The 288,358-nt window shown below is 35.6% G+C and overlaps 2 protein-coding genes and 1 long non-coding RNA gene across 9 annotated transcripts; 2 read left to right on the top strand and 1 right to left on the bottom strand.

The window, feature by feature from the left end:
* The first annotated feature begins 17,666 nt into the window (after positions 1-17,666).
* On the top strand, positions 17,667-51,204 carry LOC145692881 (uncharacterized). Of its 4 annotated transcripts, none has more exons than XR_014132658.1 (3): positions 17,667-18,248; positions 18,837-19,038; positions 51,031-51,204. XR_014132658.1 is itself a non-coding variant. In XM_081768422.1 (2 exons), exons 1-2 carry the CDS (start codon positions 17,887-17,889, stop codon positions 34,897-34,899), a joined length of 1,323 nt encoding a protein of 440 aa, XP_081624548.1. In that variant the 5' UTR covers positions 17,667-17,886; the 3' UTR covers positions 34,900-47,404. The 4 variants fall into 4 exon arrangements, 1 of the variants encoding a protein (XP_081624548.1); XR_014132656.1 differs by lacking the exon at positions 51,031-51,204 and adding an exon at positions 33,939-34,076; XR_014132657.1 differs by lacking the exon at positions 51,031-51,204 and adding an exon at positions 33,920-34,075.
* A 66,516-nt stretch (positions 51,205-117,720) lies between these two features.
* On the bottom strand, positions 117,721-285,741 carry LOC145691712 (uncharacterized). Of its 4 annotated transcripts, none has more exons than XR_014132508.1 (4): positions 128,056-128,200; positions 124,312-124,334; positions 120,715-120,877; positions 117,721-117,851 (listed from the first exon to the last, which is right to left on the bottom strand). It is a non-coding gene; the product is annotated as an uncharacterized LOC145691712 (long non-coding RNA). The 4 variants fall into 4 exon arrangements; XR_014132509.1 differs by lacking the exons at positions 117,721-117,851; positions 120,715-120,877; positions 124,312-124,334; positions 128,056-128,200 and adding exons at positions 203,963-204,086; positions 206,674-206,840; positions 210,940-210,962; positions 285,667-285,741; XR_014132506.1 differs by lacking the exons at positions 117,721-117,851; positions 120,715-120,877; positions 124,312-124,334; positions 128,056-128,200 and adding exons at positions 203,963-204,086; positions 206,674-206,840; positions 210,940-210,962; positions 282,533-282,663.
* On the top strand, positions 244,198-245,607 carry LOC145692880 (uncharacterized). Its single transcript, XM_081768421.1, has one exon. The coding sequence runs from the start codon at positions 244,246-244,248 to the stop codon at positions 245,386-245,388; it is 1,143 nt and encodes a 380-aa protein (XP_081624547.1). The 5' UTR covers positions 244,198-244,245; the 3' UTR covers positions 245,389-245,607.
* Positions 285,742-288,358: the final 2,617 nt, after the last annotated feature.

The raw sequence follows: 288,358 nt of genomic DNA, 5'->3' as shown, positions 1-288,358 counted from the left end.
TTACATTCGTGGCACCAGTCTGGAATATTAATTACGGGAGCAGCATCAGAGACTCGACCTCAGGACGGTGACAGAACAGCACCATTAGCTAGCCGAAGACTAATGTGAGTTCTTTAGTTCATTTATCGAGCCACCTATTACGTTGGTATATTTTAATTATAACGGCCGTAAAATCAGGTTAATCAAAATGTTATTAACTCATTTGTTTTATTGATCAGTGTGCATATAACAATATATATGTTGAGTAAATTATATATTCATTATATAAAATCTGGTTTTATCATTTGTTACGAATCTAATACGTAGTTTAACAACATATAGTTCAGTAAACATCTTTTACGGTGTCTGCATCCAAGTGTACGGCGTCCCCAGCCCCAGTATAACGAAGATACAGACATTGGTAAGGACCGTGTTCGCCGTGGGATTGCTGGGAAAAGGAAAGAGTACAAGTAAAATAAGAGACTGGAAGTTATTCCGAACCACGACATACAAAGCGGCACCAAAATAGTTCAAGTAAGCTTGTTTAAAAAAAGATACAAATAGCTATGAAAAGTTTTTAATGATTAGGAATGATTAGAAAATTGAATAGCCTAAAGTTATTAGTCTAAGATCTAAACTATAAAATTAAAAAAAAGAGAGAGGAAAGAAAATTTGAACTTAACTGATGCTGCTACAGAGGGGACACCCGAATGAGGACGCCTTACTTGCGAACCTCAGTTTTAACAAGCAGAGGAGACCGCCCCAGGAAGTTCCTAAAACGCTGCCCCGGACCCCTCTGTGAGACCCATACTAATCTTTCCACCACAGGAAATGTTAATGAGCAAACTTGTTTTTACAGACATAGACCAGATAAGCTAGTTGCTAGCTGCGTAAATAAAGTCTTTCCTCGTTCTCACGAAAGTTATAATTCTTAACTCGAATTTGGGATTGTTTCTCAAACTGGGCCTCGTGATCTCATTTAAATCATCCATGAAGACTAAAACTGGCTCACCTAAGTGATGTGAGTTATATGAACCCCTAATGCAATTATTATTCCGTTCTTGTCAATAACTGAATTAGAGAAACTGGTTGTATAAAAAATTAATAAATAGATCAAGATATTTAGAATATTTAATGTATAGTAAATATTGTACGTTATATAGGATTAAATAAAACAATGATTGAAATTAACAATAAAGCATAATAAAGCATAATGTGAAAAACATAAAGCATAATTAAACAAAAATAAAGCATAATGTGGGTTGCTCTATTAATTAAGTTAAACACTGTATATATACGGGCCCCATTTTATGTATTAAATAGCTAAACTGTGAAAATGTCTTTACTAGAGAAACGTTTTCTAGTTCTCGTAATAATTTTTTTGTCAAAGAAACTGAAGCTAAATATATACCAATAAATCAATATAGCTTATTTTAGAAATACAATAGGCACTGATTATTCGAACACTGCTTTAAAACACACAGGAACAGTCAAATCTCTAAATTAAAATTTAAAAAAAACTTGAATTGTTTAAACTACACTACATCGATTGCGCTTATCTTCGAAAGTTTTTTTTGGCAATAAATAAGTAGCCGCAAGAAAAACTTCAACATTAACTTACCAAATAGACCTACATGTTAATTGCTTTACCTGCTTTATACATATTTTTTGAAAAGTGATCTACCCTACCTTTTCTCTGCCAATAGCAAGTGTATGAATTTATAATACAAAACTGATATACAAAAGATTTTTTAAAAATATTTATAATGTGATATCTCGCAGTCCGTCTTTTATAAGGGCGCACTTTATCCTTCACAGGTTCTTTACCAACAGCCACTATATGAATTTACTCTACAAACCTGGTATACGGAACAACTAAAACTACTTATCTATAATGTGATGTTTCGCAGGGCGTTCTATCCCCAGAGCACACTGTACCTTTCTCGTTTTTTTATCAACAGTAACAGTATGTATTTAATGTAGATCAACTGTGTTATAGAGAAGAATAAATAAAACCGTTTTACTTTGATGTGGGTTTGCAAGGACGCCTTACGTAAAGGGCGCACTGTACCCTTCACGGGTTCATTACCAACAGTAATACACTGTAGTACGTATTCATTGTACAGAGCTGTGCCATACAGAAGTGTAAATAATATCGTTTATCTTTGATGTGGTTTCGCAAGGGCGCCTTATATAAAGAGTGCACTGTACTTATCACCGGTTATTTACCAATAGTTTTATTTTTTACAAAATAAACTTGTATCATTTTTTATAATGTGATAGTAGTAGGGGTCCCCGTATGGCCCGTTTTGGATTTTGACCCCGACATTTATGACGTCATAGGTCAAAGGTCAATGCCCTTGGCCCGGGGTCAATTACCTAGGGGTACTTAGGACCACCCCCTCTAAATTTTGGCAGGGGTACCATGGCCCACCCCCGAAATTTTGGCAGGGATACATAGGACCACCCCCTTAAATTTTGGAAATTGCCAAATCTAAAAATTGGGTATAGTAGCCTAAGACCATAGTATGTACATCTATCAGTATTGGGGGTCTATGTCGTTCCCTTTCATGGGTAAAAAATTGCCAAAAATTCAAATTTCGGGGGTTTTAGACCTAATTTATCGCCTTTGATGAAGTGTTTATAGAGTTATATGGGCGTATGCAGGGGTCCATTCCCTTTCATAAGATATGGGTATATTTGTGCACCCCTTTAAAAATTTGTGAGGGGTACCTTGGCACACCCCTTAAATTTTGAAAATTGCCCAATTTAAACATTTAGTATTATAGTACTGGACCCTAACATGTACTATGATAAATTTGGGTGGTCCACCTCGTTCCCTTTCAAGGGTACAAAATTGCCAAAATATAAACGTAAGCAATACGTTGTACCACGTGTTTGGTCTTTTGGCCCAATTTATCCTCTTGGATGAGGTCCTATTACCTTATATGGTTATATGGTTATGTATAGGGGTCTATTCCCTATCATAAAACATATGTACATTTGTGCATCCCTTTAAAAATTTGGGAGGGGTACATTGGCCCACCCCTTAAATTTTAGAAATTGCCCATTTTACACATTTGGTATAATAGTATAGGACCCTAATACATATTACTATCAATTTGGGTTGTCCACCTCGTTCCCTTTCATGGGTACGAAATTGCCAAACTTTAGTACAACCACGTGTTTCGTTTTTGACCTAATTTATTCCCTTGGATGAGGTCCTATTACCTTATATGATTATTTGGTCATGTATAGGGGTCCATTTCCTATCATAAGACATAGGTACATTTCTGCACCCCTTTAAATTTTTGGGAGGGGTACTTTGGAATCATTATCACTAGCAGCGTGGAGGCTGCGTCCATGAGGGTGCCCCAAGCATTAAAGCACTCTTTGCACAAAGGATATACAGACCGCAAACTTTCAATATGTGGAATTGAAATCAGTTTGTATCGTCTGCACAGCGAAAGAGCCAATCAGCGCTCGGGTGGGCGGGACGATGTATCGTCCCAGGGAGATGGTGCTGCCATCGCTCTGTGAACGTGACGTCATGGGTTGTCATAGTAACGAGCGGATTGTTTTCGTCTGCTTTGCATCTCAAGTGTTAAACGCAGAGCAGACTGCGCCTAGACCTGACATTCCTTTCCAGCTCATATATATATATATATATATATATATATATATATATATATATATATATACAATAAACCGTGTATAAGACAAATGTATATAAACCGATTTGTCTTATTTCCTTTTCACTTTTTAGAGTTCACTTTCAAAGTGTCAAAGTACAGAAAATGCTGTTTCCCAAATGCAACTAAAGGACCGAAAGACTAATGTTTGAAATTAAAAGAATACAAAAATTCCTTCTGGAAATGTAATCTTACATTTTTATCCAAACTTGTATCCGTGTACACTTAACTCCTTGTATATTCATTGACAAATGTAAATAGAATATTTCATATTTAATTTTTTATAGCAGAAAGAATTTATACTAAATGGCTTAATATCTCTTGATCTTTGTTGCAAGCTTCAATTACAAAATATTGCATCCACGGTGTTTAGAAAGTTTTTGAAAGGTGAACCACTACAGTATCCGGAAACCAAACTCATCACTGTGTATACAAATCTATTAGTTGCAAGGTGGGGAAACAGCTATGAAAATAAAATGAAATCTTTCGGTCTGACGTGCCACGATTATGCTCCTGAGGGTAAAGGGAGGGAAGAATTGTTGGAACGAGAAAGTGGAAGGAAACGGGAGTATCCTTAGAAAACCCAGAGATACGATGTTGTTCTCCACAAACTTATTTGCTTGGGGTAACCAGGGACCCTACGTATTAGAGGTAAGTGCCCCACACAATTAAGCCACCTTGTGCGCTTTGGAGACAGTTATGCATTGGACGTAACTCGTAACAAGTGTTTAAGTTTAATAGTGTAAACCTATTCTCTTGAAATATTGGGGGGCCGCGGTGGCTCAGTGGTAGAGCGTTCACCTCTGGTGCTTGGGGTCTCGGGTTCGATCCCAGCCCCCAGCATGTGAACTTTGTGGTGGACAAACCGTGCGCGTGGGTTTTCTCGGGGCTCTCCCGTTTCCTCCCACTTTCTTCATTCCACCATTTCATTCATTTCTCATAATCACCATCTCCTTTAGCCTAATCGGCATAACTGTGGGACGTTAAACTTAAAGATTTCATTTCATTTCATTTTTCTTGAAATATTGAGGTCACTAACAAATGCATTTCACTATATTTGACAAGTACTAGTACACTGTGAGCTAAAATTGATACTGTTAACTTCAACGTGAAATATTAAAAAAAAATATACCAAAAAATAGAATCCTACCACCAGTTTGGTTTTAACCTGAGACCACGTATAACGAAGACGTCACGTAAGCTCAGTGGTAGTATGTTCACTTTTGGCACAAAGCTTCCTGGTTCGATTCCAGTTCCCGACATGTGAGCTTTGTGGTGTATGAGTGGGTTTTCCCAAGACATACTTGCTTCCTCCTATCATCGTCCATCTCATTATCACAGTCTCCTGTAGCGTCGGAGGTTAACCGTGGGATGTTAATGAAAAAAAAAAGTGTTCCGAAAGAAAGTGCTTTCGTCCCTTGGCGGCATAGATGCGTACCCAGGAATTAAATTCAAATGTTTCACTTCGGGACCCCATTTCTGAGGCTTCAGGGCCCGGTCCGCGGTTTCTGGCATCACCACAGTGTTCAGAAGACTCAAATCTTTCCTATTTTATCATTCTTGTCCAACAACTACGTTTAATAGGCAAATAGAATGGACCCGAATTCAAAATTTCGGAACCCCACTTCTGAAGCTTTGAGACAAGGGCCCGATTTATGATGTTACACTGTACTCACACGTCTAGAATCTTTCCAATGGTACCACCCGTGATCAACATCTCCATGTTTAAATGAGGAATAGAAGGTACCTGGGCTCAAATTTTCTAGATCCCACTTCTGAGGCTTCGAGGCCAGGGTCCTATTTCTGACGTCACAATTGTGTTCAAGGGACTAAAACCTTTCCAACGCTACTACCGTCGCCCAACAACTCCATGTTTAATAGGCAAATAGAATGGACCCGAATCCAAAATTTCGGCATCTCATGTCTCGGGCTTCGGGTTCCAGTTCTGACATCAGCAATGTGCTAATGAAATTCAGACCTTTCCATCGGCACAACCCGTGTCCATGAATCCCACGGCTTTTACTCGAAAAAATTGAACTTCAGCCCAAAATTTCAGGACCCTACCTTTATGGATTCAGGGTCCGGATTACATTTCTAATATCAGAAAGACCTTTCCAACGCTACTAACTCTGTCTAACAACTTCATGTTTGATAGGTGAATAGAAGGGGCCCAAGCCAAAAGCTTGAGGACACCGTTTCTGGGACCTTGAGTGCCTGGTTCCATTTCTGACATAATCGATGTGCTAAGGGGACAAATATATTTGCAACGCCATCACCCGCGTCTAAGAACTCCATGTTTAATAGTCGAATAGAAGAAACCCGAGCCCAAAACCTGGCCAATTCTGGGGCCTCCAGGTCTGGGCTTGTTTTCTGACATTACTGCTATGCAGGCCCGTGCTGGCCCACCGAGACACCGGGACATGTCCAGGTGCGCCCTCCGAAACATCACAGTAGTAGGGGTCCACGTATGGCCCGTTTTGGACTTTGACCCCGACATTTATGACGTCATAGGTCAAAGGTCAATGCCCTTGGTCCGGGGTCAATTACCTAGGGGTACTTACGACCACCCCGTCTAAATTTTGGCAGGGGTACCATGGCCCACCCCCGAAATTTTGGCAGGGGTACATAAGACCATTCCCTTAAATTTTGGAAATTTGCCAAATCTAAAACTTGGGTATGGTAGCCGAGGACCATAGTATGTACATCTATCAGTGTTGGGGGTCTATGTCGTTCCCTTTCATGGGTAAAAAATTGCCAAAAATTCAAATTTCGGGGGTTTTTGACCTAATTTATCGCCTTTGATGAGGTGTTATTATCCTATATAGTTATACAGGGGTCCATTCCCTTTCATAAGATATGGGTATATTTATGCACCCCTTTAAAAATTTGGGAGGGGTACCTTGGCACACCCCTTAAATTTTGGAAATTGCCCAATTTAAACATTTGGTATTATAGTACTGGACCCTAACATGTATTATGATAAATTTGGGTGGACCACCTCGTTCCCTTTTAGGGGTACAAAATTGCCAAAATATAAACGTAAGCAATACGTTGTACCACGTGTTTGGTCTTTTGGCCCAATTTATCCGCTTGGATGAGGTCCTATTACCTTATATGATTATATGGTTATGTATAGGGGTCTAGTTCCAATCATAAGACATAGGTACATTTGTGCATCCCTTTAAAAATTTGGGAGGGGTACCTTGGCCCACCCCTTAAATTTTAGAAATTGCCCATTTTACACATTTGGTATAATAGTATAGGACCCTAATATATATTACTATCAATTTGGGTGGTCCACCTCGTTCCCTTTCATGGGTACGAAATTGCCAAATTTTAGTACAACCACGTGTTTGGTTTTGCCCCAATTTATCCCCTTGGATGAGGTATTATTACCTTACATGGTTATATGATTATGTATAGTGGTCCATTCCCTATCATAAAACATAGCTACATTGATGCACCCCTTTAAATTTTTGGGAGGGGTACCATGGCCAACCCCCTTAAATTTTGGAAATTTTCCAATTTAAGTATTCGGCATCATAGTACATGACCTCAACATGTATCATGATAAATTTGGGTGGTCCACCTTTTTCCCTTTCATGGGTAAAAATTGCTAAAATATAAACATAAGCAATATGTTGTACCACGTGTTTGGTTTTGGCCCAATTTCTCCCCTTTGATGAGGTTCTATTACTTTATATGGTTATATGGTCATGTATATGGGTTCATTTCCTATCATAAGACATGCGTACATTGATGCACCCTTTAAAAATTTGGGATGGGTATCTTGGCTCATCCACTCGGTTTTAGAAATTGTTTAATAGAAGCATTTGGTATCATAGTACAGGACTTCAATATGTATCACTATAAATTTGGATGGTCCATCTCGTTCCCTTTCATGGGTAAAGAACTACCAAATATCAAATCTCAGAGGTTACTGACCCCGTTTGATAAGGATTTAACACGTTATATAGGTATGTATAGAGGTTAATTACCTTCATATGTTTATGTTCCCTTCTAAATTTGGGAATTAAACAAAATTCATTAAACGTTTTCTAGGACCCATTGTAGATATTGGTGTTCCTCTTATGGCCAAATATTCAAAATTTAAAGGTTATTGACCTACTTTTTGATACGGCTTTATTATTGAATAAGTACAGCATTTATTACTTTTTCATAAGATACAGATGTATTTGTGTACCAATCTTAAATTTTGGGAGGGTACATTTCTTATTGTCATATCAATAATTGATAGTTGTTCTTAAAATTGGATAGTATCTCATTCATTGGGTAAATCATTGTCAAATATTAGTATGATCACGTGATCAGTTATTGACTTATGATGGGATTAGGAGCCCAGGACATTGGTACATTTAAACTTTGTAGGATAATTTGAGAATTGTCAAATGAAATTGCGTCATTGGTTTTGATTATTCCAGCCTATGGACCAAATATAAACGTAACCAATACGATGTACCACGTGATTGACCTTGATGAAGTAGTGTACAGGGATTCATTTCCTTTGTTGCGGTACTTCTTAAGTTTGAGTACACACTTGCAGAAAACAGTTGGTTCTACTGAGGTAAACAATTGACGGACATTATTGACCTTATTGAACATATAATGATATGATTAATTCTAAGACTTAGGTATATCGAGAGAAGTATTCTTTAAATTTGGGAATTGTGATAAACAGAACTTTAATATAAGGCGCGAAATTTGAAACAATACTTTGAACTTTAGTCACAGCTCATAGTCTAAGATCATTTGTGGTGATTGATTTGACCTTGAGCTTTAGAAAGCTGATAGCTAACCTTATTGAATCTTATGACTGATAGTCTTAAGGGAATACATGCTACAACACTGGCAAAGTTATTGTTGATGCAATTTGATTGGTTGATCACTATCTTTCGTGCAATCTGATAGGTTGATGATTTTCAAATCTTTGCTGCATTGTTTTGTTTTGTTTAACATTTAAAAAGTTATTGAAATTTTTGTCTGAAAATGTTTTGTTTGAAATTTTGGTTTGACATTTTTTCGTTTGATATTTTTAGTTTGAAAATTTTTGTTTGAAATTTTTGTTTGAAACATTTGTTTCAAGTTTTTTGTTTGAAACTTTTGTTTGAATGTTTTTCGTTTGAAATTTTTAGTTTGAAAATTTGTTTCGAAATTTTTGTTTGAAAAATTTTTCTTTGAAATATTTGTTTCAAAAATTTTTTGTTTGAAAAACGTTTGAAATTTTTTGTTTGTAATATTTTTGTTTTGAAATTTTTGTTTGAAATTTTTTTGAAATTTTTTGTTTGAAATTTCTTAATTTTTTCGTTTCAAAACTGATAATATTTTGTTTGAACGTTTAGTTTAAAAAATTGTTCGATTTTTTCTGTTTAAAATTTTTTTGTTTAAACATTTTTGTTTCGAAATTTTTGTTTGGAAAATTTTGGTTTCACATTTTTAAGTTGTGCTCTCATTAGTGAAGAACCAAAAGTGCTTAGAAGAAAATTTGGTTTGAAATTTTTTCGTTTGAATTTTTTTGTTTGAAAATTTTTGTTGGAAAATTTTTTTGTTTGCAATTTTTATTTCAAAGTTTGGTTTTACATTTTTAAAAGTTTGTGCACTCATTAGTAAAGAACCGGAACTGTTTAGAACAAAAAGCTCTGGCAACAAAGTTTATCATGGTGCACTAATACACGCCAGAACATGGGGTTGTATTTGAAATGAAAAAACACAAATCATTGAAATGGATCATTTTATTACAATGCACTGATTAATCACATACATCTATACCAGATAAAGGATCTGGATATTGTCGATACAATGTATTTTTAAGTTCTTGCACTAGTTTGTCTTTAGCGTATAATTTTAATTCCAGTTTAAGTCTTTTAAGGTCTATTGCAATATCAATTGGTGGAAACTCAATGTCCATTTGATCACAAATAAACTGTTTATCAATACAGGTATGAACCCACCATCGATGTTGACAACCATCACAACATCTAGATACATGTTGTATAATATGCATGACACATTTCTCAAAATATTACTTTTTCAGGAATATACTTGTTTTGTTGCACACTTCCACTGCATGTTTAACACACTCGAATACGTTGATGAATTTGTTCCATTCCGTTTGCGTTAGATACATCATGTTGCGAGGGACATGCAATGTACTCTTTTTACGTAACAGCACCATCTTCTTTTCGAGGACTGTACGCAGCACCACTTCATGATTTGAGCCTAGTGATTTGACTATGGTCACATTTAGCTCATCATGAAAATAATCATTCATTTGGTCGATTCGTGAACATAATATTTTCCATTCTTCAAAGTTCAGTTGTACACAAAATTGTTCTGCTTTGCCCAATCGAATAACTGGTTCAAATGTTCTAGCACTGATAGCAATCATTAAATGTTTTGTTTGAAATATATTTATTGGATAATAGGTTGCGAAGATGAATTCTTTATCGTTAGAAGTACACATCTTTCCTGCTGAAACGCACTTGCTCTAATGATTTCATGGGATGACATTGTATTTGCTGAACTACGGCTGACGTCATTGGAAAGAAATGTGCTGACGTTTGAATTCATGATTTCATCACAGTTGCTGACGTCATGCTGACCAACCAAATTCATAGATCGCATTTACCATACAACTACGTCTGATGTCAAAGAAATGTGCTGACGTTTGAATTCATGATTTCATCACAATTGCTGACGAAACCAAATTCACTGATCCGGCTGTGTACTAAATTGAAATTGATGACTTCGACCCAAGAATCCTTTGTAACAAAAATACAGATCCAGTATTTAAGAAACGCAACAGTTCTTCTTGTTTTGATGCTTCCATGGGTAAATATCTTGCTGGTAAAATTATATTCTTATCATTTTCAAGCTTCACTACGATTCTTAATCCAAACTTTGTAGGGATTTTTTGGCTAGCTAAGATTCTATAAGTTACATTCTGTTGTAAATCAGTAATCTTGGTAAACGATTTCATCATATCACGTGTGTTTAGAAACTGCAGACAAGTAGCCATGATGATGTTATCATGAATACTAACTCGAACGATACTTATATGTGATGCAAAACTGATGACGTTGCATTATCATCTTCTGACATGTACTATTGTACCACGATAAACAATGTTGCCAGAGGTTTTTGTTCTGAACAGTTCCGGTTCTTTACTAATGAGTGCACAAACTTAAAAATGTGAAGCCAAACTTTGACACAAAAATTTCAAACAAAAAAATTCAAACCAAATTTTCTTCCAAGCACTTTCGATTCTTATCTAATGAGTGCAAAAAACTTAAAAATTTGAAACCAAAATTTTCCAAACAAAAATTTCGAAACAAAAATGTTCAAACAATAAATTTTTAAACAGAAAAATCGAATATTTTTTTAAACTAAAATTTCAAACAAAAAGATTTTCAGTTTTGAACCAAAAAATTTAAAAAATTCAAACAAAAAATTTGAAAAAATTTTCAAACAAAAATTTCAAAACAAAAAATTTACAAAGAAAAAATTTCAAGCAAACGTTTTTCAAACAAAAAAATTGAAACAAATATATCAAAGAAAAATTTTTAAAGCAAAAATTTGGAAAAATTTTCAAACTAAAAATTTCAAACGAAAAACGTTCAAACAAAAGTTTCAAACAAAAAACTTGAAACAAATGTTTCAAACAAAAATTTCAAACAAAAATTTTCAAACTAAAAATATGAAACAAAATAATGTCAAACCAAAATTTCAAACAAAAAATTTTCAGACAAAAATTTCAATAACTTTTTAAATGTTAAACAAAACAAAACCATGCAGCAAAGATTTGAAAATCATCAACCAATCAGATTGCACGAAAGATAGTGATCAGCCAATCAGATTGCACGAAAGATAGTGATCAACCAATCAAATTGCATCAACAATAACTTTGCCAGTGTTGTAGCATGTATTCCCTTAAGACTGAGTCATAAGATTCAATAAGGTTATCTATCAGCTTTCTAAAGCTCAAGGTCAAATCAATCACCACAAATGATCTTAGACTATGAGCTGTGACTAAAGTTCAAAGTATTGTTTCAAATTTCGCGATTTATATTAAAGTTCTGTTTATCACAATTCCCAAATTTAAAGAATACTTCTCTCGATATACCTAAGTCTTAGAATTAATCATATCATTATATGTTCAATAAGGTCAATAATGTCCGTCAATTGTTTACCTCAGTAGAACCAACTGTTTTCTGCAAGTGTGTACTCAAACTTAAGAAGTACCGCAACAAAGGAAATGAATCCCTGTACACTATTTCATCAAGGTCAATCACGTGGTACATCGTATTGGTTACGTTTATATTTGGTCCATAGGCTGGAATAATCAAAACCAATGACGCAATTTCATTTGACAATTCTCAAATTATCCTACAAAGTTTAAATGTACCAATGTCCTGGGCTCCTAATCCCATCATAGGTCAATAACTGATCACGTGATCATACTAATATTTGACAATGATTTACCCAATGAATGAGATACTATCCAATTTTAAGAACAACTATCAATTATTGATATGACAATAAGAAATGTACCCTCCCAAAATTTAAGATTGGTACACAAATACACCTGCATCTTATGAAAAAGTAATAAATGCTGTACTTATTCAATAATAAAGCCGTATCAAAAAGTAGGTCAATAACCTTTAAATTTTGAATATTTGGCCATAAGAGGAACACCAATATCTACAATGGGTCCTAGAAAACGTTTAATGAATTTTGTTTAATTCCCAAATTTAGAAGGGAACATAAACATATGAAGGTAATTAACCTCTATACATACCTATATAACGTGTTAAATCCTTATCAAACGGGGTCAGTAACCTCTGAGATTTGATATTTGGTAGTTCTTTACCCATGAAAGGGAACGAGATGGACCATCCAAATTTATAGTGATACATATTGAAGTCCTGTACTATGATACCAAATGCTTCTATTAAACAATTTCTAAAACCGAGTGGATGAGCCAAGATACCCATCCCAAATTTTTAAAGGGTGCATCAATGTACCCATGTCTTATGATAGGAAATGAACCCATATACATGACCATATAACCATATAAGGTAATAGAACCTCATCAAAGGGGAGAAATTGGGCCAAAACCAAAGACGTGGTACAACATATTGCTTATGTTTATATTTTAGCAATTTTTACCCATGAAAGGGAAAAAGGTGGACCACCCAAATTTATCATGATACATGTTGAGGTCATGTACTATGATGCCGAATGCTTAAATTGGAAAATTTTCAAAATTTAAGGGGGTTGGCCATGGTACCCCTCCCAAAAATTTAAAGGGGTGCATCAATGTAGCTATGTTTTATGATAGGGAATGGACCACTATACATAATCATATAACCATGTAAGGTAATAATACCTCATCCAAGGAGATAAATTGGGTAAAAACCAAACAGGTGGTTGTACTAAAATTTGGCAATTTCGTACCCATGAAAGGGAACGAGGTGGACCACCCAAATTGATAGTAATATATATTAGGGTCCTATACTATTATACCAAATGTGTAAAATGGGCAATTTCTAAAATTTAAGGGGTGGGCCAAGGCACCCCTTCCAAATTTTTAAAGGGATGCACAAATGTACCTATGTCTTATGATTGGAACTAGACCTCTATACATAACCATATAATCATATAAGGTAATAGGACCTCATCCAAGAGGATAAATTGGGCCAAAAGACCAAACACGTGGTACAACGTATTGCTTACGTTTATATTTTGGCAATTTTGTACCCCTAAAAGGGAACGAGGTGGTCCACCCAAATTTATCATAGTACATGTTGGGGTCCAGTACTATAATACCAAATGTTTAAATTGGGCAATTTCCAAAATTTAAGGGGTGTGCCAAGGTACCCCTCACAAATTTTTAAAGGGGTGCACAAATATACCCATATCTTATGAAAGGGAATGGACCCCTGTATAACTATATAGGATAATAACACCTCATCAAAGGCGATAAATTAGGTCAAAACCCCCCGAAATTTGAATTTTTGGCAATTTTTTACCCATGAAAGGGAACGACATAGACCCCAATACTGATAGAGGTAGATACTATGGTCCTCGGCTACCATACCCAAGTTTTAGATTTGGCAAATTTCCAAAATTTAAGGGGGTGGTCTTATGTACCCCTGCCAAAATTTCGGGGGTGGGCCATGGTACCCCTGCCAAAATTTAGACGGGGTGGTCGTAAGTACCCCTAGGTAATTGACCCCGGACCAAGGGCATTGACCTTTGACCTATGACGTCATAAATGTCGGGGTCAAAGTCCAAAACGGGCCATACGCGGACCCCTACTACTGTGATGTTTCGGAGGGCGCACCTGGACATGTCCCGGTGTCTCGGTGGGCCAGCACGGGCCTACATAGCAGTAATGTCAGAAAACAAGCCCGTACCCGGAGGCCCCAGAATTGGCCAGGTTTTTGACTCGGGTTTCTTCTCTTCCACTATTAAACATGGAGTTCTTAGACGCGGGTGATGGCGTTGCAAATATATTTGTCCCCTTAGCATATCGATTATGTCAGAAATGGAACCAGGCACTCAAGGTCCCAGAAACGGTGTCCTCAAGCTTTTGGCTTGGGTCCCTTTTATTCACCTATCAAACATGAAGTTGTAAGACAGAGTTAGTAGCATTCGAAAGGTCTTGGTACCTTGAGCATAGTGGTGATATTAGAAATCTAATCCGGACCCTGAATCCATAAAGGTAGGGTCCTGAAATTTTGAGCTGAAGTTATTTTTTTTCGAGTAAAAACCGTGGGATTCTTGGAAACGGGTTGTGCCGATGGAAAGGTCTGAATTTCATTAGCACATTGCTGATGTCAGAACTGGAACCCGAAGCCCGAGACATGAGATGCCGAAATTTTGGATTCGGGTCCATTCTATTTGCCTATTAAATATGGAGTTGTTGGACGACGGTAGTAGCGTTGGAAAGGTTTTAGTTCCTTGAATACAATTGTGACGTCAGAAATAGGACCCTGGCCTCGAAGCCTCAGAAGTGGGATCTAGAAGATTTGAGCCCAGGTCCTTTCTATCCCTCATTTAAACATGGAGTTGTTGGACACGGGTGGTGCCATTGGAAAGATCCTAGATGTGTGAGTACAGTGTAACATCATAAATCGGGCCCTTGTCTCAAAGCTTCAGAAGTGGGGTTCCGAAATTTTGAAATCGGATCCATTCTATTTGCCTATTAAACGTAGTTGTTGGACAAGAATGATAAAATAGGAAAGATTTGGGTCTTCTGAGCACTGCGGTGATGCCAGAAGCCGCGGACCGGGCCCTGAAGCCTCACAAATGGGGTCCCGAAGTGTTTGGCTTGGGTTCCTTTTATTGCCTAGTAACCACTGAAGTTGTAGGATGAAAGTAATGGCGTTGGAAGTCTTTGTCCCTTGAAAACAACGTTGATGAGGAATTGGTTCCGGGCCCCCAATTTTTTTTGTGACCTAAACCTTTTGTCTAATTGGATCTCAATACCTGACTGTGCAAGATAAAACCATAGTAATAGCTGAATTGATGGTTTTTATCTATCACAATCAAGTATTGAGATTGAACCATTGCAAAGGCTTACAACACAACCCAAACTTCGGGACCCGGACCTGATTTCTGATATCACCGCACTGCTCAAGGGATCAAGACCTTTCCAACGCCACCACCTGCGTCCAAAAATCATTGTTAAAATCCGAATGTAAGAGACCCGAAACAATATTTCGGGACCTCATTTCCGGGACCTTGAATCCAGGGCGCGATTTCTGACATTACCTCTGACAGACGACCCGAACCTTTCCAACGCCATCACCTTTGTACATCAACTCGTGTTTAATAGATGCAGAGAAGGGGCTCATGCCCAAAACATCAGGACCCCATTTCTTGGACATCATGGTCGGGGCCCGGTTTCTGACCACCATTGTGCTGGGGGGAACCGGATCTTTCCAACGTCACCATCTACATGCAACAACTCCATGTTTAAACGAAAATAGAGTGGACTCGAGCCCAACATTTCGGAACCTCATTTCTGGGGCTTCGAGGCCAGAGCCCAATTTCTGACATTACCGCTTTCGTTAATCGACCCGATCTTTCAAGCGCCAACACCCTAGTATAACACCATGTTAAATAGACAAATAAAAGAGACTGGAACCCAAACTTTTGGGACCTCACTTCTGGGGTCTCAGGTCCTGGAGCTTTACAACACCACAATCTGTATCCAATAACTCCATGCCTAAAAGGAAAATAGAATGAAGCCGAGCTAAAAATTTCGGGACACCATTTCTGGTCCTTTGAGACAAGGGCCCAATTTCTGACATTACCACTGTGCTCAGACGCCCCGGACTTCAACTTCACCACCCACGTACATTTTCATGTTTAATAGGCGCATAAAAAGAACCCGTGCCCAAAACTTCGGGACATCATTTTTCTGGAGCCTTATGGTTGGGGCCCGGTTTCTACCACCACTGTGCTAAGAAGACCCAGACTTTTCCAACGCCATCATCTGCATTCACTAACTCCATGTCTAGCACGGCTTCCCTATTGTAGGAGGATTTTAATGGAATTTTCTCCAGGATCTTTAGAACTATTTACAACATTTCAATCTATGCATAAGGAAATGAAATTTCAATACATTAGAAACTATGTTCTTTTAAAATGTTCAAAATGAGTGACAGCATTGATTTCCAGTAATAATTGTAAAGTTTCGTAATTTTATTCTCTATTTGAATATTATTTTAATTTCGAATCTTTTACGGTAAAAATATTTTTGTGAAATGTTACGGAATACATAGGCTACGGATATATAATGTGTGTATATCTTGTATGTATGTCGATAGGTAAAAATATCACACAACTAGATACATATGCAGAGAAAATATCCATGGAGAAATGCTTCTAATAAAAACATTCAGATTGGAAGTAATTCGTATGTCAATTGAATTGTTAAATATCACTGGTAGTGACCAGTCTTTGGAAAAGACAAAATCGTTGGTTAAGTTCTGACCTCTTAAGCCCCTATGTTACAACTTCTTCAAGTTCGAAAATATTATTATTATTGTCTACTTTCATTTCTAATATTCCCGCGCAAGCAGCAGCTTGCATGTTTTCTTAATTCCTGTACTTTTCATACCTTCATTCTCAACATCGTGATTAACCCGATTGGGTAGAAAGGCGTGATTAACTAAGCGAATTCATCACCATCAAAACACATTTCAGACTTAACCGTTTGATTTTGAAAATGCTCCTGCGTAATCTATAAGACATTACTCGGCACCTTGATATCACATCGTCATTAATAAATCATATATAATAACTTTCTCTAAAAGTGAAAAAACTTGTGACTGTTATTGAAATGTTTGAGTTGCGAGCGGAGGGAGCACGAAATTTTTTTTTAACAAATCAATTTCTTTGCTAACCGACAATATTGATTTAATTGGGTGCCAGAACTTTTAGGGGCGCCGCGTCGTTTATTCATTTTCAACACTTTTCCTTTCTTCTTGCTCGTTCGGCGCCCCCTTGCTATTACCGCACGGGCCAAGCGCCCGGCGGCCCTCCTCTATCTATGGCTCTGTATATTAAGGAGTTCGTCTAACATATGATTCCTGCTGCAGTCAGGCATTTAGTATGTGACTAATCACCTTCGAAACGACTTTGCATAAGGCTCTATAAGTATACGAGTATGGAATTATATAATTTACAATGTACAAATTTTGCATACAATGTCTGAAGATAATTTCGAATTAAAGGTTTCTTCATGAGATATCAGTATATAGTATTTCGGAGTGAAGAGATTCATTAAATGCAGAATATTAGTAAATAAATAAAAAATCTGTAGCCGGATAAAATTTGTAAATTTTATCTATCTATCTGTCTATTTATTAATCGATCGATCTAGAATGTTCGTCTATGTCCATTGCAAAATTGTTGATAAATGATAATTAGCATAAACTGTCCTAGTGTATTTCCAACCCCGATTGGGACAGATATTCAGGCTCGTAGAAGTGACCAACGATGTTCAAACGTGTTTTCAAACAGCAATATTCTGTATTTTATTAAAATATGATCATATATTTAATTGCAAATATAAAGTTGTGTTTGCGTGCGTTCTTCTAAATCGTTTCATTAACACTGACAGCATAAAATAAAATGGAAGCATCAAGAACAGGTGCAAATTCGTATTAAATGTGAAGTCATAATGGCTGATGAGGCATCTGTTAAGTTACAATTGATGTTCAAAGAAGAAATTGACTATGGCTTTCCTGAAGAAGATCCACTCGAAGGGAAAGGGTGGACATACGAACTGATGAATGACAACAAAGAATTAATATTATCTACAATGGAAGGAGAGGAAACAAAGGAGAAAGGTGTGGTTATGTATTCTTCGGATGTGAAACTAAATGTTGATACATTGAAATCAGAATTTGCAGTAGAAGATCCTGCATTTGAAAGTAATACAGAAACGCTAAGGGATATGGTGGTTCAAGAGACTTGCACGTCGTATTTTAATGACTACAAAGAATTTACCTCAAAAAATTTAAATTCAGTTGGGCAAGAAAGGTAATGTTAATTTTTTAAATATAGTAATTGGTTCAGATTGATAAGACAGTTACATGGGTTCGGAAATTTTTGTAGGTTAAACCAATACTTCGGGAGAAATAGTTACGTATGGGAGATACCTCGAACCTAGATGTATTATGTACAGTTGGAAGTGCTACGCGCACATAGACTAGCTGTAAACAAAAACACAAGTCATCGATACCACGCATACATAATGTCGATAAAGTAATGTTTACTTTATTATTTATTATTCATTTCTCACCAACTTTTGTATGTATTTAGAATATGGGTACTATCAGATAGAGTTCCATATATAGAGTCGTTCGTAAATGAACAGGTAGCGTGACTGAAGGGGATCGGAACTTTTCCAAAAGTCAAATGTGAAAGATGCTATAGTTACTGGAGAGAAAAAGATAAACGTTTGTAATTTTACCGTTGATTTAGCTGGAATGCGCCTAGCCATGTTTTCGGGAGGGTTTCCAAACACATTAGCAAAATACAAAATAGAGAGAATTCTAACCAACAATAAGTGCACATTAATTGTAAGGATCCATTCATACATTCATTGAGTATTTACTTCTTTTACAGGAAGTCTGCTTGACTAGGTTCACTTTAGGGCGGGAGGGGTACTTCAGTGTACATACGCGATAAGAACTGTTCTGCAAACGACACTACGTAATTTGTGCTAGGTGGCCAGTAAAAAGAGCAAATACTATCTGGTTTAGTTAGGGCAGGAGCGAAGCATGTGTCCGACCGGATGGCTCAGTTGGGAGCAGGCACTTCGCCGAAGGTGAGTATACATATACACGAAGATAGCGCAATACACTGTATAGGGTATAGAATTACGTATGTTACGTGTTGAGTTACGTATTTGTACGCCATTAAAGCTGTTATTGGTAACATCCTGATATGTTTTTGTTGCTTACATATTTATGTTCCAAAGTAACATTACACATAAGTAACGTAAATTTCTTAATTTTGTAGGTCTTTAACTCCGGGACATTTTTATAGTTGCGCGTCATGAGTTACCACAGTGACTTCTGATACTTAATTTCCCCTAGAATGGTTATTACCCACTTTGCCTCTTAATCCTTCCATAACATACAGAGTACCGTACTGTATTACAATTTTAATACGAATTTGTTCTGTAAATTTTACAGTAAATCTGAACCAGTGAATGTTTTCTTGTTGGTTGTTCTTGTACACAAATTCATACCGTATAATTTTGATACTTCAAAGTAGTTTCATCGAAGACATCATACTTTGAAAGAAGTGGTAGGCTATATATAATAATTTGTTCTCCGTAAGACGAGGCAAGGAAGCGCCAATGAAAAAGAGGTTGTCCAAACTTTAGGCTCTCTCTCTTCTCTTGTTCTTTCTCACTCTCTCTCTCTCTCTCTCTGTATACTGTATTTATATATAAAATTAACAGCTGTAAAAGTGCAACTGAAAAGGTAGGGGGATGCATGACGTCACATAGTTTCCCGTGCCTATCTTTACCCATTGTAATTTTTCTTAGAAAGTGGGGGGACGCCACAGATATTTTCTAGAAGTGAGGAGAGCCGTTCCCCTTCACCTTTCCCTTATATATATAATGGTCCATTTCAATCTTTCCACGGAAATATCTCGAAAAGTATTGAACATGAATGAACCAAACATAAACTCAAATAGGAAATTCCAAGGGGCAAATTGAATAGTGATATGACGTTGGCACCCAGGACCGTTCTTGATTGGGGCCCAGGGCCTAACTTCAAAATTTTAAATGGAAAGATGGGGCGAGTAGTACCTCGTTTGATAGATCTTTGAAAACCAGAAACGTTGTGGCAAGAGATTTTTCATATCGGTCACTGTATTCAAAACGACGGCTAGAAGTGTTGCCTGTATAAAATGAAACGTCCAGTACCACTAATATGAAAATGGTTAAACATAAATGAAGCTAACAAAAACTTAAATATGAAATGTCATGGGGCACATCGTTTGGTATTGTCGTAGTGGCTTCCATGGTCACCCTTCATGGAGGCTCAGGGCTCAATTTCAAAATTTTAAATGGAAACATGGGGGTGAGTGATACCTCGTTCGATATATCTTTAAAAACTAGAAAGCGCTTTTGCAAAAGATTTTTCATATGTGGCACCGTTTCCAAATGATCACGCAGACGTGGTACCTGTACCAGATAAAACATCTAGCTCCCACAGAGTGAAAACGATTAAAGATAAATGAACAGAACAAAAATTCCAATAGGAAGCACAGAGGATATTTTTAATTCCTCCGCTCGAGAATGTTGTAACAGAGGAAAAGATGATTAGAGTGAAAGTGCCATAATGCAAAGAAGGAGATCTAATTCCTAGAAAATTATCGCTTAAATAGGTGAAGCGGGAAGAAACGATGAAATTGCGAATGAGAACTTTAGTTTTTGTAAATTGTATCTACGAGTCAAAGTTATCAGATATATCTTTTTACAAGAAATAAATGTCTCTCTAATCGGATAAAGTATGTTACATTCATGTTAAATGGTACCTTTCATTTTGATTGCAGGCAATGATTTGATGCAAAAATGAATCAACTAAAATGCGAAATAAACTTGTCGAACAATGCAGTTTTAGAACAATGTGTACAAACGTTGGTTTTGTTCAACAGTCGTCTGCACGATATTCGTTCAATTCTCTTTCTTCTACTCCTTCTTGCGTGTGGTATGAGCTTCACTGGAATGCTGTCCACAGTTACTTTCCGAATAACTTTCGGCGATAATCTCAGTTGTGATCCTCAGTAACGAAAGTGCACACACTGATGCGGATGCCTCCAAAACATCTTGCACGCATTGCGTTAAATTATCAGGGAAGGACAAAATGCTTGCAAATTCCAAAAATGTGTTATTAAAACCTCTGCTTCTCATTTCAGCTATCCAATCACACTTTGCAATACAAATGATTGTTAAACTTAAATTTTTCCTTATTTTTATTCATTACAGTACAAGTCACTTCTACAGACAAGTATTTCAGACGAACCATACCTATTGCAAGTAAAAGTCGTGTTCTCATTTAAGATTTTACCATTCATTGCCGTTTCACTCACGGAGGGAGATCGGAAATATAATTTCCTAAGAATTACAGTTCCCCTTTTGCATTATGTCAATTATACTTTAATAATCTTTTTGTAAATACCCTCTGTGACTTCCTATACGAGTTTTATTCTGTTCATTTATCTCCAGTTGTTTTCAAATTAGTGGTACTGGACGTTTTATCTGATACAGGCACCATGTCTTGGCGGCCATTTTGAAAATGGTGACCCATATAAAAAATCTTTTGCCACAACGCTTTTAGTGTTTGAAGATCTATTGAAGGAGGTACTACTTCACCCATGCTTAAACTTTCTGAGTTGGGCCCTGAGCCCCGATGAAAGGCGGTCCTCGGGGCACCGCGAGAACATTGGACGTGCCTCATGCCATTTTCGTGTTTCTTTTTCCAAGTATTCATTTATCTTCAGACGTTTTCATATTAGTGGTACTGGACGTTTTATCTGATGCAGGCACTATGTCTTGGCGGCCATCTTGAATAAGGTGACCGATATGAAAAATCTTTTGCCACAACGGTTTTTAGTTTTTACAGATCTATCGAACAATGTATCTCTCGCCGCATGTCTCTTTAAAATTTTAATGTTGGGCCCTGATCCTCCATGAAGGGTGGCACTGGAAGGCAACGCGACAACACCATTCGGTGTACCCCATGGCAGTTCTTAGTAAAGTGTTTCTTTGGTTTATGAATGTTCAACCATTTTTTGAGATATTTCCGTGGAAAGATTAAAATTGGATATATATATATAGATGCATAGATAGATAGAAAGATAAATAGATTGAATTGAAAAAGGCTATATTCAAGTGGGCGAGGTCAGCATATTGCTGCTCTACCACCTAATCCTTTTCAACGAAGTAAACAGATAGATTACGTTAAAATGATGAAAATGTTCGTAAACTGATATGTGAATGCAAGTTGACATTCTCAGGTGACTTACAATTTGGGGAAGGGAATTATGGAGGTGAGAGATCTCTAGGGGTTTGGGAAGAGAAAAGATATGAAAATAAACGAAAAGGGGCGCATCCACAGTATCCAGGGTTACTAAGCTGATTGGTGAGAGACTAAGACTAAGCCCAAGGGAAATCAAGAACACTTCTCAGCTTGCCTAGGGTTTGCTCTTTGGTATTTATTTTGCACAGTTGTAATTATTATTATTATTAGGTAATGACAGCTGTACCAGAATAGACAATAAGAACGCAAGACGTTGCTTTTCTTTATTTGCTATCATCAGTTTGTTATTTTGAAATATTTTGTATAAGCCTGCTGCTGTTTCAGCTGGTACATAATAAAATACAAGTTAGTGTAGTATTATAATGATCATGTTTAGCTAAGCAAGTACAATAACAATTCTTCATTACAAATCACATTTTGAACAAAGCTTACAAGATTTATGACTGCAAAACGTATATTGATAATGATACTCTATCGAGTAATCGAAGGCAATAAAGAATATAGCTTATTCTATTCATACAATAAAAATGATACAATCTCAGTAACACTCTTCCGCTTTGAATTTGACAGTGACGCCAATAATACGCACAATTTGAAAAGATCTCAAATATTAAAACAGGCAGGAAATATTAACTCATTTCACATGCTTTACAAAACGACGTGAGTTCAAATTGTACCCTCGCATGATTAGAAGCACAACGTCCGCCATTAATAGGTCCAAGTACAGAGCATGTTACAAATAGAACGATTGGTAGTATTTTTATGACTGATACCTAGGGCAATCTTACACTAGAGCAAAATTACCAATATGTATATGTGCAATTTCCTTTAATCTCAGTAGCGAGCAATGCTGAAATGCATATTTTTCGACCTTGACGTGAGACGAAGAACAATTCGGGAGAGATGAAGTGAAAAGAAAGCCCAGTTATTACAAGTAATTGATTGTAGTAGATATAATTTGCATTATTTGTTATAAGTACAAAATTGCATTCACTGTGTTCGAAATATGTATATATGCTGGTCAGTTACGTAATGCCCCTTTTGTGGTAAGAAGCATCTTCAAATGATCGATCTGAAAAGCCTATAGAAATCAGAACATTAGCAACATTGTGCAATTGTGCATAGTAGTTATGTGATAATTATACATGATCGCGTCATTGGGACACGAGGTTAGATGGGTATTCGACTCTGGACTTCAGGAAAAGAAAAGAAGATGGTGGTGGGATTCGTCTGGAGATCAGGCATATGTCTGTATATTCCTTTTAGCATAGGGCACAGCAGTAAATGTTGTAGTAAGTTTTTAATTACTGCCACCAATATTAATCATTGTTAACTACACACTCACACACACACACACACACACACACACATATATATATATATATATATATATATATATATATATATATATATATATAGTAGTTGATAGAGTAAGTAAGATATAGGATAACGTAAGACCATCTTCTATATATTGATGTTCATTATATTAAGGTGTCGTATTTGCTATTTATTGCACAATATATATATATTCTAAAGTGTATAATCGTTATGTGTGACTTATTTTAATCTTACGAACTTTATAAATACTATTGTATATTTGGAACTGGGGAATGTAACGAAGAATAACGTTACCATATGCTGCTCATTTTCCTAACTCAGAAGGAAGGAAAGAACAATCTAGTTAGGGAGAACAATCTCTCGGTAATATAGTAAAAAAATCTACAGATGTTCTTCTTAACAGAAGTCCATATTTTAGAAAAAAAACTGCAAATATGAATTTCTTGCTACGGAAGAGTTTTCTGGGTTACATCAGAAAACCTTGATCTCATCACTTAAATCGTGGGCGTCCCGACGGACGTTCTCTTCCCGTTCGAGGACTTTAAATGACAACAAGTGACGACAGCTACGGACCCCTTGATATAAATAGGAAAATAACATTTAAGAAAACGTCAAAATAAAACCGGCAGCTCCAAATTTCTGCTGTACGGTTCTTTCACTTGCTAGTTAGCTGTTTGTGAGATGTAGTGCTGGAATCCAACCAAGTGGCAATTTTGCATCGCAATGTAGGATCAGGTTGTATTTTAGTTAGACATCTCTATTCGTTGAGAGTCTCGACGGACTAGGTTTTTGCCGAAGGATAGTCGATGCACTTAGCTGTACGTTACACGGCTTGTCGGTGATTGCTTTGCACACGACTGGGCCACCCTGTTGTAGCAATACCCAAGATAGAACACACATGCTTTACCGGGAAACGGATGATAGTTCTAGCTGTCACCCCCTAAATATAAAACTGTTTCGGAATTTATTAGTTTTTTTTTTTAAATTTTCATTTTCAGTTCTACAGTTTTACTTAGTTATTTTAAAAGGTAGAAAGACAGTAATCAGGTTTAAAATATTGGTTACGTTCAATCAAATGAAACGTTCAGTTTAAGATTTGTAGCAAAGTGCTTCACTTAATCGGGAGGATAAAATTCACTTCAATTATTGTAAACTAGGATCGAGGTAATTAAATATTCAAGCGTAATTTTATGTAGCCATTGTAAACTTATGTATTCTTGACTTTTAATTCTATTGTAGTAAAATTGTTAATAGTGGAAATTAGTCGCTCAAATTTGTTCAGTACAGATAATACATATACCCTCTGGAACTCGTTAAGTGAAGGTGAAAATAATGAGTAGATACTAGTAGTAGTAAATGTTCTTTTCCAGTATCACAGGAGGAATTTGCCGACAGTTTTTAGTCTATTTTAGAAAGAAAAGCATAATCTATAACCTTCGGTACCAAATAACTTTCTGTTTCGGGAATTAGTCCGCTACCAATAGAATAGTATGTTCGTTTTCGAATCGACCCAGGACACTAAAAGTGGGGGAATTGTTGTCAACTACATTCTCTTCGTACTTCCAAATAAGAGTTACACAAAGAGGTGTGAGTTTGAGATGTGACTTGTCTTTCTCAACTACTAGTGGTCGGGATCAAACCACTCCACAATATATACATACATCTCGGATTAATCGAGGATTGAAAGAATGAATTAGTGGTCGCAGTAGTAATGCACACGAAAATCGCATTTTGTAGTGTTAATTACGTAACAGGTCCAGTATAAATAAAGCTCAGAAAACGCAATCTGCAAGCAGTGAGTAAGGTGTCGGCATGTTGAATGAAGCAATCTAGGTTCAAATCTCGTCTAGTAGGGGTAAATTTTTCTCTCAAACTACATTTCAATTTGTGATATTTATTATTAACAACTGTCGTGCATTTTTGTACATTACCTTAAGTTATTGACCATGGGTTAGTGGAGGCTAGGTGTGGTCATGTATCTGCACTTTTGTTTCCTTTCTCGATAGTGTGGATTATTTCTCCATTCGGATATGGACTTAAAGGGATTTACTGTGTATAACAATAATTTTTTCAAACTACTTGGCTGTCTGTAACACAATCTAGCTCGAATTTCGTCTTTTTGCACTGAGTACAATGAGTACAGCGAACTAAAATGTTAACATATATCGAGATGTGGTTTTTCTGCAATAAAGTCAGCATGCCAAAAAAAAAAAAAAAAGTTCCATCTTTCCCGTTCTTGCTTCATTCAAAGCGTAAATGGGAAAGATTATCCGTTTCCGGTTTCAACATTTATCGACATTGAACGAAGATGGTAAGAAATAGCGAGAAGCTCTTTCTACAAAGCATTGAGCGTCTCAATACAGGATAGCATGACTATCGACGACACTGCAAAAGTTACAACACTTAATTTTCTGTAGACTAAAAACGGTTAAGGATACTGAAAAGCGTGTTTTAGTTGATTTAATTTGGCAGCAATGGGTTCCGTCTTTTATGTTAACCCTGCGTTCAAACAGGAAGTACTTAAAGTTTGTATTTCTGGTTTCAAAATTTATCACCATAGAACACAAATAGTATTTGCAAGAAATTTAACTTCTCAATTGTATATATATCATCACAACATGCATCACTATATCGAAACCGTAAGTGGTTATTCCAATAACCATAAGTTCTGCGTTATACGAGATTATAAACATCGTGTTCATCATATTTGGTATTACTCTCTCAAGCGTGTGTTAAAAATGAATCATGTATGAAGCCCTTGAAACTACGTAGATATTCTTAGTAAAGAGCATTCACAAAAAATTGTCCCGTAAATATTGTTAGTGTAATAAATCAGAAATGAAATAACATATCTAAGTGTAAATTACACAGGAAGAAGGTGTGGTTCATTTTCATATTCTCATGAAGAAAAATAGTGATCCACAGAAGTAAAGGGATAGACGACGAGAGGAAAATTTCGTTATTTATAAGGAAATTCATGAAAATAATTTGTCTTCCTCAAAAGACTTCTTAAGTCCTATGACACAGGACATGCAATTTTAGACGTTGCACTTGTTACAATATCGACACATGTCTATATATTAAGATGTGTGAGTTCATAACTGAATAACAGTCCATGACATCTAGATGAAAACGTAATTTTCTTAAGATTTATTAATACTAGTAATTTTATATATTGAGAAAACTACGCAAATTACCCACTTCATCCCTGAAAACGTAGATCAGTTTCCCACTGGTTTTCAGTAAAGATTTTATATAGGAAATTTCACCACTCTAACATAATCTACTCGTTAGGTATATCTTTTTGGGGTAAAGTTTAACTTTTTTTTTTTGTTAATAGACCCTCATTTTAGTGACAGCAACGTAAAAAAAAAAATGAAAGGAAAAGAGTCGGCTGAGAGGTAGTCCTAACTACAGTGTAAAATTTAATTTGAAGCGATTCATACATTTGGTGAGCTAATGAGTCAAACTGCTTGTCTACTTTACATACTCAGAAATAATATGCAGTTTTTTCCTGTTCTTCCTCTTAAATACAGTATGCCCCAAACCAGTGTTTCACGTATCAGTTTATTTTAAAGGACAAACTTGGGTGCTAAGTTTCTTCCTTTAACAAGAAATTCTCTTGAAATTATTATTTTCGACGTACATTTTAAATCCTCTTCCTCTCCTTTTGATGCACATTTCAATGAAAGTAACATGCTAAAAGCCCAGTTGAAGCTATATTAGAAGACTTTTCACAGTTCAGCTCCCTGACTTTTGTAATGTATTGTCTCATTATATATATATATATATATATATATATATATATATATATATATATATATATATTTATCCTGATACCGATGGAACGACCATACATTGGCGATTTGCATTCCATCAGGCGACACTATATGGTCGTCCAGTGGGAAACCGTGTTAGATGGTCTCCTCTCACCACCACTACTGCGTAGAAATCAACTTTGAAAATTGACGTTGGTGGTCCCAACGGTGCTGAGATAACTTTTTTTTGTATAACTGCAGTTCAGGGTTTCATCGGCAGGTGCGCGACAGTCGCGAGCGTATAGCTTGTGGAGCGTATACTTCTATATATATCAAGGCGCGTTGGACCACCGGAAGTTCTCATTTCGCAGTTGGCAGCTGTGCTCACCATTGGCTTATGCATGCACTTTGTTCTGTTTGCAGATAGAGAGATTTCTCGCGGTTTCGGAAGCTAGAAGAAATAACATGAATTAAGGAATAAACAATGATTAAAAGATAACTGAAAAAACTGACAGAATATTCTATATAGTAATATACAAGACTATAAGAAAAATAACAATGTTTTTTAGCTTGTACATAGAATACATGTGACTATCTACAAATAATTATTATAATACGTTGTTTCAACTATTATCATACATATTAATCGTGTGGGATGTCAAATACTTTTACAAGCAGGGTTGGGCGTCTTTGGGCCACTTTCACATAATAAAAGCCGTAAGTTACTGGCAGAAGTTTAAAAATGTTTTATATCCAATTGTAACAAACTTGTCAATCGTTTTATACTAGTTTCCTTAAATCTCGGATCCGTTGCCCTCAGAGCCGTAGCTAGAAGGGGACGCGCAGAGCGGTCGTCCCGGGCGCTGATGGCAAGAAAGCGCCGAACGAGAAAAACGAAAGAAAAAGTGTTTTATGAAACCATTTCAACACGCATACAATGATGCTTGTGCACTGTGGATGCGCAAGAATGCTGGAGTAAAGATATCAGAATACGATGTAGCGCATCTTGTTTCAGAGGCATACCAAGCATACCAAAAGGTATGTCACATGGATGTAGCTCTCAACCGATTTGCCTTCACCAGAATATATTCACTGAACCCTCAGATATTTACATACACTGACTATCTGTCCGCAAACGTCCACGAGTATCTGATCGGCACTTTGTGTGGAAAGGATTGGGTACGTCCATCCTCACCACAACAAACGTCTGCAGATCAGGCGCCATGTTCCGGATAAACGGTCTCCCGACTTCCTTGATGCAGTCCATATGGTTCCCCAAATCTCAACAGGACGATTAGCTACACATAATGATTAGCCATGAGCCACATAATGATTTGGAGGATTCTGCACAATAACGCGTTAAATCCTCATAATGTTCGTCTGCACCAAAAACTCCGAGAACAAGTTTTCCATAACCATCTGGAGTTTTGTCAATGGGTGAGCGTCAGGAACCCATGTTTCACCAGAACATTCTGTGTACGGCTGAGGCGACCTTCAAGATTAATGTAGGTCAACGTACACAACGCTCACTACTAGTCCAGCGAGAATGCTCACTGGGTACGTGAAGTTGACAATCAACATATCTGGAGTCTAAATGTCTGGTGTTATAGTGGGAGGCCAAATTGGTCCTTATATCTTCGAAGGTACATTAATAGAAGTAGGATACGCTAATGTTTTGTCAGATGTTCTTTGTGAGCTCTTGGAAGAGGTCTCATTGGCAACTTGTGAAATAATGTGATTACAAGACGATTACTCTGCCATTTTGCAAGAGTTGGCAGACAAACTGTTGCTCATTTATTTCCAAACAGGTGGATCAGAAGAGGAGGCCGTTTTCTGGTCAGCTCGTTCTCCGGATCTCACTTCTCTCGATTTTTCTTTTGGGGACATGTCAAGGAGCTGGTTTAGCAAGAGCGTTCTACTACAAGGGAAGACATAATGAACAATATCTATAATGTCTGCCATGGACTAAGAGGAAACGAAGTGTTAAGAGCAATCTACAATGTCCCGGTGCGCATTCGAATGTACATCACACGTGCTGGACGATTCTTTCAACATTTTTTGTGAGTTTTATTTAGGGAGGAGTACAATATTTTGGTGAGAATATTCAGAACTTGCAGTTCATGTTATTTATTTTATTTATCATCTTCAGTTTGTTTATTTGTACTATTCTTAAACAATTGTTTGTGCAATGAGTTCCGAAAAGTGATTTATTAAAATGTTTACATAAGTTAAGAAGACTAAGAGAGTGGCAGTGATTTTGTAAGTTTGATTTTTTGGGGGGAAGGGGGATTGTTGTTGGACTTTACATCCAAATTTGTTTCATACGTAGTTTAAAACCAAAGAGTTTTTCTGTTTTTCTGTTTTAAATTGGTTCAGATTCCGAAATTGAAACTAGTACTGTCCTGTAATATTGTTTTCGTTTGTTGATAACTAGACGAGATATGCCCTAACGTTTGATACTGAATGCTGTAAAGAGTTTTCAACAACTATTTAATAGAACATGTGCTATCTGGTGTTCTTTTGGAGTCATTACCAACTAAAACTGTTGTTCTTAGTTGCAATTCAACAGCAAATAATACATAGATGCCAAACCGTAGAGTTTAACGAAAAATGTTCCTGTAAAAGTTGTTTCCTTTTCAATAATACTTCCAAATAAATCGAAATTGGTACCACTTTCCATTTGAAATTTTGGAGTTGATCCCCCGCGGAAGTATTCTCGCTACGTCACTGAATATGAAAGAATCACAGTTTGATTCTTCACATACGATTTGGTCATTCATTTTTTTGTTTGAAGTGTCTACCTGCACTACGAAGTACGAACTGAGAAAAATGCGTGGGACGGGTGGTCTGATAGCAACTCAACAACAAATAACACACACAGATGCCAAACCGTATAATTTAACGAAAAGTGTTTCCTGCAAACTTGCTTGTTTTTCAATAATACGAGTACTTCCGAAGAAATCGAAACTGATCCACTTTCCATGTACATTTTTTGAAGTTGATCCCCCGTTGAGGTATTCCATTTAAAATTTTTGAAGTTGATCCCCCGTGGAAGTATTTACGCTACGCCACTGGATACGGAAGCAACACTATTTGATTCTTCACATACGATTTGGTAGTTCATTTTTTGTTTGAAATGTCTACGTATTCTACGAGGCGAGAAAAGTGCCTGGGACGGGTGGTCTGATACTCCTTGTATATAGTAAAAAGCTGAACGAACAGAATAAAGAGCTCGTCGCTCCATCAGATCAATACATACATATCTGTTACCATTACTAGAGGTGCGTAAAACATCTATACACAGCTTTGCCGGAAGTCCATTTCATTGTTAGGCTAATTGGACACCCATGCAAACGTTGGTACTTCTGCTTGAATGGGCGCAGAAATTACCTGAAACTGTACGCAAAAAAGCATCTATACTGGACTCCGAAGAGGTACTTCAGTGAATTGTCTCCAGAAGAACGCCAGTTTGGGAACAGGTAGAAATACATCAATTTTGAAGAAAAAATGTTGACTACGGTTTCATCCTCAATGTCTAGAGACGATATGTCCAAAAACAATTTCTGTACTCCAGCCGTTCTACCGGTTGCAAAAAAGATACGTTTTATAGCAAGCGGTCCCCAAATTGGTAGAGGGATTTATATATATATATATATATATATATATATATATATATATATATATATATATATATATATATATATATATATATATATGTGTGTGTGTGTGTGTGTACAAAGTGAAGCTTTTCTCTATAAACGTTTAGTGATGAGTAAATTCCCGGGAAAATATTTTTGGGAATATTCCCGGGAAGATTCCTAAAAGTAAGAAGGTTTTCAGGAATTTATGTGCAAACAAACGAAATTGCATTCTATTATTATATTATGATTACAATATGAAATTCGTTTTTATCACAGTATACTTGTTACTCTTGTCTCCAGATGATTGTTTAAAATGCATATTCTGGAGTCATTATTTTATTCTGTTTACGCATAAATGTATGTTTACTTATAATATATTTTATGCCACTAAATATGTAAAGAAAACACTTAGTATAGAAAGTCCACATATCTTTACACCGTTAAAACAGTAAATTTATATGTAAGTGGATTTTCTAAACTTCACCTTGTTACTAATATTATATCATATTAAATTTTTAAATGTTATAAACAAATTATGTTGGTAACTGCAAAAAAAAAAAAAAAAAAAAAAATAAGCAGTCTCTCGAAAAATTCGTAAGGATGCCAATGTATGATATGGCGTAAACTCAGAATATTGATTTGAGGTACGCTGTGTTTTCTTACAGTTTTACTGTGTATTAATTTAAGTAGACATCCCTAATTTAAATAGGGTAGTAAATAGATTAGTAAATATCTAATTTAAGTAGACATGCTATTTCGAACAATATACATGGTGTTACAAAAATTCGCCAACAAAATTTGGTACATGAATACACACGTAAAAAGAAGCAAACAAATCCTAATTAACACAAGTCCGGAAACAGCTAATGAATCATTCTGAGAAGCAACCGGTGATACATCAATTTTGAAGAAAAAATGTTGACTACGGTGTCATCCTCAATGTCTAACCAGTGATTTACGTATAAGCTAAAAAGCTATAGCTTTGAACCCCACTCTCTTTGAGGGCCCAAAAAATTACAGAGAAAGTGGAAGTACATTCCCAAATTATAGCATAAGAAAGACAAGTTATAACACTTACATACATGAACAGTATTTTGTGCAGTCCTGCTAATTTGCACCCAAAAATAGCATTAGTTTATCCATTGCTGCGGATAGGATGCTTACGTTCTCTATTAACTGGCAACATACAGCATACAGTGCAGATAATGTCATTGACAATGAAAAACTGAGCATATAAAGGGCCCCCATTATCTTCAATAGCTTAGGGCCTAATTAAATCTAAATCTAGGGCCTCTGGAAGCAACCCTAAATTTTTTATGTAAATATTACATTTTAAAAGTATGTGTATTCACAACTACAGAGATTTATTTATGCAGTATCTGATTCTTTCTCAGAGAGCCTAATTTGAATTATAGACAGCAGAGAAAACAACATCTATTACTTACAGTGGTTCGGGGCGTATTGATAGTAGTTCACCTCTACAGAATTTCTAGAGTACCTTAAAAACTGGTACCTTTTGAATATTCATAAAGTAGTACTCTGCTACTTTCTAGTGCAAATGAATATGGAAATAAAGAAATGATATTAATTACTTACATAATGTACAGTCAACAAATTTCATTTTCTTTAACCTCCAAATTGTTCAAGACCTAGAAGTAAATGATAATAAAAGAAAATAATTAGTCGAATGGTCCTTATAACTTGGAAAATAAAGTAAAGAAATACAAATAATTATCTTCTTGGGAATTAATATGCTAGGAGAAAAAACACGCGAATATTGCCATTTTTAAATTTTACTTCACACCAAAAATATTTCCACTGCCCTTCACAAGACACCTCTTTAACTTTTGAAGCAATAAACAATAAACACTGGATTATCTTACGATGCAAATTACACCCAAAAGACGTTGATTAACGCATCCTCCAATACCAGTGTTGCAAATTCGGTATAAAACGTTAATTTCTTTCAACGGCATTGCCTCAGCTTATTACAAACTTAAATTCTATGTGTTATGCAAAATCTTACGATAACATTTTTATGTATGGTGCAAATTAAAGAAGTTACAACATGAGAAACCTTCGAAATTGTGGAAGCTTTAACAGTAATAACCCAAGGGAGGCGAACGGGGCAATGTACATCTTCATTACCTTAGCGTCAAATTCTGCAATCATATTAACAGGTATATCTTGTGAATAGCTATGAAGTTATAACAATTGAACATTCGCAGCTTGTCAAAAGGCTTTAATGTGAAAAATTATTAGGTACGAATCATATCTAACCTAGTAGATATATTGCTGTAGAGGCAAATATCGTAATGTAGATTAAAACTTAATATCTTAAAGCATTCCAAGGATATTAAATTACAAGTAGGGATACTGCTTCATATTACGTATTTTGTTGAAAATTTTGAAAATATTTACAGCTTTCCTTTGTTTTTTGCCATTATAGTATTATTTTCTGGTAGTGTTAATTGGAACAAATTCTCGCAATTTCTGAAATTTCTGACACAAAAATTAATTTTATAATACAAAATCGTTTCGAGTGACACCTTCGTGAATAATAATGATATCTTCAGTCCATAGTATGTACTTGTGTTAAAGGTTCGATATCCTTTGAGATGGTAAAACAAAGTAATTGTTTTCTCTCTTGTTTGGAGAATTGAAATGGTAGAGGTACATCTCGATGGTTGTCTATTCCATATTTCTAGAAGATTTTTTGTAATAGTACAATGGTGTCAAAATTCAGTTTATCATGATATATGATGTATGATTGCCAGGGTACGGCTCACATTTAAGGTGCAATAACAAGTATAATCTAATACAAATATATTCCCATTGTTACTGCATTTTATATGTAAACATTTGAATTTCTTTGGTGTTTCATAGTATTTATCTCTATTCCCATTTTTTAGATTATTCAATTTGTTATAGGTTGCATAAAGATTCTGTTCCCAGAGAAACAAATTCGTTTACTCCGCGAAAGAAATTTATTTCTCACTCAGGTGAAAAATCTCAAATTTCTAATGAGTTTGACAAACGATTTAATCGATCACATTTGGCAATACAGATAAATGAAGAACTTGACACTCGCCAATATTCTAGAGAGAGATTAAGTCATAGCTTCAGTTTGGCAACACATATTTTAATCCGTACAGGTGAAGACCCTCAGACCAGCCAGCACTGTGGAAAGGATTTTAGTCGAAGTTCAAGTGTAGGAAGACACGTCAAAACAAATACAGGTATTAAATCTTACACATGCGAGGAGTGTGGAAAGGTTTTTATTCAAAAATCATATTTGACAAAGCACATTTTAGTCCATAAAAATGAGAGACCTTACACATGCCAGCACTGTGGTAAGGGATTCAATGGTAGTTCAAATTTAGCAAGACATAAATTAATTCATAAAGGTAAAAAACCTCACACATGCCAGCACTGTGGAAAAAGATTCAATATAAGTTCAAATTTGGCAATACATATATTAGTTCATACAGGTGAAAAGCCTCACAGATGCCAGCACTGTGGAAAACGATTTAGTCAACGTGCGGTTCTATCAAGACATATGTTAACACATACAGGTAAAAAATCTTACACATGCCAGCAGTGTGGCAAGGGATTTATTCAGAAAACACATTTGGCAAAACATATGTTAGTCCATACATGTGCTAAACCTCACACATGCCAGCAATGTGGAAAGGGATTCAAAGATAGTTCAAATTTGACAAGACATATGTTAATTCATACAGGTGAAATGTCTTACAGATGCCAGCACTGTGAAAAAGGATTTAATCGGAGGTCAAATTTAGCAAGACACATTTTAATTCATACAGGTGAATTCCTCACGGATCCGAGCATCGTGGAAAGGGAAGCTCAAATTTCGCAACACACGTACTAATACATGAAAGCAAAGAATTTTACACGTGTCAGCAGTGTCGAGAGGGATTTATTCGGAAATCACTCTTAGCAAAGCACATGTTAATCCATACAAGTGAGTAACTTCACACATGCTACCACTGTGGAAAGGGATTCAAAGAGAGTTCAAATTGTTCAACACATTTTAACCCATACAGGTGGAAATCCTCTGACCAGCCAACACTCTGGAAAGGATTTCAGTCGAAATTCAAGTCTAGGAAGACACATTTTAACATATATAGGTAAAAAATCTGATATGTTCCAGAAGTGTGGAAAGGGGTGTATTCAAAAATAATATTTGGCAAAGCACTTGTTAGTCCATACAGGTGAAAACATTCACACATGCCAGCACTGTGGAATGAGATTCAATGATAGTTCAAATTTGGCAAGACATGTTAATTCATACAGGTGGAAACCTCACAGATTTCAGCATTACAGAAAAGGATTTAGTCGAAGTCCAAATCTAGCAAGACACACATTAATACGTACAGGTAAAATGTCTTACTCGTGCCAGCAGTGTGGAGAGTGATTAGTCCAGAAAGCACGTTTATCCATACAAGTAAAAGAATTCACACTTGCCATGAGTGTGGAAAGGTACTTCGCAAAAACATGACAACGTACACTCATGTCCAAAACTATTGTTGCCTTTCTAGAAATATGTTCTTGTACTGATATAAATTATTAACGAATTCATCCGGTATTTCCTGTAATGTTAGTATGTGTGTAATCGGCAGACAAGTATGCGACAAATTTCGTGTCAGAACAGTTGTAAATAAGATCAATAAAACGAAAATAAAGTTTTGCTGTCCATTTAGCAACATTTATTCTTACTCATTCTAATTTTCGTATTTATAATTGATTTTTCTATCAAATTTATGACACATGTGCATTTCCCGATTATACAGATAGTATAAAAAGTCTCCTGTAAAATCATTATGAAATTATATTCTTACATAAAGGCAGTTATAGATATGGGACAAATCATTTTGTACATGTTAGTCCATATAGGTGATAAACCGCACAGGTGCCAGCTCTGCCTTTACAAACCATTGAATGTTCCGGCATGTGCCAAGACTGTGAAGAGGTATTTATTCATAAATCACATTTGACAAGACATGCTAGTCCATACAGGTGAAAAGTTACATATTCCGCTAGTAAGGAAAATCAGATTTTACAAATTACATGTTCATCCGATCCATACAGGTGAGAATCCTCAGATATTCCAGCACTAAGGAAAAAGATTTAGATTAATTTCAATTTTCAAATATACGTGTCAGTACATTTAGGTAAAAATCCTTTTACGTCCCTAGACTGGAAAAGGATTTATTCAAAAGTCACATTTGAGATTATTTTATGCCATATAGGTGAAAAACTTCAGAATTGGCATGCGTGTAGAAAAGGATTTACTGAAAAATCAAACGTGGCAATTACCAGGTTAATACATACAAGCGAAAAGTGGTTTACCTGCGAAATCTGGAAAACGATATAGACTAATTTCATATCTGGTGACACAAGTCTGTGCATAAGCGTGAAATTCTTCACACATGTGAAGTCTATGGAAAATGATTTATTCGCATTTGAGATCACATGTTTATTCATACAGGTGAAAAGATCATATATGCCAGCTCAGTGCAAAAGGTTTAGTCATACTTCAAATTTCGCAAGACACATGTTAACACATACAGGTAAAAAGTTGTATACGTGTGAAGTCTGTGTAGTCGATAGTATAGTCGATAAAAAAGGTATAGTCGATATTCATACTTGGGAAAACACAAGTTTCTCCAGAAAGCATAAATGCATGGAGAAACATTTCTTCACATTCGGCAACACGGATGAAAAATGATACAGCCGAAAACTCTCACACTTGCCAGGAGCTTTGAAAGGTTTTTTTAAAAATCGCTTGCAGAAAAAAAATCACATAGGTGGAAACAAAGGGATTCTGAGATTGTGGAAAGGGATTTAGTCGAATTTCACATTATCCAACACATATTAATACATGCAGGTGAAATCCAAATACATACCAACAACGCTGAAAAGTTACTTAGTTCTTTTTCAACATTTTGAAACAACGTTTTAAACCATACAATTGAAAAACATCAAGAATGTTTACACTATAAAGGGACTTACTCGATCCTCAAAATTGGCGACACATGTTAATACATACAGGTGAAAAACGTCGTACGTTCCAAATGTGTAGAAACGAATTTGGAATTTATAAAAAGTGAACAACTCACACGTTTCAAAAGTGTGAAAAGCTATGTAGTCAAAGGTATTTCTTGTCATGTAACATTATAATACATAGAAGTCAAATATGGCACATGTGCCAGAAGTGGAAAGAGGAATTTATTCGAGGTTCATATTTTACAAGATTTCAGATCTACAGAAGGGACAAGCGTTACGTGTGAAAATTTTCAGACGGGATTAATTTAGAAAATCACGTTTGCCAAAAAACGCGATATTCCTATAAGGGAAAACCTTATACGTGGGAAAAACCCGTGAAAAATTGAAATTAATTCCAAATACTGCAAGCCAATTTTATGAAGAAAAATGTAGCACATAAGTGAGAAACATTGTATGTACGAAGACTGCAGTGAGGCGTTTATTGAAGTAATATATAACAACACTGGTTAACACAGAGACAAGTATATCTGACAAGAATGTGTAAAAGGATATAGTCAAAAATAATTTTTACAACATATTGCAAGCATCATGCTTACAAATTCTACAAAAGAAAGTTTAGTCAAAACTCAAATTTGACAGTGTTAATAATATGCATCGAAGAATGTGAGAAAGGATTTAGTTGACGGTACTGAGAAGCAATGTAAATATAATGTAGATTGAGGAGACCGCTCGTTTAGACATACAGTCAAAAAACCTCGTATGTTGTAGTGGGAACAATTTAAATGACAGTCATTTACAAAGAGCTCCTCCGTGGCTAAGCGGTTAGCGTACGCGCCTTTGGCGTGGGAGATCCGGGTTCGATTCCCGGCGGGAGCTCATGTGGTTCGGATTCCACGTTAATCAGTAGGTCCACGTCTCATATAGCCTCGCTGCTGAAAGGGACGCTAAACTAAAAATCAACTCAATCAACAGTCATTTACAAGACACACACAAAACCGAATGTAACTATATATGCCTTTTCATACAACTAACTTCACTGTGATAAGCATTTCATTGTAACATAAAAAAACGGCCAAAAATTTATTGATGAAAATAGTCTTCTTGAAAATCGCTTAATAGCTTGTAAACTGATTTCTTGATGTAATACTGATGTTTATATTTTCTGCAAGAATATATTTTTCTGAAAGATTTTTGGTTAAAACATAGAAACAGAAGAAACACGTCTCTTAAAATTTGAAGCGATGCGATATGGCTTGAATATCATGAATATTCTTTATATGTAAGGAATTAATTCAGCAAAGGTAGTGTGGTACAAATAAGTTTTCCCATGTTCGATATAGTCCAATTCCGTTTTTATGCATTTATTTTTCATAAAACAGAACATTTATAAGACTAAAACTTATGATAACTGAAACAATATGATAAATTATTCTCAATTAATTTTCTCCTTAAATGCCATGAGATTGATAGTAGCGTACCCAACAAATGGTTGACCCGAGTCATGCCTTCTTGTAAGTGGAGTAAAATTAAACGTGAATTGTGCATACATCGAGTGTTTTCCATTGTGATCCCAATGTTAAACGACGTCTTTAGCTCACTACGTAGGTACGCGTCATTTTGTTTCTCTTGAGATATACTGTTTATGTGAGGAAATACGATAAATACCGATGAGAGATCATCAAAATTTGTAGAGGGAGTATTCAGTCGTCTAAAGAATAGATGTTATATGTTTTCTGACAAGGCCAAGACTTAGTTCTGCTCGTGAAAATATATGCCTACTTTATTTGGAGGTAACTACTTTCTGCATCTGGAGGAAATTTAGTGGGAAAATGGTATATTTAAAAGCTCTTTTGCCAAGGTTAGACTTGGCTGTGCTTGTGCCTCATACTTTATGTTTGGGTAAGTACTAGCCTGATCTGAACAGAATTCAATGAGCAAGGAGCACATTATCTAAGCAACTATGGTCAGTATATTTGGTGGCCAAGGCAGGGGCTGACTCCGTTTGCAGACACAGGCTCTGTATCACAGTTCCGTATGCCGGCAGCTTCTCAGTTCGATTCACTGTCGTTTCCATTTTATCTTGCAGAGTTGTAATTTCTGTAAAACATTTTCGTCACTCTAAAATTGCAAGTTACTACTGGCAACCTGGCGATCGAGAAGTTCAGATTTGCGAACAATTCTATACATAGTAGTACATGTTTCTGGCTGGTAATAACTAGGCGCTAAACTCGTATTTCCAGTCGCCATTTCTCGAGCACTGTACATCTATATAATATATATGCTTGTGTGCGTAAGCCCTTTTATAATAAGGTTGTTACTACACTACTTAAGTATCATAATATACTGATGGAGTTGTCATCAATGTACAGTGTTATTTTGTCTTTCAAATCAGGTACATTTACAATGAAAGCTATGTTGCGTTCTGGGGTGGATATCGAGAACGAACCACCACTTACACAATCTTATCTTATTAAGAACCACCACTGTTTCTCATGAATTCTAATTACAATTTTGTGTTTACGTCGCCTTACGGTTTTCCAATTGCCATACCAACAAACTTTGTTATGTAAAAAGAGATGCAAGAGCGTAGTCAGTAAGGCGTTTGCCTAGCAAGTGAGCTACCCGAGTTTGAGTCCTGCTACATGTGGTAATTTTTCATAGTTTCATCTTCGTTCTATTGTAGCTGTGAGGCACAATCAGCTGCTGAAAGCTTAAGGAAGGTTTTCACTACATCAATCTCAAAGTCTGGAATAGTTATGAGCAACTATTATGTGTATGACGCATCAGTGGGCTTCGGTAACAAGTACAAAATAAATAGTTGCACAAAAAAGCAAAGGAACAAGTTATAGGAAACAGTAAAAGTTGTAAGAGCACCACTGTTTCTCATGAATTCATTATAAGTAAATACCAAATTTATTGACGTTCAATTTCATTTCATTTGATTTTCATCCATAAGTCATACATGAAGCTCGAACGAAGACGAGCGTATGAATCGGACCCGTCAATAAATAGATAGAAAGAAATAGCTATTACATACTAAAAGACAATAACACTATGGTATTATATGAGACAAAATTACACTATACAATCTACAAGCTGCATTAGGAGATGGGTATTCATCTACTAAATAAAAACAATTGTCCAATAGATACTTCTTTGGAACTGATTTAAATACATTCATCGATTCAATGTTACGAATATCTTTTGGGGAGGTTATTATAATTTTGGACGTAAGTATTTGGGACCGTTTTGAAACAATGCTTTACGGTGATTTTGAATGTGGAGATTTTCCCTATATCTAGTATTATGGCAGTGAAAGTTTCCTTTATTGGCAAAGAATGTATTAAGATTTTGGGGCGTGAAAATTAATAACTGTAATATATAAAGACATGGCAGTGGTAATATTTGTAGTCTTATAAAAAGTTTTTTACATGGTTCGTCTACTCTCACATTCTAACAACTTTTTTTTTTTTTTTTTGAATACGAAAGATAAAGTTACTTCTTGTATCATTTCCCCAGAAGATAGTGCCGTACATTAACAAAGATTGAAACATGCCAAAATAAATTCTGCAGCTATTTATATCCAAAATATTTTTGATAACTTTCAAGGTATAGGAAACATGTTTTTGTGCTAACGACATTATGTGAGTATCCCAAGTAAGGATGTTACTTATAGGAAGACCTAAGAATTTTGTTGGTTACATACTTTAAATAAGAATTCATGATTGATACATTTCTGCCATGAGTATGTTTGTTTCGTAAAAGGTGAAAGTTCAGGGCCACCAATTTTTCTGTATATTTCAATAGTTCTGCCACCCAAGCTAATCTTGAATAGAGAGTTGCAACGCTTTGCTGCAATTATAAAATTAGCATGAAGGACTTATTAATTTAAACATTTAAATAAGTTGCCCAGATTCGTCCATTTCTCGTTTAAACATTAAGGTGCCTTCCATTTCAACTCAGGCCAAAAAAAAAAAAAAAGAGTAAAATTGTGGCATCACCATCTCAGATATTGTTGAAACTGTTTTATAGCAACTAGACATGTTTTTAAGAGACCAACGTTTTTTTGTTTTGTCGAAAACAATTTTCGCGCCAAGTAATGGGCCATCAAAGACGGCGAATACAATTTATGATTTGTAGAAGACATGGAAAATGGTCAACTTCGGAGCCCCACTATTCAGCTATGAAGACAGATAGTTATATAATTTTTGTTGTGGTATGTAGATAGGGATATAAATAAATTACATTTTATTATAGTTTGGTTTGCTCAAGCATATCTTTTAGTAGATAACAAATGAACGTCAGTTTATCTGAAAAGTCGAAGTTTGCTAATTTTTTCGAGCACTTCCGGTTCGAATTTTAAAATTCTTGTTTTCACGGTTGGTAAGACCTAGTTAAGCGCTGTAAGAAAAAAATTATATTGCTACTGTGTGCAATCGTTTCGTCGCAAATAAAATTCGAGAAGTTGTAGTTTTCAAAAATCTCCATTTTGGGCACCATTTCATCGAAAACACCATGTTTTAAAAATCTGAAATTTTGTCAGATGGTTCAATTTTACATGAATAATAAACATGCCAAATATCATTCTCGATTAATGCTTCATGAATTAACTACAACCTTTTGAAATTTGAGAAGTATCGTTATCTCTGATGTTACAGTTGGCAACACTGGAAACAATAAAAGTGCAACGATTTGATGATGTTTGTGCTTCACATTCATTAAATGAAGCATAAAAGGTTTTCCTCACTGCTTTTTATTATTTTAATCAAAAATGTTCTCTGAAATAGTAAAATTAACCTACCACTACTACTCCGATTTCTTCAACCGAAGTAATCTGAGATGGAAATAACGATTACGAAACACACAAATTTTAAGTTCACTTACCTAAAATGGTCTTCGGAAACAAAATTTCACTGTTTTTTTTTTCACATGAACCAATCATTGCTTGGTGTCTTCTTCGCTAACAGCATGTAATCGTGCAGATGCTCCAATAGGTGTTCGTGCATTCAAAACTCGTAGCACATTGTCGATAGTCACATGAGACGTATTTTCACTTCTCTTATGCTCTTCTGGAAACCCGTACCCTGTTGAAGATCTATGTGGAAGCATAAACAGTACTCTTCACCTTCACGTAATTCATGATTTATTCATATTTCCGTTACCCATCACCAGTTTTCATATATGTATGTAACAAAAGTTCCTTTTTGCAGCTTCTTAAATCTACACTTTGAATTGCAGAAGCTCGATTTTGGTGGAAGCATGAAGTTCATATTGACCCGTTACTGATAAAAACTTCGCCATTTTCCGAAAGTCAAAAGTGACTTCGTAGAATACCAGTTACCGGTCGCACACTTTCTCATTCTTTCATTTTTATTATTTCCGGAAATTGTCAAATTCAGTTCCAGTCAACAAAACGATAGTAATACCCGGAGTTTGTACTTGCACTATTCTCACGAATTCTTCTGCGGTTTTAATAATGTGTATTTTTTTTTTGTCTAAGGTTATGCCGCGTTGCCACATTTTTTACAACCCTCCTTTCCTCCAGTACCGTTGCAGAGAGATTTGCATGGCCGGATTCACTGAAAAAACAGTTTTATCGGACTTGTCTGCATCTCGAACATCTGAAAGCGGTTTTTAAAGTGGGATGCAGCACCAGAAAAATCACTGACACGGTTTCGGAAATTGGAGACACTTACTTTAACATATTCGAACCTTTTTCTATAACCTATATTTTCGCTTTTCTTCGGGTATTTCTAGAATCTTGTCTATGGCTATGAGAACATGAGCCGAATCGTTTGCTTGTCGTCGCTTATTACAACAAAACTGGCAGTTGTTGATAATAACTGCCGTAAATTTCCTCGTTTTTCCAGTGATAACTCTGAATTTCACTTTGCAGAGTAGCAGTCCAGTTTTCAATGAATTTCACATGAAGTAAAATAGAATTTGTATCTTGAAAGTTTATATGTTGCTTTTCGGTACCAATTAATTCTCTTCGGATTTTCTTGATGTAGTCATGAATTACAATTCTTACAGTTAAACCAGCAACGTACGATACGAAAACAGTAAGTGGCACAGTTTTATAACGAGATCATTGTTTCCCCATATGGCATAAGTAACACTATTTTCATCAAGATCAATAATTAAAGACTCCACACTTATTCCTTTTACTCCATAGCATTTACCACATTCTTGAAGAAGACAGCTGTCATTTTCTACGGGGATCATACTACTAAAGAAAACAGGTCACTCATGACAGCTTCAATGCAGGCTGCACCTTTGATTTGTTGCAACGCAGTAGCAGCCAACATAAAATTTGCAAAGTACACAAACACACATTTCCCTCCCAGATTGCAGACTGACAGCTGGTCAAATCCTATGAAATTTCGAGTGACCCATTTTTATGCTGGGATTGTTCTGTTTGAAAAGTCCGTAAATTTCTTTGATGGAACGTGTGAGAAAACGTTTCGATTTTTTAAAACTTTTTGGCCATTTTCGATCACTGTAATGACATTGCACTTAATTGAGACTTTATCTGGAGCATTCCAAATCATCACTGAGGTAATAGTTCAGGCTTTTCACAGATCATCTGAATCTATTGGATGGCCGTTTGAAGTAAACTTAAAATTTGTGTTTTTCGTAATCGTAATTTCCTCCTCAGATTACTTCGGTTTAAGAAAACGGATGTGTAGGGGGAGACTCCTTTTACTATTTCAGAGAGCATTTTTGATGAAAATAATAAAAAGCAGTCAGAAAAACATTTATTCTTCATTTAATAAGTGCAAACCACAATCATCAAATTGTTGCACCTTGATTGTGTCCAGTGTTGCCAACTGTGACACCAAAGTTAACGAAACTTTGTTAATTTCAAAAGGCTGTAGTTAATTCACGAAGCATTGGTCGAGAATGGTATTTGGTGTGTTTATTATACATGTAAAGAACCATCTGACAAAATTTCAGAATTTTATAAAATGGTGTTTTCGAAAAAAATGGCGATTTTCGAAAATTTTACAATTTCTCGAATTTTCTGCGTCGAAACGGTTGCACACAGAAGCGATACAATTTTCTTTTCCGGAAAGCGGGTAAATAAGTTACCAACCGTGAAAACAGAATTTTAAAATTCGAACCGGAAGTGCTTTAAAAAAATTCGCAAACTTCGACTTTTCAGATAAACTGACGTTCATTTGTTAATTTATGTACAAAAAGATACGCATGCGCAAACCAAACTATAATGAAATATAGTTTATTTATATACCTATGTACATACCACAACAAGAATTATAACTCTATCTGTCTTCATAGCTGAATGGTGGGGCTCCGAATTTGACCATTTTCCATGTCTTCTACAATTCATAAATTGTACTCGCCTTCTTTGATGATTCATTACTTGGCGGGAATTTTTTTCGACAAAACAAAAAAATGTTGGTCTCTTAGAAACATGTCTAGTTGCTATAAAACAGTTTCAATAATATATGAGATGGTGATGGTACATGCTCTGCCTGAATTGAAATGGAAGGCACCTAAGCATTTCTATTGAGGATTATAAATTCTGTAGGTGAAGCTTTATTGCTATTCTTACAATGATTCACTTTGGACTTTGGAGTCTTCTAACACAGTTTACAGTAAAAACTAGGCAGAATAATATTTGATCTAACCGGAAAAGTAATATACCAATTTTAAAGAAATTCCTTATACAAAGTCATTGATATCAGAACAGTTTTCACATACTTATTCCACTAGGCCCTTTGTAATGTTTATGAGAAAAATGCATTATTAAAACAACAATCAAACTAAGCTTCATTAGGTTTCGTTCTAAAAATTTCAGTGTCTAGAATGAAGGTAAATATCGCAGAAAGTGATGACATTTTGAAAAGATCATCTGTAAAAGACCATGACAACACTAATAACTTAAATATCCATCACCAAATAATGGTAACTGTTCGATGAAAACTGTCTGCAAAAGAGAGGCCGGTTGTTTGGTTGCCATATGATGTGCCCAAAAAAAAAAAAAATAGTTTCTGAATGGAATTTCTATGTATGAATCTCTACTGAAACAACGATCTCGAGCCATTTATGAAGTGGTTACTTAAAAGTGATAGTTTACGAGACTATGCGAAAAGATAGATATTAAAGTGAGGAAAACTCCACAGTCTGTAACAAAGTACCTACTGACATTCAAAAACGTTATGCAGTAAGTATGGCGGGATTGGAAGGTCATCGTGCATCACAAGCTGCTGCTGTCGGGCAGATCGATACAGTTGGACCTCTGCAGTCGGTAACTAGATTGTTTGACCATAGCAATTGAATTGACTCAACTAAACTGTATAATCGTATAGTATGTTGCAGTAAAGTCTCATTGAAAGATGTAAATTATGTCAGTAAAATCCAAAAGCATCCAAATGCACTTGAGTCGTAGAGAACGTTTACTTTTTTTAAAAGGCAATTCCAAATTTAAGGGTTGGCTCTATGTACATTTCTCACATGTTAAGAATGAAGCGTGTCCTATGAAAAGAGAATGATCACATGTTTTAAATCACATGAGGAGCGTTCATTTAAAAAAAAAAATGAAAATGAGGTAAATAACCGACCACGTAACAATACTAATGTTTGATATTTTTTATTTATAAGATAAATAAGGATAAACTGCCCGAAATGCAGTGAGTCCTAGAGAATATTTTTCAAATTTTGTTTTACAACTACCAAATTTAATGAGTGGTCCTATATACCCATCTCGAAAATTGGAGGACATCAACGTACCCATCTCTTGGATTCCAATCCTCGCAAATAATATGGTCTGATCAAAGAGGATGTAAAATCTCAAATTTAGAAAGTCAATGATGTACGACATGATACGGATCTATACTAGCTTAGGTTTATATTTTGGTATTCTTTTTTTACTCAGGAAGAAATAATCAGGAGTAATGAAAGGTACAGATATGTATATTTCGTTGTTTTGACAATTCTGAAATTTGAGGGGTTGGTCCTAAGTACTCCTTCCAAAAAATGTAAGATGGGAGTATCGTTGCATCCATGCCCAGACCACTATACACATTTATAAAACCATATAGAGCATTTAGTTATCAGAAAAAAGAAAAATAGGTTAATACCCGAACACGTGAGCGTACTAATATGTGATAATTTTATACCCATGAAAGTGAATGCGCAGGCCCACCCAAATTTATGATGGTATATATTAGATCCTAGGGAGCATTTGCCAATTATTGTTTTTAAAGCATTCCGAAATTTAAGGCGTTTCGCTAGGTGCCCCTCACAAATAATAAGAGAGGCAGGGATAGCACTAAGGGTGGGCGGGAGTGGGCGACCGCCCACCCGATGAATGGCCTTGCCCACCCCAACAGAAGTAGAATAATGAAGGTAACATCCTGTACTTCAAAAGCAATAGGTATTACTATTGATTGTAATGTAATAGTTTCTAGGACCCTGTTTAACTCTGCAAAGAACATTGATTTTATTTACAAACATAATTCCAGATACAGCTGAACGCCAATTTACACTGGAATAAGCAGTCTTCATCCTAAAAGTGACCATTTCCTCTCATTTGAGAAAATTGAACCACTTGCACGTCATTATGGGTGTGATGTCGATAGTGTAGAGGTGGAAATGAAAGTTCTCCCGAAAGTTTTGAAACGTTATGAGGAGGAAAGGCAATGCAAAATTACCTCCGTTTCTCAGTTTACTGAAGTGATGGATCGTTTTAAACTTGCTTTTCATGAAATTCACAAATTAGCCGTAATTGCTGTCACCATTCCTGTATCTAGTTCACCACGTGAACGTTCTTTTTCGTGTCTTAGACGGGTTAAAACATATCTAAGAAATCGAATGGCAAACTGTAGCCTAAGCGATCTTTGTTGCCTTTCAGTAGAAAGAAAACTTGTAATGACTATTGCTGTAGAGAATGTGGTAAATTATTCGATGTTTGACATAACAATCAACGCAATGTACTCCATTAAAGTGCAGGTATAAAAGTTTATTGTAAGCTTGTTCGTACCATGTGATCAGCCCTTCATAGTTTAAAATGCATTGTTGTTTCTGTGGATCATGATGAAGTTTTGTTAATTGCTATTTACTTCTTTATCCAATTTATAATTGTTTTATTTATTTTTTCAACTTGAGTTTTAATTTCAAAAATTTCTGTGTAAGATATGATCAAACAATTATGCTGTCGAATTTCCCTATTCTTTTAGTAACATATATCTTTGCTGTTGCATATAGAGATTACGTCAAAAAAATGTAATGTGCACAAATTAAGGATATACGAGAGAAAATATAAATGATTTATATTTTTTGTCTCTTGCTTTTTTGTAAAAAATGCTTCAAAGATAAAAATGTTTGCAATAGCCTGTTTTATTCTTGTTTTACTTTACTTACTTATTGTGCATTTTATGATATTAACGAAAGGTAGAGTATTATCTGTTAGTCTGTGTTGTTTGAACCTTCTTTTATTTCTATGCATTCATGTACATTCTTGGAGAGAGAGAAGGTAAAGCTGTCTTGAACTTCATCGACCACACAGTACACACCGCTATAATTGTTAAAAGAAACCGGAAGTAGAGGTAGTGTGTCTGCTACGCGAAATTCGGTAGATCGAGCATATACCCACGAACTCCCGCAGCCCATCCTAAGTCCTGCATTTCTTCAGTCCCACCAGGCGAATGCCGGAATTGTACACTCCGCATCAAAAAAATTGCGACAGCCTACGCCGTGTAGCTAGGCCACTCAATATACACCTTCTTATCCCATAATCGTGTCTGGTAAAGAGACCCCCTCTCTCTCCTCCTTTCTTCTCTAGCATACTAAAAGTAGCTAATAACATGAACGCAATTTCAACTTCAAACTACACATGTATTAGTATCGATAAAATGAAATAACAAAACCGAGACGAAACAAGATTCATAAGTTGATTTAGGAAGAAACTGAAACACACACAATGACAAATTGAAACCAGTGGATGTACCAGTATATTACACAGAGGTTCAGAAATGAGGCAGAGAGAGAGAGAGAGAGAGAGAGAAGGCGAGAGAAGAAGGGAAAGAAAAGGGAGAACAGATAAAAATGTGGAATTTAAACTTAGTAAGAAAAGAACCTAACCAGTTCCGTTACCAGAAATCCAACAGTAATATAGGAATAACGTTTGTTTTTATATTTTTTTCAGGACCATTCAAATATATAGAGGATGCTTGAAACATTCATTAAGTCACTTTCAAAAAGGATAGCATACTCAATTTCCAGTAGAACTGTAGATCTCACAGACACATCTAAGATAATGTCAAAAGTGCTTTGTTTCCGCGTGATTCGGTTGTAAATTCGGTAGTGTTCATTGGACGTACTGATGCAAACTACATTCTAATAAACCCAGTACGTAACGTAGGTCATATCTTCCATTCCAGACTACTAATGCAAAGTGAACAAAAAAGAAAAAAACGAAAAGAGAAAGAAAGAAAGATAAAATTGAATGAGTGCTATTTTACTGCTAAATTTTTATCAGAAATATCCTATATTAAAAGTCCAAACCGTATCATAATGAAAAGTTACGAATGTTCAAATGGAAAATTGGATGTTTCTTATAGATGTAGCAGATCTTGCATGTTTCAAATTTTAACGTGAATAAATCATATTGAATTATAGGATGGAAACAAATTTGTGTCGAACTAGTATAAATAAAATTTTGCTTTCAAATAACCAAAGAGGTTACCATTTTCTAGTGTTTTCCGAAGATTTATCTGTTCCGAACATCCAGCATCACTTTCATCTTTTGCGAATATAACGTTGTAATTTGCACAGATCGAATGAACACGCTAGAGCTAAAACGGATCATAGTGTCAGTCGGATGATGTTGGTTAGCTTATGGATCACCACTGGGTCGAGGATTCAAACCCCTAGTGACCCGGTAATTCGACTGAGACCCGGTACCCCAGATGATAGAAAAGATATTTTGCTTATTCCGTTGCATTTAAACAGTATTTCTTTCAGAGATGGCCAGGACTGGAGATGTTATCCCCAGAGCACGAAAAACTCGACGCTGAAGTTGCCAGTTAATTATTCATAAAAAGGGACGAGATGGGCCACCAAAACTTACAAGGGTACATACTCTGGTTTAATGCTACCATACCAAACTTTTAATTTTACCAATTCTCAAAATTTAAGGGATACTTCTAGGTCGTTGACTTTGTGCCACTTCCTTAGGTGATTGACTTATGAGCCGTCAAAAATTGTTGCTCACTAAATATAAACCAGCCACTACTACTAAAAACTTTGAATCACCTTTTAATAGAACAATCAGAATAGCTAAATTCTCAAATTCAGGAAATTAAAGAATAACTTTTAACTTGCACATTTGATGTCAAAATTTTCTGTTGTTATTGAAAAATTTCTTACCCAAACTCACCGTGAGATCTTGTAGCTTATGTGTACCAGCGCGAGAAACGAAAGATTTTTAATTACACTTCTAAATTTTAAATTTAAAGAACGGCAGTTCAACTTCAAAATACAAAATATTTTTAGATATCAAAGTTAATGCTAGATGTCAATTAGCAAATAAAATTATGCAAGGTAATCCTAAATTACGAGGAACTTTAATGAAGAACTAGCTGAACCCGCGTTGTCTAGTCAGCACATTGTTCTGTTATGACCATGAATCTCTTTCCCACTGTGCATATTTCCTTACTCACACAGGAAAAGGATAGGAGACTCACAAAGGAAGTGAATTGCTATGTATAGATGTTGGAGTGAGTTTGTAGCAAATCTGTAGAAGTAACACAATACCAAGTGGAAATATTTATGTGTAGTAAATTCATACCCGTCCGAGTACGCCTCATTGCGTCTCTTGGGGCCTTCGAAGCTGCCAGCATGCAATAAGTTTTGTCATTCATTTAAGCAAAGCGCCTGCAATGTCCGTGAACCCGCCATACCTAACTTCTCCACTGGTTACCTAACACCGTAGTTTCGGCCTGCAATAATGTTAATATTATTGGCTCAAAACATAAAATGTTGAATACAACAATAACGACAAGGTTTCTGAAAATTTGAATGAGAACTGAACAATCTACACAAAATTTGGAATCGACCAGTGAAAACTGCACGTGTCGTTTTCGAGAACTCATTGTCGAAAGAATTGGAGACGAACATAGCATTTTAAAATATAGATGATCTGGGACACTTTTATCAATGCTCTAGGGACTACATTCTGTTTTTCGAGTCTGACGAAGCGAACCTTTATCTTATCATCCAGATTTCTATTATCCATGATAGCAACTATCATTTTCTTTATCGAATCTTCAACACCAGCTTTCTCACAGATGCTTCTTACCTCTGCCTACAGACACGAGAATTCTCTATTTGGACCTCATCTGAAATCTTCGAATTTGATATATCGGTATTTGAAAGGCATCACACGTTTGAGATTTTTAAAGTCAAGACTCAAGACACACTGCAAAATACCCATTGTTTATACGATCTTATTTTTAGAAATCTAACCACCAATTGCCATATCAAACCATCCTTATTAAAAGTGGAGAAATTTCATTTGTGTACACCAACTGCCCTACTTCTTATTATTACAGAATCATCCCATATACCTCGAGAACGAAATCATATTGTTACAGACTAATTCAATCACTTTCTTACGTACATTTTCCCGTAGGAAGAATACAAATATATTAATACTGATGGTCTAAATCTACCTACCAGACATAGAGCTAATTTTGCGCTCGAATACCAAACTCTTTCCGCTGTCAACAACTTTATTTTGTTTTAATCTGCAGAATATCAAGCAATCCATTATGTCATTACAAGCATTTCTTCGATGAAAACTTAATAATCTCCTGCCCCATTTTTCTCTGCTACATGTGCGTTATTCTTTTAAATGAACTCTTTTAATTACGTCTTGTATCATATTTCTACTTTTAATTGTGATTTCATATCTCTGCATTTCCTTTGTAAACGTATAAAGAAGCGCTCATAGGTAACTTCTTTTCAGAAGGATGTGTCCCAGTGGCGGCCGGTGGATGCTGATCTCGGGTGTTGCAGTTCGAACAATCGGAGACAGAAGATAGAAACTGGATTTATTAACTTATCAATATACATTTAGACGCACATATTATATGATATGTAAAAATAAATATAATTATGGCAAAAAAAACCCTAAAAATTAGAACATTTTACCCAATTATTCATGTTAAATTAATAGAAAATATATTCTCCTCCTTTCGATGGCAGCAAATTTTCTATGACAAACTCGTTAAAGTCTGTTATTCCCATTATCTGGTCTTTTTCGATCAATGTCAATACTGATTCTTGAAACATCGAATTCCTTTAAAATGTTTTAATTCTATTCAATGTGCAAGAACAGCTGTCTCCTTCTGCCGACGTCATAGATACAATTAGTATCAATTTCAGAAGCTTTGTACAGATAGATTCACCTAATAAATTTCCTAGACTATTTTGAACAATTAATTCTAGCAAACCCACATCCCTGACAGTGATCGAAATTTATTTACACTGTAGACTGAAAACAGTTGTTGGCAGAGATTCGTGTTTTATATATAAAAAAGAAATCTCTACCGAAAAACGATAACACCGAATCAACGTGAAGCACATTTGAAATATACTTGAGATTACGTACTTGTTTCATCGGCTATAATAGCCAGGAAATCAGCTTGCCCTATTTCGTATGGTATTTCTTCCTGACAAACCTCAAGCATTACCTGCAGGAGCTCATTCTAGATCGTTTAGGATTTCCTTTAGGCTCTGTAGGTTATCTAAAGGTTTCTCAAAGCAACGAGCGTCTATTGCTGTGCTAAAATTTATTAACACTCGTGGGTTGGAGGTCGAGTCAGTTTAGTCGTGTCCGTTTTAAGCTAGTTTAAAACACCTCGAAAATGAACATAGTTTATGGTCATACTCAGTACGCATCTGTTCTGTCTGACGTTTTCTATGTGCTGTTTACGTTTTCTCTTATAAGAACTGTCCAACTGCGAAGCGATATTTACCTTTCGAAGAAGAGTGAATTTTAAAACACTTCTGAAATGTGAAGGCGAAGATTTGTATTCTTTATGTTTGAGCATAAATGGATTAAGTCACGGAATTAGAGCACACAAACGCAAGTAAATCTAATAAGTAAAAGTCAAATTCCTTATTCAGAACACATTCGAGAGGTACATAAATCATGAATACCACATGTATACACACACATACACACACACACGAGTGTGCGAAAGGAAAACTACAGTCCATCCACATGAGGCTAAACGATGCTTATCAATGCCATACGTTCTGGAAAGCAAACTCTGGCACCCGCCAAATGTTGGATCATCATGTAATAGGAGCCAAAAGTCGAAGAACGTCAAAACAAAAAGCAGTGCTAATTGAACGGCGTGACAAACATCTTGGGATTTGAAGGCGACGCTCCAAGTTCCCTTTAAATGTTGCTTGCAAATGAGAGTCCAGCGCTATTGCCATGTTTATTTGTACACAGTCACGTCTATCCTCTGCTACCTGATCGAGCTGTACTTCGTCTACTTATCCATAGCCAGACCCCTTACCACTCGGCAACATCGCGTCAGAGCTTGCGTTTTATTCGTTTAGCTGAAATGCGAAGATGTTTGTCACAAGCTTTAGTTCCAAATGCATTGTTGCCAATTCGTTACACAGTTTTATATCGAAAGTTTAATCTTTCAGTTCAACGTCACACATTTATGCTCATTACGCCAAGGGAGACGGATGATTTAGACAAGTGAGTGATGATGGAATAATTGATGGAGTGAGAATGTGTCAGGAAGTGGGAGTATTCTAAGAAAACTCACGGACACAATGTTGTCCACTACAAACTTACTTGGCCGGGCATCGAATTAGGAATCCCACTACCACTGTTCCCATATGGAAAGCTATCAAAAGTATATGATACATTTATTTTACAGAAGATATACATATATACTAAAATACTATCTACAGAGGGAGAGATGCTCTACATTTGTTAGCATAAACGTCTGTTTGGATAATGTTTCGGAAAGCAGAAATGTAATTTTTGATTACATCAACTCAGGTTCTAAGGATTACTAGTATTTCTGCAATTCTTATCAGAAGTAAAAGCACCCAGGTTTTTCAACGAATTTCACTGTCTTCGGAAATGAAGGAATCATATTAATAATTTCTAAAATATGATAATATATTTGGTCTAGGAATTAATTCGTGCGGTTGGTACGCACACATTGAAGCTGTAGTACTAACACAAAATACATAAATACCTTAAGAAAAATATTGTCCATCGCTAGCCACCACTTTCGCCCATCTGTCAGGCAATGTACGGATTCCGTGGCGAAAGAAGTCCTCATTCTTGGAAGCGATCCAGTCAGAGACCCATGTTTCGATATCTTCTGAAGAAGTAAACCGCTGTCCAATCAAATCGTTGTTCATGCAATCGAACAAGTAGTAGTCCGAAGGAGCAACGTCTGGTGAATACGGCGGGTGGGGTAAAACTTCACATCCACATTTTCTAAATAGGTTTTGACCGGTTTTGCGACATGTGGGCGAGCGTTATCATGTTGAACAATAAGTTTATCATGTCTGTTCTCCCATTCTGGTCGTGTTCTGGCCAGAGCTTGCTTCAAACGCATTAATTGTCGTCGATAACGTTCTCCATTCATAGTTTCACCCGGTTGCAGCAGCTCATAGTACACCACACCTTTCATATCCCACCATATGCACAGCATAACCTTTGCACAGTGAATATCTCGTTTTGGTTGTGATGGACCTGGTTCACCTGGTTTCACCCAGGCCTTTTTTCGTTTAGGGTTCTCGTAATGGATCCACTTCTCATCACCCGTAATAATTCGATGCAGAAACCCCTTTCTGCTCTGTCGTTGAAGCAGCAATTCGCAAATGGTTTTTCGTCTTTCAACGTCTCTGTCTTTCAATTCATGTGGAACCCAATGTGACATCTTTTGAATCATTCCCATGGCTTTCAAGCGTTTGGAGACTGTTGTTTGATCAACTCCTAATGCTGCTGCAAGTTGTTCCTGCGTTTGACACGAATCCTGCTCGAGCAATGCTGTCAATTCTTCGTCTTGAAGTTTTTTTGGCTGTCCAGCTCGCTCTTGGTCTGCCAAGCCGAAAACACCACTTCTAAACCGTGCAAACTACTTCTGACACGTTCGCTCAGCTAGAGCATGGTCACCATACACTTCCACCAAAATACGATGACTTTCAGTCGCACTTTTCTGCATGTTAAAGTAATGCAGCAGGACACCCCGCAAAAACACTTTATCAGGCACAAATTGCGCCATGTTCACTTAACTACAAACTGGTGTTGTTGACGCTTTAATCCACTGCCCTATACTACGAACGATACGCGATGACAGGGGTTTGCAACACATGTGTGGATACACGGAACTGTGGGACGCTCCGTTCGTTGCGCCATCTCTTGTCCACCCGCACGAATTAATTCCTAGACCAAATATATTAACTTATGATTATTTGGTTCACAAATTACTGTACAAGAAAACTTAATTATCTATATAAACGAATAATTAAATTGTAAATGCGTGTTTACTTTCATTTGTTTTCTGCACTACTACATATTTTCTTTTTTATCTTGTAATTCTTCGATCATCTTTTTTAAAGAAAATAATTTTTATTATTATATTGGTTTGGTTTAGCACAATTCAATAATTTAAATATAATTATGAATCAATAAATAGACTGCCATTTGTTAATTCGGAGTGAAATAATATTCAGAAATTGCGCGAAAAGACTTCTCGTTCAATGAAAACCGTCCCGCGTTGCATAAGCACTGACGACCAGGGTCTTCAACTCCTGAGACAGGGGAAAAGACTTAGCAGTCGTTCCAATCTCAGTGTTGTGGAAATCTGGTCGTTGTATGCTCTCTGCAACGCAACATAAATTACAGATTCTTTCAAGGATTGTTTTCTGCTTTTCAAAACGGATTAATGGATTTTACAGCTATAGAAGTAAAAAAAATATGTTATTTAAGGTATGTAAAGGAGTAGTAGAAAATAAAATTCTTCACTTCTTTACTTATACTGCTAATATTTTTTTCTTGAAAAACTTTGGTCGTTGCGCAACGCTGCAAAACTAACATTAGCCGTCACTGATGTGTCCAATCCTCCTTCCAGTCCTTTTCTTCGTTTTTATTTCGATATTAATTATAACCTATTTGTGTCTGTCGTCCGTCATACTCGTCCTATTAATAAGTCTCTACCAATCCGTAACAACATTTCACTTCCTATGGCCCAACTTCCCAGGACATATCTAATGACAACACTAACAGTGAACTAGTTTACATATTAATTCAACTAATGACCTTCCCTTCTGCTCTCAGGGACTGGACCGTGCTTAGCGGGAAACGTATCATATTGTCATTGCCAATATTTTTTCAGTTTTCTTTATTTTCAGTGCATATTGTGTTTTGGTGTACCAACTATATTCGCAAATAAAGTGTTCCAACATGATGATGCTTCATGTGTATACTTTCAAAAAATTATCTTGGAATTACTTTTTACCGTGTCTGGAGTGCAAGATCCGTATACCCACACGTATTAATAACCTCATGTTTTTACTATAAACACGTGTTTTCACGATTTGGAAATAAAAACTGGCAGACGAAAATAAAATTATACTTTCTTTAAGAGGCGAAGAGTGTGAGGACATAGATTTGTACCGATATGGTAAAGAAGTATTGTTATATATATAATATATAAATGGATCGGTAAAATGTTGTTATGGGTTTAATTGAAGGTAGATGACGTCATCTTTAATTTCTATCTGGACTTACGAATTTATTTTATTTATTTATTTTTTTTTGCTCTCCCTCTTTACCTTTCCGTTCTTAAACTGAGATATCATATACGTTGGGAAATTATACTGAATGATCTGGTATCAGCTGACTATATAAAATGACGGCGGCCTGGTGATCTATATGCTCGATTACGATTGGTTGGTTTCGAACCTGGAATGGAAGTCAGGGATGAACTGACATTGGTCGTCAGTTGATCGGATATCAAGGTGCGTAGAGTATATTTTTTACATTTGTTAAGTTTTTTTGTGGAAAATGGTTTAAATGAATAATGTGGATAACCGTAAGAAACAATGTATTTAAAATAATTGTCAAGGATTGAGATATTTAGAAATGAGCAAGTGTATATTCTTCATAGGGAAATATGACTTGTCATAAATTGACCGACGAAATTAGAATTTTTCTGTACGCCATCTTGGAATGGCGCGTTGTAAAACATGTTTCCAGATTGTTTCCTTTACGGAACTATAGTTTTTCGCTTTTGCTATGTATATCCTACTGTTAATTTTTCTTCCTTATGATTTATAAATTAACTGTTTGTTCTTGACATTTAAATTATTTGATTTGTGAATGCTATGAATTGTGAAAGAACGAGTGAAAATTTTTCCAACGAACTTAAGTAAATTGGAATATGAGAGTAAGACATTATCAATATCTAGATGCGCTTAGCGGTCTTTTCATATGGTACCAGCCAAATCTCTTCCTACTTTTTGTAGATATTTTTCCCGGGGAATTGAGTCCATGTTTGAAAGTTTAGACTTGTACTTATTCTGGTTTTTCAGGTAAGGGTTTTTCCCCTGAGGTGGTAATCTGGAAAGAAGGTCGATCAAGAGCGTTATAAGAGGACACGGAGCACCACGAAACACTCCGACAACCCCTCCAAAGTACGGCTATAAAAGAGAACGTTGCGACCAAGAAATTGTAAATGCGTTGTAGTGTAACGATATGTTCCAGCTAATCAAATATTAATGAAAAAAATAATTTTTAAATAAACCTCGTATAAAAGCACTTTTAAAAATTTTTATCTCAGCAAACAGACAAATATGCATATATATATATATGTGTGTGTGTGTGTGCGTGCGTCGCATCTGCGACAGAAATCTTAGTGATCCTCTCGTCTCTCCAAATAAGGTGCTAAAATTCAGCCCAGGGAGCAAATTTCGTCTGCAAAAGTTCCTGCCTATGTGTTGTCATAGTTATTTTTAGCTTTAACATCAGCAGGCTGCATTATGAGCCTGTCCGCTGCGTAGAAACGCGAGGAGACGGAGAGAAAAATTAAGTCAGTCTGACGATTGTTTCTGGTGCAATAGCAGCTTGTCACCTCGTAGTCTGTAAAAATTATGTGTATTTACAAAAGTACAATGGAAAAATTTCAAGACCACCCAAAAGAAAAGAAAATGATAGGAAGGGAATTCACCCCCAACCTTCAGGACATTCTCCCTGAAACCACTAAAAATTATTTTCCTCCAGCATCAAAGTGAGTAAAAAGTAACAGTGCGAAATTGCGGAAACTAACAATGTAGTGAAATACAACCGGTAACCCGTGACTAGGGCGCCTTCCGCGACTGTAATAAGAATAATTGGGCCAAGTGTTAAATTGTATTCTCATATTCAATTATTCAAATTAAAGTGCCAAAATGTAATGTAATATGTATTTGTGCAGATTTAGTGTTGTTTATTAAAGTGAAAAGTGAAATTTTGCGTATCCTTTATCAAAATAATCATGATATAAATTTATATTTTCTAGTTTAAAAAAAAAAACTAATTTACTTTCCTTGCCAGTATAAATAACCAGTGCCTATGCAACATAATTTTTGCCTTATTACATTGTATCGGCATTGAAAATACAATTAAAATCAACTTTTATGTCAATTTCCCCAAATGTTCTGACCCAAATTCTAAACCGTGTTGTCCAATGACTATATGGTCGGCTTTGGCAAAAAAAAAAAAAAAAAACTGTTATTAAAGTCTAAAGGAAACGCCCAAAAAAATAAAAAATCAAATCGCAAACTGTTGTAAATACCGAAGACCTCGTAGGAAACTGCAGGACGCATACCACATACACTTATAGTATTGGTCATCCACCTACACTACCAACCCCTGAGGCTGCTGTTTAATCGCAATAAGTAGTATTGGCCCCACTCTACCGAACTCTTAATAATCCAATTTTGGGTCCCCATGCACCATAGTGAATGAATTAGGGATGCTTTGGCCCGGGATTACGTCACCTATTGAAATTTTGCTTATGCTTATTTAGGGGCCATGCACGATGGTACGAATGAATCAGAGGTACCTTGGCCAGACTATGACGTAATAGAATTGGGAGTATTGGATCAGAGGTCATGATGATTGTTTAAAATTACTAAAAATATGGTCTTGATGATTCATTACGTTATGAAATAGTACTGGTTTACAAATGCTTTCGTTCCCTTTTATGGCATAAAATTTGGAGATTGTTATATCTTTGATGAGATGAACTAACACGGGTGCAAATGAAATCTTTAGTTTTACGTCTCACGATTATGCCGGTTAGGCTAAAGGCCCATACAGCAGAGGTGAACGCTCTACCATTGAACCACCGCACCTCTACTGGTATGAATGAATTAGAGGTAGTTGGTTCGAGCTAATATGTTCGTTTGACGTCACTGAACTGGGATTTTTTAGCTTGGAACTTATGATAGCTTGTTTCGTTCCCTTTTATGTGTATAAAATTACCATTGATGACCTATTACATTGTGAATTAGTAGACCCCAGTAATAGTATAAATTAGTATTAATATGAAACTCGAAAACTTTGGAGTTCCTTTGTGGCTAACCGGTTAGCGTATGCGCCTTTAACGAGGGAGACCAGGGTTCGATTCCCGGAAGGAGCTCATGCGGTTCGGATTGTTATATCTTTGATGAGATGGACTAACACTGGTGCAAATGAAATCTTTAGTTTTACGTCCCACGATTAGGCTAAAGGAGACGGTGACGATGAGAAAGGAATGAAAGTGTGGGAGAAAATTGGAGCATAATGTTGTCCACCACAAAACTATTTTTTGCGGGGTTTGAACCAGGGACCCCATACAGCAGAGGTGAACGCTCTACCATTGAGCCATCACGTCCCTTATTAGTGCGAATGAAGTAGAGGTATTTGGATTGAGGTAATGTGATTGTTTGATGTCGGGGTGACCTTATTTCACTTTTGGGACCCCCCACATGGACCATAGTGAATGAGTTAGAGATGTTTTGGCCCGGGATTGCATTCCCTATTGTAATTCCCGGCGGGAGCTCATGTGGTTCGGATTCCACGTTAATCAGTAGGTCCACGTCTCATATAGCCTTGCTGCTGAAAGGGACGCTAAACTAAAATCAACTCAACCTATTGTAATTTTGCTTATGTTTACTCAGGGGCAGGGATCACTCAGGACACATAAGATCACCTTAATTCACATCAGGAGTTGGGGGGGGGTACAGGACTTCGTTCCCTTTGATGATTATCGATTTTGGAGCCTTATTACGTTATATGGAGGCGTATTTAAAATTATTTCCTTAAATTTGATAAGTACTTTGTGATCCACTTTGTTCCGTTTCAGGGGTGAACATGGATATCTTGCAATCGTACCGAGTTCGATTTTTGGTGCTAGTTTAGGAAATGTTGAATTTAACGTCCCCAGCGAAAAACGATGGTGATGAGAAATGATAGGACAAAACAGGAGAAAACATGTTCCCTTTTCGAGGTACAGAATTGACAAAATATAAACGTAAGCAATACGTTGTACCACGTGTTTGGTCTTTTGGCTCATTTTATTACCTTGGATGAGGTTCTATTACCTTATATAGTTATATGGACGTATACAGATGTACATTTCCTATTATAAGACATAGGTACATTTGTGCACCCCTTTAAAATTTGGGAGGAGTACCATAGCCCACCCCTTAAATTTTGGAAATTTTCCAGTTTAAGCATTCGGTATTATACTACTGGACTCTAATATGTATCATGATAAATTTGGGTGGTTCACTTCGTTCCGTTTTAGAGGTACAAAATTGCCAAAATATAAACATAAGCAATATGATGTACCACGTGTTTGGTTTTTGATCCAATTTATCCTCTTGGATGAGGACCTATTACCTTATATGGTTATATGGTCATGTATAGGGGTCTATTCCCTATCATAAGACATAGTTACATTTGTGCATCCCTTGAAATTTTTGGGAATGGTACCTTGGCCCACCCCTTAAATTTTAGAAATTGCCCAACCACGTGTTTGGTCTTTTGGCCTAATTTATTCTCTTGGATGATGTCCTATTACATTATATGGTTATATGGTTATATATAGGGGTCTATGCCCTATCATAAGACATAGGTATATTTGTGCATCCCTTTAAAAATTTGGGAGGGGCACCCTGGCCCACCCCTTAAATTTTGGAAATCGCCCAATTTAAACATTTGGTATAATAGTATAGAACCCTAATATAGATCACTATAATACCCCTATGCACTCCTCTTAAGCTTTTTGATAAGAGAGAACCACGATACTTTAAGGTTACCTTCTTGGTCTTGGTGTTAGTTCGTGTAATTTATATCTTAAATAACATTGACGGTTTAGTTAAAATCATCTCAAAATATTTTAGCCAAAATTTTTCAGTGAGTGCAAAGAGGGAATTGTTTCACGGTTAACCGCCAAACGTTATCCGGTTTTTAACTATTCGATTAAAAAATTATCGGTTTTTAACTATTCGATTAACAAATAAATGGTTTTTAACTATTCGATTAAATTTTGAGTCCACTAATTTCCAGTTATTACAAAAGTTCAAGTGAAAATTTGAAACTAAATTTTGTCGAACTCAAATTTTTCAAATCAAAAATATTCAAACTGAAATTTTCGAATTAAAAACATCAAACTAAACGTTTCGAACAAAAAAGTTGAAATCAATATTTTCGAATTCAAATTTTCAAACAAAAGAAAAACTGAAATTTTCGAATTATAAACATTGAACTAAAATTTGAAATAAAACTTTTCGAATTCAACTTTTTAAACCAAACAATTTCACACTGAAATATTTAAACTAGAAATTCTAAACTAAAATTTTCGAATCAAAACATTTCAAACCAATTTTAGAACTAGAAAGTTGAAACTAAAATTTTCGAACAAAAAAAATTGAAATAAAACTTTTCGAATCAATTTTTTTCAAATCACACAATTTCACACTGAAATTTTTGAACTAGAAATTTTAAACTAAAATTTTCGAAAAATGAAATCAAAATTTTCGAACTAAAACATTTCAGTCCAAATTTTTGAACTAGAAAGTTGAAACTAAAATTTTCGAATTCAAATTTTTGAAATCAATCAGTTTCACACTGAAATTTTTGAACTAGAAATTTTAAGCTAAAATTTTTCGAAAAATGGAATCAAAATTTTCGAACCAAAACATTTCAATCCAAATGTTAGAACTAGAAAGTGGAAACTAAAATTTTTCGAATTAAAAGTTTCAACCTGTTTTCGAACTAAAAAAATTTTATAACGAAATTTTCAAATCAAATTTTTGGACCTAAAATTTTCAAACCAAAATTGTCGAACTGAAAGTTAAAGTTTCGAACAAAAGAAATAATTCGAAATTTTCAAACTTCTTGAAAATATTTAACCATAGCCGTTTACTGATTTTAAAATTTTAATTGTCTTGAAGAAATATTTGGGACTAAGTTTTGAGAGATGAACCGTTTGGTAAGCCATAGCCAGACCGAGACATTGATATTGCTTGAAATGAAGTTTAATCAAGCTTTATTTCATCAGACAGTACTAACTTACGATCCGTTTTAGTGCATTTTTGTTTCAGATCAACGGCCAGCCATAATTGGACTTTTTTTTTTTCGTATCATCATGAAAGCACGCAAAGCTTCTTCTGGTCATAGCCGCTACGCTACGTAAAACTCTGAATCCCTACCACAGAACAACCATAAACGCATATTTCAAGACCTTGAATCGAACCTGGGACCATTTTAAGAAAAGGTTACTTACCACAGCGATTCCCATCTGATGAGATCAATCGACCCAGCCAATCTCTTGAAACAATATTATACTGTAAACTAATCAACTTTCAATTTAAAGAACTGTTGAATTTGCATTTGAAATCACTCAGTTTTGTCACCGGTAAAGAATGCAGCATTTGCAGATTTGTTTTGCGACATCATTCAAAGCTCAGTTTGCTTCGTGTTCTGCAATAGGATTTCTTGAAAACGTGTTTGTGATGTTAGTTTGATTTCTTCCCCCACCAGTGTTGCGCCGTTCTACTATTAAGGATCGCTGTTTCACAACAGTGCGTAAACTTCATTCGTCAGTCTTTCCATGAAACGTTATCGTACAGCTGATGCTGACACTTGCAGAAATCATCTTAACCGACCTTGCCACAGGAAGTCGCATTTGTTTTCATTACGAAATCCAACCATTCAACATCTTGAGTTGTACTTTGTTATTACAGGAGAGGGAGAGAGGGAGAGGGAGAGAGAGAGCGGTAGATGTTTAATGTCAACCTGTTTAACATCTTAGCATTTTGTTTTGTTTTGTTCTAAGGAGTACCAAGCATGATTGATTTTAAGGTTTCTTGATCTCATCAGAGGCTTTACTACACGAAGAGCGTGTAGTAAAGCCTCACATCTTACACTGGCTCGATGACCTAATCGCTGCAGCTCCATTATCGCCTTCCACGTACTGAAGACACGAGAATAGTCATCAAGACCGCGTAAAACTTCATCCAGGAAAAGTTCATCAATCATATTGAACTCACCAGTTGAACACAGGAAATCCATCTAAAACAAAAGAAAAGAAAAAAATTTTTGAGTTCTAACATAAATCTAGCAAAACAGGCAATAATCAATAACTTGCTTTGAAAAAATTATAAAAGAAACTTGTTTATTAATTACTGGTTAAGAAACAAGCTCAGCTAAAGAAATGTTTATTAAATTGGTTTTAAAAAAGTCTTGTTTACTAAGTGTTGGTTAAATAATTAATGGTTAAAAACAACCTCAGCTAAACAAATGATCATTAAATTGGTTTTAAAAAATCTTATTTACTAAGTGTTTTCAATAAATATATTAATTATTATTATGAAATACACTCACCTTCTAATTCTTAGTTGTTCTTCAAAAACTGTTAAAAATGGTCTCGCTAATTTTTATTCTGCAACTGCAGGGTCCACACACTGTAAAACAGAAATAATATTTTTCACTAAATGTTATATTTTCAATTCAGTACTACTAGTAATAAGTCAGGGGTAAACAACACGTTACGTCCAACGGCGTACAATAAAATGATATTAAAACGGAATATATATTATTATATATGTCATTACATTGAACAAGTTTACGCATGTTTTGACGCAATCATGTTGTAAGTACTGCCACCTAGCGGCCTTATTCAAAAGCATTCAGTATAGTATTAAGTCGTCTGCAAACGGGTTCATAAAACAACACGTCTCTATGTATTTTTTCCAATTCACATTCTATATGCATTTGCATTAACAGTACATATCTATGTAGCCTTATTCCAAAATTCTGAAATATTCTAAGACCCATTCTATACGTGTTTCCAATAACAGTACACCTGTATGTAGCCTTGTTCCAATTGTAAAATATCCTAAAGCCCATTCTGTCCATCGCAATATTTATTCTCAAACTAAATATACCAAAACAAAAGGCCCTCATTCTGTACTGCGGCCCACCGCAATATTTATTCTCAAACTAAATATCCCAAAACAAAAGGCCCTCATTCTGTACTGCGGCCCACCGCAAAAATTTATTCTGAAACTATATATACCAAAAGAAAAGACCCTCATTCTGTACTGCGCCCCACCGCAATATTTATTCTCAAACTAAATATACCAAAAGAAAAGGCCCTCATTCTGTACTGCGCCCCACCGCAATATTTATTCTCAAAGTAAGTATCGCAAAAAAAGACCTCATTCCGCACTCTATTATTAAGCTTCCCTCCCCTTTAGTTTACCCTAACTACCCTTTAAATATTCTCTAATTACCCTTTGATTATGCCCTAAATAGTCGCTGACCATCTTTAGTATCCCGTAACTACCCCTTGACTATTTTTAGTATACCCTAGTTAGTAACTGCCTATCTTTAGTATCCCCTAATTAACCTTTAATTATCCCCTAAATAATCTTTGATTATTCTTAGTTTGGTCTAACTAGTCTTTAAATATCCTTAGTATGGGCTAACTACCCTTTAATTATCCTTAATATCCCCTAAATAGTCCTTAAATATCCTTAGTTTGGGCTAACTACCCTTTAATTATCCCCTTATAGTCCTTGATTATCCTTAGTTTGGTCTAACTAGTCTTTAAATATCCTTAGTATGGGCTAACTACCCTTTAATTATCCTTAATATCCCCTAAATAGTCCTTAAATATCCTTAGTTTGGGCTAACTACCCTTTAATTATCCCCTAATAGTCCTTGATTATCCTTAGTTTGGTCTAACTAGTCTTTAAATATCCTTAGTATGGGCTAACTACCCTTTAATTATCCTTAATATCCCCTAAATAGTCCTTAAATATCCTTAGTTTGGGCTAACTACCCTTTAATTATCCCCTAATAGTCCTTGATTATCCTTAGTTTGGTCTAACTAGTCTTTAAATATCCTTAGTATGGGCTAACTACCCTTTAATTATCCTTAATATCCCCTAAATAGTCCTTAAATATCCTTAGTTTGGGCTAACTACCCTTTAATTATCCCCTAATAGTCCTTGAATATCCTTAGTAAGGGCTAACTACCCTTTAATTATTCTTAATATCCCCTAAATAGTGATTAATTATCATTAGTATGGGCTAACTACCCTTTAAATATCCCCTAATAGTCCTTGAATATCCTTAGCTTGGGCTAACTAGTCTTTAAATATCCTTAGTATACCGCCTTGACTATTCTTAGTATCCCCCCTTTGATTATTCTTAGTTTGCCCCCTTGACTATTCTTAGTTTGCCCCCTATCTTGTCTGTTACCAACACAATGTGTCTTACTAAATTGTCTTCGCATTCTAGTTTGCGTAAATAATCCATCGCAAAATCCATAATATAAGCAAATGTGTTACATTGTAGTCTGTGTTTTGCAGTCTAAATATCATAAAGGGTAGAGAATCGGCTCATATTCCTATAGGCTACATTACAAAATAACCTAAAGCATTTTCATTTATTTTTATTTTAAAAACTAGGCAAGACATATACTTTTTTCCTACATGCACTGAAACTATAATATAAAAATTACCATTTCTTAATATATAATACGTTTATTAATAAGTTATTTCAATTATTAATAAGTTATTTCAAATACTAAGGACACTTGCAAATCGCAAAAAGTTAGATACGGTATCGCAACGCCTCATTAGTGGTGCCTCCTAGTGGGTAAATTCTCAAACTTATGATAATGAGGTTAGAACATGTGCTTTATGATAACTCCACATCGTTGTCGTTCCACGTCGTTATATTAAACTATTTTTTTAGATTCAAGGTAAATCTTTTTTTTGTACATTTATTTTATGTCTTGTTTATTTATTATTAAAATATAAACGTAATTTTTATATACATTAAACAAATGATATTAGGTTACACTATTTAGAACAATGTTTCCGCCATGTGAATGTTAGCCGAATGCAAGTTGATTTTCTTCTTGTTTTAAAATCAATTATATTTCGTATTTATTAATGTAGGTGCTGAAAATATAGCAGTGATTAATTTTAAAAGCGTGGCAAATGGTGTCCATGTGGAAAAAACGTGCGTGCATTTATACGGAAGCATGCGTATATTTATTAGTTTGAGGCGTAGCAGTGCAAGTCCATTCGTGAAAAAAAAACGTACGTGTATTTATACGGAAGCATGTGTACAATAATTACAATAAATAGATTTAAAAAGCGTGGCAGTCAGTGTCCATGTGCAAATTAAATTTAGGGTTCGGTGTATAAAAACCATGCGTGCCATCATGTGGGCGGGGTCGTGCAAAACAAGTATACATTTAAGTTATTTTCACAAATAAGTTCAAGGTATATATATGAGTCAATCTATATGAAAAAAGCATACGGACCCACATATAATCAGGTCAGGGCAGGGTAAAGCATACGCGCAAACAAGTGGGAAGGGCATGGCACAGCTGGTATACATTTAAGTTGTTTCCACAAATAAGTTTAGGGTATATACATAGCAGTGTCGCTTATTCTGTATAAAAAAAGCATACGCCCCAACATTTAAGCAGGGCAGGGCAGGGCAAAGCCACCGCGCAAACAAGTGGTTCAGGGCAGGGTAAAGCCACCGCGCAAACAAGTGGTTCAGGGCAGGGTAAAGCCGGTGTGCATTTCCAAGCAATTATTCAGTATTAGCAAACGCGTAGCAACAAGTTGAAACAAAATAATAATTAATTTATACATTATTATCAAAGGTAAACAAAGCTGCGTTAAAATAAAGGCGTGTTAGCGATGGTCACGTTACAGTAGGGGAAGCGTTAGCAAGTATAATCAGTTTAGGTTAGTTTAGTAAGGACCCATATGGTTTCCCAGTAAAGGCGCGTTAACGACTATATGCATCTTAGTTTAACTTAGTAAAAATCATGTGGTTTTCCAGTAAAGGCGCGTTAGCGACTATATGCATCTTAGGTTAGTTTAACTTAGTAAAAACCATGTGGTTTTCAAGTAAAGGCGCGTTAGCGAGTATAGCCATCTTAGGTTTGCGTAATAACAAACTGTTCGAATAAATATTATAATAGAAGGCAATTTAATTTTTGTGCTAGGCAACTAATTTGTTCGCGGAAGTTATATAACACGAACTATTTTATAAAGCGTTCTTAAATGTAAGTTGGTGGGTTAAGTATCCGTATTAGCGTACGTAAAATTTTAAAAGTACAAACAGCTTGTGCTAGGTGTACACATTAATTTTTATTTCGCTTTCGCGTACGTGCAATTTTAAAAAGTGCAACCAATATGTGTTAGGTAAACACAGTAATTTTTATTTTATGTTCGCGTACGTGCAATTTTAAAAAGTACAACCAACATGTGTTAGGTGAACACAGTGATTTTTATTTCGCTTTCGCGTACGTGCAATTATAACAAAGGCGTAACCAACATGTGTTAGGGGGAATGGCATTTTAAAATTATTTCCGTAAAGGCTTGCTATAATTTAAAAAATAAATCTTTGTGTAAGCGCACAACATAAATGGTATTTCGAACAAAGGCGCGGCATTAATGCTAAAATGTTTTACAAATAATCACTTTTTTCTTACGTTTCAATGTAAATGCCTGTGGGGACGTTAACAATTATGTGTTATACTTTTAAAGTAAATTACAATTTTACATTTGTTCGGTAGCCCTAGGTTTAAATATTAATGTACAAAAGGCGCGTCAATGAATATGTGTGAATATATACATCAACTACAATAATAACTTACAATTTTCGCTGGTCGTCCAAACTTTTTTAGAAATCGCAAACACACACACACGCAGTCACACAATTAATTACTATAAAAGGCACTCTCAGTAGCAACAATTATAATATATAGAAAAAAGGGAACATAGGGATTTATATATAAGTACTTTATTTAGTATAGGCGGAACCATTTTTTCCCATAAGTCCGTGTGCTTTATTGCATATAGGCGGGGCATGCTCAATGTTCTCACCGTGGACATTGAATCCATACAATAATAATAATTGTTCAGTTCAAGGCATTAATCTCTAAAGTTGCAGTTTATTTTTTTTCGTATTAGATTGTAATAACAAAATAAATGTTTTCGCCGTTCTCTGGTTATCTCTAAGTAATATCGTTTCCAAATTGATTATATATATTTACAAATACAAGTTCAGTTTGTAATAGGGCAAGCGTTCAATAACCCATCAGTTCTCGTGATTATCGGTTTATTTTTTCTATCGTCTATATCAATTAAACTTAGACACATGAACTCGTGATCCATCTGTGATTAACTCTGTTAGATATCACTCATGCTTGCCAATAATAAAGGTTTTTAACCTTGCACGTGATTGTTAATCAAAGTTCTCATTAAGTTCAAATCATACAAATGTTTGTAGATGATTGCAAGTAATCTGTGTTTCTTGTAAACAAGTAAAGTGTATAATGATATAGCTTAATCACTTTCATCATTCTGATACGGTACAAAGTTAGTCTTGACGTCACTAAAGCCAAGCCAAACGGCTTTTCGCTCGTTCATTTCAATTTCATCGGCTCTCAAGGAAGGATGTCTGTGCCATTTAGTCTTCAGCTCACAAGTAAGAAAAATGATTTTTAATAAATATTACCCTTTTCATAGTATACTTGTAGTAGGGGGAGGGGCTTATTTTTAACTTCTCACGTTGTTCGAGTCGAGGAATTAAAATATAATCACATGTTGTTCGTATGGGTCCTATTTTTTACCAACAAGCTTCTATTGTTCTCACATACTGTTCGTATGGGTCCTGCACAGGGGCAATCTTGGGTCCTGGGGGTCATTTCCAGGGGTCATCCACTGTGGTCCTGGAAACCATGAACCATTTCCTTTTATCTGCTCACACTTTTTTAACAGATAGCTTGTAATAATTTATATATGTTCACATCTTTTTAACAGGTAGCTTCTAATGAAGCGTAGGTGCCATGGGTCCTAGGGGTCGTTTCCAGGGGCCATGGGTCCTGGGGATCATTTCCAGGGGCCCTGCACGCAGGGAACGGAACCATTTCCTTTTATCTGTTCCCACCTTTTTAACAGGTAGCTTGTAATCAATTATATATGCTCACATCTTTTTAACAGGTAGCTTCTAATGAAGCGTAGGGGCCATGGGTCCTAGGGGTCATTTCCAGGGGTCATACACTGTAGTCCTGGGAACCAGGGACCATTTCCTTTTATCTACTCCCACCTTTTTTAACAGGTAGCTTGTAATCAATTATATATGCTCACATACTGTTCGTATGGGTCCTGGGGTCATCCATTGTGGTCCTGGGAACCAGGGACCATGCGGTAGGGAGCATCCACTGTGACCTTCTTAGTGGTCATTCAACCTTTCCTAACATTATTTCGTCATCTATCTCCAGGAAAAAAAAACCTGACCCTATTTCATCATCTCCTTCGATACTCACTATCTGCCCTTATCCTTAATTAAACAATTGATAAACTATCTCTTATCAAGGCGCGGCATCTCTTTTACGGTCACGATACTAAATCTATACTACTGTCCCTGTGTCTTCCTCTTCATCATCAATTTCTTCTCCATCTAAAGCTTGTTCTTGAGCATTTTCCGAATGTAGTTAACTACTATTGTTCTTGTCTTGCTCGAAAATCTTAGACTTTTTTGGTTTGGGTAACAAATCAGAAATGTTTATATTGTGGTGTGAGAACTTGTATGTGAATCAAAAGTTTTCTAGCTCAGCTACTGCATCTTTACTATCAAAATGGTAGAAGTTAGGCCTACACAATTATTGTATCGTATTTCACCGGAGACTTTCATTCAGTTTGTTAACTCCATAATGTGAAAAGAAAACCATTTGGGTCATTAAGGCCAAGTATGGGCTTGAAAAAACGATCTAGTAATTGAGCAGCCAGTGAGACATGGATCTTGAAGTAAACATCAACTTTAATTTTTCTTAAAGGTTCAGTTATTACTTCATCAGCTGCCAGCTCGTCCATAAAATTTTACTCTTCTGTGAAATATCCCACCAAAAAAAAATTATGACGCCATTGATGTCATGTTCCCACTTGTGCGCGCCCCCTGTGTGTGTGTATTACGTGCAAACTAAATAATTAGAAATAACTTTATTGTACCAGTTGTTATTAAATGGATGTCAAGCTGCTGTATGAAAATTAGTATCAATGTTTTTGAAAAAAAAAGCCACTTTTTGATTTTACTTTTTGAATCAGATACTTTACAGAGGCGAAGCAAGTAGGATATTATTCGTGAGAAGTAAATTATTAATTCAAATTAGTTTATTCATCGTATATAACTTGGTATCCGGTCAAAACAGCGTAAGGACAAAAACAGCGCATGCAACTATAGCGTGAACAAAAACAGCGCATGGTCAAAACCCGTGCATGCAAATACCGCGTGGACATAAACAGCGCATGGACAAAAACAGCGTATGTAATAGCGCATGGACGAAAGCCGCGCACAGAAAAAACAACGTATGGAAAGATGAGGCGCGGACAAAACCAAAGAATGAACAAAGAGAGCGCGTTCTTGATTAGTAACTTGATTTTAGGTACTTCTTAAATTATTTTCGAATGAAGTCCCACACAAGTCAATATATTCGATTGGTTTTAAAAGTGCTCTCTTTCACTGAGAAAAAGTTAACTTCCTGTTTATCTGTGCATTTTCTTACAATATTTTAACCAAACAAACTAACTTCTACACGGGTACATGTATCTGACTAGTTTTTCCATGGAAACTTATGGCTGTTTAGAAAAAGAAACTTATTACTTCATAAACAAGCAATTTTACACTCAGATAAAGGTGCGTGGTTGGTTTCCATGAATTTTGATTCATTTCAGACCCCAGTTTAAAAAATGAACTTTCTGTTTTATGTTTGCAATAGTATTTCACTAAATATTTTAACTAAGCAAACGATGTTGTTTGGTAAAATTAGAGCACTTGGGCAATTTGTCTCATTTGCCAACAGGGCACCGCCTTGCACTAATTTTGCCATGAAAACGGAGACCTTTCGGGAATACTTCTTTTGACAACCGTGGGTCTGTGTCCATAGAAACCCGAGATCATTGATCATATCAACTGTTACTATGGCAACGATGGGATCTGTGCCTTGGTAATCGTCCGCTTGACAACCGGACGTATGAAAGAAATATATTTGTCCCATTATATGTACTTTAGAAATCCATTGAACGGTTATGGCTGATATTTTACACATTAAGTACCAATTGTTTGTTGTGTTGTTTGCTCTCGGACGCAAATTTCCAGTACAATGTTTGTTTAAGCGAGAAACAACCACATTTTTGTAATATAAAGTCAAAGACTAAGAAAGAAAAATTGATTTTATTTTAAAAATTCAACGCCAACGCGTCGTGTTTAGCGTCCATATAGTCTAACAATAAAACATTCAGTTTTGCGCGTTGCTAACGCTGCGTTAATGCTGCATTGATGACGCTCGTATAGTCCATTTTAAGTTTGTAACGCGTGACCTTTTTTAACATATATTCCTCAGATCGCGACCTTTCAGTGTTGCACTTGTAAGTTTTGACCGAAACAGGGCTATCATCATAGCAAAGGTTCTTTTCCCTTATATTTTCATCATTCATTTATTTTCTTATGACAAGAACAGTGGAATGGGAAAGAGAAGGGAAGGGGCGAGAAAAGAAAGATGAAACCACAGACAACAAAACATCACAAAACAAAACAAATAAAATTTGAAAAGAATAACAAACTTTCAATATATATATATATGCACTATCCGAGTAAATAAAAGATTAATATCAAAGCTAATTTATACTACTTTCTTTTGCTTGACTCGAATTAAGTCTTATCCAATTTATTCTTTGAATTTACACATCATTCATTGCCTTAAAGTCTTTATACTTGACATTCCTTGTATGATAATAGTATATCCTCTTCTGGTTCAGTTTATTCATCATTCAGTGCCTTTGTAGTCTTCATACTTAATCTTTCTTTTATTTTAATGTTATCTCTTCTCCTGGTTGTTCAAGTTTTCACCTTGTGTGACTTGGTATTCACCTGTTTTGGGTCTCTTGTGGGTAAATACTTTCATTATGAAATTTTTCACTAATGCTTTATTAATAATTTATTTACCACATTCTCCTGAAATTTCTGCCATAACATATTACACTGGCAGTTCAGTAACACTACACAACTTCACTTATATATAATTTGCACTCCTATGTGAAGTAAAAGATGCATTTATGTAGGCACAATTCACACCTTAAAGTTAGTATTATTTTCACTTATAACACTTAAACTTTATCTTCCATATTATTTTATATATTTACTTCACTTTCACTTTCACTATCGTTGTAAACGTTTACTTCTGCTTACTCTTATTACCACCAATTTCCACCTTTCTTCCTATTTTATATTTATATAAATCTATTTACTGTATTATGTTCCTTGTTAGATTTCCATATCACGACAGATTCAGGCATACCGACTTGTGGTCCAGGGCCCACTCGGAGCGCTTAGCGCAGACCCTGGTCAATTTTGTCCTTTCGCCTTGTATGTCCAGTCTGACAAGGAATGGACATGAATGTGTTATCCCGGACATCCAAATCAAACCTAGTCTATTGGATAAACATGACAAAGCTATGTTCATACACAAAAAATAGGTGTCATGGACAACGCAGTAAGTCTCCGAACCCATTAACCCTGTTAGTATAAAGAAAATCGTAGATTTTCAGGAAATAACTATTGCATCAACACTGTTCATTAAAAAGTCATGGTTTATAGTTCATTCTCTTCAGCATAAAACAAGCTTTCCAGAGGTGCTATGTATTGGTGCCTATAACGAACCTGAACAGGGAAAATCGGGATAAATTTAGAAAAATTCCCTTCAAAAATCCATCCTATCAACTTTGATCTCCTCTGGAGTGTCCCCTGGTAAAGGCAGATATTCCAAATGTATCTCGAAACATACTATAGAGGTTAGAAAATAGGTGCAAAAGTTTCTTTTTGATAGACGCAATAGGTATGAAGCGAAAGGTTGTATACCAATACGCTCGGAATAGGTATGAGGGGAAAGGTTGTTCCTAGGTATATACAAAGCCAAACCTACGACCTGACCTATAAAGAGAAAATAATATAAAAGTATAAACTACTTATCCTGATATCAAGCTTTGTACCACATTCTCTGTAGAATGAAGCAGGCGTTTTGAACATCTACTATGCTGCAGTTGTACTGGGATAAACCCATGTTATCCACCAACACCCCCACCCATACCCTTTTGTCCTCTATTCCGTTCTTAATGTGTCATACTATATCTTCTTCCTTGTTTTAAAGATATAGCTCCTATCCGTACATCCTACTAGTATTTTTCAAAGCATATTTTAATTGTGTACTCCTACCAGTGGGGATGAGGGAGAAATCCCCTGTGAAGAATTAGATGTTTCCGATAAGTTTAGAATTCCCCATGTTAAATTTCTCTGATGTGCATTTTATCACCATTGTAAAATGTTTAATTCGCACACCGACTCCTACCGGTTCCAGTGTCGCTTTAGGGAACGCATAACTTCACAATAGAGCAATTTCCAACTTCCTTCTCCGCATATCACGGAACAGTATGCGTGATAACTATTGAAACGCTCGCTTCATTGTACAAAGAAAGTGGTGCAATTCTTGATATCAGGATAAATAATATTGCGTTTACATTTTTTATATTATTTTCTCTTTATAGGTCAGGCCATAGGTTCGGTTTTGTATGCACAAAGCGTATTGGTGTACAACTTTTTCCTTCATATTTACTGCGTCTATCAAAACGAAACTTCGTACACTCATTTGTTAACCCCTATAATATTTTTCAAGATATATTTGAATTGTGTGCTTTTACCCGGGGCCACTCCAGATGCTGCCAAAGTTGATCGGAGGGATTTTTGGAGGGAATTTTTCCCGACATTATTCCAATTTTCCGTTCAAATACGTTATGGGCGCCACTACGTAGCACCTCTGGAAAGCTTATTTTATGTTGAAGATAATGAATTGTAAACCATGACTTTCCATTGAACAGTGTTGATGTAATAGCTTTTCACTGCGAGTCTACGATTTTTTTTTACACTAACAGGGTTAATTGGTTCCAGGCACTTACTCCATTGTCCATGGCACCTAACTTTTTGTGCATTAACATATCTTTGTTGTTTATCGAATGGCCTAGGTTTGATTCGGGTGTCCAGGTGGCACGTTCATGTCCGTTCCGTATTAGATCCTCATGTCATTTGAATACGGCAATGCATATACTGGATTGTGCTTCAGTTCCGAGACATTTCTTTATATTTATATATTTACTATTTACACAAAACACACTTGCCGACACCGTTTCCGACACACACGAAAGAAAAAACAACGAACCACAGACTTTCTCGATACGTCGGAGCTCATATTCGGTTTTACCCGGGCATATATTGAGTCCACGCATACAGTTTCTTTCTGGGACACGCGGAATTCTGACGTTCCTGGAGGAGTCCTCCGGTCCAGAAAGATTCACAGCCACTCTTTCATTCATTCAGCTACACTATTATAAACATCATTTCTATTTCGGTGTTTCTTCCGTTTTGTTTACAATTTTAATCATTTTTTCCTAATATATTATTCTTTTCTTAATTCTGATCAGTACTTTGTTATTTTGCTTAATATCATATAGTCCTCCTTATAATTTCGTTTATTTCTTTCCTTTGTATTTGATCTCTTCCCTCTAGCCGTTCTTCCAGTAATGGACGCCATAATACGTGAGGTTCTGATGTGCCTATTTCTTCGCATTCACATCTTGGATGCTATATTTGTCCATTTTGCATAACGCGTGACTGTGTATAGTCCTGACTGGTAGGAACCAGCAATAAGGTGAAATCTGTAGTAAAGTTTGAAATACTGCAAGTCAGCCCGATACAGCCAAGGGTCGGGTTCAGCGCAAGAGCTAGTGTGGTTTACTAGATTAATATCACAACTGTTACATTAACATTTGCTTTGGGAAAAGGATGTTCATTGCGAGCCATGCATGCGCTGTCTTTTGTCCATGCACTGTTTTTGTCTGTGCGCGGTTTTTGTCCATGTGCGGTTTTTGTCCACGCTATATTTGCATACGCTGTTTTCGCTCATCGCTGTTATTGTTTGCGCGGTTTTGACCTAGAACCTATAATTTATCGAGATTCATCAGAATGAATTAATATCGATATACTGGTTTGATTTCATCGTTAAGGCCTCTGTTGATCCGAATTAGGTCTCCATATGTTATATACAGTAGTCCAATCTCGTAAAAACTCAGTTTGTAACGAAATTTCGTTAGTCAGGAGTTTCATATTCCTTTCCAACCCGAAGCTCTAAGAGACATGGATCTACACCTTAATGTTGGTTCCAAATTCTAATAATTAAAAGGGAAGAAGGGGAAGAAATGATACTGTCTACCAGGCACGCATCCAGATATTTTGTTGGGAGGGGTCCAAGGTTTGGGGTGATCCACTACTACAAGACATTACGTCTATGTAGTATGGCAGGGGTATTGATCTGCACCCAAAAAGAAGATAAATAATTGTAAAGGGTTTTATCTATATTTTCAGAAACAACAATAGAACTAGATTACTTTTATAAGAGATGTAGTAAAATAAAGTGTAAGATCAAATTTTCATGCTACATTAACAATTTCTCTGTTAAACAAGTAGCTTTATTGAGAAAATTACAAATGTGTATGATGAATTAAGATGTTCTTTGGGGTGATCCTTACTCGGTGGACCCCATAAGGGTGCCCTTATTTGTAGGGGCGACTGGGTTTATTAGGGCCTAGGCCACGGTTACCAAGGAGGGCCCTCAGACTGTAACACCAATTTCTAAAATAGCGTACAATGAACACCTACGATAAGCCATCGCGTTATGCAGTTGTAAATTCGTTGTTACTTGGTAGTTTTTGCAAGCTATGTTTTATAATTGGTCATTGGAAATTTGATTTCACAGCAAGTTTTAATCAAACAGCAAAGCACAGGATTTCCATAAACAAACTCTTGAGAGAATATTTTATAATTATTATTGTATTGCCACAGGGCCGTGCCGGGGGGGGGCGAGCGGGGTGACGGCCCAGGTAGCCGAAGTAAGGGGGGCGAAAAAACCGGAAGAAAAAGGGGCAAAAGAAAGGAAAAATTACTTGAAATATATGTATGGGGGTGCCGTCTTATACTCTCGCCCTGAGTGCTGATTTTCCACGGCGCGGCACTGTATTGCCATATAGTAGCTGAAACATTTAACAAATAATAGTCAATAACCTTTTTCTTTCTTTTTTTTTTTTTTTGTAGAATAAAGACGGTAGCTTACTGAAAATTGAAACACTAAACAACTAATAAAAACAACTATAATAACTAAGGCACGGATTTTTACGTAAAAACATAGTTTTTCTTAACACGTACAAGCCCAAGACAAAGTTTATTACCCCAATTAAGAGTCTGCAAGTGTAAATTACAAATGTTATTTCACATAAAAATACATATTTTCTGGAAAAAGTTCTGCAAATAAATATTTTGGACATTTTTATAATAAGTACATATTTTTAATAATTTTCCGTTATTTTATTCTAAATTTCACAACGACAGAATTGTCTTTTTCTTTCTCCCGAAAGAAATTAAAATCGGGAAAAGAATAGGCTACATAAATTTATGCACCGTATTTACAAGCAATTTCCCAACTGCAGGATCAGCGTCGTCATAAATTCTGCTTATCAGCTCTTGGTAACTTTACTGCAGCTTGATAACTGCCAAGTTGTTCAATGAATCTTTGCTGAATGATGTGAAATATTACAATGTTTTCTTTTACTGACTGGTGGTGTTTCTTATATGAGGAAAACTGGTGAAGTTATTTCTGTATGCTACCCTAATATGACTCATGTGCATGTGTCGTACACGCTCTACATCGATTGTGTGAAAAGGTCCGAACCCTTTACCCTAAAGTGGATAAGTTAGTGTCAAATGTAAAAAAAATGGTAAAATCGCCATCTAGAATTGACTTTTCAAAGAAACAAATCCCGATCTTTCACTTCCTTTAACACCCATAATTACGCAGTGGGGTAATTGCCTCAATGCAATACTATATTATGAGGAAAATTTTGAAGCATTTGTATATGTAGTAACTAAACTAAACCCAGACGATGCTTCATCCATTGAAAATATTCAAATTTAATAAGTGACAGTGGCTTAAAAATGTGACTTGGCTTTCATACCTGCCAATTTTGGTCTGTTTACTCACTATATAATGAAACTACAAACTATGGAGATTTATTGAGTACCTCGGTTAAAGAAGTGCAGTGCGTTTAAACGAAGCTGAATGTTATTTCTGCTTCGAAACTTAAGTCGGAACAAAAAAAAATGTTTGAGAAAAATATTGGCTATAAAACCCTATGTAAAATATCTGAAGTATTGGAAGGCCAAAACACAAGTGAAGTTGATGGTGTGAATATTCATGATATGCCTCTTTTCAAATACGTGAGGTTAACATCGTGTTATGTAGAAGGTTCCTTTTCTCAATATAAGACATTATTCCGTGACAATAGGCATAGCTTTATGATACACAATTTGGGGAAAACGTTAGTTATTCACTGCAATGCCCATGGAATTTCGATTTCTGATGAATCGGAGCTATTGGTGAGTACCAGTACTTATTTTTTATGGTATTGGGCATTTTCCAATATTTTTCCCTGTTATTTTGTGTTAAATATTTTTTTTTAATTTTTGGCAAATATTTTTCCATTTTCTAGTACATAAAAAATAAATATTTTACAGTTTTTTTAGCAAAAAAATCCGGGCTCTGATAATGACTTTTGACTGTGGAACGAAAACGACAGTTTTACTGAAAATGGAAAATACTGCTAAAACATAAACAACAAATATTTTTTTAAAAATAATATTCTTTTCAGTTCAGATGATGAATTGTAGAGTTCCTGAATAACTTCGTCCACGGACACTAAATTTAACATGTTAGTTTCCATACTCATTAGTAAAAATTTGTCCAAAATATCTTCAGACTGCGACCTCCACTTGTTCGTCCCCCGATTACTAATTCACCATTCCTCATACAAAAGAATCACCCCGGGAACCGAACTTGTGTCCACAGATTAAAAGCGGCTCATTAACATCTGTGTGCACCCTGGAGGATTAGCATAATTGAATAAAACAGAAAAATCAAATAAAACGAGCCCCCAAAAATCTCTCTCCAAGCAATGTACCGAATCCGGTTTAGAAGCACCAGATTCAAACAAAAACTTCAATACACCAAAACAGCAATCAAATAGGTAGATCAAAAAAACCTTAATGAGGAAGTTAATAATATGAAAGGATTACGCCCAAGGATTAACTTATAATAAAACTTTATTCATACTAATAAATAAAAAAAAAAAAATCTCGCATCGTTCATTTCAAAGAAAGAATCCAGCCCTTTATAGAAGAGAACCATTGAACGCGCATATCTCCCCAAAATTGGCCGAAGGATGCTAAACAAACTATTTCAACGAAAAACTTGGGTAAGTCTAACTTCGCCTCCTACGTGAGGTGTCAAACAGGACTTGAACCCATAGCCTCTCCTCCCACTAAAGGAGTGGCGTGGCCCCGAAGCCAGCAAAAAAAAAAAAAAAAACGGTTCAGCGACTTAATTCGCTTCCCCCTTCACACAACCTTCTTGCTGTGTGGTACAGTTTAAGACCAACAATTTCCGTAGCCCCCCAGACTCTCTTCCTCTTAAGAGAGTTGTGGTCTGAAATTATGTCAAAACTAAACTTTTAGCATCGCGGCGATACAGCCCTCTTGCTGTACCATGTAAATCTCTAGCCACCTCTTTGGCAGAGAATCTGAGAATTCCAGAAAAGAGATTCCGTCCCCTCTTTGGACAAGAACCCTAACCATCTACCTCTTTAGACGGTCGAGCTGGAATCCTCCCCCACCTATGATTCTCCTGCTCTTATATAGTCGATACAACCAACGGTCACCAGACAGACGCTTGGTTTAAAAATTTTAAAATTAACAAACAAAAAATATCAACGGGCAAGATAGCGTTGGTTTCTGGCTCTCCCCTAAGTGAGCTGTTAAAAAAAAAAAAAAGAAATCCTGTTGGAAAAAGGAAACTGTTGTTAGTTACAAGTCATAGAAACAAAATTATACAAAGACAAGAATAATAATATAGAATATATGAAATGTAATAATAATTTTACCCGGCCGGGATTTCTCTCTAAAACTATATTAACTGATAAAGCAATACACAAGAATAATTAAACAAATGTAATATATACAATTATAGATAGCAGCTCCCGAAGAGGGGGCTGCAAGACAAACTAGCTTTGAGATTTGTTTTCACTAACTTTAACTTTGAGAAGCACCTTTCACAAGTCAATTATGTCCATGGTAAAGACAACACACATTTGTATACAATGTATAAATTATTAAAACAACTATATTGACATACAAATTGGTACAAATTTTCCCTGTACATGACAAACAATTGTTACACAAGGTGTTTGCACCATCATTATCACTCTTGCCGTGAACACTGATCACCGTGAATCCCGTTCAAAGATGTTCCATCTCACATAGCAGGTTTTGATACATAATCATCATTTTCTTCTAGGGATTCAGTGGCATCATTCTCTTCAGGATCATCAAAAACCAGAACGTTTTGTGACAGAGTGTAATACACAACAGAGAACTGCTGGAGCTCTTTGCATATTTCCTCCTGTTTTATATTTAGTTTTTTCGTAAGAACTCTGATAGGTTCAGCAGGAACATCTTTCTTCTTGATTTCCAAACAAATGCTTGGGATCTAGCATTTGAAGTTCAGACAATAAGTCTTTTCGCTGCTGAAATCCATCACTGACACATTTAGCAGCTGTATTCAGAATTTCGTTGAAATATTTTATTCTGAATAAATCATATCCACTTACATTTAAGTTCTTTCCCAGTTCATCTATGCCGAGCTCTCTGGCATTTTCTTCTTCTTTGAGATTCTTCTGGTGGGCGGAAAGTCTTTTTCTACTTCTATCTCTACACCAGGTTGCGCAAGCTATTGATTTATCTTCTCACAAAATATTTTTGTATTTTCGTAAAGCATTAAACAGACACCTTCTTTTGCCTCTATTTTTTTCTGGAGCTGCTGCTGCAAATTGTATACAAATCTCCAAGCCGTAAGATAGTTCAATCCGTAAGACTGCAAGTATTTTGAAACAGATTCCGTTTCTGCAAACAAGTCCTGATACACAGAGCACATCATCACAGTGTTAAATTCTGTCCATTTGTTCAGCAAAGTCAGCTTGAAATTTTGATTTCGCATCAAAGCTCCTGACCTATACAACAGCATTTAGGAACAATAAAAATGTAAGAAACTGTGATGATTATGGACAGTCGTCTTCGTCTTGGCTTCCTGTTTCGTAGCGAAACTCGTTAGTGTCGATTATCGCATTCAGTGCCTTGCTTTTGCTTCACCATCGTGTTGCACCAACGTTTTGAAGTTTTCGTAGTCTGTCATGTCCCTCGTGGCTTACATCAATGATTTTCTTCCAAGCATGCATTCTTTTGTAGGATTCAGACAGGAACACATAACTAGTTTGAACCACACCAAATAAGTTTGCAGCTTTAGAGATCTGCTCAGTCGAATTTGTCATAGCCAAATTACGAGCATGAGTCATGCAGTGGGTATAAATGATTCAAGGATTATCCTTCTCCAGTAATGGTTTAACTTCTTTATAGCATCCACTCAAGTTAGAAGCTCCATCAAAAGAGCAGCTTAAAATATCAGACACCAAAACATTGTTGGCGGAAACTAGCCTACTCTTTTGATTTCATTATATGTTCCTTGTCCTGTACTGTTACTGTTTATGACAACTCCTACAAGTGTCTCAAAAACTTGATCGTTTATAACGTAGCAAATTACTATAGCTAGCTAGCTGATTGTGCACTGAAACATCTTGGATAAAATCAACCATTACGCTGAAAATGACCGCTTTCTTGACGTCTTCCATTGTTTTCTTCTGCGATAACTGTCCAATAATTCGGATTAGTTTATTTATAAACGGTTTTGATAGAAAAGTCATTAGCGATCCTCTTCCTTGCCCTTTCAGATTTCCACCACATTGCTGCAATTCCTTGCGCTGTTTACTGAGCGGTACAGCTTCCTTAACATGCTTTTTCAGTACAGCATCATATTCAGCCACTAATAAAACCAATTCCAGGAAGTTCCTGTCGTTAGTATTTATGTCGTTCAGTTTATAGGCAGATTCAGTGTTCCCTGTTCCCCTATGATTTAAGTGTTGTCTTCTAATAAATAAAATAATATCAAATAAGCGTTTAATCACAGCTGCTTCTTCTTTACTTGTTTTTGCTGCAGATTTCTTGCATTAATATCACAGAGAGATAATATAACCTTCTTTGCTCCAATGCTATGGCTGACTCTGCAGTCTGAACGTGGAACAAGAAATTTTCACGGTTTTTTACACCTTTGTGTATATATATTTCACATTCACTCTATATCCTGTGACAAACTGACTACTTGCAGTAGCAGTCCGAATTTCACCAAACGCCATGCAGGTTGAGCACTACAATGTCTTGTTTGCAGCACAATATCCACTATCGTTTAACCTTTTCAGCATTTAGTAGTTCTTGATAATACACTTTCTGAGCATCAAATAGAAGTTCGGTTTCTTCGCTCCTCGACTGAATCGGTGTTGCTTCAAAAATGCGATCTTCATAACGGTATCTCATTGTCGAGGTGATATGAAGAAGGACAAATGGGTGTCTGTTCCTTGCACTTGTCGATCAGGTACTCTTTCACCAAGCGTTCCCTTTGCTTAGTCATCATAACTGGAATCATCCGACTGGATTTGTTCTTCTGTTTCCTGAATAACGGAACTAGGGTCATTGAATTTTTGGGTGTCTCTACTTTTTTCCACAATGTTTGTCAATGTAAGAGATGGTATCTTCGTTAGTAGATTGCTGATTGTTAGAAGGCTCTCTTTCTTCAGCTGAAAGATTAAAAAATTGGTATGTACTGATGCAATAGTGCAAATAAAGTAAAATAAAAATTCTCCTAAAATATCGAGTATAATGGCGTATACTCCGCTCCATTCAAAGCTACAGAGTTCCGAAATTCAGTGATGACATCATTATACATGTATACCTACAAAAAATTCTACATATTCTTATGGAGGAAATGAATAAAATAGCATTTTCTCGAATTTTGTAAATGAAATAAAAATTTTGGTTGTTGCTCCTGTTGCTCATAAGCCGAGACATGTCATGAAACTATAATATTCTATTAACCTTCAGGGGGGGGCAATAGAATAATCCATACCAAAAAATTAAAGACTACAGTCAAAAAAGTCGCTATTTTCTGTTTTTGTATAGTGTGTCAGCCTGCTAATCTAAAAACCGGATGGCCCAGCTGAAAGTTTCTACTTTTCAGACTGGAGAAGAGCTGAACGAAATTTTACCATAATGGAGATATGGATACTAGGGCGGAGTGAAAAATTACTTTTTTATATATCGAAAACGCAATAGTACGGAAAAGTTGTCAACTGATGTTGATAAAAAAAAAGGTAAAAATTTCGTCGCTGAAATCGAATATCTCTGAAATCGCCAAAAAAAGATTTTGTGTATTTAAAGGTTATGCAAACCCGCCGTACGCAACACACTTTTTTGTTTCTACGGTAAATGAACAAAACTATTACCTATATTTCTTAACTTAGGTAATATATGAAATTTAAGAAATATTTTGTGCATGATTTAGGCAGATTTGGAATCACAGAATAGCCAATTTGATCAAAATAACAATCTACTTAATACAAAATACATATTTTTTCTGTACCCCTTTGCTTGTTTCAGTGAAACGACCCAGGACCCACGACGAGGACGTGGGTGTAGGTCGGGTCCCTCCCATACCCACCCTACCATCCATACACGTGTGTTCAAAATTAGACCTTTGGTTCTTTGCAGAGCATAGTTTGCCTTTGCTTCTACTTTTGGGTTTACAGATTGGGATTTAGTTTAAGTCTGCAAAAACTATATCTGCCACAAACTGATGCAGATGCTTCTGTTACAAGTTTGACGCAGCGTTCTGTATTCTGGATGTGACTGGAATATTTCAAAACTCTTTTTATGAATGAATGCTCGTGGTTATTACTGTAGATTTCTCTATTGGAAAACAAGACAGCGCTGGAGGATGCATCACTTCCGTTTGCATTAAAATTGAGCATTGGAAGCATATTTCTTATTTACATATGACTCATTGTCTACTTCAGAAGGTCTTCCTTGTTTCGTCTTCCTACTGTTGCTACTATCATTATCCTAGCCTTTTCCCTTGCGTTGACTATCTTTCTCCACGCCTCTTTTCTGACTTGAAGTCTTTGATTGACAACCATAGAAAGCAATATACTCTCCGGATTAGCGAAATGACACTTATTTTGGATTACTTCCTAAACCTATTGCCGCTCCTTTTGTGGTATGTATCTTGAAGTTCTCATTAGTCACACGTGTTTAGCTCTCCATCTTTACAACTAGGGTATCTTTCTTTGAAAATCCAGCGACCTCTAGTCTTTTTCCTGCATAGAGTTTGATCTTTAAGACCATCAAAGTATAAGCCTCTAAGAACCTTTCCTTTGGCCATTAGCACTTCCTTTTGTCGTATATTTTCCCTTTCTCGCCGGATTTTTAAGCGGTCTATCACCTAGACAGCATTCTTTGGATCAATCAGTCCAAAACTTTGCATTGCAGCTGTTGCTATCAAAGCAGTTGCACGATCAGATATTCCAAATCGGTCTGCCAGCACAACAAGAGCTCTAAGGACACGTCATTACTCCTTACTTCTTTTTCTCTAATATCATATTATTTAGCAAATTAATCATCAACATTTGACTCATCGCTATCAGATGATGTCTGGAGTTCATTAGAAGTACTCGTTTGTGATATGTGAGAAGACTGTTGGAGGGTGGTCTGTCCTGATTTCCTGTTATTGCGTACGATTAGTTTTAAAGACTCCTCGTAATCAACTCCCTCTATTATGCCTACTAGTGTTGTTCTCTGATCTTGCAGAAGTGTCCACTCCTTCCTAGGTACTTACTTTCTCAATTCACATGAGCACATGTAAAGTTCATGACATTTACAGGAACATATATCAAAGAACTTCGTGTAATATTGTTAAAATATATCATTTTTTGGGGAAATTAGCAGAAGCTTTCGTTTTCTTCTCAGATTTAACAAACTTCTTGTATATATACCGTGCAAGGCAACTAGAAGCTGAACTATACATTCTAACGACACAGTAGTGATGGAAACCTTGGCTTGAGCAGATTTAACTCACTGAGCAACGTCTCTCGCCACCATCTTTACAGATCGATCACACCCTTTCTCACACTTTTCAAGCTCTACCAATTGAAAATAATGTTTCATTACATCTGATTTTGTGGGTAACTGTACACCTGAAATCTCAGCTGAACGTTCAAACACGGGGTAAGCCGTTCTTAATCTTGTTTTTATCTTCGGCATGGTTAGAGTTTCAATATTGATGTAAAATACGAATCTCACAATTACATAAAGTTTACTTTACAATACAGAAACAAACTGTTTATATACTTATCAACTACGTACAACGAAGTAAACACTGAAACGCAATGTTAACACCTTGAAAAGATCGTCTTCGACACTCGAACAAAGTTACCGAATACTAACGTTGTTTCTTTTTAATACTGCTACTATGAATTGGATTAGTCCAAATTACATTCTTACGCAGGGAAGCAAAGTAAGCTGTATAAAACAGTACGAGATTTCTTTTAAAAGGAAAAGGAGTGTTCAAGGAAAAGTTATAATGAACAATGAACAAATTTATCGGCGTATCAATTCAATGCTAGAACCTTATATGAGATCACAAATACAGTATATGGTATACAATAATTTGTTTTGCTAAAATGGGCTATTGTATGGTACCAAATCTGCCTAAATCGTCTAGAAATTATTTCTTCAACTTTATAGACTGCTTAACTTAAGAAATATAGGTAATACTTTTGTTCATTTACCGTAGAAACACAAAAGAGTGGTGTGTATGGCGGGTTTGCATACCTTATAAATACACACAATCTTTTTTGGTGATTCGCCACCCGAAGATATTTAATTTGAGCGACGAAATTTTTACAGTATGTTAACATCAATTGACAACTTTTCCGCACTATTGCGTATTCGATGTATAAAAAAGTGATTTTTCGCTCCACCCTAATGGATACATACCCAGTTTCATCAAACTGGATCGTTGACATGTAAATGACGCGCTATAGGCATAAAAAAAATCATGATTCAGTATTGCAAAAGTTTAGGCCTTTTAATGTTTTTTCTTTTACATAAAAATGTGAGGCAAGATGAACAACATTCTCCCGTTCGTTGGACCACACAGCAGGGGCGGATCCAGGACCGACTTCTGGGGGGGGCGTGGGTTGTCATACTGCTACTTTTAAGGGCTCCAAACTTTGGGATGGGTTTTATTTATATATATAAAATAAGAAAGTTTCCTCTTCTGGGGGGAAGTGATCGCCCCGATCGCCCCCCCCTGGATCCGCCCCTGCCACACAGATAGTGTAATCTTGTCCACTATTTGATAGCATACCTGATTGAGTTACACGCTCCAGAATTCAAGTTTACAGCAAACCCTTCATAGTTTATACTTAAATATAAAAAATACATTTTTGTAAAACTGATTCACTGATTATTTTTTTATGCAATTGCTCTTCACCTTGAGACTAAAATTCATTCCACTTGCACGAACGTATAGCCTATAGGCCTAGTTCATTTTCGTCCAAAACTGAATGAATTTGTTTGCTTTATCAATGAAGGGGAACTATAATCTACAAGTATCTTCAAGAAATGGATTTTAGTAATTTGATTTTGATTAAACTTGGTAGGCATTACACTTTGGAGGTATGTACATATGTCCATTCTGGAAAATTTTCGTACTCTTACTCCTCTCCTCTCCTAGCTACACACCAGGCCCAAGTCTTCAACAATGAAAGACTCCCAACTGCCAACATAATGAAATACTGCCCAACATAATGAAAAAAGAGCTCATGACCCCAACATCCCAACATAATGAAAAAGGGCCCAGGGCCCCAACTGCTCAATGTAATGAAAGAAAAGCTCCAACAGCCCACTATATTAAAAGAAGGGCCCAAGGCTCCAGGCACAAACTAAATCAGAGTTTCCAATAATAAAAGAAGACCATAGTGAAAGATAGACCTAGCCACCAATCCAGTAACAAAAGGACCCTATTAAAAAAGTTAACTTACTGACGAAAGGATGGAAAAGGGATGTGTGTTGGCAGCATAAAAACAAGTGATCTACAGAATTATTTAGCTTTCTTTTGTTTTAGCTTTTCTCTTTGTTTCTTTATTGTTTTCATTAATCTCTTTATGAGAGAGCCTAGGCCGCGATTGCGGCTTAGCGGCCCTGGCCAGTCCGCCCCTGCCCTATTGTCTACCCGTTGTGAAGCTTAACGCTACGCTACTGCTGAAAACATTTATTTAAAGTGATCAGAGACAGAGAAGGATTTTATTGAGACTTTGTATGATAAATTTGCATAATAAAAAAGGTGAAGGGTTAAACTTCCGTGCGCGTTATTGACTTCACCTGCAGAATATATTTTACATCACATTCTTTTAACTGCGAACAGTTCAGGTGATAAAATTAAGGCACTCAGAACACTGTATTTTAGAGGTCTAGGTTAACACCCTCACTCAAAAAATGTAAAAAAACCCAACAAAATCGATCATATCCCCACGCAAACGTTCAAATTCCCCCAAATGCACGAACGGTCATAACACCACAATCAAAATCCCCACAGTTAAGAAATGTCAAAACGCGCACAAAATCCATCATAACCCTCCACCCAAATGGATAAAAAGAAACACACGTAGCAACGCTCACATTTCCCACATAAACGGACATACATCCCATACCCAGAAATTGTCACAACCACGACACAAATAGACAGAAACCCCACAGAATTGAACAAATCCCCCACAAAAGTAATAAAAATGTCTTTAAAACGTTTATGATCTAAAGTGGACAAGATGATAAGAGGACAAAATCCCCACACGTCAAAACGGTCATGGCCTTCACACAAGTGGGCAAAAAGCCCTCACGTCAAAAATGTCATAGCTCCCATACAAATTGACAAAAAACCCACAGGCCGAAACGGTCATAACTCCCACAAAAATGGACAAAAACCCCACACGTCAAAATGGTCATATCTCCTACATAAATGAATAGTTCAGAAAGACCATAGGAAGCACGAATTTATATACTGTATCAAACGAAGCTAAATATAAAACATATATATCTCATGCAATTGAACAAGGCTTCTTATCGTTTTATACAATATACATAATTAGTTTCCAGACTTCCATATTTCGCTCAATACAACTCTGGAAAATTCATGCTATGCTTGCTCTTTATTTTTATATAATTAAACAACTTATTATAAACGCAGAAGTTTACTCAGTGACTAAAGTGTAACAGATGGATGAATTGATCATGGAAAGGGTTAAATTCACAACGTTTACATTCATACATTCGTTTCCAGCAAAGTATTGTTCTACAATTTCAAAAGTAATTTTATTTTCGATCACTCGTTTCTGCCTCCTAGAACTCTCTTGAGCCATGACAAAACTCATAAAAACAGTGGAAGTGTTTTAATTATATCGAAAACATGTACGCTAACGTGTGGCCATGAGGGAGCTCTAGGCTCCGATTAACCAATCTGGAATGATGTATGTATAAAGGTAACCAAGAAAGTTTTATCGCTTTTCCACTCAAAACCTTCGAACATCGATATGTCAACTAAGACGTACCAGAAAGTTCAAAAATAGTCCCCATCAGCATCGACGACATTCTGCCAACGTTCTGGAAGGTGATTGTCCAAGAAATGGAACAGGTAATAATCTGACAATGCAATGTCCGGGGAGTATGGTGGAGGCAATTGTGTTTCCCATCCAAGGCGTAGAATTATGTCCCAGGTCATCCTAGCCAGGTGGGGCTTAACGTTGTCTTGTAACAAGAGGACTCCTTTGCGATTCAGAAGCCCAGGCTCCAGAGTTTTGAGTTTTTCTTGAACACGGCTCAACTGCTGACAGTACACAGTCGCATTGATGCTCTGATGAGCTGGTAGCAATTTCCGATGCACGATGCCGCAAGCAGTCCACCAAACACACAGGAGGACCTTCTTCTGGTGCAGTGCTGCTTTCAGTTGTTTTGGAACCGGTTTACGGGAAGATAACTAATGATGACGACGCCCTGGAGCTTCGTACAGGACCCACTTCTCATCACATGTCAACTAGAAATGACTCCTTATTCAGACGATACAGCAAAGAAACACAGGTGTCTGCTCGCGTGCCTTTTGGCCCGGAGTCAAATCATGTAGTACCCATCGACCCAATTAGTAGTGCTTCCCAAGTTGATGAAGGTGTTGCCGAATGGTTTCTCCACTCACACTGAATTGTAGTCTCAGTGTCTCATATGTCTGGCCACTGTTCGCCCCAATTGCTGCGAGAAGATCATTTTGTACATGTGTTGGTCTTCCGGCACATGGTGCGTCTTCGAGTGTTTCGTCACCGTCCTTAAACTTGTTAAACCACCAGTGCACTGTCCACGTAGTCACGACACCCTCACCAAAGATCTGGCATATCTTCTTCTCCGGAACAGCGGCGTTGACCCCAGTTTGAACTCGTACAGCATACACGCCCTTATGAAGCTGTAGAAGTCCCATGTTCACTCTGTCCTTACGCAAGTTCACGGTGTAACTGAACTGCCGCAACCACGTAGTATCCCGAAACCTAGTACCAGGTAGTAGTTCTTGAAAACACTAAAATAAATAATTTTTACTTCATCTATTCCTTTTGACATTCAGTGACTTCTTTCGCATAAATTTTCTCAGTTGTGTTACATATTTTAGGTAATCTACGTGCATCCTACCAAATTAATCATTTATAATTTGAGGTCGATTCTCTGTTACAGGTCAATTTTACCTGAAGGTTGTAGCAAAAGTTAATATTCTTTATAGTTGAGAAATGTAGTATTACGCACACACATGTGTTTATCGATCTTAAACGACATACCATATTTATAATGTGCAGTGTGTATCTTGTCTTTGATAGGGAAATGCAAAAATTAAACAGGAAAAAACATATATCTTATATATAAGAGAATTTGAAAATAAAAGCTCTATATAAGGACTGACTACGAAAAAAGAACTAATTACAGTATATTACACGCTCTTATAATACTGTAAAAATTAAGGTTTCCGCAAAGTATACTTCTCGAAACCTCACATATACGCCTTTTATACTTAGAAAATACTAGCATGATTTCAATGTGGGGAGACTGGAGAAAGGGAGAAGGACTTTCTTTTTCAGCCGCTTGATGTAGAGTTCTTGAACTTGCTACCTATAGAGTATTTTTGATACACAGAATATGAAGTATCATATACTTATGCAAAATTTGGAACGTCTACATTGCGTCGACTGCGGAAAGAATTCAATATGATTGCCAAAGGTGGTAGAACAACTGAATGAGTATGTACGATATTTGATGAGTATGTACGATACAGTAGTTGATTTCGATAAACGAAACGAACATATTCATTTGCATGAATGTTGGGCAGTCCATTCTGACTAGTACTATTATTACTGTTTCTTTGAACTGTTAGTTATAAAAACATGATAAGTGGTATTTAATATATAACGATTTTCTTTCTTAGAGAGTACGAATGTTTCCACAAATTAATGTAGAAAAAACACGTAGAGTGATGGAAGCGCATTTTTTAGCCCACAATAAAATTAGAACAAACTAACTAACTCTATGGCCTATTGAACACAGAAGTTCAATTCCGGTTCACGAAAGCTCTCCATTGACTTCTGTTCTTAGCCAACTGGATCCAATTTCTACTTTTTATTCGTGTTTCTGCAAGATCCATCTTAATATTGTTCTTCATCTGGACCTATGTCTCCCTAATGGTAATTTTCCGACTGGGCTCTCATCTAAAATTTTGAAAGTGTTCCAACTTTCTTCCATTCTAGCTACATGATCTGCCCACCGGAGCCTCCTACACTTGATGACCCTTGCAATATTTGATAAACGATATATATTAAACAGTTTTTCGTTATGATATTTCCTCCATTCTCCATTTCCGTTTCTCTTGGGTCCGAATATTCGTCTCAGGATTTTATTCTCAACTACTTTCAGTCTGCATTCTTCCTTCAGAGTAAGCGACCATGTTTCGCATCCGTATTTCACAGCAGGCATGATTACTATTTTATATATTTGAAGCTTCAAATTCCTCGACAGACTGCGCGTCAACAAAAGATTTTCAACTGAATAATAACAAGAATTTCCTGCTTTCAGTCGACATTTAGTTTCTTCTGGATGTGGTTTTGGTTTATTAACATTGATCCTAGATATTTGAAAATACCCACTTTGTCGAAAGTATTATTTGATATTTTGACACATCCATAATTTGAGCATTACGATTTCGGCGAACTTTCATGTATTTAGTCTTCTCTGCATTTACTATAAAATCAGAACACCCACATGTTAAAGAATTATAGATCGTGTGTCTGTGAACATATTGTATAAAATTTCACAATAAAATGACACATTTTTGCTGTTTATTTATTTGTATGGATATGTGCATACATTAAATGTTACTTATAATTCAAGTACTGGCATATTGAGTGTAGATTTGTTTCTGAATATAAAACTTGTGCGTGCATTTACTTCTGTGTTTCCAGCATGACAACCTGAAAGAGTAAAGAAGTTATTGATAGAGAGTGTCTTCGTAAGAACACAACAAACTTTTTCATGATATGATTTTTATAATTAATTATATTATAATACTATCTGTAATTATCCGTTTTTGCAAGTTTCAATCAGAACTTGGATAATTTTTTAGAGTCCGACTGAACTTCAGCTAAAATGTAACTGTGAACGTCACCAATCAGTTTATACACCCTGAAAACTATAGATTTGACTCTGTCCATCATTTTCAATTATTCTTACATACCATCTTCTTTTACAACTTCCCGCATTTAAAGTAGGAGCAATCCCTATCGATTCTTGGGCTAGCTGATATGTCCGTACTTTCCACGGAAACAATAAGATTAATACAAAAATATTTAAAGATCTTAAAGGTATGCAACCTGGAACACAGTAAAACATTTCGGTTGCCTACATCAAGGCAATATGGTTCAGTATATATATATATATATATATACTGCAGAAATTGTGACCCACCTCGAAACACCCCTGGAATCGAAAGTAAAAGAACGACTTCGTACGAGATTAGAACTGATGTGATCCATCTGTGTGCAAGATTTGATCCTTCTAAGTGATGCTTTCCTATGCGAAGATCTAATGGTCTTCTTCCTCTTTCTTTCTCTCTCTTGCTATGTCTCTTGTGACCCTATCCTCTTCGTTGTATCCATTTCTCTTTAGTTGTGTCCAAAACTTCTTTAAATCTATTTTCCTCTGTTCTTCATTTGTGTTTAGGTCGCCTATTCTTTCTTCCATACTTTTTATGAAATTCTTCTTTGTACCCTCATCCACATCACGTCGTTTATGGCAATACACTCCCGCTGCAGGATGATGTAAGATTGAAAAGGGACAACAATGCGATATACAAGCATCAGAAAGAGACAAACCACAGGATAGGGTGGGAAGGAGCAGAAGTCATAGAAGTAGAGAACAGAACTTTGGTGAGAAAATGGAAGGAAGCCAGGGAGATTATGAAGGCAGGAGACAAGGTGATGAACTGGAACACAGGATTCTCGATAAATAAGGAGTGGGAGAAGATTATGCTTAAAGAAGAAGAAATGAAAAGGAAGAATAAAGAAAGAGAAAAATTAACAAGAAAAATAAGGATAATTAGAGGACAGAATGCATCCAGCGAAAAAAGTAAACTTTTAATTGGACACGTGTGCAGCTAAATAGTGAAAGTGAAAGCCACACAAGTGTTACTTTTTAATGAAGGGGCGAAGCCTAATTAAAAGTTGATCTCCGGACAGTATATATAAGTGATGACCAACTCCCAGCAGCCAGAAGGAGTGGAAGTCTGATAGAGACACAGTTATTGGGTTGAAACTGTTACGTGATACTGTTTTTTTTACATTTATAGAAGATGTTGAAAGAGACTGCCTGCGATGTTAATACACAGCTCTGCACGTGTAAACATTTTCGGATACAAGTAAAAGTAAAGTTCGGATATTGATGGCGGCAACTTCATGGCTAACGTCTTTCAGTTCCTGTATTGTGTGTGGATTAGTTTCATAGACCTTGCTTTTGAGGTGTCCCCACAGGAAGAAGTCACATGTTGTTAAATCTGCTGAACGTGGCAAACTTTTGCTGACAGTTCATTCCTCAAAGAAGACATCATGGACTCGTTCCAATGATTCCTTAGAAGTGTGCCATGAGCCCTAGTTTGCTGGAAGAACCAGTATTGTCTTTCGTATTCAGTGAGTTGAGCACAAAATGCATCTGCAACTTTCATATATGCAACCGTGTTGAGGGTAGTGTCAAAAAATATCGGTTTAATGATGCGCGTTCCTGTTACATCGCACCAAAAGCCGATTTTTTCATCATGGAATGGTTGATGACAAACAATGTTATGGCTCTCGGTTTCCACGTACCTCGTGTTCTGTGAATTCACATGACGGGAAAGATGAAACCATGCATCGCTCATGATGAAATGGAAAGGATCTAAGAAACCATCCTTGATGTTACTCAAGAATGCTAACAATCAAATGTCATTGTTGTATATTATCGATTGTTGAAGAAATAAGAATCGATAATGGCATAAATTGTCCATTGTTGTAGCTGTTTACTCAATTTCAGAAGTCGAAATATTGCATTCGCATTCAAAAGGGATGCGAGCTACTTTTAACTGCGCCACCCTGTATATTACTCTAGATACACAATTAGTGCGCAATGTAGATTTGTAACCAGGATGCTTTCCCTTTGGAAACAATAGCAAAGATATTCCGAACTATATCATCTTTCATAATAAAATAGAACCTTTTTATTTCACATTTGTTTTCTCAGTTCTTCCATGTCAATGTAGGACTCTTGCCTTTGTTATTTATACCCAGAGATAATTATAATCTTTTAAACCTTTTGTTGTCAATCTGCTATATCTAAAGTGTCACTGGTGAAAAATAGCTTTTGTTGCAACTGGACTAATAGTAATAATTAAATAAATACTTATACAAAAATAGAAACATTTACCGAATTTTCAATTAATTATATAAATCACAAGGAAAAAAGAGCCTTAGTTACCAGATGCTGCTAAATACATTACTCGTATTAATGTTTTCTCATGTCAGATGTTTCATAGATAACTTACACGATCGCACATGTTGTGACTTCTCAATGTATGTATGGTGTATTCCTCTACGATAAAAGATGGAAAATCCCAGAACATTTCAATATAATTCGAATACATTTCTTAAATTCTAGCATGATGTGTTCTATACTTTGTCGTTTGTCTATTTAACGCTTTATAGTTATTTTCAGACAACAAAAATTAGACAATTTTTAGCTTGACAAATACGTATTTGAGAGAATTACTGTCTACTCTCCACAAAACACCATCATAGTTAACTTTGAAGTTTATATTCACTTTCTAAATCTTTTAGATTCTTGTATTTTTTAAATTAAAGTGTTGACTTTCAGTTAAGTAGCTACTGGTTCAGGATTGTTCATCCGAGTATCATGAGTACGTCATTCTCTTCAAAATGAAACAACCTTTCAAATGGTATCACACCCATGCGTTCATAGTGCACCAAAAAAAAAAAAAAAAAGCGAAATTTGGGATCAATATGGAAATTTCTCTCCAAAAATTATTTTTGTGACCTTGAAAAATACTATAGTTTATACGTAACGCCCTTGCAATATCTAGAATAGTTACGAGGAAAAGATATTTCTCAACCCTATTTGACCATACAAATGAGATTCTATCGGAATATGGAACCCTGTAACAACACCCTTATCCTTCTAATATGCCGCACATTACAATCAAATTACACCATCCAATTATCATTAGCTAATGCAAATTACAAAAAACCCACACAAATTGCAGCTTGTTCGGCTCAGAAGTAATCAAAAAATTTCGGAATGTGATACGGGAAAGTGGAGAGAGGAACGGAAGAAAGCTATAATGTTCATTTTTCTTCATATATGGACATGAACACTGAACCTAAAGCACCGGTCAATAGTACTAATGAAATTTATTTTTCGTTCCACTGTTGAGAAGGAAAGACAGAAATGTGTCCACGTACCCGAAAATACATAGTTTCGTTTCATAGTGTAACTCGAAGTGACTTCATCATCCTATATCATCAAATGCAAAGAGTAAAAAATATATTTTGCTATAACGTTATTTGAAAAATTCCCTTTGAAAAATATAGGTTCTAGGAAATTAAAATTGATGATATGCAAGCGTTTCACAGCTTTTGTGCATAAGAATCTAAAAGAGCTAATTATATCTTCTCTAGGGATGCGCACGAGTCAAGACATGTCTAGCATCTCGACACTTTGTAAAATTCGAGACGAGTCGAGACAAACGTATTTCTCGACTCGAATTTTCGAGTCGAGACTGGTCGTAAAAATATCGACTCGACTCGAATGTCTCGAATTTTTTTCTATAATTTTTAATATTATTTTGAAGAAAGTATTCACTGAGAAACAGCCTTGAAACCAATTCCAACATTTATTACTTTAGAAGGGTACAGAATGCATAAAGTTGATAGTTAATCTTTCGAGATCAAGATTTAATTTTCAGCTCAATTCAGTTAATTAAAACTAATAATTAATGTTGTAATATTTGATTGTACTTCAAATATAATAATAATATTTGATTATCTTGTTTGTATAAAACTATTATCCGTAGCCTATATCTAGTTTGTATAAAACTATTGCGATAAAGTGAACTTTTTAAATTCTCTGAATGAGCAATTGGCAGTCTATAGTAATTTAGCATAGTTATAATTAATATGTTTTTGTTCCCATGAATGCAATAGGGCTACATAACTTCTGGATTATTGGTTTTCCGAAATATTTTGAGGGTTTAATGTGTTGCATCATATTACGAGTTACGGATAATATAATATAAGGTAACATTTGTTGTACATCACATATTATGATACGAGACTATTTTACACAGTAAACATAAATAAATAAACATAAATAAAACATAAATGGACTGCTTGGATGTCAAGAACTAGCACAGATAGGTACTTTTCACTTCTATAGATAGGTATTTTTTTAAAAAGGACTTTTGTAAACACTAAATTATAAAACAATAAACTACATACAGTAGTTATGGTTTTGGTTACCAACATAAAAGAAATATAGATTGTTCATGAGATATTGAACTTCAACTCTCACTCCTGGAAAATTTCAATTTGGAGTTATGCCACTTGGCATCAAAGCAGTTCACTGTAAGATAAATACACTTCTCACTTTACTCTAGTAACATGGTTGTTCAAGAGCCTGGGATTTCCCTCCTATCAAATAAAAGCTGAACGATTGCTTGATACATGCTGACTATGCAGGAGTAATAGTGTATTAAGTTTTCGAGCTTTGGTTCGTATCCGTATTTACACACTGATGTAACTTTTAATATGAATTTATTTAGCTTTCTTTTCTTATTGACTTAACACCGATTTCTCTCTGTTATCATGGAAGTATTCATTCACTGGACATCGATTCTGCGCACTGCTGAAGGAAGGATGGGTTTAGTAATTTTTATTTTTCGAAATTCACGTCTGAAATGGATTTCACTTACTTACTAGTCATAATGTTCTGGCTGATGTGTGCGTATATTTTAACTCGTATATTTTGTCTTGGCTCGAATTTTGAGACATTTCGTCTCGAATTCGAGTCGAGTCGAAAGAGAAACTGTCGAGTCGAGACAACATTTTGTCGAGACGAGTCGAGATAGGCTTACTCGACTCGACTCGACTCGTGCGCATCCCTAATCTTCTCCAGAGAGATTAATGCAAGAGAGCGTATTTTCCATTGGTTTCCCCTTACTTTGGAATTCAACATCCGTTTCGGTACCGAAACTATATGAGACGTGGACCTACAGTTGTACGATTTGAACCAAAGGTGTTCATATTCGAATCAAACCTGAAATTTCTGCACCATGGGCAGTAATGTTCCTAATAAAAATCCCTTATTTCTCTTTAGCTCCTATTTTGTTCCTTTTGTAGCAAATAATGATACAGATGAGATGTGACACTTTAATTCTGGAATCTGTTGCGCCATTCAAACTAGTATCGATGTAAAGTGGTTCTTTTTGCTAGACAACTGGTTATTGTGGATCATGGTTGACAACGGCATCTCATGAAAAGTGTGTTCGTTGTCTCATGGTACTAAATTAGGGGAATAAAGTGGTGTATCTAATTTCGAAATGCGGTAGTGGGACTTGATATGGCGCTGAATGCTACAAAAAATGTTGCTCCGTTTGCACATTATCTATAAAATTGATATATTGTATTGAAATCTTAAAAGAATTCCGAGGGAAGAACATAAATAATTATACATTTTATAAAAACATGTATCTTTATACATATTCAGTTATTTTACTGTAGATCTGCAGATAGTTTTATCTTTTCCATCTGGCATTATTGCACCAACCTAATGCTAGTCCGCGTACAGACCAAAGAGAAGTCGTCATAATCGCATATTTTTATCACTACATCAAATAATATTATTTATTCCTCCAATATACGTTTATTTGAATTTTTGTATCAATGTTTTTCTTTACCGTTTGTTTTTATCATTTGATTCCGTAGTCACATAATGTACACTTCAAGTTAAAACTATAAAAATAAATAATGTTATATTTCGACTACTCCATTTATATAGTTACAAACCTCATTTCGTTACTGATGACAATTTGAACAATTGAAAATCTGCTATTTGAGCTTTGTTTAATCTCATTAGTTAATTGTTCAATTGTTTCAAGTTATTATTATTTAACCAGGTTTAACTGAAATTGGATTTCTCTTAAACTATATGGTATAATATTTTTTTTTTCTAAATGAACATACCTGGATCCTTGTTAGTTTCTTTTCAGAAGCTAGAATAACTACATCCGTTAGCCCTTCTGAAGTCCAGAGAATATTTTGTTTCCAAAAGGATCTCTCTTTTGCGCTCCAATTTTCTTTTCAAGAGAAATTCCTTTTTCAACACAACCTGCGTATGCACATCCCTGTAACATCAAACAATAATTAGATCTGTTTTTACAAGTATTATTTACATATTTAACTTAAAATACTAAACATAAACAAATATGGACTTGGGTTCTTACTTTTAAACCTACATTATGTTAGGTACAATCAGCAATAACTATGTGATTTTCTATATGTTCATCCTCTTCCACGTGATGTGGAATTCAAAAGGAGAATTGAAAAAGTAACAGCCACAGTCTCGGAGGAATGTTGGGCCGTGTAATGCAAGAGTTGGATAACCATTTCAATATCACACATCATTTCCACATAGAGTGTTTGTAAAGGCTGTTTTTTTCTTTCTTTTCTTTTTTTTTTTAAGTACAACTTTCTTCTTTAGTACTGCTACCCGTTTGCCTGCAATTTTTTTTAGTGCTCCGGACTATTGCTACTCCTTGTATTATATATATGCAGAAAGTATGAAGGGTTAAAAAACTTCTTTTAGCCCTTATCCTTTACGGAATTCAGCGGAAGATAATGGAGATGATTGGGAAGACTTGAAGAAAATGTACGCCGTAATGCTTTACAATTGACCTTTTCTTTAAAAAAAAATAAGGTGATAAATTATTTCATAATGTATCACGTTATGGATGTGTAAAGTTTCAGGTTGAGTTTGAGTTTGAGGTTGATTTTATATATGAAGGTTAAGAGGGGAAAAACAAGGAATGTCCATGTGTGCACTTTAACGGGTGTTTTGCCCTATCTGTTGATGACTCTTGGTACTAATGTTATTTGACTGTATATGCCATGCATGCCTAGATGTTGAAATGTCTATGGAAAGAGGCAAACATTTTGTCTAACCTTATTCATTTTGTACGCGGTTTTCAATATTAAAAAGTCATTTTCTCGAAAATACAGTGTTGTGACATTCCTTCTTTTTTTTTCCTTACCTGATTTGTCTTTTAGATTACGAGGATTAATTGTGGGCTACTAAACGAAAGAATTTAACTCCGTTTTCGAAATTTTTCAGTAAGCTCTGAAGACACTCTTTAACATGTATATAATAATAACATATAGTTCCTAATGGTTTACAGCAATTCAGAACTATCATTCCTTTTTCACGATGCATTGTGGGGTAGATATTTGATTATTTAGTATAGTTTTTAAGGTTTATTTTTATGACTTTGAGCGAAAAGGAATGTTAAATATTGACATCTGAATTTGTTTAGCTGCCTACGGCAGTGTTTATCACAGAAATGATGGATTTGCAATTCCCATGTTGATATTTCATGCTATGCTTCCAGAGTCGAACATGCTGCGAGTCCTTGGATTTTCGTTTTACGTAAATTTGGGATAGGATATATTTGTCTGACGTGGAAAGGCAAGTTTTGATAGATGAGTTGACTACGTGCTTATAGTTCGTACTCAATAGTGGTATAAGTAAACAATATAATTAATTGCATGTTTCAATTATAATACAATGTCCACATCAGGGTTTAACTTCAGTTCAATTCCTGCACAATTACACTTCTAAACCGTAATAAGAGCGCTGTTGGAATAGCGAAAATGGAAAACAGCCAGATAAACAGTCCCAGTAATTAATGAAACGCTAACGTTAATCTAGCGGTTAACTTGCGATTCATACCTGATGTGCTTCGTAAACCAAGTACTAAGACTTGAAAGGTCAGAAATGAAATGCTACATCACTACAAATGATTTTAAAAGATATACTGGTATATGGATTTTCTGTTAATATTTCGAATTTAGAAATGGGCACTTACCGTTCCAGCCCCGCACTGAACACCTGTGAAGGAGAGAAAAATGTTTAAATACATTGTATAAATAAAACTAGTACGTGTTAAAATGTGATGCAACCCAACTGTTCTTGTAAGAAACTCGTGGTTCCAATCGATTGCTCTCAATCTACAATTACTGTTAATTAAATCCATTAACCTTGAACACTCTCTGAACATTATTAACTTACTGAGTATACTTTAGTAATTCCAACATCTGAGCGTACACTTATTGAAAGCCACTAACAATCAACATGCCAGACAAACATTTATATGTATATACCTATATATACTAAACACTGTAGTAAACAGCTTAGTAGGAGTGGGCTTGTCCTTTTTTCTCTTAACTATTTTATAGGTGCCATGTGCAGTATTCTTTCACAGAAATGTGCTATTTTTTTTCCTAGTATGAAAACTACTTTTGTCTAGGAAATCTATTGTTCGTGAGGAATTTTCGTCTCTTCTCAAAAACGAGATAACAAATACATTATAAAATTTAATTGATTGATTGATTAATTTAGAGCTTAGCAGCTCTTTTACCAGCGAGGCTATATGAGACGTGGACCTACAGCTTAATGTCGGATCCGAACTTCATAAGCTCCCGCCAAGAATCGAACCCAGGTATTTTTAAATTTAAAACGAGACAAGAAGTTTCAGGAGTCTTGTAGACAACACTAGTTCACTCAAATCTTAAATTTCAGACAGTGTTTTAGTATTATATGATTCATATCAAACTATAAATTTATATAAAGTGGTTGTAGAAATACAATGAAGAGCATTTATCAACGTTTCAAGATACGCAAGTCATTGTACAATAACCTCGAGTTATAAAATCATAATCATATAGCTCCGCCGCCCATGCCTATGTTGTGTTCAGTTTTGCCTCCAAATTTTCAGCTCCCTTCCCCTATTGAAAATTTCTGGGTATGCACCCGTATGCAAGGACACATAATCAATTACAAAACGTTACTTTGATTTTGTCAAAAGTATATAAAGAATTAAAAAGTGTTTCTGTGCATTTTATATTCTGCACAGCACATATACATATAAAATAATAATGTAAAAGAAATACAAGGAGACCGAGTTATTCTTTTAACAACAGAAATACCTTTTCTAACTGTTTTACAACGAATTCCAAACTGACCCCAGGGAGGTTAAATCATTTGCACAAGTCCATTATTTCTCTTTCGCCATATTTCAAGCTTGGATTTTTCAGTGAAATAGTAGAATCCAATATTTCAATTCATTCAGTTATTTCGCAATCCTCGGTAGTTAAGAGGTGGTCCTCCACACGTTTCTATTATCAGACAATCACAAAGATTGTGACATCAATGTGATTTCCTTGGCAATGTTTTGCACCTCTTCCAAACAAAATTTCTCTGAACTATAAAAACTTTTTCTGATTTAAGCACTTCAAGACATAAGGTCCCATTCATCAATTGTCTTTCTTCAAACAACTTGATTTGACTACTCTTTTTCTTTTTCTTTTTTCTTTTTCTTTTTTTTTCTTTCTTTCTTTTTTTTTTTTTTGTAGGCAGACTTTATTATTATGCCACGCGCTTCTAATTCTTGACGAACTTTTAACAGTTGTACTGGTATAAATTAAGAGACAATTAATTTAATTCATATTTATTTTCCATCATTGACAGTGGATATTCTAAATTTTATTCGAAAAAGACTTTTTACACTGTAAATAATATTGTCAATTAATTTGTCGCATTCGTAGATGGAGAAAGAATGATAAGGGGAAAGGAGAATCCATAAGCCGGCAGCGCTGCCAGTATTTCCAATTTGGGGAAAAGTCGCTAATTCTAGGGGATTTAGCTTCCAGGACAGCGACTGAAAGTCAATTTCCGATTGGCGACTTTTTTGGTGATTTTTAAATAACGATTTGGCAACTTACTCATAAATCTAGCGATTTTTTATGTTGCAAATTTCTCCTGTTGGAATCGGGCAAATAAGTAACTTGTGTACCACTCTACTTTGTTGCCATCTAACGAAGAACAACGTGTTAAAATGTGATGCAACCACTTCGCAGAACTTCCATTGAGAAGCAGCCAACTAGCTATAGAAGTGCGAATTAAAATTAAGTGGGTATTAGCATAAGAAAATACTATTAAAAAATGTGAAACTGTACTTCTATAGGTGAAGCCACGTATCCTAGCCAAGCAAAACCTAAAATGACGGTACTGCTTCCAAATACGAACAAAAGTACAGAAAATAATGAGAAATGATCCTTTAGTTTAAAGGTTGGTTGCATCGTGTCAACAAAGACGTAAATAGAGCATATTGTTTTGTGTGGTAGTGATAGTACTAGTAATAGTAGACTGCCCTTGTTGAAAATATGACAAGCTATATAAACTACACTTCAAAATTTACGATCGTGAATATAGACAAGGGATTTTACGAATAATATTTAGCGACTTCTCTCTCCAAAATGGAACCTTTTCATCTTTCGTTTAGCGACTTCTTATGTCAACGGTTTGGCAACAGTGATCGCTGCGCTAAATACCGCGTACTATTGGTCTTCTCGTGTTGCTTCTCATCTAATAGAAAAAAAAAAAAAGCTGTATACCTGTTCAACTGTACTGTTTTACTTACCAACTAGAATAGCAAGAAACAATAGAGCTAGTGTAACAATCTTCATTTTTCTTGACATTTTCTCTGTTCCAGAAACAATAGAGTATGTGCTGAAAGCGGAAAATCCGCAGTATTTATATAATTTGGATTCTGATACAAAACATATTGGAACATTTCATACGATAACAAAGTTTTTATTTGGTAATTGCGTAAAATCTAATCTCACAGCATTTTATGTGAACACGAAATTGTAGAATTTTTTGTTCTTATGGTAATAAGAACTTTATTTTATGTCTGTTACCACATTAAAAAACTTTGTAACTATTAAATTTATTAATGAAAATATACCCCAACAGTATAATACGAGATATATACTATATTTTATGTGTATTGTTCAGTTAATTATTGACATGCATATATATATATATATAACAATAAAGATTAACATAATTTTCATTATATAGCCTATTGTTATATTAATGTGTTTTATATGTTCAAATGAAGTAACTTTCATTGACCTTCTCATATTTTTCGTACCCTAGTGACAAAAAAAAAGATTATGTTAATGAGCCATGAAAAAGAGAAATTAATAGTAAATGAAATGAAATTTTTAAGTTTTACGTCCCACGGTTATGCCGGTTAGGCTAAAGGAGACGGTGATTATGAGAGATGAGTGAAATGGTGGAATGAAGAAAGTGGGAGGAAACGGGAGAACCCCGAGAAAACCCACGAGCACGGTGTTTGTCCACCACAAAGTTCACTTGGCGGGGACTGGGATCGAACCCGGGACCCCAAGCACCAGAGGTGAACGCTCTACCACTGAGCCACCGCGCCCCCCGAGAAATTAATAGTAAAAACAGAGATGTGGTGAAGGTTTATTTTTAAAGAAACCAACTGAAAAAAAAACGAAGTCCTAGAAATTTCTCTAGATTTATATTTCTATATGATCAGACTTAAAATTAATCCCCGATTAAAAATTAGGGACTAAATTAGTTAATAAAAATATGTTAATTTAAATGTAATAGATTATAAAGTACAATTTAGGAGTTAATTTTAAATTTATAATAGTCAAAATGAATTTGTTATCGTTATACAAATAATCGTTATTTTCCCCCTCAAAAACTATGCAAAATAGATTTTTCTACAACTATTTTGTGGCTATTGTGTTCCTCAAGTGAATATCGTAACATTCAAGTTAGGAACAAAGTCCCATTTTCTCAAAACATGGAAACCTGGAAGAGGTTATGAAATATTCTTATAATTGATATATTACAGGTTGTAAAACAACAAGGGTTTATGATAATGATATAATCATCGTTTCTCATATTAGGTCCAAAGTGTGTTTGAGTGTGTATCTTCCTCTTCTGTCTAATCTTCACAAAAGGGAATATTTAGATTTGAGGCAATTTTACCAGTAGATCTTTTCCTGACACTTCAGATTGCTTTTAAGTGCCTTTGATTTTTCTATATCATTTAATTTTCCTGTAGTTAATCTTGATTTCATTATGAAGCTGTATACCTGTATTTTCCTATTTTCGTTTTCACTGTATGAAAATTAATACTGAAATCTTGAGTCGTAGTATTATTCTACAAGTTCAGATTGCAAAAATTCAATAAAATAGGTTTGTTATAAAAAGCAAACACTTTTTTTCTGCATTCTGCCTTTGTAATTACTTCGGGATGACGTGACTAATTTAAAACAGTTTCCCTTACTGTAGAGTACATGTGATTCTGTGCAATTTACTGAAAAACATACTATAATTAAAACCCTTCTTTTGATGTTAAGAATTGACATATATGAGAGGCACTATTGCTGACAGTGGGACAAACTAAGTATTTTATTTTTGTATTGGATTGAGTTATTTAAGATTTAATTCGAATTTTAAGACAATACATATTCTTAAACAGTAACAAAATATTTGCACTACAAGAATTTGAGTCCAGTAAAAATAGATTCCAATGTACAAGATATAATCTTAAGAGAACAATTTGTTTTACACACACACAAACAGACGCTTGGAGCGGTTGGAGCAATTTGAACCTAACTTGTTTCACGTATAACTTACAATCTAAATAAGATATATCATGGGGCTAAGATACCCTTAGCTCCAGTAGCAGGGGGAGGGAACTATTTACGCGCCAGATGAAAATTAACAATTTTAAGCCAAAATCACATCCATTCGGAGAAATGCAAACAACCGGGCAATTAAGAAATTGTGGTTGGATATTTGTAAGGGGCAATTGGATGCGACGTTGCCTGTTATTCATGATTGCGTTGAGTTGAGTTGATTTTGAGCTTAATGTCCCGTTCAGCAGCGAGGGAGCCCTATGTTACGAATAAATTCAGCGTGTAAATTTTCTTTACTACCTTCCACAGCCTCATAGGCTCATCGAAACACCGAGAACTATGCTGTAATATTTTAATGTGCTCCAAGTTTACAATAATTAGTTTAATTAACTTCATTATTAACAGTTAAATTCTCATATACTGCAGTGCAACACACAAATGCCAAATATAAGCCAAATGGTCAACAGTCCCTGTAAAAACACTAATAGAGTGAAATGAGGAAAACCATATACAAATAGATAAAGCTGTACAGGGCTACATTGTTAAAAAAGTTTTCTTCCTACATTTTTACACTGAAAATAGAGGAGATCAGCATCACAATCAAAGAGGGGTTTTTAGAGGTCGATTTCGTGGTAATTTAAGAAATTTTAGAGGCCAGACGAGAAATCAATTTTATTTTATAGGAAATTTTCATAATTATCAAACTCCTATGTATGGAAACAATTATTAACAATTTTCGAATCAGACACAAACACATCCCATTTGCTCGTTTGTGGTCATGGTTTTCACACAGAAGATGCTTGTTTGTTGCGTAAATTTTTTAAAAGCGTAATGTCTGTAAATGTGAGAAGTACATTTACAGATAAAACTGTATTAGGAAATAATAGTCATGTTGTAAAATCCTCCATTACTACAGGAAATAATATGATCTTAATGATTGAAGATAAGTATGCTGATTCTGGTTCGCAGATATAAATTATTAGAGAAGATTTAGTTTCACCTAAGGCTAAGATGTTGAATATCGACACAAGAATAAAAGTAATTATTCACAAGGAACGGATATGAACGTGTCATCCGGACATCCGAATCAAACTTTGTCCATTCGATATCAAAAATATGTTCACACATAAAAAATTAGGTGCCATGGACAACAGAGTAAGTCTCGGGGGCCCAATAAACATGTTAGTATAAAGAAAATCGTAGACTAGCAGTGAAATAGATATTGCATCAATACCGTTCATTGGAAATCATGGTTTATAGTTCATTCTCTTCAGCATGAAACGAGCTTTCCAGAGGTGCTATGTATTGGGCCCATATCGTACTTGAACAGGGAAAATTGGAAGAATGTAGGGCAAACTCCCATCAGAAATCCCTCCCATCAACTTTGGCCCCCTCTGGAGTGACCCTGGGTAAAAGCATACAATCCAAATGTATCTCGAAAAATACTATACAGTATAAGGGCTGACTATACTACGTTTTATGTTGATAGACGGAATACATATGAGGGAAAAACTTCTATACCAATACACGTTTTCTCCTCATACCTATTCTGTCTATGAACACAAAACAATGTACACACATTTCTTATCCCCAATAGTATTTCTTGAGATACATTTTGATTGTGTGTCTTTACCCAGGGCCACTCCAGAAGGTGCCTAAGTTGACGGGAAGGATTTCTGGAAGGAATATTCCTGACATCCTCCAAATTTTTCCTGTTCAAGTACGTTATGAGCCCCAATGCACAGCATCTCTGAAAAGCTTGTTTCATGCTCAAGAGAATGATCTAAAAACAATGACTTTTCAATGAATGATGTTGATGCAATAGCTATTTCACTGCGAGTCTACGATTTTCGTTATACTAACAGGGTTAATGGGCCTGTTACATATCTCTGTTATGTTGATCGAATGGATTAGGTTTGATCGATGTCCCGATGAAAGTTTATGTCCGTTCCTTGTCAGAATTCGCTTTTTATAAACAAGATATCAATTGTATTTTCCAAAATTAATGGGAGAACATTTCATCATGCTTTTCGCGTATTAGGTAATTTTTCCCAAGATATGTTGTTAGGGAATGACCTTTTAGAATCTCAGAGAGACCAAGTGAAAACCTCTTAGATTTGTTCTAAGTAATTATAACCGTCACCAGATTATAGAAATATATTTTGTGGACGCTTTGTATATTTCGTAAAGACAGTAATTATATTTCGATTTATACTTCATTCTGCATCGCAAATACGTTCTTCCTTCGATGGGAACTGTTTTCCTTCCCATGCAGCAGGACAAAGAAATCTTTCATCGTTTTTTCATATATATATATTTAAAACGTTGCTTTGTGGTGAGAACATTTTAGTGAGCGACGAAGGTTCTCAGTATTTCTCTCTGACTTATTAATATGTAAAGAGTATGTTCTATGGTTATTTGAAACAATTAAGTGTATCTTCCAATCATTTATGGAAATACTACGACCCAGCACATCAGGTGTCTGAGCATCAGAGCGACGCCAGCCACATCGTGTACCAGTTCGTTATCTAAACGTTCCCAGACCCAAGTTATCGCAATGTCTCGTGCGTCGTGGCCAGTGAACTAAAATTAATATTAATTCTTTTTCATATTCGATTTGCATGTACATACAGGTGATTTAACCTGAGTGCTTTTGAGAATGAAGTGCCAACATTGACCAGTTGATCAGTGCAGCTCGTATCTCGAACCTCTGAGTTCAGGAACTCTTACTCCGTAACTGTGAGCAGCAACCACGTACGTTGTATCGGGCATCAAGCATAATGTTGTGCTAAGGGGTATACGTTATTAGCCAGTCAAGGACCTAGTTACGGCTAGCCCCAATCAGTAAAATCCCAGGTTCACATACCTAGTGCGTCTTACTTGTTAGTTATAAACGCGCCCTCCAACATTATCATTCCATTTTTTGACTACATATTTTTGCTGAAGACTAACGTCGACATCTAAGGATTTTTGAAGCAGCAACCATACTACTTCGCGGAATCATCATGATATTACTCCCACAGTGCTAATTCCCCATGTGCATTAACGGTGTGAGAAAAGTATCTTAGTGAAATCCGAATTATAAGCTTCCATATATATATATATATATATATATATAAGTGATAAAGGGCTATAGTGTAGTGAAAAAGCGAAGAGTGGTTTTATTAATGAAAATAATTAAACATATTCAGTGTCGAGTGTTGTGATTGTTTCTCTCCGTAATTTTTTAAATAGTATTTTAATGAATAAGCATGGTGTCTTTCAATCCCATGTGTTTTTGTTGTGTGTATGAATAATGTTTGTGTGCGTTGTGGTGTAAATAACCGTCTGATCGTCGTGAGGTTTTCGAGACGAGACATCTGAACCTCTCAGTGCCTAATGTTCATCTTGTTATTTAGACCGGCGGGACACTTGGGAACGATTTTGTAATCCATTTTTGGATATGTCCTTCAAAGTCTAACCCTGGTAAGTCCAGGTCTCCGGAAAATACTCATTGGCAGGACAACGGAGTACAAACCCAGGAAAGCGGTTGTATAAGTAAATTGACGCCTGAACAGCGACTTGACCTGGTGATTATATAATGACAGAGATATTTCAAAGGAACTGTCACCATAAGCTAATAATTTGGTTTGTAATAGAGGCAAAAAATAGCTCACCCCCTCACAAAATAAGTATCGTGAAGACACTAGTCGAAGAAAACTTACAACTCTTGTGATACCGCGAAGGAAAAAAAATTAACATGGATCTGAAGCCTACAATATAATAAGTTGATTGCTATATTTTAGTATTAAATAGAGGAATTTTGGGGCCCTCTGAGCCTGGTCCCGGAGCCTGGGCTCCATTGGCTCCGCCCTTAATCCGCTCCTGATAGTTTGGTATACAGTTTTTAAGTACCACCACGTTAGGTAATTGCATATTTTAAATCTACATGTAAAATGAAAGCATGCAATATCACAATTGTCATTCAGTGTTGCAAACTAATGGCGTTACATTATCATAGACATTCAAATTTTTGTGGTCATTATATTAGTGAAAAAACAAATGAAACAAACAGGGTGAAGGACATCCAAAATGCTTCAGTGTAATATTATGATCATTATATGGCGGATTTCACATGAATACGAACTAAGTTACAAGGGATTGAAACCGACTTTTTTCAAAAGTTTTTTTTTTTTTTTCGAAAAGCTTCTTAGCTAAGGACCTCTTGTATTGAATAGATTGTTTTCAATGGATGTGAAGGTCGCAATGTCCAACAATTTAATATATCACACCGTTTTAGAGATATGATTTTTAAAAACTGTGAAACTGTGCAATACTGCTAAAATGATGTCATTACACTGACGGAAATGGAAATCCTAACACTAAGAAACATTTATGCTAGGTGAATGAAACTTACACAGAACAATTATAGCCCTATACATGCATGGGCGGCGATTAGAGGGGACGACGGGGGACGGTTGCCCCCCCACTTTTTTGAAGTAACGCATTAATGTATATAATGTATAGAAATTGGAATAATAGTCTGAAGAAGGAAGTGATATACTTCCGAAACTGTAACATTTCTAATTAATTTATAATAAAGATTATAGACAGCCTTGTAAGAAAGTTGTATTTAGTTTGTATATAATTTCATTTGGAAATGTAAAGTTTTTGTATGTATTACTGGTTCATAGAAAAAATGGTGCCATATAATATTTGCCGTTTGCATGAGTTCGTATTGGTTGTTTTACGTGGAGTTAAGAAAGCTACAGAAATTGCGTTTTAATTGTCACGGAAAATAACCCAAAAATTAAAATTTGAAGCACAATTCCAGCATTCTTTCACTTTTCTTACAAGGGCTTGATATGTTAGTCAGCCGCTTTGAAACTAATTGAGAGCACATTTCGCACACACACACACACAAAAAGTCACAAGTTATTCTTTCATTGCTCAAAAATTGACAGTTCCTAAAATGTCTTCTCTTCTTTCTAATATTAAGGAATATTGATTAAAAAGAGAGTAATAAGAAACAACTACCTTTTCCATTGTTTTACAGTGTAATGTACAAGTGAAGTGGTGTGTTTAGAGGTGTACGAGTGTATATACAATCAATTTTAGTGAATTCAACATAATTCTAGGTTTAGAATTATTTTGTATAACTGGAGTGTGGAGTGATTCTAAGTATTGTTGTCTTTTGATGTGTTCCAAGAAAGTGAACACTGCACCTAATGGCAACGAACGTGTTTCAAGAAGCTGCAAAAATGAGTATTTCTTTAAATGTCGCCGCATATGCCTTTAGTATTTACTGTCTTTTAATTTTCTAAGAGTAACATACATTTAATGGCATGTGTGGAATTAAAAATTAAGTTGTTCATTAATCCCCAGTTCAATACAACTTTTGCAAAACAAGCCCCATTATTCATTACTATGATTAATATTATCCTTTCTAATTATTTGTTTTACAAATTTGTTATTAAATAATCTGGTCACACAATTTTCCAGACAGAATTTTAAGATGTTCATGAGGAAGGAATCAAAACTCTTCTTACACTTTCGTTGCTTAAGGTGCAAAGGGCTAGTACTTAATTGCGTTGCTCATGTCAATTTACTTAATAAAATTTTAAATACGATATACGGTATTTTAACCGAAAAAGATAGTATCCTATTAGTTATACAACCTTTCATTAAACAAAGTGTTAGAAACAACTGTGGAAACTAAGATTGATATACAAATATTCAGATCATGACTTGCCCCCCCCTACACACACACACACTTTAAAAGGCCAATCGCCGCCACTGTATACAGGTGTTATTACATTGATTCAGGTTTGAAGTACAGAACTTACAGAATGCAGGTGCAGACGAAAGTGGATGATATTCGTCTTTAGTATCCAATGTAGTCACCGCCTGGTTGAATGCTGGTGTCACACGCGCAGACAATCGATCGTACACGTGTCGAATGTCATCTTGTGAGATTGTGTTCCACGCCTGCTGCACCTGTAAGGTCAGATCGGCAATGGTCGTTGCTGGTTGAGGATGGGTCCGGAGGCGGCGTCCAATCATGTCCCACACATGTTCTATGGGAGATAAATCTGGAGATGTTGCCGCCCAAAGTAACACGTTAACATGTTGAAGAGCACGTAGAGTTGCAGCTATGGTATGGGGACGAGTGTTATCTTGTTGAAACAGGCCACCTTCCATATCGTTCATGAACGGGAGAACAAGGGGTAGATCACCACTGTAATGTAGACGTATGCTGTCATGGTGTTAGGAATAATCCTAGTGGGGTCCCGTGGTCATATGAAATCCCTCCCCATACCATAATGCCAAGAGTCGGACCGGTATGACGATGACTAATTCAGTTAGCAACAAACGTTCGTCAGGCCGCCTCCTGACTCGTTATGTCCATCGCTGGTACCGAGGCAGAAACGGCTTTCTTCCGTGAATACCACAAAGTTCTATTCTGTCCTCCAATGGGTTCTTTCGCGACAACTGTAGACGGTTTTGACGGTGGTTAGGAGAAAGCCGCAAACACTCCACAGAACATCCAGAGCCTAGCCCATACTCCAGTAGACGATTAACAACAGTTCTTGTAAAGACGCCAGATGTCACTGCGGTTCGAATTTCGGCTGCAGACGTCCTCCGATCAGCCAGGTTCATCCTGCGGATACGCCGATTCTCTCTTTTTCCGGTGGACCGGAAAGGCCAGGAACACGGTCTTCTAGTAGTGATGCCTTACCAGGACCATCGCTGCCAACAGTTGTATACCGTGGAGACGTCTTGGCCGATTTTTACTGCGATGTCACCAAATGAAAATCCACTCTTTCGCAGCCCTACCACGCGGCCCCGTTCGAATTGCGTTAACTGCCGATAAACAGTTCGTTGTCATCTTCGAGGCATTCTGTACACTCGTATCACACGTTACCATAGACTGATACAATGACACTACTGCTTCTCACCAGCATGACACGTGTGTAATGGCTTCATCCATTTCTCATTTACATGGCACTGGACGCGGATCCATGGAAATGTGACCTTTCTACTAATGTTACTAGAATGAAACAGGTAGGTTAATATTCTGTGTAAGTTTCATTCACCTAGCATAACTCCTTCTTGGTGCTAGGATTTTCATTTCCGTCAGTGTATTTTTCAATATATCCCGAATATTTTGAGATATCAAAATTCCATAAATGGCAGTGTGATCTTAATGTCTGTTGAAAATCATGTATGTAATTCGACGTGATAGTTATCTGAAGTAAAGTGCTTTGAAAAGAATTTTCAAATTTCTTGATTTTAATGAAAGGGTCAATCCGAATGAAATCGACCAATGATGGTTGCTGACAAAATTTAGTTTCTTATTAATTTTTTACCTAAGTTTGTACCACATTCAGGGAGTTGAAAACGAGTATTCATTTGTTTTTTAGCCGCACAGGTTTTGTCGTAGCGGCCATTTTGTATGTAAACTACGTCTCAAGCTTCAGATCTGAGAACCATATACTTGATTTTTTGGAATTTTTTAAACATTGCGAATTTTCGAAAATCGTGTATTTTCACCATCAAATATCTCAGGAAGGACCCAAGTTAAAAATCTCAAATTTGCACAAAATAGACGATAGTTATACAGAAACAGGTGGGTAAAATTACATCACTAAGACTTGAGTAGTTTCTGAGCTATAAGGTTTTTCCTCACTGGGACTTAATATGAGGCGCCATGAGGCGTGGGTATAAACTTTGTAGCAAAAGACAAAATAACACGACAGTAATGTTAAATAAGTAAAGTGTGCATAATTTATTAACCATATCTTGTACAGAAAGCGAAACGCGTCTGTTATTTCTTTTCTGTCTATAGTGCTGCTGTTAAGATATCAGTGAGGTAAATAGTTGACTAATTTGTGTAAAGAGTTTGGCACTGATATTTAAAATACGACTTTTAGGAATTGTGAACTCTATGGGTGTGAGTTTCCGGAGAACCTTAGTGATTGGCACCCACACTTTATCTTTCATAGATAGTTTCAAAGAGGTTCTTGGGCCATGGGGATTGAGAAAGTGATAGAAAAGATCGTTATTTTCCGGACTGATGTCTTCAATTCAACCAATTCACCATTTTTCGTCATAAATACAGGCTACGGTATCATTAGGTGCAAATGACAACATGCTATATTCTGGAAATACTGAAATCAGTAAATTCATGTGATTGTGAATATTCATAACATGTGATTTATGTTTGCGTCAGAGGTACAAATCTATGATATGATATGGTATTGATAAGTATTTTACAAGTAGCAAATCTCGAATTTCTTACTGTTTGACTGCACTTCTTCTGATGAAACATAGACAAATTGTATGCATGAGATACTATATAAACACAAAACCTGTACATCTGTTCAGCTCTTAAAATAGCGAATTCCACATCACTGCAACAACTTATAACTCAGAAACTAGTTAAGTCTCGGTGATGCAATTTTACTCACTTGTTACTGCACCACTATCGTCTATTTCGTAGAAATGTGAGATTTTTAACTTGTGTCCTTCCTGAGACATTTGATGGCGAAAATACATGATTTTCGAAAATGCGTAATGTTTAAAACTTTCCAAAAAATCAAGTATATGTCTCAGACCTAAAACGTGTTTGAAACGTTGTTTACTATCTAGTCCCTATGTTGACAAAGAATTGACGTGAGTCTTATTTATTTCGTTTCAAAATATACATTCCAAAATGGCAAGTTTCCAACCTCAATGTTCAGAGCTTCTTTTCAGGACGTTCTAAAGTACGTCTCAATGTGTACAGAACACAGAATGTTGCTCATTCCATTATCTTTCATATGTTTTCGTTAGAACTCATTACCTTTAAAACCTCAAAAGTTACAGCGTTTAACGGAATGCTCTAAAAAGTTCAAAATACGCTCAGGTGCCCATACAAAATGGCCACTACGACAAAATCTGTGTCGCAAAAAAATAAATGAACACCCGTTTTGAACTCCCTGAATGTGGCACAATCTTAGGTTTAAAAAATTCAAAAATAAATAAATTTTGTCAGCAACCTTTGACCTGGAAATTGGTTTATTTCATTTGGATTGCTCCGAAACTTGCACTATGTGATCAAAAGTATCCGGACACCTCCAAAAACACGTTTTTCATATTAGATGCTTTGTGCTGCCACCTACTGCCAGGTAATCATTATCAGTGACCTCAGTAGTCATCAGACATCGTGAGAAAGCGGAATGGGGCGCTCCGCGGAACTCACCAACTTCGAACGTGGTCAGGTGATTGGGTGTCACTTGTGTCAGAAGTCTGTACGCGAGATTTCCACACTCCTAAACATCCCTAGGTCCACTGTATCTGATGTGATAGTGAAGTGGAAACGTGAAGGAACACCTACAGCACAAAGCGTACAGACCGACCTTGTCTGTTGACTAACAGAGACCGCCGACAGTTGAAGAGGTCGTAAAGTGTACTAGACAGACATCTATCCAGACCATTACACAGGAATTCCAAACTGTATTAGGATCCACTCCAAGTACTATGACAGGCGTGAGGTGAGAAAACTTGAATTTCATGGTCGAGCGGCTGCTCATAAGCCACACTTCACGCAGGTAAATGCCAAACGACGCGTCACTTGGTGTAAGGAGCGTAAACATTGGAAGATTGAACAGTGGAAAAACGTTGCGTGGAGTGACGAATCACGGTACACAATGTGGCAATCCGAGGGCAGGGTGTGGTATGGCTAATGCCCGGTGAACGTCATCTGTCAGCCTGTGTAATGCCAACAGTAAAATTCGGAGGTGCTGGTGTTATGGTGTAGTCGTGTTCTTTTTGGAGAGGTCTTGCATCCCTTGTTGTTTTGCGTGGCACTCTCACAGCGCAAGCCTACATTGATGTTTTAAGCACCTTCTTGCTCCCCACTGTTGAAGAGCAATTCGGGGATGGCGATTGCATCTTTCAACACGATCGAGCACCTGTTCATATTGCACGGCCTGTGGCGGAGTGGTTATACGACCATAACATCCCTGTAATGCACTGGCCTGCACAGAGTCCTGACTTGTCCTATAGAACACCTTTGGGATGTTTTGGAACTCCGACTTCGTGCCAGGCCTCACCGACCTACATCGATACCTCTTCTCAGTCAGCACTCCGTGAAGAATGGGCTGCCATTTCCCAAGAAACCTTCCAGCACCTGATTGAAAGTATGCCTGTAAGAGTGGAAGCTGTCATCAAGGGTAAGGGTGGGCCAACACCTTATTGAATTCCAGCAGTTCCGATGGAGGGCGCCACGAACTTGTAAGTCATTTTCAGCCAGGTGTCCGGATACTTTTGTTCACATAGTGTATATTGTGGACATTAGAGACAATATGAAAAGGGCTGTATTTTGTTTTATCGACGATGTTTGACTTTAAAAGAACAAAACTCCTTGCAAGTTCAATATTCCACCTATTTTGTGGCAGCGAAAACAACATAAATTCATCACCGACATTAATGAAACTTATACAGTGAACACTAAAGACAAAATAAAGAGAAATACATTTTGTTAAATCGGAAACCACGGTATTTAAGGCTGTAAAGAAAAAACTCTCCAACTTCAATATTGCACCTTTTTGTGTCAGTGAAAACCAGACAAATCATCTCCGATTGTAATGAAATGAAACTTATACAGTTAACGCTAGAGACAAAATGATGAGACCTGTATTTAGTTATGTCGGCTATCGGGTGATTTAAGGGGGAAAAGTGTGGAGTGGAAGACAGCACTTTTATGGCTTAAGACAATAATGTATACAAACATTTTGTCAAGAACTTGTACCACAAGAGGTTTGGCCATGATACAAGTGTTTGGTTGGCAATTGATAAAGTGTCAATATTTTTTATATATCAAGAATTACTTTATACCTTTACATAAAGGTGACCGACAGATGACGCCCGAGGAAGGAAGACTCAGGTGGTTTCCCATACAAACAATGAATCTTAGTACTTTCACTTCTTTCTCAGTTATTGTCTGATGAAGATAACGTTAAGTTGTCGAAACCGTTACACTGTATTTTAGTTTTAATAAATAAGTATATATATATACTCTGATTAGAAGTGTTAATTATTCCTTTATATGTGATACCGCGAAATAGATGTTTCATAGATCAACTCCATACTTCCGTTCAACAGCTTGTTGTACTCTTTGTTTACAATGAAACTCAGGAGTATTTCTTTTGATTTGCCTCTTCTCCTTATCGACCTCACAGTTTCACATGGAGATATATCTCAATTGATCATCCATCCCTTGGTGTTGTTTTTCAACAACATTGTCTGACATTGTTGTACTTAAAAACGTAATTTGAACAATTGAAAGTAGTTTCTGGTTTAACATGTGTGACCATCTCACATACATCTTATAGTGGTTGGATGCTCCACTTACATAGAACTCACGCAATGGCCTTTCAGTTTAGAGAGAAAATAGCGAACCAACTACCTTTCCATTTCACTTATTAACTGGACAATGATCACACCTTTTGTTCAGCTTACCGCACCGAGCATGCTGCTTCATCACTTTTATTGGGAATTGCATCATTGGGGCTTTTTCCCCAATCAATACTCACAAACTGAACAATGTGGTTGAAAATCTCAGATCCCATGACGACAGTTTACAATTAGATACTTTCTCTCAAAAAGCAAGTCAATTCTGAACTGTCGATTATGAATAGTGTATTAACTGTTGAGTTACGGTTGCACGAATTAAAACATGAGCTTTCATGACAATTTTGTCAGGAGAAACATCAATGCCTACGAATGACTCACTTATTATCTAGTGAAGAAATCCTGCAATCGTTTGATAACATCGATCTCAAGTATTAACGATGCGTATTCTTCCCATGGAAAAGAGATAACAAACTGCTCAGCAACACTGTTTCTTGCGTTAGATTTCGGTCTTTTCTGTAGAACAACTAAATAATCTTATTTCAGTATGATTTACAAATTGATATCATTTCCATTTTTCACTAAAGATCTTCTTCGTTTAGTCCACTTATGTTATGCTCTTATATCGTATCAAGAATGTACATTAGTTAAAACCGCAGAAGCTTTTTCGGTTTAGTCTTCTGAACCTCATTTACAAGCGTAACGATGTTACTTACCCTGTAGATTCTTAGGATTGAGAATAGAAATCGTATGTAAAGCTGTGTCATGTGCATGTTGTTTCACAAACTCAATCATCACAGTGTATAAACAATCTTATCTTTTACAATTCTTCAATGGGTTGTGATACTTTTGCTATCTGGCCACATTGACCTAAAAAACTACAGGATTTTCTGGAATTTCTCAACAGTCGTCATCCTAAAATTAAATTTTTATCGTGGAATTTGAGCGGAAAAGATGCCTTCCTTTCCTGGATATTCAACTTCGCCATAAACCTGATAGAACATTAAGACACAACTTATATAGGAAGTCGACAAATGCGGATCTTTATCTTAATGTAAGCAGCTGTTATCACAGGTCATAACATCTTACAGTGCTAAACATCTTAGCCCACAGAGCAGTCTTCGTAAGTGACCGTGAAGGTTTACAACAGGTATTCAATGGCTACAGTCCTACTGAGATCAACATGGCCATAAAAGGGGCAATTACTTCCCAACACAAAGTAATCAAAACAGTCAAGTGAGGATTATCTATGTACTATTGTATTGCCTTTCATCGGACACACCTCTTGTAAACTCAATGAAATACTTACCAGACATTGTATAAGAGTTATTCACAAATCTCCAGCCAACACCAGATCTTTACTCAAACCAGTGAAAGACAACTTTCATCTGCACACTCGTGGAGTACATCGTATACCGTATGAATATGACAGAGCATACATAGAACAAACAGGACGCACCATAGAACAAAGATGCAAAGAAGCAACAGCTGTACATAAGATTTCAGTAATCCGAAAAGTCAGGTCTAGGAGAGCATAGCTTAGAGCTGGGACACAAAGTCAATTTTACGAATACCACCATAGTAGCCAAGTGCAGTAATTTTTGGGACAGAATAATAAAGAAAGCCATAGCCATCTCATGTGAAAGGAACAGTCTGAATACAGAAAAAGGATTTCAGCAGAGTCCTATCTGGTCAACCCTTTTCAGTAACAAAAAAGAGGTGTTCAACACAGCTATTTTTCGTAGCCACAACAACAGCCAATCAGTAGCCAACATTTCCCTCAGCAAATTACAAGCCCCTATTCATATCTCCGCTCCTAAATAGTCACCATGTATATATGCCCACATATCTCCGTTCTCTTCATCACAATCCCTGGAGATGAATGCAATGTCTACATTCGAAACGTCGGATGTCAATATATATGCCCACATATCTTCGGTCTCTTCATCACAATCCCTGGAGATGAATGCAATGTCTACATTCGAAACGTCGGATGTCAATATTTCACCTGGTTTCCCCGAGAACACTTACTAAAATCAAGTCTCCAGGAAAAATGCAGTTCTTTCTTCAGAATTCAATTTGATTGGCAAAGGTGAAGTTGATGATTTAAGGATTTTGGTTTACTCGAGAACCAGTTGATGCATGAGGACGAAATATGCCCAGGATACACAGGGCCAAAAGTGTATTAATCGAATTTATTGACTGAAATTATATTCAAAGTAGAAGAAGTACAAATCAGTTATCCAGTTTCAACATTGATCACTATAGAGCAGAAACGATTATGGATAGCGAGAAGTAGTCTTGAGCAACCGATTAAGCGTCCCAGAAATACGTTTAATTTCTGTTCTTAACACTGTACTAAAACCAGGAGCGATGGAAATTCACTACAAATTCCAGTTTCAATATTGATTTAATAGAGGAAAAATGATAAGAGATAGAGGAAAAGCAGTTTCTTTCAACCAATTAAGAATTCTGAAGATAGGTATTATATTCTCCCTTAATCATCTATCCAAATCGAAAGAGGCAGAAATCAATCACTTCCAGTTTTAACGTTGATTGCTATAGAATAAAAAAAAAAACGATAATACATAACGAGAAAATGTCCCCTGCAATCAAATAAATGTCCCAAGAATATATTCCATCTCCATTCTAATCTCTCTTCTAAAACCACAAACGACAGAAATCTATTACCACTTCTGGTTTCAACATTGAAAATATACCATACTATACAAACAAAATATCTTAACGTGTTACATTGCTGCTTGTTACGAACATACAAGAGAAGGAATCAACATGTACTAAATTTGGTATACGGTGACTTTTGAAACGAAAGACATGACCATATTCATTTGCAGGGAATGGTGACCCCCCATCCTAAACAAGGGAAAATATATTACTATTTTTACAATATTTTAAACCTTTAGTGAACAAGACACGAAAAGAAGTATGCATTTGAGGGTATTCTGGTTCATAAAATATAAATATGATTCATTCGCGCAAATTAATATGGAAAACGGAATCAGGTACAAAATGTTCTCCACGATAAAATCAGAATAATATTTGCTTTATTCGGTATATACGAGAAGGGAAAGGATTGTGCGAAACTAACAGAAATCATATTATATAAGATTTAGCAATAGACACAATTACATTTTTTGTTTATTTATTTGCAGATGCATGTGCATACATTAAGTGCTAGTTTTAATTGAGGTAGGTTGAGAGTAGATTCATATCTAAGGATAAACTTGTGCGTGCTTCTACTTGTGTGTCCCAGGCTGTGACAATCTGAAAGAGTAAAGAAATCATTTGTAAAGAGAATCTACATAAGAGCACAGACAAAATCTTCAATTATATAATTTTTATCATTACTTATGTAGCATACATAGATAGTACGTAATGTAGAACTTTAACCAGGAGGTTGGGTGCTTCTTTAAACGATAGCAAATATATTTCCATACTACATGCCTTTCACAATAAAGACCTTCACTTCTTATAAATATGTTGATCCATTTTGCATACTCGTTAATTTTGTATATATATCTTAAAGAACTCATGGGTGCTTCGATAATAGGAGATCTTCCGTTCAAATATTGAAGCTGAGACTTCATTAACAATCTAACTATACGGCAAAACATATCCTGAAAGAATCAAGGAGTGGTTTACTCTTGGGTGAATTTTTTGGACGATTTCTCCAAAACAACTCAGGCGATTTTGTTGGTATTAATAAATAAATATTTCATTAATAAGCTGACATTATAGCATAAGTCATTCGTTCTTTAAAAATTCACAATGGGTAGTTTATTCTTGCGGCTGAGTTTCTTTTCTAGCGTTTTTCTTATAAACATCTCAGGCGGTTCTCTTTATCACTATCTAAAAAAAAAATACATTAGTGTTTCGATACCTTTTAGAAATTACTTTTGAACAGTGTTTTAATATGTCAGAAAGTGTTTAAGTTTTGTATTAGTGAACAAAAGAATGCTCAAAATGCATTCTAACAGTGGTTAATAAGACCTACCTTAAAGTGTTCAAAATGTACCTGAACTTCTGATGTGTTCGATTAGTATACATTTAGAAGTGGCTTTATCATAGATAGGACACTTTACACATTACCGACACTCCTTGAACAACATCAGATTGCACTTATTCATCCTCTTTTTAGATATTGCTGCTTGCCAGATATAGAAAAGTATTTGGGGGAAGAGGAGCATTTCCTCAAAGCACTTCATTGTTAATATGTTAGTAATACAAGCTAAGATTCCGTTGATGGCCGTCCGTGATCGACATGTTTAAGACATGTATTTTCACAACAAAATATGTAATTATCTTCTTTAACGTTTTCCGTATTCATTTGGCTCAGGCTAAGGTTGTCTGTGTATAGGTTCAGGCTCACCATCATTAAAGGGAAATGTGTTAAGAGGTTCATACTCGTATTCGCCCGAACTGCGTGTTGCTAACCTTAATAAGGTTCAGGAGAGCCCTATATCGCATCCATTTTCCTCACAAGGTTTGCGGTCACCTAGGCTTGGGCTCAGTATCAACGAGGATCTTATGGACTCGTGCTTACGTTCACTATTTTCATTGGAACGTGTGTTCACTCTGACTTCTGGCTCGCTATAGACTTATTTGCCACTCATGTTCAAATGTTCTCTCGTGTTCAGTTATTTAGCTCAAGGTTGATTGAGCCCAGGAGTCAGGCTCACGAGTTTGAAGAACTCTGCAAATTATATTACCACCTATATGTGATCGTTAGGTCAAAATAAAGTTATCATAAGTGTGTTTTCCAATTATGTCCCAGATATAGACATATGAGTGCAAAAAAAAAAAAAAAAAAAAAAAGGAATATAACTTTGCAAAGTGCTCAACAAGAAGTTTATCTTTTTCTTTCTTTTAAAAATTATATCCTACTGGAAACAAGTTAAGAGATTTACCGCTTTTTTGGTGACCGAAGAACACTTTTTAACCCATATTCTCCATTAAATCTGTTTGAAAGCTGTTTAAATTCCGTTTTTTTTTTTAAATATATATACCGTGTTTAAATACCCGATTACAGTGGGACTTCGATAACTGAAGAGAATAGATAAAAATTCGAGTTATCGAGTTTTCCAAGTTATCATGGTGGTCACAACAAAAATTCTAGCTGCCGAGGTTCCGCATTCTTCATTAAAAGTGATCTCTATAGCTCGAAGTGTTACTCGTTTAACTTTTATAATTCGAAGTTGTGAAAGTTCCTCAAATTAAATAAGATGACTAGTAAAAATAGAATAGTGCACATGTATTGTTTTACAACATTAAAAACTATTGAATGTGCTACAGCATACATTATCAACAAACAGCAATAAAAATTATTGAATGTGCTACAGCATGTATTATCAACAATAACAATTACGTAAAAGCATAGAGCTATAGCTTCGAGCTATCGAAGCCTCATCAAGAGAAATTGGAATTATAGAGGTAAACTTTGACATGCAGATACGAAAGTTCGAGTTACCGAGGATTTTAAATATGACTTCGAAACCCTAAAAATTCGACTTATCAAGCTTGTAATTTTTAAATATTCGACTTACAGAGGTTACTTTAACGTTGGAGAGTTCAAGGGAATCTGAACACATTCGAGTTATCAAAGAATTGGAGTTATCGAGGTCCAACTGTATTTTATTAGTAACCTATAATTTTAAGTAAACGGCTTCAAATGAATATATGCAACAGACAGTTTACTTCTTCGGACGAAATTTCCCGAAAACCATTATAATTATACTCGTATGTAAATGTTTACTCGTAAATGTTTTAGTAACAACTGTAGTATAACGTGATTTATTTTTTAAAAAATGGAGTAAGAAACTTTAGTACGGTGGTCTGCACTGTTTTATTTTATTTATGCTTCCAGTCGAAAGTACGAAATGAAATGGTATATCATATCATATCGGTTATTCTATTTATATAGTTTCAAACCCTCATTCCGTAACCATTCCTTAGTGATAACAACTTGAAGAACATTAAATATATTATTTGATCTCATTAGTTAAGTGTTCAGTGCTTATATTTTTTGAACGATATAGTTAAATTTGAAATTGATAGTTGAAATAAATTTTGAATTTCTCGTAAGTTGTAAGCTGCAATAATAAATTTTAAAGAATCTAAATCAACATACCTAGTGCCTTGTTTAATTTATTTTGCTTCAGATGCTAACGTACCTAAGTGGGAACTCCGGAATATATTTTGTTTCCAACAGCATACGATGAGGACCTCCCTTGAGTATCAATCTTCTTTCAAAGAGAAATTGGTTTCTTACCATGAACTTTGCTTTTCTTTGCCTTTAACATAAAACAATAATAGAATTATATGATTTTACCTAATTGGACTATTAATATATTTAATTGAAAATATCATGCAATATAATATACGAGGGAAAGTCAGAAAGTAAAGGGACGAGAAAAGGTACATTTATTCTAATGATAGAAAGCTGAAACGTATTTTTCTACATAGTTTTTCCCTACCCTTCATACCCTTCAACGCACTTTTCCCAATGTTTCTCCAGTTTTTTGGTTTCGTCGAAAAAAAAAAAAAAAAAAAAAAAAAGTTTTTCAGGTTGCACCTGTAATCAATTTTCCACCGTGTGAATGACTACCTGATGGTTGACGTTTAAATTTATTGACTTCTGGTGATGATAGGTGTTTTCAAATCATGCTCGTAGCCTTACTCTCCGGTTCGTGATTATGTACCCAAGTTTCATCTACAGTATGATTCTGACAGTATTTCGTCCACTATGATTCATTTGTTTTCCATCACCATACCCTTAACGACTTTCAAATTGTCCTCAGTCGTTGACGTCGATGGCCTGCACGATCCCTTCTCGTCGCATAAAGAACTTCTTTCCTGTTTGAAACGCTCTATCCATTTGTAGATCTTGCTTTGTGATAAACAGCTATCACCATACTGCGCTTGCATTCGTCGAATAATTTCCGCAAGTTTAACACCTTCCGCAAACAATAAACGAATCGTTGCCTTCATTTCCTCCTTGGTGCAGATCGACAATGGAGCTGCCATGTTTAACTGTCTGCCACACTCCAACTACTAACGTGGGTATAAGAATGACACGTTGCATAGAAGTGTTGCAGACGACACCAATTCAGCGCTGGATACTAGCAATGTTACCAAACCCTCGTGCGAGAAATTGCATAAGTCCCTTTACTTTTCGACTTTTCCTTGTATATTTGGATTATGAGTTCTAAACATAGATCATGTTATAGATAATCAGACATTTCATGTACTAAACGTGCTAAAAAGCATTTTTTTGTTAATGCTAAATTCATATATATATATATATATATATATATATATATATATATATATATATATATATATATATATATATATATATATATATATATATATATATATATATATATATATATATATATATATGCGATTGTGTGTGTGTAACAAATTTTGTTCCATCTTCCTTGGGAAATAAAAAATGTAATATGAGTTTACATAGACATATTAATCAGCATTTCTCGTAGTTGGTTATTGCTTTTAATCTTTGTTACGTAATATTCATAAAGATCTTCTACAAAAGTATTTTTAACACCATATTAATAATATTGAATACCGTAACACGTTTGCTTTCCAGCCAGTTGGTTTACCAACGGTTTACGGTCTTTGAAACATATTTACCTTTGAAACCGTAACAGAATGAATGAAACAAATTTTATTATATTCATTTGAAAGGTACACTCTTAAGCTATTTTCCCACATAATCACCATACAAATTAAGGCACTTATCATACTGTGGTATAAGTTTTTTAATAACGTCGTGGTAGAAATCTGTCGCCTGCGATTTCAACCACTGGTTTACACTGGCAACCAGTTCGGTGTCAATATCAAGGAGTTGTGTAGCGAGCCATATCTTCATCGCTGGGAAGACGTGGTAGTCGCTCGGCACCAAATCCGGGCTGTATGGTGGGTTATCGAACACTCTCATCCAAAACCATCCAAGTGCTCGTGGGTACACTTGGCCGTGTGTGGTGGTGCACCATTGCCTCACTCGGCCTTCACTCATAATTCCATGTCCATACACTTCACACAGTTGGCGATAGATTTTAATTGGCTTGTGGATTTTTGCGAACAAAAACCTAATCACAGAACGCACCTACAGGAGACGGGATTTCCTATTGCAGCACACATTGTAACACGCCACAGAAAGCACAGGAAGAGCGTCACAGTCCTCACGGTACCACATCTCGATGAGTACTGAGTGTGGCATCATTCTGATACCAAGATGGCGACTCAAGCCCCTCCCACTGCCATGATGTGCCATAACGTCTGCTACTTTCTGGACAGACCTCGTATATATATATATATATATATATATATATATATATATATATATATATATATATATATATATATATATATATATATATATGGGGAATTGTGCTTCTTCTCCTTTTTAGAATTGAGCTATTTTTAAAGGATTGACTTTACATAATTAATTCTTCGAGTCTAGTTAAAATGTTCCTTGCTTTTTATAAATTAATTTACTTTATATATCGAATAAAGATAACTCACTGTATTTACTACCCGACAGTAAGTTGTTCTTTCGCTACTTTTTTTTAGGTTAAAAAAACGTCCCTCGGCTTGGAATTGGTATCAGTAACACCGCCGGTACAGTAGACGTCAACTTCTATGGACGTAATAAGAAAAATATCATCATAAATAGACTCAGTGTGGCCAAGTCAAGCAATTCTTCCTTTAATTGTAGTGGATTTTGATTTTAGTCGAGTTAGAAATGCCAGTTTTATGTTGCTTATCTTGGTATTTAACAGACATTTTGAGTATTTACAGCAGAAAAGTGCATAAAATGTATATTAATTTTGAATAATTTATTAGCATTTAGCAAATAAATGTATTCCTTATGGTTTGCACGCTTCACTAATAAATTTCACTTCTTTCTTCTATTTTCCTTTTTCGTTTCCGGAAGGTCGGCTTACGATCTGCGGTATATCTATTTAATTAACTATCACAAAATTTAATTTTCGCAAAGATATCTCATTTAGCTAAGTTTGAATAAGAAATCAATAAAATCATCTTCATGAGACAATGTTAATTGCATATTTGATTGTTTGGTATCGTTTTGAGGGGGGTTATCTTTCCGAGTTTGATTTTTTTTTTTTTAAGGAATGTTCAAGAAAGACAGCTGCATTTGCTTACCTGCTTGCTGTAATGTTTTTTTTTTTTTTTTTTTTCGTAAAAGTGATGGACTTCGAACTAAGCTATCGGATACAAAATGCTACGAGCCCTTGAATTCCCATTTCACGAGGCTTTTGTCTAGGAGACATTTGAGTGACGCATAAAGGCGAGTTTTGATAAGTGTATTTGTTACATGATTATAGTGCGTCAATAAGTAACCAACATAATTAATTGCATGTCGCAATTATGACAGCACGTCGGCGACAAGGTTTAACTTTGGTTCAGTTCCTGTACAATTAGCACTATAAATCGTGAAAAAGAAGCTGTAGAAACGTGGAAAATGCGAAGCAGCTGCGTAAACAGTTAAGTAATCAAAGAAAACTCAACGTTAAACTAGCGCTTACACTACGGTTCGTACATGATGTGTTTTGAAAACCAAGAACTAGACTTCAAATCTGTTTTTGTCTGAAATAAAATGCTATGTTACTTTCATGAAAATACTGGTACTCATATATGGATTTTCAGTTAAGGTTTTGACTATACATTCTACACTTACCACTCCATCTCCGCACTGGACATCTGTAAAAATTAGAAAAATATATTATTAATGTGAAAACTGTTTAGTTAGCGTAGGAAAACTGTTTAAGATCACATAACAATTTTAAAATATGGTATACAACCCAATTGTCATCTTAAGAAAATACGAGGATTCTAGATATATTGAAAAATCACTTTTAATTATAGTCTTTCCAGAGAAAAAATGACCGATTTTTCTTTGTCAAGGAATCACCAGCACCATCTATGGAGAACATATGTACTACGTAGCGTTATATTTTGAGTATATTATGTCAAAGTTGCAAAGCTCTAACAGCGAAAGTCCATGTGTACGGATCTTGTGACGACAGTATCTGATGAACCTCGGTCGGAAAGTAAGCAATGGGGCAACGTATGAACATTAAATTGGATAAGAATTAAACAGATATGTTTCATATGATTCAAACTGTTTACGGTAGTGAAGCATTGCTGTAAGAATGTTGTTCAAGTACAGAGGTTGTTCAGCCTACGTTTGGCCGATTTCGTTCCTTCCCCCTCCCGGGCAGAATGGACTCACCCGAACTGGCTCGTGGTGTCCAGGAGTGTTGTGCAGTGGCTTCCTGAGAACGGAGTTGTTTTTCCGAGCGGACGACAATAACGCAGGAAACAGGACCATTGGTGTCAGCGTTGTGTTAAATTTGTTTCCAAGTGTGTGGGTTTGCCCTCTGTGACCAAAATGCCGCCCAAACTAAGCCGGTTTTGGGAAGGCTATGTTGCGGTTCTTTATGACGCCCACTTTAGTGTTTCTGTCATTAGAAAACAGTGCAAGAAGAATGGTTGCAACATCAGTTTAAATGTAACAAAAAATGTTATTAAAAGTACATGGGCAACGAAGCTCCACCATTTGGATCACAAACTAAGTTGCCTAGGAAGCGGGAATGCACTAAGGCCACCTCCACCATGCAGAGGAAACTTCGCAAAATGGCAATGCAAGAAAATCCGCCAACACAAAAGTGTATGGCTAGTCGTCTTGAATTGTCTTTGGGGACTGTGAGCCGGACTTTACGCCATCAACTAAAGCTGGAAAAAGTGTTGAAAGCTCGCGGCCATCTTCTCACGGATGCTCACCAGAAGGAACGAAAGTGTAACGCCCGGAAGCTGTACGAACGGCATTTGGCAAAACAAAGGTGGTTGTACGTTGTAACGCTCGATGAAGCATGGATTTACCTTTCCGACTGCGGCAAACCGAGAGCCATCATGCACCGAGAGAAAGACGCCAAGAACTTCAGAAGGTGGGTCCGTGTCTGTAAAGAATCCTTCCCAAAAGAGTTCATGGTCGTTCTGGCTACTATTACCGCGGTAAACTGAAGATTCGTAGGGTGGCGAAAAACTGCAAAATAAATTCGCTGTATTTTCAGGAACAGATCATGCGGCCGATCTACGAGCGTGTGATTCCAACAGTGTACGGAAATGACGCCAATCTGGTGCTCATTCACATGGACAAGGCCGCATCACATACCTCACGATCGTCCCTCGCATTCTACAGGGAGATGGAGGAGGCAAGTGGTATACAGGTGATACCTTTCAATGAGGTTGGCCATGGAGTTTATCTTCTGCTATTCCTTTGTGATAACAATTTGAAAAATTAGTTCCATTGTACTACTGATTTGTATCATCGTAAAATACTAGTAGATAAAGGTTTCCTAATAAACGCAGTCATTAACAAACCTCCACTCTGAGACATGAGACACAAGAATGAGTGCAAGGTACTCAGTACTGAATAAATGCTGGGAATAGGTAGCGGAAAAATTGAAAGTTTTTGTTATTTACACGTTCATGGTAATATTTGAACCCTTTGTCATATTCCTTACATACATTTTTTGAAGAATTTCTGAATAAACTAGATACACCGATTTGGTATAAAGCAGTTAAAAATACGTTTTTAAGACAAAAAATAAATATACAAGATTACAGAAGTAGATTACAGATTACAGAAGTATGTGTACACTTAACAGGATGAAAATTCTTATTTCGACCTCACGTTTATATTGTTATTATTTTGTCGCTCTTTAAAACACGAAATGATACGTGTGCAAGAACTACAGAATATTATTTCGGATTAAGGATACGAATTTTTTTTTATATCTTTGTGTACTTTTGTACATGGTACCGTGGAAATTAAAGTTATGAAAAATGGTGCGTATTCCGTTTCCATTAAGAGATCTATTTTACATTAATGCTATAATACGTTCACTAAGAGACCTCTCTTCTCAAATTAGTCAATTGTTTGGAAAATCTGCAAGCATATTAGTGCCCCTGAAGGGGGATTTCAACGATTTCATCCACTCCCTGCGTGTCTGACAATATTCATTTTATACATTTGTTGTTTTTGTAACTAGTGACACTTCAGGACAGTTCCATCGACTTTAGTTAATCCGTCAAAGTTATCTACATCCCTTTTCAGAATTGTTCATATACTAGTTCAAGTATTCCACCTCAGCTGAAGTTACATTTTTAATATTATGGTGGTTACGAAATCTCCATGGAGAAAACATCCAATTCTCTTCTTTGTGTTATTTACAATTTGTACTTTAATTCATGAATGAATGAAGAGCTTTTGTCTTTCTACAATTTCCAGTGACTTCACACAGCCATGCTAAGCTTGAGTTACATCCATTTGTTGTATCTTCCTTTTAGTTTTTAATATTTCACCCTCAGAAAGAAAAAAGGTGCTAAGTGCCACTTTCCTTGATTTCCAACTAAGTGCATATCATGACTACCGATTTCATGTTTAATGTTGTGTAGAAACGAGGCAAGTGGCAGGATACTATATGAAAGGTCTGCAGCGAAAACTGAATTCTAGAAGAAAGAATCGGAATTAATTAGTGTTTCATTCGTTTTTATGCTCTCCTGAGAAATTTGCATTTTGGCGCTTAGCACCTTTCTGCTTTCAGAGGGCAATTTACTTTTCCGTTTCTATAGTTCTGTATTCCAGTCCTATTTTCCCCGTTATACAAGTATCTAAAGTTATTCCGTTGAGGATTTCGAGCAATAGCAAACTGGAATATTCGCTAAACCCTGACATGGGTTACTAATACCATGTCATTAAATATATAAAGTGTTCTAAATTTTCACAAGTAGTAAGTGCACTGTGAAATAAATTAGAAGTTATAATCAGTATTCCGTTTTTTTAGTATAGTGTTTCTATTAACCTCTGTCTATCCCTTAGACATCGCCAAAACAGATAAGTACTTGCATTTAATGGCTTGCAATATATAATTGAACCTGAGAAAAAATTACATATCCGAAACCAGGATTAAATAATTTTCTTCTGGTGTTTTGCTACCAATATTTAAATTTTTATTTGATAGTATCAAGTAAGGATTAAAATACCGGTCATATATATTGCTAGTAGGATTATATGGATTACCGGCCTTGTTCGGAATACCAGAACAATTTTTGGCCTGTCAATAAAATACCGGTTAGTTAGCAATCCCAGTCAAAGGTTCCAGCGGCGTTAGCTCTGAGACAAGTCATTGAAATGGGATCATAGAAATTGATACAAAATTTATTGCAAAATTAGGACAAAACACAATAACAACAAATACAAGTTCAATAAAACCATAGAAAATGAAACCATCATCATTTTTTCAACTCCTTACATTTTATGTTACCCAACGTTAAGCACGCACTTTCGTATTAAGAACAAAATAATAAAATAGAAAGGAAAAGAACTACACTCGTTCAATTGTGAAGTCTTACTTACCAACTAATATAGCAAGAAACAATAGAGCTAATATAACAATCTTCATTTTTCTTGGTTCTTCCTGTGTTGCAGAAACAATGGTGTATGTGTTCAAAGTGAGAAATCCGAAATATTTATACCGTTTAGATTCTGATACAAAACAGTTTGCAACATTTCAAATGATAACAGAGTTCTTCTGTGATAATAAAAATCCTAATCTCACAGCATTTTATGTGTACATGAACTATACATTTTCCATTTCTACAAAAATAAGAACTTTATTTTATGTCTGTTTCCACATTAAAAAACTTTGGAAGTATTATGTTTACTAATAAAAAAATATATACTCTAACAGTACAAGCAGAGATAAATTCTATATTTTATGTATAGTGTTCAGTTCATTATTGACATAAACTGTGTTATCTTTACTGTTATACTTATCTCTTTCAGCTGTTCGAATGAAGTAACTTTCCTTAACCCTGTATTTTCCGTATGCAAGTGACAATAGACTGTTTGTGAATTACGTAAAGTATGAGATGTTGTAAGGATTTTATCGTTTGAGAAATTTCTATAGATCTATATTTCTATATGTATTAGGTTTGTGATTAATCCAATAAAAAATTAAGGATTAATCGATTAAAAATCTACCAATTTTAAATTAATCGATAATAGGTACTTTTCAAAAGTTAATTTTAAATTGATAATCGTTGATGTAAATATATATCGATTAAAAAAATATTCCTTATTTTTGCCTTTAAAAACCATATAAAATAGATTTTTCAATACAGATTATTCTGTGGCTATTGAATATTGTGACCTTTAAGCCAAGATCAATGTGTCATTTTCTCAAAGAAATTCCTAATAGGGAATATGAATGATATTCGTAGTTGAATTGCCGCAGACTCTAAAATAAAATCGGGGTGATTGATCATACAATCATTCTTTTTCATATTAGGTCCAAAGTGTGTTCGAGAGGGTGTCTTCCTCTTCTACCTAATCTTAGCAAAACAATGTATTTGAGGAAGTTTTATTAATAGTTCTTTCCCGACACTTAAAGTTTCTTTCAGGTCTTCTAATTTTTCTATATTATTTCAGAGTCCCTGGAAGTAATATTTATTTCACATAAAAAGCTTCCAACTGTACGACGCAGTCTTACATTATTTTTATTAATAAAGTTTATATAGTAGTATATTTAAATGTTATCATTAATTTGCATATCAAAATGGAAATGGTTTTCTTTATTTTCATATATTATTTATATTATTAATTAACTTAGAATCATATTTATTTTTATTTCCTAAGTATTGGTAATATTATAGTTTATATCGAGAATGTAACTATAGATATTGGATTTCGTATATAGAAAGATAGACTCTAGTGAGTTAGATTTTTTAAAGGCAAACTTGTAGAAGACAACTAAGCTCCAAAAGGTCAGTCACCTATGCTTGGTCAGCCTAGCCAACTATACTGTGAGTTGAAACTAAAAATTACTGTTTTATTTCTGTTAAGCAGATATAAGAATACTGTATAGAACTAAAAAAAAAAAAAAACATAAAACACCCTGAGTTGTAACACTAGCGAAAAGGCGACAGAAAGTCGGATATTTGTCTATTGTCAAAATTTAACACATAGATATAAAAACAGAAGGACAAAGAGGTGTGAAAATTTAAGGATAAAGAAGGTGGTGTAACTTTACGCCTAAAGAAATGCGAGTTTGCTAAGCTGAAAATCAAAATTTTGGGTTTTGAATTGTCACATGAAGGAATTGATAAAGGCAATAAAGGCAATAGTAATGAGAGCCCAAATTCAGGTCATAACGGGAGAAGGGAAGGAGTTCAATCACCCCGTAATGAGCGCTACCCTTCACCTGAAAATAGACAAAACCACAGGGGACAGCGAGGTTCGAGAAGGGGAAATAACAGTACACTGAATGGAAGTAAAAATCAAAACAACTATATTCCGGAGCAACAAATACAACTGCTAGAAACCTATCATAATAGCGAAGGACAAGGTTACCAAACTAACCAAAATGCACCCAGTGTGACAGGTGGTCCTCATTATAACAACTGATGCTTTCCAGCACATACAGCGGGAAAGTTGGATGTAGTACTTGTGAATAGAACATCTGATATCCAACAGACGAATAAAGCCCTGTGTGTGCTCGCAAACAATAGTTCTGACTTGGCAGACGATAATGAAACATATGTTAAAAGTATTGAGGAGAATGAAAATAAATGTGTAAAATGCGAAGAAATAAATAGTACTCAAAATTATGAAAGTAATACTAAAGACACTATTTCATTGTTATTGAAAGATGGTAGAAAGGTAGAATTAGAGAGGGAAACATTTAATGAGGCAAATGGAATTGTTGATAATCTGTTAGATACAAAAGACGACCCAGTTGTGAGAAACAATGTAGTAGTATTACTAGAGATAAATGTAAATATTTATACTCAATCTGTAAATGCATTGTTAGATTCTGGAGCAAGTATATCCACAATAAATAACAATTTATTTGAAACGATACTAGGTAGCCAAAGACAACCACCATTTTTAAAAGCAAACAACATAAAAGTTACTTCAGCGTTCGGTAAGAAGATCGCCACGGTCAAAGGTCAAACTCTTCTTGAGGTTATTGTACAGGGGAAAACTTATTATACAGTTGGCATCATTGTAGAAGGATTAAATAAAGATGTGATATTAGGATCCCAATTTTTCGTAGAATTTGCTGCTATTCTAGATTATTCAAGAGCGCTGTTGATATTACAAAGACCCCACTATATTGAGGTTAACTTTAGAGATCAAGAAATATCGAGTGATGATTTAGTTCTTAGACAATTAGAGGAATCATTGCAAAGTGGCATTATTAGTGAGTTAAGTGAGAAAAGTGAGATAGGAGAGAATGTAGAAAGTATACAGTTTCCTAAGGTAGGATTGGGGAATTCAAAGGCGAGGCTATTTGATAGTGACCCCACACTGCAGTTGGGTAAAAGAGTATTCCCAACTCCCACAGAACTGAAAGAAAGAGTGTTGTCTCCCGAAGAATGGGAGAAAATCAACACAAAGGCCACTGAGAAAGATATTTATGAACATGTAAATAACTATAAAGATCTCACTCATGAACAAAGGGGTAAATTAGCGTCCGTGTTAATAAAACACATAGACATTTTTGACGAAAAGCCAGGAACAAAAATTATGAACATAAGATAGAACTTACAGATCCTACACCAATAAAATCAAAAATGTATCCTTTTCCTCTTAAATACAAAAATCAGATACAAAATGAAATTCATCGGTGGTTAGCTTTTAATATTATCAAGAAAGCACCTAGTGAGTATAATCATCCGTTGGTGGTCGTTGAGAAAACGAATGGGTCTATTCGTTTATGTTTGGATGGCCGTAAGTTATCAAAAGTGATAAAAAGCGAATTAGATAAACCTCTTCCAGCAGTTGAGATATTACAATCACTAAGTGATAAATCTTTCTTTACTAAGCTAGATATAGTTGAGTTTTTCCTGAATGTAAAAGTCAGAGAAGAAGACCAAACACTCCTTGGCTTTGTGTATGAAGGCCTCTCATACTGTTTTATGAAATTACCTTTTGGAACTAAGACAGTAGTAAAAGACAAACTTTTCCCCCAGTACCGTTATGTACTATAATTAATTTAGAAAGTCAATGTCCTAAGAATGGGTGTGTTGGCAGACGGTCTGGTAGGTCATTAGGGGTTGATGACATGATTACGTGGATTTGGAAAGTTCTTATGTTTCTTTTTTAGCTGTGATGACATGTATGTATTGTTGGAAAGGTCGTGTCCTCTTTTTCGAGTCTGTATACGTGTCTGTACAGACTCTATACTGGATATTTTTAAAAATAATAATAATGGAAATTTAAATTTGAATTTTAATTGGTTCGATTTGAATTAAATCTGTTGATATGATGAAACGTTATGACAATGAGATGAAGACCCAGTTCGAATCTCATATTATACAAATGGGTTTGACTAATAGAAACTCACATTGAGAAATATATATATAATTTGGAAAACTGAAATATTTGAGTCCCACCATTATGCCTGTTAGGCTAAAGGAGATGGTGATTATTTTATTTGTCAAACAATATGTGAGAGAATAAAAGATATTCTCCTAATAAATCGGTTTTTATATTGCTTCGCTTTACAAAGAAAGCTCTTAAAAGTATATAGAAAGTGGGGACTTGCAAATTATTTATATTCTCCTAATAAATTAGTCGTAGCAACTTATTTTTATTTTAGTTTGATCACTTCATTAGAAGTTCGGTGTTAATTATTTATTGGTTCGAATGCCAGAGCATACTAGTTGTAAAAATGTTTCGAAAATATTTTAAAAATAAGAAGCTGAGAACACTTACAGTGTGTAAAAGTTTATGTGATACGTACTGAGAATGAACCTGGGACCCCAAGCTCCGGAGGTGAATGTTGTATTGTACTGAGAATGAACCTGGGATCCTTAGCACCAGGACCCCAAAGCTCCGGAGGTGAACGCTGTATGAGAGAATTATTGTAACCCTCACATGTAACTTGGAGAAAAAACCCATATTGGGAGATAGGAAATGTGTGTGTGTGTGTGTGATTTGAATAGTTTATTTATTTATTTTGTTAACATTCATTTTTATTGATTTGTTTATTGCTTATAGCTAACTCCGTGTTTACAGCCATGTTTCTAAGTTTGAAATACGGACTGACTGAATTGTTCTTCCGTCCCTCACAGAAGGCGATCTTAGAATGAACACAGTTTTATTTTTGTAAATGGCTTCACTTCCGGGTAAGTGACCTATACGCGTTTTCCCTTGCTTACGTTAGAACTTTGAGTGGTGACACACATAGTGTCAATGTACTTTTTTTTAAATTTTATTTCCGCTTGTTAATATGTACTGAAATATCCTTAGACGCTTTCCCCTTGCCCGTGAGAAGTCTGACTGGCGACATACTGAAATATTTTGCATTAACTATGATTGTCACTGCGATAGTTATCTCCAGTGATGAAGAAAACAGATAGAAATTTAATGTTTCTTCAATTTTACAACATGTTTTGGACAAACACATAAATGTATTTTTGTGGCAATATCTGATTTTGGCAATGTGAAAGTTTTACTTGTACGCATTTCCTTAATTAGTTGAGAAAGTGCGTATATGTTTTAGAACCGCACATCGCTACAGGGGGCAATGTCGATACCCTGTCCTGAATGAGGAAAAATGGTAGCTTTTCCTTGAAAGGTCATTTCCTGTTGAGATTTCTACAGCGGTTGATGAACTTGTAAATCAGAATTTTTTTGATTTCCTGGTGGAGCAATGAATAATTTGATGCTATCGAGTTTTAAACATGATGACTTTATTTATAATTAATGAAAAAAACGGTTTTGAAAACCTGATGAAAAGATGATGGTTGGGGGAGGGACACAATGAAATCCTTATAAATACTACCGAAATAAAAGTTTATTATTATTGTTAGTTACATACTGCAATAGTGCATATTGAAAAACTTTATTCTTGTGTTTTTATTGAAGTTTTTCGTCGTTGATTCTAACAGAAGGAAGTTTGATTTTTAAGGTGAGAACTTTTTTAAATGCTAAACTAACTCGTATTATTCACTTAATTATAATGGAAGTTTTTAAATAATTATTGATAAACTACGCGAGTTGCTTTTGAGAAATTGAACTTGGGACTATTTATATTTGTCTAATAAACTTACGACCATTTTGTAATCATGACAAGAGGGATAAGATTTGTGACAGACTGCAAACACTTGAAATGGAATTGCGATTTTCTATTACTAAAGTTATTATTATTATTATTATTATTATGAATATACGGCTATGTTTCCCTTAAGAATCGCCATTATGATTACCAAGGGCTAAAGACGAACCATTTGCTTTTAGAGTTTTATTTGCTTAATTATAGTATGCTTAATTACAATATGTTTGATTCATTTGTTACGATTTTTTACTGTTACACCGATTGTGTACTGAAACATGATCACTTTAAAATCAGTTATACCTGATATATATATGTACGCTGTACAGATGTGACTTGAACTGCTTAAGTAAGATCATTTTGCCGATAGATGTTTTAGAAGTACGCTTTGGTACCATAGCTGATAATCTTTTAGGAACACATTTATTCATGTACTAAGACTAGTATTTTGCATAAAGAAAGAAAGAAAGAAAGAAAAAAAAAGCTTTAGTTTGGGGAGGGGAAGTAGCGCTTTGGCCCACATTATAATTTAAATTTTTGTGTTTTAATAGTAAATATTACTGAATGTTAGTTATTTGCGGGGTGGTAGCCACATAGCGCAAACAATAGCTTTAATGTTAAGAAAGAAAGGAGGAATGAATATTTTACGGGCCCCTAAATACATTGGTTATTGAACACTGTCTTTTGATTTTGAAAATTTGTTGTGTATTCTCGAAGCAAAAGGAAATGATGTCCCTCCAACTAACTGGCTTTTGCCTGCCAGATAGACACCCATAGATTTAAACAGTATTGTATTATAATAAAGCAAAATGAAATGATGTACTCCTATTCATACTATATCCCTACAACTGACGGGGGCTTTTGCCTCCCAGATAGACACCCATATATTTAAACAGTATTGTATTACAATAAAGCAAAATGAAATGATGTACTCCTATTCGTACTATATTCCTACAACTGACGGGGGCTTTTGCCTCCCAGATAGACACCCGTAGATTTTAGCAGTATTATAGCAAAAGGAAATTACGTACGGCTATTCCTAACATCGTCCTATAACTGGCGGGGGCACTTCCCCCTTAGTTACGGGGTATCCTAGATTTTAACAGTATTGTATTACAATAAAGCAAATTGTGAAATGATGTATGGGTATTCCTAGCATGCTCCTATAACTGGCGGGGGCCCTTGCCTCCCAGATAGACACCCATAGGTTTTAGCAGTATTATAGCAAAAGGAAATTACGTACGACTATTCCTAACATGGTCCTATAACTGGCGGGGGCCCTTCCCCCTTAGTTACGGGCTACCCTAGATTTTACCAGTATTGTATTACAATGAAACGAATTGAAAATGATGTATGGGTATTCCTAGCATGCTCCTACAACTGACGGTGGCTTTTGCCTCCCAAATAGACACCCATAGATTTTAACAGTATTATATTATAGCAAAAGGAAATTATGTACGGCTATTTCTACCATGTTTTACCAACTGATGCTGTTTCCATTAGTTAGAGTACCTACAATTGCGGTTTTTTTTCTGAATAGGTAATAACATAATGATAATTATGTTCAACTGAAGTGGCCTATGTGTTGGTGGGTCCCCCTTAGGGATTTGTAACATAATGAACGTTTGGTGGTTTACTGATAGAAGAAGCAGCTATGCCCTCACAAACTATGTTTTATTAACAGAACACAATTGCGAAAAGGGTTCATGCCTTTTATTTAATGCTATCAGTAATATTTTACGGATAAAAAGAAATATATATCATACTTTACCTTTAAAATATAAAAGTATATTCGGGACCAATAACGAAATACGTCAACACGGCGCACGGGGCTAAACTATACTAAGCTTAATTAAAAATTCTCCCGCTAGATGTCATAGATCCACAATTTCTATTATAGTTGATTTTGTATTAAAGTAATGAAAACAAATGATTGAAGAGAATTATATAATGATTAGTACGGGGTTATTCGATGAAAGAAAGAAAGAAAAAAATAAGTATAGAAGAAAATGTAATTTTACTGTTTTAATATGGTTATTGAAAACATATACACAATCTTATTTTTGTTTCTTGTTGAAAGAATATTTATAAGTTTAAAATTGATATAGAGATGCATAAGAAAACTGATATACATTTCGTTTGTTCATTTATGACCGATTCAAGGTTTGAACTAAAGACACTGCTCATATGAAGCGAACGCATTTTACTTTAATAAATCACTTTGTTTGTTTGAGTTTGTTCGGATGGAAATTTGATTTATATACACTGAAAAAAATAACTTAATTTGTTTAGTCCGTCAGATTTTGAGGGAAATGGCGTGAAAGATATATTCAAATATTACAGAATACATTTGAATGTGGGGAAAATTTTTACTTAACTATTTTATAGCTAACTGGATTGGAGTGACATTGAATAAAACCCGAGAATAAATATAATGCTTATCATTGAAAATTAATTTCCGAGCCTTTGCAGCGTTGTTGGTGTAGAGCATTTAAGGCTGGTTTGCTTATATGCGTAAGCGCACCCGGGATTTGAACACACACGCCGCTGTTAAGCTAACTTTGCTTATACGCGTAAGCGCACCCGGGATTTGAACCCACACACCAGTGTTAGGTTCACGCGAAAATTAAATCCGCATTTCAGTGTTAAGATGAGTTTGTTTATACGCGTAAGCGCACCCGGGATTTGAACCCACACACCAGTGTTAGGTTCACGAGGAAATTAAATCCGCATTTCAGTGTTAAGATGAGTTTGTTTATGCGCGTAGGCTTGCCCGGGAATTAAAAATGTACGCCTTAGCACGAAAGGCAATAACATTAAAAAAATTATGACATGCGAAATTTGTAGATGAGATGGCAAATATGTTTGTAGTAAAGATGATAGTTTTAGTGAATACGTTACGTGGTACCATGGTTTTGTTTACATCAAAGGCAAAAGCATTAAAGGTTAGAACATGTCGAACCATTGGAAATTAAATTATGATTCACTTTAACAAAATGCGCCAGCCTTAACGTGAAACTTTTAGGATACAACCGGAAATAAAATTCGGGTTCGTTAGCACCGTTTATTAAAATATACGAACATACTGTGAGATTTATTAATAGTAGCTTAATTTCAGTTAACCAAGGCGTTCAGCAGCATTGATATATGAGACATGAACCTATTAACTAACAATTATTGGAAAATAAACTTGAAAACTTTGAGAAGTATGCTAACGGATGAGTTTGTTGTTGTTTCGTTCAGTAGTATTGGATATATGAGACGTATACCTACATAAAGTGAATTGATTTTAAGTTTGCTGTTTTGTTCAGTAGCATGGCTATATGAAACTAGTATTTTACCACAACCGGAAATTGAAGCCGGAACAGTTTGTACCAATAACATGATTATTAGCGTTAAGGACTATGTTAGGCTACACAGGAACACTAGACAAGATTTAAGAGTGTTATTTTAAAAATACTGAAAATTAAACACAAACACAACTTTAAACTTTGCTCCTGGAAAAATTTTAACGCTAATTGGAATCATAAAATCCACACCGGAAATCAAATATAATTTTTTACATAGCGGTCAAATTTTTGTGAAGTTAACCCCTTTAAAATTATATATAAGTTGTTCAAGTTAAACAATGTAATTGAGTTTGTGATTAGAATAATAGAATCTTATTAGTGTAGATTATAATTGATTTCATTTTGGTGAAAATAATTTGTACTAATAATACTTTATTTTATTTTAGAAAGATGGAACCGCAGCCAACTACTTCCGGCACCTCCCCCTCCTCCTATTCGTACCGCCACATCCATGGTTTAATAAGATGGAGGAATTATTGGATGTGGCCGAAGGCAGGAAAAGAAGAAGAAGAGAGGAACAGAGGAGAAATAAGCTAAGTAAAACCATGCAAAAAAAGATACAACCCAGTGGTGGAAGAACAAGTGGACAAAGAAGTAATAGTGGTAGAAGAAGAAGTGATACCAGTGGGGCAGATAACAGCACCGTCATTGAAACCAATGGTAGAAGAAGAAGTGATCCCAATACCGATAGTAGAAAAGGAAGTGATACCATTGAGACCAATAGCAACACCAGTGGGGGAGGGTGGAAATGATAATAATGATGATGACTTATTGGTATTATATGATGGGGAGGACGATGTATTGATGGAGGTATATAATAAATGGGAGAGACTCGAAAAAATTAAAAAACTGAAAGAAAAGTACTTGTAAATAGAAAAAAGTGAAAATAAATTATGTTTTTTGGGTAAAGGGTAAATTTTGAGTTTCCTTTCCTTTGAATTTTAAACCTGTCTAACTTTTTTTTTCTTTCCGGGTCATATTGAACTTATAGATACCTTTTATTAACAGTAACGTTTCGAAGCATAGAAAAGATATTTTCAGAATAAGATTTGTTGTTAGAATTTTTAAAAACATGAAAAAATCTTTATGCTTTTCAGTACGCTGCACTATTTAGTTATCAGTTTCAATTGAAAAGATTTTAATTATGTTGTCGTGTCTATCATAACTAATTTGATTTCCCTCTAGTATCAAATTGTACTTGAGTTTTCAGGATAATTAGTTTGTTTTCCTTTTATTTTTAACCAATATACATAGTTGTAGGGTGAAACAAGCTTAATGAGATATTTGCTGGTGTCCATATTTGATAAATAAGAATTAAAACAACATTTTCGTTTACTAATTAGTTGTTGCTATTAAATGATAGTATACTGAAAGAAAAGTCTGAATTTTACTTTTTGATTAAATCCGTTAAAGATGACTGAATGAATTTACATTGTTTCGTTTTATAAAAGCTCTTGAAAAAAGTATATGATGATGAGAGTGGGAGGAAACGGGCGAATGTTGAGAAATTTTATGCAAACAAAATAGAGAATTTGAATAGTTTTTCTTCTGTGAACACTAAAATGTACTTGGTAGCAGGGAACATACATTGAAATCAGTTTTTATTCCTTGAATAATTAACTAGGTATTTCTTTTGGGTTTGAAGCTGTGGATTTGCGAGCCATGGCATTTTATATGAAATTTTGTGGAAAAACACGATAATGTCCAAGTATCTAAGATTAATATGGATAAAGGGGTTCAGTGTAGAATGACATGTATGTTAATTGGTATGCCATTATCTACTTGGATTAAAGAAAAATGAAATGGAGTCATGATGATTTGTTGTATAAAAAGTCTTAGACACTTTATAAAAAGCGACCCTGAGAAACACAGATACACAGTGTTTACCCATTACATAATTCAAAATTTGATACTTGTCATGAAAATGTTCAAATAATTGGAACAACCCAAAATCGACCCCAAGCACTAAAGGTGAGCGCTTTACCGCTGAGCCACCGCAATCCACAAAGAAGAAGAACTTCAGTTCAGTTCAGTTCAGTTTAGATACTTAATGATACCATCAGAATATTTTCTTTGTGCAGCATGGAATCGAACTCTGAATAAATGTAAAGATTAAATAGCAAATTGTCTCTTAGAAATAAAAATTACTTACTTACTATGATATCTGTGTACGCTTAATTATGAAATTATTTTGAATAATAAATGAAATCTGTGAGTCCCACGATTATGTCGGTTACGCTAAAGGAGACGGTAATCATGAATGAAATGGTGGGATGAAGACGTGGGAGAAAACTCACGAATACGGTGTTTGTCCAGCACAATCTATAAGAAATAAATCCAAAACTTAATGTTTCTCATAAAATGTTGAATTAATTGATGCAAACGGTAATCGAACCAGGAACCCTAAGCAGTGGAAATGAGCCCTTATGCTCCCGCTATGACAAATGAAATAATTGATGCAAGCGGTAATCGAACCAGGGACCCTAAGCAGTGGAAATGATTGCTTTACCATTGAGCCATTATGATCCTATAATGAAAATGAATACCTCATGAAGAAAAGTCTAACTGTAGGAACCAACTTGCACCGAAAAAACTAAACATTAAAACTATGTCAGCATAGTAATCCTTATAATTTTATTTTATTGGATGCTCAAGGAAATTGTATTTCAAAAGTGTTAAAATTGAATGTGAATCATGGGACTGAGCTGTTATGAAAGAATAAAAGTTTGGTCTCGATAAGAAAACAATAGTGAACTATGGCTAACGTACTTATAGATTTATCATCAAATCTTTGAAAAACTTTGAAAAAATCTTTTCTGTTTTGATCAGTACATAAGTAGACAGTCAAATAAGTAAGATTAATACATACTAAAAGATGGTTGTTTTCAAGAACTTGAACTGAAAATTGTTTCTAGTGGCCTTCTTTTTAAAAACAAGTGGTTAAATGAAATGATAGGAAAAGGTGGTAGATTAAGTTTAGTTGACCTCCCCTTTGAACAGCAATGGGTATTTTATATATATTCTCACAAAGTTATTGTTTGTGAAGAAAAGTGTAAATAAGATGATGATTTCCTATAAGACCAGGGTCTGCCACCCCGATAGCATGTACGCTATCCGCTTAGCAAAGAGGAGTAGGAAGAGGGTCATGTGGGAGATTGAATCTAATCCAATACAATAGAGATGTATAACCTAATGCATCGACATAAAAAAACCTGATTGAATAAGTAAATGATCTTTGAATATATGTCATATAGACATGAAAAAAATAAAGAAATACAGATAAATAGGAAATAAATCAGTGATTACTTGTACAAATAAATTTTAGTTTCATGAAACTTCAGACATAAGAAGAAGTTTGTGAAACAGTTTATTTATATATATATTCTCCTTTGCCATTGCAAAGTCGGTGTTAGTTTTTTTTTTCTTTCCTAAGCTTTTAGCATATAGCCTACCTAATGAAAATTCACAGGAATTTCTAGCACTGATCAAATACATGATGTAGGCTTCAGTTTTAACATATATTCACAACTTACTACATGGATTGTCTACAAGAATAATATGATCCTTAACACTTGGCGAGTTTTCGATAGCATTTGTTCCTCCCTATTGTACGCGATAATTTATCTGTAAACATATTTAGCGAAAGTTCAATAACTATTGTCTCATGATAACAACTGTAATAATTTTTTTCAAGTATGGAGTATTCTGTAGATAAGGTAGTCCCACTCGTTGCTAAACGTTGTCACAAAAGGAAGTAATCCACCATGTCTTAAATGTAAAATAACCAAAAGTATATTTAAAAGGATTTAAAAGCATTATTTATCGATCATGTCAAATTGCCACGGTACGTTGGAATCCAACAGTCTAATTAAAAACAAGCAAATACAAAGAAGCTATTGGGGTTAAGGTATCGTGATTTCTAATTATCGCTTTCAATGTCAGTATATAGAAATTCAAGCAAGCGTAGTAAACGGCATGGATGACTTTGTCGGTTGTAAAAACTGTTGCAAAGATGAAATATTCAAGTTAATTTGGATATAAGAATCACTTCATAATCATAAAAGAATAGTATCTAAAACTAATAGGGGGTGGAAACTATGAGTTTCAGGTCTACCTTAAACTTGTTCAAACCTGTTTTCATTGGTTAATTCAAACATGCCATTACATCCCACGGTAAAAAGTATAAATACCGCAGTTAAGAAAGGTACATAAGAATATTCTTGTGCTGGTTGTAGTCGATGAAAAGATTTCTTCTTCTTCTTCGTATGATGGTCAATGAAGATATTTGTGCCTAGTGTTTTTTTTTATTTTAGTTTGATCACTTCATTAGAAGTTCGGTGTTAATTATTTATTGGTTTGTATGCCAGAGCATACTCCTAAAAGCAGCTACGCTGTGAACTATTAAATAATTCGTTTACTTTGTCGAACTGAAAAATGTCTAATGCTGAAAACGTATGGGTCTGTTTCTGCGATAATATTCACATAACCATTCAGTGCTTAATAAATGCTTTTCAAATGTGGGAATCTAAAAGAAGAAGTATGCTTCTTTGCAGTGGATGTGCACGTGGATTAAACCATGACTGTATTCTGTTACATAAAAATATATTGAAAACAAAAGTACTAAGTGTTATTACGGATATGGATATACAGGATGAAATTTGGTATACGTTTCAAAACATGCACGACAATACTTTTAATAAATTAGAACAGTTTTTTCATATATATGATGATGCCATTCATAATGATACATTTGTTAATCAACTGGTAGAAATATTTTTGCAGAAAGATTTTAAGAAATTCTTAATTTGGAATAAAAACCAAAGTGATAGTGATAGTGTTTGTGATTGAAAATATGAAGAAATAATAGACGTATGGATGAAAATGTTACTCTTCTGTAGGTATATTACAAGTACAAACTGTAAAAATGTACAATTTGCCATGATTTTATTTGTGAACGTTACAACTATATCTTACTCAAGTAAATATCTAAGAAAAAATAGTTACTGTGTAGTGCAGTGTAGTGCAGTGCTATCATACTAAACATTTCTTCAGATATTTATGTGAATGAGTTGAAAATGTAGCAAAACAAAAAAACTAATTAACACAATACAAATTTTTAAAAAATCGTGTAAAAACCAATATAAACTAATGAAAGATTTTTCATATTGCTGAATAAATGAAGACTTTATACAAGCTTCATATTGTTGAATAAATGAAGACTTTATACTACTACTAATAATAATAATAAATCGGAGATTTTTTATTGTACTTTTTGCAAACAATAATCGCAAAAGCCTTCGGCTCCCAAAAGTTTACGGACACTAGTTACCACTTGGTAGTGATTATCTTCGTACAATAAATATATTTGCTTACTACCCTTTATTCCCGGATACATTCCATGTCATTTGATTTCTTTCATATACAATAATCTGGTACTTGGGTGCAGGTATTGTTGAAATTTTTCACATCATCAATAGTACATCCATTTTGATGCTCAATAGTAACATTGGCATCATCACACAAATCCTTGGCTTGTTTTAACAAGCGTTTTGGATTGTTTTTCAATTTATACACTTGCCATCCCCAGAATCACACTCTTTGGGAGGCAGTACACGTTCTTCTCCATAGGAAGTAATTTATTTTTAAGAAGTTATCCAATCTTTAAGAGTTACCTCGTCCCTTTCGGAGATGCACACTATGCAGCTTCAATTAGAATTTTCTCATTACTATTGAGGGTATTTTCCACTATGGGAAAGATAGCCTCAGGGCTCAATTCCGATTTTCTCCAGCATGTTATGTACATCGTTTTAACTTTGAGGTAGTGCTCTCGATAGTTATTCCTACAAAAGTGTTCTTGTCAACATCCTTTATTGTGTTGTCCATTACAAATTGAAACAATGAATGAATAAATATATTTTTCCGGATCTTTGATTCCATTTGAGCCCATACACTTAATGGGTAGTCTTGTCCCCTTTAAACCAAAGTAAGCATATGTTCGTGATATACTCTTTACTATTTCAAATTCTGATGCGTCCATACCAAAATTGTCTTAGGTACTTCTTGAAAACCCAGTTAAGTTCTTAGGTTCCCCAGAACTAGCAGAACTTGGTCCTGGTAAGCTTACCTAGTAGTAGTTTAGCATTGTCCTTAACAAATAAGTCAGCTGTTTTACCTGCCAATATCAACTGCTTGAACTTTTCGCAAGCCTGATATTTTTTATTTCACCTACTCGAAAGAACCCTATTCGATAAAGATCACTGATATCGGTTGCGGTTTCACAGGTTGCCAAAATAACATCCTGTCTTCCTTTAAAATGGTGTAATAACTACTATCATTTTCCATGTGCAGTAAACAACTTCGGATACCTCATATCCGAAGCGTTTTGCCATACAATTGAGTTAGCTCGTTTGCACTTGTAGAAGTCATCTGTAATCGAAATAATATATTCTTCTAATGAAATAATATTAATAATAAAATATTAGAACTTTAGTATTTCCACTATCTAAAACACGATTATTAGTATGACCTTTGCATAAATATACATATATTGTTCTTCTTCTTCTAATATTGCAAAAGTCCTAGTATTGTCAATAGGATATAAAGCTTTATTATTATTGTTGTCTTCACCATCTCCTTTCCAACTTATCACTTTATTTTTTTTCTTGATGTCCATGTATGTGAAAATCATGTTTATCAATAGTGGGTGTTACAATTTGTACCTCGTATTGCGGTGCCCATAGATAATGCAAAAGTCTTTCTGGAGTGTTAACAATCACGGATTGCAACAAGTCCGTTCTTTGTCCCCATTTCCCATAAAGTAAATTGAGGAATATTTTAGCAATATACCTCAGACTCGGGTTCATTTAACTGTATGCCTTCGTGGGCATGATACTCTTTAATGTATTTATTTTTGTCTTCTTTAGTTTTGCACCAAGCAAGAAAAATCATAAGTTTCGTGCTTCATTTGAAGTAATAAATTCCCATAGTTGTGAATTACTAAGTTGTACTAAGTGAACTATTTGAATTACTAAGTTTGTAAGCACATGAATTAAAATCCACTCTTGTTTTCTCTGATATCATAATTTATTTATTTTTCAATATATATATGTATATATATATATATATATATATATATATATATATATATATCGTTTGTTCCAACATTGCTTTAGTAAACACTAAGTGTTAGTAAATTATAACCGCCACCAGGTTATAGAAGTATTTTTGTGGACGCCCTGTATATTTCGTGAAGACAGTGATTATTATTTTCGATTTGTACTTTATTCTGCAACGCACATAAGTTCTTTCTTTGGTGGGAATTGCTTCTTTCCCACATAATTGGACAAAGAAGTCTTTCATCGTTTTTTCATATATATATTTAAAACGTTGCTTTCGCTGAGAACATTTCAGTTAGTGACTAACCATTTCAGTGTTTCTCCCTGACTCATTATATGCACAATATATATTCTATAGTTAATGGGAACTGAATTAAGTGTTTTCTTTAATCGCTTATGGAAACATTATAATAGATTGGAGAAATACGGACTGACCAGATGTTTCAGTAACCAAAGTGGCACCAACTGTGTTGTTTCGTAGCCCGTTATCTGTACTTTCTCACGCCAGTGTTATCGCCGTGTCTAGTGCATTATGGGCAGTTGACTAAAATTAACATAAATTGTTTTCCGTATTCTGTTTGTATGTGCATACAGGTGAGTAACCGAGTGATTTTTGAAATGAACTGCCAACACTTTTCTGTTGACCATTGCAACCCGTAGCTTGAGCTTGGACGCTCGAGGAGTTTGACTCCAGGTCTGGAAGATGCAACCACGCATCTCGCGTTGAACTTCAAACATAAGTTGTGTTAAGGGGCACAAGCTATTTAGCCGGTGAAGGACGATTTCTTACGGCTAGCCCCAATCAGTGAAATCCCAGGTCCTCAGACCTTGTGCGTTTAAAAAGTTATATACGCGCCCACCAATATCAGTATCCCACTGGGCAGATCTTTTTTTCGAAGATTCACCTTTACGCTGCAGGACTGTTCAGCGTAACAACTGGATTCATCGTGGGACGATCCAGACAACTTTTCCCCAGTGCGAATCCCCCAAGTGTGTTCGTGGTGTGAGCAAAGAATTTATAGTGATACCTGAATTATAATCATATATATATAGAAAGGGCTATATTTCCCGAATAGGGCAAAACGTAATTTCAGCGGCAAAATTTATTAGTGTCCAGTGTTGTATTCATTTCTCTTCGTTATTTTTTTTTCAAAATAGTGTTCTAATAAATAAGTATAGTGTCAATTAATCCAGTGTGTTTTCGTTGTTTGTATGAGTGATGTTTGTGTGTGTTATGGTCTGGATGACCGTCTGATCGTCCGTGAGGTTTTCGAGACGAGACACCCGAACCTCTCGGCGCCTAATGCTCACCTCATTATTGAGACCGACGAGCTTTGTGGGAAACAGTTTGTAACCTTTCTTGGAGAGGTCTTCGTCGTCCTATCCAGGTAAGTTAAAGTATCAGGAGTATACTTATTGGTAATACCACGATCAGATCAGAACTACAGGCGGTTACAAATAAATAGCTGCCCGAACATGGACCCAGACCTTTAATTGGTTACAAATAAATGACGCCCGAACTATCGACCCGAATCGAGACCGTTGGTGCTCGAATACTTATAAGATCAATATTTTAATATACGATTTCTCTTTCAGCTTAGTACCAGTAATCTGAAAAAAAAAAAATCTCTTTCAGGTGATTTTAATCATGTTTTTGTGATAGCCTAGTTTATTTTTGTCCAAGATGGCAGAGCAGGAAGTAGATTTTCTTACTAAGATAGATATAAATTTTGATAAATTAAGGGAAAATATTATACAGGAACTTGAGAGATACTTAATAGAATGTAAAGAGTCCCGTGCTGAGAATAAAGAAAACCTAGCTAGATTAGAACGAAAAGTAGATGAGAATAAAGAAAATTTTGTTGAATTAGGTCAGAATATAGACGCTTTACGGGACGTGTTTCGTGAAAATAGTCAGCAAACGGAAAATGCTGGAAACAAAACACCGGAATGCGAACCCCAGTTACAGTCAGACGTTCCCACTGGATACGAAACACCGGAATTTGAACCTCAGTTAGTGACTGATATTCCTAGTGTAAATAAAACATCGGAATTGAAACCTAAGCTAGAAACTAACACTCCTAATGAAAAGGAAAAGCAGAAATCTGAACTTCAACCAGATACAGGTATTCTCAACCAACCTCGTAACAAATCTGACAATGATTTTATTCATTTAGAATCTAATAACATCCCTAATAGTAGTAGTAATGACAATAGCGAACATATGATTGTAGACGACAGAGGTCGTAAGCGCACAAGAATAACTACCACTAACCACAGAGTGAAAAAGCGCAAACGAGGTTACAGTTATAGCAATAGGCAAAGATACGCAGACCAGAGCGTAAACAATATGAAATTTAAAGGGAATCAGAACCAAGACCGCACACGAAAAGGTAGTAACAGAAAGAGAAGGAGTCGTAAATCACGACCACGTAGCCTGAGTTACCACATACTAGACAGGAACCGCAATTTGTGTGACATTAAGCATAGATTTGTACGGAGAGGTAACCACCGTAGAAATAAACGAACAAACCGTAATTATCAAAGTAGAAACAGTAATCATAGAAAAAGAAAAAAAAAAAGTAACCGAGACTTTGTGTGTTGATACAAATTTTTCTCCTAGGAGAGCGACGCATTTTAAGCGATAGACATTCATTCATTTCTCTTCCTTTTTGCTTTTAGTTTTTGATCAGAACACCTGTGTAGGAAAAGAGAACTACGCATTGTTTTTAAAATTCCTTTTTGCTTCCAGCTTTTAACTGTTCGGTAAAGAGCAGATAACACGTTTTCTTTCTTTATTGTGATAAGATAATCGCTGCATTTTCGATCACCTGTTAATGTCGATGAATGACGAACAACACACAGCTGATTGATTCTTTGTGTGTGTGTATGTGTGTGTCTTTGCTCAACGTAGTACTTCATACTTCAACCAGTTGTGCATTTGTGTTGCAAACCTTATCACTGACTTACTATTAGTTTAATGTTATTAATTTTTTCTTGTTTTCATTTCAGATGTTTGAATTTAGATCTTTTAGTAAATAATTAACGTATCCCATACGTAGGGGAATTGCATTTTAAAAGCAATTTGAAATCTTGGCGAGATTTCCGTACCCTCAGCCAGTGGGAAGATGTTTTGGCGTTATAATATATATTTTTATTGTATTTTAAATTTTAAATCCCTTTTCAGGATCCCTTCCCACTTTCGAAATTCTTAAATATGTTATTACATGTTATTTAGAATTAATGTTTGATTTTCTTTTAGAAAAAAAAAATGTATCGAGATGCCCAGGATAAGAAAATTTTTAGTTGTTAGTTACGTATATATTTCTGTATTTGTAAATGAAACTTAGTATGTAATCTCATGCGTAGAATATGAAACTTTACATTTATAATCAATGTTAAATTTCTTTTCAGTGTTAATCTTAGATTTTCGTTTTCATTTTGAAGTGTTTACTGTAATTTTATTGAACCTCATTTACGTCATTTACCCGATTTTGACTTATTTGAATTTCCAGGATGTGACATGATATATTTTGTTCGAAGAGAAAAGTTTAGAACGGAAAGTAGGCTAAGCCTTAAACAAGTGATAACAGACATTTCCTTGTTGGTAATAGAATGTGTAGGAATGTCGTGTGAATAGTATAATTCTCCGAACGAAAGCAGTAATCTTTTTATTGTAGAAGGAACTATATGAACAGATATTCTGATGGTGAACGGTCGTTTTTCCCCTCATATTAATATATATGCGGAAATATGTTTAACTTCTGTATTTTCTTGTAATTTCTAATTAACTTTTTTTTTTCGTCTTCTCTAGACCACTGAACGACCGTAGGGAAACTTCTTCGGGTAGGATATTTTATGGGGATAAAGATAAATATTTTTTTCAGGGAGGCAATATTTCCTGGAATTGCAGATCTGTTGCAAAAATGGATGTGGCTAATCCATTGGATATTCCATAGCTAACTGTATTTTCGCCATCAATCGCAAAATATAGTTTTTCATTTCTCTTCTTCTTTTATAGTAACCCGTAACTAACCATGTGTATTCTTAGGTTAGATTTTTTTTTTAGTGTATGTTATTGTCTAGTAACATTTCAGCGAATATTTTAACGTTTATGAATCGTAAGTATATTGTGTACTTGTATGCTAATGAGTTGTAATGTTTATTTTTCATGTTAATTTTGAGAAAGTTATATTTTAGTCACAGTATGTCCCAAAACTATTTGGAATTTATTAGTAAAATTGTTTTTGTTATGGAGTATTTCCTTCAGAAATCAACATGGCCAAAGGTTTTGGAATACAAACCTTTAGGTTTCAGCCATACTGCCAATGACGGATGATTTTCTTCAAAAATCGACATGGCCCATTATTTATGAGGTTTCAGCCGTCTCTGAGATATTGAAATAGAGCTTGAAAAATAAACTTATTTTCTTTCTTTCCAACAGCATGAAGCCATAATGTTTTATGAAAAATTACTTTGTCAATTATTTCGTATGCTCGATGACTGAATTTTAATATGTTAATAAGACCATTTTGAATATTTGTAGCGAAGATGCCTAAGGAAGCTTGTTACAACTGTTTTGTAGGGAATTTAATTGGATGTTTCAGACCGATCAGAGAGTTGTAATGTCGTTGACTATATTCTTGTTTGTATCTCATGTTTTTCTTTTCACAGGTCTCATGTATTTTGTCTTATAGAGACATATCTTTACGATGCTACGAGAGCATTTGTATTTTGTGTGTTTACACATTTTTTCTAGGTGGAAGACGTATGTTATGTTCCAGGGAACATACGCGTAGTTTACTGAATATTAATGTTTATATTTCAGTTTTGTGCAGAAACAATTTTGTAAGTGCCTAGGGTTGCAGGCCTTCCTCGTTTCTAGTTTTTTTGCCTCGCAGGTGTCGATGGCATATTGTGTGTGTAAGTACGTGTAGTATTACACATTTTTCCCACCTATGGTTTTGGTCAATTCATGGTGTAATGACCATTTATTTTCAGGAATGTTTGGACTAGTGAGTCAACTTCCTTGATTCAGACCTTTGAAAAACTTGGATCAATATTGAATAGTTTTCAACATTTTAATTAATAGTTCTTTTGCAGATAATACCCACATATTCTGGTAACCCTACAATGTTTACGTTTATGGAAGTGAACAACGACCATTATTCTAGGCCTAAGCTAATAATAACTTTGTTTCAGAACGAAACCATTTGTTGTATTCAGCATTACTGAATTAAAGTCTCGATTTTCACGACGAGCAGATGGCATTTGATCTTATGGCGTGCCGAATTTTCTTCATACATGTCAACGAAATCACAATCTTTTTCTTTGATATGCAGAATCATGCTTATTTCTTGGAATTACTATGAACGTCAATTTTGACACTTAAGTTTATTTTTTTTATTTGAAAAACGATTTTTCGTTCTTTTCTGCCAAACAACACGAGGCACAGTTAAAAAAAAAAAAAAGGGGACATACAGGTGAAAATCTTATTTTGTTTATATATTGTCAATTTATCATGTGTTTACATTTCCATTCATTTTACTTTTTCAATGATTTTCATATTTTTCAAATACATTATAGTAATATTGAAACTTTAATAATAATTTTAATATTTTAGTACCTTTAACATGTTTGCTATTTGCATATTCATTCATATTTTGATATTTTAAATACAGATATCAGTATATTTACTAATTTTTATTGAGATATTTGATAATTCTTCAAGTCGATGTTTTCATAAATAGTTATCGTGTGTGTATATTTATTTCATATTACACAAAATAAAGTGATCGAAACGGAACACTTAAACATTTTGCGAAAAGAATTTATTAGTGTTAAAAAAAAAAAAAAGAGCATTTAAATAGCCCTATAACGTATTTACTTCATATTATATCAAATAAAGTGATCGAAACGGAACACTTAGACATTTTACGAAAAGTATTTGCGTGTTAAAAAAAAAAAAAAAATAGCCCTATAAACGCTTTCTGCGAACTTAAAAAAAAAAAAAAAAAAGGTTATCATACAGGTGTTGTAACCGTACTTCGTTTCTCACACCAGTGTTAAAAAAAAAAATCCCCTTCTCCCCTCATCAACTCATCGTTGGAGAATCATGGAGGATATTCAACACATGGTTTCAACATGTGAAGAAACGGAAGATAAGAAAACCCAACTGCACCAATTGTTCAAGAGGATCTTATTACTTCATGGAACACTTGGATTGGACATTGCTCATGCAGGAACCTCATCATGTAGTGAGTGAACAAATTATTTAACTATTTTAAATAGCCCTTTTTCAGGTGAAAAACCATTCATCGTTTATACACGTAAGTCTCACACCATATGACAGTGTTGCCAACTAACTTATTTTAAATTTTCAGGTGAAAGACCTAATTTTATTCATACTTCGTCAGACGGCCAAGGGTTCTCAACCTGTCCACGTGTGCACTTGACAGGTCGTTCCACTTTCGGACACCAATCTATAACCGCCACCAGGTTATAGAAGTATTTTTGTGGACGCCCTGTATATTTCGTGAAGACAGTGATTATTATTTTCGATTTGTACTTTATTCTGCAACGCACATAAGTTCTTTCTTTGGTGGGAATTGCTTCTTTCCCACATAATTGGACAAAGAAGTCTTTCATCGTTTTTTCATATATATATTTAAAACGTTGCTTTCGCTGAGAACATTTCAGTTAGTGACTAACCATTTCAGTGTTTCTCCCTGACTCATTATATGCACAATATATATTCTATAGTTAATGGGAACTGAATTAAGTGTTTTCTTTAATCGCTTATGGAAACATTATAATAGATTGGAGAAATACGGACTGACCAGATGTTTCAGTAACCAAAGTGGCACCAACTGTGTTGTTTCGTAGCCCGTTATCTGTACTTTCTCACGCCAGTGTTATCGCCGTGTCTAGTGCATTATGGGCAGTTGACTAAAATTAACATAAATTGTTTTCCGTATTCTGTTTGTATGTGCATACAGGTGAGTAACCGAGTGATTTTTGAAATGAACTGCCAACACTTTTCTGTTGACCATTGCAACCCGTAGCTTGAGCTTGGACGCTCGAGGAGTTTGACTCCAGGTCTGGAAGATGCAACCACGCATCTCGCGTTGAACTTCAAACATAAGTTGTGTTAAGGGGCACAAGCTATTTAGCCGGTGAAGGACGATTTCTTACGGCTAGCCCCAATCAGTGAAATCCCAGGTCCTCAGACCTTGTGCGTTTAAAAAGTTATATACGCGCCCACCAATATCAGTATCCCACTGGGCAGATCTTTTTTTCGAAGATTCACCTTTACGCTGCAGGACTGTTCAGCGTAACAACTGGATTCATCGTGGGACGATCCAGACAACTTTTCCCCAGTGCGAATCCCCCAAGTGTGTTCGTGGTGTGAGCAAAGAATTTATAGTGATACCTGAATTATAATCATATATATATAGAAAGGGCTATATTTCCCGAATAGGGCAAAACGTAATTTCAGCGGCAAAATTTATTAGTGTCCAGTGTTGTATTCATTTCTCTTCGTTATTTTTTTTTCAAAATAGTGTTCTAATAAATAAGTATAGTGTCAATTAATCCAGTGTGTTTTCGTTGTTTGTATGAGTGATGTTTGTGTGTGTTATGGTCTGGATGACCGTCTGATCGTCCGTGAGGTTTTCGAGACGAGACACCCGAACCTCTCGGCGCCTAATGCTCACCTCATTATTGAGACCGACGAGCTTTGTGGGAAACAGTTTGTAACCTTTCTTGGAGAGGTCTTCGTCGTCCTATCCAGGTAAGTTAAAGTATCAGGAGTATACTTATTGGTAATACCACGAGCCGAGGACAGCGAACAGAACCACGCCGGTTACAAATAAATGGACCACGAACTTGAGGACGGTTACAGATAAATGGACGCCCGAACAGCGACTTGAACTCCTGCCGGTTACAAATAAATGGCCGCCCGAACAGCGACTTGACACCCTGGCGGTTACAAAATGAATTACAAAGTATGAAATTGTTAATATTAATTTCATCCCTAACCAATCACGTACATGTCTATTATTATTATTACATATAAATGTTCTAATGATATAATAATGCTATGAAAAAACTTTATATAATCACACCTGCTTCTTTTCACGATGTATTTAAACATGCCAATATAAATTTTATGCGTGCGCATACTCGTACTAGATTTTTGCGCATGTCAGATGCGTATGTATACTTGTACTTGGTCTTCGCGCATGTCAGATGCGTATGTATACTTGTACTTGGTTTTCGCGCATGTCACAATATAATATAAAAGCACGCATGCGTATAGCTGTAGTAAATCATATAAAGGGAGTGATACGCTGTTACAATGTACAGTCAAAAGCAATCTGTTTCCGCGGGTAAAAAGCAAAAAACAAATTCTGGTTCTTCATCTCATAATAAGAAACAAAAAGGTGAAATTGAAACCAATCTTTCTTTATTGCAAAGTGAATGTGTAAAATCTAAATACATTTCACCACGTGAAAAACGTTTTCAACTTGAAAAACAAAAGAAAATTATTCTTGTACATCCAAATGATCCGGACATTCCTGAAGAAGAAGCTGAAAGATATAAGATTATTTATCCAACACAGGAAATTATCATAGACGATAATGTGTATAGACGAAATTTCAGATACCCAGATGAAATACCCTTTGAAGAGGAAGTAGGAGTAGTAAATCAAAATACAATTTCTAATGATATTCTGATATTCAATGCTGTGAAGTGTGGTTGTACTCCTAATGAAGTAAATGAAGTTTGTGTGAAGCAAATACTAGAAAAATATAAACTTTCTGAACCACTACTTTGTAAAGGCTGTGCGAATCGTAGTGAGAAAGAAACTGAGCATAAATGTGTGAGTGAAAGTGATGAAGAATTAAATACTATTGTGTGGAATTTCCTAATCAAGAAATCAACACGTGATCAAATATTAAAACAATATTTGAAAATTCATGTGAAATATATAGACGTAAACATTATTCCTCATCTTATAAACAAATTTAATTATTCATATCAAGAAATCACGTTTAATGATTATCATATTTCTGACTTAAGAGAAGCATATCTTGAACACGATAAAAATGTGTATCAACAATCCATTCTGTGAGTACCAATGTCGTTTCCTAAATACATACGACAATTGCGAATATCAATGTTCTTCTTTTTCTATAAAAGAACAATGTGTATTAATGTGTATTGACCGTTGGAAACCACCGCGAGAACTTTTGTGTTACGGGTGTTTTCAAAACAGGAGCAAAATAGAAGAACACGATTGTACTTTAGACTATAATGTGTTATGCTATAATACATGGCGTACAATGGCAAACTTTTGATGACTTATATGAAGAATTTGCAACAGTGCATTGTGATACTGAAATTGATGATTGGGAATTTACATGGACATTATATAACATTTTATTAAACAAAGATAACATTCAGTTAATTACAGAGTTATTCTTACAAAAAGATTTACATTATAATATGCATAAGAAATAGTAATAATGGAAAATAAAAACTCTTCTGTTAATCAATTACAAAATAATAAAAACAATGTGTATAAATTAACAAAAGCAAGTGATAAAAGACTTTCAGCAATAAACTGGCCAATATGTAATTGTACATATACTAATATAAATATAGATTGTATTAAACAATATATCAAGGAATGTATCTGTATGTAAACTATATATATATATATATCTTATTGAAATTTGTAAATAACATTTTCTCATTTTATATTACATGTTTTATTTATTTCCTTACACATCTTATATATTTTACTTCATCGCGAAAAATTTCAAAACACTTACAGTGTAAAGGTAAACTATGTTTCAAATATGATTTACAATTTATACGTAAGGAAAAAAAATCTTTTAAATTTTTTTCCTGAAATTAGAACTTTAACATGTGCATATGAAACTTTAACATGTGCACATAACAAAAAAATCCGTATGTTATGATTCGCCCGCATAAAAAAAAAAATTTGTTTGTACATTTTATATTTCATGCCTGTGAAAAAACTTTTCACATTTTTAGTTTACGGTTTTGCATTTTTTTAGTTTACGGTTCTGCATTTTGACAAGTTGCATTTTCATTTTGACAACTTGCATTTTCATTTTCGTAAGTTGCATTTCTAAAAATTTTTAAAAATTACATTTTCGTAACTTGCAGTTTTTCGTTTGACAAGTTACATTTTTTCTTTTAATTTTGTTCAATCACTTCAATAGAAGTTCCGTGTTAATTATTTGTTTTTTGAAAAAACACTTTTCGACATTTATATCACGTGTATGTGAAAAACTTTCTGCATGTTATGATGCTTGTATGTAAAACATTTTCTGCATGTTACGTTTCGCGTTTGTAAAACAGTTTTTGCATGTTATATTGCATGCTTCTGAAAACTTTCTACATGTTATGATTCGCGTTTATAAAATCAGCTTCTACATGTTATATTACATGTATGTGAAAAAACTTTCTGCATGTTATGATACTTGTATGTAAAACATTTTCTGCATGTTCTGATTCGCGTTTGTAAAAACACTTTCTGCATGTTATATTGCATGCCTCTGAAAACTTTCTGCATGTTATATTACATATATGTGAAAAACTTTCTGCATGTTATGATATTTGTATGTAAAACAATTTCTACATGTTATGATACTTGTAGGTAAAACACTTTCTACAAGTTATATTACTTATATGTGAAAACTTTTTGCATTTTGTAAGATAAGTATATAAATCATACTATAATATTACTGAGTTTTTAAATTCGTTATTAGATCAGTTTCTGTTTATATATATATATATATTCTCCTTTGCCATTTGCGAAGTCGGTTAATTTTTTATTCTGAATATATTAAAAAAGTTTGTGTGGAACTCTGAACAATCTATGATTGTGAATATAATAATAAAAATTCTTGCAGAAACTCTGCTTATGTATTAGATCGTTTCCTATTTTTACGGATCGGATGTTATACATACTCTGCTTATGTATTAGATCGTTTCCTATTTTACGGATCGTATGTTATACATACTCTGCTTATGTAATGGATCGTTTGCTGTGCAAACTCATTGTTAAAATAGATTGTGAAAATATTAAAAATAAAGTGTAAACCATCAAATAATTGTTGCACAAATTCGTTCTTATTTATTTATGTGAATCTTTCGTTACATAAACTCTTCTTATTCAAGGTATGTTTGTAACACATACTTTGAGGAACTATGTTTTCAAAAATCGCAAACTTGTAAATAATTCAATGTAAAATACTCATCAAACTTTTATATACTTCAAAGTATTAGTAAAAATCAAGAAAAATATAAAACAGTCATCAAATACTAATTTTAAACGAGTTTCCAAAAAGTAAACGATAGAAAGCATAAATGAATTTCAAAAATAAAATTCTGCAATTCTAATTAACGTATATAATAATAAGTTTTTTATATATATATACAATTTACAATTTGTGTATGTAAAAAATAAGTTTCTTCAGTTTTTCTATAAAATTTTAGTTGATTCGGTTCCTATAAAAGGTTGTTGTTATTGTAAATACAAATTCTTATACCTAATAATAGGATATCACCTATTTTTTTAAATCAGGAAAAAAATTTTAATATTAAATAAAAATCAAAAATAAAATTTTCTCTATATATTTATTTCGGTAATATTATATATATATATATATATATATATATATTAGGGATGGCCAATATTTTCCGGAATCCGGATTACGGAAATTTTGTTTTCTGGAATCGGAAAATTTACTTTCCGGAATTCGGAAAAATTCCGGATTTCGGAAAAATTTCGGAATTCGGAAAAAATCCGGAATTCGGAAAAAATCCGGAATTCAGAAAAAATCCGCAATTCGGAAAAATTCCGGAATTCAGAAAAATTCCGGATTTCGGAAAAATTCCGGAATTCAGAAAAAATCCGGAATTCGGAAAAAATCCGGAATTCGGAAAAAATCCGGATTTCAGAAAAATTCCGGAATTCGGAAAAATTCCGGAATTCGGAAAAATTCCGGATTTCGGAAAAATTCCGGAATTCAGATAAATTCCGACATTCGGAAAAAATCCGGAATTTAGAAAAAATTCCGGAAAGTAAAAATTCTGGAATTGGCATCCCTAGCTAGTAGCTGTTAAAAGAGAAACACAATAATGAATATATATACTGTATTAGTTTCTTGTAGTTGGATATGTCTTTATCACTTACGTAGACAATTGCTACTGCAGTTATTTACTGCTTTATGAGGAAGGTCTTATTTTCACACACAAAAAAGTCGCCGGTATGTCTCAAACATTTTCGCTTTCCCACCTGCAGCTGCTCCAAAGCACTGCAAACTACTTTTTAACCAGGCGAAAGGCAGTGAAGGAAAAGAAATCTCAACAAATATTCTAATAACATTCGCTTATTGTCAACATACCTACAGTGAGCGCAGAAAGTGTTCGTACACCGTGCATACTTTATATTGAAAACAGCTAGCATGAGAACGGGAGGTGGAAAATATATACAGGGTGTTTCAGATAAAACGTCCAGTGCTTATAAATCCTAAACGGCTGAGAATAAAAAGATGAAACAAAAACTGAGATAGGAAAATGTCATAGGGCGCATCACATATTGTTGTTGTGGTGACCCACAGGGCCCTTCTTCAAGGGGGCCCAGGGGCCAACTTCAAATTTTCAAATAGGAACATGTATTGAATCATACCTCACTCAATAGTACTTGAAAAACGAAACAACTTTTGTAGGAAACAATTTTCGATTTGGGCCACCGTTTTTAAATGGCCGCAAAAAGTGGGTCCTATATCAGATAAAAGGTCCAGTGCTTATAAATCCGAAATTGCTGAGAATAAGAAGATGAAACAAAAACTGAGATAGGAAAATGTCATAGGGCGCATCATATGGTGCTGTCCTGGTGACCCCCAGGGCCCTCCTTCAAGGGGACCCAGGGGTCAACTTCAAATTTTCAAATGGGAACATGTATTGAATCATACCTCATTCAATAGTCCTTAAAATACGAAACAACTTTTGTAGGAAACAATTTTCGATTGGGGGCACCGTTTTCAAAATGGCCGCAAAAAGTCCTGTATCAGTTTGAAGTTGGCACCTGGGCCCCCTTCACGGAGTTTCCTGAGGGTCACCACAACAACACCACTTGATATGCTTTATTATCGTTTCTATCTCAGTTTTTGTTTCATCTCTCTATTCTCAGCCGTTTCTGATTTGGGCCTATAAGCACTGGACGTTTTATCTGATACAGACCCACTTTTTGCGGCCATTTTGAAAACGGTAGCCCAAATCGAAAATTGTTTCCTACAAAAGTTGTTTCGTTTTTCAAGTACTATTGAATGAGGTATGATTCAATAAGTGTTCCCATTTGAAAATTTGAAGTTGGCCCCTGGGCCCCCTTGAAGGAGGGCCCTGAGGGTCACCACAACAACACTCTGTGATGCGCCCTATGACATTTTCCTATCTCAGTTTTTTTTCATCTTTTTATTCTCAGTCGTTTCGGATTTATAAGCACTGGACGTTTTATCTGAAACACCCTGTATATAACCAGAATTAAGAGTACACATTCATACATTTTATTTCTATATACAAGAGAAAGGCCAAACAAAGACAATCACTGTTTTGTTCAGAAGAAAAGAGAGAATTCCTTTTTTGTAAGCACAAAAAGTCACCGTACACTTATGACTGAATTAATGCTTATAAAGTATATTACGTTATTTAATATTTTGTGGGATTACCCTGTGCGTTAATGATTGTCTGAAGTCTTCGTGGCATTGATTTCACCTGTAGTAGTTCGTAGTTCTGTAGCTTCGGGACTATAGAAGTCAGTGGAGAGCTTTTGTGAACGCGCCATTGAACCTCCGGGTTCCATAGGCCATAGAGTTAGTGTTAGTTAGTACTTTCGGGACTGATTATGTCCCATTCTTCTTGAATAGCTTTTCTCAGGCCTTCTTTAGTAGAGAAACTGTGCCTTCTGATTATTGTCTCCAGAACAGACCATAGATGTTCTATGGGGTTCATGTCTGGGGATTGGGGAGGTGTGCGAAGCTGTTTCAAGGTATTATAGAGTAGCCAAAATCGAGTATTTTCCGCTGTATGTTTGGAGTTGTTGCCTTGCTGAACAATAAATTGTTTTCTGCGAACTAGTATGGAGATTTTCCTTTAATATGTTAATATACACTTTGTGGATCATCACTCCATCGATAAAGTGGAGACGACCCACTCTTGAGGCACTCATACAACCCCAGACGAGCACGGACCCTCCTCCGTGTCTTACTTTAGGGACGAGATTTTGAGGATTCATCTCTGTATTCACCTTGCGTCATACCATACGCCTCCCATTGGATTCGATAAGATTAAATTTACTTTCGTCCGAAAATATGACCCTATTCCAGAAAGAAGCCTGATCCCTTATCTTTACACTCTTTTTCAAACTTTAGTCTCTTTATACGATTTGTCTTGTTCACCCATAACATTTTCCTGGCTATCCGACCATGATACCCTGCAAATATTCCGCACTGTACTGGCTGATACTTTAACACCGCGTTTCCAGATCCGTTGCCAATTGCACAGCACTACTTTTCGGAACCTTTTTTCTTTCCCTAATAATGTAACGTTTATCTTGTTCACTCAACACTCTTGGTCTTCCAGGTTTTTTTTTTCGCACAGTGATAGAAACATTATACATCGCAATTATTGTTTGTACTGTTGAACGAGGTCTGTCTGCAAGGTTTGCTATCTTTCTCAAAGATTTACCTTTCTTATGCAATTTAATAATTACTTTTCTTGTCTCCTCATTTGTTTCTGTTCGGTTGCTTCCCATTTTGACAGCCCACCGTGCAGTTTTTTCACTCCTATTCACAACTAAACTCATTCTGTTTTTCGTCATGCTATACAGAGGTGTATAATCAGGTGAATACTAGTGAACCCCAGTTGGGGTATCTGTGTTTCGTATTCGTATGTCAGGTGTACGATCTCTTTTTGCGTCTACTCTATACACTTTCTACGGAATTTATTTACTTTCTGACCATTAAACTTGTCTTCGTGGTTCTTTATTGATATATTCATAAAGCTTAGTTTTCATTATTCATATTGTGTGTGTTATTACACTTCTTAAATTTTCTGTTCCTTTTTCGCAGGCATTCTCGTTTCAATAGCATAGGTGTACGAACACTTTCTGCGCTCACTGTATGTACAGTAAATACAAATTTATAATTTTTGACTTTACGAAGTATACAATGTAATTGTTCAATAATTAACATAAGCAGGCATTCATTAATTTATATTAATATAATAATTAATAAAACTAATAAGCGGGTGATTGATGACTCAGTGGTAGAGTTTTCATCTATGGTATTCTAACCCAGGACATGTGGGTTTTCGATGGCTAATTTTGTGTTTGAAAATTTTTCCGGTGGTAGGCCTACTCTTGGTTCCCTTTCTTATATTTGTTCCATCATCACTCATTAACGAATTTAGTTTATCAAAACTCTATAGCCATATATTCATTCTGTCCGTCAGTGAAACAAACAGTCTCAAGAACTATCTGATGGATTACCATCAATTTTGGCCAGGATGTACAGAGTCAATAGTTAAGAATCGAGTTCCCTGATGAATGTAATATTCAAACCGGAAGCGGTACAAATCAACCATTTCCGGTTTTAACGTTAATCATTATATAGTAAATATGGTAATAGATAGCGAGAAACGGTTTCCAATAATCGACATATATAACATTCATGTAGATACAATGTTACCCAATTTGTGCATCTGCTGAAAATAATGAGCTTAGGTATTTAGAGAGCATTTTCCGCTTTAGAAAATGTGTGCTTGGTAAAGAATGTAGAGAATTAGCTGAGTCAGGCACGTAGCTAGAATATGGTAATAGGAAGGGGGGGTCTGTCACGAAATACTGTGGTTATTTACCAGGGGCTCAATCATTCTAAACTATTTTATTGGCAACATATATTGGTTCGTTTAGCCAAGATTTCTAATGGAGGGATGATATGAAATACTGTGGTTACACACCAGAGGCTCGATCAATCTAAATATTTTACTGACAACATGCCCATATTGATTGGTTAGGACAATAAAATGAGGATATATTAGTAAGTATTTTAATAAGAAGCTATGAAGAAATCTCGAGTAAAAAAATATAAAAAAATATTGAAAAAGATATAGTCTTCCGAGGTCATTCGAACGGTGTCGAGAATTTTGCGTCTGGGAAATTTGCGCCCTACCTCAAGAACAGGGAAAATTGCGCCTGCAATGTACCTCCACCGGGAAGTTTGAGCCCTGCGAAATAAAAGAACCTATTGGAGCTTACGCATTTGCTCGGAGGGGCTGACATTACAGCATAAACAATTCTCCCCCCACAACCATGCCATTTGTGATTCATTTTCATTGTGGCTATATAAGGGGAGAATAAACTTCAATATAAGCCAAAAGAACACAACGGATCAACGCAATCACTGCTTCTTCCAGAGATGATTTTGGGGGAACACTGGCCTCCCCAAAGCTCTCAAAGTGCCCCCTCGGAGGAGACCAAAATAATACGTATATAATATAATAATAAATAGAATAGTACCAGCAGTGACCCCCTCCGGAATACTAAGTGTGCCCCCCGGAACATTTTTTCTGAAAGAACGACTGAACGCAATTGTGTGTTTGAAGTGTAATTCCAGCAAGTAAACACACTGTACATAGTTTTCTTGATAATATTAATGAACTGATTTTACATTCACTTTACATTTTCTTTTCTATATTTTGTGTCCTAAAAAGCCAAACAACTCGCAAGGATTGTGAACAGAGATATCTGGGTAGAGCCAAACAGCCTTTTGTAGATTAAATTATACTCTTTGATTATATTAATAAATAATTATATATCAGTCATTTATACTTTTATTGAAAATTTTGTAGTATAATGAAAAATTGTAATTGTATGGATTACCCTTTAGTGAACTAAAATTGCATTTTTTTCATTTGTTCGGAATATTGTAACGGATGGAGTAACTCACTGAGACGATGAGAGGCAAGCCTAGTTCAAGTGTGAGTGGAAGTTACTTTACACAATACAAAAATAAGTTGAATTGTAGGTCGCTAACATCCCAGTGCAAATATATAGCCGGCGCATTTTCCCCTTTTTTTGCGGTAGGGCGCAAACATCCCAGTGCAAATATATTGCGAGCGCATTTTTTCCTATTTTTGTGGTAGGGCGCAAATTTCCCGGGCGCAAAATTCTCGCATTCAAGGAAAATATAATGTCCGTGAAGTTGACAAGCCACTTATGTCAGACTCCAATTTCGACTTTAAACGTCGCTAGTGCTATGTTAGTGTTCGATAGTGACGCAAATCGTTAGTACTCCACAGATAACGTGTGCTTTTTAAATAATGGATATGTCTTCTAACTGCATGCCAACACGCCCACTTCTAAGAATCATCAAAAATGAGGTTAACCGTTAGAGCAAGTAAGTGCTCATTAGTGCCATTAACATTAGCGTTAATGCCTCCATCGTACGGCCCTTTGAGTAATAATAACACAACGCTCTTTGTTAGTCTCAATGCGTCCCTATATTCTCGCGAACATTCTGACATGCCCAAGTTAGTTACTTTTTTTTTGCAACTATTGTTTATCTGTTATTGTTTATTGTTTATTGCTAGTCTGCAGAGTAGTCCTTACATTAATATGCCATTGTCCTTGATAATCATTGCGTATTTACAAGCAGTTTGTTATTACTGTTAGAAGATATCAAAAAACAACAGATAAAATCTACTACTTAACGGTTCATATTTTTCTTTTACAGTACATAAACGATTAATAATAATAATAAGACTATTCCAGCATAAAAGTTATCAATTACATCACACTGGCAACAAGCGACGCATATTTTAACTTCATAAAAATTCGTTTCTCACGATTTTCTGGAAAACTACGTATGATATCTTCATTCTGTCAAGTTGTTTATCTCAGTGTGATATATGAATTACCTCTGGGCAATATCACAGTAAAACAAAAATTAAATATTAGGAGTGTATCGTACTTTTGGACTACATCTCATTAACCATGGGAAGATTGAGTAGTGTATACTTTAGGATGTAAGTTTCAGCTTAACTTGCATCATACATTCTTAGGATTAGAAAAAGGAAATTTGTTCGTTTGCATTTGAACAAAATTCTTAGAATTACAAAAAGAAAAAATAATTTTTCCGAATTCCGGAATTTTTCTGAATTCCGGAATTTTTCCGAAATCCGGATTTTTTCCGAAATCCGGATTTTTTCCGAATTCCAGAATTTTTTCCGAATTCCGGATTTTTTCTGAAATCCGGATTTTTTCCGAAATCCGGAATTTTTCCGAAATCCGGAATTTTTCTGAATTCCGGAATTTTTCCGAAATCCGGAATTTTTCCGAATTCCGGAATTTTTCCGAAATCCAGAATTTTTCCGAATTCCGGAATTTTTCTGAATTCCGGAATTTTTCCAAAATCCGGAATTTTTCTGAATTCCGGAATTTTTCCGAATTCCGGAATTTTTCTGAATTCCGGAATTTTTCCAAATTCCGGAATTGGCCATCCCTAATATATTTATATATATATATATATACAAGCAAAATAATAATATACAAGCAAAATAATAATATACAAGCAAAATAATAATATTACATAAAAGTTAGACAAATATATATATACAGAATCAATGAAAATTACAAATTAATATTCCTTATTCTTTGATAGTAGAATATCTACTAATTCATTTAAATAACTCGGGTTTCTTATTAATTTAAAATATTCTTCTTCAAATATGTTTGCATTCATATACATTCTGTGTGAATTCCGAAATATATTATAAAGTTCATTTCTCACATTTTCTTTAATAAAAATTAACCATGTCTCAGTTTCTAAAGATTCAATGTCCATAAAAATGCAGCGGTGAGACATTTGTTGCGGACAGTCAAAAAAACAACCCTCACACAATAACACACAATTAGGGTTCCAATTTAAAATACTGTTTTTGATGCACTTTTCATCCACAAACACTTGTGTACACTTACACTTTTCTTCTTCGTTCTTCTTCATTGATAAGTCTAAGGGCTCCGTTTGTGGTGTTGGTGAAGGTGTAACACTTGCATCTGGTGTGTCGGGTTTACACTCGTCCAGTTCATCAAATAAGCGCAAAATTTCTTCTTCCTCCCCTTCACTAAATAAGTCAGGTGAGGGTGCTCTTTCTTCCTCCTCACTAGATAATTGGATAATTTCTTCTTCTCCCTCCCCCTCTTCTTCAGTAAATGAATCAGGTGATGATGTTCTTTCTTCTTTACTATCTAGTGTCCACTTTAAAGATGGAGGTTCAATGTTTTTTGATGTTCTTACTCCTAATAATGACGGGGATGCTGGAAGTACTGATCAAGATGTCCCCACTCCAACAGGCGATGATGGGATTAATACTGGATCCTTACGTAAATCAATAATTTCTGCTTCTATAATAATCTCTGAGGATACTGGCGAAGCTGGAGAAAAATACTGAGTTTCCTCGTCAATAAATATATTTGGTAAATCTCTCGCAGTTTTAAATTTTTCCTTGGAGATTCTACAAAGTCAATTTCTCGCTGTACTTGACTCTGAATCGACTCCATAATGATACTATACCAGTCTTCTCTTCATACCCAATATATAAGGAAAACTTTACCGATAACATCATATCACGTGATACTTTAAACACTTTTCAAACAGTCCTACCACGCCAATTAAAATATTTTCACATGTACTTTTCCAATTCTCTATAAATTTTTTATAAATATAGAAATAGCAAAACATGTTCTCATATAATCTTTTAAAATATCAATATTTGGTATTTTCACTTTGGTAAAATCATTCCCCCATTTTACAACGGTATTCATAAGGCGTACTATTTAATCATCTGTCATCTATGTGTAAAGACTAGATTTAGATAAATCACGTGTAAATAAATAGTTTACATGCTTTTAAAATAAAATCTGTTATTTACAACCTATATTATTATTCATGTAAACAAGACATCTACCATACATACACCAACATATCGTCCATGTAAAATAACGGAATCAATCATGCCACAAACTATCGTTGTATTTGCATTCATTCATTCATTATTACATTAATATAATAATCTTCTATTGCAATCGTATTTAACATCCATTCATGTTTCAACACGATCATCATTCAATAGGTGAATGTTCTTTTGCATTCGCGTTCAATGATCTCATATGTTCTACCGTTCGTAATGTAAAACTTTCTTTGTATTCATTATTAACAAACTATCATAAAATTTGTTTTTATTAGTCTGTCTCCAACCTGTGATGTTTATCTTCCATGTCCGCAATATTTCTTTTATGTTTTCGCCGATAATGTCTTTTGTTCACCTCGCCAAAGTTATTTCTATTAGTCTGTCCCCAATTTCTGATGTTTATCTTCTACGTGTGCAATCTTTCTTTTGTTCACCTACCGCGGTACCAAAGTCATTTCTATTAGTATGTCTCCAACCTGTGATGTTTATCTTACACGTCCGCGATCTTTCTTTTGTTCACCTACCGCGGTACCAAAGTTATTTCTATTAGTTTGTCACCAACTTGTGATGTTTATCTCCCACGTCCGCAATCTTTTTTGTTCACCTACCGCGGCGCCAAAGTTATTTCTATTAGTCTGGCGGTATTCTGTGATGTTTACCAAACGTGTCAACGATCTTCCTTTGTATTTAAATTCAAGTTTTAGCAACCCCCTGCAAGCACACATCATCACTCCTACCCAACCGGTTTTCCAAAAGCGCGCGAAAAGTTCAGTTCATGTCTTAAGTTCACCAGCAAAAGACGTAGAGAAACCACGCTCTGTATATGTACCAGCATAGTGTATCGTACCGTAGTATACGTATTCCGTACACGAGCTTCTTACCACGCTCACCGAGTATGCTATACACACGATCCGTCAAATTAAAAAGTCCCGCATGAATAAATATTTCCCTCTCATCATACAGCGTTCACCTCCGGAGCTTGGGGTCCTGGGTTCATTCTCAGTACCCAACACATAAACTTTTACACACTGTAAGTGTTCTCAGCTTGCTTAGCAAGCGATCAAATTAAAGTTAAAAACGAGTTTGCACAGCAAACGATTTATTTTGCAAGTTCGCAGCGTAGCTGCTCTGAGCTTGTGTACCAAGCGATCGGTAAAAGATAAAAAAAATAGTCACCATCTCTTTTAGCCTAACAGGCATAATGGTGGGACTCAAATATTTCATTTTTCCAAATTATATATATTTATCAATGTGAGTTTCTATTAGTCAAACCCATTTGTATAATATGAGATTCGAACTGGGTCTTCATCTCATTGTCATAACGTTTCATCATATCAACAGATTTAATTCAAATCGAACCAATTAAAATTCAAATTTAAATTTCCATTATTATTATTTTTAAAAATATCCAGTATAGAGTCTGTACAGACACGTATACAGACTCGAAAAAGAGGACACGACCTTTCCAACAATACATACATGTCATCACAACTAAAAAAAGAAACATAAGAACTTTCCAAATCCACGTAATCATGTCATCAACCCCTAATGACCTACCAGACCGTCTGCCAACACACCCATTCTTAGGACATGGACTTTCTAAATTAATTATAGTACATAACGGTACTGGGGGAAAAGTTTGTCTTTTACTACTTAAGACTAGTCTAGCCTCTTGCATTAGAGCATTAGATCAAATTTTTGGACAAGAAGTAAGGCCCTATTGTAATAATTACGTAGATGATACAATTATTGCCTCTACAAGCTTTGAAGAACACTTATTACATATAGATAGAGTATTAACTTTGCTACAAGAAAGTGGTGTAACTTTACGCCTAAAGAAATGCGAGTTTGCTAAGCCGAAAATCAAAATTTTGGGTTTTGAATTATCACATGAAGGAATTGGAAAAATCCACAGAAAATTGAACATGTAAGGCAGTTTCGAGCACCACGAAACGTAAAAGAGTTGAGAAAGTTGATTGGATATTTAGGGTTCTATAGATGTTTTAGCCACCAATATTCAGAAGTACTACACCCACTCTTTAACTTGCTTAAAAATAATACTAATTTCAAATGGACCAAAGAACATCAAGATGCTCTTGAGAAAATTAAATTGATTTTTCAAGAAGATATAGCACTCAAGAAGACTCTTCCTAATAAAGAGATGATTTTAGAGGTAGATGCCAGTAATGTAGCCTGTTCAAGTCATCTCTATCAAATTGATGACAATAATGACAACGAATAATAGGCATGTCATCAAAAGTGTTCAATGCAGCACAGAGAAATTACAATACAACGGAAAAAGAATTAGCGGCAATAATAGAAGGTGTTTCAAAATTCAAGCATTATTTGATAGGAAGAAAATTTAAAATAAAGTCTGATCACTTGGCTTTGAAGTTTATTTTGTATTGCAGGTTAACGAACCAACGTTTAGTTAGGTGGTCTTTATCTTTGGCAAATTTAGATTTTATTTTTGAACATTTTCGGTCCACGGATAACTTGGCAGATTTCCATTCAAGATATCCTCCTGATGGAAATTTTACTTCTGAGATAGATGCTAAGCCTGTAATAAAAGAATCTCTAATGGGCATCATAGAGGTACTGCCAAGTGAACTGAGAAACTTCATAGCAATGTTGTCAGAGTTACAGACCTCTGACACATTCTATGGAAACATAAAACGGAAAGTCGAATCAAACGACACATCTAAATGCATCAAGGGGAAACATCACTCATACGAGTTAATAAATGGAAAACTGTGTAAACTGATACAATAGGAGTACGTATTTGTATCCCTGAAGTAATGGTGTATCCCTTACTCCATTATTATCACGATCAGAATGGCCATCTGTCAGCAAGTAAATTGTTGCCACAGCTAAGTGAAAACTTTCTATGGCCAAAGAGGAGGCACAGTATACGAAAATATTGTGGTTCATGTGATTTATGCCAAAAGGCCAATCCACCAACATGCTATTATACAGGAAAATTACACTCTGTAGTTACAGATAGACCTGGAAAGCTGATCTGTATCGATTTTTGCGGGCCTCTTGTAAAAGGCAGTGGTGGATTCCAATATATTCTAGTATTTTTAGATGCATTTTCGGTATTAGTTGGACTTTATCCCTGCAAGCGTGCTACTACACACGTTGCCATTCAGAAGTTAACAGACTTTCTGAAATTATGCACAAATGGAGAGTTCATTTTAAGTGACAGAGGATCACAGTTCCATTCGAAACAATGGAAAAATCACCTCCAGAGTTTGGGAATAAAACACATTATGAGTAGCGTGTATTATCCTCAAGGAGAGATGGCTGAAACTGCTGTCAAAGCCACTATTCGCATGTTAAAGAAGTACACGAATAGTAATCATAAGAATTGGCCAAAATACTTAAACAAAGTGGAAAAGTGTCTAAACTCAGCAAAGCACCTCAGCTCGGATCTAGCCCCGTACGAAGTCCATTTAGGATTGTCACAATCTAGTGATATCGCTAAATTATTTGACATCCCAGACGTGGATAAACGAAAAGATATGAAGTACTACATTGAAGTAGCACATAGAAATCTGAAGAAAAAAGCTGAATCCCGTAAAGCTTATTTTGACAAGCATCATAAGACAATCGAGTACAATTTAGGTGATTTGGTACTCATCAGACTATTCCCTAAATCCGATGCTTTAGCGGGAATATCTAAAAATTGATATTAATCTATGGAGGACCGTTCCGTATCGTAGATAAAACAGATAAAAATGTCTACACACTTTGTGATGTAGCCACAGGGAAAGAGATAATTAAAAGAAATACATTTCTCTTAAAGAAATACCATCTGAGAGAAGACAAAGAGAAGGAAGATAACACATCCGAGCAACAGACATGAGATAGTCTTGCCTCGTATAAAAAAAGAGAGAGAAATAACAATGTCTATGTACATATCTTAAAACTATCATATGTAGCTAGAATTCTGTATCGTCAGTATGCTATATATATATGTATTGTCAATGTTATTATTGAAAATAAGTTAGGAATATTAATTTGTCAAGTAGTCATTACATAGTTATAATTCTTAAGTATTGTATCTGTGAGTAATATATTAATTGTCCTGTCCATTAATATATAACTCAAAGGGGGGAAATGTACGACGCAGTCTTACATTATTTTTATTAATAAAGTTTATATAGTAGTATATTTTAAATGTTATCATTAATTTGCATATCAAAATGAAAATGGTTTTCTTTATTTTCATATATTATTTATATTATTAATTAACTTAGAATCATATTTATTTTTATTTCCTAAGTATTGGTAATATTACACTGGCTTACAGTGGTTTTGGTGCCGGGTGTTTCTTAGCTGATTTGAAGTAGAATTGGGACGCTGAATCGAAATATGGCGTTAGTTTTCCCCTAACAGCTTTAGTTTTTGAGATATAGGAATTGCAAGACTGACCTGCTACAACGTTGAAAATTGCATAGGTGCTGTTTTACTGTAAGTGAAAAGAAAACTATGACATTTAAATCTGTTATTTGGAACACTTTGAAAATAATGAAAACCATATAAACACAAACATCAAGGACATAATAACTCTGTAACTACATTTTATAATAGTTTTTATGAATAAAAAATCAAATAATTTGTTCAAAACGATCTATTCAACACTTCGGAAGCTTCGTTTTCGTGACATCCTTGAATGTTTCTTTGCACAGTCTCTTTTTAGGTTCCAGCAGTAATCTGCCATCATATGGGCATCCCATCTTCCTTGGTAGCGGTCCTCCATTGTTTTAATATCTTGGTGAAATCTTTCACCTTGTTCTTCACTCAGACTGCCTACGTTGTCTGGGAAACGGTCCAAATGGCTGTGCAGGTAATGAATTTTGATACTCATATTACATCCAAGTTTTTGGAATGCATTAAGCATCTGGTTCACTAGCTCAACATAGTTATCAGCTTTATTATTGCCAAGGAAATTCTTGATAACTTCTACAAATGAGGTCCAAGCTCTACGTTCAGTCTCATTCATGGACTCCACGAAAGCCGGATCTTTCATGAGTTGTCTTATTTGGGGACCATCAAATATTCCAGCTTTTAATTTTTCTGTGCTGATCTGAGGTAGCTTGTTTCCCGTGTAAGCAAAGCACGGCCCGTCCTTATTTAGCGCCTTTACAAACTGCTTCATCAAACCGAGCTTGAGATGTAGAGGTGGCAAAATGATTTTGTCACACTCAACAATAGGCATGTTAATAATATTTTTCTTACCAACAACCATGTCGTCTCTCTGCGGCCACTCTTTTTTTGACCAATGGTTTGCTTTGTCTCTGCTATCCCACAGACATAGAAAACAAGGATATTTTGTGTAACCACTTTGCTGTCCAAGAAGAAAGTTCACCATCTTTAAATCCACACAAATCACCCACTGATGGTCCTGATATTTAATTTTTTCCATAACCAAAGCAATTGCTTCATATTCTTCTTTCAGTCGTGTTGAATGAGCGATTGGAATTGAGCCATATTTATTGCCATTGTGTAGAAGGACGCATTTTAAACTTCGCTTGGAGCTATCAATAAACAGGCGCCAATCATCTGGATTGTATTCTGGAAGACCCATGTGTTCTAGGAGACCTCTAACATCGTGAAAGAATACGAGATTTGTGTCTTCAGTGAAAAATGGTAAAAACTCCTTTTCCCTTGTTCGGTAGAATGTGATTTTAGTTCCTTGTTCTAGTACGTTTTTCTCCTTCAATCTGGAAGCAAGTAATTCAGACGATTCTTTTGAAAGATTAAGGTCCCTAACTAGATCATTTAGCTCATCTTGATTAAACTGTTGAGGAATTGTTGACATTCTCTCATAATCACTGTCACTTCCATCATCCATGTCACAAGAATGTTCACTACGTTCGTTTTCAGTCTCACAAAGCTCTGGCAAGTGGTGAAACGTTGGGATTGGTATTTCATCGGAATGAACAACTGGACGTCTTGCTGAAGGCAGATCAGGATATGTCCACTTGTTCCGGTTATTTCTATTCATACCCGTAACATTTACCAGGCAGAAATAACAGTCATCAACATGGTTTGTGGGTTCCAACCAAACCATTGGAACACCAAACTTAAGACTTTTTCTTTTTCCAGTTGTCCACTGTCGCAAGTGTTCAGTACACATTTTACACACAATATGTGGAGCCCACGTTTTATCTTGGTCCCCTAGGCGTACACCAAAATATGCATGATATGCTTTTTTTTACAAAGTCACTGATATGTTTTCTATTGTCTTTAAATGTGTACTCACCACATATGTAGCAAAACACATCAGGATGGTTAACACAACTTCTTCGACTTGAACTCATTTTATGTTCAGGCCACTAACACGGATGTTAAATATAAAGCCTTAGTATACGCGATACAAGTTATGATTTCAGAACAAAACTCACATGTTCCAACATGTCACTCCACCTGCAAGACAACAACTACGATCCACTAGCCAAGTAGAATACCAATGCAATCTAGTGGACGTTCCTGGAACTACTATATGACTAGTTTCCGTTTAGTACCGACAGATAGCAGCACTAATGAGAAAAGAGCGCCGTTCTTCCAAATAGAAATCTCTATAGAGCACAGTAGGATTTATTTGAGTTGCAGAGTTTATAAGATCATATTCAAGCTTGTTATTACGAGAATATTTGTATTTCTTTTGCTTATTTTGTATACTATTGCAAGAAGCATGCAGAAATAGTGGTTACATCATTTATAATTTACATATTTATTTTGGATTGTAATATTTCTTCCACATACATTGTAACGTAAATAACACTACTGGTACAGTAGCCTGTATCTACCAAAGTAGAGCTGATAGAAAAAAACTGCTTACATTATTGGATTCAGCGCCCCACACATAGTTAAAATCAGCTCTAAAATTTTAGGCACCAAGAAAAATTATAGTTTATATCGAGAATGTAACTATAGATATTGGATTTCGTATATAGAAAGATAGACTCTAGTGAGTTAGATTTTTTAAGGCAAACTTGTAGAAGACAACTAAGCTTCAAAAGGTCAGTCACCTATGCTTGGTCAGCCTAGCCAACTATATTGTGAGTTGAAACTAAAAATTACTGTTTTATTTCGGTTAAGCAGATATAAGAATACTGTATAGGACTAAAAAAACATAAAACACCCTGAGTTGTAACACTAGCGAAAAGGCGACAGAAAGTCGCATATTTGTCTATTGTCAAAATTTAACACATAGATATAAAAACAGAAGGACAAAGAGGTGTGAAAATTTAAGGATAACCGCCGATCTCACAAGAATTCTAGCTGGCGTAGCGAATCTATCAAAACAGGCTGTGAATTCGTTCCAGGTTTACCAGATGAAGCAGTTTGTAATATCAAATAATAATAATAATTAAAATATGTAAGAATTAGTGTGTTTAAGAGTCAATTATGTATTGGAAACCTACTCGTACCCTTATTGTTTGTTTTACCTTTTCCGTCCTTCCGTATGTCGTATCATAAAACTTTCTTTCAGCCGTGAGAAAAAAAAGAAAAAACAAGTACTATCTGGTATTGGAGGGTGGAGTTTTGGCTTTCTGCTGGGGACAGACGGAACTGGGAATCCTTACCCTAAGAAATTGATTCAAATAAAGTTAATAGAGGATGACAACTACATACCACATATGTATATGGTAGCAAAGATATGTATATACTTGTAACTAAAGTAGATGTATGTTTAATTTCATTCTATAATTAATAATTTGTAAAATTGTCACCCGGAAGCAGAAAACTCCGAACTATTATGGTTGTCCGCGACATTGTTAATTCTTTCCGCTAGAGGGCACCAGTGACTAGACAAACATAAGAAAAGAAAATGTCAGGTGGTGAAAAATATATTAACCGGCCTATTTTAAATGCAAAATTTTAAGGTTATATCAGAAGGGGACTATAACATATTTGGTATCTAATGAAAGGCCAAAGAATGCAGATTTTAGTGCCTGATTCGAAACGAGGTGACAATCTATAAGAAGTGAATTATTTGCGTATAAAGTCAATGTAAATAAAAATCAGCATACTTCCTTGCAAAGTTCCGTAAGCAGGTAGATAGACAATAGAAAAGGTTATCTCTATTGAAAAGCCAGTAGCTTTCATGCGAAGCACGACCCTTGGGCGTCAAACCCCTTTTACAAAACCGAAAATCTGGAAAAGAACAAGGCAGTTGGCGTTTAGATCGTGTCTGTGAAGTTGCTGCTCGTGTAAAAATAGTTATTTTCATCATGAAATCTATAGATTCAACAGAGTTAGTTGAATTGGAAGATAGGTGCATATATTTATTTTCAAAGTGAACTTAATTAAGTGCGATAAGTTGCACCATTGGTGTTCAAAATAAGTTAACTAAACTGTGTCAGTTTTCTAGACTATATGCATTTTGAGATCCAATCTGACAATACTGGTAACGAATACACACGTCTTACTTATGCAGCAACAAACCATTAAAATATATATATAGAGAGAGAGATAGAAGTGCAACTAAAACCAAGTTTGAAGTGGCTACAAAGTAGTGGACTTAAAGTTATAATCAGGCACCAAGTACTTAATCTACTTTAGGATGCTACGGAAACCGTTATAAAAGAATACTATCAACATGAAAGAATAGACACTAAAATTGTGATTAACGCTGTGAAGTAACGGACATACCTACATGGAAATTAAAGAAGATGAACTGTGCAATGAATACAAATACATGTTATTAACTATGAACTAGAGATAAAAAATCATAAAATAGTTTTTTTTAATTATTTTAGTTCAACTGTGAGCATATCTTATATAGATATCAATTTAGTGTTGTGGTTTAAGTGATTAAGTGTTGTGTTTAAAATAAAAGTGTTTATTAAACTACATGGAGGTATCACCTTCCCTAACGGAATTTCGGCTGGTATGGTAAGTACCAGAATAATTTGTTTGTTTCTTGCAGGTTTGCTGGATTCCATGTTCTTTAATATCAGATGTTCGAAACTAGTAAGGTAATCACACACCTATTCTTTGATAAACCAAGGTGGCAGATAACTCATGCGTAAGTCCACATATCAAAGAAAGTCCGAAAGGGGCTACAGGACTTTAAATAAGGAACTCACACTTACAGGAATGGCATTATAGAAATTATATATATATGTTATTATTATTATTATTATCTTAGCTCTACCGACTTTTATCTAAATTTCAGTAATTTCTATTATTTTATTTGGCGTATCTTTTGATTTTCTTTAAATTTGGATGATACAACATTCCTGTGAGTAAAGGGGTAGTAAGAGAGAGATTTACATATGAGTTTCATACAGAGATTTCTCTTTTCTTCCCCTGCACTCCACATAACTCTCATGTTTGTAATAGCGGAATTAATATTGGAACCGAAAATCGTGTAGTAGTTTCCTACCAGTTGATATTGCAAAAGATAAAGTAAGTTTAAGTTGTTGCATGTGATTCTGTGTAAACTATCGAAAACCATACTAAAATTAATGCACTTCTTTCGAAGGTGTTAACAATTAACATACTCTCTCTCTCTCTATCTATCTATCTATCTATCTATCTATCTATCTATCTATCTCTGTATAAATATATATATGATTGTATAAGTATATATATATATATTTGCCATCAGCACAACAGGCATAAGCCCAATTATAGTGTTGGTGTATTACATAATACACTTACAACAGTTTTCTTAAACATAGAGTTCATATTCCAGATGTCAATTTCTTTGTGTTTGATACATTTTTTGTTATAAGTAGAACACATTCTCCAAATTGGTGATTTCAATAATACGTTGGTTCTTGCTTTTTTGCAATAAAACAGCACGAGTTTTAAGTGTCGGGGCATGAAAATTTAATGTTGATATGAGATCCGTACAATTAAATTCGTTTTGTATTTTATGAAGAAAAATCAAATCTGTCACATTTCGCCTTTGAAGTGTAGGGATACAGAAGTTGTCTATTAATGTTAGATAATTTTCATAATATGGATAGATTCCAGTTGTCTTGTACGTCAAGTATTTGATAAATTTAGATTGGATCTTTTCCAGTTGGTGTCTGTATTGCTGTTGTGATGGGTTCCAAATCACAGCAGCATATTCCAGTTTTGATCGGACCTAGGCATAATACATTTTTGTTAGTGTAGTACTATTGTTAAATTCCTTTCCAGTTCTAATTATGAACCCTAACATCTTGAGAGATTCGTTAACTATGTTTTCTATATGGTTATTAAATGTCAGTTTCGTATCAAATATAACTCCAAGATCTTTGACTGAATTTAATCTATTCAGTAAGATCTGATTCATTGAGTAGTCAAACTCTATTTGACTTTTGTTTCTGGCAAACGATAAAATGTTACATTTGTTTATGTTTACATTAAGTTTGCAAACACCAATTAGCAATATTTTCCACGTCACGTTGTAAATCGAGACAGTCATGGATGGTCCTTATCCTACCGTTTATTTTGAGGTCATCAGCAAAAAGCAATTTGTTACTTAATAATATATGATCAGGGAGATCGTTAATGAATAAAAGGAACAATAATGGACCTAGATTAGAGCCCTGGGGAATTCCAGAATATGCAATATAATTAGATGACTTATATTCCTTGTAGACAACAGTTTGTTTTCGATTATTTAAATATGATGAAAAGAACTTGATCAAGGGAGAAGAGAAATTATATTCGCCTAGCTTATGTAATAGTACCTTGTGATTGACTCTGTCAAGTGCCTTTTCAAAATCTATATATATTACATCAACCTGACATCCTTCATCTAAGAATTTGCTATAAAGTCTGTGATAAGTGCAAGGTTTGTTGCTGTTGATTTGTGTGGGATAAAGCCATGTTGATATGGTGAGATTACGGGTATAGGATTTGTTCAAATATCTTTGCAAAAGTAGGTAAAATTGATATCGGTCGGTAGTTATTTATTTCGTGTTTATCATTGGTTTTTGGTATTGGGCAAACTATAGATGATTTCCATTTATCCGGAAAAACGCATGTTTTTAAAGCGAGATTGAATGCAATCCTTAGCGGATATATAAACTCATCTATACAACCCTTTACGATATATGGAGGTATTCCATCAGGGCCAACAGCAGTTCTGGGCTTTAATTTTTTGATTGTCATTTCTACTTCAGATTGAGTGATTTCCTCAATGGTAAGTGACTCTAGTTTGTTACTTACATAAGTTAATAAATTGTTCGTAGGAATGTCAGTGAAACCTGTATCTGGCACATATATATATGTAATTCCGGAACGCCTAGCAATTTTAACCTAACTTACATAAATACAACCAAGCAAACATTGTACAGTTGCAACTTAATTTATGTAACATTTCAAGCTGACAACAACAGTTCGTAAGGCCGAGGAAATTGAACCAGGCTCTTGCTGTGCATGTGATCATGGAATAAATCCTACATTTTAAGATTTATCTTTATGTCGAGAAAAACTGAAAACACCAAGTCTGGAACAATTAACACTTACAGTGCTACGACTATGTATACACGACGATGCTACTTTTTGCACCAGCGCTATAACCATGTAAACTCGGCTCTATATTTATCTTAGGCTGCTGAAACCTCTGAGCCGTCAATTTGCTGCTGAAATTGTTCTGTAACTATCCCTTGGTTCTTGTAGTTCAAACTGTTAACAACAGATAGTAGGGAGTGCATGAGTTGTTCACTTTGCTCTCTGTGTTTTAGCGGCAAATGCATAGCACGTTCAGTAGTGATAATCAGTATGCACAACCAGATGAATCTTGGAAAATATGACTGGCATGTAGGCACTTTCCAGATAAAGTACCTCCAAAACCTGACAAAAAGGTTGTACTGAGAAGGCGTGTTGTGTTTTTTGAAAACAGTTTATCAGTGTATAGTTTGTGATATTGGCTTATGAATTTCTCCATGTTTCAAATTTACCATGCTGTTGTCAATTTTGGATCTTTACCATAAACAATACACATTGCAACCCCATAACTTGTAACTTGTTCTTCAATTCAATATTTATATTGTATTAAATAAATAGAGACTTTTCATATGTGTGAATGACCTTACATATTTAATTTAGTAGTATTATCAATCTATATTTTTGTGTTATTTTTATAAGCTAGCACCACTGATTTTTAAATACTATTATACTATTCAAAATCACTATAGATGTACCTGTACCTCATCAGCACAAAATTTATTTGTATTGTGTTTCTGTCTTATTCGTTTAATTGTTGTTCAAATGCTTACTCTGAAATAACTATATGCAATTGTATGTAAAATAAAATAACGATTCTCAATTTTTGCAACCAATGGAAAAATAGTTTACTTATTTCACTATATAATATTGCATGTTACGTGTCAGTAAAAAAATTTTTTTCTCAAACTGGAAGAACTATATTTTGCATTCATATACATATACCATCGAGATAATATAAAGACCTAAAGATGCCCTGATGCGAGATCTTTGATGGTATCGAACTCGCATATATCGAATTGATCTACCATATTGGAAGAGGAAAGAGAGGCATTTTTCACGTAATACTCCGTTCACGTGAGACATATGTTCACACTGTATTTATACAGAGTCTTTCTGAAGTCAATCTGCAATTAGCAATGGAGTTCCTCATTTAGTACATGCTCTGCTAAAAGAAATACAAAGCTCTAACCTACCCTGAAAATGTAAGAAATGTGTCAAAATTTGGTAGAACCGTCTACTCGTGTAATGCCAATACAAAGTTTCAATTTGGTAAAACTGCAAAATCGAATCTCCATATTTTATAACGAACGTAGTTTAATTTTATTGTACTTTTGTATTCATTCACGCACGCATAGTGAAGCTATCTGTGATAATCGAATTGGATACACTAACACCATTTTGGTTAACCAATCTTTATTAAACGTTATCTGACGCTTGTATATACATTGTATATAAATGGAATTCTGATATGTGTGTTTTTTGTTTACGTGTGTCAGCTGACTAAAACTTGCGGAGTACGCCATCTTAGGAGAGAATATCTCGAATCGAACGCTACAGTTGAGACCACGCTCGAATCAATACTGCGACATAGGGAAGGGCATCTCTAGGTCTTTATATTATCTCAATGACATATATATATTCATAAGTAGATATATATTAGTCGTATGCAAATAATTTCTCATTTTATGAAAGGTCAAAACAACCCAAAATTGTCCTGATTTTTTTCTTAGGTGCGTATGAAAAGGCTTAGCGCTGTAATGTTAATGAAATGAGTCTGTAAATTTTTGCCTCCATTCGTGGTTTTACTCCAATTTCTCATCGTTATAACAACTCTTTCCTTCTCCATTGATCTTCCTTATTACGTTAAATGTGCATTGAAATTGAAATTGAAATTGAAGCATATTAAAAAGTTCGACCCTGCAGGCATTCGAATCTTGATTTCCTACTTGTAAATTCCAACACGCTAACCACTTACCTACGCTAATCAGTGTCTTGAGGCTGCACAAAAAATCGTTAGCTAGTTAAAATCATGTTATATAGGTCTCGAAGAGGCACTAAAGCCATATGAAGAGAATATCATTAGTTAACTAATTTTCTTTATCAAATTTTATTGTTTAGGTAATAGTTATGACTTTATTCTCCAACACCATCATTTAATGGATTCAAATTGTTTCAGTTATTGATCCGTAAAAGAAAATGCAACTTGTGCGACAAATAAGTTTATACATTCCAAGAGATGTAACTTCCATTTCTTTGCTGCGAACTTAGTTGTATCAGACTGTAAAGTAAACCCAGTGTGTAACAGATACGTTTAGCACAAACCTGACTTGAAATAGCGTAACAAGTAGCCTAGCGGTTTAGGTGCGTATTTTGTTAATTACGCATTCGTGTGTTCAAATTCTGGGGAATGTTTCTCTCGATAACCCTTTATCATCTGCTTTATATCTAAATTCAAGTAGGAAATAATACTATACGAATACTGAAAATACTATAGCTGAAACAGTTTAAAGGATCATCACTATTCTACTACTATCCTCTCGTACATCATTGACTGGCGTTGTAGTCTTCATAGACTTATGTGGTTCGGTTCGGAGCCGGATTCTTCGGCTTATGTGGTTCGGACCAGACTTTGAGTTATGGAGTCCACATCTTACATAGGGTCGCTCCTATAAGGGACATTAAAATATAAATAACAACTATTATCCTGTGAAATGGGCACTGCCTCCCAGATATGTTGTATTCTACTGTAGGTCAAGTAATATAAAAGTACAGACTGTCCCATAATTCGTGTGTAAACTTTAATTTCATAGTACTCAGAATTGGTAAAAGCTAGAACTGTGAAATTTGCAGGCAATTTAGAGGAAGGTCAGAAGATTTGTTTGATAGCAAAACCAGATCGCGGGTATTATTGTTTGCGGAGTTACAGGGTCAAAGGTCAAAATGCAATTTTTTCCTTATGGGATTTCAATATTAAATAGTAGTCTCACATGCCATTTTTCTGAATATCCATCTCCGGTAGCAAAAATTGGTATATCGACATAAATTCTGATCCGAAACAATGTGATAAAGAGAAATTTGGGCAATCGTGACCCGGTGACCTCTAGCAGTTCATCTGTGACCTTTGAAGAAAAAGCTCCCTTTTCAACAGCTTATTGTACACAACTAATTCAGTTGAAGATAATGTTAAAAACACATATGCACAAAGGATCTACTGAACATCCTTTTTACCAAACGAAGAGGTCAGCAATATCATCAGAGGTCAAAGGTCACGTAGTTAAAATGTCATATTTGATGTGTTAACAAATAAGAAACTGTGACATTGGAAATAATGCTTTGAAATGCCATAGAACACATGCATAAAGATCCTTCCAACGAGTGTGTATGGGCATAGGGAAAAGGTCATCATAAGAGGTCAAAGGTCACGCAGTTAAAATTTCATGTTTGATGTGTTAGCAACTATGAAACTGTGGCGTTTGAAAAATGATTTGAGCTACCATGGAACACATGCATAAAGGCCCTTCGAATTGGTGTATATGGGCATAGGAAAAAGGTCAACAATGTCATAAAAGGTCAAAGGACACGCAGTTAAAATTTCATGTTTGAAGTGTTAACAAGTATGAAACTGCGATGATGGAAATAATGATTTGAGTTTCCACTGGACATATGCAGAAAAGATCTTCGAATTGGTGTGTGTGAGAGGTCAACAATATCGTAAAAGGTCAAAGGTCACGCAGGTAAAATATCATGTTTGATGTGTAAGAAAATATGGAACGGCGACGTTTGAAAAGTGATTTGAGCTTCCACAGGACACATGCATGCTGCACAGGACACAAGTCCTTCCAATTGGTGTGTATGAGGATAGGAAAAAGTCAACAATGTCATAAAAGTTCAAAGGTCACGTAGTTAAAATATCACGTTTGATGTGTTAGAAAATATGGAACGGCGACGTTTGAAAAATGATTTGACGTGCCATAGAATACATACAGAAAGGTCCTTCCAACGGATGTGTGTGTGCACAGGAAAAAGATCAAGAACGTCCTTAAAGGTCAAAGTTCACGCAGTTAAAATTTCATGTTTGATGTATTAGCAAGTATGAAACTGTGATGTTCTAAATAAGGATTTGAGCTTCCATAGAAAATATGCATAATTAATGGTCAAAAGTGTCATAAAAGGTCAAAGGTCACGAGATAAGAAGTTTATAGTTCGTATATTGGCAAGTATGAGACGGCAATGTTTGAGAACTAATTTAGTTGGTATGGTATATAAAATTAAGAATATTTTTTTGGGCTCTCGGAAATCTTTTCTTTTAAATAACAGGACCAGCTGTAAGGATCTCTACCGAGGATACTAAACGCAAAGTGGTTCGTTCTGTGCTTAGTTCACCAAGAAAATCAATCCGTTGCTGGAGTGTTGCAAACTTTGAAAGAAGTTTGCTGAGTAGGATATTGCGTGTGCTTGAGGTTGAGGCGTACAGTATGAAGATTGTAAATAAATTATATGATGATTATTTCGGTGCCAGAATTTTATTTTGTAACTGGTTGATAGACAAATTAAATGAAAATCCCATATTTTTATTTCAACTTATGTCAGATGAAGCTTTTTAAAAAATGGAAGAGTGCCTTCGTCACATGAACTGTTCTTGGGACCCAGTCCACCGGCGGAAAGAATTGAACGCTGTGCAGATCAAAGGGGTATTATGGTGTGGATGGGACTAACAGCAACTAGTGTAATAGGGCCGTTTTTCTTCGAAGGCAACGTTAATAAACTTACATACCAAAATATATTGCGAGAATTTCTTTTGCATGAACTTGATCCCTTAAATCTTGATCCACACAATGATATGTGGTTTCAACAGGATGGTGCTCCAGCACATCGTACTAGGGCAACATTGCAAATTTTAAGAGGAAGGTTTGGAAACCGTTTAATAAGTATAGTTTCTGATGTTGAGTGACCAGCTGGAAGTCCTGATCTAACCCCATGCGACTTCTTTCTATGGGGCTTTCTTAAGCAACAAGTTTATAAAACTCCTTCAGTAACACTTGAAGAACTTCGACGATCGATAAAGCTTGCCGTTGAACAGATAACTCCAGACACTCTTGAAAAAAATCTTCACAAAGACACTTATACACAGAGTGAACTTAAGTTTAGCACATCACGGAGATCACGTGGAATAAATTGCAAAGTACTAAAAAGATTTACAGTCTACAAGGACGTCAGTGTTTGTTGTAGAGGTAAGACAATATTTCAAATATTTCTGTGCAATAAATAGCTATTAATATGTTTCAATAAGAAAAAAAACATTTCGAATGAAGTTTTGCAAGGCTAAATAATTAACAAAAGGTGGGACTCATACTATGTTCAATTCATTATTTTAAACATCACAGAAACATATTTACCATTGCCTGCAGCATCTGAATTACAAAATTAGGCTTCCTCACCTTATGGCAGTATTGACCTTTTCATTATGGTCATGTACACCCCTTGGAAGGACCTTTCTGCAAGTGTTCCACGGAAGCTCAAATCCTGCAACGCCCCATTCCCCAGGAGTCAGAGGTTGATTCAACAAAAAAAAGAAGAAAATTCTAAACCAACCCCGAACTCCACCGAAGAAGGGACTACGGTAGGTGGAATCGCGCGGCTCAAGATCACCTGATTAACCTGTGACTAGACTGTGATTATCCAGTATTCACTCTAGGATAAGGTTAAACAACAATAATAACAAAAATAACCAACCAAAATTCAGTTTTCAAATAACAAATTTTATTTCAATAAGTATAGGTGAATATTTGCTCAAGCGTTTGAAGAACAGATATTCACCAACACGATTAAAATATCCAAAAAAATTCAAACAATGAAATTAAATTTCAGAGCAATTAAGCAAATTTTCTTTATATTAAAAAAATCTAGTACTTTCAGATTGACCTTTGAATTTATATATTTCTCTCAATATTTTAAGCTAAGAGCAATTCGTAATACTAGCAAAGACTCTAGGAAAAAAGAATGTTTAATATTTCGCACCTATTCAGAGAAAAATATTTTTCTTGAGCAAAAAATATCTTAATTGATCAATATTACTAATTAAAGAAATTCAAACTATTTAAATGTTTTCAAATGCATGAAAATGCAAGAAAATATATTCTAAAATATATTTGTTTTTTTTCTGATTTTTTTTCAATGGCTCTGCAGTATTCGGTACTCTACCTCTTAATGCTGTCCGCGAGACAATTTTTTTTATACAATTTCTTATTGTGCAAAACGAGGTTCTTACCACAGACTATACTAATATAACCGCAAATTAAGGAAATCAATTCCAGCTTAGTACGATTTAGGACCAAAATTTCGAATCCAGTTCAATCAATCTGACCAATTCAATTTCTCAAATTCACATATATGTATTTATAATTTCAACCCTCTTAATTGGCTCTTCAATTCTGTCTATTCAAAACATTGCAAACAGCATTTCTGAAAACCAGTTTCATTATACCCAAAACAACTGATTCCGAGTCTAATAATGACGTGAGAGAGAGTTTGCATTAAACGCTAAGCTATGATCAAAGAAATTAACATCAGAAAAGGTAATTCATTGAATACTGGACAATCATACCAAGAATTTCCATTCAAAACACAATTTAAGCATTACTAGTGAGGTGAGTCGAAAATTCTGGGGGGGGGGGATTTTTCAATTTCCCGCAAAAACTCTAAAAATAATACGCTTATACTCTGGAAATTACCCGAATACATGTCAGCGATTGAATGCAAGTTATTTTAACCCATTTCCAGCTCATTAATGACACTACGTAACCAACTAAACCCATATGTACAAACTACTAATTAACTGCGAACTTACCAGGATTAAGCGAAACGCAATTTAGCTCCAGTAATATTTTACCTTTGCAGATAATATTACTTCCCTCTGCTTGGAACAGCTTATGTCCTATGGTCTAGTACTGACTTTCTGCCAAATTGGGCCCGAGACGAAGTGAGTATAATTGACTTTTTTTTATTTTGAGGAAAAGGCGGAAAGGATAGCTTTAAAAATTACAAAACATTGAAATCCAAACAATATAATCACAAAATGGAGCAGATTGGAGTCACTTTAATGGGCACTTTTGTCTGACCACCAAGGCCCACTCAAGCACAGTCTCCTCGATGCCGGTTTAACTCCGTTAAATTTCAAGAATAATACTTTCCACAAGGGAACAAAATTCTCTGAGAATACAATTACTAACAAAACACTCAACTATGTTCACTGAAAGCATTTCAATACACTCACTTCACCTTTGGCCACCTTTTTTTCTCCACTTTTAACTCTGCATTCAACTATGACACGCGCCATGCAAGCTATGAGACAACACACGGTGAACAAGCACACGCAAGCCCAACTCCACCAGCGGAGGCAAAACAGCAAATCAGCCTCAGGAGGCAGCTGCTTCGAAAGCAAGACTCGCCATACAGGATTGGAAATTCTCTCTCACGTTATTATCGCTCGTTACATCTTTTTTCTTTCAAAACGTCTGATACCACATAAATGTTAAATAAACGTTACTGTAGGCCCATATATAACGCAGATACTTCATAATTGAATATAATTACCAAAAAAAAATCAATAATATTTGACTAGATATTATTAATAAAAATTTTTCATTCAATCAAGGTTTACATTTTTTAAAAATTCCAGTCAATACAAATCTCTATTTCCATGTAGCTAGAATGCTACATCCTCCACCGTCCAAGAAAAAAAATCCAGCGCAAGGATTTTTTTCCAAAAAAAAACCACAATTAATTAAAAATACAAATTTAGAACAATAATATATATAAATCTTAATACAGTAAATAAGATCTGAAATCTAAAGTATTCAGTTTTAACTTTATAAATATTTTTACAATAATATTTGCATTTAATTACCTAAGTTTAACAAATAAAAGAGAATTTGGATTACCATGGCCATAGCAATCGTTAAAATCAAAGAATCTTAATAAGTATAGAACTTTCAATAATTTAATTCCATTTTTAGAACCAACACAAATTTAATTAGAAATATTAATTTATAAATTCTCTAATATAGTACTTATTTTTAATTTTGATGTTTCGATTGGATTATTGCATATTACAGGGGGAAATTTTAATTTCTACGCTCCCGGAACAACTTAACCTCAGAAACGTGAGTTTTACGATATGAATGTGGAGTATCCTCTTCGTTAGAAACCAGCAACGTATTTGGGGTTAAAAATCTTCTAATTACGAAAGGACCATTCCACTTCAGACTCAGGGATTTGGTGATTTTATCTCTCAGAGATGACTTAATATGGGTCTTTATCAATACCTTATCTCCAACATTCAAAGTAACTTCTCGTCTTCGTTGCATCATTAGCTTCCATCTTCTGTCCGAGCTTTTCTCCATGTTACCTATGGCTGCAGTCCACAAGTCAACTGAAGATTTACCACCATAATCTGATTCTGCGATGTTCCATCGTATCTCAAGAGGTGTATAATTAGGACGTCCATAAAAAATCTCGATGGGACACATCTTCAAACCAGCATGTTCACTGATGTTGAGAGTATATTGCAGATCTGGTACCATGGATGACCAAAAATGTTGTTTACTCGAAAAATAACAACGAAGCGACGATTTTAGGGTTTTTATGAATCTCTCAGCCGGATTCCCTTCTGGGTGATACGGACTTAATCGGATGTGCTTAATCCCGAGCCCAAATAAAAACTTACGAAAGTATTCCGATACGAAGACTGATCCGTTATCGGTAGAAATTGCCTCTGGGAAACCAAATATGGTGAAAACGTCTTGTAACTTATTGGCTATGATCCTGGAACTAATTGTCCTCAATTTCTCAAGAATGACGAAACGACTAGCGTTATCGACTCCAATTAATATAAATTTATATCCTTTTGAAGTTGGCAAGGCCCCAATGATATCGAACACCCAGTGTGAATTAACACGCTTGCTGAATTCCGATATTAGATGACCCATTTTCTTTCTGTTATCCTCCTTCGATAATTGACAATTCTGACACGATCTCACGTATTCATTCACATCTCGCACCATATTATTCCAAGTATATCTTTTCATCAGCTTCTTCAATGTTTTGTAAGATCCCGAATGTCCACCAACCAACTGATCGTCATGATGATATTCAATCAGGAGTCTTCTCAAATCTCTAGGAATAATAATCTTAAAAGGATTTATGGCTGAATTTGTCCGCTTCATTAAGATCTTATTCAAAACATATCCTGGAGAAGCTTCACCTTTCTCTAACTTGTCAATTATTTCATTTAACTCTGGATCTTCCCTCTGAAGAACTTCTATAGGCTCCTTCACCAAAGGTAACCGCCATAGGTTGGCAAGCTTCATATTGTTAGAAAATGTAGCCAAACCAACTGGACTATCCATGATGTTAAATTCGTAAGGATCATAGACCCGTGTAAGTATGTCTGCAACCAAATTTTCCCCTGATCTTATGTGCTTGATCTTAAAATCAAATTGACATAATGTTTCAACAAACGGTCCATATTTCATGAGACGCTTTGAATTATTTAAGATCCATGTCAAGGCTTTATTGTCAGTAAGAATATCAAATTCCTTGACTAAGTAATGCCTGAACCTGGATATGGTTTTTACCAAGCTTATAAACTCGATCTCGTAAATAGATCTGTGTTTATCGGCTTCTGAGATTTTTTTACTGTAAAACGCGATTGGTTGGATTTCCCCGTTGCTGTTTTCTTGGGAAATGCATCCCGCGATGCTCTTCCCAGACCCATCGATGTTAAGAACAAAACGCTTATTCAAGTCTGGTATCTTTAAAACTACGTTTTCAATAAGTGTATTTTTCAATTTCTCCAAGACACACTGATGTTCGGTTGTCCAAACAAATTTGTTATTAACAGATTTAAGAGAACTCAAGGGTCCCATAATCTCTTGCATCTCAGGAGCGAACTTCGAATAATAACTAAAAAGTCCTAGGATTTTCATCAGCCCTCTTCTATTTCTCGGAGGTGGAATATTACGAATAGCAGAAACCCTTGCAGGATCTATCTCCATTTGATCACCACTTATAACATATCCAAGGTAATTAATTTTCTTATAAAACAACAAGCATTTATCAGGAGATATCGTTATATTATATTTTCTAAATCTTTCAAAAACCTTTTCCAAGACACTCCTGTGTTCTTGAAGTGACCTTGAAGAAATTAGGACGTCATCAAAAAAAACTCTTACTCCTTCTGACTCTAGATCTCCCAATACTTTATTCATTGCCCTAGCCAGAATATTACTACCAGTCTTTATTCCGACCGGAACTCGAATATACTGGTAACACCCTTTGGGGGTAACGATGGTTGTTATTTCACGTGACTTTTCGTCCAAATATATTTGGTTATAAGCTTTACGGAGGTCCAGTTTACTGTGAATTGCTTTATCGGCAAGGCCTGCTAAACAAGATTCTAAATGTGGAGACGGATAACCATCATTCACAATCAATTCGTTGGCCTTTACATAATTCCCCACAATTCTAAACGTATTATTCTTGTTTTTTACTAAAAAGCAACTACTGGCATAATTGCTGTGGTCAACCTCCACCAATATGCCTTGTTGGATCAAAGTTTGAATTTGCAGATCAAATTCTTTTTCTTTATTTCGTGGGATGGGAAATGGTGTTTGCTTAAATGGCTTATTTTCACTTAAATATAGCCTACCTACGAAATCCCTAATACAACCAATTCGATCCGATATTACATCGGAGTATTTCTCCTTTAACGAATCAATAAAAGCTAAGGTCTCCGAATCCCGACATCTCCAGGACTCATTAGGAATCACCGGTTTTTCCACCTGTGTGTTATCAAGGTTTTTCACCTGTATTGCCGATTTCAAATTTTTATTAAAACATGAGTTATCCGGAGGCAAATATTTCCTATTCTGGCTTATTAATTTTTTGAAGTTCTCTGACTGTTCCATATCCACATCAGATGCTTCTGAATCGGTAATCTGAAGTTTTCTATCCACTTCCCCTTTTGATGACGATACATGCATTTTAGCATCTGAAGAGTTTCCAACAGTCTTCTTGGATCCATCTTTAACAGGAATTTCAACATCTGGTTTGCTATCTTCTTCATGTGACAAAGGTTCAACTCTGGAATCACTCTGTTTCTTCTTTCGCTTTCATCTACGTTGTCTTTTGAGAACACCAGGAAAACCAGAATCCGCTCGACACTCTTCCACCGGTACTTCATCCTGCAAATTAGTCGTTGCCACCAAAGAACTACTATTTCCTCCAACAGGACATTCCACATGACTTTCAGGACCTGCCACTTCATCCGATCTCAAAACAAAATTTTTAGTTTCAATTTTATCTGTGATAAATGCCAAATCAACAGGAATCTTTCCAGAACTACGGTGATCCCTATTTCTGTTTAAATTTTCCATCAAAGTCCAAGGTAGTTCTCGATGCGACGAAATATCTCCGAAACCAATATCCTTAAATCCAGTATCCACTGACCGAGGCAACAAATCAGGACCCTGAACACCCGTTCTTCCAAGTTCACACTCAACCACTGTCCGCAAATTCAACAATTGAGAGGCTGAAGGATGATCAATTTTTAATAACTCAGTTTCTAGTTGTTCACATTCCAATTCACACTGTATTCCCTTGCTAGCAATTCCCAAATAATTTACATCCTCCTTAATAAATATCGAAGCCATACCGGAGTTTTGCCCAGAAAACAAGACTAAGTTCGAAGCACCATCGTTCCGAGTTTCGGGTTGGTCACCTTGATCAACTGATCGCAACCACTTCCTCTTATCGTTTATCATACGACGATAGTTCAAGCGAATTACCTTCTTTCCATTATTCAACATTATTCGATTGTTCACATAATCGATCACTGATTTGGATTCACGAAGGAAAGGAGTGCCCAACAAACAGTCACATGGAAGTTGTTTCACCACACGAAAATTAACTCGCTCGAAATGTCCGGACAGGTTGATATTAAGTAACACTTCCCTATTAGTTGAAAAAGTCAACCCAGACGGAGCATTCACCGTTCTTTCATCCGCTTCGTTCACGAAATGTTCAGCCCCACAACGACGCACAAGATCTTCAGTCACCAAATTGAAACTTGATCCGCCGTCTACGCAAATATCAGTCAATTGACTATTAACTTTCCCAACAACAAAGGATGCTATAGTGCCACTTAGTTCTGACGGAATATTTCCCCTGGGCCTGGGTTTCTCTCCTGTGAAATAATTCGGCTTATTCGAATGAGACTCTGAAGATATCGAATTTCGAGACCCGATCCCCATTTGATTCGATTTCGAATTATTTTTATTAGGATGTTCCTTAAAATTATCTTTCCCATTACCATACAATCGATTAGTTCTAGCATTACTACTAGAAAGAACAACATTTGATTTATTTTTTATATAACCTGATTGTTTCTTATAATCAATTTGATTTTTATTAATCAGGACGAACTGATCAGCTATTTCCAAAAGTTCTCTTCTATCAACAGGAATATAAGCATTTAACATTCTATGTCTGATTGGGATTCATTCCGCTCAGGATTATATTAACTAATTCAATCTCAGGTGCCCTCATTCCTAACACATTCATAGCAACCATGACTGATCGAACATAATTATTAATTAATTCACTCAATTTCTGCCTCCTATAAACACGTTCAGATATTAACGTATGAATACATACTGGTGTCACAAACTTTGTCAACAGAGAATATCGTAACTCTTCCCAACCAATGTTATCATGTAAGGCAGACAAAATTATTTTCAAGACTGTACCTTCACATCGCGAAATTAAAGCTGTCAGTATCATTCCCAAAGAATAACTAGTATCTAATAAAATTTCTTCGATGCTAACCATAACCTTAAACATCTGAATACTATCATTTCCATCTAATTTCTTAAAATTTCTAAATTTATTCTCTAAATATTCAGAGGTTTTACTAAAAGTGTTTAATCATGAGCTTATTCTCTACCTGAGAAACAAAATTTGCTGATGCATTTCCTGAATCACGATTATAACATTCTGGGTAATTCAAATTAGCATAGTTGATATAAGGTTGTTGCTCATTCCTAGTATTAACTACCCTAGGGGTTGAATTCCTGATCCTAGAAACTCTTTGATAGTATTGACCCAAATTCAAATCCTATTACTAAGTTCAGGATTCCGAGCCTCGGTATTACTTTCTGGACACATTATATGATTTCCTAAAGGTGGTCCATTCAAACTTTCCGAAAAAGTCACCTGCCGACAATCCCGTCCATCATTACTTAAACTGGGATTCGCTTGCCTACTAAATCCAAAAGTCGAATCATTTGTTCCAGGCATTCCCTCATTATTCTGAACTGGCGAAGGCATATGACGAATATAAAAGCTTCCTTGAGTCGGAGGTGTAAAAGACATATTAGCATAACCAAGCCTCGAATTCTGATCTAAATCTACCTGGCCAGTCCTATCCATGGTTACAAATCCTGAGATATCAATAGGCATATCAATACTGACGTATTCTCTTTCATAATTTCGATTATCCATCCTTGAGATACAATGCTGATAAGATAATATCAATACCAAAATAAACAAAATGATTTCGCTTATAATTAACATACAACCAAATTACTACTAAAATCTACAAGCTACCAGTGACCAAATGGAAACAACCCATACAAGAACTACAAATCCAATCGAAATTTCAAAATTTAATTCTAGACACCTTTTAAAATATAAATAATTAATACTGTTCAAAATTTCCAATAATAATACTACAAAACACAATCATCAATTATTTAACCGGAGGTGGAGATTACAAATATTTATGAAACCACAGTATATAATTAACAAGTGAACATTTTCTAAATTTAACGTAATCAGAAAAATAACAAAATAAAAATTAAATTGGATTTGCTGTTTTGTCATTGTAACGCCCCATTCCCCAGGAGTCAGAGGTTGATTCAACAAAAAAAAGAAGAAAATTCTAAACCAACCCCGAACTCCACCGAAGAAGGGACTACGGTAGGTGGAATCGCGCGGCTCAAGATCACCTGATTAACCTGTGACTAGACTGTGATTATCCAGTATTCACTCTAGGATAAGGTTAAACAACAATAATAACAAAAATAACCAACCAAAATTCAGTTTTCAAATAACAAATTTTATTTCAATAAGTATAGGTGAATATTTGCTCAAGCGTTTGAAGAACAGATATTCACCAACACGATTAAAATATCCAAAAAAATTCAAACAATGAAATTAAATTTCAGAGCAATTAAGCAAATTTTCTTTATATTAAAAAAATCTAGTACTTTCAGATTGAACTTTGAATTTATATATTTCTCTCAATATTTTAAGCTAAGAGCAATTCGTAATACTAGCAAAGAATGTCTAGGAAAAAAGAATGTTTAATATTTCGCACCTATTCAGAGAAAAATATTTTTCTTGAGCAAAAAATATCTTAATTGATCAATATTACTAATTAAAGAAATTCAAACTATTTAAATGTTTTCAAATGCATGAAAATGCAAGAAAATATATTCTAAAATATATTTGTTTTTTTTCTGATCTTTTCTCAATGGCTCTGCAGTATTCGGTACTCTACCTCTTAATGTTGTCCGCGAGACAATTTTTTTTATACAATTTCTTATTGTGCAAAACGAGGTTCTTACCACAGACTATACTAATATAACCGCAAATTAAGGAAATCAATTCCAGCTTAGTACGATTTAGGACCAAAATTTCGAATCCAGTTCAATCAATCTGACCAATTCAATTTCTCAAATTCACATATATGTATTTATAATTTCAACCCTCTTAATTGGCTCTTCAATTCTGTCTATTCAAAACATTGCAAACAGCATTTCTGAAAACCAGTTTCATTATACCCAAAACAACTGATTCCGAGTCTAATAATGACGTGAGAGAGAGTTTGCATTAAACGCTAAGCTATGATCAAAGAAATTAACATCAGAAAAGGTAATTCATTGAATACTGGACAATCATACCAAGAATTTCCATTCAAAACACAATTTAAGCATTACTAGTGAGGTGAGTCGAAAATTCTGGGGGGGGGGGATTTTTCAATTTCCCGCAAAAACTCTAAAAATAATACGCTTATACTCTGGAAATTACCCGAATACATGTCAGCGATTGAATGCAAGTTATTTTAACCCATTTCCAGCTCATTAATGACACTACGTAACCAACTAAACCCATATGTACAAACTACTAATTAACTGCGAACTTACCAGGATTAAGCGAAACGCAATTTAGCTCCAGTAATATTTTACCTTTGCAGATAATATTACTTCCCTCTGCTTGGAACAGCTTATGTCCTATGGTCTAGTACTGACTTTCTGCCAAATTGGGCCCGAGACGAAGTGAGTATAATTGACTTTTTTTTATTTTGAGGAAAAGGCGGAAAGGATAGCTTTAAAAATTACAAAACATTGAAATCCAAACAATATAATCACAAAATGGAGCAGATTGGAGTCACTTTAATGGGCACTTTTGTCTGACCACCAAGGCCCACTCAAGCACAGTCTCCTCGATGCCGGTTTAACTCCGTTAAATTTCAAGAATAATACTTTCCACAAGGGAACAAAATTCTCTGAGAATACAATTACTAACAAAACACTCAACTATGTTCACTGAAAGCATTTCAATACACTCACTTCACCTTTGGCCACCTTTTTTTTTCTCCACTTTTAACTCTGCATTCAACTATGACACGCGCCATGCAAGCTATGAGACAACACACGGTGAACAAGCACACTCGAGCCCAACTCCACCAGCGGAGGCAAAACAGCAAATCAGCCTCAGGAGGCAGCTGCTTCGAAAGCAAGACTCGCCATACAGGATTGGAAATTCTCTCTCACGTTATTATCGCTCGTTACATCTTTTTTCTCTCTCTCATATTTTTTAAAAAAGAAACATTTTCTTTCAAAACGTCTGATACCACATAAATGTTAAATAAACGTTACTGTAGGCCCATATATAACGCAGATACTTCATAATTGAATATAATTACCCAAAATATCAATAATATTTGACTAGATATTATTAATAAAAATTTTGCATTCAATCAAGGTTTACATTTTTTAAAAATTCCAGTCAATACAAATCTCTATTTCCATGTAGCTAGAATGCTACAATCCGTATTTAAAACGTCACAGTTTTATACTTGCTAACACATCAAACATGAAATTTTAACTGCGTGACCTTTGACCTTTTATGACATTGTTGACTTTTTGCTATGCCCATACACACCAATTCGAAGGACCTATATGCATGTTTTCTGTAGTAGTTCAATGCATTTTTCAAACGTCTAAGTTTCATACTTGCTAACACATCAAACATGAAATTTTACCTGCGTGACCTTTGACCTTTTACGATATTGTTGACCTCTCACACACACCAATTCGAAGATCCTTTTTGCAAGTGTTCCATGGAAGCTCAAATCCGTATTTAAAACGTCACAGTTTTATACTTGCTAACACATCAAACATGAAATTTTAACTGCGTGACCGTTGACCTTTTATGACATTGTTGACCTTTTTCCTATGCCCATATACACCAATTCGAAGGGCCTTTATGCATGTGTTCCATGGTAGCTCAAATCATTTTTCAAACGCCACAGTTTCATAGTTGCTAACACATCAAACATGAAATTTTAACTGCGTGACCTTTGACCTCTTATGATGACCTTTTCCCTATGCCCATACACACTCGTTGGAAGGATCTTTATGCATGTGTTCTATGGCATTTCAAAGCATTATTTCCAATGTCACAGTTTCTTATTTGTTAACACATCAAATATGACATTTTAACTACGTGACCTTTGACCTCTGATGATATTGCTGACCTCTTCGTTTGGTAAAAAGGATGTTCAGTAGATCCTTTGTGCATATGTGTTTTTAACATTATCTTCAACTGAATTAGTTGTGTACAATAAGCTGTTGAAAAGGGAGCTTTTTCTTCAAAGGTCACAGATGAACTGCTAGAGGTCACCGGGTCACGATTGCCCAAATTTCTCTTTATCACATTGTTTCGGATCAGAATTTATGTCGATATACCAATTTTTGCTACCGGAGATGGATATTCAGAAAAATGGCATGTGAGACTACTATTTAATATTGAAATCCCATAAGGAAAAAATTGCATTTTGACCTTTGACCCTGTAACTCCGCAAACAATAATACCCGCGATCTGGTTTTGCTATCAAACAAATCTTCTGACCTTCCTCTAAATTGCCTGCAAATTTCACAGTTCTAGCTTTTACCAGTTCTGAGTACTATGAAATTAAAGTTTACACACGAATTATGGGAAAGTCTGTATAACTTTAGGTATTTAAAGAATGCTATCCGCAAAATGTTTATGCCACTCTGTTTGCTTTCCCAAACATTTAAAGCTTGCGTCGCCACTACCACTGAGTAGTAACATAAAATCATTCGACAAAGTTATCTTAACAAGTACAATAGTTCATTTAATTCCTGTCATAAATTTTGAAATGACAAAATCATAACTTTTGTGGAAATGAATGAAAAAAACATCTAAGTTATTCCTATTATAACTATCGTCTAAAATACTCATTTTCTGCCAAACACTTCTACGTACGTAAGTGCAGCCCAGCATTTTGCAGAAACCTGACTTATAGAAGTTACTTCAGTCCACATTAGCTCCGATACTTCTGGCTCTACTGCATCATAACAGGAACAACGTAACTATTTCTTCATTCGTTTCCACAAAAGTTGTGATTTCAGCAACATTTCAAAATTTATAACAGGAAACAAACGATATATCCTAATTGTTAAGAAAGCCTTGCGGAAATATTTTATGATAAGACTAATCGTTGATTGATTGGATTAGAGTTACCCGCTGAGTTCAAGAAATACAATCTTTGTAATAACTTGTGTACTAAGAACTAAAAATAATGAAAGGTGGAATTGATCGACAATCTTGCTCTCTGCTACATTATTCAGACCCTTCAGGGACGAACATTCGTAGATACTGATTTAAGTCTAAAGTCATTCCACCCTTAGAAAAAAGTAGTTGTAAACAAAACCACCTGACTACCAGTGGAACGAGGATTGCTTCTTGGTCACACTACACTAGTATTCTACTGCAATACAATCCCTATTAAAATAATAATTTCAAACAAAGATATCTGAATTTATTCTGCATTTTGTGATAATAAACGAAACGAATGACATATAATCTAATATTTAACAACATACGAAGCTTTATTTCAACCTCACCCATACTCGGACATATAGTATTTACTGAGCATGCGTATGCGTTCGCGCACCGACCCCGCTCATTTGAAATTGTAGAATGCAGAGTTTCATTACGACGATCCATCTTCGACACGTGTTATAAAATACAAAAGAGGGCTACCACTTAAAAGTTTCGCAAAAATCGTTTATATAACGATTTAAGAAAATACACATCTCCAACATAGCAGTAGTCAGTGTCAGTGCGTTAATCATTTAGCAACCAACGGTAGCCTTATACTTTCGAAATTATACGACGCGACAGTAAGCTAGCAGACGATCTTGCTGTTTACGTCTCTCGCTGACGAAGCACGTGTAAGCGCGAAGTAATACCTTTCGCTTTGTTTACATCTACTTTTTCTAAGGTTGGAAAGAGTTTAAGTGCATCAATCTGTAATGAGGCATCATAACTCGTTGTACATTGTTCACTTGAAGTTAACAGAATCTAACTCTTACATCATTGTGAAATTTTATTTCTGAAAAGTGCCTCGAAATCCCTTAATTTACACTGTTTTTCAGTCAAAGATTTTTAGGTTATTTAAAACGAAGGACTTCAGTTTTCATTTCTGAATCCTTGATTCAAATTGTATGTTTATGTAAACATCACAACTCACTGTAGTTTTGAGAGCAAGCTGTGTTTTGTGTATCTAAGAAGAACGTGTCACATAATATGTAGTTGAAGAGTGCACAATTACATTCGATATTATTGTTACAGTGGGTGTAAAATAAATGATGGTCGAATTAAAGAATATTCGAACGTAATTCCATACTATGAAGGTCCATTATTATTGTGTTTTATGACTTATTCAGATGCAATAAATACGTTTCTAAAAGAAGTTTGTCAAATTCATAGCATTACACTTATTTTCAATATGAGTGTACTACATCAAATATATTTAAAAATCTTCTGAATTTTAGAACATAGGATGTTATATGGAATACAGAATATGTTCGTGATATAATTTAAAGTATTCAAAATAAAATTTATGAATACTTTCCTGTTTATTGAGTCATATATTATCGTCGAATCTGTATTCAAGATTTTTTTTAGGTAAAAAGAGAAATGAAGGTATGAGGCCACAGCCGCATTTCGAGCTTGTACGAAGTATTCATCAAAATTTACAATATAAATCATTTCACAAAAGTATCAGCTTAGTAAGAAATAGCTTAAAACTTTAAGTTAAACTTAACAAAGGGATTAAGATAATAAACTGGGAAAACATGTTTATTTATTTATATACGCTCAAACTTTTTATTTGACCATTCCATAATGTCCATCTATGTTAACATAACTTCCTTCATTCATTTCATCTAACATCTGTAAGGAGTTATACGAGGAGTTATACGAATACATTAAACTGGCAGATATAAATCCATATCAAGAACACAAATGTTTCTATTGTTTCAAATTCCATTATATTGTGGAGCTTGTTATCAAAACGCCTCTTGTCCATTTTTTTTAAAATCGAGATATCAATATCCACGGAATCATCGAACCATTGTTTACATCTTTGCACTTTTATTTCTGGTCAAAACGTCCCAGAACGCAGAGAAAAATGAATTTGAAATATACCTACACCTTTAACCAAAACGTCTCTTGTGCACTGCAAGATGGCGGACACCTTACAGCAATAAAGTTTCGAAGCAAAACGTCCTATCTCCATTCTCATTTGAAAACGATTCTTGCTGTTTTATTTCAAACTGTCTCTTGTCCAAGGATTTTCCTCAGCAATTATTTGACACAAAAGTGCATTAATTATTGTTTTCTAGAACATTTAATGAATATTTAAGTCCATAAACTAGTTGGTTGGTACCACTGGCTCAACCGAGATAATTGACAAAAGATTTGTGCGATAACTTTATATTTTGTGGTGATTACATTGATGAGGTCATATCAGCCATAAATAAATTTCTTCCTAGAATATACCTGAAAATCAACCTCAGAATACATTATATGTGGAGAAAGCAACACTACATTATATAATTATCTTTCCAACAATAAAAATACCTTAGTAAGCATGACGAACATAATGCTATCAAATCAGACACTCAGGAAAGAAAGGACCTCGGCATGTTAACTTGAAGACTTGGAAAATAAAGTTTACAATGTGATAGTGATTGTAGAAGGCTTGACTAGCAGTACAAGGAATGAGTATTTTGTGATTTTTCCGTACTTAAAATACTACAATAATGGCTAGATTCGTTCCTTATACTACCATTATAGTTGAAAATATTTTCATAAATCAGAGTCAGATAACACAGTTTGATATGATATCTATGTTTCTAGAAAATTTCCAATGGTAATTCGTTTTATTTAATCTATTCCTGTTGACATTCAATGATTTCTTTCGTGTTATTTAACTCACAAGGGAACCTTCCGAAAATGATAGTTGCACTGAAAGATGTGGCCTATGCCAATTGAAAGAGCTGTAACAGAGATGTTCATTCCCAAAAAATTAGCTGCCCATAGCAATAGGTTCAAGAAATATAAGGGGTGGAAGTTCGGGAAACAGCAAAGTTGGACAAGTTGGGAAAAGTGGAAATTCCGCAAAAAAGGGGACACGGCAAAATACAATGCTGACAAGTGATGTATAGAAAGAGACTTGCCACAATAGGGAACAAATGAAGGCCACCAGTGGGGTTAACAGTGTTGCCAACTGCAATGAAAAGTACATATTTTGCAAAGAGCACTACATGAAGTGAGTGCAATATTCAGTGTCAACCTGTCATGTAGAACATAAGATATGACGTGTATAATCAGTGGTACAATCGAACAAAAGAGAATAGAAAAAAGAGAAGTACGAAAAATACGGAAAAGACGGAGTTGGCCATAATGCGCCACATTTGATCACGACCTGTGCATATTAGGATGAACAAAACAAGTTCCAAAGTTGGCAACACTGGCCATGAAAATCCAGACAATTCTAATATAGTTAGGACACCACTCGCTTCACAAAAAGGAAATTTCCGGCAACAGGCATTAGTCTTCGCATCATTTGTACATGCTCGTCCGCATTGTACGTGCAATTGTTCGATGAGACAATGGTCCAAACAGAAGATACATTTGCACTGAGCACAGCGGAATACTGCCATTCCGTCACACATGGTACAATGATCGCCTGTGAATGTCTCGAAACAGTACTCTAGAGGTGTCGGAACCTTTGGTGGTCTTTCTATCATATATCCACACCTGTAGAAAGCAAACATAATCAAAGGCTTGATCTGCTGTGTGTTGCTGTCTGCAGTACTATCACCGCCTATATGATATATCCAGAGTATCCCACCTAACTCTGCGACTGAAATAGTTTCAAAGCGAAAAAATGTGACACATCCAGTTGTGCAGGAATGTACCCATGTCAGCGGGAGACAAACTTCTGTGAGACGCAAATGCCCCCAAGTCCCCCATCATATGGTCCCAGGAGCCAACTTCAAAATTTCAAATAACACCATCGGTCGAGTTATATTTCTTTCGATAAATCTTGGAATATGCAACAACGCATATCAGAAATATTTACTATATGGGATTTCAAAATGGCCGCCAAAAATATCTGCTCGGTGACGAGAACAACGTGCATTTTTGGCAGCCATTTTGAAACCGGTGCTTCATATAGCAAATGTTTCTTATAGGCGATGTTATCTATCCAGAGAAATATCATCCGCCCCCTGTTCCCATTTGAAATGTTGCGGTTGACCCCTCGAGCCTTATGATGGGGGCCCTGGGGACTTGCTTCTTACAAAGTTTTCTTGGCCCTCGATATGATTACATTCCTGTGCAACTGGATTTGCAACATCTCTTTTCGCTTCGCAGCAATTTGAGATCACAATGTTCGATGCCATGTTAAGAAACAACATATATTTGTGGCGGCCATTTTGAAAAACATGCTTCATATAGCAAATGTTTCCTATATGTGTTCTTGCACATTCCATGATCTATCGAGAGAGGTACCACTCGGTCCCTGTTGCCATTTGAAAATTTGAAGTTGGCTCCTGGGGCCCTATGATTGGGATCCTAGGGGCATTTCTTTCTCACAGACTTTTATCACCCCCTGACATTGGTACATTTTTGAACAACTGGATCCGTCATATTTTTGTTCGTTTCACAAATATTTCAGGTCACAAAGTTTGGTGGGACATCCTATATATTCCCACATATGACCCAACCATGATGTAATGTTCACTACTTCTATTATCGGTTGTTGGCTCAACCCAACCATTTCATGTTCCCCGACTTGGCATTGCCTCAATCACTCTAGCATTGATGCATTCAGAGTGATGCCTGTTGCCGGAATTTTCTTTTCGTGAAGCGAGTGGCCTAACTATATTAGAATTGTCTGGATTGTCATGGCCAGTGTTGCCAACTTTGGAACTTGTTTTGTTCATCCTAATATGCACAGGTCGTGATCAAATGTGGCGCATTATGGCCAACTCCATCTTTTCCGTATTTTTCGTACTTCTCTTTTTTCTATTCTCTTTTGTTCGATTGTACCACTGATTATACACGTCATATCTTATGTTCTACATGACAGGTTGACACTGAATATTGCATTCACTTCATGTAGTGCTCTTTGCAAAATATGTACTTTTCATTGCAGTTGGCAACACTGTTAACCCCACTGGTGGCCTTCATTTGTTCCCTATTGTGGCAAGTCTCTTTCTATACATCACTTGTCAGCATTGTATTTTGCCGTGTCCCCCTTTTTTTTGCGGAATTTCCACTTTTCCCCCCTTGTCCAACCTTGCTGTTTCCCGAACTTCCACCCCTTATATTTCTTGAACCTATTGCTATGGGCAGCTAATTTTTTGGGAATGAACATCTCTGTTACAGCTCTTTCAATTGGCATAGGCCACATCTTTCAGTGCAACTATCATTTTCGGAAGGTTCCCTTGTCAGTTATGTTACAAAATTCCCGCGAGCTATTTACACCCTCACAGACTAATAACTAATACATGAAAAGTGTAAGAAGATCGAGTTCCTGTTATAGACAAACTTTATAGCATATGTTAATATTGTGTATAGTTGAGAAATATACATGGTGGTCTATAAGTCTTAGTACAGTGGATTATTATGGAAACAAACATGATTAAAGCAAATCTGACTAGCGGAGAGCGGACTTGGGTAAAGGAGCTACCGATTGATGCATGCGTGGTGAATGGCGGCCAACTTAAATCCACGTTATTTATTTGAAATGGGAAGGTAGGCATGTGACACATCAATTAACACTGCTTTTTGGAGGGGAACGCAATCCCGCAAGCAAAAATGCGTTATTATGTCCCGTTCCAAAGTTATGATGCCCCAAAGTTGACGGTTTTCTGTTTCCTTGCAGGGAGAGCGACATGGCACTAACGCTGCAAGAAAGGCATGACACCCCAAATTTGACAGGTTTATTTTCCTTGCAGGTAGAGCGAGATGGCACTGACGAAGAAGAAAGAATTGAGATCATTCTAATGTCTGGGGAAAGAAGCAGTCGTGTGATTCCCTAGGACTTCAACGCGCGCCACCCCGAAATACCTGCAATAAACCTCAACATCGTTAGCTAACTCATTAGGAAATTCATTGTAACTGGCAATGTTGCCGACAGACCACGGTCAGGTCCCCCACGAACCGCGACAGATGAGGAGACATCCACAATGTGCTTGCTGCGAGTGTGAAAAGTCCGAAGCGCAGCACAAGACAACTATCAGCGATAACAGGCGTACCACGTGATTCTGTGATTAGAATTCTCTATACGAACAAGTGGCATCCCTTCAAGCTGCAGCTTGTTCACAACCTTTCAGAGGATGATCCATACCGACGCATGGAATTCGCCAATTGGACTTTGCCACAATATGACCATGATCCGCATTTCCCAGTCAGCGTTCTCTTCACAGGCGAGGCAAACTTTTATTTGGATAGGAAAGTGAATCGCCAGAACATGCGATATTGGTCGGATGCAAACCCACATGCGATCAATCCCTGCAAGAGGGTCACCCCTGCTCATATCATGGTGCGGTGTGGCATATGGAACACATCGATCATAGGACCCTTATTCATTCCTGGTACACTAAATTATGTCCGATATATGGACATGTTACAGGAGTTGGTGTTTGTGTTGCTTCTCAGCCCTGATGCCACGTTGCCGCGATATTTTCAGCAGGATGGTCCCTACCGCACTATGCCTACCTGTGCGGGAATGCTTGGATCTGTATTTTCCTGGACGTTGGATCAGTCACCGGGGCTCTGTGGAGTGGCCAGCCCGGTCACCGGACCTCATCCCTTGGATCTTTTATGGGGACACTTAAAACACCTGGTGTATTGGGAGAATATTCGGGATGTTGCACACCTAAACGGACGTATTCAGGACGCCTGTGATAGCATCACCACCGATGTGTTGTTACGGGTTCAGGACTGGATTAAGAAACTCTTGTGTGTTGCAATGGACGGGCAACATGTGGAGCACATCTTGTAGGTGGGACTTTGGGGCGTCATAATTTTGGAACGGGACATGATAACGCATTCCTGATTGCGGAACTGCATTCCCCTGCAAAACCGTGTTAATTGGTGTGTCACATGCCTACCTTCCCATTTGAAAAAAATACTTTGGATCCAAGATGGCGGATATCAAGATGACCGCCACTCACCACGCATGCATCAGTCGGTAGCTCCTTTACCCAAGTCCGCCCTCCGTTAGTCAGATTTGCTTTAATCGTGTTTGTTTCCATACCAATCCACTGACTTATGGACCACCCTGTATTATACTCCGTTCAAATGTGTTTACGTTATAATTTCTCAGCTTATTTATAGATTTGTATCTATACATTTTATTATTAGTCTAGACTATTATTAGTCTAGATTATTATGATTAGTCTAGACCTTCCTCCCAGTTAGCCTGGGTCGGCTTTTCGGATCGCTGTCTTCTACCTGTTTCTATCTTGTATCACATCCGCTGTGACACCACACTGTACCATATCGTTCTTAATACACTCTTCCAACTTCTTCTTTGGCCGGCCTTGGGTTCGTTTCCCACTCACTTCTATAGCATCTACTCGGTAAGCTACGTATTCCAAAGTCGTTTGTGTATCATGTAATATAATACAGGGTTTTCATAAAGTCTGGACGGATTTAATTTGCTTATAATTTTCATAAAAATGCTCATAATGAAATCAAATAAAGTGCAAACGGTAGCGGAAGATTTAAATTTTTATTTGGCAACACTGTTAGATAAGCGGCAACTCTGAACACGTTGAAAGAGAGAGAGGGAGGGCAAGGGTCAGTTTCCTCATGACCTCAGTTTTCAGCCATCATGTTCTCAGATGAGGCAACTTTCCATGTCTCCGGGAAGGTTAACCGACGCAACTGTCGCGTTTGGGGCACGGAAAACCCAAAGGAATTTGAGACACATGAGAGAGATAGCCCTAAAGTGAACGTTTGGTGCGCTGTGTCCTATGATCATCTGATTGGACCGTTCTTTTGTGAAGAGGAGACCGTGAATGGAGATTCGTACCTGGGTATGTTGCAGAAATACCTCATTCCGGAACTGGAGGCACTTGGAATCCAGAACGACATCGTGCTCCAACAGGACGGGGCACCCCTCACTATGCAATCAAGGTGAGACATTCCTTGACGAGAAATTCCATAAACGATGGATTGGCCGCGGTGGCCCGACCGCTTGGCCGCTAAGATCACCCGACCTTACCCCTGCGATTTCTGGTTTTGGGGTCATGTGAAAACGGAAGTTTATGCAAAGAAGCCAAGTGGTTTGGAGAACTTAAAGGACAAAATCAGGGCGTCTGTGGCTGGCATTTCGAATCAAACACGGAGGAACGCTGTGAGTGGATTCCAGCGCCGCCTACGCGAATGTGTGGACGTAAATGGCGCCCAGTTGGAGGTGTGGCGGTGAATGAACTGAGCTGGTGCAGATTACAGGTAAAAATTTAATCCTTCCGCTACCGTTTGCACTTTATTTGATTTCAATATGAGCATTTTTATGTAAATTATAAGCGAATTAAATCCGTCCATACTTTATGAAGTATAAGATAACACAATGTTATAGATATATAAATAAATGAGCGTATATGGTCTAATGAGTCGTCAGTAAGCTTATTTGTTCCCGTGTCGTGTTACAAATACAGTATAGGCTCTTTATGAATTGAGTTTGACCGTGATCATTTTTGAAAGTATTCGAGCGATTTAGGTAGCTCTATCACCAGTAGAAAGTGTATCCGCAATTCTTATAGCATTACCCTTTGACCACGTTAAAACAACCAATAGCGTAAAAATGGGGAAGAGAGCATTAAACTCCGATTCCAATATGCTATTGCACATTTTGATCTGATATATGCTGGATTCATATTCCAGAAAATATAAAAGTCATTTGTATGATTTCAATATGACTATGCAGGAGGAAAAGAGAGGATCTTTGGAGCCGTTGGATGTATACAAGTAAAGTATTTTGGTGATGGAATATGAAACCCTTTGAAAATTCTACTCCTGATGAAGAGCAGAAAGAATCCAATACGATTGACAAAGATGTAGGGATGATTTTGAAGCATATTGGTTTACCAGAACTCCTTACTCTATCCGTGTTCGTCCTGTAGATAAGATATCTCGAGAACTACTTGATCGTTGAGGACGAGTTATGACCAAGATATACAGGGTTAAAAGTTCAGGAATCGAATTCGTTAATTGAAATTATATATAAACAGGAGGTGCTACAAATCAACCGGTTTCACCATGGATCACTATAGAGCAAACACGATAAGAGATTAGGAGAAACGATTTTCGGCAAACATTAAGCACCTCAAAAGTATGTTTAATTTCTACTCTTAACTGTCTACTGAAACCAGAAGTGATAGAAAATCACCGGTTTCAACATTCCGGTTCCAACATTTTTAAATTCCGGTTTCAACATTTTTAAATTCCGATTTCAACTTTTTTAAATTCCGGTTTCAACATTTTTAAATTCCGGTTTCCACATTTTTAAATTCCTGTTTCAACATTTTTAAATTCCGATTTCAACATTTACAAATTCCGGTTTCAACATTTTTAAATTCCGGTTTCAACATGTTTAAATTCCGGTTTCAACATTCATCTACATAGAGCAAAAACGATAAAAGATAGCGAGAAGCTGTTCCCTGCAATAAAATAAATGTCCCAAGAATATATTCATCTTACTTCTAATATCTGTACTAAAGCAGAAAGTGGTAGATATCAACTACGAGCAAACTCCTTTACGTTCACTTCTACTTGTTTTGAAGGTACAAGAGCTGAATCAACACATACGAAATATGATATATGGTGATTACTGAAACAAAAGACAAGACCATATTCCTTTGCAGGAAATGTTGACACTCCATCCTAAGCAAAGGAAGATATGTTCCTGTTGTTCCAATTGTTTGAACCATTATGTAGTCATCAAGACTCAAAAAGACATACACATATGTGAATATTTTTTTTTTAAGAGAATTCGAATGTGATTCGTTTGCACAAATTAATACGGAAAATTCAGAGGAAACAGGCGCAAAACTGTTCACGAAAAGATCAGAATATTAGCTATATCTGATATACGTAGATATGCGAGAAGGGTAGAGATTTGCGAAACTAACAGACAGGACCGGGTTAAGAGATGGGCTTAGGGGGCCTGTAGCCCCGGGTCTCCCGGTGAACAAGGGTTTCCACTCTGATCAAAATCTCTATTCACTGTCTAAAAAGAATCATACAATCATCATCATGAGGTAAAATGTGACCAAAAATATTAAACATATTCACTTAATTTTCTTACTGTACTTAGACAGAAATGTAATAGGCGATGTCAGCAGGGCCACATATTTTGTCTAGCCCCCGGCTCCTAGGTAGGTTAATCCGGCCCTGCTAACAGAAACCATATTGTATAACATTTAAGTAATAATAAGACACAATTACATTTTTTGTTTATTTATTTGCAGGTGCAGGTGTATACATTAAGTAATAGTTTTAATTGAGGTAGGTTGAGAGTAGATTCATAACTAAGAATAAACTTGTGTGTGCATCTGCTAGTGTGTCCCAGGATGTATCAATCTGAAAGAGTAAAGATATTATATCTAATGAGAGTCTATAAAAGAGCACACATAAAATCTTCAATTATGTTATTTGTATCATTAAGTTGTAAAATACATAGAAAATAAGCGATGTAGATCTTTCACTAGAAGTGATGTAGATCTTTGAGTGCTTCTCAAAACGATAGCAAACTATACTTTTTACTACATGCCTTTCACATTAAAGATGTACTAGAATATTTACTTCTTATAAATATGTTGATTCGTTTCATAAAGGGACCGCGGTGGCTCAGTGGTAGAGCGTTCACCTCTGGTGCATGGGGTCCCGGGTTCAAACCCTGCTCCCGCCAAGTGAACTTTATGGTGGACAAATACCGTGTGCGTGGGTTTTCTCGGGGTTCTCCCGTTTCCTCCCACTTTCTTCATTCCACCATTTCATTCATTTCTCATAATCACCGTCTCCTTTAGCCTAACCGGCATAACCGTGGGACGTAAAACTCACAGATTTCATTTCATTTCATTTTTTCGTTTTATAAAATCTTATATATAACTTAAAGAGCTCACAGGTGCTTCGATATTAGGAGATCCTCCGTTTTGAGAACGAGACTTCTTTTTTAGTTTTATTTTGTCTGTTCTACCATGTAAGTACAGGGATCATACTTCTGCTATTTTTATCGCGAGACAATTCTAAAATATTTATCCCTCTTGTGAATGTATGACCATTAAGAACTAGCTTCAGCTGTGTCTCAAACACTAATTATAACTATTAATATGTACTCATATTAGAAAAGATGATGTTTGCCTATTTTCAGACACAAGAAAGTCAAGCTTTAGTCAGTAAGTACTGCTGAACAGATTACTATGATTCCCGCACGGTACATTTGAACAGTGTTTTTAATATGTCAAAAAGTATCTGAAGTGTTGTATCAGTGAACAAAAAATGGCTAAAATTCAAACCTAACAGTGGTTAATATGAGTCGCTCTTAGAATGTTCAAACTGTACCTAAACGTCTAATGCGCTCAATGATTATATGTTTAGAAACGACTTTTGATCTTAGTTAGGACACTTTACACATTGCCGACACTCTTTGAACAACTCCGTATCATACTTACTCATTATATTTTTGGACACCTTGCCAGATATACATAAAAATGTTTGCATTTAAAAAAAAAATATATTAATGTTTACATAATTCAATTGCACATGAAAACGAAAATTAAGGAAATAAATACAGCGAGACCTGGAATCGAAACAGGAACCCAAGCACGCCTTTTACCACTGAACTACGACGGCATGCGAAGGAGTCAGAAGTAACTACATAGTTCTTTAAATGCAACACTTCATTGTTAATATTGTTAGTAATGAAGGCTAAGGTTCACAGCATGATGAAGACACTGTATTCTCAAACAAAATTCAATTATTTTCTTTAACGTTTTCTATTGTTTTTTGGCTCATGCTCAGGTTGTTTGTCTATGAGTTCAGGTTCAGTATCTTTAAAGAGGCTCTGCTCAGAGGCTCATACTCGCACTCGCCAGACCTCGGTGTCGCTATCCTGAATAAGGTCCATGATACCCCGATGTGGCACCCATTTACCTCACTAGGTTTGCGTTCGTCAAAGGCTAAGACTCGCTATCAATCGAGGTGGCACTCACTCGTACTCGCAATTACTATCCTCACTGGTGCTTGAGTTCGCTCAGACTTCTGGCTCACTATCGACTTATTTAACGATTACACTCAAACGTGTCAGCGCGCTCAATTATCGAGCGCAAGGTTGATTGAATCTTAGTCAGGCTCAAAGGGTTTAGACATCTCTGCAAAGTATATTCTCACCAGTATGTGAGCTAAACGCTATACCAAAATAAAGTTATATCATACCAAAATCATAAATGTATTTTCCAACTATGTCTCATTTATATCCAACTACCTCTGCAAAAAATGTATTATAAATTTATTTCCCAAATGCTCGACAGGAAGTTTTTTGTTTTCCTTTTTTATTATATTTTACTGGAACTTTGTTACGAGATTTACCGCTTTTGGGGTAACTGCAGAGCACATTTTAACCCATTTTCTCCACTAAAACTGTTTTTGAAATGTCTAAATACTGTTTTATTTTTTGCAGTGATATTTCATAACTAAATAATTCATTAATAACATACAGTATAATGTTACGTAAATTACTTCTGACTATTACTAATATATATCAACAAGCGGCAGTTTGCTTCTTCGGAGGAAGCTTTCCAAGAACATCTTATAATTTTACTCCTATTTTACAAATACGTGTTTCAGTAATAACAGCAGCATAACGTCATTTAGTTGTAAAAAATTGGAGCGAGAAAACTTTAGTACGGTGGCCTGCACTGTTTATTATTTATACTTCCAGTTGAAAGTATGAAATGAAATAATATACCACACCAATTTATTCAATTTATATAGTTACAGCTCTCTTTCCGTAAAAATTCCTCAGTGGTAACATAAAATTATTTGCTGGCATTGATTGAGCACTCAGTGTGAATATAATTAAATTTCAATTGATGTTTGAAGTAAATTTTAAAGTTCTATTAAAGTATAAGATGCAATAATAATTTTTAAAAAATCTAAATGAATATACCTGGTGCTTTGTTTAATTTCTTTTGCTTCTGATGCTAACGTAACTAGGTGGGAATTCCAAATTCGGAGTATATTTCGTTTCCAACAGCATATGATGACGACTTTCCTTGAGCATCAAGCTTCTTACCATGGAAGTCCACTCTTACCATGATATCTGTCTCTTTTTCCCTTTAATACCAAACAATAATAGAATTATATAATTTTATCTAATAGTATTATTTATATAATTAAGAAACAATGTCACTTAAGTAAATATACTATATTTGGATTCTGAATTCTAAACAAAGATCATGTTATAAATAATCACACTGAGAAAAAACATATATGGCGTACGTAAAAACATAGATTACATGTGTAAATCCTGTAGTTTTTTAATTAACGTACTGCAAACGTATAACTGAAAAAGTATATTTTATACATACTTTTCGTATAAGTGTTCCGAACAAGCGCACCATCTGTATGAGCAAAAGAACTGTATATTCGTGATAAGGGTCTCACATACAGATGGACGTATGTGACATATAGCTGGCGTATGTAACATACGTATACGTATGTAATATACAGAAGACTCTTAGATATCAGACATCTTGCACCGGCATGATGTAACATCTAAGCGGGAAAAAGGATAATACGTAGGTAGCATATGGATAATATAAATGCTCCGTACGATTTCCGTAGTAAACATAAGGATTCCATATATTTGTACAATATACCGCTGTCCGGATAACAGATTTTTCTCAGTGCAGGCATTTACGTACTAGAGGTGGTAAAAGACGACCCGTTCGGGAGAGTAATGCTCCCGGAAGTACGTTTTTCGCGCGCTACTCTAGCCAGCTGTTTTACGCGCTATCCTAGCCAGTTGTTTTATATTGGTCACAAAATTTATATCATGGAGTACAAGGGGAACAAAATGAGCCCCATATCATGGAGTAAAAGGGGAACAAAACGAGCCCTGCGGGGCTTCTAACCCGTTCCTACTACTACTACTACTAATCTGCACAAAAGTAAGTAAATCACTTTTTTGAGTATTATTTTCATATTATTTTAATTTAAAAAGTGTTGTAAAAATGTAAAAAAAAACTTACTTTGGGCAGGGTTTGAACTCACGCCAAAAGAGATTTTTGTTACTAGCATATAGCGTTAGCCCACTTTTAAAAAAGAAAACTTCCTGACTTATTTTATACTGGAACCACTTTTTAGGACTACTAGACACGACAGGGACACGAACACAGACACATCGAGGACAGTTAAAATTCCACCCTTGCTACCACAGCGGGACTCGAACCTCCAATGGGCTTCATCTCACAATCATCAGCCTAACGCCTCAGACCGCTCGACTACACCCACCGGCGCTCGGCCACGAAGACTGACAACAACAATCGTTTGATTTTTGCTATTTGAATGCAACGTGGCAATAAATGGATAACGCCAACCAATCAGAACTGTTTTTCGTTCCTACTTCCGGAGCATTACTCTCCTGAGCTAGTCCTGGTAAAAGCATTTCTTTCTGTAATGCTAAATTCATGTATATTTGAGAGGAATTTTGTTTCTTCTTCCTTTGAAAATTAAAAAAATATGTTTTTACATAGACATACAAATGAACATTCCTCGAGACACAATTGTTAAACCTCTGACAATGAGAATAAAAAACTACATTGGAGCATTAATTATCAGTTATACAAACATTGTTTTTAATTGTTGATATTTGTTAAGTCATATTATTAGAACTTTCTCCATAAAGATCTTGCACAAGAGTATTTTTAACTCCATATTATACTAACAATGTTGAACACCTGAGATATCTTTGCTTTTCAGCCAATTGATTTATATGGAGAATTCTTCTTTTTCTTATTAATTGAACTAATTTTTTCAATGGTTTGATTTTAGTTAATTCTTTTTCCCGTCTAGTTAAAATGTCGCTTCCTTTTTCAAAACGAATTTACATAATATATCAAGTAAATATAACTTACCGAATTTACTACCCGATTGTAAACTGGCATTCATTTTTACCCTTTTCTTGATTAAAAAAAATGCATCTCGGCGTAGAATCGGTATCACTATCACGGCCAGTAAAGTAGACGACATTCTTTATGCATGCAATAAACAAAATGTCACAAGTAAGCTTACGCCATCGTGTAGATTCAGCATTGCCTAGTCAACTAATCTTCTTCTAACTGCAGTGGATCATCAAGAAAGAAATGAAAACTTAGTTGCTCATATTTGGATTTAAGAATTATTTTGAGTATTCGCAGATAAACTGTACACGAAATGTACATTAATTTTGCATAATTCATTAACATTTAGCAAATAAATATATTCCTTACACATTGAATGCTTTACTAATGAATTTCAACTTTTTTTTTCTTTTTTTTTTTCGTTTTTGGTTTCCGGATGTTCAGATTACAATCGGAGTTATATGTATTTAAATTAAGCATCATAAAATTTAATTTTCAGGATAAAAAGGACATTTAACTAAATTTGAAAAGGAACTCAGTAAAATATTCTTTATGAGACAATCTTAATTGCATATTTGATTATTTAGTATCGTTTTGAAGGGTTACCCTCCCAAATTTGAATTAAAAAAAAGGAAGTTAAAGAAAGAAAGCTGCATTTGCTTAGCTGTCTGCTATAATGATTTGTCATAAAAGTCATGGATCTGGAATTCTTGTTTCAAAGTTCATGCTATCGAATACAAAATGTTAGGGGCCAGTGAATTGTTTTGCAAAGCTTCAGTGTAGAAGACAGTGTATAAAAACGGGCGGCAGAGATAAACCCTGCTTTTCCTTGATTTTGAGCTCTTTTTATTACTGTTTTTCCTTCCATTTTATACAGAACCCGTGAAGATGCATTTTCTGACCCTGGTCAGATTAAATATTAGACTGGGAAATACTGCTATTTATCTAAAATATATTCCAAGTAATTTTTCCTCTCGTTTTCCATTCCTTCTTTTATTTTTCCTTCCGAATTTCCGCCCTCCTTACTTCGGTGCCCGGGGCCGTCGCCCCGCTCCCCCCACGGTACGGCACTGGACTGACGCATAAAAACAAGTTTTGATAGGTGTGTTGGCTACGTGCTTACAGTGTGTCATTGATAAGTTACCAATAGAATTAATTGCATGTTGCAAATATGATAGCACGTCGGCGACACGATTTAACTTTGTTTTAATTCCTGCACAATTAGCACGTGTAAACACTGAAAACGACACTGTGAAAATAGGAAATATATAAAGTAGCCAAGTAAACAGTACAGTAATCAAAGAAAAGCCAACGTTGAACTATCTCTTAAATTGTGGTTCTTTCATGATGTATTTCGAGAGTCAAGACTTAATACTTCAAATCTATTGTATTTTTCTGGTATAAAATGCAACGTTACTTTCATAAAATACTGGTACATGGAATTTCTGTTAATGTTGTGACTATACAGATGGCACTTCCCCAGTGCCACTTTTCCGCTTAGGCACGCTAGGCATGTGCCTAAGGCGCAAAAGATTTCGGGGCGCAAAAATTTGGAGGGCGAAAAAAGAGAAAAAATTAAAATACGCTGGAGCAGAAAACATCATTTCCGTTCCGGTTGAGCAACCTGGTTACAAACAAACTAGATCTCGGCAGAAAATGTAAATGTAATACGTATAATTTTACTTTTGTTAAGTTAAAATAAGGGATTTACATTACCTGATAAATAAGAATGCTTAAGTACAGTTGTCTTAGGATAACTGGGGTGTGAAAACAATTAACTGTACTAATATTAGGAAAAATACTTGTTTTCTGCTATTAGCAGACAAAAGCCGGGACTCTGGAAATGATTCCTTGTGCACTTTTTAATTATATTAATTTACGAGAAACATATAAATACAACGTCCGTTCATTTAAAAAATACTAGCTTGTCACTCAATATGATAAACTGAACATCAACATGGTGAAAGAATAAAAGAGAAAAGAAAACAGCATTTATAATATAATTTTGATGTATTATTATTAAAAGCGCGTCCAATAAATTTCAATCTCCTATACATGCATGGTATTAATCTTTCCTTATGGCTACCAGTTGCGAGTCCGGAACAAGGTGGGTCCATAAGTGCTGGATAATGGAAATACTCTACAAAGAACAAAAACAAAGAAAAGGAAAAGAGTAAGAGAATAAAGGGAAACACTCCCGAACCAAAACTCGCAAGGTAAAATTGAAGGAGAGAGTGCTCTACAAATAGTGGGGGAGTAATAATTTGAAGTGGCTAGGGCGCCGGAGAGGTTAAAAACGGTCCTGCACTTACCTCTGCATCTTCACACTGGACATCTGTAAAAGATATAAAAATATATGATCATTATGAAAACTGTTTAATTTAACCTAACCTAAACGTACAATCTAACTCTGCCTTCTTAAGAAACAACGTGGATTCCCGGTTGCCCTCGCTCTATATTATTGTTAACTACACTATCTGTTCAGTGGAAAAGATGGCTGTTTTTTTTTCAAGGAATCACCAGCCCCATCTACAAAGAAACATGTAGACCCTACTACATAGCGTTATACTTCGGCTATCTTCTGTCAAAGTTGCAAAGCACTAGCAGTGACAGTCCATATGTATGAATCTTATAACTGACAATACCTACTGAACGTCGGGCGGAATGGAGCAACGTGCCAACAGTAAATTCTGTTTCAAATTAAGTAAAAATGCAACACAGGTGTTTCAAATGATTCAAACTGTTTACAGAAGTAGAGATTTAAGACGCAGGAACGTTGTTTAAGTTATATGCAAGATTTCGTGATGACTGGGGAAGCCCCCACAACATCCAGCAGTGCAATGACTGTACAAACTGAAGAAAACATCCAAATAGTGGCAGAAATGGTTACCAAGTATCGTTGTACATCTGCAGTTCTCATAGAAGATCTCATTAGAATTCCGAAGTTCATATATATATATATATATATATATATATATATATATATATATATATATATATATATATATATATATATATATATATATATATATGAGATGGCACACATAAAAGTTGCCCAGCCGGGTAATAATACAGACGAGCAAAATTCTCTGAGTAATTCTGGCTGATGCCTGTGTGCCCGTGATGCGGTACGCAGTTGATTAGCACATTGCGAAGTGTTTCTGTCTGGCACCGTGGTGTGGCTCCGCCGTGCCGCCCGATGTGCAGTTGTTTAACTGGAATTTCCTTCCTCTCGCGTCGAGAAGATGGTGTTTTTTGTGCAGCAGTAAATTGTGGTAGTGAAAGAATATGTGCGGACGAAGTTCATTAAGAACATACAAAATACCTTAACTGGCAGGTATCTACGAAGAAAATCACCTGCGAGACCCAGTGTTAAGAACCTGATGTAAAAATTACGTCCAACTGGGCGTGTGACAAAAGATAGTAGGCGGAAATCAAATATTTGGTCCGAACACCAGAGTTCGTCCGTGGTATTCAGGTCAAATATAAATTAGAATACCGGTCATCGGCCTTATTCGAAATAGCACAACTATATCCGGCCCTGCCAGTAAAATATTGGTCAGTTAGTAACCCTACAGTCACAAGTTCTTGTGGTGTTAGAGTCTGAGAGAAGTCATTGGAGTGAGGCCATAGAAACAGGTTGAAAATTTATTGCAAAATTAGGACAAAACACAAAAACAATAAATGCAAGTTCAATAAAATCATAGAAAATAAAACTTTCAAATTCCTTATATTTCATGTTACTTAACCTAACACCTACACCTTAGTATTAAAAAATAAAAGAATAGAATAGAATAGAAACAACTATACTTCTTCAACTGTGAAGTCTTACTTACCAACTAAGATAGCAAGGAGCAATAGAGCTACTATAACAATCTTCATTTTCTTTGGTACTTTCTCTGTTGAAGAAACAATGGAGAATATGTTCAAAGGGAGAATTCCGCAGTATTTATACCATTTAGATTGATACAAAACAATTTGCAACATTTCAAATGATAACAGAGATCTTCTTTGGTAATCAAATTCTAATCTCACAGCATTTTATGTGAACACGAAACTGTATACATTTTTCGTTCTTTATGGAAATAAGAACTTTATTTTATGTCTGTTTCCACATTAAAAATCTATGTAACTATTGCATTTATTCATAAAATATACCCCAACAGAACAAACGAAGATAAAAACCATATTTTATGGGTTTTGTTCAGTTCATTATTGACAAATATTACAAAATCGACATTGTGTTATTTTCATCGTTATACTAATCTCTTATGTGTTCAAAGGAAGTAGCTTTCTTGACCTTCGTACATTTTCCGGATACCAGTGGCAATAGATGGTGTTTATGAGTCACGTAAAAGAGAAATTAAAAACCAGAGGTGTTGTAAATATTTTATTTTTCAAGAAACCAACTGATAAACAAAATAAAGGTCTAGAAATTTCTATAGATCTATATTTCTTTCTATATGTATCAGGCTTGTAAGGATTAAATCAATCAATTAAAAATAACTTAATTTTAAATGTAATCGATTATAGTTTCCAGAAGTTAATTTTAAACTTATAATAGTTAAAATAAATTTGTAACGATTAAAAAAATATATTATTTTTTCTCTTCAAAATCCATACAAAATAGATTTTCGCTACAAAACATTTTGTAGCTAGTCATTTCTACAAGTGAATATTGCAACCTTCAAGTGAGGATCAATGTCCCATTTTCTCAAACAAAGGAAGCTTAAAGGGGGTTATGATATACGTTCACGTGCCTGAAATTCTAAAACAACAAAAGCTTTTCACTATCATACAAATATTTTTTTCTCATATTAGACTAAGAATGGCCATGTTTTTCTTTTTTTCGAAAAACGAAAACTTTTTCGGAAGACGAAAATTTTTTCGAAACCCAAACATTTTTCGAAAACCGAAAAAACTTTCAGAAAATTTTTTTGAAAAACGAAAAATTATTTGAAAAATATAATTTTCGAATACCGAAAAACATATTTTTCGAAAAAGGCCATTCCTATATTAGATACAAAGTGTATTTGAGAGAGTGTATTTTTCCTCTGCTTAATCTTCGCAAAAAGGGATCTTAAGATATGCCTTAATTTTATTAGTAATTCTTTTCCCGGTATTTGAAGTTGCTTTCAAGTCCTCTTCATTTTTCTATATAATTTCATTGTCTATGGCGTTAACCTTGAATTCATATTTTAAAAACCCGTTAACTGTCTTCTATTTTAATTTTTGCTTTTCAATTATTGGAACCGAAAATCGTTGTAGATTTCTACTCTTTTCATATCGCAGTTGAAGATTGAAGTAGGACATGAAACATATTCATCGCTGTACTGAATGTATATAAAATCTGCTTCTCGCTCTCTACCAGGGTGTCAAAAACTATCCGCAATGTAGCTATAGCTTTCCTTACATTGTTCACACTGGTCTGTATCCTTGTTTATTTGATTATTATGCTCTTGTGGTCATGCTATCCAAGTTTGATCCTATTCCTTCATTTGTCTTCCTTATTATTCCAGATAGATCATGGCCGTTCCATTAAAAGTTTACACCAAAGAGGAACAACGAGCAGTGATCCGATTTTTGTGGTCGGAACGTATATCAGGGAACGCAATCCATCAAAGATTTTCGGATCAACCTGGGAACAGTGTCTACAAATGGATTGAGAATTTAAAAATGGTCGCATAAGTGATATGGCTCCTTCCTCGTGCGTAACACTTGTGTGGTCATTTTTGAATTTTTTCAATACATTCGTAGACACTCCATTGCGGCAAGACACTTTTCCCGTATTGTGTCTAAAACATCTTCCGACCACAAAAACCGGATCACTGCTTGTCAGTGTTGCCACACTTGGTACAATTGCACCAAATTCAGCCCTTTTTGTCATTCATCGGCCCGTTGGTACCATGCTGGCATTTTCAGCCCCTTTTGTGAAAAAGTTGGTACAATTCTACTCAATTCAGTACTATTTAACAAAAATACTTGTCACATTTACAAAAATGTCAGTAAGACTTTTCCTACATCTCACGTTACTCATACTGTGTGTTGGACTCCTCTTAAAAATGCGCTTGAACATTCATTCTGTGACGTTGCACCACATAATGCTACTAACTTTGTGTGGAAAATTCGTAATTCGAACTATACCTGGAAACAAATTATGCTAGATGGGCGCATCCGCGCCGCGCATGAAGGAGACGAAAAAGAAGTAGTGTGATGGAAATTTTAGCTTGAAATCTCAATAATAATAAAAATAAAGCACACAAACACACACGTTGAATAAAGTGCTGGATATTCTGAAAAAGAACAATGTGCGCTCAATTAAGTCTGTAATTTATGTATCGTTGCAAATATTCTACACCAAAACGATAATTGTACGAAAAGATACATTCCTGCATTCCTAAATAAATAAATAATTTGTGTTTCTAAAAAGTAATTTTTGAAAAAGCACTTTCTTAATTTGGACTGTTGGAAGAGCGGGGGAAGTGTTCCAGAAATTTATCTCTTTTAGTTTCGTGTTATAGAACCATGTATTACACTGGTATAAAATAATGAATTCAGCCCTTTTTGTTTCAATTTGGTACTATTTTTCAGCCCACTCCAGAGCTAGGACTGTGGCAACACTACTGCTTGTTGTTCCTCCTTGGTGTAAACTTCTAACGGAGCGACACGTCTGTGAAGTTGTCCCGCCCACCTAACGAATTTTTCTTTTTCTTATCTACATCGTTAGTTTATCGTTAGTTTACGTTAGTTTTGCTATAATAATCGTTAGTTTCGAAAAAATAAAATTTTTATTCAACAAATAAATGGGCAGGCCAACTTCACGGTTTCTCACCCGCAAATGAATTTCAAAACTTTTTTCTATCACATCGTTAGTTTACGTTAGTTTTGATAAAACTATCGCTATTTTCGCAAAAATAACGATTTTATTCAAGAAATATTGTTTCCCGCCAACTGTGAATTAGCCCGCCCATATTGAATTCTCTTAAACTTCCAATTCATATCGTTAGTTTATCGTTAGTTTAGGTTAGTTTTGTTAAAATTAAGGTTTGTTTTACAAAAGTAACGATTTTATTCGAGAAATAAAGATTTCCGCCATATGTAAACCCTAACAGCATAATTACATAGCAGGCATATGCCTATCATGTTTCGTCAGGTACACTGAAATGTGTCCAGTATGTCCCTAAGGAAAGTAAAACTAACGTAAACTAAAGATAAACTAAGGATGTGAAATGGAAATTTCTGATAATTCTTTATGGGCGGGAAACTTTACATTTGGCGGGAAACTTTATTTCTAGAATAAAATCGTTATTTTTGCGAAACTAACGATAGTTTTAGCAAAACTAACGTAAACTAACGATAAACTAACGATGTGATATGAAAAACTTTTGAAATTCGTTTGTGGGTGGGGAACCGTGAAGTTGGCCTGCCCATTTATTTCTAGAATAAAATCGTTATTTTTGCGAAACTAACGATAATTTTAGCAAAACTAACGTAAACTAACGATGTAGATAAGAAAATGAAAAATTCGTTAGGTGGGTGGGACAACTTCACAGACGTACCTACCATGATCTATCTGCAAGAAAAGGAAGACTAATGGAGGAATTACGATCAAACTTTCATAGCATGACCACAACAGCATAACAAGAAAATAAATGAGAACAGAGGTCAGTATCAACAATGATAGAAAAGTTGTAGTTGGATTGCGGATAATTTTTGACTCATTCTCGTATTAATGTTTTTTTTTTTTTTTTTCACTATGGTAGCCAGTGTTTTGTATAATTTCACCGGTTTCAACAGAGGGATAGAGGTCAAAGTAAAACTTATTCTTGAGATACTGAATTCAAATCTAAAAGCTATTTCTTGCTAGCTCTTCGTTTATATTCTATCAGATCAAATAAATCAAAATTGAAACCGTAAATGGTAGTAAGTTTCTATATAGTCTTCACTTGCGATAGGGGATCAAACTCAGACATGGATTCCCTACAATACTGAATCCATACATATAGCTCATTCCGCAATTGATTTTCACCTCTTCCGGTTTGAGTAAATGGATAAAGGTGGAAGAAAAATCAGAAATTGTGTCTAGTAAATCTTGTACTACTTCAGTGAAGTCAAAAATTTGTCTTCATATTGAGTAATGCCTTGAGAGATTCATTCCATATCGAAAGAAAACAAACTGAAATCTGTTCCAAATCGGAAAATGAAACTCAGTCAATTTCGGTTCTACAGTGGTAATTCCATGAACACTGTTTACCACACTGTTGGCAGGTAAAAATATTGCCAATAAGGGAACATTACAGGTAGCGCGAAATACTTTAAGATGATAAAGAAAAACTACATTACCACAACTAGTACACTGTTTCCGTAGACACACCTTACTTATAATTCAGAAATTCATTAGATCTTTTTCGTTAGTTATACAGGTAACTACAATTAAATGCAATCACTGGACTTTTGTACACAAGTAACATATTGTGGTAGGTTTTATACTCGCAATACAGGCATCCTGTAAATATATCCTGTGGTCCACGTTTGCTAATTTAGTTTCAGGGACGTTAAAGTTAAAATCAAAGGGCCATGAGAGAAGACTAGTTGAAGGTTTGGATGCAAGAACCAGGTAAGTCCACTTTTAGAAAATTTTCCGGAGCTGCCTGTTTCTTGTTCTAACTTCACGATGAACACTGAATGTAGGTACGTCCTTTGCATTATAACATTGAATATAATCATCGGATCTACATGATTCTTGCACGCAATGTAGAGTGATTCTTTCGTAGTAGAACATGTGAAAATCACAAATTCGTTAAAAAAAATGGACCTATTGGTTCTTACATCAAATCCTTCAATTCTTATATATAAGAATTAGTGCATTAGATATTTCTTACATATTTACATATTTCTTTCTTACATATTAGTTTGAAGTGATAAAAGTTTAACTTTTATTGATGTACCTTCCCCAAAAGTTCCACTGCTGAAAATAGTAATAATCTTCCCCCAACTTTCATAGGACAGTATGAAAGGAAACCAATGGAAAACCTGAAAATAAGGTGAAGACCAATACGCTTCTGGAAGTGATGAATCTACAATTTGATATTAAAAATTACTATGGGTTGTCAAACAACAGTTGATCAACTTATTTTAAAGTAATTTTAATAATAAAATTTTAACTCAAGAATGTAAGTGAAAAGTTGATAATACACATTTTCAAAATCCATAGATTTAATATATTACACTAGCTGGTGCATAAGCAGCCTGAGTCGACTTTAAATTAAACGAGATCTTGCCTACGTTACTGAGAGTACAAAAGACACAAACCATAACAAAAAAGTGGTATATAGAGATGCCAAAGAAGTCAGCAAATCCTAAGAAACCGGAAACAACACCTTCTCATCCAAGAACATCAAAAATGGTGAATAACGCCCTGAAGAATTTGAAGGAAAGGGGAGATAGTCTGCAAGCCATAAAGAAATATACTTAACTCTCAGAATTTCAAAGGGAATGCCGAGAATCTTTCTCCATTTATCAAGAAATACTTGAGACATACAGTTACCTCAGGGTTATTAGTTAAGACCAAAGGAAAAGGTGCATCTGGATCGTTTAAGCTTGGTGCTTCTTCGCTAAAGGAGAAGCCTGAAGCTGCCTCAATCAAGGCCAAAGGAGAAGCCTCAATCAAGGCCAAACGGTCAGCATCAAGGGAGAAGAAGCCAGCAACTAAACGTCTAAGGAGACCGACGGAAAGAAGAAGGCTGCTGCTTCCAAACCTAAGAAATCACCATCTAAAGTAAAGAAGGTAAAAACTCTGAGGAAGCCAAAGGGCTCAAAGATAAAGAAATCTATAGCAAAACCGAAATGTGCAAACAGAGCTGCATCAAGGAAGAAGTAAAATGAATTCATATTTTTAAATTTTCGTACGGACACTAGTGTATCCAAAAGAATCGTTAGAGAGGTGGGGGATAATCACCCGGATGATGAACGCATAGGCTTGAGATACGGAATACAAATTACAATAAAACAGAATGAAGTACACACACACAAAATAATTATACTGTATTACAGTCAATCCATTGCCGGATGAATATGTCTCCAACTCGTTTTTCACAACCATCGATCTTGGGAATTCTTTTCCGCATTACTTTGTAGTGCTTCTTGATTTCCTCACATCACAATACACAAAGACGTTTTCTAGGACGTTCTAACCTCTTAGTATCTAATTAAGAATTGCTTTTGTATATTGATCATAATTTCCTCTTAGAAAATGTCCAGCCCATTGCCATTTCAATGCCTTTATTTTCATGGTAAGGAATATCTTCTGTCTCAGACGTAGGTATTCACTTCTAATTCCGTAGTTTCAACCTCAGTTCTTCATTTGCTTGTGAGATTCTGTTAAATATCACTTTCGTGTTTTCCATATTCATTTTCAACCCAACATTCAAACAATTGGATACTTGCACTAGCTTGATTTTAAATATTATTTCTAACTTACATAGAATTTCTTTTGGTACAACTTGAATAAGAACGTGAATAACCACCGAGGTCTTCGCCGAATTCATAGTTAATGAATACTTCTTATAAGGATAATTCATGATTGTTTCACTTATCTATCAGCTCCCTCACTACCTGGTTATAATCTCCTGTGTTCTAACTACTTCTAAATGCAGCATTTGTTCTTCGTTGTGATATTTAACTTCATCTAATAGGATCAACATTTTCGTCAACACTTTGTAAATCATGGGATATTTGTAGCCAGGGAACTACATAGATATAATTTGTAGAGACATGTTTTGAGACTGTCTCTTCAAGAAAATGTGCTGTAAAAATGATATCTTGACTCGAAAAATGTATATTTCTCTGTTGGAAGAACTGTGTCTCGCCTCGAATTTTGTCAGGAAAATTCTGTCTGGTCTTGTTTTGTGCACATCCCTAATATTTTGCAGCGTTCATTACGACACTTTTCCAGTTCTAGAGAAATGAATAACTTCGTAGTCATTTTGTATAGCTGAAGTTATTTTAGAATTTTTTCCGGATCTTCTCCAATTTATTATGTGTAATGTAACTCCATCTCCTGGTACCTTTCTTCGTTTTATGCTCATTATAGCGGGTATGGAAACTATTTCCAGTTCATCGTTTAAATATATTTTGGTATTGAATAGTTACAGTACATTTCTTACAGTATTTCTTCAATGTTTCCAGTGGTTGTCATCCCATTTTTACAATCAATAATTTAGCCTCTGCTTTTTATTTTTTAATTTTCTTTTTTTAAGGACCATGTCTTCAGTTGTTTTCCATACAGTTATGGGCGCCCATCAGGAGGGCAAGGCGGGGGCTCGCCCCCCCCCCCTTTAGAGGAAATTGTGCTTCGGCAGATCCAAAATCTAATAGATATTTTAGAATGGTTACCGCAAAATTTGAGACTACATTTGAAATGTCGCGTATACTTGCCCCCCTACGAAACCACAACATGGGCGCCCTTGTACCAAGTTGCTGTTGAATGTTCTTGTATCTTCTGTAATGCTTTCTATTCTGCTTTGCAAAGTTTTATATATTCTATTTTCCATGTCACATTATTACTATTATTCCTCATGTCTTTTTTTTCTTCATCAAATATCGTATTTAGTTGGAGATCCTCTTCTGTCTTCCTTCGTTGTAATACTTCCTGTCTTCCAACAGATTTTTTTGTGATTTCCCTGTTCTGAAATATCAATATCGTCTTCAAGTGACCATTGTTAAGTCGCAGGTGAAATACATTACGTTGCCCTTCAAGAGTCTTCCTTTATACATACATTTTGTTTGTTGCCTCACAAGCTCTTTGATTTTCAGATGCCGTTTACACCTTACTGCTCGATGTTCACTGCCTTCGTTGAACTTCTTTATAACATTTTAGTCGTAAATCACATATCCTGTGCTTAAATTGTTGTAGTCAATTTCGCATGTTCTTCCACCTGGGTGTTACCATATCCATTATTTGTAAGACATTTCCTTGCACAAGGTATTTATAACTCACACCTTTTTGGCTTCAGCGAATTTTACTAAGAGATTTTCACGTTTATCTCGTTCGCCACATCTATTTTTTTTGTTTGTTTATTGGTTTGTTTGCATATTTGTTTACTTTTATCCTATTTTAATATTGAAGTCTCCTACGTTAATTTTTAGGCAATTATTTTCTCTATTTTAAAACTCACTGATGTCTTCGTAGAGTTATACTCTTTCTTCTTTTCTTCTACAATGGCGTGTTGTGGGAACCTGCAATGATGTATAGTATCTAACCACAGAGACATCCGCACGTGAAGAACAAATCGAAGATGTATGGAACTGACTGGATCAGTCACCAAATGTCATACCCGTATCAATATCATTGATGCAGGCCATAAACTTATTTTCCATTGTGAATCTTATAGATTTATATAATTATAAGAGGGAGGAAAAGGAGGGCTATCACCAACACTTGATCAGTAGACTGGATATAATAAACCAAAAGCTCCCAATCATCGCAGGTCGAATTGTAGTAGGACAAGGCAACCCTCAGAATCACATGCAAGCAGTGGGTGTTAAAAAAAAATACCCGGACACGTTGCTATTTAAAACTGACCATTGTTACATGTAATGCAATATACCTTTCATCAGAAACAAGATTCTAGGAGTTGGAACAGAGTTACGGAAGACGAATTGGACCAATCGGATTAAGAGTAATAAGAAGAAATTATGAACCTATCGAATTGAAATCGTTCGCCTATCTTATTACAGAGGATTATATTGTGCCAAGACTTGTGGGTGGATTTTTTATCAACGACAATTTAAAAATCAATGCCGTATATATATATATATATATATATATATATATATATATATATATATATATATATAGCATTGGTAACACATATAATTTATATATGAAAATAAAAATTAGTCTTTGTATCGCAAAATCTCCGCAGCATGGAGACTGATGGAGGGATCGCTCTCATTGTCACTCGTGATTCCATCTCTCCGTACGAAAACAATTTCTGATTGTTGGACTCATTCCGTAAATTTTGCGCCCACGCAACGCAAAATTAGCAACGATTATGAAGTAGCAAAATTTGTGCATATATTTAATATGAAAAGCGATTGCTAGATATCGCGTATACACTTAAGCGAATAGAAAATTGAATGCTACTCATTATTAAGTGACTCCGTGACAAAGTGCTGAACAAAAAAGATGACAATCACTATCAGTTTTTAAATTTTCAAGCTACCGAATCATGACGTACAACTTATAACTTTCAGCATGGTATTTTCGGGTTAACTGCCACAAATTACAGCTCAGAAAATTTATGAAGAAATGAAGCAAATTTGGCGGAATGATTAGTTAGGAACTAAAGAAATAAAGGTCGTCAGGGTACAATGATTAATTAGGGAGAGGAACGAAGCTAATTCTGGACTGTATTATTTCGTTTATTATTGCGATATTAGGTAAACAGGCAGTAGAGGATATGGCAGTGTTTTAAACGCACTATCGTATGAACTGACCTAGGACGTATGTGCTACAGTGTTGGAGGGAAGTACAGAAACATAGAAGGAAAACTAACAAGAAAGGAATTGCATTTAAACCAAATATAGTGAAATAGGGCAACACTTTGGGTACTATTTCATTTTATGAGGGCACAAATTTGTAAAATGCAAGGAAGAAGTACATTACTTGATTCCACGATGGCTCAGAGATAGAATGCTCATCTCAGTGCAAGAGGTGCCGAGTTTGATCCTAGTTCGCGCCAAGTAAACTTTGTGGTGAATAAACACTGAATGCATGATTTTTTCGAGGTTTCCCTGTTTGGTCCCGTTTTCTTCATTTCACCATTATCATACAGTTCACCATCACCGTCTCTCTTAGCATAAGTAGGGCGAACATACGTCCCGTTTCGATCGGGACAGTCCCGTTTTATGGCCGTGCCCCGCCTGTCTCGTCAGTGGATTGAAAAAATTGTATTGTTTTGTGCAAGCGAAAGAAGTAAATAACGAACCCTTTTCCTTTACTCCTTATAAAGATATTAATAATTAGTAATAACAAACAGGCAATAATTGAACTGAAATTCCCTACATTAAACATGATCTATAGTTCATAGAACTGCTCGAAAGACAGCAGAGGTTTTAGCAGCTTTTATTTTCTTTCAGATAAACAGGAACTAATTTACGCACTGACCTATTTCCCATTCCTCATGTTTTTTTTTAAAAGGTTGAACCTGTCCCGTTCTCAGCTGAATCTTTAATGGTCATCCCATGCATATGGGTTAAACGTTAAACTAATAATAATAACTTGTGTTTTTCCAAGATGGGTTTCTTAAGTTCTACTCTCTCAGAACCACATATTTATAATGAAATTTAAGATAGAGTCAAGTCCTCAAAACTGGATCGGCTTATAAAGAGGATCAGGGTAAGAAAAGCGAGTTGTGTGGCCAATAATTGCACTGCTGTCTTCCATGTCTAATCATATCGAAGCGTTCAAGGTCATTCGAGCGAAAACCTCCGTTGGAAGTGTGTGTGTATTGGCGTCTGTCGCATAGAGAATCGGAAAGGAAGTTTCGGTGTCCATTGTTAGAACAAAGTTGATTCCGAAAAAACAGTAGACAAAAAATGTAAGGTTCTGAGGTAAGTATTTTTAGCTCAAAGTCAACCATATTTCTGTTATTCATTAAGACAATCATTGTGCAACAATTGATTAAATTCAGTGACACCTCGACTTTCTCGTTAGCTGCTCACAGCTGAATACTATGCGTGCGGCTGTCTTGTAAGCCAGATCTTAAATTGACTTGTAAACAAAATTATTGATAGAAAGGTCCCATAAAGTGGATCAGCAGAAAGCGTTTGTTTATCTTGTGAAACACAAGTATTTTCATTTTAAAAAATAATTTATTTGTTAAATTTTCATCACTTGTATGGATTTGTAATTAAATACGTCAGGACTTAGTGTTATTTTTAGTAGAAAAACCATCCTTCTCCTCCTTTAACATGGATCAATTTTACTGTACATAAAAGCATTTTCACACTACATGTTAGATAACAAATGAATAGCGTATTTAATTTCATATTACTCCCTCCCCCTACTAATGATTCTGGGTACGGGCTAGGAAGATCCGTGGTCAGAAGATCATGGTGCCCGAGGAACATTGTGTTGGTGCCCTAGGAAAAAAGACATTCCTCTGTGAAAAGTGCTTTGCTTCAGAAAAACTTAAAAAGAAAAGATCCAATGCTACTCGTGTAACACGTGGTTCCACGATGACTATATTGGTGTCAGAGAAGAATAGACATTCCTTTCTTTACAGTGCTTTGTTTCATAAACAGTTAAGAAGAAATGCCTGTAGATAGTAGGAAATGATTCATCAGAAGCGATTAAGGCCGTGTCTAACGTTTTCAGCTGGGATCATCAATCCCTATATAATAACATGAACTTCTTTCCAAAGTATTATTAAAACTATTTGTCTTATGCAGCTCAAACTTTCTCCAGATGTTAACCTACCCCAATACTACATGTTCACTTTTTAGTTTTTAAACTAGGCCTTATAGTTTGTAATTATTACTTTTTACAAGTAAATATGACAGCGTTGTAAGCACTCTTTCTTTTCCAGTTCGTGGAGGTCCAGATGCCTGATCCATTCACATCGTTGCTCCTCACTGATATTCAAAAAGTTGGTAGGGGAGAGAAACAAGTTACGAAATGAGATAAGATCGTTTATCTAAAAATGCGGAGATGCATATCTTCGAAGTTATGTTATTTGACAACCTGATCATACGGTCGGAAGAACAAAAGCTTGCGGGAGGCAAGACTGGCTGCTGTCAGAAATGAGAAAATCTTATCTATCTACACATCTTTTTACTTGTACAGTATTTTGTAGCAAGTCTTCTTGTCAAACAGGGTGCGCTTTCCCTATTTTCTTAATTCAACCATTTTTGATCCTGAATATTGATTTTTGCGCGGTGTAAAAAGGAGACACGTCAGAGGAAACGCAAAACAAAAAGCATTATCATCAATATTTTGCTTTCCGAAATAATAAGGAATGAAACTTTAAAAAATAAAGAAATATCTGAGAAAATGAAAGAACAAATCATGGCATATCATCAGTGTGTATAACAGTAATAGGCCTATACAAAATAAATTAATAAAGATTACAATATTTCTGAGGGTCTAGATCATTTGGATCCGATATTGGTATTCCAAGGATAAGCAAGTGAAATATTTTTCAGAATTATCAAAATAGAGCAGAATTATATATATATATATATATATATATATATATATATATATATATATATATATATATATATATATATATATATAGATAGATAGATAGATAGATAGATAGATAGATAGATAGATAGATAGATATAGATATAGATATAGATAGATAGATAGATAGATATAGATAGATAGATAGATAGATAGATAGATAGATAGATAGATAGATAGATAGATAGATAGATAGATAGATAGATAGATAGATAGATAGATAGATAGATAGATAGATAGATAGATAGGTGTGTGTGTGTGTTGTGTTGTGTTATATAGTATATTTTGACTCAGTTTCCTGATCAACGTTACGTTACATCTTAGGAATCTACAATTACGTCATTTTTGAACAAAGAGATGTTTGTCCTTGTTTCCCCTATGTAGTTCATAACACTTCATAATTTTATTGAAAAATACCTGGCAACGTGTATCACTTCTACTCACCTGATTCATTTAAATAACCAATTACCGGTTGGTCGCAAACTAGAATTATTATTTTCGGATGAGAAATATTATCAAATTCTCAATCTAATTTGGATGATACATGAACCTTGTCGCAAATTGGAATGCTCACAAATCGCATTGAATGAATAAAATTATATACACAGAAAGTTATATTAGTCCATATATCCACATTCCTGCATAGGACTACTTCTATTTTGTAGTTGACCATCCATCACAACTTGATCTAATGATGATTTGCGGGTGAAACATCTCAACCAAATTCTTGCGGCCTACAATCTCGCCTGGCGGAAACCTAGATAACGTATATCTTATGTAACTGAGATACAGCACTGAAAAGTTTTAGTGCTGCTCCATCACCATGATATTATTCTATGTGAACAATGCAATGAACATAAGTATTTAGTAATATTATGAAGGGTAATTTACATTTATGCACTAATAATTATAACAAATATGTATTGGTTAGTGGCACATTTAGGAGGCTATCGAGCTCAAGCTCTCCCCGAAATAATTTCATTATTATTTTCTTTACATTATACGTACAACACAAATGTTGCTTACTGGTTCTCAAAACTTCCCCTCCGAAACAAATCCTAAATACGCCACTGGTTATGATAACTGTTGAATCGATATTATAAGTACATCTCTACAAGCACTTTGGCAGTTTACCTTTCTATCATTACTGTGAAATGTAATTATTTGTATTGTGTCCTTCCAAGTCGCAGCTTTTTGTCTTAAAAGTGATCCGGTTTTGAGGACTTGACTACTTGGCCAGAATAACGATGTGAAGTACTTAGACACTACGATCATCCACGTAACCATGATTTTAAAGGGACAACAAACAGTTTTCACTTAGGTTATCAACCAATTTCTCAGTCTTGAGAAACCTATATAAAAATCGGTCCTTGTTAAAACAATGTCAATCAATAGTTTAAGATTATTTTTTTTTACTGGAGTCTCTATACATACCATGGGCGTCTCTGGCGGGGGGACGAGGGGGACGCGTCCCCCCAAAATATTTTGTAGTACAAAATATTCAATATTTTATATTAATTTAATTCATTTACTAACGATATAATAATATATAAATAATAATTACATATATTGGAATATAATATTCAGGCTGTGAAACGATTATAACAGTTCTTGATATACCTTAGGGAGTCCGTGAAATTAAGCAGAAAGGTGACAAATGAAATCGAAGATAATAAGTAGGTTGGGGTACGTACTACCATTTAAATCACTTTCTTTGATATCCCCCCCCCAAATTTTACATGCCAGAGACGCCAGTGATACATACGACTATTATTTTGAATTGAAACAACATCGAGAGACATTAACAAATAAGAAAACACTTGTTTCATCAGTAAATTATAATCCTATCCATACAGAGACGCAGTGGCGTAACTAAGAGCTCGGGGGTCACCCCGCAGATTACGAGAAGTGGGCCCCTCCTCTACGTCCTACTTCACGATTTGGGATCCTATGGTGCTTTGAGGCCCCCAGCAATGCGGGCTCTGCGGGGCCCCTATTTACGCCCCTGCAGAGACGTTAAAAGTTCTGATAGTCGGTAACCTACAAATGCTGAAACCCAAGTAAACTTCACATAGGATAACTGGAAACGTGAAATTTGAGACAGTCAGTCTCTTACTTCTTCTGTCACGAAGATAACCTGAGTGGATGAGGGGAAAGGATATTCATTTATTATTATTATTATTATTATTATTATTATTATTATTATTATTATTATTATTATTATTATTATTATTATTATTATTATTATTATTGCTTTTTGTCGAGATTAGAACACCTCACAGATCCCTGAAGTCAGGGAGATAACACTATATAAACTCCTTAAAGGGTGAGGCAGAGGCGGCTTTAGAATTTTAATTTTGGATAAACCTGCTCCCTCGCTTATGGATACAAATACACATTTTATTGGTTAATGATAGTACGAAATTACTTTTACAGTAGTGATAGATGCTTTTTGTTAAATAATTATCTACCATTGATATAAATAGTGGAAAATATATTTACTATCCTCAGAATCGGTATACATTTTTCGTTATATAGTTATTATTATTATTATTATTATTATTATTATTATTATTATTATTATTATTATTATTATTATTATTATTATTATTATTATTATTATTATTATTATTAAAGAATTCCATAATCCAGAACGAATATAATATTTAGGTAAACCAAACTTTTGTGTGGTAGCTACTTAGTTCTGAGTTTTCTCAAAAGATGGCAGATGCTGTCTTTTGAGAAATCATACGGTAGAGGGCAGCTCTGTGCACTTAGTGCAGTGGAGAAGAGCAAATTAGCTTTATTCTGCAGTACTGGATCAGCTGATTGTCATGTTTCCAACGATCGGAATGATTTAATGTTTTTTCCCTATTACATGTGACAGAAATCTGCTGACGTGTTCAAACCACTGCCAATAGAACATTACCAGTAACTTACGAAGTCCGTATAACGATTGAATGGAAGCTTAGTTGTCGCATTCATCATAAGTAAGTTTCATTTCACAGTGTGAAACTAGGGTAAACTTCCAAATTATAAGCATCCATTCTAACTAAAATTCCCGGGAAGAATGGGAATTTTCCGGGAATTTATGTACAATCACAAAGATAATTGCATTCTATTACTATATTATAATTTCAAAGTTAAATTCTTTTTTATATCACAGTATATTATTACTGTTGTCCCCAGAGGAGTCTTTAAAATGTATATTCTGAACGATGTTATTTTATTAATATTTTATTATATTTAGAGAGTATGCATAAATGGATATTTATTTACAATATGTTCTATGAAAGTAAATATGTTTCAAAAAATAGTATAGTAAGTCCACATACTTTTAAACCGCTAGACGGTTTAAATTTACATGTAAGTGGATTTTCTAAACTTGACTCTACTACTGATATTATAAACATACTAAAATTTTTAAATATTATAAACAAATTAGGTTGGGTAACTGCCAGAAGACACATGTCCCACCATTTTGTCAACATTTGCGCATAAATATGTATGTTCACAATATTTGCGTGATACCTTCCTATCTTTATAATTTTGCATGTAACATTGCCACACGCCACCTTTCTTCCTGCCCATTTCTCGAAATTTCATGCGTTAATTCACGTGTAAAAGAAGTCCGAGTACCTCTTCAGAAATTCGAGTCAGAGAGAGGAGACAGACCTACGTCTATTACTAACGGTAATTCAGGGTTTATTAATAGTAGTTAATCTCTATTTCTACATAATTCTACATTACTTTACAAAATGGATCCTTTTCATTTGTAAATTAGTACTTTGCTAGTTTTATCTATTGTTTAGCTTTGGGGGTGCCGGATTTTGCACCTACTTTTTTAGGATATTCTATTCCCATGCGGTTGTTTTATGGTTTCATACGTTAAATTACGTTACCAACATTAAATTCAGACAGCATTGCAGAGCGAGCGTCAGCGAGTGAAGGCGGATTAGAGCCCCGCAGGGAACGTTTGATTTCTATCTTCGTTACCAACAATTCACTTTCTTTTCTCACATAAATCACTTCGACTTACCTTTACGGTTTTTACAAATTCCCTACTGCCCAAAAAAATGTGTTCGATACTATCTTGACTACTTGAACACCATTATCAACTTATTTCTTCCGTAAATCATCCTACTTTTTGCTAGTTTTGGCCCCCAATACTAAACATTTACCCTACTTTTTAGTGCAAATGGAAATGGAACTTTAAAAATCAAATTGTTAGTTATATAAAGTAGTCAAAGAATTTTAATTTTTTTAACCTCCAAATTCTTTAAAACCTAGAAGTAAATCACAATATTAATAGTCACAATATTAAATCACAATATTAAAATAAAGTAATTAGTCATATGGTTCTTATAATTTGGAAGATAAAGTAAAGAAATGAAATAAAATCCTTCCCTGGAATTTATAGGCCAGGGGAAAAAAACAGGAATATTCCAATTTTTAAAATTTCTTCCCACTGGGAATATTCCCACTGCCCATCACTAATTCTAACCAGAAGTCAGGGGTGCACCCTCGGGGGTTGCATCGGGTCCGGACCTCTCTAACCCGCTACTTCCTAACTCAACATACATTTGTACACTTTTTCAATAAAATTATACTTGTTTAACGGTAAAATGATTGATGTAGCTTGAAAATTTGTTTTACACTTCATCTATACTCTTTCTCTTATAAAAACAATCAAGTTCTATCATTATCATTATCATTCTATCATTTTTCTTAAAATATAGGTAGAATTATTTTACAATTATTCACCGTCCTTTCGGTGCAGAATAATAACCGTTCAATCAGAGGCGGATCCAAGGAGATTCCATCGGGGCAACCCCCCCCCCCTCCAGAAAAGGGAACTTTCTTATCTATATATATAAAAGAGAACGCACAAATCCTTTGTTACCTCATCACGCTAATACGGCTGAACCAATTTCTTTTATTTTTGGGGGGTTATTAGGATTTGGACCCTAGATGGTTTTTATCATATCACTTTAATTTTTAATTACCAGTGTCTTGAGATAATTGACCATTCAAGTGTCCATAACGTACAAATCCTTTGTTAGTTCATCATAGGTAAAAATAAACGTATTTATATGCAACCCGCATGACCGTGTCACTCGGCGGGTTAACATAAATGACAGGCGATATAATGTTAACATTTACTGCAATCTACTATGGTTTTTATCATATCACTTGAAAGCGAAAACTTCCGGGGTGACCGCAGCGAAGCGGGGCGGGTTAACATAAATGACAGGCGATATAATGTTAACATTTACTGCAATCTTCTATGGTTTTTATCATATCACTTGAAAGCGAAAAAGTAAAAATTATCTAAGTAACGAAGTTTATTGCGTTCCGGGGTGACCGCAGCGAAGCGGGGTGAACGCTGCTAGTTGTATATATAAATAAAACCCATCCCAGAGTTTGGAGCTCTTAAAAGTAGCTTTAAGTAGCACTATTACAACCCAGCGCCTCGTCCTGGATCCGCCCCTGCGTTCAATACTATAGACATTGTGGCTTGTAGTATTGGACTCCACCCCAAAAGGTTGGACCCCTTCCAACAAAAATTTCTGGGTGCACCGCCTGTTTCGTAATAATAATAATATTATAATAATCGAGAACTGAATACAGCAGAATTCCGTTTTATCCCTGGTGTTGAGGGAAACGCTTTACACGCTTACGTTATAACTTTCTGTGATGTAATGGAACTCAATATAATATGTTACTTAAAACATTTTTTTAAGATTATTACCATTAGCTATTCCCTCCAAGCCATCGGATCATTTGCAAATTGGCTGAACGCTAGCGACATCTCTTGGCAACTATTAGTGTACGTGTGAACAATTAGAAACTTGCATATCTGATTAGACCGACGTGTCTCGCATTTATGGTAAGAATTCAGATTAAAATTAGGAATTAGATTTCTAGGCTTTCGGCATATATGATCATGTTAGTCTGTCGCGTATGAGGGATGATGTCCCTCGGCGGTTGCACTATCCGGGTGGAAGGATGGAAGGATGGAAGGAAGAAAGGATTGGGGAAGGATGGAAGAGGCCTGTATGTTAGGTACTATCCCAGTATTTGGCTGGTGTGAATGAGGAACACCTCACTCAAAATGCCTGCCTGGAAAAGCTTTTACACTTTTTCGACCGACAATTTTTTTTATCTCCAGTGGGAATCGAACCCGGGATCGCTCGCACTAAAGACAACAAGAATTTAAAATGTTTAAATATTCTCGCCTGAATGTTTATGCATCCTGTAACTCTTACATGCTTTGAAATTTGCATATTAGAGCTACTCATAGAGATGTGTTTGTATTAGGCCTATAAATAGGATAAAGGTAAGATAACTTCATTTTTGAAAGAACCACTGAAGTCAATGGTTCCAAATTACTTCAGAGCTACGGACTCCATTTTTGATATGGGGCCGCGGTGGCTCAGTGGTAGAGCGTTCACCTCTGGTGCATGGGGTCCCGGGTTCGATCCCCGCCAAGTGAACTTTGTGGTGGACAAACACCGTGTGCGTGGGTTTTCTCGGGGTTCTCCCGTTTCCTCCCACTTTCTTCATTCCACCATTTCATTCATTTCTCATTATCACCGTCTCCTTTAGCCTAACCGGCATAACCGTGGGACGTAAAACTCAAAGATTTCATATCATTTCATTTTTTCCATTTTTGATATCTCTGCAGTAGTAGTGGGTGAGTTAGATAGCAACATTAACAATACTTAAATTACAAACTTTTATTTATTATAGCGTCGAACTGTGATCTTCCATCGTGAATAAACCGCAATTAAATTCCTGGATGAAGCTCAGAAATCATCAATGGACAATTTGTTTCGAAATTAAAAAAACAAAAGAGAGAGAGAGAGAGAGAGAGAGTAGAAATGTAAGGTAATAAAACGAATTTATTAATAGAGAAAATTAAATTGGTATGCTACCACCTCTTCACACACTTCTACAGTTACTACAGAACGGCGATTGATAGTTCGAGTTTTGAGGTTTATAAGTCTAATGGGCGTCAAATTTCGTAGCAACGACCACGCTGTTGTGTTGTGCTAAGAGGTTCTAAAAGCACGTTCACCAACCGTAGTTGGAACTTTGGAAGATTAATGAGTGCCAAAAGGCGATTGATAACATTCTTGTGCTCCAAGTCATCCCATCAGGGTGTCTACTATGAAAAAGTCAAATTTTGAATCTAATGAGGTCGTTAGTTTTGACAAGTTAATGTTCGAAATGTAAAATGGAATGAAATCTTTGAGTTTAACATCTCGCGATTATGCCTGCTGGGCTAAGGGAGACCAAGATTAAAGCAAGGGAATGACGATGGAAGAATTCGTGAAATGAGGAAGTGGGAGGAAACGGAAGTACCTTGAGAAAACACAGACATGATGTTTTCCATCACAAACTCGTTTGTTCGAGTATCGAACCAGGAATCCCACCCACCAGAGCTAAGCGCTAATAGCGAGGTCGTGATAATAGTCCAATATATTCTTCTATGTTTCTTGAGTACCTTGATTCTCTTGAGACTCTTGTTGATCTTGCTCACGCACCAACCGTTGCTTAAGTACCAAGGCGTTGCTAGACGTGAAGTTAGGGTGGTTGATTGCAAGTTCAAGCAATGTGCCATGAATAACGAATATAATGGCGAGGAGAGCGAAATATCACAACCAACGCCATCTGGACAACGCCACCTGTATCCAGGTGGCGTTGTCATAACGCGGTCCAAGAAATGTAGTTATCTAAACCTAGAAAAACAAAAGACGTTCCGTTCTGGAGGTTCAAGGGTTTTGTTGAATGATTATTTTAAGAGCGGTTCAAACCCGGTTCAAAGGGTTGTTGGTGCTCATTTAACTTGTTAATTCGAGCATGTAGACGCGAACTCAATACAAGTTGCAAGATATGTGCAACCATTCTAACATTTGATTCTTTTCCCTGAATGCTTCCAGCATTATTACAAATTTTGTATACAAAATTCTGATTACTACAAGTGTCACATATTCTTTCATTATCAAAACAAGGCATCGTGTATTTGATAATATTCACATCCTAGTCGCGAAGTCTAGATAACTCCCTGCTTTACAAGAACTCACAGGAAATTTCTAACTTCTCCATAACTTCTCATAAAAATTACATCCCTTCAGTGAGTGACAAAAAAATGAAAACATTATCAAAGATTCTCCATCTAAGGAAGATCCCTTTAATCGTTCTTACATCTAGAAACACATACAACTCTTTACCTGCATTTCTTAGATATTACAAAAATGGATCTTACAGGTAGAGATCGGCTGAGAAGAAAACGTTTTTGAATATTAGAACCCTTGTAATACAAAAAGACAGAGATGGTCAATATATCTTGTCCAAGTAAAGGCTTTGACACTGAACGTTCTCCGTCTATGAGAGAGGCATGCAATAACTTGAATCGAATGATAGTCAAGAATGCAGCTTCTGCAGCTCTTTCCCTCAAGTCGTGAGAGAATTAGCCGGGTACGTGGTATGATTGCCCTTACCTAGTGAGAGGAAATTATAAGAATCCGATTTGTTCGACGTTGGTTGCAGAAGGGAAACAATTATGTATAAAACTTACGGTGTTTTACCAAATGTCGGACTTGCATGGTGAGAAGTAATTTCTGTAACATCATATGTTTTGGTTCAAGTAGGTCAAGCCTCCTCCAAGTTCACTATTGACTAGTGAAGAACTTTTAATGTTCGTGGTTTTATTTTTTTTATTATTATTTTTTTATTTTTTTGACATCTTCCCTTGCAACTGTGGTCTTGTAATTGTGTTACTCGAAAATGCAATTATTCCTCTTATTGCAATGCTCTTACGATTCATTTGGTAAAACAAGAAAAAGGAAAAGAAGGAAAGAAAACAATAGCTGTCGTATTTTCAGCGATACATTATGTTATACCGGTACAACATAAACTACACATGCAGGGAACCATAGCATTATTTACGTCTTTTATTAATTATGAGCTGCAAAAAATTCCATAACCTTCTCAATATATTCCAAGGATCCCTAGGGTTCCGCGAATCACCAATTGGGAAAGACTAACTTAGGTCATTGCAAGCAGTCACCAATTTCAGTATCCTCCCTCACTCAAGCTTTTTTTTTTTCTTTCTTTCTTTACTGTCCATGACTTTCGAAGCATGCAACTTTACTTTACTTATCATCAAGATGTGTATTGTACCTTCTGCTATTTCGCATTCGCGAAATATACTCGCCTTTCATATGCCATTTTTAACTCCCTTAATTATATATTATCTTTTCCTTAATGTTTGAAGGCATTATTAGCTGGTCTGATATCCAGGATATCACAATCACAAGTAGAAAATCTAGAAACTATAGAGCAACCCGTTTTTAGGGTCGTGAATTCTTACGTTAGTACGTACGTACAAGTCTCAGTGCCTAAAGATCCTGGAAATTCGAATTACACTGCACGCTAAGGAAAGGAAGGATATCTAATGTCCTAATTCTCAGTGGCGTATCTACAGTAGTTCGGGTCGGGATGCCTAGCTCCCCACCAACCCCTAGTTTTTGGAGTGACAAAAATAATTTAAGCTATTATTTATATATTTTTGAAAGTTCATTGTAAGTTCATGATATACCTATCACAGTCTGGATTCTGGCTGCGCCCGCCTTAGTTTTTACCTTCTAGATTCGCTATTGCTATTGCTATTTTTTTTTTTTTTTTTTTTTTTTTGCATGATGTTAAATGAAAATTTCATCCTTTAGCTCTGCTCACAATATGAGCTTTACTTCGGAAAACTGCTTAAATAAAACTGACACCGTATCACGCTGATGGTTTTCAATATGCATAAAGATTATAATGCTGCAGCAATTTGATATCTCAATTCATTACGGAGATGCAATTATTGGTAAAGTTTGTAGAACTGGTTAAAGTTAATTGGAGAAATTGTAAATATTAATAAAAGAAAAATATTGATACAGAGGCAAAAGAAAGCAACTATAATTATATAAAAAAAATCCTGCAAATATGTCATTATAAAAGTATAGCAATCTTTACCCGTATGTTTCTAGAAAAGGTTCGCTTGCTTTCAATGCATTTTGTCCTTTTTACAGCATTTTTTTCTGAACTGTAGCTAATAAAAGTTGAACTATCACACAAAAAAATCTCATTTTTTAGTTCATTTTATAAAAGCATTGTTTTCAACAGTAATTCTTACATATTTTAAACATTTTAGTCTTGATTCAGTATCCTTCAATATCTGATAATGCTTTTGCAAGACAATAGTTCCTAATTTCTCCGTTTAAAGCGCCACATGAAGACCTCAAACCAAAACTGAATCAAATCTGCCATCTATTGAGATAATATTTTATTAACTTACGCTGCCTACTTATATTACAGTGTTCGTAGTTTGAGGGAAATTTCCCTAATCTAGGGAAATTTCGTAGGTAAATTTAACAGAAGGGGAAAAGGGATTTTTTTCGATAAAACGTGAAAATCCAGGGAAATTCTAGCATTTACTGATTGGCCAATATAAATGCTATAACTTTTTCTTTGTTCTTCAGAAATAAACCAATACAATAGCAATAGTTTGTGTGTATTTGTGTCAGTTGAAAGTAGTATAATTTGCACCCATTCTTGGCTGGGTGTGTGTGTGTGTTATTTTTTGAAGAAAAAAGTAAAAAAAAAAAGAGCAAATAAATAAACAAATGTGATTAGCACTTCCATTAATATAGCTAAATTAATCTTGTCACATAACTTCTATCATAGGAATCGGACACTCAACAAACTAGGGAAAATTTTGTCAGTCGAGGGATTTTTTTAAGGAAACTTACGAACACAGCCTATATACGCAATCTATATGCATTTGTAACAACAACTGAATTAATTTTACAATGAAACGATGCGCTAGAGAGAAAATATTGTATTACTAGCTGAAATACCCATTCTTCGCATGAGTCGGATAAAATATCTATGTAAACAAACTGAACAACGAAAGGAAAAAATATCAGTCATTTTCTACTACTTTTACATATCCCAGTAAACGCCCCCTGAGATCCTCTGGTTCGAATTTTTAAAAAAACGCCTCTGACCCTAGTTGATGGGGACAGTATTTAGAAGTCAACGCCTGTGGGAATATCACCATTCATTTCAGCGACCGCGAAAATTATGGATTTGACACTAATATCGGTCATTTTGGATTATTTTTACATGGCTCGGTAACCTCCTATCCCCCCCCCCCCCGCAAGTGACTCTTTATTTTATTTATATTAGATTATCTTGTTTAGGTACAGCTCAAATTAGCATGGACATGCGTAAGTTGCAATATTTGACAAAAACAAACAGACAGAAAAAAAAATTCTATGAAAGTTTTCTAAAATGAAATAGACTGCACTTACTTATAGATCTCACATCAGATGAAATGCCCAATAGTATAATGAAATGCTTTGCTGATTAAGAGGATTAGCATAGAAAAAAAAATGAAGAATCCAGAAAGCAAAAAGAAAGTTCAGTGCACTAAACATTCAGAAACATATTTTTCTACTTAAAACGAAGGGTAAGCAGAGAAGAAAAAGAGACAATCGTTTACAAATTGCTGTCTTGTTTATATGATATTCAAGACCTTGCCTCTCAGTAGTTGGTTGAGAGGAGTTGTACCAACAATCAACTCCACCAAAAGACAAGGGACCAGGATGTATTTCTTCGCACCCCAGGACGCCCTGTTGTTTGTGTTACATCCAATCTTCTTTACTGGGAGGGAACCAAATATATATATATATATATATACGGGTGACGCAACGCAAAGAGAAAAACTAAAACGTTCGTGACAAGAAGAGAAAATGCAAAACAGGGGCGGACTTAAGGGGTTTCCTTTCAACAGAAGTTATGAAGACAGAAGAAACCCAAAACGAATGTGAAGAGTGCTGATGGAAGACGTTAAACGAAAGAAGGCTTAACTTTGTCCATTTGCATATCTAAAGCGTTGCGGGGCGAACACGTATCAAGAAAAGTGTACGTGATTTGTGATGACAAAATAAACATAAACAAAACTCTACTAAGACTGTAAAGACGATCACGTGATTCCATACCCTTTTATTATAGGCGACCAACATTTCTTTGCTACTGTGCAGGTTGCGTAGAAGCTAGGGAATATTATAGACTTTAAATTGGAAAATGGAATGAAATGAAATCTTTAAGTTTCACGTCCCACGGTTATGCCGGTTAGGCTAAAGGAGACGGTGATGACAAGAGATGAGTGAAATGGTGGAATGAAGAAAGTGGGAGGAAACGCGAGAACCCCGAGAAAACCCACGAGCACGATCGAACCAGGAACCCCAAGCACCGGAGGTGAACGCTCTACCACTGAGCCACCGCGCCCCCCAGACTTTAAATGGGGTGTGGATATGAAAATGTTAACAGATTAACTATTACATCCAGAATTCAAAGATTCGTCTTCGTTCAAGAGTTGTCGTGTGGAATAGCGGACGAACAATCTTATAAATGCAACAACATAATTCTAATAAAAAGTATTGTAAAATACATTATTTTATTAAAATAAGAACCCAGATGTTTTGTTTGAATGGATCAATGTAATTTGATCGATTTAATTTATTCTTCAGAAACTATTTATGTGCGTCTAGAGGTGCAGATATCACTGCAGTTACATTCAATCTCAATTTATCTCGCAATCCGTCACTCTTGCACACTCGTCACCCTCAACGAAACTCACAATCACTCAACTCTCTCGCCCAATTATCGAATTTGACCTGGATTGAGCACGAGTTTGAAACTCACGAGAATGTATATCTTTGGTTAGAATATTCATATGCAAAATTTTTAAACTACTTATATATATATATAGGCCCTATATATATATAGGGGCCGCGGTGGCTCAGTGGTAGAGCGTTCACCTCTGGTGCTTGGGGTCTCGGGTTCAAACCCTGCTCCCGCCAAGTGAACTTTGTGGTGGACAAACACCGTGTGCGTGGGTTTTCTCGGGGTTCTCCCGTTTCCTCCCACTTTCTTCATTCCACCATTTCATTCATCTCTCATCATCACCGTCTCCATTAGCCTAACCGGCATAACCGTGGGACGTAAAACTCAAATATTTCATTTTCCTATATATATATATATATATATATATATATATATATATATATATATATATATATATATATATATACAGGGGCGGATCCAGGATATGATCAAGGGAGGGGCTAAACCATATTTTGCCGTTTTATCCAGTGTAAAGCAGGATTGACGCCCATTTTATCCAGTGTATACCTGAGCGTCAAGGGGGGGGCTATAGCCCCTATAGCCCTCCCCTTGGATCCGCCACTATATATATATATATATATATATATATATATATATATATATATATATATATATATATATATATATATATATATATGTGCGATCCGCTGTACAGTATAGGTTAAAATAGTGCTTAATTAAGAGCTCAAAGGAGCACGGTAGTTCAGTGGTAGAGTTCTTACCTCTGGTTCGTGGGGTCCCTGGTTCGATCGCCGGCGAAATAAGTTGATGGTGGACAACATCCCACATAGCACAAGTACGCCCACGGGATGTCCGAGACTGAGCCCGCAACGGACGACGGGATATCCGCGGGAGATCCAGATGTCCGCTAATATCCCGGAATACGGGATATTCAACGGGACCACGAAGGGATGTCTATTTGTTTTCCCTCGGACCTCCTGTCCCATCTGGGACGTCCCGTGGACATCCTACATGGGAATCCTTCAGGACGTCCCATGCAGGACGTCCATGGGATGTCTTTTCATTGTCCCGATAATCCCGGGAACCGAATGGGATGATTGGGATCAAAATGGGACATCCCAGGGATGTAGTGTGCTATGTGGGATCGTATCCATGGGTTTTTTCAGTGTATTCTCGTTTCCACTCATATTGTCACTCCACCAAGTCTTCACCTGGCACAATCGTGCGAGTTAAACTAAAAGTATTTATTTATTTATTTATTTATTTATTCACCTACTTACTTGCGGTTCAATAAATAGTAATACTTAAAAATATGGTTACAACCATTGTCGTAATAACAAACAGCAAAGTACATTCATGTCCAATATTAGCAGCCATTTTCAAATAATCAAATTGAATATTAGTGTTCGAATTTCAAAATTAAAATCGTTACAATATATTACTGTAGGAATAAGCTAACATTGATGCGTAAATCTAGATATGATTACAGCACTTGACATTTTTTAATTGAAGCGATGCAGTTTTTTAGTTGCGATCGTCACAATATACTAACTGGCTATATGGTTAGCGTACACGTCTTTGCCTAGAGAGACCCGGGATGGGACATCATGTGATTCGGATCCCACGTCAAGTTGTAAATACGCGTCTCATATAGCCTTAGTGTTGAATGGGACGTTAAACTCCAAATCAACCAACCAAATCGTACACATTAGTTTAAAATCTCCAAATTCCCTACCCCATCAGGAAGTCGCAGTCAGAAAGAGGGACTGCCGCCGTCGACGATACTTGTTCAAAGTTGCTGACCTTTTGCCGAGGCGGCAAGCGGTCGAAAATCGTAAAATAAAATGCCCTTTGCCGACTGTCAGAGTCGGCAAAGCAGTCGGAAAGGTCTCTTTCCGACCCTCTGCCGACTCTTTATGCCGGCCTCTTTCCGACGGCGGCGCCGGCGCATTTACTGCGCCTTTACCGTTGTTTTTCGTTTGCTCGGTAAGGCAACTTTCCGACGCCGGCTTCGGCGCATTTAAAGCTCATTTCCGGTTGTTCGCCGACTGCTCGTCGCAAGGCAACTATTCGTCGCGGTCAAGAAACGCGCGGAAAGACGCCGGTGTCCGGCGTCGACAATCGACCGCGACATCTGGTCGGCATGGACTAGGGATGCGCACGAGACAAGATTTGTGGCTGTCTCGTCTCTAAAATGTGCTGTAAAAGTGATGTCTCAACTCGAAAAGTATATTTCTCTATTGGAAAAGCCGTGTCTTGACTCGAATTTTGTCAGAAAATCCTGTCTCGACTCGTCTCGTGCGCATCCCTAGCATGGACAAATTGTCCGACTGGAGGCGGCAAGATCCTGATGGGGTATATGTTAGGGATATCTATTGGCGTTAGACAGGTAGGCAGCGACTATTTACTATTAGTGACTATCTATTACTAGCGATTATTTACAAATAGAAATTAACATGACATGCTGATATGGTTATATTTTATAAATAGATTACCATTTAAAAAAAACAGAACTAGATCGGAGTTTGCAGCACAAAATCACAAGCATGCGATACAATCGAAATTTTGAATAGTGAAATACAATTAATCTAATGACTTTCTTTCATAACAAACAGTCTTTCGGTCCCACAATCTCACATACACAAAGTATCCGAAAAGTCTCCATTCTTCTGGGTTTGAGTACCACATAGAGCAATTTTAGTTTATTTGTTTAGTACACACTGCATCTGACTACTTACATACTGCTTACATATACGAAATACGTATTCAGTGGATTTCTACGTACTCCATCTTGGTGCATACGCTGATGTGTCTGTCTCCACATTCTAATTAATATGTTGCGGAGTATCTGACAAGTAACACTTCCGAAGTGTAACACTCCGATTTTGATAAAATTTGGCAGGTAGCTACTACACATGAAATAAACGAATACGTGATTTTTTTTATTATTATTATTTTCTGCGGAGAAACGGTTTTAGATAGCAAAAGCTCCAACAAATAATTTTGAAATTTGACTCCCGAAAGCCAAAAACGAGTGAACCGAAGTGAATGAAATTGTGCACAGACATTGTAGACACAAAATGAGGGAGTACGGGTTTCGTATTTTCCTGAAAAAACGGTTGGGTGGGGCACGGAAATACGAAATATCGAAAGTGCTAGTAATAGTATGTCAAATGTGTGTAAAGGACATGAAGAATTGCAACGAAACTCTCTGTATGAACAATACGCAAAAAATAAAGCAATACTTTTTTTTATTTTCTACAGAAAAAACTGTTTTAGGGGCAAAAGCTCCCACCCAAAATTTTGAAAGTTGACGCCCGAAAGCCAAAAACGAGTGAACCGAAATCAACGAAATTGTAAAACTGGAAAAACGGTTGGGTGGGGCACGGACCCCTCCAAACCTTCGATCACGAAATATCAAAAGTGCTAGTAACAGTATGTCAGATGTGTGTAAAGGACATGAATATCATACAGGGTGGCAGGCCGCCAGCTCATAAGTTTCAAAGGTTAATAATTACTAACAAGCGTTTAGGGAAACAAGAAAGATACCTGTTAAGAAGATATATTTTGCCATTAATTAACAGACAGTTACAAACATATTTTTGGAATACATCAGAAAGATTGCGTGCATTACAGCCAGAGGTTTGCTGCAATCGCTTCATGAAATTTGCAAACACGTGTTTCAGCCTCCGATAATTTGAAAGTCACGTCCCGATCATAAGAGAGACGTAAGAAGAACGAAGGATAATCACTGGAAGCAAGGATGGATGTTATTTCGTTTGACAATGTTTTCGTCAGTAGTCGTGGAGCGCTGGTCAGTGTCACATACGTAAAGCAATAGTTGGTATACGCAAAACCGATTATTCATGTAAAAAACATGAAACATGCACTAACCTGCGCTAATTGACCATTACAAGCAGCAGTTCGATCGTACTTGTATATTGAGTTTAGAGGTACAGTTCGCGGCTTAGAAATCATTACAAAAATTTTAAGTCAAAATTAATAACAAACTCTTGTCCCATTTACTTATGCGCTCACAAACACATGTTTCGATCGACTAATTGCGTCTAGTATTCAATCCAACTCTCCACCTCACCTTGTCTAAAGCAGTGAGTGCTGTAATATACTCTTTTCATTCAGATAGAAAAAAACAGAAACCAGGTTTACAAGGTTTATAGCTCGAAAACCGCCTCTTTCATTCGTTTGTTCTGAAATACCTTTTTAGAGCCTGATTTAAAAAAAAAAAGTCACAAAATGTCCTCGTAGCTTCATAAAATCCTTTATTGGCATTCTTTCCCTTCCTCAAAGACTGCAAACTAGGAAGATGCTTCTTGTTAAATCTATAGAAATTGTCAATTACGGCAGTAGATTTTGTGTTTCCCAAATTCTGTAATGCGGGCGCAGAGCTCTAAAAGATACAGACAGAAATGAGTGTTATTCAATGATTAATTTCATTCCTTGTCAGTAATATGCAAGCAAATGTTCCAGGGCCGTCATTTGGGCAGGACAGGAGGGTGTAATTCCCCTCTTCCTTGATCTTAATAAATACATATTGTTTGATCAAATATGTAGCAATACACTGATAAATGCCTGTTGTTTGATCAAATATGTAGCAATACACTAGTAAAAAATGTGAAACTCTTATGTCGCGGAGAATCTCCGCCTCCCTTCCCCCTTCCCCCGGACAAAATCTAAAGTGACGCTGCTTTTAACAACAAATCGGTAGAATTACGATAGCACATTAGTAGAGCGCTTATATTTGGTTTCAAGAGCAGAAGTTTGATCCCAAGCCATGTGGGTTCATAGTGGACGACATTGAGAGAGAGAGATTAAAATATGGAGACAGGGGGAGTTTAGAATTGGAGGAAAGATGATGGGACAGCATTCGCATTATGATGAAAATTGTGATTTTGTAAAACAGAAAAAGGAAAGGTTCCGAACTGTGAAAATCGCATTAAGCAGTTGTCGAATTAAGATGGAGAACATTTTAGAGCATCATCTGGAGAATAAGGAATTTTAAAAATCTTAAACGAGGCGAGTTTCGAGCCACGAAACTTTTAGCTGTCAAACCATGACTTTATCCACTCAGCCACGAAGACCTCTATGCAGTAATTCATATAGTTTAGTTCCGAGATGCATAATTAACTTCCCCTTGTTCTGGAACACGTTTCTCGGCTGTAGAATTACATCGAAGCAATCATACATAGATGCAGTGTCTTATAGTATTGAACTTCTCCCAAACTTCGGACTCATCCAACAAAATTTCATGGGTGCGCGCCTGATAAGTACCTCAAATATTCTACCACGATTCGTTCCCATGGTCATTTCTATTAAGACTCGTAATAATCTTGTAATAAAAACAAGTCACATTCGCTCACTTTTGATTGATTGCATCAGATTTTGGAGTGTTTGAATATGCTGTCCTGTGGGGTCTCCATTAGGAGTCCGAAGATTCTAGTAACTCTAGTGTTTTCCGTCGTTTGGTTAACTTCATGAAGTATCCTGTCCTTCTTATTTGTATAGTGACTAGTGCATGTTTTTGTTAGACAAGCCCCGAGTTCAATTCCAGGTGGAAGAGCATCAAACACATTATTATAATCTCCTATTTAAACTGTAAATCTCGTCTTATATAGTCTAACCTCTAACAGAGAATGTGAATACAAAATAAACAGTCATGAAGTGTCTTGAGATAATAAAAAAAAGTACTTGGACAAAGCGTTCGTAATTAAAGGTGCCTCTTCAACTATCTTAATATTTTAATACATTGATTGCATGTTGCGTGTATACTGTTAGTTAACAGTTCACAAAACAGCATACCTAGGAATTCAAATATACAAGATAGCTGACGTTTGGAGTCTAACCCCCCCCCCTCCAAAAAAATCATAGTAAAATCCGATGTTGACTTCAGAAACTGAAACTTGTTTCTACCATATTAATGAGTATAAAAGCATTTAAAGGAGCACCGTAGCTCAAAATAGTCTCAGTGCATTAGCTATAGTATCAACAGAGAAAAAATTGAAAAACTAAAGTTAAGAAAAGTTATTGACAAGTTGATTGCCTAGAACATTAGAAGTGATTTCGTATACGAATGAAATGGAGCATTTGTTTATGAATGGGTACTTATATAAACAGGGGCTTATTTATGATTTTGTTTCGGGAGGGCTTAAGCCCTGAAGCCCCCTAAATACGCCACTGTATATATATATATATATATATGTGTGTGTGTGTGTGTGTGTGTGTGTGGTTACTTTCATTGACTTTTATAGTTTTTCTCATGTAGAATGCTGAAAGAGTTCTAGAATTAAAAGTTTCTAACTTCTGTGAACTACCAAAAAATTGCCAACAGACACCACTTACCAGAGGTAGGTGCTTTACCACTGAATCACCGTGTCCTCTTGATACAGTATGTGTATATCAACATTTATATCTTACAATTTCATTATTGTCCAATCTTTTCGTGGGCACAACAATCTGAATTTTTGAAAGACTTCTGCAATGAAAAGTAGTGTCTAGTAATCATTTTATATTGGCGTGCTTAAACAATGCGTGTCAACAATTGGCGTGCTTAAACAATGTTTGTCAACAATTGTTCCAATTTTTTAAACGTATCCAGAGCTCAAAATTCATTTAACTTATTGACATTTTAAATGTGCACTTCAAAATGGCGAAGAAAGGAAAAAGTAAGGAAGGCACAACTTCAAATTCTAGAACCAAAGGTAAATCCTCTGCCAATAAAAGCAAGACAACACATACTGTAAAAGCAACCGTAAAACCTAAAAGTTTTGTAAACGTGAAGACAATGCAACAGAATATATTGAAGCCTCTTTTCAAGAACCTTCCAGTTACATCTTTGTCTAAGACCTCGTCTAGCTTGCCTAATTCTAATAACTCGTCTAACCTTTGTGCTGCAAGTGCTTCCGTATTACCAAACGTTGGGGAGAAAAGAAGTCGAAGCGAAAACGACGAAGAAACCAGCAACAGCTCAAAGCGTCCAAAATTAGATAATGAAGAGCATATTAATCAACAAGATTTATGGGAAATGTTGAAATGTCCTGTGTGTGACGACATTCCTTTTCCGCCAATTCCACAATGTAAAAGAGGTCATCATCTTTGCATGGAGTGCAGGAAGAAGGTTGTTCATTGTCCGTTGTGTAGAAGCCCAATGTCTGAAACCAGGAACTATTTTGCAGAAAATATGGTCAAAAAGATACATTTACCTTGCAGGTATTGGATTCTAGGATGTGACTTCGTGGATTACCAAGAAAACAAAGTACAACATGAAGAGAACTGTAATTTTAAAATAGTACCTGCACCAAAATACAAATGTGGAGCAACTGGCTGCAACCAGAAACTGACTGCAGCGGCCATGTTATCACATTTTCAACAACACCACACAAGTAATGTCCTTGATGGGAATGCTTATATGAAGGACCAGGAATTTAGGTGTACATACAGTTTCCCCTACAAACTCCCATCTATAACTCAACTGATTTCTATACAACAATGGGGCGTCTTTGAGCTTAAGACCGTCAAGAATACCAGTGGAAGATTTCGTTGTATGCTAAAGGAAGTAACCAAAGTTCGAAAAGAAGATCATTTTGAATATACGTGCACCTTGTACACCCCTGTAAAAGACCAATTTCAAGAGCGAGCCACATATTCCGGAGATGTCCAACCCTATGAGACTTCACACAACGTTCTGGCCAAAAGAAAGGAATGCTTGATTGCTACAGGATTCACTAAATCTGCAGAATGTATAGAGAAAAATACATTTCAGATATTCATCAAAATTTCAAAGAAATAAGCTTAAACTTTTCTTTAATTTGCCGATATTTTAATTCAGTGATTCATTATGGAGTATCTAAAATTATTGCTACAGTGTTTTTGGTAGTTTTTTTCTGATGCTTTTCTACTTATTCTTCCGATTCGCCTATTCTATATAGCAAATTGAAATTTGTACTTTATTTTATGTAAATGATTATAGAAGGTTATTATTAATAAAATTTTTGTAAGTTATTTATAATTTATCGTTAATTTCGAATATTATGTTCTTCTATGGTTATATGGTGTGTAAAAGCAGCGGTTGCAATGTAAAATGCATGTGCACACACGAGGATAACGCACTCTCTAATTTTAGTTAATATGCAGATATTCAAACAATACGAGCAGAAAAGTACACAGAGAAAAAAGAAATGTATGTGGCGTACGTAAAAGCATAGGTTACATGCGTAAATCCTGTAGCTTTTGAACTTAACTATTGGTACCGGTTGCATCCTGGTATGTAAACTGAAAACGTATCCTTTATAATACTTTCAGTATAAGTGTCTCATCTATACGTATTTTCCGTATGAAAGAAAAAATGTATATAGGCCAAGGGCGCCGATTTCTCAGTATCTTTGAGAGGGCCCATTGAGATGCAGAAGGCGAGGACTTTAAGACAAATTGAATTCAAATTATGCCAATATTGTATATTCATAAATACAATGCCGGGGGCTCACATGAGCTGCACCCCGGGATCAGTGCCTTGATATAGGCAGTCAGGACCTCACATACAGATGGACGCATATAACATATAACTGACGTGTGTAACATACGTACGCATGTGATATACAGAAGACTGTTAGATGCCATACATCCTGTAGGGGCACGATGTAACATCTAAGCATGTGGGAAAGGGCAGTATGTGTGTATCATATGGATAACGTATGCTCTGCACCGCCTTTCCTTTTCACCATCAAGGTTGTTACAAGACGTAGACCTATAATTTAAGGTGGAATCCGAACCACCTTATTGTGTCCAAATATTTAGTGCATTCCCAGCGATAATCGAACCCGGGTCCACAAACACCAAAGTTACATGCGCTAGCCACTAGGATAGTGGGAAAGACTAAATACACCATTATTGTTTTACTATTCATTTTCACTTTCAAGATTATTCAGCAACTATTGTTCAGCGTAAGTTTGAAAGCTATTTAACACAGTACCGTGCCTTAGAATATCAGCACCCGGGGCGAGAGTATCCGACAGCGCCCCCTTACGTATATTCCAAGCAACTTTTATTCTCCATTTTCCTTTTTCCTCCCGAATCTTGCGTTCCCTTACTTTGGCGCCGGGGGCCGTCGCTCCGCTCGCCTCCCCCCCCCCATGTTAAGGTACTGATTTGACAAATGTGCATATCGATGTTATTACACACCAGCTACATGTAATAAATACAACACACACTGACCAGTCAGAACATTATGATTTCCTACCTAGGACAACAGTAGCAACGCAAGGTAGTATGCGTGAATGCAATGAGGTCTTGGTAGCTGGCTGGAGGCATGGCGCATCATATCTACACACACAAGTCACTTAATTCCTCTAAATACTGTGAAAGGGTCGATGAGCAAGGTTTATTTGATTGGATTCGAGTTTAGCGTCCCGTTCAGCTGCACGGCTATATGAGATGTGGACCTACGGCTTAACATGAGAACAGAAACACATGAGCCCTTGAAGCAATCGAACTCAGATATCTCACGCTAAAGACTCGTACGCAATCCATATATCCACGAGAGAGTTTTCGACTAGCTCGGATAGGACTTCAGTGACATCACAAAGGTTAAGATCATGTGAGTTTGGAGACCGCTGCAGAAATTGAAATTCACCACTGCGCTCCTCGAACTGTTGCACCACAAAGTTGGCCTTATGACAAAGAGGGCTTGTCCTGCTGAAAGAATTCAGTATGGATGGCGATTTTTGGTATCTCGAACACTAGTTGTATCTGATCAAGTTTATCATTGGAAAATACTCGTAGCTCAGTACGTTGTTCAAAATCAGTTCTCTAAACTTTTTTTTCATAAAAAAAATCAATAACTCCAAAATAGAAGGGCCATTTTGAGGGAAATTTTCATTATCTGAAAGAGTAACACATCTTCTGTACGTGAAAGAAATTTGTACGTAAGTCGGCTATTTATTCTCGTCTCGAACTATTAAATCAACAATAACAAAAAAATGTTGGGAGGATAAATGTATGCACTGAGGACCTTAAAGATGTAACATATATATATATATATATATATATATATATATATATATATATATATATATATATATATATATATATATATATATATATATATATATATATATATATATATATATTGTAAAAAAGGGGGAAGAAACATGAAGCAGTGGTCCATCTAAACAAACGAAGAAGTGGGAAGAAAGAGTTAACACTTCCAAATGTATACGTTGAAGAATCTCTGAGCGTTTCAACACACCAACCACTCTTTGGTAAGGTTCGCGCTTGTCTCTCACCTCGTAAAGGGCGACCCAACTGAATGAGTCACCGTTTTTCACCCTCACTTTTTTCATTCCTCTCGCTTTTTTCGTATCCCTTTCTTCTCGAGTTATTTTTCATTCTTTCAGGTTCCTCTCGCGTTGTCCTCTATGACCTTCCATTACAGTTACTGTCCAGGTCACTCACACAACCTATCTTTCTCTACTGTATCATTTTTTTTTTTTTTTTAATCTGGTCCTGAAATAATTTTATCATCCATTGAAGTACAAAATGAAAGGCCCTTTTAATACTTGGAAACTGTGCTATGCATAAGCATCGGAAATGGGAAGTCTTAGAGAACAACTTACGTTCGTAGTGAAATAAGTAAAGCGATAGCTGAAGTTGATATCGATATGAATTGAGTGTTTCAATAAAAAGGAACCTCTCTGTCATCATCCTCTACTTTCTCTCATTCTTGGTTTATGTATTGCGGTGATTACCTACCTTTGTTTACCTAGTGCCCCTTCGTAAACCCCACATACTTCTCACCAGCCTTCCTGAATCCCCTCTTCATCTTTGCCGTTGTTGGATTTGAAATAGAACGTTGAATTCTCAAATTTTTAAAAGTAATAATAATAATTCTCACCAATTTAAGTTTATTTTCTGGAAAACTTCTGTATACATAGACAACTCAATAGAAACAACTTAATACGTATTTCATAATTTTCGAAAAATCTCTCAGAATTTCTATAGTATCAAACTTTCCTACTCTTTATTCAGAAAATGTCTAAATGAGGATTCGCTTAAGTTAGAGGTGTGAAATTATGTTCATAAACTCTTAATTAAAGAGAAGGGAATACATTTCAGCCTTTCCAAAAATTCTGTTCCTAAGAGAGGGGGGGGGGGAATGGGACAAGTTCTATAGTATTGAAATTTATGTTTCTTTATTCAGAAGATGCCTATGTGAGGCTTCGCTTAAGGCGTAGTATGTGAAGTTTAGTATATTAACCTTTAGATAAAAATAAGGAAATAGGCCTACGTTGTTTCACTATCTAAAGAGGGACAAAGGACAATTTTATATTAAAATTTCCGTTTCTTACTATTTATTTGAATTTTTCGTTAAAAATAATGGAATAAGTTTTTAACCATTTTTGACAATTCCTTTTCTAAAGGGAATTTCTGAAAATATTAAAAAAAACTCCGATTATATATTTTTTAAACTTTATTCTTCCCATGCGAAGAACGGGCACTTCTGGTCGTAATAGTATAATTTATTGTGCGCTATTCTCCAATAGTAATGTTTTGTATTAGCATGTTAATATCCGTAGTTATTGGTAAAGTGGATAATTTGAGTTTGTGTTTAAATGGTGAACAGTTAATACAAATCAGTAATGAAGTAATACACACAAACTAAAGTGTAACATTTACATCTATGACGTTTAAATAAGAAATACAGGTATTTCAATCACCGACAACGTTTGGGAGGTCATTCCTGACACCAAAATAAAACAAAAAGCATAGGGTGCACAAATGCTTCCTTTTGGAATTATAGCCTGCTGGAAACATGAAAAAATGAACTTTAGAGCTCCATAGCTCCAAAACTAAGGGACCTACCGTAGTCGGGTCAAGACTTCGCTTAAGAACTAATATGTGTCATATCCAAAAATACATGTTTCTGAATCCTGAGATATTCACGCAACAATTTTTATAGAGGGAGTTTGGCTATGGGCATATAATTTGAAGTACTCACCAGGCCCGTATACACGGGGGGCAAGGGGGATCCGGGCTACCCCGAAATTTTTCTTACCCCCCCCCCCTTAATATTTTCATGGAAGGCTTGCAAAAAATCTCTATTAATTCTATGTGTAAACACTAAGAATAAAATGCAATATAAGAGAGATTATTCCAAGAATTTTTCCATTTTAACTATTTGACGAACACTTCTAAACATATTTCAAAGGAGTTAAAGTAAAGTCTATCAGTCTTCTCGAAATTCGAAACGAAATGACACAATACATTTTGAAGCAAGTTTTTACGAAAAGAAGGAATATGTTCATAATCTTCATGCCACAGTTGTAATAGCGATCTGGGAGGTAGGAGATGAAGTGTGAAGTGCTTGCTGTAAACCAAATCATAAAAACAGGAGCAGAAACAAAGCGTTTATCTTTTGTCGATTGCAGTAACGGCGGTAGGTTATTGTTATTCTATTTGTAGTTGTAGTACATAAATGCATTGCAAAATCCTCGTCAACAGCAAAGCTTAGTTGGAACTTAGTGGAACAATTAGTTGTGAATTGAATTACGAGCTCCGAGTTCCGTTAAAGGCGATTGATTCTAGTAGGGTCCAAATTATTGTGGTGTGATATATAAAACAAGAACTATGGTGGAACATTCACCGAAAAAGTAATGGTTGCAAAGACTTTCATATGTTTTTTCTCGTAGAAGAATAAAGTTAAGCTAAATTACCTTAATTAGATGAGTAACTGAGCAAGTGAACCTATTTAACGTTTAAGGATTAAATTCCGCGTTGTTGAGCTAGGACTAGTAAAAATTTGCAAGATTTAGAGGAGAAATTAAGTAGCAAAATGTTTTGTATTGTACTTGTGGTGGAAAGCCCATGGAAGTAGCTAGTTTTCATATAAAAAAGGTTGTAAATTGGAACTATTTCTTAGTCGCGTACGCGTAATAATGTTGTAATTCAACATGAAAGAAGCAGTGATGCTTTCACTCGATATTAGATGGGTGTAGCGTTTTACTTACATTGAGAAAAATCCGTTCTCCGGAGAATGGTATATTTTACAAATATACGGAATCCTCTTGCTTACTACAAAAATCAGAACGGAGCGTACGTTATCCGTATGCTACATAGGCACTGCCCTTAGGTGTTACATCATTCCGTTGCAGGATGTCTGATGTCTAACAGTCTTCCTTATATTACATACATATATGTATGTTACTTTCGTCAGCTATATGTTATATACATCCATTTGTATGTGAGATCCTGACCGCCTATATTGTTTCATACGGAAAGTATGTATAGATGGAACACTTATACAGAAAGTATTATAAAACATGCGTTTTCAGTTATACGCTTGCTGTACGTTAAGTCCAAAAACTACAGGATTTACAAATGTAACATACGATATTACGTATGCCGCATACTTTTTTCTCAGTGTAGCTTTGAATAACATTATAGTATTTTTTTTTAGCTGTTTTGGTATGTGTCGTCTTGGTATAGTGTGCAGGTGGTTCATTTATATAAAACGAGTTTAATTTAAGATTTTAAACAAGAACTTAGTATAAATATTAAAAAAAAATACAACTGTAATTGTAAACAAGGGAATTACTTCAAAGTTACCCGTCCAGCTATTTTTCAACAAAAACCATAATAAAATCTACAATCATCAGTTTCTAATTAAACTTTACTCGTTTTATATTATGTTACGTTACCTGAAGGGTTTGAGTACGGGGGAGGAACCACAATTACATATGGAACTCCATTATTAATCTAAAGGAGAGACTGGCGGGCCGCGCGGAGCACGGTTGTGGGTAGTTAATGGGGAGTGTGGAGTTGAGAGGGAAGAACGAGCGAAGCGAGAACCCGAAGTAAGGTGGGATAACGCACTACTAGGTTACTTAGGTTAGGTTATGTCCACTTCGCACTTACCTTAGTACGTACTTAGGTTTGTAGAGTTTTCCTATCTCAAGCAGAAATTCGTGAACAATTGTTGGTGGTCTTTGTTCTTTCATTCATTAAGCCATGAATATTCAAAAGATTAACTTCATTATCAACATCGTGTTTTACAAATGTTAGTACTGTCAATTCATATCCAGGGCAAAGGCCCGTACACTTGCAGGCCTGTTTACTCGAAAATTATCCACAATCCAACCGTTCTGAACCTAGAGACAAGTAGTTCCCTCTACTTGCGAATTAGTCCCATCTTTATAACCGCTTATCAACAGATATTACATATAAATTACGCTTCACTTACATATTATCAAGCACACAAGCGAACAAATTATCAATTTCTTTTAGATAAATTTTCAAAACTTTGATAAAAACGGAAGGGCAACTTCGCTAGTTAACCCTAAACAAGAGCCTAAGTAAAGTTGAATTTCCTTATTTCACAGTAGATCATCTCTCGTTCTTGATCTTAGTGTTAGTATTACATGTGGGACTATTAAAACATTTATATTTCAATTCTAATTCGTGTAGTTAGTAATACTCATTTAATAAAATTCCCGTTTTTTCATGTAGATTACAGAATGTGTAACTTAATTTGTGTAAAGGGGGATAATATAATTAAGTAGAAGCAAAATACTTAAACATTCAAGAGCAGATATGATAAACTGCTGATCTTACTATTTGATTAACTATAATATGGTTGGCTCGGGCCCCCCCTAACTTCTACCTAGCCCCCTCTACATTTTTGGGCTACGGGGCTGGTACTTACCAACTAACTCTGTAAAAATTGTTGCGGAAGTACCGCAGGATTCTGAAACTTAGATATTTAGATAGGGCACATAGTAGTTCCTAAGCAAAGTCTTGACCCGACTACGGTAGGTCCCATAATTTTGTAGCTATGGACCTTTAAAGTTCATTTTTTCATGTTTTCAGCAGCCTATAACTCCGAAAGGTTGCATTTGTGCACCTAGGTTGATCTATACTTTTTGGGTTATCTTGATGCGAGGAATCATCTCCCAAACGTTGTCGGTGTTGCTTTGAAACACCCTGTATATTTGGAAGAAGAGTATTTAAGAGAATTGGGCCTTCATTCTGTAGTCGGCTTCACAAAATTTGCGAATCACAATGCAACGCAAATAATGCAACAAGAAAACTGCTATGCCAATATCTCAAACTAAACGCAAACCGCTACGGAATAAGGCCCATAGATATACTTAAATTTTATAGTACAGTAATTACCAGGAAACAAAAAGCAGTGATATTAGTGAAATGGGTTTAAGCAGTTAGACAACTTATGGTTCTAAGCAATTTATGGGCTGAGGCCGCCTTCATTTGCCGTTACACCCACCAGTGACGTAACTAGGGGGAGCAAACGAGGCTTGTGCCCCGGGCGCCGGTATTGGAAGGACGCAAAAGTGAACAAATATTTGGGGGAGCGTTTTGGTTTAGTTGGTGAGGGGTTGCTGAGGCAAGTTCTTGCCCTGGGCGTCAACTAGCGTAGTTGTGTCGCTGAGTTCCACCCTGTAATAAGCTGTCCACTAACAAAATCGTCCCAACATAACTTTGACAGTTTTGCTTTAGAAACACTGTTTCACAGTACATTTATTATCTAGTATATAAATGTACCTTTGGGTCAGCAATTTAATTGTTGACGTCATGCGATGCTTTCTGACTGGAGTTGAACGTGAACTATGAAATCGTTTTGACATAAAATTTAGGTTTGTTATTTTGGAATAATGTACCAAACAAAATAAGAAATAACAAGTTACAATAATAATTTAGAGGAAAGAATTGTTTCAAATGTTGATTTTATTATTATTATTATTATTATTATTATTATTATTATTATTATTATTATTATTATTATTATTATTATTATTATTATTATTATTATCTATATATTAAAATGCTATAAAAGTTTATATGTTTGTGGACGTTTATATGTTTATGGCCAATCCTTTTGACAATGAGTTCTCGAGAACCATAAAACTCTAAGAAGACGCCGTTTTTCACTGATCGATTACAAATTTTGTGTAGATTGTGCGGTTCAGTTCTGATTGAATATTTAAAAAACGTGGTAGTTATTTCTTTATAACATTTTTAGGGGTACACTGGAAGTATTGAAATAAAAAGTAAAGCATCATATCCTACGAGTTATACGTTTCAACTTCACATATTTGTGTACAGAGGTTGTATATCTCTCAGGCGTTTGTTTCATGGCCAAATGGTGATGAAAAACGAAGGATAGCCATTTCTCCAGTCTAAGATGAATCTTTATTGTTTGGAGAGTTTTGCCCAATTGACATTGTAATTGATTGAGTGTGTAATGTATTTGCTTATTACATCTGCATGCAAGAGAAAGAAAACACTGATTATACATGAATTAGAAACCCCAACTGGAAGTAGGCTTAAATATTGCAAACGGTGCGAAATGTTGAAAAAATAATCGAAAAAACCTCTCCTTTATGCTACCCTTTGCCAAGTTTTATCAAGACGTCTTTCACTTATATTTGTAAAGGGACATGTACAGATGTTGTGAGAAATGACAAGGAAATTCATACTCACATTAGATTGATGCGCTGTATAGAGAGCGCAGGTTCAGCTAGTTATTATTATTATTTGCAGAGCCTCTGAGTTCAGCGGCCATAGCCAGCTTGTCTTGTTTGTCTAGGCGGAAAGCCGACCTTGGACTCTGAGCCAGAGAAACTAAAGAGGTAGTAAAGAAAGGATTAAATAGTGCTCCGATAACTTATTGGGAACACTCATGACTGGTGTGATGGTCACAGAAAGTGTAGGGTTGGGCGTCCACGTTAGTAAGCAGCTGTACTGTCTGTATTATCTATCCATATCTGAGTATCTATAGAAAATGCTATTGTCATTTTACTGTTCATAAGCAATATATCCTATTCTTTAACGTGTAGAGAAAGCGCCTAATCATGCGCATAGGTTATCAATAGTTTTTTTCTGTATTTCTTCTTCTTCTTCTTCGATCTTTGACACTGAAGAATATCTGCTAAGTGTTTTACATACAATGAAAAGGTAACAAAACGGAATTTAAATGTTTCTGCATAACAACATACAGAGCAACAAGTATAATGGAATCTTGGAGTGAAGAAAATTTTTGCATTGCCATAAAACTTGCTACGGACTGAGTTGAATGTTCAAGTTGAATGGGTAAAACATCTTCAAGGACATCGACTCTTTCTTCTTCTTCTTTCTTATTTCATTTGGATGCAAGTTTAGTTTCGCGAAGCGAAGAAGACATAAGGAAGGGAAAAAAAAGAAATGAAGTTAAATTTAGGCACTGGATGACCTAACAATAAACTAGCTTTCTTCAGAGAGATGTAATAAAATATCATCCAGCAGCAGCAATATATATCTCGCCTTAGTACATTCAGTGCTACCATCTAATAATACAAACCCCTAACCGTACTCTACTGTACGTTACAGAAACCCACATTCAGAAAACATGCGAACTTCCATCTTCCACTCGAAATTCCAAAAACTACCTATAATGTTTGTTAATAAAAAGTCTTTTGTCTGTAATCTCGAATTTTAACCCTCGCTTAGCCAACGATTGGATTCAACGGAGTGACGTAACTAGGGAGCAAATGGGGCTTGTGCCCAGGGCGCCGCATTGGGAGGACGCAAAATTAAGCAAATATTTGGGGGAGAGTTTTGGTTTGGTTGGTCTTTGGAACGCTAAGGCGAGCACTTGCATTCCCTTTGCAATACTAGAGTATTTGCATCGCTGATTCCACGCCGAGCGAAGAAATTCTCAACCTCATGTTGCGCTACCCAATCATCACGGAAGGTCTTTCCTCCCAAGAAATGATCGAGGTACTGGAAGATGTGGTAGTCGGAGGGAGAAATGTCAACAGAATACGGTTGATGAAAAAGGATTCTATACTGTAATTCATGGAGAACCTCCAGCGTCCTTTGAGTGACATGTGGGAGTAAAGGTTTGGGTACAAAATCTCGTGGCCAGAACCTCGCGGCGACAACCTCGCGGACCAAAACCTTGCCTGGCCAAAACCTTAGGGTTCTGATTTCAGGACACAGAATCTCGCCTGGACTAAACTACGCGAGTAGTAATCTTCCTTTGGAAGAAATGTCGTCAGTATAAAAGGTTTTGGCCAAGCGAGATTTTGTTCCGCGAAGATTTGGACAGCGAGGTTTTAACCAGGCAAGATTTTGGACGGCGAGGTTTTGGCCCGGCGAGAGTTTGGCCCGCGAGGCTTTGGGCACGGAGGTTTTGGCCCTGCAAGATTTTGGCCCACGAGGTTTTGGCCACGCGTGGTTTGGCCGGCGAGATTTCGGCCGCGAGATTTTGTCCGTATCCCGGGAGTGAACGATCATGCAACATGAAGGCACTATGTCTGTTAACCAATATTGGATGCTTTCGAACAAGTTTGGGATGCACTTCGTGAAGTCCAAGACTATAACAATCCGCGATGTGATAGTTTTACCTGGGTATGGTGAATCACACCCACCATAACGGAAGCAACATTATCTGAGAATAGAGGGGAGGTTTGAGACAGTGCTCTGGACGTTGATGATCTGTTTGACCATTTTTGATTATCGTACGAAAACCGTATTTCATGCGAAGTGACTATCCGATGTAGGAAATCTTCCAGGTTATTCCACATACTCAGAGAAATCTGCATCTCCAGATTGCATATCTTGTTGGTCGGTATGAACTCGTGTACCATTCATGAGTTCAACCTTTTTATCTTATCGATTACACGGAGCCGCCGAACGACAGTGCTATGATGTATGTCTAACTCGTGTACAATAACATAGAGCCATCGAATGACACTGGGTTGTTGTGTGCCTCACTAGTCTGCAATGGAATGGAGCCGTCGAACGAAATTGATATGGTGTATACCTAACTCGTCTGCAATGGCATGGAGCCACCAAACGATAGGGGTATGGTGTATGTCTTATTCGTCTGCAATGGCATGGAGCCATCGAATGACAGTGGGTTGTTGTATGCCTCACCAGTCTGCAATAGTATGGAGCCGTCGAACGACAGTGATATGGTGTATACCTAACTCGTCTGGAATGGCATGGAGCCACCGAACGATAGTGGTATGGTGTATGTCTCATTCGTCTGCAATGGCATGGAGCCACCGAATGACAGTGGGTTGTTGTATGCCTCGTGTGCTATCCATGAGTTCAAACATTTTATCTTATCGATTACACGGAGCGGCCGAACGACAGTGTTATGGTGTATGCCTAACTCGTCTACAATGGCATAGAGCCACCGAATGACCCTGGTTGTTGTATGCCTCACTAGTCTGCAATGGCATGAAGCCGTCGAACTACAGTGATATGGTATATACCTAACTCGACTGCAATGGCTTAACCAGTTTTCCGTTGGTTTGCTTCCACAGTGTACCCGAGAAGCTCATCCGAACACAATGCTGATCTATTCCAATGAGATCATTTTGTACAGCTGTATCACGGGAATGAAATTTGACAAATCAACTGCGAATGGTGCGTTTATTTGCTGCACCGTTAATGCTTTTCTTTGTTCAGCCTCTCGTGCGGGTTTTCAATTTGAATTTTGTAAGGAAAAAAAATCGCAATTGTGTGTTCTCCATCTTACACTTTCATACGTAGACCCTGTTGAACAACGCAATCCAGCCTGTTTGCTAGACGAGTACTGAATTTGTGACGTTAGAGGCGTGATCATAAATTCATTCCTGTTTTATTTTGCTGAGGTGATTTTCCAACCAGGTATCAAAATGGACATTTAATTCTCAGTTAACCGCAGTTTTAAAATTTCATTTTTGTCGCTCAATATTACCAGATTAAATTTCTTAATTTGTCAGAGTTCGTCTTTATTTATTTAACAATCACCAGATACAGCTCAGAGGCCATTTTATACTGGATATCTAACAACAATAACAAAGGAAAGAATTTAGGAAGGTATCGGCCAGGGCCTGTTTAGTAGGTGCCATCCCAGCATTCGCCTGGTAAGACTGAGGAAAATCGTGGAAGACCCCAGTCAGGATGGTCGGTAGCGGGAATCGAACCCACGACCTCCCGAATGCGAAGCCAACGTTCTAGCACTTGAGCTACTTCGCTCGCTTTATTTAAAATAACCTTCTTACTACTCCACTCTAGTTAAATAGAATCCTCAATAAAAAAAACTACTAACATATTGACAGTAGATTGGTTCACTTAGTTTATGATTATTTTTTTTATTCTTGGTACTGTTACTGATAAAATGTTACGAAAATAAGTAAATTAAATTTTCATGACCTACTGGAAACATTAAGAAATATGTATCAAAAAAACATTGGATCAATGAAACATAGCCTCCAGGAGATAACAGTATCCTTTAATAAACTAACAACAGAGGAGATACAAGGGTTGTACCAAAAGTAAGGTTCCCATATTTTTTACCAATAGAAAAAAAATATTGTTATTAATTTATACATCGTTCAAAAGCTTACACTGTTGTCTATTTTTCAATATAGTCTCTATTTTTTCTAGGTCGCTTAGTGTTCGCTTTGCAGCCGTCAGAAATGGAAGTGTTGATCGCCGCTCCCGCCAAGTGCGAGGTTCGAGCAGTAATCCGGTTTCTCCACGCAAGGAAGTTACCGCCCGTGGAGATTCATCGGCAACTGACTGAGATTATGGTGGAGAGTGCATGTCCGTGCAGCACGTCCGCAAATCGTGCAGGGCTTTTGCTGAGCGTCGCACCGAAGTTCACGATGAAGAACGAAATGGAAGACCGCCGGTGTCGGATGCGATTGTCCACATCAACAGTGAGCTGCTCAAAGATCGAAGGGTCACTATCCGTGAACTTGTCCTTCCCTCTTCCCCAAGCTAAAGGAACACTTAGGTGGCAAACGCTTCAAGAGCGACGATGAAGTCCGAGCAGAGGTCACACGCTTCCTCAACGGATTGGCGGGGGACTTCTTTGACTTAGGAATACAAAAGCTGGAGCACCGTCTTCAAAAGTGTGTTGAAAAAATGGAGACTATGTTGAAAAATAGACAACAGTGTAAGCTTTCGAACGATGTATAAATTAATAACAATAAACAATGTTTTCTATTGGTAAAAATATGGGAACCTTACTTTTAGTACAACCCTCGTAAAAGTGTCTTGACATAAAGAGCATGAATTCTGATTCAGATAGCTGGAAGAGATATTTTGTTCGAGAATTATTATATCGTATGGCTTTCTAAAGTCTCATATTAATCCTTTTTCTGCTAACATTTTATTCACTTCTATTAATCTGTGTCTCAGCTCTGGATAGTTCGTGTGTAAGTAAATTCAAGGTTTCTCAGATTGAACTATAGCTTTTCCCTTGATACAGAAAATCTTCTCCGATGCCTTGAGCAACATTGCTTTTAGTCTATCCAAAGACATAAGCTCATATATAGCATCAGATCATCCTTATAACTAGATGAATAGCGTTTCTTGCTGATGTTTCAGGAAGGATGGATTTGCTTCTGGAGACTGCTCATTCGATTCGATCCAACGTTAAACTGTATGGTCACCACGTGCTACAAACGGACTTACACTCTAGATCGTTTCACAGACATTTAATTTGTGGGATTTAATCCAGGCTGCCCTTCTAACCATTTGGCCACGACGGAGTTTCAACTTTAAATCTAATTAAACACCTATATTAGCATCGATACAAATAATAATATACATGGAAATTCGCCGTGACTGTAATACTGCAAGTTACGGATAGTTAAAATATCAAATAATATTTTCAACAAAGTGGATGTTGTCAAATATCTAGGATCAATATTAACAGACTAAAATAATAATACTAAGAATAATGTTGTTGTATAGTTTAGGTGTCTTTCAGCAGCAAGGCTATATAAGATGTAGACCTACAGTTAACGTGGACTCCTAAGCACATGAAATTCCACCGGAAATCGAACCCAGATTTCCACATCGAAGTCGCGTACGCTAACCGTGGAACCATGAGGGAGCTCAGTAATAATAATAATAATAATAATAATAATAATAATAATAATAATAATAATAATAATAATAATAATAATAATAATAATAATCTAATCACCATATCATCTTTACTTCAGAGCCGCGAACAGCTCTTTTTCAAAGTACAGCACGTGGTGTCAGAGCACTACATTGTGATGCAATACTACCACTACTACTACTACTACTACTACTACTACTACTACTACTACTACTACTACTACTACTACTACTACTACTACTAATAATAATAATAATAATAATAATAATAATAATAATAATAATAATAATAATAATAATAAATAAGAAAACATTATAAAGAGGAGTACTAATATAAAATATAATGCAGGTAAAAGTCAATTATGCAGAAATAATTCCTTGTCAGCCCTATAAAAATGATCTATCTCTCTATCTAAAACAACGAAAAAACTAAGAACAGCACTCTTAAAATTACATTTTAGTTTAATGTTTCTAAACGTCATTGCTTAAAAACTATCAGTCAAATCTCATAAAATTTTCACTTGCTTAATACAGTAAGTCTAGAATGTGCTTAAAGAATCTGTCAAATCTTTTTAAAATTTCACATTTCCAGTTCAGAGGTACTAAAATCGTGCTATTTCTTATGCTATGATTTGGTACTTTAAGACCTATGTTTCATAAACGGTATTCATTGATATATAGAGCTCCTTCGTGGATAAGTGATTAGCGTACGCGCCTTTGGCGTGGAAGACCCGGGTTCGATTCCCGGTGGTAGCTCATATGGTTCAGATTCCACGTTAATCAGTTCTCATATAGCCTCGAAGCTGAACGGGACGTTAAACTCAAAATCAACTTAACTCATTGATATATATATATATATTGATTATCTAGTATTTTTTGCATGCATACTCTGTCGAAATCTTTTCTTCTATTCATAAGACTTTCCAAACCCCACTAATCATTGCAATATTCATAGCTATGTGAATAGTAGCTCAGTTTCATCTTAAAACATAACAATCAAAATAAAACATTTTTGCACAGATTCTATCTTGTTTGTCAAAGTTTTAGAAATGTTGTTCCAAATTACCGAAACAAATTCTAATTTTGGTCTTACAAGTAATTTATATAAATATACATATGTTCCATCTCTTTGAAATACAGGCCACTATTTAAAAATAAAACCTAATATCCTTCTGGCAACTTATCCTCCTCTTATAATAATAATAATAATAATAATAATAATAATAATAATAATAATAATAATAATAATAATAATAATAATAATAATAATAATAATACAAGAGCAAAGAGTCTAGTGAGGAAAATTACCAAATTGATGAGTTAATCTAGCCAGTGAAAGGAATCTAAGAGTATTGGTTTGGTTTGACTCTATTCTTAGCAACTTGATATCATTATAGAAATAGTCACTTTCATTTTATTTTCTAATTCTATTTAGCAGGACATTTATGTTTAACCAGGATAACAATAGAACACCTTCTTATAACGTACAAATAAGGCTGATTTTGTGACACTTTTAAAGGCACGTTTGTTTCCTACTCTTTCCTTCGTATAATATTTACTCTGATTCTCGTATGTAAAAGATGTTTGAAGTAATGATGACTTACTGTGAATACTTTCTTTTTTTTCTTTTTTTTTATTAATCTTTAGTAATATTACATTGTGTTGAAAACGAGTTTGCACCTTTCATTACTCACTGTTGAGTGAAATTCTTCTTTTTTTGTTATTTTATGATTATTATTTATTTACTTTATTCTCCATGTCCACTTTCTTGCTTTATGGCGGTACCCTTTTTTGTTCTTTGTTTACAGAGTAACGATTCAATTGAGTCGGAAGGACACCCGGAGAATTGCTAACATATGTCAACTGTCAGGGCGAGAGATGCTTGCAATTTCATGCTCTTGCGCCTACCTACACTTGCACTGCAACAGCTCTTCAAGTTAAACGAAGTACCCAAGACTTCTCAAGGACACTCACTACACAACAAGAGAAACCGGATGTTATTGTATATGAAAAGTAAAAGTTTCGTTGAAATAAAAAAAATAAAATAAAATAAAACAAAATAAAATAAAATAATGGGTATCATCACTTTTGTTTCTTGAGTGTTGTGTGGATTCACGTTTTAATTCTCCTCCCCCCCAAATCCCCGTGGCTCTTCTTTACCCACCGTCTGCATCATATCAAAGTTACAGCAGTTTTCGCTCTTATGTTGCACTTTCTTCACACAATATATCATATTTACTCATTTAATTTCCGCACTTTTTTTTTACACAATCTGTTTTGTGAACCAAAAATCTAGATACATAAAATATGTAGAATTTAAAATAGATATTTTGATCTGATTTTTATTCTAGTATACAGTAGTTAAGGATACTTTACTTTGTCGAATTGGAGATAAATTACTATGCTCGTATCCACAGACTTGTAATTTGTGAAGCGCACGAGACAAAGTTTAAGGCTGTCTTGTCACGAAAATGGGTCGTGAAAGTAATGTACCGTCTCGAAACATATATCTCGTCTCGAAAATTGAAAGAATTTTGTCTCGTATCGTCTCATGATTAAGATTAGGAATTAGATTTCTGGGCTTCCGACATCTATGGCCAAGTTAGCCCGTCATAGATATGAGGGAGTATGTCGGCTATCATTGCCCGGGGAATTTGAGGAGAAGAAAGGAATCGGGAAGGAAAGGAATGAAACTGCCTGGGAGTATTATGTTAGGTAATCCCAGCATTTGTCTGGAGTGAATGAGGAAATCCCAGCATTTGTCTGGTGTGAATGAGAAAGTCCCAGCATTTGTCTGGTGTGAATGAGGAAATCCCAGTATTTGTCTGGTGTGAATGAGAAAATCCCAGCATTTGTCTGGTGTGAATGAGGAAATTCCATCATTTGTCTGGTGTGAATGAGGAAATTCCATCATTTGTCTGGTGTGAATGACGAAATCCCAGTATTTGTCTGGTGTGAATGAGAAAATCCCAACATTTGTCTGGTGTGACTGAGAAAATCCCAGCATTTGTCTGGTGTGAATGAGGAAATCCCAGCATTTGTCTGGTGTGAATGAGGAAATCTCATTTTAAAAAAACTCACTCAGGATAGCTGGCAAGAAAAAGCTGTTACACTTTTTCGACCGAGTGTGCCCACCGGGAATCCAATATGGGACCACTCGCACCAAAGGTGAGAGCTTTAGCAACTAGGCTACGCGGGGCACTTGTGTTGTCTCGTGCACAACTGTATTTGTTACTTATATACTCGTATAAGCATCTTAAACCCTCTTTTATCACAATGAATGCAAAGTATTTAAAAAAAGGCAAATTCATACCATAATTAAAGTAATAACAAGTGGATTTCGTTTCACAGTAAACTTCAGTATAACTACAGTAAACTTCCAAATTGTACGAGTGCGAACTCGATATCGAAACAGATCTATAACTTACGCCGCGCTAGAGAGATAATATAGGATATGGAACCTGTTCTTATCACACTAAATCCACATTAGGGAAGTTTATTGCTATGTTACAATTATTACTATATAGAAGTCAATATTGAAACAAAAAGTTCTACTATTTATTACTACTTCCGTCTTCAGTAGAAGGTGAAAGCAAGCTGAGATAAAATCTATTCTTCGGATACTGAATCTATACATACAAAGTGCGTCCCAAATGTAATTAAATATATTTTTCTTGCCGTGCCTCGACAGGTCGCAGGATGTTTTGGCGTGCTGAGATAGATAGCGGGACCGTCAGCTTTACAGCGCACAGTAGATCAATCTGTTCTGAGCATTGAAGGCGTCAGTAACGTTTTTTTACTGCATCCCTGTTTTGAGACCGCATCATGGCGAATATTTTGCAACGACGTTGGACGATCAAGTTCTGTCCAAAACTCGATAAATACTCTGCAGAAACTTACGAACTGATACAGAAAACGGTCATTCGCGCGCGAATAGACATCGCCGTTACATGGCTGCTGCATCATAACCATGCGTCCAGCTGCGTTCTGCTACACGTGACAATGCGTCCATGAGCTCCTGGCGCAGCATAACGTTGCAACACTTCCGCAGCCATCCTATAGTCCCGACCTCGCTCCGGCCGACTTCTGTTTGCTCTCCAAGATCAAAAAAGTTCCTAAAGGATGCCGTTGAGGCCATTCAAGGGGCTGTGACAATAGCTTTAAAAGAGATTACCGTCGAGTCCTTAGAGAGGGCGTACTTGGCATCTCATAGATCTCATCAAACTGAATGTTATCTAGACATAATATCAAGCAATAGATCTCATCAAGATGAATGTTATCTAGATATAATATCAAGCGATAGATCTCATCAAGGTGAATGTTATATAGACATAATATCAAGCGATAGATCTCATCAAGGTGAATGTTATCTAGACATAATATCAAGCAATAGATCTCATGAAGCTAAATGTTATCTAGACATAATATCAAGCGATAGATCTCATGACGCTGAATGTTATCTAGACATAATATCAAACGATAGATCTCATCAAGCTGAATGTTATCTAGACATAATATCAAGCGATAGATATCATCAAACTGAATGTTATCTAGACATAATATCAAGCGATATATGTCATGAAGCTAAATGTTATCTAGACATAATATCAAGCGATAGATCTCATCAAGCTGAATGTTATCCAGACATAATATCAAGCAATAGATCATGAGCGTGCCAGCCAGGGGGGATGAGGGGGACGCGTCCCCCCAGAAATTTTCTAGGAGGGGATTGTCCCCCCCAGAAAATTGTATAACAGGAATTCTTCCCCAAATATCTTGGCAAAAATGATTAAATACTGGAATGGGAACGTCGATTGTCAATTAATAATTCCTGGAATTTAAAGGAATTGAGTTTCATTGAAGAAAATTCTGTAACAATTAACAGGGTATACAAATGAAGTACAGAACATAGGGACACTGTATTAGCTAGCCGAAAACTACCATAAAACGTGCACACATTCATTTACAGCAAAAAGAAAAGTTTGAAATATCTATATATTAAAATGCTACGTTTACATTTTTGTGGTCAAGAAAAGTTTATATGTTTATGGATATTTATATGTTTGTGGCAAATTCTTTTAACAATGGTATCTCGGAAACTACAAACTCTGGAAAGATGCAGTTTTCACTGATCGATTGCAAATTTTGTGAAGATTGAGTTCTAATTTAATATTCTTTTTAAATGGACGTTATTTCTTTATTACATTTTTTAGGAGTACACGGAAGTATTGAAAATTTAGAGAGTAAAACATCATATCCTATGAGTTATACATCCCAATACAACACATTTGTATACGAGGTTAGTATATATCTCCGGCATTTGTTTCATGGTCAAATGATAATGAAAAACGAAGCATAACTATGTCTCCAGTGTAAGATGCATCTTTATTGTTTAGAGTGTTTGGCCCAGTGAACACCATTAGCTTATCATTGACATTATAATTCATTGTGTGTGTAATGTGTTTGCTCATTGCATACTGCATGCAAGAAGAAAGAAAACACTGATCATACATGAACTAGAAATTCCAGCCGGAAGTAGGCTAAAATCTTGCAAACGGTGCAAGATATTGAAAAAATAATCGAAAAAATCTTCCTTTTATGACACCCCTTGCCGATTTTTATCAAAAAGTCCCTCACTTGTGTCTGTAGAGGGACATGTACAAATGTTGTGAGGAATGACAAGGAGATTCATGCTCATATATGAATGATGCTCTGTGTAGTGAGCGCAGGCTGAGCTAGTATCTTTATGAAAATAGTAGATTCTAATTGAAAGTACGCAGTTCTTATTGTCTCTTTTTATTTTGAACAGCTACCGCTTTGTGAAAGATTTACAACTTGCTTCCAAGGCAAAAATATTTCGAATTTGAATTAGTACTTATCTAAAGTTTCATGCTCAGTTTCAAATATTTCTGCCTTGAGATTTTATCTTTAGTCTTCCATGAAAGGGGTAGCTGGAAGAAAAAAAAATCACTTTCTAAGTATCTAAAAAGATTCCTTTCCCTCTACACTTACAGCATTACAAAAAGAAAAGGGAAAACGTGGAATATTTTTTTTTATTATTATTTAATATACCGACTCTTGCTGTATCGTCTTCGTGTAAAAATACCACCATTATTGCATCAACCTTGACAATCGATGGAAGACTTACAACACTGTGTTTAGTTTCGGAAATATAACTCAAAACCTGCCTAAAAAGATCTTTTTTTCGTGTGCGGGTAACGTAGGTCTCTTTGCGTGTTCTTTCTAATGTACTGTTGAACTTCATCAACTGGGCTGTGCGCAAGTGCCCCATTGTTTTTGAAAGGACATGTTTTGCAGCGTGTTTTCTCCAACAGTAACGTTATTTAGACAGCTGTGTTTATGTGCATTACTGTGAATATAACGTTGATATGAAGTTTTTCATCTGTTGTTTCTGTTCAGTGATTTTTTTTTTTTAAATGGATCAATCTGTCATAAGAAAAAGAAAAGAAGACAGTACGTGGGCAAATGTAGTCCCATTATTGAAGAAAAGAATAGAAAAATTAATTCAAATGATAGTTTTGCTGATAGATTACAACCTGAAAGTGACAATGGAAATTCAAATCTCGTATCGGTCACTATCACCATCAATGTCCATAGAAGAAACCTCTCAATCTCCACGTCTAGCAAGTGGTTCAGATTCTCCCCACCCTTCGAAATTTTCAAAGCCCAATTAAACTTCAGTGTTACCTACAAATTTTCCACAACAGTCTCTGAAAGATCGAACATTGAAATTTGTGCCAACTTGGTTCCTTCCGTGGTTGCATGTCGATCCAAACAAAATTAACGTCATTACCTGTTTCTACTGTATGGACATCTTGAGAAACAATTTTATAAAAAGATCTTACTAAAATCATGGAAGATGCTTTCTCTACTGTAGGATTTTGCAACTGGAAGAAGGCTAAAAGGAAATTACATATACACGAAACTTTAGAATGCCATAAACTGGCTGTACTGCGTTACATGCAGAGAAAAAATCCAATAGAAAACCAACTAAACAAATTTTGGATGAACAACTGAAAGCCAGGAAATTCCTGGAAAAAATGTAATCTCAAGTATATGTTATCTTGCAAGACAAGGACATCCATTTAGAGGACATGACTCCTGGTTCAGAAATTTCTTTAAGTTTATGAGTCTTCGCTCTGAAGATTTTCTACAATTGAAGAGCTGGATAAAAGAAAACAGGAAGAGATGTAGTTTCATGTATGTTAAAATTCAGAACGAAATCTCGAAACCATGGGCCAAGAAATTGCTTTTCATATATATAACAAAATCAAATCTCGAAATCATCCTATGTTCTCTATCGTGTATGATGGTTCCCGTGATGTGAATGGTGAAGAACAATTAAGTATTTGTGCCAGGTGAGTTGATGAAGATCTCTGTCCTCATGAAAGTTTTCTTGTGTTCTACAGTATATATATTTAAAAAAAAAAAAAAAAAAAAACAGGTGAGTTTAGAGCTTCAGTTATTCTGGATGAGATGGTGAGATCCAGCTTCCCATTGCTCAACTCAGAGAACAAGATTATGATGGCTCTGGAAATACGAGTGGTGCAAACATTAGTGTTCCATCTATTATATGTAAACAGCAACTTCTTGCCTTGTACGTACTGTACATTGTGGAGCTCACAGTACTAATCTTGTGATTAAGGGTGCCTGTAGTGCATCAGAAGTAGTGAGAAACTCTTTGCAATGGGTGCATGAACTAGGAGAACTGTTTTCGCAATCACTTTCAGTAAGGTCAAGATTTTCTGCTCTGATCGAGGCTAATGCGGGTGGTCTCGTCTCAAACATTATAAACATGAAACTCTTGTGTCCCACTAGGTGAATTTGTAGACTCAGTCTATTAATGGGAGTTGTTTAACATTATGAAAAATTCTCTTTACGTTGGAAAAGATGAAGACTGAGGGAATTGCCAACACATTTTTAGGATTAGCAGCTTGCGGCTTTTTGAAAAAGGATCTACGTTTCTTGGGCACATATGGCTAGAGATAGACCTTATTATCAGAGGCTGAAGCTTGTTAACAAGACACTTAAAGACCCAATTTCAGTGTCAAAATGGGAAATAATACAAATCTTAAATGAAAACATGAACTTGAATAATATGTTTAGTCACTGATCATAAGTTCATTGTACTGTCATGAAATCTACAAATCAATCATTGCCCTGGAAACCCCCTTAATTTTAATAAATATTGTCAATAGCACCATGAATAGGATTTTTCGTTGTCGCTGGAATAGATTCTGTTATCACCATTGATAAGATTTATTTATCCTAAATTGCAGTACTTTAATTCATGTTATGTGACGTTTTGAAAATTGGGGGGGAGTGCAATGACATCAGCCTTTCTTTAAATTTGGCCCACATTGTTGAGTGATGAGTACTGCCCCCTCCCCCAGAAAATTTTTGGTGGGCACGCCTATGGATAGATCTCATCAAGCTGAATGTTATCTAGACATAATATCAAGCGATAGATCTCATCAAGATAGAATCAACAAACAATAATTTTATGGCATTAAAAATTATGCAGTTCGTAGCCAACTAAACAGATTCAAAAATATGCCATCTATTATGGTGATACTATTACTAAAATAAATTCCAATCAAGTTTTTCATGTAGCGATAACAAGTTGAGCGGAAGGAGACGAGAAGTGCTTTTTAAATGCGAGACGAGACGAGAGTTTTCACTATTCTTATGGGCAACACTAGTTCAGGCAAGTCTTAGATTTATTTATTTATTTATTTTTAGAGAATACTACAGGTAAGGTACAGATTTAGAGTATTCGTACCAACAGATAAAAATGTAACAGAAGGATAAGCATACAAGTGATAATTTTAGTGACTGGTTAATCATCGATTCTAGCACTTGAAGAATTTACTATTCTTTTTAAAATTTAGTGAAGGTCATTCTGAATATGTCAATATTTGGATCAACCACACGAAGTTTGTTGTAGAAGCCACACATGCTTCAAATAGGTGAGCTTTTCATAATATTGGTTTTTAATGTTCTACTGTAAAGTAAACCAAGTTTTAGGCCTCTTCTGACGTTGGGAACTTTAAATTTCGCAACTTCAAGTAATTGCGACACTTGTATTTTGTTGTTATAATTTTGTATTTAAGGCAGAATAACCAAACTTTTCTTCTGCTGTCAAGGGCTACAAGGATCAGTTGTCTGTTCTCTTGGAAACTAACTAGTAGGTGCCTTGCGAATTTTGATTGCAACATTTCTAATTTGCGGCTATATGTTTTACTTACAGGGCTCCAAATTTCAGCAGCGTATTCAAGTTTTGATTTAAAGATTGCACTTTTTTTTATGTGTCTTGTTTCTTGAAATCCCTTCCAGTTCTTTTTGTATATTTACCCCAGTATAGTATTAAATGATTCATAATATAAAACTTAAGGTGGTAAAGTGATTTACGAACACAGTAAAGAGCGTGGATCAGCGTTCAAAGATACACAAATTGTCATACAACATATATACTTTAATAATAAACATATTTTAAATGTTGATATGCTACCAAACTCTTTGTGGACTGCTCGGGACGAGGAAGGATCCTGGTAAAATTATAAGATCTTAAATAAATCGGAGTAAAAGTTTTGTTCATGAATTTACAAAACGACTCGATACGATAAAACTGTTTTCAAGAATTGATACGAGACTAGAAATGTTATTTCGAGAATCGAAACCAGTCGAGAATTTTACAAAATTTACGACGGGAGACGAGAAACTTTGTTTCTAATCTTGTCTCGTCTCCTGTTAGTCATGGAGAATACTGAATGATAGTGTACGAATATTTTTAACGAAATACCGTTAGCACTTTAATTTTAAATATCTAGCAATCACATGTTTTCAGTTCACGTATTTATTACATACACATAGTTACGTAATGTATGCAAATAAATGCATAAAAAACACATTTATTGAGAAACAAAAGTTAACTTTTCTAGAAATGTATGTGGTATAAAACAAATCAGTTTAGTTCTCTTTTTTTCAAGCAGTTAATGTTTATATAAGGAGAGACTGATTCCGTAGTTCGTTGTTTATTAATAAAGTTACTCTATTCTTACGTATATTATTTTAAGAAGGTAAATAAATGGATGGAACAACTACACACTTTTGTATATACTTATATAAAAACTCTGTTGCAACAATCTGTCAGCTTCAATGATACATGGTATTTCTATAATAATTAACATGTTCGCAAAGGATGCTTTAATGCGAGTTATGTGATGTGATGCTTTTAAAGCAGTTATTCAGAGATTTCACCATCGTAAATAAACAACAGTGAAAGTGATGCATGGAGAAGTGACAGAAATGGATCAGAGAACCCGGTCGAAAGTTAGGAAGGTGAACGAGCATTCATTAGGAAATCTTAATTAGTCTAAATGTATTTCCTTGTTTGTTTCTGGCTATTTAAGTGGCTTCTTGTCAAAAAGAGAAGAAAAAAAACTTTAGAACCCGTAGCACTTCGCAGAGAATTGCAACAGAGAAACTCCATTCTTAACATGGAACGGTGCTTCTTTTCCTTTTTAAAATTTTGTTGTTTCGCCCAAGCCTACGCCCGTTTGTATATTATATGTTACCCAATTTTCAAATAATAACTGAAACAATGCAATTTTAAATTTGCTATTAAATCGTCAGAATAGGTTTTAATCAGAAAATCGTCTGTGCACAGCGGCTCAAATCTGTCTTCAACATTAGTGGAGGGACGGTTAAGACCGTTTCTATATATATTTAAGCGATGTTCAAAATAATTATGAAGTAGAAAAATAATACTGTCGAGGATCAGGGACGCAGAGTTGTAACAAGGAGTTGGTGCTTGGTTCGAGTCCGGTGGCGCAAAATTTGGTAAATGTAAATAAAGTTTTGAAAAGTCTCTGGTTCGGATAGCCAAATAGCATTACGACGTGAGACTACGAATACACAAATGTTACATGTTCGGGCGTCAAATTTCCAAAGAGAGAAATTTGAAATGTACTGATTTTAGAGTTCGATTCCTTAACTTTGATTTGCATATTTAATATTAAATAGAAAGAATAACTAATGCAATCACGGATTACTCTAATACTGCATAAGAAAAATGAATTCCTGACATTCCACTTAAAGGGGAATGGTGTCGACGAGTGATGACTCATCTGCCTATACCAAAAATAACCGAAAGAAAATGAATGAGGATTTTGGAGAAGTGAAGTTGACTCCGCTGGGCTGGAACTTCAGTTCTCCAAGTTTAAAGTACGGGTTTTGAATAATTCTGAGTTTAAAAAAAAAAAAGTTAATACCGACATTTAAAAGGAACGATGAATTAAATTTAATCGATTCTGTTTTCCCCATAACGGTGTCTCCAAGGCGCTACGAAAACAGGTGCGTAGTTAATTGTCAAGCGTATCCAAATATAATAAGGTTTAGTCTCACAAGCTGCATTGCTGAAAGAAAGATTTTTCGCTACTGGAGTTTTTCCTCAAGTTGGCTACACTGACTATCACTCTTAACACCAAAATATTTGGATAAAGCAGAAATCATTTAAAAGCAACAAACAAGAGAAATAAAATTGAAAGTTAAAAAGAAATTAGTTAATTTAGAAAAAAAAATATTTCTGATGGTCAATGTAACCGTAATTTGACTTCCAAATACAGAGCAATTTGACGTAACTTCTTTTAGGTATGCAAGTACAGGTTAAAGAAACAGGTATATTTTAGAAATGGTAATCTCAGAAATGCTTTTGTACTGACATTAAATAGACTTTTAATAAATTTAACGAGAAATAAGATTATTTCCTACAAAAGTAAACAAGAAAACTAATTCAAATTACATGTGAAAGCGATGAAATGAATGAATCGAATTTGCTGAGAATGAATCAGATTTTCGACTGTTGTGACAAAGTGATCTGATTACTCTTAACACATTTTTAGCTGAAGAACGCAATGTTTAAGTTATTCAATTTTACTGAAAAAAATAGCAACAATTTAATACTGCTTATTGAATTGACAATGTTCTAAACTTTATAATTACTGTTAACGTAGTTTTACAGAAGAAAATTTCTACCAAACTGAATATTAATGAGCAACCTAACTTATTATATGATTGTTTGTTTTCCCCCTAGACATGAACAGTTATTATGTAAGTCACTTATAATTAACACCTTTTTCAACAAGAAAAGAAAAGGAAATAAGTTCAATAATCGGATTGATGAATGAAAGAAATAATAATTTTGTTTGCTTGCAAGACTTATGTAGGAGATATACAGATTTGTCTTTAACATTGGGAGGCGGGCAGATTTGAGGCTTGTTCTGGGGAGGGGAAAAGATGATACTCATATTACACTAGATGACTCTTAGGGATGCGCACGAGACAAGATTTGTGGCTGTCACGTCTCGAAAATGTGCTGTGAAAGTGATGTCTCGACTCGAAAAATGTATATTTCTCTATTGGAAGAGCCCTGTCTCGACTCGAATTTTGTCAGAAAAATACTGTTTTGACTTGTCTCATGCGCATCCCTAATGACTCTGATTTCTGAATTGAACCTGTTGTATATTATATATCAGGCAATATAGATGAAGTGGCAGTCGGACACAAATCATCACATTTCTCCCCAAAACACACATTTCAAATCGGATTATCGAGGGGGACAGTTCTCCCGGTTCCAAGATTGGGGGGACATAACCCCCTCATTCCCCGGGATTTGCACCAGTGTCTGCACGCTAACGACATAAGGTAGAAAGCGCATTATTGTAAATAAAAATTAACTTATTTTTTCTGTTGAAGTTCTTTTTCAATAAAAAGCGCGGTTGGTATTTTTCTTTTATTTATCTATTTAGTCTTATTTTACATGGTGAAGTTAAGGTTAACTCCCACTTGGCCATACAATGATCAGGATTAATATGACAATACCAAGTATAAATAGGATAATAAATGAAATGAATCACATTGAAATGATAACAAAATTACACTCATAATCACACAAATACACACACATGCATATCACATGCACACCTAGATTATTTCAAATAAATATAATATATTCAGATATATTTAGGTAATAATAGAACAAATAAAAAGTAGGAAGAATAAAAATCAGAATTTTTGTCAGATATCAGAGCCCAGAGAGATTCATGGATGGTCTGCTCAATCGACTTCTAGAATAGTTAAGTAATTTACTTAACTTAAATATTGATTTTGGTGCTAAGGCCTTATGCCTTATTCTTCATATCTGTTATCATAAAATTCTAGATTCAATGTTAGTTTTCGCCACACTTGATTTTTTTATTTAAACATGTTTTTTTGTTTGTTTTTACTCATTAAATCTTTTATTATATTGTTAACCTAAATTCGTGAACTTTTTCTTTCATGAAAAATTGTATCCCTAACCTCAGGAATAACATTGGTTTTCAAGGGTTTGTTAGGCTAAACTAATAGGGCAATGTAACCAATTTTCCAATTCTATCTACCATGGACTGAATTGAACTGATTTTCATGACTTTCAATCAAAATTTTAAATTCAAGATATTTGTTTGTTTGTTGCAACATTATTATTATTATTATTATTATTATTATTATTATTATTATTATTATTATTATTATTATTATTATTATTATTATTATTATTATCCAATTTTCATGGAAAGTGAAAATCAGTCTAGTTCGTCCCTACAAACCAGAAATTAGAGCAAAATTCTTTTTCAGCATTGCAGCATGCGAATACACGGATACAGATGCAAATAAAATAAATTTTCATTTGCTCTCACGGTTTAGGGGGTCTTATTTACCTAAAGCCCTGGGACACCGAGGGAGGTAGGATTTCCATTACCGTAAAATCAGTCTTCGTCGAGTCATAAACCATCTTAGTTCGAAGAACGGAGACTTCAACGGTGGGACACAACAAATTATAGCACCCGGAACGCGAACCCAACACCCCACTCATTTTTCTTAAGTTCTACAAAATTTGGCGCTCCAAACAACAACCACTAATACATCTCTCTCTCTCTCTCTTTTATTAATTTTTACAAAACTTGTCGGCCCGAACAAGAAAACCTCTCTTTATAATTTTAAATTTTCATAACAGAAGACAAAGTGCGTACTGTAAGAAAAGTTATGACAAAATTTAGATAATTTTTGACTCGCCCTCGTAAATTACTGTAATCATATTTACAGTAATTTAATATTTTGAAATGTTTATGAAAACCTAATTTTTCGTGTGCATATAAAATTTCATATCTTACAGTGATTTATTATTTTTGAAGTGTTTCTGAAAACCTAGATTTTCATGTGCAAATAAAGCAGTTTAAAAGTTATATTTACAGTAATTTAAATTTATTGCATTTTAAAATAATAGTGTGATGCTAACTTACATAATAATAAATCTTAAAAAAACATGTTTTTTCTGTTCAATGATAGTGCATAACAATTTCATTGCTATTATAAATTGTTGAATAATTTAATACTATTTTCGTGGGTTCCATCATTTTGTTTTGGACGTGAAAGGGTTCCATAAATGAAAAATTGGAGAAACGCTTATATATATAAACTAATCAAAAAATCCTTTCCGTTCAAGAGCAGTGATAAACGAAGAGCAATACAGTGGACGGTACGTACCTTTAGATTTCGAAATAATCTCCATCACATTTTGCCAACATTCCTGCAGCTCCAAAATAACCCGAGTCCGTGAATGCGTTTCGCTGGTTTTCCTTATTTGCGAAGTATATCTCACGGAGGAGGTTGTCGAAGAAATGAAACAGGTGGTACAGTGTTAGTGCAAGGTCCGGTGAATATGATGCATTGCACAGTCTCTCCCAGCCAAGTTACTGAAGGGTCTCCCGGGTCCTCTTTCAAACATATAGCTTAACATTCTCAGACAGCACACCCTTTCGATTCACCAATGCCGGCTCTTTCTGCCGCAATGCCCAATGCGCCCTTGGCAACTGTTGAGACGAGAGTGGAAGCCAGCAGTGATGGTTTGGCCAGATGGGATGAGCTCGTAATGCACCACTTGCCGACAATTTCACCATCAGCAGCATAACTTTCCGTGGGTGCAGAGGTAGTCTTGAGGTGTGAGGAAAGGGATCACATGGCGACGCTATGGTACGCTTAGGAATGCCACGGAGGACCCACTTTTCGTCACCAGTGAGCAAGTGATCAAAGACAGGCTATCACTCGTTGTTCCTTGTCTGCTGTCGGGACCCACTTGCCTAACTTGTATGGGTTCCCTATCCCATGTAGGTGCAGTAGACCACTGTCCTCGTCGATGATAGCTTTCAGAGCCTCATCATCCAACACAGGTGGTCATCCACTGTGAGGTTCATCCGAAAGGCTCACATCTCCCGAACGGAATTTCTGAAACCAACGTCTTGCGGTGCGTTCGTTCACCCCAAATGCCTGGCATATGACAAGATCCTTTAAAGTCATACAACAAACACACGCGAATAAGCTGTTTCGATACTTCCACTTCTCTTATACACTAGACGAGTTATGATTGCTGCGTGTGCGCGACGTGACTATATTACTGAAGATCGATAATCAGACTAACTTCCGATCGTTTAGCAGGCATGTGCGTCATTTCGTTTTCTCTCTGTGAGCGCATGATTAATGGGACATCGAAAATGGCAAGAACTTTCTTGGTTACCTTGTATATATATACACCGTAAAATACTTCTGAATTTATGAAAAAGTGTAAATTCTTTATAAAACGCCATTTCAAATACTGGTTATTAACAATAGTAAAAGAGTACGCTTTTACTTGTAGTAATTTGAAGTAGTTATACGCAGACTTTTTCAGAATAAGGGGGTTATGTCAAGATGAAAATGCAGACGGTTGCACTGGGATACTATTTTGGTACATACGTGTATTGGATATTGAATAACTAACTGATTCATACTAGCTTTGCTATATTGAATAACTTATACTAAAACACAAATTGCTAAGCAAAGCAACGTTTATTATAAAATAATAACTGTGTGACAGTTTCGTCAACTAACTGAACATATTGGATTCATCAGGCACTGTCTGGATATTGACAATTTGCGAATTCGAACTTTAACAAGGTTGGACGAAGGAAGACATACAGTAGATTTGTTCTTTTGACATTAACGTGCTGCAGTACATGCTTTGCACAAATGTAACATGTAGTGGCAATTTTAACTTAACTTAGATCCGGCTTAAATTTATCTCCAAATCCTCTCCCTAAAGTATGCCTGGGAGAAACATTGGCTACATCAATATAGAAATTGTGCTTTGTTTTAAATTAGGAGTTCTAGAATAAATCCACTTGAACCATGACTTAACAGTCTGAGAATTAGCCACCTCTATCGCATAGTACGTAGAATAATTAAATAGATCTTACATAAAAGGAAACAGTAGTGAATGCATGATGGTTATTTTTGTAAATTAGCTTTTTAACTTTATTATGCCTTTCTCTTGTATTCCATATGTGTAATAATGTGCATATGTGAAGGAGAGGGAATGTCCAATTTAGAACGTGTGTCTGTGAAAGGAACAATGTAAAAACAAGCGAGGCGCAGTTATACAGGCAGGCATAAAAGGTAGAGAACGTATATAATTAATGCTAACCCACGAAGACTTTCTTCTCAACTTTTCGACCTAATTATACATCATTTCACTTTCATCTCCACAGGAAGTTTGTACGCTGCCTAATATTGACACTTGATCACGCGGTCATCAAGGCAACCTAATAAACTACAAGTAATGGACCTCCGAAATGGGTCTTCATACTATTTTTATATGTTAAATATTTGAGAAGTTTTAAACTCGCTTTGCTAATGTAATACATTAACATTTTAAATAATGTAGGCATGTAAACTTTATAAGTAATATGTTCATTAAATAAACGGCATGTCAACCAGAGGATTAATAGCTTGAAGGTAGAGCTACTGTACAGTGTGTTAGCTGCTGTACTTTTTACAGTGAAATGCAAAAGAAAAAGTCATGTTGTTATTGTTACTAGAACCTTCGCGAACATGACAAAGTTCTCTTCAGCAGCGTGCCTACTGTTGGGGAATTTAGGATTTAAGAATTAGATTTCTGGGCTTTGGGCATCTATGGGCATGTTAGCCCGTTTCCGGCATCTATGGGCATGTTAGCCCGTTACGTATGACGGATGGCGTCCGTCGGCGATCGCCCTATCCGAAGAAAGAGATGAAAGAAAGCATTGCGGAAGGAAAGAAGAGGCCTGGGAGCTGTATGTTAGGTACTATCGCGGACCTGCTGTTGGGAGTTGGAATGGGCGTTACAGAGCAATTGTACTGGGTTCAAAGTACCATAGAAGATTGTACATACTCTGTAATCAGTGTTTAATTGTCAGAAATGAATCTGTGCAAACAAGATAGATCTAGTTTAGATTATTCTTAGGACTCTTATGAATGTTATCTTGTAGGTTGAATCTCTAATCATATTATAAGGCTAGGTTGGATCTCTTTGGGTAATTGTAGTACTCAATATGGAATATGGGAATATCACACAATAAAATGAATCAATATGTATCAGTGTATATTGTGTTTAGAAGTTGAATGAACGCTCTAAGCCTAAACTGTACATCTAAGCTTGCATATTTGGACTCAGTTTAAGGAATTCTCTTCCTCTTTACTTTCAATAGTAACTAATATTGTCACAGTCACATTTTATGACATACTAACACCTATGACACAAGAGTTGAGTTTGTCTCGTCTCGCATAGGTGTTATGAAACGGACGACACATCTCAGAAAGTGTACCTGTATATGTTTCTACTGGGAGAGTTGTCTCGTCTGATCTTGGTAAGTATCTACGTCTAATTGCACTGAAAAAATCCATTATTCGGACAGTGGTATATTATACAAATATACCCTATCCTTATGTTTAGTACAGAAATCAGTACGAAGCATTCGTTATCCATATCCTACATATGTACTGCCCTTAGATGTTACATCATGCCGTTGCAGGATGTCTGACATCTAACAGTCTTCCGGATACGTATACATATGTTACATACGTCCATCTGCACTGAGAAAATCCGTTCTCCGAACAGCGGTATATTGTACAAATATACAGAATCCTCTTGCTTACTACAGAAATCAGTACGGAACATACGTTATCCGTATGCTACGTAGGAACTGCCCTTAGATATTACCTCATGCCATTGCAGGATGTCTGATATCTAACAGTCTTCCATATATTACATACATATATGTATGTTGCCTTCGTCTGCTATATGTTATATACGTCCATTTGTATGTGAGATCCTGATCACCTACATTGTTTCATACGGAAAGTACGTATAGATGAAACACTTATACAGAAAGTATTATAAAAGATGCGTTTTCAGTTATACGTTAGCTGTACGTTAAGTCAAACCACTACATGATTTACAAGTGTAACATACGATTTTACGTACGCCACATACATTTTTTCTCAGTTTGTGTGTTAGATTCTGACTGACTGTATATAGTTAGGGATGCGCAAGAGACAAGATTTGTGGCTGTCTCGTCTCGAAAATGTGCTGTAAAAGTGATGTCTCGACTCGAAAAATGTATAATTCTCGATTGGAAGAGCCGTGTCTCGACTCGAATTTTGTTAGGAAAATCCTGTCTCGACTCGTCTCGTGCGCATCCGTATATATAGTTTTTTCGTTCGTACAGAAAGCACGCTTATTCGGAACACTTATACGGAAAGTACATATATAATACACTCCTTTAGTTATACGTTTGCTGTGCGTTAAGTTCAAAAACTACAGGATTTACATATGTAACCTACGTTGTTACGTATGACACATATTGACACATACATTTTTTTCTCAATGTGAAGAGTTCTTTCTCGTCTCGTCTCGGAAAATTGATTTATTGATTGATTTTGACTTTATCGTCTCTTTCAGCAGCGAGGCTATATGAAACGTGGACCTACTGATTAACGTGGAATCCGAGCCACATGAGCTTCCGCTGGGAATTAAACCATGGTCTTCTATGTTAAAGGCGCGTACGGTAACCGTCGTCTCGATAAGTGTATCCGTTTTTTCTGGAAGGTCTCTTTCTCACAAAGAATATCATTTATCTATTGGAATAGTCTCTCTTCCATAATTAAGAATTGTTCTTCAACGAAGGCAAGCCACTTATGAAAATTTGTTTGGGCAGTTTCATAAGGGGAAAAAACTTATCTTCCTTCTGCACAATTTGAAGTTTCAAAGTTTGGAAGGAATATCAATATGATAAAAGCAGGAAGGGGAACGTAGGGGGACGCCTTCTCCTCACTTCCCGAAAATATCTGTGGCATCCCCCCACTTTCTAAAGAATTTAAATGGGCAAAGGTAGGCACGGGGGACGGCATGACGTCATGCGTACCCCTACCTTTTTAGATTCACTTTTACCCCTGGATAAAAGATGAAATTAATGATGACGGTACTACGGAAGTAGAATCTACAAAGAAAGGATCAAGAAAGAGGAAAACTGGCAGCACACAAAATGGACTAGAAAACCATGAGAAGTATGTGATGTTATAGTTTGGGAAGCTAAAGGTCAGTTTAAGTTCATAAAACAAATCATGACAACAATGTTGTTTACACCAGCTCGTATGTGTTCCCAGTATGGCTCAAATTTCCGTAGAGAAACAGTAAACAATGTATATTCATTTTACAATTTTATTATCATTTTTCTTTTTTTTTTACAAAATTTTATTTATTTTTATATCTCTCTCACTATTTACTTCACCATTACGTTGATTAGCACTACATCCTTACTCTATGTTGATTAGTTTCTACGTTCTGTCTCCCATTTTTCTTACTGCAACACCCGGCAGATACACTGATAATAATAATAACTGAAACCAATACTTTAATATAACATGGTTTTTAAGGAAATTATCGTCTTCCTTTTACGAAGTTGCTATTCGTACGGTAATTATCTTAGATTCAAGGTACAAAGATCATTTGTTTTAAAATGAGCCAGGCTTTTTGAATGGCGTCAAAATTCGCATGTGTCACAATCCATAACATCGAAAGAAATTGGAAACTTTTCGCGGAAACTTTTTTCTTTTAAATTTCGGTACCCATACCGAGGCATCGGGTTCAGGTATATACCCTAAATGCATCTCGATAAACATTACTTGTCCTCGGCTTTACATTTTTTTAAAAAATTCATTGAAGTATGGTTAGTTCGTGTATTTTCTTAAAAATTTCGAATCATATTTAGAATGTAAATTTGAATGATTGGGGAAAAGAATTCATTTAGGAAGATTCTCCTCGTACCCTAATAGGAATGCTCTCGAGTCGAGTCGAGACAGAATTTTCCAGACAAAATTCGAGTCGAGACACAGCTCTTCCAATAGAAAAAATATATATTTTTCGAGTCGAGACATCACTTTTACAGCACATTTTCGAGACGAAACAGACTCAAATCTTGTCTCGTGCGCATCCCTATACCCTAATTAACTTAGTGTCGTCGTTTGTAGCCATTATCATTAAAATAAATCACGGTTTTGAATGATACCTTATGCATGCGTCACGTGTCCAAAATTCGGGGAATATGTTCTTATTTTTATTTTATTTTTTTAATCTTTTTTTGATATTTGGCTACCCCTACTGGAGTCCAAAGTTCACGTATCTACACAAAAGTACTTCTAAAGTAGTGCTTATTCTTGTGCATGTGTTTGTCAATTTTCATTCAAATACGGTAGTAGAAAAAAATACTTCAGACGCATACACAGCATATACAATGTGATATCTTCAGAAATAAATAAACAAAAAACGTTGACTAAGCTCCTATTCGTATCCTAAATATCTTAGCTCCATGGTTCATAAGCTATTCTCTTTAGGGTGAAGCAATCTTTTGAATAATATCACGTATCAATATGGATGAAATTGAGGAGAAAATTTTGCAGCCATTTTTTTCAAAACAAATCTTTATACAGTTGGGCAGTCGCACGATGATATAATTTACAGTAATCTACTCAACAGATATTTTCACAAACACTATATACTCTAATAGAGATAGTACACATGAAGATGAAAAAATATTGTGAAACTATGTTGTGACATTATTGAAAAATCAAAATAATGATAGTAATAAATCAATTAGCTAGTTTCTGCTCGTCCTTTGTCTTAGCACCGTGGTGTATATGTCATCGTTTTCAGGATGAATAAGCTACTCGAATAACAATTTATACGTGTCATGAATTCGGGAGAAAATCTGGAAAATTCCAGATATAAATATTTGGGCATCTATATCAGAGTCCCACATTCAGGTACCTACACGAAATTTGCCTTGAAACAAAACACATGTCCTAGGTTATTTACCAAACAGGCTTGCATCCAGATCCTTTTATTTATTTATTTTTAAAAAAGCATGATCCGACGTTCGAAGGAGTAGTCCAATACAATGTCTATGCAACATTGAAGTGGTGTTATTCTACACCCAAAAAAATGATAAGTAGTTCCATTATGTTCTCAGAAAGAAAGAAATGAAATCTTTTAAGTTTTACGTTCTACGATTATGCCAGCAAGGCTAAAGGAGACGGTGATGATGAGAAGTGAAGGAAATGGTGAAGGAAGGATTTGGGAGGAAACGGGAAAGCCTCGAGAAAACCTACACACGGTTTTTGTTCACCAGAGAGTTCACTTGTCGCGAGCTGGGATCGAACCAGAGACCCCATCCACCAGAAGTGAACGCTCTACCACTGAGCCGCGGAGGCCCAAAAATGAAAGAGAGTACACATGTAGATTTAGATTATTGAGTTTGACTTCTCTTTCAGCAGAAAGGTTATATGCGACGTGGGCTTATATTTTAACGTGAGATCCGAACCACATGAGCTCAAGCCGGGAGTAGAATACCGATTTCCTACGCTAAAAGCATCTACGATATTACGCAGTCACTATCACGAGCGAGCTGTAAAGTACACACGTAGTGTAACATTAATGTTTTAGGTTAAATCAATCATATCTCTGCTAAAGAAAGTGTTTTAAAAAAGTGTCTAAACATCTATAGAGTTACTGAAATTGGATAGGGTCCGGACCGGGTGGAGTCCCAGTGAGTGCACCGCTAATGCAAACAAAACACGTATATTAGGAAATTTTGGGGGCGGCGGTCAGTGTCCGGTGGACCCACCCTGTTGCCAAAGTTAACTACAGTACGGTTGGTAAAGATAAAGATTTAAAAAAAAAAAGTTTTTGAACGAAATAGAATAATATTTGTAGCTAATCTGACTTTGAGAGAAAGAGAGGGTAAAAGAGGGTACGATAGTGTTTTCTTTATGAGTAAAACGATTAGCGGAAAAAGAACTTAAAATATATTTAAACATGTCATAATAAGTTCAACCACCATATACTCTAATAACCTTAAAAGTGTTAACGAAAACATGTTCAAATTATCTACATCATGAAATGAGTGCATGTATGTATATATACAAAGAGAGAGAGAGAGAGAGAGAAACATATAGGGTGTATAAAACTTTGTTCCAAAGTCAGAAATTTCATGTGAGTCCGAATCCCCAGGACGTCCTTTCGACAAACTCCTGACACCCTCTTCTCTCTGGTTTTCTGGCTAGCGTGTGCACTTTTGGTGTACATAGTCCCGGGTTCAATTTTTGTGGGCGAACATTAAGAAATTTGAACGCATTACGGTGGTTCGGATTCCCCCTTAAACTGTAGGCACACCTCTCAAACAGCCTCGGTGCTGACGGCAAACTTGAATAAATAAACAACCTCATTATCAGTAACTAATTCTCATTTGACAGATTAAGGTTAAAATATAGAAGAAACGTAATAAATTCTATGAAACAATACAATTTGTATCCAAACTTTTGAACGCTGGGTTACCCAGGTTTATGTCTACGTAGACAAACAAATGGGCATTCATTTATCGATTTTACGTGTGAATGGATCATGGTACATATAGTTCCGGCCATTTTAGAAGACACTAGAAGACTTTTTTCTCTATGGTAAGTCACTTTTTTCTATTAAATCAAAAAGTGCTATAACTTAATTGCTCCTGTGACACACTGTACTCCACATAGTTCTGAAATATGAAAATCAACAATATATTAGTTACCAAAAGTATAGTTGCAGTCTCTGTACCGTGTTGCAGACATTTCCAGCTCCTCGTAAGTTCAATCATGACAAAAGTCTTGCAGGAAAACCATTAATTTTACCAGTGGTGAACTTGAGAACCTTCAAAGACAAAATTGTAATCGTTGTCTCCTGTGAACATTCTTGTGAGGACTTTTGGAGCCAAAGACACCAAACGCCACAGGAGACCAGACCATGTGCCACGGTCATTGTATGTTGAATAATACAAGGTCACCTCAGAAGTCGTGATTGGTTTCCAGGACCGAGTGAGTAAGTGGATAATGTGTTCTCTCTCTCTTGTTGGCTCACACTTCTTCTACAACAGCGATTGCGCGTGTTTACCTTTTTGTTTTTGAATTCGTTAATCGTCCTTGCCGTATTTGGTAGCGTCCTTAAACGTTCGAGATGTTTACCTGGACGTCCTCTAACAGCTCAACACTGCGGTATGTCTGTATGTTACTCTGATACACGTATTTAGGTTTTTCTACCTCCCCATGTCATGTCCCTTCAGTCGATGACAATGGAGAAGCTTCGACAGGTCTTCTATGTGGAGCTAGAGATTTCAATGCTCGGATAGAAAAGTAGCAACGTTAGGTATTTTTTCTGAACACGAATTTAAGCTTAAATATTTTAAAGATTTATGGCCTAATCTCAAACGCTCTCTACTATTATATAAAATTCGTAAGAATAGTTATGTACAGTCATTAACAGAAAGAATATCCATTTTATATACGAATTATACCGACTTTTCTTTTTTTGAACACACTGTTAAGAAGCTCCTAAACATTTCTGTTTTATTGCTTGGTTATCACTTGATTTTGTATATTCCGTAGGAAATAGCAATAAAATCAATGTTGACATTCGAAATTTTAATATATATGATACAATAATATATATATATGACACTATAATATATATATATATATATATATATATATATATATATATATATATATATATATATATATATATATATATGATACTATAATATGAAAGAAGAAATCCTGAATGACTGGCTGAGAGACTGATCAACGCGTAACCCAAACCACTTAAGCTAAAATCTTGAAATTTGAACAAAGCATAGAATTTGTGATCTAAGGTTTTACTAAGAAAGGATTTGTGAAAATGCAATGGTAAGGGGGAAGAGGTGTGGCAATTATTATCTTAAAATGGCCACCTCTTGGAATCTGACGGCTAGATACATCAAATTTAGTATATGGATTTCTTGTTTCAAAAAATACAAACATGTTTCAGCGTTTTTTAATATCTGACCTGAGGGCAAAAAACGGAATGAGAGGTAAAAAAAAAAGGATGGTAATTATAATTATTATAATAAGATGTTTATTTCGCAGAATTTCTTACGGTTAGACATGACATTCGGTATTTGGATTTCGCATTTAAAATAATTAGACACTTGTTTCACTGTCTTTTGATATTTGTTCTAAAAGGGAAAAAAGGGGGTTACAACTATTATAATTGCATGGTCATATCTCCAAATTCGATATGGTTAGAGACATGAAATTTGGTATTTAGATTTTTCATTTAAAATGATGAAAGGTGTGTTTAAGCGTTTTTTTAAAAATATATTTGTCCTACAAGGGAAGAAAAAGGCGAGAAGAAAAAAGGAGTCGAGATAGCAATTCTTGTAGAAAAAAGGAGTCGAGTACATTCAATATTGGTACTTGATATCACAGTTCTTAGTGCATATTGGCGCTATCTATAGATTCATCTTTTAAATTTTCGGGTCTTTGTCTCACCAGCGAGCTGCGAGATTATAACGGACACCAAGCCAATGTAAGTCATTGAACTATCACATGAAAATGAAAGTATTCAATAGTATTCTGAATGTGCTATAAAGCTAAAATTTTGTATCTTGGAAAAAGACGTTTACTGTTGAGTAATCATTATAAAAAATCAATATTTCTTTAAACTTTACCATCTTTCTTAGAATAGATTATATATATATATATAATTGGCCCCGCCCCTATATAGGGGCGGGGCCAAGAGGGGCTATAGGGATATAGCCCCCTTTGACGCTCAGGTATACACGGAATAAAATGGACTTCAATCCTGCTTTACACTGGATAAAGCGGCAAACTGTGGCTTAGCCCTTCCCTTGATATATATAGGGGAGACAGGGGTATTCACGAACACTTAAGTTTTGATTATAAATAAATCTTTTGTTTTTAGAGATAAAATTATTTCGGGATTGCCCCAGTGGTCGAGGTAATCACGAACATACTGTTTACTTTACACTTTCCTTTGCGAAAGAATCGAAATGCATTAAAATACATTAAAATTATACCGGAATTTAACATTTAAATATTTAATAAGAATTATAATTACAAACATAACTCAAGTTGATGAGAAACATTACCAGACTTCATTAACTTTAAAACTGTTACAAATGAAGCTAATAGGTAATAGGTTAAACAAAATGTAATCTTATGAAACAAATTCAGAAATAACGGTGCATTAAGTAAAATATTCATTAAAATGAAAACATTATTTGCAATTGTAGAAATCACAGATATGCGCATTAATGTTTTACTCCCAAAGATAGTATTGTTTATTAGTCCAATGTTCAAATGCGATTAATAGGCTGAACAAAATTGCTAACTGCTAATGGATGCAATTTGGCTAAATAGATTAGTAAAACGCTCTGTGAAGCATACACAGAAAAAAAATGCAGCCTATGATGAAGGATCAGATATATAAAATAAGGTTACTGACTATAGAATGATGAAGTAGGCTCCTAATGGCCTAAAATAATAAATATAGCAAACTATTCTAATTAATAAAGCTAATAATGCTTATTACCAAGACATGGTCCATTTCCCATACTAGTTTTGTTAACTCATTACTTACTTTTCAATAAAAAAAACTATTCAAAAATATTTGATAATTTATTTCACACCATGAAGCAATCCCGAACACTCCAGGGTAATAGCAAACATTCAGTCTGGCATTTCCCCATGAGACGCCATTTTATTGTTAAAGTGGAAAGTAATTGTTCACTGCATACAGGCTAGTAAGATTACAAAGAACTAATGCTCAAATATGAGGGATAATATACCCTTATCTGTAACAATATAGATAAGACAAGAGCCAACTTACTTTTCCCAGATTGTTGAATCAACGTTATAAGTGAATCGACAAAAGCAACAAAACATCTTCTTCCTCGCAATCCACTCAACTGACTGTCACCAAATTTATGCTACACTTTTCTAGGTCTCTCCGTTAGTATGCAGCATAATCGCCTGTTTTTTAACAAGCTTCCTCAGGTGTAAACTTGGGTGTTCGACTTGTTCGCGAATATCCCAGTTTCCTCTCTCTCTCTCTCTCTCGCTATAATAATTAAGATCAGCGAATGGTTGTCGTGTAAAATCGTATGGCTTACGTGTGGGCCTCTGATGTTCGTGGTTCCAGCTTCGATTTCCGGTAGAAGTACATTAAAATTTGACGTTAGTTCCGATTTCATTCTAATGCACCTTGTTTGTCTGGTTTACTAAAAATGGTATTAGCAAAGTATGATCATAGATCATTGGATTGAACATGATTGCTGATTGCTCGCTGGGATACGTATTTGGAAATTATGCTGTTTATATCTATTCCTGTGAGATATTTTGATAGCTCAATTGATTTTTCGGTATGTACATATTTTGATATATATATATATATATATATATATATATATATATATATATATATATATATATATATATATATATATATATATATATATATATATACGTATATATATATTGTAAAAATTCTCTGCTAAGGTAGCAGGTAGAGCAATTAATACACGGGATTTGGACTTTTTCACACAACCGTTTATTATAAAATTTATTATCATACAATGTCATAATTTTAATGGTATCATGAAGACCAATAGATTTTTAAATTTGGTGGTTGGTGATTAGGATTGTTTTAGGGTCCAGTTGCAGCCAACTGACAAGTTTGGGAGAACCTCAGGGCAATTTATAGCCAAGAAGTGTGTGTATGGAGTTTCTCAGGGCTCAGTTTCAGCTAAGGGACAGCTTTGGAAGAATTTCAGGGCCCAGTTATAGCCAAGAATTGTGTATATGGAGTTTTTGAGGGCCCTATTGCTGCCAAGGATTAGGTTTGGAAGAACCTCGAAGCCCAGTTGTAGCCAAAATTAGGTGTATGGAGTTTCCCAGGGCCCAGTTGCAGATAAGGGATAGGTTTGGGAGAACCTCAGGGCCAGGTTACAGCCAAGAAGTGAGTGTATGGAGTTTCGCAGTTCTCAGTTGTAGACAAGAGAGAGTAGTAGGGGATTTTCTTGGCCCAGTTTCCTCAAAGAGAAAAGAAAAAAGTATTTTCTATAGCCAGTCGCAGCTAAGGGAGAGAGGTTGATAGTTTCAGGGCCCAGTCGCAACCAAGAAAGGCTAAGGTGATTTCCAAAGTCTAGAACAGCCCAGGAAAGGTGCATAAGGCAACTAGTTTCAAAGTGCACTGATGTTTTCGAAGATAGTGTGGTGTTTTATATACCCTTCTCTGGAGTTAGTGTAGAACTTCTGAGTTGTGATGACGTTTGTCCTTTTTTGGATTACGTGTTTGTTGATATCCATTGTTTGCTTTGTTGTTGTTAACTACGTGGAGCGCTGTTATATACAGAGGATATTACATCCGCTGGTGGGTGTAAAAATTATGTCTGAGGGTTATTTTTTAAAAATATATATTTGCACTGAAGTGGAGCGTCCAATAATACAATATAAATTGATATTCTATATTTCGATATGAATTTCAGCTCTTTATATTTCTCAATATTTCGGAATTTAATAATATACACTTTTTATATTTAGATATTATATTTATATGTTATTATATTATTATATTTAAAGTATACTTAAATTTTAGATTCATATATTTAATACATATTATATTTAGACATTATTGATATTTCGGTACGTGATGTTCTTTGACATATCGACAAAGTTTTGATATCCAGATGTGGACCTCACACATCCCTATTTACTTCCGTATAAATATTAGGGATGGCCATAAAGTTGAGGTTCCGGTGGAACCGGTTCCGCGAAGAACCGGTTCTCGGAGATCCGGTTTTCAGAACCGGTTCTGGAACCGGTTCCGGACCTGGATCCGAAAATCCGATTCCAGAACCGGATCTTAGGAACCGGTTCTCGGAGATCCGGTTTTCAGAACCGGTTCTGGAACCGGTTCCGGACCTGGATCCGAAAATCCGATTCCAGAACCGGATCTTAGGAACCGGTGCTAGACCTGGATCCGAAAACTTGGTTCCAGAACCGGATCTTAAGAACCGGTTCCAGATCTGGATCTGAAAACCCGGTTCCAGAACCGGATCTTAGGAACCGGTTCCAGATCTGGATCGGAAAACCCGGTTCCAGAACCGGATCTTAGGAACCGGTTCCAGATCTGGATCCGAAAGCCTCCAAAGACCATAAAGGAGGCACAAAGTTCACTTTCAAAAAAATGCAAAGAGGACCATGCGCTTGTGCCTTCCCCGCCCAGACCCGCTTGTGCCCCCAGAAAAAGATTTTGGTCCACCAGTGGGTGTTTAGCCAAATGAGTTGGCCAGTTTGCCTGTTTAGCCAATGAGTTTGCCAGTTACCCAGTTTATTTAGCCAAATGAGAGAAGCTGCCGCCGCCTGGGCGCCTGCCTGTCGCTTCCTCTATTTCATCTAGCATACTGTTCACAGCCTGCCAGCAGCTCGGGTTTAGCGTAGGGATGGTCATAAAGTTTTGTTCCAACGGAACCGGTTCTTGGAGATCCGGTTTTCAGAACCGGTTCCGGATCCGGTTCCAG

The sequence above is a fragment of the Thermobia domestica genome, chromosome 8 (assembly GCF_964235325.1).
Source record: "Thermobia domestica chromosome 8, izTheDome1.hap1.1, whole genome shotgun sequence".
NCBI lineage: Eukaryota > Metazoa > Arthropoda > Insecta > Zygentoma > Lepismatidae > Thermobia > Thermobia domestica.
The sequence above is the reverse complement of the archived record's forward strand: the minus strand, read 5'-3'. Positions and strand labels throughout refer to the sequence as shown.

Coding starts and splice junctions, on each gene's coding strand:
- LOC145692880 (XM_081768421.1), top strand. CDS start 244,246: ATGGCGAAGAAAGGAAAAAGTAAGGAAGGCACAACTTCAAATTCTAGA.
- LOC145692881 (XM_081768422.1), top strand. CDS start 17,887: ATGGCTGATGAGGCATCTGTTAAGTTACAATTGATGTTCAAAGAAGAA. Junction 18,249..33,938: donor AATTCAGTTGGGCAAGAAAG/GTAATGTTAATT, acceptor AATTTGTTATAG/GTTGCATAAAGATTCTGTTC.